Source organism: Elgaria multicarinata, chromosome 2 (genome assembly GCF_023053635.1).
Source record: "Elgaria multicarinata webbii isolate HBS135686 ecotype San Diego chromosome 2, rElgMul1.1.pri, whole genome shotgun sequence".
In the NCBI taxonomy this organism is placed as follows: Eukaryota; Metazoa; Chordata; class Lepidosauria; order Squamata; family Anguidae; genus Elgaria; species Elgaria multicarinata.
In genome coordinates, this window is record NC_086172.1 from 103,330,928 (window position 1) to 103,619,285 (window position 288,358).

At 40.4% G+C, this 288,358-nt stretch overlaps 1 protein-coding gene across 4 annotated transcripts; it reads left to right on the forward strand.

The window, feature by feature from the left end:
- The first annotated feature begins 72,409 nt into the window (after nt 1-72,409).
- On the forward strand, nt 72,410-220,225 carry MPPED2 (metallophosphoesterase domain containing 2). Of its 4 annotated transcripts, none has more exons than XM_063118782.1 (7): nt 72,410-72,568; nt 79,560-79,803; nt 128,012-128,193; nt 159,418-159,643; nt 210,256-210,371; nt 213,587-213,700; nt 219,240-220,225. In XM_063118782.1, the coding sequence occupies exons 2-7, from the start codon at nt 79,676-79,678 to the stop codon at nt 219,356-219,358; spliced, it is 885 nt and encodes a 294-aa protein (XP_062974852.1). In that variant the 5' UTR covers nt 72,410-72,568; nt 79,560-79,675; the 3' UTR covers nt 219,359-220,225. The 4 variants fall into 4 exon arrangements, with proteins under 4 accessions (XP_062974852.1, XP_062974855.1, XP_062974854.1 ...); XM_063118785.1 differs by lacking the exon at nt 72,410-72,568 and adding an exon at nt 74,287-74,325; XM_063118784.1 differs by lacking the exon at nt 72,410-72,568 and adding an exon at nt 74,322-74,342.
- The last annotated feature ends 68,133 nt before the right edge of the window (nt 220,226-288,358 follow it).

Consider the following 288,358-nt stretch of genomic DNA (forward strand, 5'->3'; position numbering starts at 1 on the left):
ATAGTGGATTGCTTTTAACAGATATTGAAGGTAAAAGCAGTAAGAGGAAGTGAATCAAAAAAGTACAAATGTTCTGTTTTGATTGTAAAATGATGAGATTATAATGAAACCACTTTGAAAGGAATGATAATGCCAGGGGTAAAAATATTTCACAGTTGTCAAACTGCTCAGAAAGTGTTAACACGGCTCATTCATTTTCAGCAGCCATCGCAAGCTGAAAACATACTTTTGCTGGTCTGAAGCTGATTGATGTACATTACTCATATCAGGCTAATGGCACTTTATTTTCCAACAGGAGCGAGTAATGAGTGACCTTGAGTGCATATTGTTCTGCTGAAAGGTTTTGTTGCTCTGCTTAGTCTATGAGCACCCCCAAGGAAATGAGGGTCCAGTATTGGGTGTTTTTCAGCAAACCTCATTTCTTTCATGGCTTTCTGTAAGAGAATTTGATACAGGGATAGAAGCTAACCTCAGTGAGTAAATGAAATATTGATCTGTGCTACTCTGGCCTTGCCTTCACCTTGTCCCAGGGCTGTGAGTTACTGACTTTTCCGTTTTGGCTGTAATAGGAATTATTACAACAGGCCTGTGCGAGTAATTACTTGGCATGGCAAAAAGGAGGGTCCATCATATATTTCTGCAGAGACGCTCGTTTCCATCAGCCCAGCAGTCTGATTTTTTTGGCCCTGTCTTTCTGACTCTTGATTCAATTCTTTTAACCATCATTAATCAAGCGCCTTGTCAGTAGAAGTTTATCAAAAGTATTAAGTGAACAAGGTTGCTTGGCCTCCTTAAGAGAGAGAGAGGGAGGGAGAGGAAAGGTGGCCAGGAAGGGGGGGGGAGAACCAGCCAACGCAGGGCAGTAAATTTCAAAATATGGAAGGCTGGTTCCATGATATATAAGAGTGTCTCTTCAGCTAGAATGAGCAGTTTGTTTTAGTGATAGATATTGTAGTTTGAGCGGTGATAGAATCCTTCTCTGGTTTCTCTGTTGTAGACTATCGTTTATGAGAGACCGTGTGTTTCTAAATGGTGAAGGTCATGGCTGATGGCAAAAGTAAAAGCAGTGGTAATTCATTAAAAATAGTTAATAGGCCCTGCAGCTGACAGGGATAAATAGCAAATCACTGCAATTCAACCCGCAAGCAGCTAGCCGAGGTGATGTTTCTTCTGTGGTTTGCACTGCCCTCCAATTGCCAGACAGCTGTGAACATACACACAGACATCAGCAAGATTGCTTCCATCCTCTTAATAATAGATGGAGGATGGGTTTCCCGAGTGAATGACACTGCTACTAGATGCACATTTTGTACTTGCAGCTCAAAACAGATTGGCTTTGCATGCAGCTCTCTGTGATTTGTTTATTAACAACCTGGTCAGTTTGGCATGTCATGCTCTTATGGGCAGGTTGTATGGAATATTTGATCTAGGAATGCTTCAGAAGGGACCCCTACCCCATGCCATTACTTAGTTTCATTTCCCAACAATGTCAGCATAAATCAGGAGAACTTTTCCTAACTAAAGGATGCAATGATCCCCTGCCCCGCCCTATATTAGAACGGCTAAAATATTAATGCAAGTCTTGTGTTGACTATACATGCAAAAGGAGGATGAAAAGCAGATGCCTCTCACAGTAATGATCAGGAAGCAGGCGATTTGGAGGCTAGGGAAGTGGGTTTCCCTGGGTTCTGAATGAATCCTTTCATTGAACTGATCACCTATTGGGAAGGAAGGGGCACCACAAGAGCCTGGGCACCCACTATCCCCAGCTGCCATCCAACTAGACAGATATTTGTTGTTGTTACCATCTCCACTCAGAAGCAGCCTCATGCTGGACCAGCCATTTCCTTTGATGGTGGTGGTGGAATTCCCAAGAGTGGGTTAGTCTCGATACCTGAGCACATGCCAGGTGCTGTATGCAGGGATTTCATCAGGCAGAAATCTGTTCCATCATCCACATCAAAAAGTCTATGTATGGAATTGCTCTGGCTGGATCAGGGTAAGGTGATCACTTAAGCATCCCCCCCCCCAAAAAAAGAGAGGTTGCATCACTAAAAAAGAGAGCATCTATTTGCATATGCAAATGCATACGTATAGGTGCAGATTTAGAAATAATAACTATAATTTAAATAGAAATACAAGACATCTCACTATAGTGGAGAAGACCGACCAGGTGACTGTTGTGCCTGCTCAGTCTGTTGTCCAAGTGCTCACTGTGGATGGCCCCCTGCTGCTCCCTCCGTAGGGTTCATTGACTTTAAACCCAACTTGGACTGGGCCTTTGCCAGTTCTCCAAAACAGAGGCCTGTCCTCTGCAATGTCTGGCCAGCTTAGATCAGGGCAATCCTGTCTGTGTACATAGTGTATAGACATCCCTCACTTTGATATCTTCACAAACCATATGCGCTCATCCTCATTTTAAGCACCTGAAGATAGTTTAGGATGTTTAACAGTTTAGGATGAAGGCAGACTTCCAGTATATTCTAGTGAGGTGGTTTGAACACTCATTCTCTGACCTGGAAACCAGTGCTTCTGAATGCAGCGAGTGTGTCAAAACAGTTTCCACTATCTGTCTTCACCTGGATGTGTATTCTGCATCTTCAAAGGTTTGGAGAAGGTGCCATCTATTTTGATAGGAAGTATGCCATGCTAAAGAAAGAAATACAGCATTGGGTTTTGGGGTAAAGAAGGTTGCACAGAACTCCAGCATAGGCCTAATGCAAAGAATGGGGGAGAGGGTGTAATTTTTCCTCTTTCTGTTCATGCCAGGCAGCAAGCATTCCTGTAGTTATTCATGTCTGTGGTAGGAGGAGCTGAGCAGGCAGATCCATCTCCTCTCTTTTGCACTCCACTCCACTCAGCTACTTAAGAGTGCAGCCTTACCATCCCAATACTAATTTTTATGTTGGCTCTTCTACAGGGCTCCACAAATTCAGTTGCCATGGCAATCACCCTTCCTCCCCTCTGGTGACTGCCTTTCCCCCAGATGCTCAGCACAAAGATCCTTACCACACCACACCACACCACACCACACCACACAACATGGTCTCAGTCAATTGCAAAGAACCTGAACTAGGAAGGGATCTTTCATCTTATGCCAGACTTTTGCTGAAATGACAAAAAATTCACACACTTTCTCAGTTTGGTGTTTTTAAGCTAAGCTAAGATTCATTTCAGAGAAGGAAATGGAGATTTGGGCCTTAGCTAGACCTAAGGTTTATCCCGGGGTCATCCTGGGGTTGTCCCTGCCTGCTCCTGGGATATCCTATGTGTCATTTACATGAACAGGGATGACCCCGGGACAATCCCAGGATAAACCTTAGGTCTAGCTAAGGCCTTGGTGAAGGGAAGGAGTCTTTTTCTATCACTCCCTGTGTGGGGAAAGAAAGAAGCTACAGGAACCCTCTTCTTGCTTCCACCTTCTCCAGAAACAGAGTGTGATGTGATAGAAAAAATCACCTCTCCTCCAAGTCCCCTGCTCTCACCAAAGGATTTACAGGAGGGGAGAGGTCTTACCTCAGTTCATGCAAGACTTTTGCAGGAGGAGAAGTAGCACACGTCTCTCTGGTTGTTTGGGCCTTTCACAAATCTCAGGGTGAAGTCAGAGCAGACCCCTCCCCCCCCCCCGAGATTTCTGTGAGAACTGATTGGAGACAGGCACATACTGGCCTAGTTCACACATCATAGTGTGGTGGTGGTGGTGGTGGTAGAAAAAAAGGTTCACTTGTTAGTGACTTGGTTGTGACAACACAATCCTTGTTTGTTTCTGTGTGTTCACTTACCAAGTATTCCATGGATATTGCCTCATTTTGTAGTTGGGAAAGTGTACATTGTATTGGCAGGGATACTTTCAACTATTTTAGATCTTGCTCAAATGTGTAAAGCAAAAGGGCCATGAACGTTCCTTCACCATCAGCTTCTTGAAGATAAGTCAGGGAGCCATAACCAGCACGGCCACCTAAAACCAGTTCATGTATTCCTAGGAATTTTACACATTCCATTTTGTTTGGAGATATAACACCTATTTTCTGAATCTATTCAGTCACTAATAGGATATGAATCTCTTTCCCCATTGCTGACCTCTGTTCCTGTTCTTTCCCTATCATGTGAGATGTGGATGAACAATGTGTGAAAAATCCTTTCCAGATCTCTAGAGCAGTCTTCCAGTTATTAAAACTACTGACAGAGAAAGGCAGTTCCTAGTCTTCTTCCTCTGTATATATTCTGCAAGGATAGCAAAGAAAAGAAAAAGAAAAGAAAAAGGATAAGCACTGGAAGCACTGCAAGAATAGCCCTGAAAACCAAGTATTCCAATCAAGGATGGCTGCTGTGCCAATTACTATCAAAGCATTGCTCTCTATTTTCAGAACCGGCCCTGCCAATAGGCAAGTGAGTGGCAGCCTCAGGCAGCAAAGTTCTGGGTTTCATGAAAAAGCAGCAAACGGTTAGTTATTTTATTATTATTGTATTTTTACTGTGAAGGATGGGGAGAGGCACCTGTAGGATTTTCTGCTTCATTTGCCAAAATAACTTAGCTGGCTTTGGATACTATGTATTTTGACTTGACAAAGGGGGGTAGGGGGGCGGCCATTTGCTGCTCTCCCTCGGGCAGCAAAATAACTTGGGCGGATCCTTTTTAGGAGGAACAGAGTTTTTACATATTCCAGTGATTTAAAGCTGCCTGAACAGAGTGCCCAAGAACTTGGTACAAAACTGAGACACCCTACATCAGCCTATAGATCAGGGAGGGGTAACTTCTGATCTTTCTTCCCCAGTGTTATCAGCCTCTCCTGCCTAGCTCCATCCAGCAAGTCTCTGGACCCATCACCTGTTTGCTTGCCTATTCACAAGATAGGAAGGGAATGTTTCCCCCACTGTTGCTGCCAAGCCTTGTGTGGATGTTTCAAGTTCTCCTCCGCTCAATGTGGAAGAGTCCTGGCTGGTGAATACGTTTAGGCTGGTAGGCTGAGCTGTCCCCCAAACCTAAATATGTGAAGAACATATTTGCATGGTGCTGCTCTTGCAATTGCCACTTTAGTCCACTGGAGTTGGAATCAAATATTTTAATGTCCCCTGCATTAAAAAAAAGCAACTAATAATATGTTGTTTAGCCTAGCATTAACTGGGACTGGTCAATATGATCATGTGATGCCAGTGTCTCATCAGTAGCACTGGTTCCCTGTTTATTATTATTTTATTATTATTTATTTATTTATATAGCACCATCAGTGTTTCTGGGCCCACTTCAAAGTGTTGGTATTGAACTTTAAATCCCTAAACAGCTTCAGGCCAGACTACTGAAAACAGGGTTGAGCAACTTCCAGGGGTCAGTTGGGCCTCATTGTCCCCTTGGAACCCAACGTTCCTCCCTTTTCAAAATTCCCCCCAGCACCCAAATTTGATGGCAGGCTTCTGGATGGGCAATTCTGCTCCCTAATAAGTTACCAACGGAGAGTCAAAACCAGCCAGGAGCTATCCAAGGTTCTGAACTTATCTGGGGAATAGGGTTCCACACCATGGATAGCTCCTTTAGAGTTCTGAAGTCAGAGCCACTAGCCTCCGTTGCAAGTTACACATGCTTTGTTTTCTTTTAAAATTAGCCTTTCTTTCTTTCTTTCTTTCTTTCTTTCTTTCTTTCTTTCTTTCTTTCTTTCTTCTTTTAGGATTGTGTAATCTGTCCATAGAACTTTTGTTATTGAGTAGACTAAAAAAAGTACATAAATAAATATGTGCAAAAGATTTGACCAGGTAAGCATTCATATTTGGATCCCTCACCTATAGTAGAAAACAGAAAGCACATGATTCTTGTATTTGTGTAGTTCAGCTCCCAGACAAGAGTTCAGTGTTTAAAGTATGGAAGAAGCCATGCCAAAACAACCCCTAGTTTTTCTTCCTAGAGTGTCCATCTTAATGCAGTACAAAAATGGGTAACTTAGCTGCAGTAACTTGCTGTTTAGGGAACAAAATCCTGCAAATGAGCTTTTGTATACAATATACTTAAAACCAGAGAGCAAATATTTCAGCTGTGGTTCACGATCTGTGAATTCACACTGCACTTAGCTAGATCAAAGATCCAGCATTAGATTAGAATCGATATTGCATATTGCTGCAAAAATGACAGGGAATACTCTGTCATCCATGTTATATTTCAGGAGGAACAGTAGTTATGAATGCGTAAGAAAGTCAATTCCATTAAGAAGCAATTTCTTTAAAAGATCAGAACTGTGCTTACAGTTTACCTGTGATCTGCCCACTTCTGAAAGAAGCGTGCAGGAGATGCCTACATCTTAAATGTCAGAGCTCTACCTCTGAAGTCTAAATCTGCAGCCTTTTTTTAAAAAAAAACACTATGGAAATTTTATTTGTTTTCATTGTATACATTTAGGACTACAACAGACATTACTTTAAATGTATGTCTGGTAACAATGTCTTCTTTTACTCTAAAGCTGCCATAGGGCCCTGGCCCAGATCCTAAACCTCCGATACCCTGCATGCTAGGAACCCAGTCCAGATCAGAGGTCCTGCACCTATTCTAGAGTAAAAAAAAAAAAAAAAGATGTAGCACAGGAATCAGGAGCTCAAGCATTTTAAAGCTACAAATGGAAAGGTACATGCTGGAGTTTTGCTGATTGCAAATGTTATAGTGACTGAAATCCTTAACCAAGTGATCAGAAGACACAGTCATAAACTAATAAATCAGCCAGAAGTAACATCTGAACTGGCCTGACATGGTACTTTTTCACGGTATTCACACAATTTCCATGTTGCAAATCTTCACTCTGAAAATCTCACTATTTTTTGCTGTAGATAAACCCGAGGAGAAAGTGAGAAGCAGTTCACACCTTAACATTTAATTACAAGGCTTATAGAAAGTCAGGTGCTTTGAGATTCTGATTCTGCACAATTAAAATGATGTCTGAGGAGATTTGCTCTCAGTAGCACTTTTCAGCATGAAAAGTTATTTACAGCTTATATCTATATAAGGGAGCTGATTATTTGAGGCACTCTGAGAATCAGCCTTCCCTAACCTGGTGCCTTCCAGAGGTATTGAACTACAACACCCAAAAAATCCCAGCCAACCATGCTAGCTGGGGATGGTGGGAATTGTAGTTCAAGACATCTGGAGGGCATAAAGTTGATGATTTATAGCAGCCTTCTTCAACTTTATGCCCTCCAGATGTCTTGAACTACAATTCCCACCATCCCCAGCTAGCATCATCATTAGCCAGTGTGGTGTAGTGGCTAAAGTGTTGGAATGGGAGTTGTGAGATCCGGATTCCAGTCCCCACTCAGCCATAGAAACCTACTGGGTGACTTTGGGCCACTCACAGACTCTCAGCCCAGCCTACTTCACAGGGTTGTTGTTGTGAGGATAAAATGGAGAGGAGGATTATGTACTCTGCCATGGGTTCTTTGGAGGAAAAAAGTCAGGATATAAATGCAATAATAAATACATAAATACATCTGGCAGAGGCTGGTTCCTCAATGTGTTACCATATTGACTGTCCAGGACTGAAAGAGTTTGCATTTATCATGGGCCTGTGTAAAAGTAAGAACATAAGAGGAGCCATGCTGGATTAAACCGAGGGTCCATCTAGTCCAGCATTCTGTTCATACAGTGGCCAACTAGCTGTTGACCATGAAGTCACAAGCAGGACTCAAGTGCAGTAGCATGCTCCCACCCATGTTCCCCAGCTCCAACTTGCCTGGGTAATAGCTAGAAGCAGTTCAGGGTCAGATCTACAGCTCATATCATATCAATACGATCCCATCATGGTAACACTATATCTATCTTGTGCATTTACACCTCGTAGCACACACAATGATATCTGGTGCAGTATTTTGGATAATACAGAATAAAAAGCAGGAAATAAGCCTAGAAAAGCAGTGTACTGAATACGTAATGTGCTCCAACATCAGTGCACTTCAATACCGATAAAAAGCAGTAGTGTAGAGCTAGCCCAGCACCCTTTTACTTCATTAGGCAATGACAGGGGCTTGTCTATACACCCTATATACCCCATAGGGCTGTGCAGAGGTACTACGTTGTTTAAATGATGCAGCTGCCAACTTGTAGCCACATTAGGGTTTGGCCTTCGAAAGTGCTCTTTCTCATGGTATCCTTTTACCACGACTTTTTGGTTTGCTCTGATGCTATCACGTTGTTTCTCCTGTCTGTCAGTGGTGGCTTTGGTTTGGGAGCATTCCTAGGGGCAGTTCCCAGTGCAGGGTAAGTCCAGGCATTAGGCAGGGGGTGGGCTTGACAAGTGGGATGGTCTCTAGATAGTCTGCACTCCCTCCTGCCATCTAGGTTTAGGGCTCCCTCCCTGCGGCAGCAATGCTCCAGGGTTTGTGGGGGAAGCAGCTACAAAGACACTCACAGGCTGTTTGCTCAGAAGCAAGTCCCACTGTGTTCAGTGAGGTTTGTTCCCCTTCTCCAACCTGAAGTTCAGCCTGTTTTGAACTCCAACTCCCATCACCCCCAGCTGGCATGGCCACTGGTCAGAAATTCTGGGAGTCACTCATATGAAATGGCCTCATACAGTGTCATTGGTTCATCTAACCCAGTATGATCTACTCACATGGCTCAGGCAAAGGTCTTTTCCAGCACTGGTACCCAATAACCTTTAACTTGGAGACGCTAAAGATTGAACCTGGGACTTTAGCCCTGTTCAGACACTCAAAATGTGGTGAAAGTAAACACACGAGGAGGGGAAACAGGGATGAACCTTCTAGCCCTGCCCCCTTATTACCATTTTTGTTGCCCTCTGTTGGGGAGAGCTTCCTGTATTTGTGGAGATCCTTCCCGTGAAACTGAACCCTGGAAAATCAGGATTCTAAATCACAGGACAAGCCAGCATGGATACAGGAAGCTCACCCTTCATATGAAGAGGGAGATTAAAATGGCGACAGTGGGGGTGGGGCTAGTACACTCCCCCTCCTTGTCCATTTAGTACACCCAGATTCCAAATGCCTGAATAAGACTAGTCTGTATGCAAATCATGTTTTGTACCACTGAGCGATAAGACACTTCATTCCTGTGCTCACAGTTGTCACGTAGGCTTGCTGAACCAAGGTCAGGGAAAATGCTCTGGTAAACATTTGAAAAGTTCCTGAGGATTGAGACCCATGTGTTTCTGGGATTCATCACCTCCTTGCTTTTGGAATATCTAATCCACTGCTTTATAAAGAGAACATGCATAGAGTGTATCTGACATAGTTTTATATATCACGAAGTGCCCTCCTAGGTCCTGTTAATGCTAAAATGTTCACTGAACAATGAGAACCTCTGGACTATACACAATATCTTGGTTTTGTTGTTATTTTTGAACACGTAAAACCTTTATTATTATTATTAATAATAATAATGACATATCTAATTCATTTTGTGTTGTTCTCCAGAGTTTTAAATTAGGTAAAATGATATCTAGGCCAGCTTATGTTACTAAGAGTTGGAATGCTTTGAAGATCTAAGGTTTAAGACATAAGGATTCATGCAGAAAAGAACAAAAGGGGGTAAATTTTTATCTTAAGATAAACATTTACTCAAATACAGTGCATGGACTGTAAGCTGCAAATGTTTTTGGATTCTTGCAGGATACTGAAACAGTGAAACAAATCTCCTGGCATTCCAGAGTTTCCAGCAAGTAAAGCTACTAAGGCTAAAATCCTCTGCACACTTTATCTGGGACTTACTTCTGAGTAAACATGTAGAGGATCGGCCTTCATAACATTTATTTTGCAGAGAGATAAAAAGTTTAACCAGAGAAAAGCACGAAGGGTTAATTGGCACTGCTTTTTTCTGGTATTTCCCCCCCTACTCCAGGAAAGTCTTAATGGCAGCAGCCCAGACAGTTTCTTAAGGCCTTTCTTGCTCTTCTGTGCCCTTTATTTGATCATGTGCCAAGGCCTTTGAACACTGCCAAATCAAACAGCACAGCATCTTTAAAAGTTTGGTCTTGGGAGCTGTGGAATTCAGCCGCTGAAGTGCAATGCAGGATGTAAAAGGTGCAATTATACAGGACTTCCTGGACTTTTAGATTCAGAGTGTATTTCTTTTGTTCTGACTTTATACTGTTAGTTTTACCCTACCCTGTGCCTGTTTGCATTCTCTTCCCCTCCTTATTGTTTTATTATGATTTTATTAGCATGTGAGCCTATGCGGCAGGGTCTTGCTATTTACTGTTTTACTCTGTACAGCACCATGTACATTGATGGTGCTATATAAATAAATAAATAAATAAATAAATAAATAAATAAATAAATAATAATAATTTTAATCCTACCTCATAAGTGTCTGAAACTGGGAACTCTATAGATAAAATGACCCAAATGCTTTATTTGGCGGAGATATTAAGCTAGGTAAACCTAAGGTATGACCACAACATATGAAAATAGCACTTTCTTTCTTTAAAGTTCTGAGTTAACTAGGAAACCAAAAAATTCTGGGGCAAGAGTTGGGCCAGATCTACACTTTGTGCCATCTCGATACGATCCCATAGCGCTCTATTCCTCTTGCACATGTATGCCTCACTGCACACAGAATGGTACCAGTTGCATTATTTTGGATAATACAGAACAGAAAGTGGGAAATAACACTTGACAAATGCTATACAGCATATGCAATATCCCCCAAGAGTTATCAGTGAACTTCAGTACAGGGTTTCATCTGATACCAGACGCATCTTCAGATACAAATTCCATACAAAAACATACAGAAAATGTCTGCACCAGAACTCTTCACGTTTTACTGCATTTCATTTCAACTCCAGGCATCCCGTGCTAATCTTTATGTGCGGCCCATACATTTGCACTTCCATCTCTGGTGATGAGGGACACTACTGGGAGCAGATGTGAAATGCACCAGCTGTTCCCATGATGTGTTCCCCTGTAAGAAAACCCCATGTTGTAATCTCGACAAAAGATTATGCCCCTTTAATAAAGTACCGCCTTTTGTGTGAGCTGCTTCTGGGGAAGTGGGGCAATTCTGGGGAAGCATGGACAATCATTGACAGATCCTTGGTTGAGACGTAGGCTGCCCCAGTTTTTCATGCTCTCTTCGGTGTCAAATTATGTAAGAATGAGCATATCCCCATTGTTTGGGACATTTTGCTGCTGCAAATGAGATTATCTTTCTGGGGTTTTAGTGATCCGGCAAAGTTTAAAGCACTCTGTTTTTTTTTTTTCCTTCCTTCTTGTTTACCAAGAGGTGTCTCTAATTTCCACCTGGGTGAATAAGATGGCAGAAATAAAGCCTTGTGCTTCTCTTTGTGAACATATGAAAGTTGCTAATACCTGTTTTCACAGGCAAGGTATGAGTATAAATAACTTTAGGAAAAAACGATAAAGCCCTTAATTCATGGGAATGACTACTATCAGTTTCTAAATAGAGAAATATAATTGCCCTGATCCAGAATGCCCCACAGTGGCTCTCGTCTTGTCTGGCAGAAAAACACACACCTTCTTTTTGGGGGTGAATGAGCACTACATGTGCCTTCCAAATCCTACAGCAATTTCTGGGTGTTGGTAGGATATATGTGGAAACCTGTATCCATTCTTAGAGCTCCATCAGACGAGCGTTTTATTGCATGCTCGTTACTGGGCACTCCTGGATTTTCATAGGTCCCTCTCATGACATTGTCTGCTTCCCAAGCACCTTCCACCCCTTCTGGCAACCCCCCCCCCCAGTTAGTCTGACTTATTTTTTTGTGAGGGAACTTGCCACTATCTCCTGCTGTGTGCAGGAGAAGCAGCGTGATCCAAACAGCCCACTGAATGGGCCACGTGCACGTTGCTACTTCCTCTTTCAGTAATGAGCCACAAACACATAGGGGGAGAAGTGATGGTAAAGAAACCTGATTTTCCCCCATGTGATGACACTCTTAGATGGCCTTTGTTGGAAAGGGGCAAATATTATCAAGCAACTTGAAAGAGAAAGCGCTTGACTGAACTGGGCACTCAGCAACTTTTTTTTTTTACAGAGCAACCTTGGGCGGGGAAAGATTCTGTGGCAGAGAAACCAACACATCCATAACCCTGTTGTCTCACTGCAACTAGAGTGGGAGGTGGAGCAGACATACTTTTTTCATTTCACCTCTCAGTGACTTCACTGTGTGTGTGTGTGTGGGGGGGGGAAATAACTACACCAACCCCAGGGGGTGGTATAGCTTCTGGCCAATTTTGTGGACATGTCAGGGGAACAAGGGTTTTTGGATCCTGGGGACCACCCGAACATTTCCCCAGAATAGACTGTTTTGTCCCCATCATGACCAGTGGGATATCTACGGCATTGGAGCTTTCTACAGATGTACCGTGTGTGTGTGTGTGTGTGTGTGTTTGTTTGTTCTGGTAACATAGGTCATGGCTAGACCAGGCCTATATCCCAGGATTGTCCCGGGATCATCCCTGTGCATCCAAATGACACATAGGGGATCCCGGGAGTAGGCAGGGATGACCCCTCCATTTGCCTGGGATAATCCTTAGGTCTAGCTAAGGCCATAGGTGTCATTCCCCCTGTGGACCTCCCTCTCCACCAGCAAAGTCTTCTACCTGCTGTAAGATTGCATTCTTAATTATACTATGGCGATTGGGCTGAATTGTTACACATAAGAACTTGTAGGCAGAAAAGAGAGCTCTTTTTTAAAAATAAAATAAAATAAACTAGCATATATGGAGTATGCTCCTTTCAGCAGCATTTGTCTCTAATGTCTAAATTGCATTTTAAACTTAGGAAAGTTTTCAAAAGCAATTTGGTGGACCAGCATGGGGAGACAAATCCATGTCATGTATGATATGTGTTCTTGCAACGCCTGTTGTTGTTGGGAATATTGCAACTTCAACTGCAAGTTACTGGAAGGGGGCAGTCTTGCAGTTAGTTAATGCATCAGAATTTTGACCACAGCTAGCCTACATTATGGTTTCCTGTGGTTTCTTCCTTTTGTTTCTCCCCTCCTTCTGAACTCCACCATTGCTGGGAGCACATGTGTTTACTCTCTTGGTCCTGCTGGTGTCAATGAAACACAAAATGGACTGAACATACTGATTTTGAAACTATGTGCTGTACCTGCATTTTATATGCAAGAATATTGTGCATAAACTGTATTATGTTTTTTTCACCAAAGAAGGGTATGGTCTCCTTTTATTAAGATCGACTGTGTATATGTGTGACTGATAAATGCTCATTTTGTTTGCCTTTTGTTTTTCTCTGCTTATCACCTTTCTAACAGGAGGCATCATTACTAAATAACCCATCATTTGTAAGGAAGGTCACAATTGTTCCTATTGTACAGTTGGAGGACCAAATGATAGTTATTTGCCCAAGACATCCAACATCAACATGATAGCAGAGTAGAGATTTATTCTGAATCATTCTAAGGGAACCTGAATGCTCTGATCAGGGAATACTCTGATTCTCCTGAAACCTGGATGACCTAGAGTTAGTCTTTCCTTTCTATATAATGCTAAGCTTTGCTGTATCTACAACCTTTTATTCAAGGAGCTTTGTATTAGAACTTACTACTCCAAGAACAAAATAATAGAATAGAAAAGCAAGCTTCTAATCGAGCTTACTTTCCCCCCACCCCGCCTTCTCTTGTAGTGTTTTAGTGTTCAGACTCCAATCTTTTCTACAGAAGATCAATACTGAACTTGTTTGCATTTACAGAGCTAACTTTACAATTGGTTTAGGTTCTGGGATGTATACAGAGGTCAGTTCAGCTGGAAATGCTTGGAGAAAAACTAAATCTCTTTTACTTGTTTGTATTTGAGTTGAGAAAATTGAATTGAGAAAAGAAAAATCCACTTTTCTTTTCAGAGGGAATAGGGTTCCCCCCCTTTTTCTTTTAATTGTAGCAGTTACCCGGTATTTGTAATTTCTCTGCAACTTGGAAGAGCCAAAAGTCATGTCAGCTTCCATTTGATATTCAGAACAGAAATAGGGAAGTAGCCTCTGTCTTCAGGAAGTTTTAGGAATGTTACCAACTGCATAAGAGGATTATTGGAGCAGCTCCTCCCTGGCCCTCCCTAGGGCTACTTAAGGCCTGTGTGCACTGAGGGAAGGCAGTAGAGGAGATGCCCAGGCCAGGGAGCTCATGCCATCAGCTCCTGAAGAGACTTTCAATCTACATGAAAAAACTATATGCTGGTGCTTGTTTGGGGTGGGGGTAACATTTCTTTGTTTCAGTATTTAAAAACTGTAAACCACCCACACACCTTAGAAAAAGTCAATACAGAAATGTAATATCTATCTTTCTATCTATCTAGTAGCAGCCTGCCTACTAACAGGGACTGGCTGGTGAGACCACATCACGCCAGTCCTTCTACAACTTCATTGGCTGCCAGTCCAGGTCCGGGCCTGATTCAAAGTGCTGGTACTAACATTCAAAGCCCTAAACGGCTTGGGGCCAGTTTATCTGAAAGAACACGTCCTCCCATATGTGCCTGCCTGGACCTTAAGATCATCCACATGGGTCCTTCTCCATGAGCCCCTGCCAAAGGAAGTGAGGCAGGTGGCTACTACGAGGACGGCTTTCTCTGCTGTGGCACCCCGGCTGTAGAACGAGCTCCCCAGAGAGGTCCGCCTGGCGCCTACGCTGTATTCCTTCTGTCGCCAGCTGAAGAGCTTTTTATATTCTCAGTATTTTAATATCTATTAACTTAAATTTAAACTTTGCTGTTTTAATTCCATATTTTAACCTATATCAATTTTTGTTGTGTGGTTTTATCCTGGTTGTGCTTTTTATATTGTATTTTGTATTTGTGTTTTTAGATTGTTGGTTGTTTTTACGCTCTTCATGATTTTAATTTTTGTGAACCACCCAGAGAGCTTGGGCTATTGGGTGGTATAAAAATGTAATAAATAAATAAATAAATAAATATCTCTGTTTATTGCTATAATTTTGATCACCAGATACTCCCAAGTCCATGATAACAGGCTACATTTAAGGAAGGGTTCAGATAATTATTTCTATTGAGCAACTTTCCCCATACCACTACTGTGGCACGTTGCAATCAAATATCAGGAACTTTATAACTGTACAACAAACTCGAGGAAGATGGAATGAGAGCCCTCTGGGATGAATGTGTGCATTGTATTTCCCTAAATCCTAATTGAAACAGATCCCTCTGGGTTTCATCAATATCAGTGCATTTTTGCAGTCTAATATATTTTATTTTTCCATTTTTTAATATTCTATTTGTGCATTTTATTTTAGTCCTGTCAGTATTTTTGTAATGTATGAAATGTAAAAAAAAAAGAAAAAAAAGATGCAATTTGTATTAAGTCAGTGGAATGGTGAAGTCCAAATCATAAGCATCTTTTCTTCTTGTTGGGGCCAAACTACATGGTTCTTGGCTTATTTATTTCAGTGTAAGCACACCTGGCCCCGATTTGGATTAGAACCATGGTACTCCAGGAAGGCGGATTTAAGAGTTCTCTCCCTCGCCTTTTTTCATCCCAAAATTTCACCCCCTACCCTATGGGGATTTCTAAAAAAGAAGAAAAACCCCCATCTCCATTGGAATCAATAAGAACTTTAAATTGGTCCTCAGTGTCATATCTAATGGACACTTCTATCTATCTATCTTTCTATCTATCTGTTTATCTGTTTGATCTCACCTTTCTACCCAAAAATTGTGCTCAAGGTGGCTAACTATAAAATCCATATTCAAAACAAAAAATTAATTAAAAGGTAAAAAAATCAATTAAAACACAAAAATAAGAGAAATATTCACCAATTAAAAAACCCTTTGGCAATAGACTAGCTTATATAAAGGACAGCCCTGAATAAAAAAAAACATATTTTCCTGCCAGTGGAAGGACAGCAGAGAGGGGAGCAACCTAGCCTTGCCAGGGAGTTCTGCAATGTGGGAGCAGCCACTGAGAAGGCCCTCTCTAATGTCTCCACCAAACATGACTCTGATTGTAGAGGTACCATGAGACAGGCCTCCCCTGGAGTTCTTAAAACCCAGGCAGGTTCATTGTATATTGATGGTGCTATATAAATAAATAATAATAATAATAATATGGGAGAAGGTGGTCTTTCAGATAGCCTGGTTCCAAGCTGAATAGGGCTTTATAAGTCATAAGCAGCAACACTTTGAATTGTGCCTGGAAACAGACTGGTAGCCAGTGAAGCTGTTGAAACAAGGGAGTCACATGCTGCCTGCCACCAGCCTCGGGGTTAACAGTCTTGCTGCAGGATTCTGGACCAGACCAGCTGGGATTTCAAAGGTAGCACAGTAACGTAAGGGCTCTGCTGGATCACACCAAAGGTTTATCTATTCCAGCATCCTGTTGCTAACAGCTGCCAGCCAGATGTATCCAGCAAGCCCACAGGCAGGGTACACAGACAACCACTTTCTCCTGTTTGCCACCAGCATCTGGCATTTAGAAGGATGCTGCCTCTGGACATGGAGGTACCATTTAAGTCAAACATAATCATTCATGCTGAAGGGTAATGTCTGCTTCTGTGTCTATCCTGTTTATGTGGCCAAAATGTTGTTCAGATTGGCGTTAAGGAAGAGGTTGCTATAACCACCTTAGTGTAAGCAGGACTGATGAAACAGGCAATTAATAAGCATATTCATGTCACCAGTGTCTCCATTATAAAGCCAAAGCAAACATTGTAGAGCATTTTTATACCAATGTACTCTGGAACGCCATTGCTGTTTTCCATTGTGGCTTGTTGTCTTTTATTTGTGTGGAGCCCAAAGCGCACAGTGTCAAACTAGATTATCTGAAAACACACTATACATAAAATTGCTTCTCCACCTGTAGAGTTCAGCCTCTTTAGGGATGACATGCATAAACTGCTTAACAGTTCTCTGCAATAGGACAGAATAGCTCAGGAAGAGAGCAGAAGTGAGAACCACTTGAAACCGTTTTAAAAGATGGTATTAAAGTCCTGATGAAGCAAATAACTTGAACACGTTTTTCATTTCAAGCATGTGAAGAGACTTTTGAGATGAGGGTTGTAAATTTCCATTGTCAGGTAACAGTGGAGGCCTTTGGGTTTTAGTGTGCTTCGACCATTACTAGGGTGACCATATGACCAGATTTGCCCAGATTTGTCCGGGTTTTTGATGGCAAATCCAGGGGGAGGGGAAATTCGGATTTTTTTTTCTCAAAGAGCAGCTCTAATGACAATTAACAAAAATGCTTATAACTCCGTCATTTCTTAAGATAAAGACATGAAACTTGGCACAATGGTAGCTCTTAGGAAGGGCTTTAGTCATACCAAATTTGAAACAGATCTGTTCATCCATTGATTTTTTAGGAATTTTTTAAAAATTGAGGTTTTAAAATTATTATTCTTTAAATTGTCATTTTTAAAGATAAAGAGATGAAACTTTGCACCATGAAAGGATTTCGGTAGAGCTTTAGCCACACCAAATTTGAAACAGATCCGTTCATCCATTGATTTTTTAGGAATTTTTTAAAAATTGAGGTTTTAAAATTATTATTTTTAAAATCGTCATTTTTAAAGATAAAGAGATGAAACTTTGTACCATGATAGGATTTAGGTAGAGCTTTAGCCACACCAAATTTGAAACAGATCCGTTCATCCATTGATTTTTTAGGAATTTTTTAAAAATTGAGGTTTTAAAATTATTATTTTTAAAATCCTCATTTTTAAAGATAAAGAGATGAAACTTTGTACCATGATAGGATTTAGGTAGAGCTTTAGCCACACCAAATTTGAAACAGATCCATTCATCTATTGATTTTTTAGGAATTTTTTTAAAAATGAGGTTTTAAAATTATTATTTTTTAAACTGTCATTTTTAAAGATAAAGAGCTGAAAGTTGGCACCATGATAGCTTTTAGGTAGAGCTTTAGCCATACCAAATTTGAAACAGATCTGGGGCCAATAGCAAACTCTGTTAACAACAACAGCAGCTTGCAATGAGTGAAGATACAGTCAGAAAAGATATTTGAGGGAAGGGGAGAATGTAACACACAGAGTATAGCAAAAGCTTCAAAGTACAGCAAAACCTAAAAAGTAGGAGTGAGTGAAGTTAATTTCAGATACATTGAATCTTTCACTTGTTCTTTATTTCAGTGATTTTAACATTAAGATGTTATGTAGAACAGATTTGTCTTAAATGTGTGCTGTAAAATCAGACATGTGACCAAGGCTATGTTCGGGTGGGCACGCCCCCTTGGTACTGGACACCCCCCCTTGGGGGCGACCATGTTGTCCTCCTTTTTGGTTTCCAAAATATGGTCACCCTAACCATTACAAATGTGTTCAGTCGTAGCTCACACATTCCCATTAAGTCAGGAATGGGGAACTTCTGGCCTGGGATCTCAATCCAGCCTCTGGGGTTCCTAAGATGGCTACGGCCCCTTCCCTGGCCTCTCTCGCTTCCCCCAATTGTTGGGTGATTTTTGCGAAGCTGGCACCCAGAAAACTCTCCCCACTTACCTGGTGCCTCCACCATCCACCACTGCAGATGGCAGAGGCACCAGGTAAGCCCCCCTCCCCCCTTTACCTGGGTCCACTGCTGCCGGTGGCTTGCGTCCGGCGGCTTCCACTCTGACGACGCTGAAGCCCAGAAGTAGGCTGCAGCTGGTGAAGTCACAATACTGCTAACTCATGAACTGCACTTAAAAGTGTAATGAATAAAGTATGCTATTATAACAAACCTGCAGCTTTAAAAATAAGTCCATTTAAAATGTTTTAGAAGAGGAAGCCCTCAAGTACACCTTACCAACTGAGAAGAATATGCTTCCAAAGCTGACCTTTATAAGGTTTATGACTTCTAAATCAACTGAAGGCAGGCAGTGATGCACTGCTGATTACATAAGAACATAAAAAGAGCCCTGCTCAAAAACAACGCATGAAGTTCATAGACTCCCCCCACTACTACCCCTCAGTAACTAGTTCTAAATGGTATACTGCCTCTAAATCTGGAGGTTCCATTTGTCTATCATAGCTAATAGTCACTGATATATCTCCATGCGCGTGCTTCCTCCATGAATCTGTCCAATCCCTTTTTAAATGGAATTGGTTGGAAGAAAGTACATTCTGGTTGTTATGATATTCAGGGCTGGGCAACCATCTGAATGATTGAAGGAGCACTTTAGTATCCCTGGATAGCGTGTTAGGACCAATCTACATGTCTTTAAACAAGCTTAACCTGAACACCTTTATTGGTATGGAGGGGGAGCAGGGAGAGCAGCTGTGGGACTCTGATCCAAAATGTGCTCCTGATTTGGATTGAACACCACACCAAAGTACTGTTTGCTTTTCTCCAAAGTAAGCATGCTTGTTTAAACAGAGCACAATGTATAGTTTGGCCCTGAGTTTCCATTCCATGTCAGAGATCCATGAACATGAAGAATTCACTTTAAGCCTGACTCAAACCATATGTTTTACATTCTGTGATCATATGCCCAGTGTATTGTATAAGGTTACAATTCTTTGTCAAAGAGAAAGGAGGAGGGTCATTTTGCAGTTGGCCATGGTGTTTAGACTACCAACAAGCCAATCTGACAGGTTCAATGATACAAAGGACTCCAAGAGGCAAACATGCAAGAAACAGAAAGTAAAGCCCTTCTCAGTCCCTACTGCTATTCAGATCTCCCAGAACCCTTAGCAAATACAAAAGTCAATATAAAAGAGTCGTTATATTAGCCAAGTTGAAAATGAATATGGAAAACACACTAGGGAGAAAGTCAAAGATGTTCAGTTTGATGGTAGTGAATAGGTTTCCTGCCATGCCCACACAAGCCAAGACCCATGTTTAGAGGAAAGAGGGGTCAGTATCATGTTGAGGCTAGAGCTTTTTGTTGGGATTTCAGAAACCCAAATTAAATCTCGGCTTAGGGCCAAACTAAATGTTGTGCAGGCGATCTGTGGTTCTATTTTCCTAAAGCTTGCCTGTGAGTTGGCGCAAGTTAGATTGGGGCCACGACACTGGTGAAGGCAGGGCTGAACTCTTTCCCCCACATCAATGCAAATCACCCTCATGAAGCTGGTGTTTGCCATGGAGGGGAAACACATACAGGTACTTTTCACTTCCATGCCTAATAGCAGCTTTCAGGTGGGTAGATGCATTTTGAACTGGAAAATCAGAAGGGGTGAAGTGTTAAACTTCCTCCCCCAGCACCATGGCCCTGATCAATGTTGCTCCCCCTTGCAACTGCTTTTATGGAAATAGTAAGGTGGCTAGAGAGCAGATCATGGATCTCCCTTGTAATATGTAGTTTGGTTTTTAACCATGTAGTTAACTGGGTGATAGTGGGCTATTCACTAACGATGCCCAGTCTTCATTACAGTGCTATGTTCCCGTCGGAGGAAGGATGGTGTATAAATATAGAAATATAACTAATAATAATATTCCAGGGCTCTGATTAACATCAACCCTGGCTGTCTTTTCTTCGTCCTGCTTTAGGAAACATAAACCCAGAACTCCTTTTGCTCCTTTACAATACTCTCCGATTGTAAACGGAATTCTCTATTTAATCTTGTGTTTCTTATTTGGTGGTCAGCCCAAACCATTATGACAAATACGTTTTAATGTAACCTAGGTTCTGCGAACATTTTGGTTCTAATTATGCTTAAACGTTGAGGAGGAAGTTGATGGGGATGAAGAAGCCACTCAGAATGTTTCCCACTACATCATCAAAAATGATTAAACCCTGTAAATATGAGCTTTTAAAATAAATAAATAAATAAATAAATAAAGAGTTCTCGGGGCTCTAAAAACACCCCAATGAGTTGTTCAAAGGATCATAGTGGCCCTTGCATAATTAAGCACTCAACTAAAATGAAGTTTATGTTGCCCAAAGGAATATCTGATGTACATGCAATGAAATAAATTCCCAAACCAGTAGATTAAGAGCCTTTCTACACAAGGCATTTATTGTGTGGATGCAATTCCTCAGTCACAGTATTTTGCGGGTGTTTTACACAATGTTCTCCTCCTCCAGGGCCTTTATCATGTTCTGCAACCATTTTAGCCGTGATGGTGGTGGTTTCCTAAAGGAAAGTCTGGTGTATCCCTGAACGGTGGCATGAAACCATAGTGTATTTATGCAATTCTGCTATACCACAGTACCACCTAGTGGTTGTGAAAGGGAACATATAGAAGTGCAGAGAAAGAAAAACTTGGGGAAAACGTGTGTAAAGGAGCCGATCTTAATCCCACAAAGAATCCATAAGCAGACACCTCGGTAAAATGGCAGGTTAAAAGCCTCTTGCAGAAAAGCCCCACATTCCCCTTGTCCTTAGCTGGGCTTGTGAACTGAGAAAGCAAAGCCTTTCTTTGAGGAGGTTGCTGCACAACGGCTAATGCTAACTGCTCTTGCGAATCTGAGCTCATTCTCAAAAATGTAAATCACAGCCCGTAAAGAGACGATTTCACAGAGAAGGAAGTCAATAGAAACAGTTTCCATCTGTGACCCTCTCTCACAGGCTCTGCGGGCATTGTTACCTCTTTCTCAATCAAACTCAGGTTAGAAGAAGCACTCTCTACAGTAAGCTGGTGTTACTAAAGAATAGCAGGATGTCAGCAAGTAACCTCAGAAAACCTGTCACTATGCTGAAAAATGCCTGCGGTAACCCTGACAGGCGGACCAAAGCAACACTTTTTTGAGAGGGAGATAAAAAGAACATGCAGTGCAGCTTCTGCATAGCAATGTACTGTCCAGAGCAAAGCAATGAATTCAAGGAATGCATGCTGCTGCTGCATCTAACTGTATCTGGTGGAAAAATAATACCTTATGTTCCCTGAGCAGTAAAATTAACATTAGGGGAGGGTAGTAGCCCCATGTAGGCCTGGGAGATGCAAGCATCTGCCACCCTCAGCGATATTTCAAGCCCCTGAATTTTCAACTTTTTTTAAAGTAAGTTTCTAGTCCTTTTATTTACAAGTGGCAGGCAGTTTCCTACCCAGATGCTCAGTGAACCTGTTCTTGGCTTCCAGTATTCTGGACAATGAATTCAATGGTTCTAAGATCTAAGATGATTCATAAGCACATGGCCCATATTTTTTAACTGAACTTTATTTTATGAATGCTTTTTTAAGACTACTAGAATTTAGGTTTATTTAGGCTCATGGCATTTCATCTTGATTTATGAGATCCCCTGCTTTATTGTTAGCTTGCACCACTAAATATTTATGGTGAAGGCCTTTATTAGGGTGGAGATGGGGAAAGGTAATGCTCTATGGATTTTACTATACACTGGATGGCAAACTCCAAAGCCCGGTTCAGTCGTAACTGAATGCCACATTTTTTCATCAAGTGAATGAGCCACTGCCAAATTTGGGTTCACGTGCTTCCCTTCTCCTCCCTCCTTTTATGTATTTGCATGGAAATTCAAAGCATCTGCTTCCAGTTTTAAACTAACCACAGCTCCATGTAATATCCAAACTTGAGAGACATGATTTCTTTAAATCAGAGGTGGGCAACTTGTGGCCCTCCAATTGTTTCGACCTATAACTCCCATCAGCACTAGCCAGCATTGCCAATGGTGAGGGCTGATGGGAATTGTAGGGCAAAACTTCTAGAGGGCCACATGTTGACCACCTCTAGTTTTTAAACTATGGTTAGCAAGAACAATCTAGGATCTGAAACCACAGCTTGATCTCGGATTGTTCTCACTAAGCAAAGTTTAAATAAACAACAATTCCCCAAACAAGGAATTGCAGTTTATTTAACATCAGAAGAAATAGTGTTTAGTCACCTCCTCTAGTGTGTGAATGAAGGGGCCTACCTTTATTCATTCATATAGTGAACATAGCATAGGAAACTGAGGGGCATGAAATAGTAGAGATACCTTGCATTTTGTCTAATCACCCTGAGGAAGGACCCAAGGGTCTGAAAAGCAGCAGATTTTGTAATAAACAACCTTTCTTCTACCCCTTTGCCTTTGTCTCCACTACTGAAAGCTTCCTCTTCCTCCCCCTTTGGTGAATATGCGCCATCCTACCTATTCACTTTGCTTATTTCATCTATTAGCAAATCCTAAAACTATGACTATTTTTCAGTACCATACCCAGCTACCTCACAAGCCTCTTTACTTCAGCACCTTCATCAAATTTATTCGGAGGTGGGTGGAGGAGAAATCAAGCTTGAGTAATTCCATAAGAAAGAAGTGAATACATACAATATATGTTTTCTGGGAGGGTGGTGGTTACAAAGGTCTTTGAGGATTGGGGCATGAAATGTGACTAGAATACTGGGGTGGGCAGCACCTAATACTCCACAGCAGCCTGGCCCAACCTGGCACCCTCCAGATGTTTTGGACTACTACTCCCAGAATTCCTAACCATTAGCTATGCTGGCTGTGTCTCATGGGAGTCGAAGTCCAAAACACCTAAAGTGCACCAGGTTGGGGAAGGCTGCTTTATAGACAGGACTGAGCAAGGAAAGGGCTGCTGCTAATACTCAAGATTCTTCAGGTGAGTCTCTTGGGTTGTATCCTGCACCCATGAAGGGTAGACCTTGTTCAGAATAACATCCATGGAAACCATGTGGCAGGAGAAAGTGGTAACTTCCTTGAAGGGGATCTGAGGGGGTCTCCTAAAGAGATTGATGGGTACACCTGCAAAGGCACAGAAGAGGACAACCTATATGCCTGAGCAGCTGTGTCAAGAACAAAGTGTCCCCTCCATTATCCCATGTTCTGTAACTTACTACTTTTAGAACATGCCACAGCACTGTATTTCAGTCACAGTAACGCCATCTTCCCCGTGCCAGGAGCAAGAAGGGGCCACAGTTCAGTAGTTGAACATATAAACTGGATATAGAAGGTGCCAGTTTCAGTCCCAGACATCTCAAATTAAAAGAATCCCTAGTAGCAAGGGTGTGAAGGATCTGTGCCTGAAACCTTTAAGAGATCAGTTGACAGTTGATATAGACCAGGTGTGAGAGGCCTACAACACAGCATGGGGGCAATTCATTACAAAATCTATAATAAGAGGTACTATTCTGCCAATTGGTTTATAATTATAAACAGTCAGTCAGGATTTCAAAACAACTATATCAGTTATATCTATGGAACGCTGGTATATTTCAATTTCAACTCTATAAAATCTTCATCAGGTGCTCCTGTACACCTAACAACCATTGTGGCAGCATCTACTCTTTGGTGACTGGTCCTGAGAGTATCTACACATTCTGGGAAGGGTAAGCTGAAAAAATCAGAGGGATTACCTCTCCCTTACCCCACTAATAAAGGAGGCTATTTTGCCTTTATCTTGACCAGCATACCACTCTAAGAAATTGTCCATTCAGGAAGCATAATTGTTATTTAAGAACATAAGAAGAGCCCTGCTGGATCAGACCATGGGTCCATCTAGTCCAGTACTCTGTTCACACAGTGGCCAACCAGCTGTCAACCAGGGACTCACAAGCAGGACTCGGTGCAACAGCACCCTCCCACCCATGTTCCCCAGCAACTGGTTGTTATAGGCTTACTGCCTCTGATACACTATTGATAGCCACCAGGACTAGTAGCCATTGTTAGCTTTGTCCTCCAGCAATTTAAGCCAACCAACTTTTAAAGCCATCCAAATGGGTGTCCATCATTACCTCTTGTGGTAGCAAATTCGGTAGTTTAACTATGCACTGTGTGAAGAACATTATCAGTTACTGTAAACTGTTACTGAACATATTAGGTCTACAGGAGTACCTGATGTAGAATATAGAGTCAAAACAGAAATATACTGGGGTTCCGTAGACATAACTGATATAGTTGTTTTGAAATCCTACTGACTGTTTATAAACTAATTGGCACAATTGTACCTCTTATTATTAAAAATGTTGGAACTAACTGGCTTAGTGGTGTGTTGTAGGCCTCTCATACCTGGAGTCTTTGTACTGATATTGTTATTGGGACCTTGTCCCTTTATTTTGTATAGACAGTTGGTATAGAACAGCTTTCCTCCAACCTGTCCTCCAGATGTGTTGGTTTGCAACTCACAGAATCGCCCAGCCAGCTGACTGGGGGATTCTGGAAGTTATACTGTAACACATTTGGAGGTTGGGGAGGTGCAGGGCAACATGGACCATTGATTTTGACAGAGTACTAACAGCAAGAAAGTTAGTCATATTGTAGTCCAAGACTATCTGGAAATGAAGACAATGCTCCATATATAGTATATAAAACGATATAGGCCTGATGCCTTGTTTTTGATTGTTTGTTTTGTTGGCTTTGCAAAGTGGGTGAATAGGAGACATAAACACAGAACTTGCAGTGGGACTTGCTTGCAAAACAATCAGAACTGGATATTGCCTTCAAAGCAAATCAAACACAGCTGGAGTGTTTACCAACATATCTGCAAGAGATCTCTTAAAAATAAGGTACCTATCTGCCAGAAGATCGTTCTTTATTTTCCTTTCTTTGAAATTGTCATGAAGCTTTGACTCTAGATAAGAGAACTATAATGAAATAAAGGAAACATTGTTTAGCTGTCAAAATGAATTTGATGTGTGACATGCATGGGAAGGAAAAAAATAAAGCAAGATTGGATAGTGGGTTCCTGAAATTTATGTGAGCTGGAGAAAATCCATTTTTAAAAAAAACAAAAATCAAAGTTAGCCCTTCAGGTTTGATTGAAACAACTACTTCGTTTGTTTGTCTCCCTCATTCATACATAAAAGGCAAAGGAGGTGGTGGCTATTGATTAGAACTACATAAATAAAACAAAATAGGATTTGATATTTTTGTTACCTTTTTAAAAAAACACCTTTGATTTTAAGCTTTATTCTATTTTACTGGCAGGAATATTAAGAGAATAATACACAGAGAAGAAATAAATACACAGAGAAGAAATTTTTGATTCATACTCTTGAATAAACATTAGAACACCAATAAAATACAGCCTGGGTTGTAATTCTTGTGGAAAGTGAATTTTAGTTATATAAAAATTGAAGTGTAAGATTCCAAGCCTGGAGACCTTGTTACCCAGCCCAGGTCAAACCAAGTTTGCCAGGACTTGGGAGGATGTACTAGGTAGGTGGCTTCTACCAACCACCACTGCATTCTTGCTTAGAACACTGGGCAAGGGGAAAGGAAGAGAACAGAAACATGATGAACCACAGATGTAAGGATATGGATCTTGGTACTGACTGTGCCTCACAATAGTCCCCTGCCCCCATAGCCTTAGGCTATTCAGGACAGACAAATGAAAGTATTTCTTTGTACAAAACATAATTAATTTCTCAAGTTTGCTTCAAAACATGGTCATTAGCATAGCCCTTAGCTAGACCTAAGGTTTATCCCGGGATCATCCCTGTTCATGTAAATGACACACAGGGGATCCTGGGAGCAGGCAGGGACGACCCCCAGGATGATCCCAGGATAAGCCTTAGGTCTAGCTAAGGCCTTAGGTAGCTTTGAAAGGGAATTAGACAAATCAGTAGAGGGAAAGTCTATCAGCTCCTAGACATGGTGGCTATATAGAACTTCCTCTTCATGATTACATAGAACTTCCAGGTTCAGAGGCAGTATTGGCACTGGACAGTGCTTGCTCCATGTTTTTGAGGGGATTCTCACCTCCATTGTCAGTAGCTGCTCTAGTTCCTCATTCTCTTTCTCATCATTGCTACCGCTTGCTTGCTTGCCAGCCAGAGAGCCAGTTAGCAAGTAGGCAGTGGCCCCATTCAGAAGACACCTTAAAACACAGCTTTAACCATGATGAACAAAGCAAAAAGCCTTATTCGCCATGGTTAAAGCCATGTTTAAGATGTCTTCTGAATGGGCCCAGTGGCACCTACTGCTCCTCCTTCTCACCATCTCCATTGTCCAGACCAGAGGGAGAGGCAGGTGAGCAAGCAGGTTGCAATCGTGAAGAGGAAAAGCAACACCAGGAGGCTCTTAACAGTGGGCCCCTGTCTTGATGCAGGGCCTCTGTAGATGCCCAACCATGCCTATCTTGACATCAACCCTGCCATTGAATACCAGTCACTGGGATAAGAGAGCACTAGTGCCTTCATGCCTTGTTGCTTTGCATCCGACTGCCAATATTGAAAACAGGATGGTGAACCAAATGGATATTTGGTCTGATCTTACGTTCATTATCTTCCTCCCCTATATTTAGCCATATTAATTTCAGTGAACTAAAGCATGCTTAACTCCCTGATGAATTGTGACCATAATGCCAAGCCGCTGAGAAAACAATAGAATTAAATCGAGGTAATATTCAAATGTGAAGGCATTTATTTCGGCGTAATGGTTGCCACCACTAAAAGAAAAAGAGTAGGCACACTAATTTATTAAAAATGCAAGACAATAAAGAAATCTTAATAAAATATTTTGTTTGCATTTATTCCTTTTTAAGTCCCAGATGCAAGTGTATTTTGAGAGTCAGCTTCTTATCATTCCTTTCTAAAGCAAGCAGACCTACTATGATGAGAACAGATTCTCAGTCATTTAAACAGGGTGGCCTTTACTGTATTTGTCAGCTTTTAAGAAGATGCTTTGGCAGTCTGAAGATAAGATCTTTGCTCTTTGTGTTGCATTAAAAGAATGCATAAGTAAACTTACAACCTATTCCTCTGCAGAAATAAGCCCCACTGGCTCCAATGGGGTTTTACACCCAAGTAAATGTGCATGAATTTGCAACCCACATAAGAGGAAGAGCAAGCTCCTCATTTAATTCCTTAAATGTTTCCAGAGGAAGCAAAGCATACGAACCCAAACAACAACAGCAACGAAAAACTCAAGGCCATTTTGACTTGATGAAGGCTAATATTTCAGGGGCTAATATTTGGAGAAAGTCCTTTGTTTTCTCTAATTTGTCCTTATGGATATTTTGGAAAGAAAACCTTGTCAAGAATTTAATTAAAATGTGAGGAGAGAAAGAGGGAGGGGGGAATGTATTCAGAGGAAGCCAGACCCTAAGAATAAGAAGGAAGAAGAAGAATGGGAGAAAAAAGCTGTGTAGAAAGGTTAAAATACAGACCTGCATTGTTTGCAAAAAGCCTGCTGTTTCCTTTATGTCTACCTGATCTGTGCCAGAAGCCCTCTTGAATTTCTACAAGAATAGAGCTTCAGATCATCTGCATTCAGTGCCAGAGTCACGGCCCTGGAACCGATAATTGCCTCTGACAGGATTTAATTACCTTCTCCAGGACCTTTTCTCTGTTTGATTGGAGACCACCCCCTGCCTCCGATCAAATCAGACAGTAATAACACACTGAAGCACAGCAGCCAATCACGAGTCAAGTCTGAACAGTGACCTTGCTGAGTAGAAGCTGATTGGCGGTGTCAGCCTTGTCAACTGTGTCAGTGAACCATCAGAAAAGAAAGGAGGGGGGAGGAGAGGAGGGGGAAAAGAAAAAGACGAGAACAGCAGATAAGAGAACAGCATTAATGTTAATGGAGTCTGTCAGCATGCGTGGCTCGAGGTTGCATTTCAAGTGTGGCGATGCACGAGAAACAAAAATTATGGCAAATCTAATGCAAACCTGGAAGGCTCATTCATATATATATATATATATATATATATATATATATATATATATATATACTTATAGCATAGCTGGAATAAAAAGATCCATGTGTGGAAGAAAATCATATTCCCAGAACTCACTTCCTGCAAAATATCTTGAGTTTTAAACCATCATGATTTTGTTGGGGAACTGGGAGAAAATATTTACATTTGATAAAGCACCTCAAGGGCCTGCATTTTCAGATTAACGACATGTGCTAAGAGTGTCTTTCTCATGGCCACCTTCATGCGGAACCTACGGTGTCTGAGGCTTTTTAACAAAGAAGGATGCATTCTTTCAGAAGTAATTTATTGAGGAAATAATTAAATGTGAAACTGTTGCATTGTAGGCATGCAAAAGTGCCCGAACACAGGTTAAAATGCAGCTAAAGCTGCAGCTACATGATTGGTTGAGCCAAGACTGATAGTTACTCACCATGTGTTGATGCTGTCATTTATCTGCTATGGCATGGGCTGAAATCTATGCTTAGCCTGTGTTGTGCTTTGGGGGACATCTATACATTTCAGAGGTGTGCAGGTGCTTGTTTGCCTTGCATTAGTATTCTGGTTACATGCCACATGTGTTAATGCATTGTGTGTCACTCTCCACCAGGCACTCCAAAACCATGGACTAGAGCTTCCTTCCCCAACCTGGTGTCTGTCTATTTTTTGGACTTCAACTCCCATCATCCCCAGTCAGCATGACCAATGGGCAGAAATGCTAGGAGTTGTAGTCCAAAATATCTGGAGAACACTAGGTTGGGAAGGCTGGTAGAGTGTCTATTTTGCTCTTGCTGTTCCTATCCATATTGTATTTTGCAGTCAGGACACCTTTGCTTTTCTAGAACCTGGTGGGAAACATAAGAACATAAGAAGAGCCATGCTGGATCCAAGGGTCCATCTAGTCTAGCACTCTGTTCACACAGAGCTGTCGACCAGGGACCCACAAGCAGGACACAATGTAACAGCACCCTCCCACCCATGTATCTCAGCAACTGGTGTATATAGCCTTACTGCCTCTGATGCTGAAGATGGCACACAGCTGACAGGACTAGTAGCCATTGTTAGCCTTCTCCTCCAGGTATTTATCCAACCCCCTTTTAAAGCCATCCAAACTGGTGGCCATCACCACATCTTGTGGTAGTGAATTCCATAGTTTAACTATGCGCTGTGTGAAGATGTACTTCATTTTATCTGTCTGGAATCTTCCACCAATCAGCTTCATGGGATGACCCCGGGTTCTAGTATTATGAGAGTGGAGGTTCTTACAGAAAGTCCACAAGAGCTCTCACATTCTGTCATTTTAAATGAACCTAAAGGGGTTAATGAAGGTGAATCCTTTCTTGCTTTGCCTATTGCATGTGCAAAGAGGGAAGTGTGATGAAATGGCAAAGTTCAATGTTCAACATTACTTAATATGTCCACTTAACATGTCTTCTGTCTTGAAGATGTATGTTAACATGGTAGCTGCACCATTTAAAGTTCTGAGCAGCACTGACCCGTGAAATGGTTCTCTCTAGGCAAAACCACTGGGAGCCGCAGTGAGGCTGACCTTCTGCCCAAATACCAAAATGCCTTATAACGACCTAACAACACCATTCAGAATGAGCTTCCAGACATATAATTCCTAGCACTGCCAATCCAAAGGCATTGGACCTTCTCGTCTGTCGCTCCCAGACTGTGGAATGGCCTGCCAGGAAAGATTCGTCAACTTAATAGTCTTTTCAAATTCAAGAAGACTATAAAGACTAATATCTTCCGGCAAGCCTACCCAGTTGAATTTTAAGATACTTGATGGTTATTTTAATATTGTATTAGTCTTATATGTTTTAATTCAGTTTTATGTATTTTATGGTATTTTTATCTAATGTTCCCCGCCTTGATACAGAGGGAGAGGTGAGTAAAAATTATTATTATTATTATTATTATTATTATTATTATTATTATTATTATTATTATTGTCAAGTATTCCCCCTGTTCATCCTTAAAGGATTTTCTGTGGTAAGAAAAAAAGATGGAAGAAAGAGAGGGAATTTTACAAGCAGAAATTGACATTGGCTATATGCAATGTAGAGATGAGTTTGGAAAATGTTTTTTTTAAGGAAGGAGGGAGAAAATGGGTTGAAAGTATAGATAATCCGCTCCTGAGGTCTCAATGGGAAATTTGGAGCAAATTTAAAGGGGAGCTGCTTCCGCGCAACTCTCCTTTGTCACCGGTAATAATGTTAAAGAATTTCCCAGAGGAACTGAAGGGTAGATTAAGTAAAATATTAAAAGAGAAAAATAAAATGAAATTAAAGGATTGGTTAAGAGATATAAATACAAGAGAAGATATGGAAGAGCTTTTAAAGGAGAAAAAATTATCTTGGTTAGAGTATAGGCAATTAGAACAGTGGAATAAAAAGTGGATTAAAGAAAACAGAGTTTGTAGAGAAATGACGAAGTTTGAGGAGTTAATAATTAAAAAGGAAAAATGTAAAGGAGGAAGTTTAGTATTAAAAGGGTTAATGAGCGAAATATATTAAATATTGCTAGAAAAAGGGCTAATGGATAGTTCAGGAAAAATGGTATGGGAGACAGATTTGAAGGTACAAATAGGGCGACAGAGCTGGGAGGGACTGTGGAAACAAAGAGTGTTGAGAAGTATGTCAGTGAGAATAAAAGAGAATTACTTTAAAATTTTGTGGAGGTGGTACCTAACCCCGATTAGATTGAATAAGATAAATAATCAGCACTCAGCAAATTGTTGGAGAGGTTGTGGGGAAAAAGGAACGTATTTACATATGTGGTGGGAATGCAAAAATGTACAAAGATTATGGAAGATGGTGTTTCTTGAAATTGAAGAAATAGTGGGAATGAAAATAGAACAAACACCAAAAATGGCATTACTGTCACTATTTGAAGACTTAAAATGTGGAAAAGAAATTAAAGAGTTGATATCGAGTTTGCTGACTGCAGCACGATTGATGGTAGCTAGGAACTGGAAGATTCAGGGGGAATATTCTATTGAAGAATGGTAAGAAGTTTGGGATATAGCTATTAATGATAAATTGACTTGTAATATAAGGTGGAGGAAAGGTATAACAAAAATAAATGAGTTTGAAGGAATTTGGAAACAGTTCCTAATATTTGTGTTTTCTAAGGGAAGTGGGAAACCGCCAGCGGAAGAAAGTATGAGATTTTGGAAGCAGGAATAGATCCCGAGGTGGGGGGTGCATTTACATGTTAAGATTGACTATATTTGTTACGATAGGATAGGTTATAGCTAATATTTATGCAATATATATGTATTCAACATTTATTTAAAATGTATGTAGTATGTTGTGTTGTTGTTTCTTTTTTGTATGATGTTTTAATTTCTGGTAAATAAAAAATTAAAAAAAGAAAGAAAAAAAAGAAATTGACATTGGGTAGTATCCAATGTTAATCCTACTTAGAGTAGACCCATCGAAATAAATGGATCTTAAATTAGTCGTGATCTAACAAGTGCCATTCATTTCAATGGATCTATTCAATGAAAGTAGGGTTAGCATTGGATACTACCAATTGTCTAGAAATGTACACACACACCGGTAAAATTCCATGAATGAGGCAAGAAGCACCATAAATTGTGTTGGAAATGTTTTGTCTGTGCTATTTTGCTGCTTCAGAATATAGCTGTCTGCACACCTACACACTCCTAGCTGCACAGTCATAAAGAATTGTACAGCTACAAATAAAAAGAAATTGTGTTTTCAGACTTCCAGACCGCCACCACCGTTTGAACAGCCACATTTTGTACCATATGCCACTTTTGGAACAACTTTAAAAACATCCCAAAATAAAGTGTGCTGCAATAGTCCAGTTTGGATGTAACTACGACATGGGTAACAGGTGAGGTCCAACCACTCCATGTATGATCACAGCTGATGTACAAGCCTAGCTTATAAAAGTCATGACAAAGGGACATAAGAAACTGCCTTATACTGAGTTAGACCATTGTACCATCTAGCCCATAATTGTTGACGCCACAGTTCTCCAGGGCTTCAGGCAGGATTTTTCCCAGTCCTACCTACAGATGCCAGAGACTGAACCTGGGACCTTCTATATGCAAATCAGGCGCTGCACCACTGAGCTATGGCACCTTCCCCACAAAAATCCTAAAGGTACACCCTCTTGCTCTACCCTGGCAGCAGGAAGCCAGAAGGAACTCAAACCCCAGGCACAAGAGGCATCCTTAGATAGTAGCCATGCAGAAGCTCTATTCCTAGCCCTAACTGCTGTCTGAAATTCATCACAGAGTGATAAGTCTAGGAGCAATCCCAAGTTTCACTCTTGATCCTTCAACCTTATCCAGGACTGGTTTAATACCACTGTCCAGACCTGCTGACTTCCCAGCCCACAGAACCTCCATCTTTCTGTCAGATTAAGTTTCAAATTCTTCATCCTCACCCATCACAGGCACTCATTCAAGAGTCTCACAGCCTCCCTTGGATTCTTAACAGACATGTATCTTCTGCATACTGGTAACATTGAAATCCAAAACTCTCTGAGTAGCTGCATAGAGATGGTAAAGAGCATTGGGGATAAAACAGAGTCTTGTGACCCCCACAAGCCAAAGGGATGGAACAGAAATCACCCAGTACTACCTCCTTGAGAAAGGACTGGAACCACTGTAATACTGTGCCATCTAAGCCCTAATGCTGCGGAGAGGTCCAGAAGAACAAAGAGAATTGCACACCCACTATCCAGTTCTCATCCAGGTCATCCAACAGGACAACTAAAAAGCAGTGTCCATCCTAAAACCATTTGGACTCGAATGGATCTTGATAATTAATTTCTTCCAAAGTGACCAGGAATTGAGGGGGCACTACTCTCTCCAATACCTTACCCAGGAATGGAAGGTTTGAGACTAGATGGTAGTTCTGTTGATGCAATGGTGGTGGTGAAGTAAGATTTGTTTGTTACTATCACTACCACAGTGTAAGCTCAAAGATGGTCTCTTAGCTGTGTTTGGTTATTTATCTATTTAAAATGTTAGCTCAAAAAATATGTTTAGTCTGCCTTTAAGGGCCTACAATGAGTTTTCTGTTATCTGCGCTCTAATTGTTGGCTCAATCGTTTCATCACCAAAAACTCCTCAGAGTTCCAAGGGGTTGAAATGACTATGGGATTCAGTTGAAGATGTATGGGACCATTGATGTCTATGGCCTGAGTCATCTCCCTCTTCCATTCAGAGGCTTGAGCTTGAGCAGGAAAAGGCTGCAGGAAAATCCCTCAGGGACTTCAGAAAACCTTCTGGATTCATCTGCATCCAGGGAAGGGCCATTATTATTATTATTATTTATATATATATAGCACCATCAATGTACATGGTGCTGTACAGAGTAAAACAGTAAATAGCAAGAACCTGCCGCATAGGCTTACATTCTAATAAAATCATAATAAAACAATAAGGAGGGGAAGAGAATGCAAACAGGCACAGGGTAGGGTAAAACTAACAGTATAAAGTCAGAACAAAATCAAGTTTTAAAAGCTTTAGGAAAAAGAAAAGTTTTTAGCTGAGCTTTAAAAGCTGTGGTTGAACTCGTAGTTCTCAAATGTTCTGGAAGAGCGTTCCAGGCATAAGGGGCAGCAGAAGAAAATGGACGAAGCCGAGCAAGGGAAGTAGAGACCCTTGGGCAGGCGAGAAACATGGCATCAGAGGAGCAAACGCCAAAGTTGTGTTGGGTTATTGTGCCAGAACTTTTCTCCTCTCTGGAACTCTGTTTGTGCTCAGAAACAAACACACATCACGCAGGTCTTACACAGCAGAGCTGGTTTATTTCCTTCAGGCTTCTGTGCAGTTCAATTCAGATCAGTTCAGATCAGCACACTGAGGCATACACAGAGAGCAGTGATCATAGAGCAGTGATCAGTAAGCAGTGATCAGTTTCATTTTACACAAGTGAGAAACTATATACAGATCTACACAATTCTTATCTACATTACATACAGCTGTGATGAGGCTAACTTAGAATCTTGGCAAGCTTCCCAGAACAGCCTCTATCTCAAGGTAATTGCCCACAGATAGTCTTTCACTGTTTAACCCTGAGATAGCCATACACACACAATTTTAATGACTAAGCAAGTATTTCTTTTCATATACTTAACAGTCCTCCTCTTGCGCATGTTGTTTAAATTGTGTTACAATCTGAGACCCAGCTTTAAAAGCATCTCTTTATGTTTTACCATTGATACTGGCTTTGTGAATAAATCAGCCAACATCATTTCAGATGGACAATATTCAAGCTTAATCCAGCCCTTCTGAATTATATCTTTCACATGAGAATAACGAACATCCACATGTTTAGTTCTTGGTTTACACTTTTCAGATGTAGCCATACTAATACATGCCTGATTATCCTCAAATGAAGTAGGTTCATAGGCTATTAGTAAAGCTCTATGAGAAACCTGTTTGCTTTGGTATTCATCTGAATAACGAATTGGAGCTTTGCGTTCCCTTTCTGGTCGCTTTGGCATAGTTACAGGCATAGTTTCCTCCTCCACAGTTTCTTCCCCCTCCCTCTCTTGCTGAGATTGTTCAGGAATTTCTTCTGTTTCTACAGCTTTCTGTTCTACAGGCAAACTTACATACTGTTTTGTTTCCTGCATTTGTTCATGAAAAACTACATCTCTGCTCACAATTACACTTTTGTGATATGGAGACCACAAACGATAGCCTTTTGTTTGTGTATCATATCCCAACAGTTTACATTCCAAACCTCTTTGAGCTAGTTTTCCTGGTCTGTTTTCTTTCTGAACATGAGCAAAACATTTACTTCCAAAAACCCTTATATGTGACACTCTAGGTTTTCTTTTGTAAAACATTTCATATGGAGTTTTTTCATGTACAGAGTGGTAAAGCCTGTTTAACAAATAATTTGAGGTGGACAAAGCTTCTGCCCAGAACAGATTAGACAATCCTGACTCTTTCAATAGAGCTCTTAACATGTTCTGCAAGGTTCTGTTTTTCCTTTCTGCAACTCCATTTTGAAATGGTGAATATGGAGCAGTAAGGTCATGTTGTATACCTTCATCACTGAGGAATTTTTTAAATTGGTTGCTAAGAAATTCACCTCCCCGGTCCGTTCTTAGATTAGCTATAGGTTCTTTAAATCTATTTTTACTCCACTTAACAAATGCTTTGAACTTTCCAAAAGTTTCACTCTTCTGTTTTAACACATACACAAATCCAAATCTACTGTAATCATCAACAATAGACAAGAAAAATCTGTTTCCTCCTTGACTTGTCTCAAAAGGACCTGCAAGATCTGCATGAATTAATTCAAAAATTCTTTTTGTTGTTCTCTCACTATGTTTTGGAATGTTTGACTTATGACACTTGGTTTCACTGCATACATTACATTCTACATAGTTAGAACATGGTTTGATTTTCACCCCTTCACACAATTCTGGAATCTTAGAAATTGTTTTATAGTTAGCATGACCAAACCTTTTATGAGTTAAATGGATACACTCTTGGTGTGGTTTGCAATTGGCTATTGTTTTTGTTGTGACTTTGCTGGCTACAACTTCATTTTTTGTACAAGTATTAATCACATACAAAGATTCTTTCATTATTCCTTGCACACACACCTTGTTTCCCTGTTTTATAGTACAATTTTCTTCAGTAAAACAAACCTCATACCCCATTTCTGTTAACTGAAACACACTTAGAAGGTTTGTTTCTAATTCTGGTACATATAAAACACTTTGTAGTTCAACTCCCAGACAATCAAAATATACATTACCCACACCACAAATCTGGATTTTTGTTCCATTTGCAAGGGTAACACACTTTTGCTCTGAAGTAGAAGTTTCCAAGGTTACAAATGAAAGTTTGTCTTTTGCCATACTTATTGAAGCCCCAGAGTCCAAAAACCAAGGATTCATTGTCTCTTTGACTCTTGCTAGAAGACACTTCTTTGTTGATTCAGCTTCATTCATGTTGTTCTCTTCTCTCCACTTTGCTGTTGACTGCTTTTTCTTCTTGTTGTTGCAATCCCGCCTTAAGTGTTCTGTGGAACCACAGTTAAAGCATTTCCTTGCCTTTAATGCAGCCACCACATCAGAAGATTTATGGCTTTGTTGAAATTCAGCCACAGGATGTTTAAAGCTCTGTTGTTTTGAAGCTTGTCTTCTTTCATAGGTTTCCAGTAGTTTTCCAGCTACATACTCGAGGGTTAAATTTTTCTCCTCTTGACTTTCCATCATGGTGACAACCGCGTCGTACGATGAATCAAGACTTGACAAAATCACATAGACTTGGTGTATAGTTGTAAACTCCATCCCTCGTGCCCTGAGTTGATTGAAGATTTCTCTCATGCTTTTCAAATGGTTTGACATAGACTCCCCTGGTTTCAGCTTCATTCCATACAGCTTCCGGGTTAGAATTACTTTACTGCCCGCTGTTTCTCTTTGATATACAGCTTGTAGCGCATTCCAGCACTCTTTTGATGTATTCAAAAACTGAATGAAGGAAATTTGAGAGTCTTCCACAGCTAATGCAATATCTGCCATTGCTTTTGCATCGTCCTTAAACCATTTAGCATTCTGTGGATCTGCTCTATCTGGTGGATCCTCTGTGACTACATACCACAGTTCAGCCTGAATCAGATACATTTGCATTTTGTAAGACCATAATGCATAGTTAGAGTCATTCAGCTTTTCCAACAATTGATGCAAACCAGACATATTAGCTCCTGCCATTTCCTCTGCTTTAGGAATTTGTATCTCACCGTCCTCCTGCTCAGAGTCCTCCTCAGAGTCAGCCGACTGAGATTCTTCCTCACTTTGCAGCACTGGCTTTAGCTTGATGTCTTCCTTCATCAACAGTTTTCTGTTTTAGCAGACTCCTGGTTCTGGTTCTGATACTGCACCGTTCCCATCAAGTTCTGGTTCTTCTGCCTGGATTAGGCTGGCGTAGGCTGGTCTAGGCTAGACTGGGCTGGACTGGGCCCATAACCTTTGTTGGGTTATTGTGCCAGAACTTTTCTCCTCTCTGGAACTCTGTTTGTGCTCAGAAACAAACACACATCATGCAGGTCTTACACAGCAGAGCTGGTTTATTTCCTTCAGGCTTCTGTGCAGTTCAATTCAGATCAGTTCAGATCAGCACACTGAGGCATACACAGAGAGCAGTGATCATAGAGCAGTGATCAGTAAGCAGTGATCAGTTTCATTTTACACAAGTGAGAAACTATATACAGATCTACACAATTCTTATCTACATTACATACAGCTGTGATGAGGCTAACTTAGAATCTTGGCAAGCTTCCCAGAACAGCCTCTATCTCAAGGTAATTGCCCACAGATAGTCTTTCACTGTTTAACCCTGAGATAGCCATACACACACAATTTTAATGACTAAGCAAGTATTTCTTTTCATATACTTAACAAGTTGATCAGGTAATGATCCGTCCATGACAATGGAAACATTTCTGGCTGCCCTACCCACAGATCATCCTCCTGAAGTTCTGAGCACAACACCAGGTCCAGAAGGTGACCTGCCATTGACCTCAGTGGGGCTTACTTCTGAGCAGACATGTATAACATTGCACTGTAAGTCTGCCTAGGATTGCAGCTTCCATTAGACTGGCTGATGGCCATATTTGAATTTAAGAAGCAATATTCACACAGGTGATATTGGCAGTAACCATGTATGGTTTTTGCCTCATAGCTTTGCTTTCTGGTATAACTAGTAGTCTGGACTGCAGCTGCTGTCTGCGTGTGAAACATTATGGTCCACATTATATAAGTTTTTATAATGCTTTTATATTGTATTTAATATTATGTTTTTAGACTGTTGTTTTATACTTTGAATGGTTTTAATTTTTGTGAACCGCCCAGAGAGCTCCGGCTATTGGGCGGTATAGAAATTTAATAAATAAATAAATAAAGTTGACTTGTGTGTGACTAACGGGCATCTGCATTCCACACCAAGAACCTTCCATCGCAAAGGCCTGATTGAATTTTGAATTAAGGACGAACAGTGCAATCCTCAAACATCTTGTGGTATGTTGTCAGGGAAATTTCCCCATATCCAGTAGGGAAGGAGCAAGTCCAGACTGGTCCAGATTCAGAGGCTTTATTAGAACTACACGTGTAGGAGAGAAGCCCACCTCCAGCAAGCTGAAGACTGAACTCTGTGCCTGTCATCCACATCAGCATACTTTTCTGCTCATCAAAGTTGCTCTAATGAAGTCATACTTTTCCCTCCTTTCTCCTGTGACTGATCACAAGTCCCATACATGTTCCATAAATGAAAACCATTCTTACATAAACAGTGCCATATTTTGGCAGCCAATGACCGGTACAAAATGTTGCATTCTGTTCTTTGATAAGCCCCCTCCCAAGGTCCTTTCGGAAAGTCCCAAGTATACCCTGACCCTTCCAAAATGCCCAGTTGAGACTTAGATGATAAACAATGAAGCGATGCACCTTCATGTCTGTGTTACACAGCCTGGTTCCTAACACAAAGCATGGCAGATAAGGAGCCAAGGGATCAAGACAGCCTTGAGCAGCCAGCCATTAGGCTTTCCATGTCTCCAAATTCAAAAGCAAGGAGGGGAGTGGGGGAAGGGATCAGAGTATTTCTGGGTGCTACTGCACTTTTCCACATCAGACGAAGGGTTTTAATGGGGTATTTTCAGATTTCCCTGTCAATGTGAGTGCAGATGGTTATAGAGGAAGGAGGAAATAGATTCCCAGGACAGGATGTAATGGGGCCCTTCCACACTTGGCCAACCCCCCACCCCGGTCCCACTGCATGTGCTTTCCCTACCACTGGCGGCTGTGATGTAGCACTTCTGGGGGAAAGCTCTGAAACAAGCAGAAAGGCAGCTTGTATCTCCTTCCAGAAATGAATGTTTCTGATCATATTGGGGCTTGCCCCTAGAAGCACTACATCATGGCCACCAGCGGTGCAGTCCAAGTGCACACCAGGTCCAGTTGGGCTGACTGCATGTGGAAGGCCTGCATTGGACTCTGCCCCTGGACTCTGAACCCTTCCCTCCAATAAGGGAAAGGACCCCAAGAAGGGGGGAAAGCTGGCTGGAAAGCTTAATGAGTGCAGAATCAGTCAATATTCATATATCTGTGTGGTATATCTGAATGTGTTGGCTGAGGCCATGATCTATATACTCTCCAGGGTCTTCGATGCCAGCAGCGCTATCTTAAGTTTACCTCACATGACAGTATAATTATTTTAAGAATTGCATTGTTGGCCAAATATTTCTCTGAGATGGTGTAAAGAAAACCAAAACCAAAAGGGGAAAGAACACTTGGTTTCTTTTTATTTATTTATTACATTTATATCTTGCCTTTCCATTAAGAGTAGTGTTCAAGGCAACTGTAATAATAATAATAATAATTAATAATAATAATAATAATAATAAGCAACAATAATAAGCAACAATTGTAATGATGATTGTGATGCCTAAAATAGTTCAACAGGTTCCTTAAAATATTAGAGGGAAAGAAGGGGGAACCCTGTATAATACAATATTAAATCATATTGTAGTTTATGAAATTACCTTCCATAATTGCACAGAGAGCTAACTCAGTTTCTTGTGTGCTCTCATTGCCTTGGATAAAAATGCCCAAAAGATGGATTTGACATGTTCTGTCTCAGGCTCCAGAATGTCTTTCTTTGCGAATAAAGAATTCTTGTTAAGGAGGCTGTGTCAGACAGACTGTCTGACAAGGCCTACTCCATGAAAATAAAACAAAAAACTTTATTCTCAAAGAAAGTGCTCAGGGTCCCAGTTGGCTCAACTGTCTCCTCTAACGGCTAGAAAATTAATACCTTGGTTTCTCTATTGCGACTATTGAGAGAAGAAAAAAGAAGCCAAGAGAAGCAGAGAATTGCAAGGTGGGGGTGGGGGTCAGATTTCCAAAATGCTCTTATGGAGTTTCCTCATTCCACACTCCTGGTCTTCAACTGTATCCCTTTCAATAGTTATTCCGGGTTCTAAATGGTCTACGAACACCTTCCTTTCACTTCCATGACTTTTGGATCATTCCTTTCACCAACATCATCCTCATACAGCAAATAGAAATTGTGTTGCAAGAAAACAGCCTTCCCCAACCTAGTGCCCTCCAGATGTATTGGACTACAGTTTCCATGATCCTCATGCAGGCTGTGAATGATAGGAGCGGTAATCTAGTAAATCGGAGGGGGGGCACCAGTTTAGGGGAAACTGTAATAAAAAAAATAGTTCTCGTTCTCTCTCTCTCTCTCTCTCTCTCTCTCTCTCTCTCTCTCTCTCTCCCCACCCCCACCCCAAATAGCAGCTGTAGGATTCAAGTACTGTCAAGTACAGAACAGAATTGCTTGTTGCTGAGCTCTGGGAGGCTTTTTTTTCACACTGCAACCCCAAATTATGTGAAATTGACTGGGTTTCATGTTGCGCTCTGAACCTTGGCTCAGGTTCAGTAAGGTTTTGAAACCTCAAGCTATATCAGAGCCAAAGCAAAGACAAGATTTATTGTTTTAGGTAGTAACCATGGGGAAAGGCCATTGCAACGGAGTTCTGGCAATAAGATTCTGGGCAATAAGAAAAGCTGACATGAACCAGATCTGGAGGGAAAAAGCCTTCCAAAAAGACTCACTGTGGACTATCTGCATGGCCTTTTTCATTTACGATGCACTACTGTTCACCTTAAAACAACTGGGCTACAAAATGGGCTACAACTGGGCTGCAAAAGGTGAACTCCTAAAACATCTCTATGTCTAGCCATTTTTCAGCAAACTCAACAAAGATCCTTCTGGCACCTTAGAGACTAACAAATGTATTACAGCATAAGCTTTGGCGGACTACAGTTCACTTCATAATATTGATGAAGTGGACTGTAGTCCACAAATGTCTATGCCAATAAGGGTGCAATCCTATGGATGTTTAGACAGAAAAAAATGTCCTAGAACTCCCAGCATTCCCCATTCATAGGATTGCCCTCTAAGCAGGTTAACCTTTAAGTGCTACAAAACTCTTTCTTGTTTTTGCTGCAACTTGGCTACCTCTCTAGAAATTGTTTCAGTGTATTGGTATCAAAACTCACTCAAGTAAATTTGGGACTGAGTAATTCAAGCTTCCACAACGTGGTGGTCACCAGGTGTATTGGACTACAATTCCCACCATCCGTAGCCAATGTGGTTATTGCTATGCTTGCTGTGGATGATGGGAATTGTAGCCCAACACATCCAGGTGGCACCAGGTTGGGGAAGCTTGGAGTAATTAATAGAGCTAACCTGGTTTTCACTCCAAGAATTTGATGCAGTTATTTTCTTTTAGCACGCAATCCTTACAAAACATCACAAATGTGAGAATTAATATAAGAGGGGATGCTCATAAAATTACAGGGGATGTCTTTGTTTTTATACATTCTAGGGAGTGTGTTGTTTTGAAAATGATTCCATCTGCTTGAGCGCAGTGCATATTTATTTGAAAAACCTTCCGAGTATATCTTCCTTTAATTTTTTTTTTTTTAAAAAAAAATATCATTAAATGGAGAAAACTGCAGCCAACTGATTATTCAGCTGGCAAAATGGAAATTCCAAGTTGCATAGACCGCTAATTGCGGCCTGCCCATGGAATGACAGGTCTATAATTTTTAGTTTTGTGTGCATTCAAAGCCAGTCACCTTGACTCTCAGCAGTCCATTATCTGCTGGCCACCAACCATATGATGATATTCAAAGAGTGACAGGTCTTTTCCATTATGGAATGATAAAATGCCCCATGCTTTATTTAGATAAAGCTTTCTTCTGAAACAGAACAACCAGTTGCTCATCTGATGCCTGCGTGTTAAAATGATGCTGAGGTGCTTTTGACTCCAGAAGTTTAAGAGGGTTTTTTGTTTGGTTCTCATGATATATTTGCTAAATGATAGGAATAGTAGTAGCATTCCATTATTTTGGCTGGTTTTAATAGTAGGCTTCAGAGGAAACACCAAACAGGAAACACTCAATTCTATGTACTACACCATTTAATTTTTATGGTTTTCTCCCTGCAGCTATCTTCTCTCTCTCTCTCTCTCTCTCTCTCTCTCTCTCTCTCTTTCTCTCTCTCTCTCTCTCTCAGCATCATACTTAATGACATACTTCTCCACGACAAACCAAGTGAACCATTCTAACAGAGATTGTGTGATATTTCCAGCTTCTGCCCTCTATATTCAGTTGTGTGGTCTTTATGCATACAGCACATTACATCCATCCAAGATGGAGACATTTTGACCCAGTTCACACAATTAAACAACCCATAGTTTGTTAATGTGGGAGTGAACATGCTGGCTTTTGACCACTCACCTGCTTCTGGTGTGCCAGACAACCCAGGGATGCCCCACCTCTGCATTGTTCTCCATGACGTGTGGTCCTAAAATTCTGGGTTGTTGAGAGAAAAACAACTCAGAATTATAACCCAAGAACAAACATGGGATATAACTCTGAGTTGTTGAGGGTTCACACATCACAGAGAACAACATAGGCATGGATCATCCTGGGGTTGTTTAGCACACTGGAAGTGGCAAGCATTTGGGAGCCAGATTGTTCAATTGCTCCTGCGTGCTCTCAAACAACCCATGGTTAACAAACTATGGTTTGTTTAATCATGCATACTGGGTCTTTGATGCAAATGTTTACTTATACTACATGTACCAAACAATAATTCTAACATGTTTATGTTAGAATTTTACATAGGACATGCCATATGGCAAGTCTTATGTAAAACATTCTAACAGACTGTATATATAACATTCTAACATAAACGTATCACCAAGTATTTCCAAATTAGTTGTAGGCAAAGAGCCTGGTCAATCCCTCAGAACTGCACACCGTTTCCAGCAGAAGTTTATCCAATTGGGTTCTCTCCGATGTACATGTCAGCTGTCCCCCCACCATTGCTGATTTAGTGCCAGAGTGGGGGAGCGGTACCTCAGACACTTTTACTTTTTTGGCCTGTGCTGTCTGCAAGTGAACTTGCTAATTGTCAATCTGCCATTTGAATTAACACACAGTGTTTAGTATGAAGATCAGCAGCACACAGTAATATACCTTGCAGGTATCAAGCACACTGACCAAGCCACCTGTCACAACACTAAAACAGACTTTGATTGCCCCTGGGAGGGGCTGTGCTCAGTGGTAGATCACATGTTTTGCATGCAGAAGATCCCAGATTTGATTCCCAGCATCTCCAGGTAGGGCAGGAAAGACTCCTGCCTGAAACCCTGGAGTGACTGGGTTTGCAGGATCATGGGGGGAAAGCTAGCCATGGTGGTTTATTTTCCCTCCCCGCGTGACCCACCTAACAAGCATAATTATCCTCGCCAAGTGTGGGTTGTTGTGACACCCAAACCCAGTAAGGGTGGCTGGCTGAGATGGTTTACAAACCACCCAGCAAGCCTAGAACAAGCCATGGATTTCAGGGTGGTTTGTAAACCAGCTGAGCCACCCACCCTTGCTAAGTCTGGATGTCATGGCAATCTGTGACTGGCAAGATAATTAGGCTAATTAGGCAGTTTGCAACCAGCATGCGCAGGGAGGGAAAATAAGGTACTTCTTCACACAGCCCATAGTTAAATTATGAAACTCACTACCACAAGATGTAGTGATGGCCACCAATTTGGATGGCTTTAAAAGGGGGTTGGATAAATTCCTGGAGGTGAAGGCTATCAATGGCTACTAGCCCTGCTGGTTGTGTGCGATCTGCAATATTCTAAGCAGTAAGCCTATGTGCACCAGTTGCTGGGAAACATGGGTGGGAGGGTGCTGTTGCACCATGTCCTGCTTTGTTGGTCCCTGGCTGATGGCTGGTTGGCAACTGTGTGAACAGAGTGCTGGACTAGATGGACCCTCGGTCTGATCCAGCATGGCACTTATGTTCTTATCACGTGAACCTGCCCAATGTCAACAACACTGGGCTAGATGGACCAAAGGCTTTTCTGCATGAGGCTTTTAACACACATCCTTACTAAAGTTTCTGCTTCTGGATTCTTTTCAAAATTAAGATCAGCTCCTTTATATGTGTTCCCCCTACCTGTTTTTTTTTCTTTCTCTGCCTTTCTATACGTTTAATTACACAACCACTAGGTGGTGCTGTGGTATAGCGGAATTGCACAAATACTCAGCGTCTTATTCTACTACTTCTAAATAATAGCATGCTTTTCCTCAATCTAAAAAAAAAGCTGGGAAAATGGTTGCAAAGGACATGAGAGGCCCTGGAGGATGACAACATCATGCAAATAGCCTGCAAACTACTGTGAGTGAGCAATCAGAAGCGCCTAATAAAAGCTTCATGCAGAAAGGCTCCAAGGGTCTGACTCAGTATAAGATAGCTTCCTATGTTCCTATGATCCCCAACTGTTGACACTTATGCCTTAGCTAGACCTAAGGATTATCCCAGGCAAATGGAGGAGTCATCTCTGCCTGCTCCCAGGATCCCCTGTGTGTCATTTGGATGCACAGGGATGATCCCAGGACAATCCCGGGATATAGGCCTGGTCTAGCCATGGCCTTAGACTGCAATGGGACAAGTCAGTGTTTAGAGTGGGTTAAAAAGGAGATGCTGGTGGAAAAATTGAGATTTCTTTCCCTGACACTCTGCAACCCTTTGAATGAGGTCCAAATTGCATCATCAGGAACTACATCAGATGGTTTCCTAATTTAATAATAGGCATGGGAGTGGTTTTCATCGGAATGGTAGTACATGAGAAGGGGAGACTTAACTCTTTGCCAATCCCAACTGTGATCCAAATGAAAATCCTCCTCCTTCCCCTCACCTGTGCAGCTATGGGGCTTACAGTGCGTGTGTGTGGAAAGCCCTAGTGTCCAGAAACACCAAACATACTACTGTGTAATTGTAGGCATTTTTAAATCTTGCCAACTGTTTCTATCTGATGGTTATTTTTATTTTGTGAAAGCTCCACCTGATGAAGGCTGAATCAATTTCAGGAATGACTTAAAATTATTCTTATTTGTTTCATGGTGCACTGCTCATTTAAGATACAAACATCAGTACACAACAATCTCCTTCCCTGTATCATTAACTTCATACTTTGAATAAGGTGCTCAGGATTTCTAAGCAGATACCAAAGTGTCATTTCCTCTGGCTGATTGATATTTATGTATTTTGTCCCTTATCTAATACTGAGCAGTGTGCAGAAGAGGGGTGCGGTGCGGTTGATCTTTCACACGATTTCAAAACTCTTGTCTATATTGCTGATTGTGTGCCTGTCTTCTTTGTCTGTCTTTGGACAGTGCTAAAAGAGAAACGCTTCTCTTTTTCAAATGTGTGGTTCATGTCTAAAATTCTAAACGTATCTCCAACTCTGTAGGTGAATCAGGATGGAGGAAGAAACAAGCCAAAAAAACTGAGCAGTTTCTCCTTCTAGGATGCAATGGCACTGACATACCTCTTACTCCACAGGGTGGCTTGTACTTAGGGAATTGTGTTCTTCATCCAATTTTCTTCGAATAATGAACGAATGCTATCAGGTTTATTGGTACTATCTAGCGCACACTTTTTGGGTGTAAATTATTTATTCCACTAATTAAACTGCAAGCAGTCATGGACAGTGAGCTTACTGAGGCAATTCCATACATATTGGCTGTAGTTTAATTATTTAAGAATTGCGATATCACTGGTAATACCAAATAAATACAGAGCTTATCAGCAGAAGCGCTTGGCTGCTTCTGAGTTTTTCAGACTTCAACCATTATTAGATGTCAATTAGATCCTGTATGGGAACTCAAAAGAACTCACCATATAATTTTTATTTTATTTTGCAATAGTGCAAGATTTCATCTTTTCTGTTCTCTTCCTTCTTAGGAAATAATGAAAAACCCTTTTTTCTAGAGCCACTCAAGTTTTGTCATTTTGAGCGTCAGCTGCTCTTCATCTGTGACCTGACTCTCTCCACCTCCCTGCCAAATTGCTGCCTATCCCCTTTATGTAAATATGATGTCTTCTGAGAATGAATTGTGTCACATTTATGTTCTGTACAGGGTGTAAGGCTGAAGACAGACATGCATGATAAGTGTGGTGGAAGTAGTTTTGAACACACATCCTCTCCCCTGAAAATAAATAAAATATCTTGGAATGCAGCCCAATTCAAAACCAATTCTACCCTGTGTCAGAATAAACGTCTCACTTAACTTTAATGCTCTCTAGGCACTAAATATGTTTCATCATTTGTAAGCCACCCTGAACTCTTGGAGATGTGCAGGACAGAAATGTAATAAATAAATGTTAAATGATAGCATAAATAAATCATAGAAGCACTTTTTATAGTCGGTCAGTGGCATGAAATATACAAGGTACATTGCACTGCTTAAGAGATTAACCTGGCCATACATTTAAGAAGACAGTGCTACACTCACAGCAGGTGAGCCTGATACTAGGCCATAAACAGCCAGATACGCATAACCTGTATGGTAGCCATGTGCCCTACTTTACAGAGTAGAGGACGTTCCTCTATATGAAAGGCTTCAGAGGACAGTCCTCTGTTTGAAGTCATCTTCTGTTTGAAGGGCTGCCCAGTTTAAATACAGAGCCATTAAAGAAGGGAGACCAAAAGAAGGAAGTACGAAATTGCCCATACCCCAAGCAAGGCAATTGGGTGTGTAGGGAGGAGTGACTTCACCCCCTTGGCTCAAGGTTTGGGCAGTCTGTCTGAGCATTTTTGGAGTAGAACATGCTATTCATTGGGTATTATGGTGGGATGGACTGCCCTCAATCTACTCTCCCCTCCCTGTAATGGTTTGCCCAATAAAAAAGTGAATAGGCTCAAGCCCATGATATGTATGGCAAAGGGCTTCAGAGAGGGGTAGAGGGACCTTTGGGGTGGCCAGGTGTCAATCCTCCATTTGAAGTCCAGTTTGAAGATAGCCAAAGGCTGGGTTAAAGATCAAGATGGGGGAGCAGGAGCTTTGAAGGGCACATCAACAGCCAGCACCTGGGCAGGACGCTGAGCAGACACACATAGGACACCTGGTCACAGTCCTCCCCATTGTGGTGAGATGTATTTCTATTTAAGTTATACTAATTATTCAAAACTATGCATCTATACATATGATTCATCATATGCACATTTTATGTTACATGGCAGAATTCAGACACACCCCTCAGCGATGCTCCTCCCCAGCCTAGAGGCACCCATGCATTATCCTAACTCCTCCAGCCATCAACATCATAGAATCATAGAATAGTAGAGTTGGAAGGGGCCTATAGGCCCATCAAATACAACCCCCTGCTCAATGCAGGAATCCACCTTAAACCATCCCTGACAGATAGCCGTCCAGCTGCCTCTTGAATGCCTCAAGTGAGGGAGAGCCCACGACCTCCCTAGGTAATTGGTTCCATTGTTGTACTGCTCTAACAGTCAGGAAGTTTTTCCTGATGTCCAGATGGAATATGGCTTCCTGTAACTTGAGCCCAATATTCTGTGTCCTGTACTCTGGGATGATTGAGAAGAGATCGTAGCCCTCCTATTTCAAGTCCTTAAAGAGTGCTATAATGTCTCCCTTCAGTCTTCTCTTCTCAAGTCTGAACATATCCAGTTCTTTCAGTCTCTTCTCATAAGACTTTGTTTCCAGACCCCTGATCATCCTTGTTGCCCTCCTCTGAATCCCCTCCAGCTGGTCTGCATTGGGTGATCAGGATTTCACTCCGTGAGAGGACAGATTGGAACCACAACCGCAAGGTAAACAGAGAGAAGGAACTTAATTAGGGATATAAGGTGGACTAAAGACTGGTGACTTAATGCCACTGAATACAAGGGACAGCAGTAAAAATACACAAATATTAACCATTTACATATTGAGTAGTGGGGCTGCAGGGTAGGATAAAGGGAAAGGCTCCATATACTCAGATATAAGCCTCACTGTGTTCAAAGGGCTTGTTCCTAGGTAAGTATGCATAGGATTGCAATCTCAGGCATCCTCTAAAAGAGTAATTTATTGCATGCTCATGAGTTCATTACACGACGTCATCAACAACCAGAATGTCTCCTGTGCTATCTGCTGGAAACCCCACTATTAAAAGAACCATAGATAATGTGGCAATATCTGGAAAAACACAGGATCTTTCACCATTAGATGGTGCTGTCTCAATGGAAGTGAATGGAGCATGCTTAGAGGGGAGATATTCAATTCAAACCACGTGGTTGCTCCTCTCTGCCTGTTTAATGTAGCCCATAGAAACAGGAAGCACAAAGCCCCAGTGAGGCGAGATTTCCCCTTAATGTAGAGATGCTCTTAATTGGTCTGCATAGAGCTTCCTGTACCAGCCGATACTGCAAATGTGGCCTGTACTGTGCCCTTATCCAACATCTTTCCTCTTTTCTCCCCCTCTCCTTACAAAGTAGATCACTACGTTTTAGTTGATCCTTATACAGGTATTTTAGTTGTAAACTGCCCAGAGAGCTTAGGCTGTTGGGCAGTATAAATATGTAATAATAAAATAAATAAATACTGGTTTGAATATTTATTTTATTTTTAGGGACCAACACTGTTTTCTAAGCAACACATGCAGTACTGCTGTGCCCCCCCTTATATAATACAATTTAGAGTGGCCATTTCAAAAATACCCCCCCACACACACTTTAATCCCTTTAGTGTGCCTTAGTTGCAACGGCATTTTACATTGATTTAGATTACTTCAACTTCAGGAGAATTAATCTCCATATCTTCCCCATCTCTTATAATCACTGTGGCACATTTTTTTAAAAAAATGAGGCTTGGTGTGATAACCACAGAGTTTGCCTCTCCACTGGTGAAGCTGCTGGTCATATTTGTAAACTATGAACCACGTGGTCCAACTGGATCTTTTGGGATGTTCTTATGCAACAGAAGCATAGGAGTGTGGCACTGGTCTGCAGACATTCACTCTTTACAATGGTGATGCCAGCCACATGGAAGAGTCTCATTCATGTGGTATAAGTTTCAATGGCTACTGTGCTGCTAACATCATGTTTTAATTAGACCCAAGTCTACCTTTCTGCAGATGGAAGTAATTTGATGGTTCAGGGTTTTTTCAGTCATTAAGACCAGCAATCCAGTTGTATCATTAAGTGTTACTGTGACAGTGCATCAAGTGGTGCTTGCTTGCTTGCTGATTCACTCATTTATTTATTCATTCATAAAATGTAATAAAAATTAAAATCCTCAGCCTTCAGTTCAGTTAGAACTCTCAGGCCAGCTTACAGTTGTGAAACAAAATAAAGCACCTGAAGAAGATCTCAATACTCAGGCCTTAGCTAGATCTACCTCATAGTCCGCAATGGAAGAGGGAAGATCCTCCATGAGATTACTGCGAGATCCCTCCTCCGTTTACACATGAGGCGTGACAACCTTTTTTTAAAAAAAGAGGAAGGAGCGCACGAATGCTTATGTGCTAAAGGTAAGGTTTTTTTAAAAAAAATTAATTACTTTTCCCACTCCTCCTACCCTACTCCTGAGGAGCGCTGCGCCTCGTGCGCGGCTCCCAGCTGAAACTGCGGCAGCGGGCCACACATTCTGCGGTCTCGGGCTCAGCCCAGGACCACAGAAAAAGTGGGCCCAAAGGGGAGGGTGAGATCCCGGGGCAAATTTACTTTAGATCTTGTGTAAAGGAAAACTAATATACTGATCAAATAGAAACAGGAAAAGAAATAATTTCATTGCTAAGTTGCCTTTGGATGCATTTCCACAACAGTTGTTTTCAGAAATAACACAAGATAAATAAATTAAAAAAAAAATCCTGCCAAGGTACACACTTGGAGCCAGACACAGGGACGTCTACAACTAATTTGCCCAGCCTTTACGTCATGAGATTGGAAGTCTGGTATGCATACTTATTGCAGCATGTTCCAGAAAGGTTCTAAGTAATACGGGCAAAACAGATCCAACAACAAGAAAGGAGAATAAAAGAGGTGGTGGAGAGAGAAGAAACAGAGCATGATGGCACATTCATGCCCTCAGTGATATGAAAGGTAGGCTGAAATTGCTTGAACTTGCCAAGACATGCAAGTGTTAACTACCACAATTATAATTAATGACAACGCTTCACTCGATTTCAAGGAATAGGTACACATCATTTTTATTTATACACTTGGAAGTCATCTCAGCTTCGCATTCCGGTGTTTTAGAGCTTAAAAGTCCAACCATTCCACTTGAAAATGAAAACAAGCATGCATGAAAGCAGTGAAAGTATAGTTTGATCAACAGTCATAGTGAAGAGAGCGATGAAGTAACGTTGAAGCAGATATGGGGCAGAATGCAATGGGGTGTTTTGATTCCCACTGATTCTCTTCCACTCCACCAATTCCATTGCCCAAGTGCTCCCCACCTCTTATGCAACGTCAATTTAGTGGAACATCGTTTCTCCTGCCTCTTTCCAGAGCATTTCTGCTCATTTCAGGGCTTCCTCTAGGAAGTGCAAAATCTCCCTTGCATAAGCAGTGGGTCCTGCTTGTGGAACAGAATTTGAGAGACCCACCACTTGCAGAAGGAAATCGGCAGGGTGGAATCATCGGGGGCATATGTGCCCCCTTAAATTCTGTTGATGGGCCCCTTTGGGCACCAAGGACCACCATTCAAATGCATGAACTACTATGGAAGCAGTAGTGCCTCAGACTTGATTTGAGACTCTTTCCCATCACCTTCCCACCTATGAAAATCTGTGACCATCATGAAAACACAGGATGAGGGAGAGCCAAATGGTGGTGGGAGACAATAGAAAAGAAGATGGGAGAAAAAAAGAGATTCCATAACCTTTTTTTAGTTTATTACAGGTTTGAGACAGGGCCTGCCAGAACTTAGTTACAGTACTTGTTTGACATTGTATGACGTAATGCCTAGTAATAACTTTGAGCATGTGTAGAGTCCCTTTCCCTCAATTCTGACAATGGAGAACCCAAGCTGAGATACTCAAAATGCATGAGAAGATCAGAATGCAGTCATATATTGACATGCCAAACCTCTCACATTAGAAATTAAGCAACACATTTGTCCTCTAAAACCATTTTTTTCTACTTGCTTTACATTTGAGGAACTCTGAAGCAGTGTGAGTCTCAATTTCAACAGGCCCTTGTGTCAAAATAGATCAGAGGAGCCTTGTATAAGTGGTCAGCACTTCTGGGATTTCCTCATGGGGTGAATTCTTTATGAACTTTCCCCTAGAGATCAGTAAATTGACTTCTGCTATAGTCAAATCCCCTAATTTTCATCTGAGGAAGTACTACTATTCAAAACAAAACGTTAAATTGCTGTTTCAGTCTGTCTGTGGAACATATGTCAAAAGCCTGTAACTATTAGAATGAGCATTGTTCAGAATATATAACTATAAATCCTGAGCAACTTCAGTGGTACTCAGTCTACGGGCAGTTCCTTCCTGCTGTGTAGTCCTGTGATAGCCAGTTTGAATCCCTATTGAACTACTGCCAGAGAAGTTCTGGATACAGTTATTTAAATGTCCCATTCCATGAGGAGAACCCCAACCTTTTTAAATAGGGTTTCTCTTACCAGTGTAGTTTTATACTTCTCAACTATTGTCATCCTAAATGGAACCTTCCTAAATGGAAAGTAAGTGACAAATCTCAAGACCACATTTTGGACTTAATTTCAATATATGCTGCCTCACTTTTATTTTTTAGTCAGTTTGGGTTTCATTTAGACTGGGTGAAACAGTATAAAAATCACAATCTGTGCACATGGACAATTGTTTCACTGGTGAACCTTAAGGGCATTGTGACGACCCCCAATGTATATTGCTCCTTTATTCCTTTCCTGAATCAAAGGACCCAGCGCAGGTGCAAGTGTCAAGAGGCTTGGAATGCTGCAGCCGTCCCTGTGACACGCCTTCACTTCTTCGACCCCACAGCTATACAGCTCAACACCCTTACCCCAAATTTTCCCTTCCGCTGCCACCATAATCCTGTACCCTTCCCAGGTACTCAAAGGACGACACCAGTTGAAATTAAATATAATTTATTAACAAGTAGTTATTGCAGGTACAGAAGCTTAATGGTTTCTTCAGCTCTCAAGCATAATGGTTATAAAGCAGAATGCATAATGGTTTCAGTCAGTAATTTCTCTTAAATGTTTCACAATATAACTGAGGTTCTCCTGCCTACTCTATGCCTTCTAGGGTACACTATTCTCTCTCCCACACTCTAATACACCCAAAACAACAAAGCACGCAAACCCTTCCTATCTCTAATCCAAATCTCATCCAACAACATCATCATACCTTCTCCCCTGTCAGCAGCCGCATATATACTCCAGTCTTCCGACTCCTCCCATTCTTTCATTCCAATCCAGACGCTCCACACAAACATCCAATCAGCACTCTCCTTCCATCCAGCACTCACTCCCCCTCTATGGCCTTACCTACCAATCTGCTATAAATACACAGTGAGTACCTTCTTTAAACTTTTCAACCCTTCTTATTAACTAATAAACCTTTATATTAAACTTAACATCATAGTCTCTTGCAGTAGAACATCACAGGCATCCTCACTATCTCTCTCCTGATGCTTTTTATATGTACAGCTGTTTTAACTGTACACTGAAAAACATAAAGTGTGATGAACAAGTGTATGAAAATAAATGTACCATATAAGTATACCGCAATCAGATGAGATTGGCTGGTGCTCCCTGTTGAGAGTACATTCAGTGGCAAACCTGGGTTTTGCTGCTCTGTAATGTTTGAAATGGGACTCAGTCCAGGCCAGCAGGGAGAAAAAAGACTGCACAGATTGAAAATGAGTCCTCGAAGTCATAATCTACAACAGTGGTGGCCTCGAATCATTTAGTGAGTGTTGCTTCACGTTACAAGTGTGGCTGAGTTGTGTTTTTTTTAACGGACCCCAGAATAGCTGGTTTTATAAGGATACTGTTGTTTTTATGCTTTTTATGTTTTAAACTTTGTATATTTGTTTTTAATGTTTACTGTTTTTAACTTTTGTAAACCACCCAAAGAGCTTTCGCTATGGAGCGGTATATAAATGCACTAAATAAATAAATAAATAAACAACCACAGGGATGCCCCTTTGGTACTGTATCTGCATACCAAGAGTAATGTGGAGATGGGTACCATGGATGCAAGTCTACATATAGCAGGGGTGCACAACCTCAGGGCCCAGGGGCCCTATCTGGCCCTCTTGGAGGCCCTAGATAGTAGGGGTGTGCACGGACCCCCCACTCTGCCCTGCGGGCCGATCCAAAAATTTCAGATCGGCCCGCTCCGCCCATACTCCGCTCCTCTTCGCCGCAGAGCTCCGGCTCCGAATCAGAGCTCCGCATTGGAGGGGAGTGGTGCCAGGTAAGGCCGGGAGAGGAGGGCGGGGGGGTGTTACCGGGCCCTGCCGCTGTTGCTGCCCGTGTGGCGACGGCGGCAGAGCCCGGTAAGGGACCAAGGGGGAGGGGGGCCTTACCTGCCTCCGTCCGCGGTCCGTCGGCTTCTTCAATTGAGCCCGCGGTTCAGCCAGGAAGTCTGGGCCGCAAGTGCGGCCTAGACTTCCTGGTTGAATCGTGGGCTCAATTGAAGAAGCCGACGGACCGCGGACGGAGGCAGGTAAGGGAGAGGAGGGGGGGGTTACTGGGCCCTGCCGCTGTCGCCGTATGGGCGACAGCGGCAGGGCCCAGTAAACCCCACTTACCTTTCCAGCGGAGCTCCAGATCGAGGCGAAGGATCCGCCTTCACCTCGATCCTCTTCGCAACGCTCCGCCGCCCCCCCAATCCTCTTCACCTCCGCCTTAAGGGGAGGCGAAGCACCCCGCTCCGCTTCTAATTCGCCGGTCAGATTAGAAGCGGAGCACATCCCTACTAGATAGCACCAACCTTAACTCCACAACTACCAAGCTGGGAGGCTTTTGTGCAGTCCCCCCACCCCATTCTAACAACGTTGAAATGCCTCTTCTAAGCCTTAGTTACTGGCAGCAGGGCTGGCCTTACAGGTGGCCAAGTGGGGCAGTTGCCCAGGGAGCCAAGCTGAGAGGGTGCCAACATCACACCTGCACCAGGACCCATAAACCTTCTGGGTAGCCCTGCAAAAGTGATCACAGGTGGCACCAAAGGCACTCCTTACCTGGGGTCCTATTTATCCTAAGCCCGGCCCTGACAGGCAGTAAGAGCTATAAGCTAAAATATGGTGGTATTTTGACCCGGCCCCTTTTGCTTCTGGCTCCATTTCCTTTGCTTTTGGCTCCACCCGACACTGGAATGTTGCCCCCAAGAGCTTCTCTGAAATGGAATTCGGCCCTCAGTCTAAAAGTGGTTCTGCACCCCTGCCATATAGCATGTATTTTTTTTCTTTGAACAATTCTCAGTAACAATTTTCAACTAGCTCGGAAGCTGGGCCCACACTGAAGCACCTGGATGCTTCCTCTATTCTCATTCTGGGCTCATGAAAGACAAAAGGTGCCACAGATGGACAAAGGGAGAGGGAGAATCCCCCCAAATGTGGTTGCATGGATTGTCCCCGAGATTTGTTCAAACATGTTTGATAAAACTGGTAGTCACTGGGAAGAAATCCAGCAAATTTCAGTAAGGAATCAACCGGCTTTGGCTTTGATTCTCTTCTGTGCTCCTTTGTCCTGTAAAATAAAATCTTATCCGCGCACATGTGGAAATCTCTATGTAAATGCTGTGAGGACTCCGGGTATTTAACTATAGTCAGGGGCTTAATTCTCCCATCTGACATCCAGCTCATTTTCAATGTGGTCCATCATTTCTGGTATGACATTACTGAAAGCCTACTGATTAAAGCCAGCTCTCTTATGCATACTTTACCTCTGTGACCTATGAGTGGCTTGAAACCATTTGAACTCTGTCTAAATTGGATCCCCCTGGTTGTAAGTGTTGCTGCATGTCACTTCGGTGTCAGCTGGATGGAAATCTTGCTGCAGAGGATAAAAGTTCACAGCTCAGTATTAATCTACTGGGCAAAACTACATCTATTGCTTTCAGAGCAATAGTTTCTGATGACCTCTGACAGGTAGAACATAATGTATTTCCCCCCTTAATATTCATTAACATACAAACCCACACAAAACAACAAAAAATGGTTATATTTACAACATAGCACTTGTCACATAATTGTGTTGAATAAATACCACATGATGCTAGCATAATGAATATGGAGAAAAGGTTGATTAAAAATGAAGGTTTGCCTAATTAATAAAACATGATTGTTTCTAGTAGATGGTATGATTGCATGTTCTCTGTACACAAAATATATGAATTGGGGAGGGAGAATAAAAGCCGTCTCAAGGTTCCAATCATGGCTTCTGTTCTATGCAGTGAGCCCACGAACTGGATTTTCCCAAGGCCATAGAAGTGGTGGTGTTCCAGCAGCCACACATGCCCATAATCTTAGCCAGTTGCCTGGTTGCTTACTGCAGGGCTGCCCGGCGTTTGGCACTGCATTGCAGCTACTTGACAAACTCTGCTGGTGATCTAGTGCTAAAATCATGTGCGATTGCACATGAGTCCAGCATGCGCAGCCAGCTCAGCTCGTGTGGTGCTGGAACTCAAACCACACTAAGCAAAACCTGTGGTGGACATGGGCTCAAGAAGGTTATGTGACTGGGCCCTTCGCAATATCAGTTATCTGGAGACTCCTGCTTATAAAAGAACAAGAATCAAAGTTCCAATAAAGAGTACTGTAGTATGTCAGGATATTATGAACGTGAATCTTGAATTAACTGGAACAGATAATTTTGGATCCTGACCAAACATGAACTAATGTGTGGGAGCAGCCTACTACAGTATAATTATGGCAGGGATAAACAATCTGATGCCCTCCAAATGTTTTGGACTGCAACTGCCATCAGCCCCAGCCAGAATAGGCAATGGTCAGGAATGATGGGTGTTGTAGTCCAAAACTTCTGACAGGAACCCGTTTGCCCTTGATATAACAGGAGGGACCATGGGCCAGAAAATTCTTATCATTTTTTATGGAAGGGAGGCGGTCAGGATACCTAGAAGGACAGTGCTGGCGTCAACACCTGCCATCCTTTGGCAGCTGCTGGATACCCAGAGTGCTCTAGTGCAAATGATGGTTTATACTAGCGCAACATCATTAGCACTAGTGCTGGGACATACTCTGCCCAGAGCCTTACCAGGGTCAATTGCTGATCACTTCTCTTGGTTACCCTTCAATTATTATTTTTCTGGTCCAGTGCTCCAATTACTACCAGGGTGGCTGGGTTTAGCAACCATTTACATTTCCCACAATCCTCTCAATATAGCATCGGTCCAGGGATTTGTGAGAATTTTACATTTTGGCTACACCCAACTACCCAATGCTGCTCCTTGGGGACATGTTGCTGCCCACCACTGCTTCCAGGTATCCCTGCCAGGGTCCAACAACAGAAGACTGAGCCCATCAGAGAACATTTTGTCCAGGGCCCCCTCAAACCTGCAACTGTCCCAAGGGAGGCATTAGGACCAATTGGTCTAGTTCTGACTGGCTACACAGCTTTCCAGGAGCTCTGAGGGTGGGGATTTTTTTATTCGACTTGTAAATTTACTTAACTATTACATGCACCAATTACTGAATCCAGGCCACCAAGAAAATATGGTTGTGCCGTTCCTTCATACAATCCCTATGAAGGGACAGGTTTTAAATACTGAGTGGGAATGCATTTATAAACCCAGAGTTTTATAAGTTCCCATTTACAAGTATTAATTTAATATAAATGAGATCAGGCCCTGTCTTTTAATTACCATACCTTTTAAAAGCATTTTTATTGAAATGCAAAAATCCAATTATGCTAGCACCTGAAGCTATGACTGAAGTCAATTGAGCATGGGGTAAACAAAAATGTCAGAAATGCATTGTCATTCAAGTTGTGTGTTTCAATCTAAAAATTGATCAAAACAGAGAAAGAAAAAATAGATCAAAATCATAATGATACAAAAGAGTTTGCATGTTGTACCATTGGCGTACTCAACTCACTGAAAAAAATATGCATCAATATGCTCACTTTGTTGCTTGGTTTTTATCTTAGCAAAATCCCTTGTAATGGCAGCATGTATGATATTCTCCTGAGTTGCAGAGATAGTACATCAAATCCTCCCCAGCATAATAGTATGCCCTTTCCAATGCAATCAGTGATATTCAAGCTACAGCTGCAAAAAAGAAAGAAAAAAAAAGGCTGGTGTGCTTAGAAAACCTCTGGTTGATATCTTCCCAACTTTAACACAAAAGATCAACCAACCCAATCATTATGTCTTATTTAAGTTCTAATGATTTAAGGCGCATCTGTTTGGCCTACACCAGTCCTCCCCAGCCTTTATTCTACAAATAAATGTTTTACTCTAGACTCTAAATGATGGTTCTGACAAACTAGGCAAGGTGCCACATTTTGTAGTCTTGTGCCGTGCTGCCAGCAGTGTACAATACATATCTAGGCTGTGATATCTGATCCATTGGGTACCTTTGAACTCTGTGGTCCCATGATTTACAATATTTGTTTAAAACTTTAATTTCCAAGACACAAGACAGAACAGATACAGATACATAATGAATCTTCAATAAAGGAAGGCCCAAACATCTGTCCAAGTCCCAACTTATAATGGCAGTTGAATGCATCCACCAGTTTCTACAGGGCTTTGGAAGGGGCAGCAGGAAGGTAACGATATAGAACAGAACCTGCTATCACAGGAGTGGGCAACCTCTGCCCTTCCAGATGTTTGGGCCCCAACTCCCATCATCCCTAGCCAGCTTATTCAATGGTGAGGACTCCTGGGAGTTGTAGGCCAAACATTTGAAGGATCACAGGTTGCCCACCCCTGTTCTATCAGATACTGTTGTTTTGGAATGGAAATTATTTTTTCTACCCCTGAGTTGATATGTTCTCGGTCATGTAAATGTGGCATGTGAACATTTCAACCCCAAACTAAAAGCAACCCAAAGCTCGGACTGTTTCAAAACTAACAGTAAAATTTGAAATGGCTTTGATTTTAGTAGAGTGCTTCTGAACTTGAAGTCAGCCTTCACAGTGAGTTTACTGTTTAGAAATCTCAGTAATAGTGTTGTCAAGAAGACAGACTTTGGGCCAATACAGTCAAAATAACAAGCAGGGAGGGAGAGAATTAGCCTGCTTTGGTGTGACCAACAAAATCACAGTAATGCTGCAATCAGTTGTAACTCAAATATAGTTACTGCAATTAGTAACTATACCACCAAAAAGTTGCTCCAATAAAATATATAACTTTACTCATTCTGGATTTTGGGCCTTCTATGATAATGTTAGGGTGGTTTTCTCATGTAACTTTAGTTTGCCTCCTCCCTGTAATCAACTGTATTCTGTATGGTCAGCTGATGGCAGATCCTTAATAGCAGCCTCTATGAACTAAATATGAATTACGAGGGCATGTGATGAGGTGATCTCTGTGTCTACACCAGAATTATGTAGCTCTCTAACCCTGGAAGTCTGCCAAATGAGAGATAACATTTCTGGAAAGGCGATGGGAGAGTCAGATCAGATAACCAGTAGTTCTTGCGCCTTAGTAGACCCTTCTATTCTGCTCATATATGCATCGGCCAGACTTGCTTTTGGATGCAAAGGAGGGAAAAAGCAGACCCATGTGTGCATGTGCAGTAGTTATTAGTTTTGGCACATATACACACCAGGAAAAAGAGGGTAAGATGTGCTTGTCAGGTTATGAATCAGCTGGTGAACTAGTTTAAAACTCCCCTACAGATTTGCTTTCTGGATGGAGCCATGACATCTATATGTAGTTATACTAGTGATTGTACAAATTATTTCTGATTCTTCTTTGGACAAGCATTTGATGACTGGTGCCAATCATGGGGACATTTTCACTTGCAAATTTATATTGGAATTTTGTTGTAAAATGCTGTGCCTCAGGGAGAGTATATGATAAACATTTTCATTTATTTTTTATTAGTAGTGATAGTATTCATGAGGTAATGATAAACATCTGGATATTGTTTTGAAAATGTAAAATAAGAGCAGGGAGTGTTATTTAAAAGACATAGACATGATGGTATTACTTATGGTGGTGATTTCATTCTTCAGCTAAGGCTTTCCTTTCTTGGCTAAACATTTTCTTTCTGAAGAGCTGAATACTGTTTTAACTGCACTGCAAAATAGACAATGGAATAACATACATAGCTCGCAATTTATCATCTGCATTCTCTTTGCATTAGGTGTAACACTAACATAAAAAATCAGAGCTCCAATTCTTCCAGCTGTCTCTGTCTCTCTATAAACTATTGGTAGACATTTTCTGGCATGTCTTAAATACAGCCTCATGATCCTTTCTTGAGGCATATTGCCAGCTGATCATGGCTAAAGCAGAACAGAATCATTGCCATTTTTATAAAACAAGCAACTTTGGTGTTTTTACTAACAATCAAGCGGCATGCCTTTATTTTATTTTTGCAAATAGTTCCGTTTTGTTTTGACTCCATTTGGAGTTTTTTTAAAAATGCAGCGTCCCAGGTTGCTTTCTGCACTCTCCATATTAGCTGATAAAAGTTGCTACAATTGCTTCATGATGGGCTTACTCCTAGAAAGATGGCATCTTCTAATTGCTGAGGTTTCACCATCCTTTGCAATGTTTTTCTTACGTAGTAGTACGTTGTTTATTTTGATTTCTTGCTTTTGCCTAAAGACTTAGATGCATTGCCAGGATTTGAATGAGCCCTTTACAAAGTGTTCTCATTAGGCAAGTGGTTATGCGTTTTGTCTCCAGTGCCAAGGCCAAATATGGAATCCTTTGCAAATAACTGGTGTCAAACTTTGGGTCTTAATAATTTACTCAAGACATGTCACACAGAAGAGAATTCTGCATGATGTACAGAAGGGTGATTGTTATTTGTTTGTCCGAACAATTGTTTAAAAATAGATGTTAAACATTCCCCTAATTTTTACATTTGCAATGTTATTTTACACTCTTTGCCTGGCATTCTTCATATGCGCCGGCAGTATTTCTGTTTCATTATTTTTCAAGCACTGTTTGATGACACTGATTTAGCAGTTTCTCACAGTTCACTGCTTCAGTTTTCATCAAATTATATTTCGAGTTACACTAGACACTTTCATCATCAATTTCCATATGCCTCAAAGACATAAAGCGACCAGTTTGCCAACTCTGAAATTCAAAGGCTAGACAATAACTAGAGGAGAATGGTTTTCAAGTACGATGGAGCTGTCTGAAACAACACACTTAAAAACCTCACAATTGCTTTTAGCCGGGGACTTCCAAGGTATGGTAGCTGCTACAAAACATTCATTTTCGTGTCAAGTCAAAGGATAAAGGGAACACTATCCAGAGTATAGCTGCATAAAGATAAGGAAATGTCTCCTCATTTTGCAGGGTTTGTCCACAAGTAGTCTGGTAGACAGACAGATACAACAGTACCTTGAAGCTTAGTATAAGTGCAGCTTTTGGGACCATCCGATAAACATTTCTCTTTAGTATGACAATATTAAGCTAGATGGTTACGTCATATTATTTATCTAAACATCTGTCTGTCTGTCTGTCTGTCTATCTATCTATCTATCTATCTATCTATCTATCTATCTATCTATCTATCTATCTATCTATCTATCTATCTATCTATCCACCTATCTTCAGAAGCTGTGTGTTCTGCTTTGCACAGGAGAGTTAATAAAGTGATTTTTCTTTTAAATGGGGCAAAAACTGAAGCAAACGTGCTGTAAGAAAGCCCTGGCATTTGTGAACCATTTGTTTACGTTTTTTAAAAATTGTTTGGAAGTTGTGCTCACCCTGTTTCCTTCCCTGGAGTGCACATTGAAAGAGTTTTTAAAGTGACGGAACAGCCATTCTTCCTCTCTCCCATCACCCATTGATTAAATTCAGATGGCATATTTTTGACATTGGAAGGGAACTTGTGAGAGTATCACACAATGGCCTGTACTTAGGGCCAACAAGACTAGGTGGTGAACCTTTTAGCATTTAACCTGCAGGTTTTAAAATGCAGATTGCATCAGTTTGTGGGGGCAGGGGATAAATGGCTCAGAGCAAGCATGGAGGAGGATTTAACCTTTTCCTTCCTGCTACAGTCCTGAGGTAAATCCCTTTTCTGAAGCTGGTATTATTTACTTTGAGGAATAATGTGTAAAAGTATTTATCATGATAGTTAAGATATGTGCATGGATCAGTTAATTCATTTTCTTTGAATACATTATTTAAACCTGATTCATGGTGTTTTTTGTTATTTTACTTGCCACCTTCTATCAATTGTTTTCTCTCTAATACAATTTAGATCTTTCCTAACAATCAATCCCCCTTTTAAGATTTATATGCAGAGCAATCCTATGTAGGTCTACTCATAAGTAAGTCCCAGTGAGTACTAACTCCTAGGTATAGGGCTGCAGCCTTACTTTCTGAAAAGTTTCTGATAGTGCTTAGGGGCTAGCACACTGTAATTTAGAGTAATAGAATCATAAAATTGTAGAGTTGGAAGGGGCCTATAAGGCCATCGAGTCCAAACCCCTGCTCAATGCAGGAATCCACCTTAAACCAACCCTGACAGATGGTTGTCTAGCTGCCTCTTGAAGGCCTCTAGTGTGGGAGAGCCCACAACCTCCCTAGGTAACTGGTTCCATTGTCATACTGCTCTAACAGTCAGGAAGTTTTTCCTGATGTCCAGATGGAATCTGGCTTCCTGTAACTTGAGCCCAATATTCTGTGTCCTGTACTCTGGGATGATTGAGAAGAGATTGTAGCCCTCCTATTTCAAGTCCTTAAAGAGTGCTATAATGTCTCCCTTCAGTCTTCTCTTCTCAAGTCTGAACATAACCAGTTCTTTCAGTCTCTCCTCATAAGACTTTGTTTCCAGATGGAGAAGAGATCCTGGCCCTCCTCTGTGTGACAACCTTTCAAGTATTTGAAGAGTGCTATCACATCTCCCCTCAATCTTCTCTTCTCCAGGCTAAACATGCCCAGTTCTTTCAGTGTCTCTTCATAGGGCTTTGTTTCCAGACCCCTGTTCATCCTCATTGCCCTCCTCTGAACACGCTCCAGCTTGTCTGCATCCTTCTTGAAGTGTGGTGCCCAGAACTGTATGCAATACCTTGTTTTCTGCATTTTTTGTTTTGATAGCTCTCCTACTCCCCACTACATTTGTTTGTGTCCTCCTGTCCCCCATCCTGTTTTTTTAAAAATTACATGTGTTTAAACTACTGCTTCAGCAAAAACTTCAGAAAAAGAGAACTTGACAATCCTGTTAAGTTCCATTAATTTCAGCCCAACTTAACCCTACTGTTAGGCTCTTAATAATCTATGCTGGATCTCCGTATTTATTTTTGATGTTGTAAAGTGGCATGACGTCACTTATTGCTTGTTCCTAGAAAACTATTCACATTCCCCCCCCCCAGCTCCCCAAAATGGTAAAAACATAAGATCTCACTATGTAGGGCTATATTTAAAAGCAATGTTCACTGTCCAAAAGTAACAGAAAAGTCACTTCATGATAACCTCTGTCCATTAGAAATTAATATCAAAATTTGACCTCATTTGTGGGGAACTTCATTTCGGATATAGGCCTCAGGCTGACATTTTCAGTTAAGTTCACAGAGAGTTGGATGAATTATAGCTGGACTGTGATCCATCTGCCTTTTGAAAATCCCAGGCACATCAGTTTCCAAATCTAGTCCAGAGGGACTGATTAGGTTGACAACTGTTGATTGCAATGGTAAATTTTCTCCTATCACCAGGAAGATATGCCTTAATATAATCTTTTGGACTACTTGGTATTACTTATTTGTCACATTTAACCTGGACATGTTTTGCATCTGAAAGCCTCACTGACAAGGCAAAGAACTTCACACATGGAATAAATGTGGCGCAGAGAACAAATTTCGCCTTAAATGCATATGGACTGAATGAACATTTCTTGTCCTTTGGTATACATGGAAATGTAATATGCACACATTTGCTTTCATTGCTAATATTTGGAAAGCACAAGTACTAGAGACAGTATAATATGAAAGGTCTCTAACCAGATTGTGGCGTTCTAAGACTTCCTTGAAAAATACCCTCATGATACTGAGCTGAGTATTGAGAAGTAGAAAGACAGACAATATAGTCAAGTATTTAAGTCTGTGTGCTTTCTGCCGTCACCCACTCAATAGACATCTGAATAAATGATACTATTCCTGAACATGTGATTTTGAATGTTAAAACCTATACTGGTTAGGGTATAACCTATTCATAAGTGACACATATCAGATCAGCATGTGAAAATATCCTAAACTGGTCCTGAAGGGACATGCAGTATTTTCAAGATGAAACACTAGTTATTTGTAAAGTTGTTAGAGCATGTTGCCTATTACCTCAATGTGACTGGAGTTACTGCACCATTGTGTGGCTAGAGATTTACAAGATCGACAGAGCAGTAGTTGTTACTAGTGTTTGTGGTTTGGAAATTTATTTCCAAGAACAAAGGCAACTTCATTGTCTAGGTCGCAAAACTGTTAATGGTAAGTAGTTGTACACTGTAGCCAGATCTACACAAGGCAGGATATAACACTTTGAAAGTGGTTTGAAAATGGTATATGCAGTGTGTCCTGGGCCCCAACAGTTGTCAATACCATTATAAAGCAGTAGTGTAGACAGGGCCGGTGCCAGACTATTTTGCACCTTATGCAAGGCAAGCTACTGGCACACCCCCGCCCAAAATTGCCAACTTCGATTCAGCTGTTCAAGAAGAGTTTCTGAACTATGATATTTTCCTTTTAAGAATAAAAAAGGAAACCAGTTTTTTCTTAAAATAGCTAATTTATATAAAACTGTGACCCTTAAAGGGAACTACTGCACCCCTCTGAGGTCTGCGCCCTAGGCGGCTGCCTAGTTGGCCTAATGGTAGCGCCGGCCCTGAGTGTAGATCCTTCCTGTGTCTCATAGGGCCCAACACTGTGGCAGCAATCAAATATCTATAAAGTAGCAGGGTGGAAGTGGGGCAGAAGGGTTAGATCCTTCCTGTGTCTATGCTGTACCCCCTCTTGTAAAGAGAAATGACATTCTTGAAGGAAGGGGGATTGGTGAAGGTGCAGGAATGATGAGGGAAAAATATTAAATTGTGAGTTATTTATTTATTTTTAATTTATTTATTTTATTATTATTACATTTATATACCGCCCCATAGCTGAAGCTCTCATGAATGAGGCAGCGTGCTTACTGCCTAGGATGACCATATGGAAAGGAGGACAGGGCTCCTTTATCTTTTTAACAGTTGTATAGAAAAGGGAAATTCAGCAGGTGTCATTTGTATGCATGCAACACCTCTTCATCACCACAACAATTAAAGCTGCAGGAGCCCTGTCCTCTTTTGTATCTGGTCAAGAGGGCAGGGCTCAATGTCATCCTCTGGAATTCCTTTTTCTATACAACTGTTAAAGATACAGGAGCCCTGTCTTCCTTTCCATATGGCCATCCTACTGCTTGACTGCTGCTAAACCATGGACTTTCCGTCCATGGTTTGGTTAGAGTTACATATAAACCAGGAACTCTAGCTTGTGTCTCCCCAAATATTTTCTGGATTGTGGTGGGAGAGACAAGCTAGAGTTCCTGGTTCGCACATTGACCTGGTTCACAAGTAATAACAGTTTAATAGTTTAAGTATGTATTTTTGTTTATTTTTTTTTTTTTATTTGTGGCATTTGCATACCACTGAATATAATAAAATCCCTCAGTGGTCAACAATATTAAAAATACATTTAAATACAATATTAAAAACACAACGTTAAAAACACAACATTAAAACAACCAGTAAAAAACTATTTAAGGAGCAACAAAATGGTGCGGCATGATTACTTTACTTACAGTCCAGGGAAGGCCTGGGTGAAAAAGTGCGTTTTTAGGAGGTATTTGGAAGATTAACTTTTTTGCCTCTCAAACTGCATGATGGAGGTTTTTCCAAAGGGTGGGTGCCATTGCTGAATTGTGGATTGTTGTTTTGTATGAACTCTGCATTAGATTTTAACTATGGGTTGTTTATCGTGAACAACCAAGAGTTCACAACCCAACAACAAACCATGGGTTCTCTTCCTGGTGATTCGTGGTTAACAATCCATAGTTAAAACATAGTGCAAGGTTTGCATGTAATGACGATCCACAATTCAACAACCCACAATTCAACAACACAGAGGGGCTATTCGCACACCATGAATTGGGAGGTCATCATTTTGAATATGCAACCTCTCTTTGAAGGCATCATGCGAAGTCGTCGTTAAACAACCCTCGCAAACCAGGTTTATGCTGGTTAACTAACCCATGATGACCTTTGGTGTGTCATCTGAACTTGGTCATACTCAACCCATATTCTGGGTTGTTGTTATATGAGAACCAGACCATAATATTAACCAAACCACAAATGTAAGATCTGCAGTTTTTTTAGACACTCCTACTTGCAGTGAGAACAATCAGGCAGCGTGCATCAGCATCAGCACTCCGCTTTGTTCATAATACACTACAAATTTTTAAAGAATGATGAGTTGTTGTAACATGCGAACTGGGCCAATACGTAAACTCAAATACTTACATAAAAAGAGTACGCTATGTTTCCTATCCAAATATGATAAAGCCAGAAGTGGTTTTCCTTATGGGATGTGTACTGCTGAGCTGTACTAGGTGACTTCTAAAACCTTGCTAGAAGCATGTGGCTGGGTACTGTGGGAAACACAATGCTAGACTAGTTTGGCCTTTGGTTTGATCCAGCATGACTCTTATGTTCTTATCTCCATTGTAATACACTGGATTGTGTTACCGGTAATCAAGGCTCAAGTCAGCTCAGTTGAACATCTCTAACCTTCCTCTACTCTACTTCAGCAGATAAATAATTTTAGAGAAGCAATTTAGTAAATAATGAAGAAAACAAATATGTGTTCGTTATTTCATTTCAAAATAACTGTATTATACAAAGCAGGAATTTCAGATAGTTCTCATTACCTTTAGGGGGGTATCTATCTATCTATCTATCTATCTATCTATCTATCTATCTATCTATCTATCTATAATATTTGAGACCTGAATTCAAACTGCACAGTTCATGAAAGCATGAGTGGTCATTCCAGAATATTCTTCTCCAAAGACCACTCTGCTTCTGACATCTACTTCTAGGGGCCCATTATTTAACTATTAAACCATCCTATGTAAAGTAAGTGCCAAATATAAAGTAGCATCTAATACGTTTTGTATTCATCCTCACAGATTGAAATCTATGGGTATACACACATTGAGTTAAGATATCTACTTAACAGTTTTTTCAGCTTTATAACTGAAGTGTCCATGTAGCCTATTTAATGAAAATCTACCAATTAGTTTAGTCTGACTGGCAGTTTTTCCCATTATCCTGCATAAAATTATCTCAAAGTGCTAGAACCAGTAGAGATGGCGTCTTAATTAAATGTGTTTAGTAGTAGGTTAAACGTTTGAAAATCCCAAATGTTGCCTCTTCACGGCTCCTTTTGTAACACTTTCTCTTTTCTACAGAAGCCAAATGGGAATGTTCCAATCAGCTATTTAATTTAATTTAATAGGAACAAAGAGGCAGATGACCAATATCCTGTGAAAGAGCCCTGACCCGGTGAATAGAAAAAGCCCAGAGGACTGAGACTTCCTTCTTACTGCTCTTGACTGTTTTTTTCTTACTGCCCTATCAGCATTGTGATCAGCTCTTTCTCGGGCTGGGAAGGACTAGTGTGATGCAAAAGCCACATCCTAATGAGAATTATCTTCTCATTTCAAAATAAGGAGGAAATATGGATTTTGGATTCTTTCCTTAAGTCTGGAACTTCCCGGAATGTGCAACTGTTTAACTGTCACTTATCCCTCATTGTTAGAAGGGTGGGAGTGTGCATGACAAAAGAAATGACATTCCTCAGAAACAAAAGTCTTGTGGTATCTTAAAAACAGATTTGGGGCATAAGCTTTCATTGACCAAAGCCTGCTTTATCAGAGGCTTTTGATGAAAAGTTAAAATTTCAGAACAAGACATAGAGGGTATTAGTTTAGAATGTGAAACTGCAATAAATATTGGAATTCATTTTCATTTTTTCAGGGGTCCTAATAGCCACTATTTCTGTCCTTGATTGTTTTCTTAATTGAAAGTACTTCTAGGGGCTAAATGGAAGTGCTCTCTAGTTCTCAAGAATATTCTCTGAGTCTTTTTCCTTCTTGACCTTAGCTTTTGTGTGTCCAGTTCATTTATAACAGTTGACCAAATTTCTTCCTCTGATACAGAGTTTATCTGAGTAAAGTATAAAATAAGGTCAAAAGATGGGGCCTAGATGTACCCTTGCTCTATATATCTATCCAGCTCGGTGGGAGACAGATAATCAATTTTGGCTATTATATTGACTGTAGTTGACTCCTGCTTCCTAAGAAAAATATGTGTCAGTAGAGCCCCATTAACTGGTAATAGTAGGATCTATTCTCAAGTGATCCAGGCCAAAAACAAAAACAAAAAACCTATGGAGAAATTAACTGGATGCTATCAGGCTTTTGTTCATTATATTATCACAATAAAATTGCATCCAGATCATTGTACAAGAAACTAGAGTGCAATCCTAAACCCGCTTCCTTGGAAGTAAATGCCGTTGAACTCAATGGGACTTATTTCTGAGTAAACATGTATAGGATTTCACTGTACATAACTGCAATAATATTTTGGGTATTATTTATTATATTGCCATTTTATTCTTTAAAATGATATTTATGCTTGTTCAGAATTGTAAGCTACTGTGTTAAGGTTTTTTTGCTTTGAAAAATGAGGCATAAATAAACAAGCAGAAATATGTAACAAATAGAGCATCAGCACTTCAAAAATTCAGTAATAATGCATACAATAATGATCATAGTAATAAAGCGTAATACTATAACTACGACATTTCAGAGCATTACATTTAACTCATTTCAAGAACATAACCTGACTCCTTATTTCCTGTCTGTTTGGCCCACTGACTCCTATTTCTTTGGTCTTGCATACAAGAATGATCTCCTATCAGCAATGTCTAGTAAGGCGATGCACATTGAAACAAAAAAATTCCTAACTTCAAGTATAATCTGATGGGATCTGAACTGGTGGTTACTGAAAGAGATTTTGGGGTTGTGGTGGACAGATCAATGAAAACGTCAACCCAGTGTGTGGCCACTTTTATACAAATCTATGATGCAACCACACTTAGAATACTGTGTACAGTTCTGGTCACCACACCTAAAAAAAGGTATTATAGAGCTGGAAAAGGTGCAGAAAAATGATCAAGGGACTGGAGCATCGTCCCTAAGAAAGAAGGTTACAACAGCTGGGATTGTTTAGCTTGGAAAAAAGGAGGCTAAGGGGAGACATGATAAGCATGGTGTGGAGAATGTGGATAGGGAGACATTTTTTGCCCTCTCCCATAATACTAGTATCTACGGTCATCCCATGAAGCTGATTTGGTGGGAGATTCAGGACAGATAAAAGGAAGTACTTCTTTAACCAGCACATAGTTAAACTGTGGAATTTGCTACCACATGATGTAGTGATAGCCATCAATTTGGATGGCTTTAAAAAGGGGTTGGATAAATTTCTGGTGGAGAAGACTATCAATGGCTACTAGTCCTCATGGCTACGAGCTACTGTCAGTATCAGAGGCAGTAAGTCTATATACACCAGTTGCTGGGGAACACGGGAGGAAGGTTGCTGCTGCACTGTGTCCTGCTTCGACAGCTGGTGGACCACTGTGTGAACAGTGCTGGAGTAGGTGGCCCCTTGGTTTGATCCAGCAGGGCTTTCTTATGTTTTTAGCTGGATTTGAGTTTGTTATTCACATATCAACAAATCAGTGTATATATAATACTTACCCTTCCAATCTGAAAGTGATTTTAAATTAAAACTGTTACTGTCACCTATGCATGTTTACTCACCAATGATGGATTGGATAGGGTTGCATTGCACATGTTAATTTTAAAGAGCTGTTTTATGGGGTTGATCTTGACTAAGAGTTACATGCAGTTACATTCTGCCAGCAGTTTCTGTCCTGCTGATGGATGGCCAGTATTGGATATAACCTAAGAATGCAATCCTATGCATATTTAGGCAGAGAACGGTCCTGAAACTCCCCATTCTACTGGGAGTTGTAGAACTTTTTCTGTCTAAACATACGTAGGATTGTGCTCCAAATCTTATATCCATTTACCTGGGATTAAGCACGACTGAATTCAATGGGACTTGTACAGGACTTTGCTTATAGATTTGTGTGTGTGTGTGTGTGTGTGTCAAGGCCCATTTGCATAAAAACCCAAATTTATTTTGACCCCTTGTGCTTCTTGGAGGAAAGGTGGATTTGCATGTAATAATAAACAATCAAATGTTTTTGCACCCTGCTGGTTTCAGAAATTTAGTTTATAATGTCCAAAAAATCTGCCTAATGTGGGACCATGAGGGAGCTAAATGATGATGAAACCACAGTATATTGAAATAATTAGCAGAAACATAATGTAGAAAAGCAGTAAAAAAAAATGAAAAGGGGGATTGTGTTGTTTTAACTAACTTGAATTTTCTTTATTATGCTTCTGATCAATATTTCAATATACTATGGTTTTAATTCCAGTTTTTCTTATGGATGGAATTGTGAATGGATCCCAGAGTTTTGGCCCTTAATAATTTGCCAATGAATCTGCTATCTGGTACTGTGTAATAATCATCCATATCATTTGTAAAGTTGAGCATAACTAATGCACTTGGGGAGGGGCTGTAGCTCAATCCTAGAGGGTGTGCTTTGCATGAAGAAAGTCCCAGGTTCAATGCCTAGCATCTCCAAGTAGGGCTGGAAAAACGCCTGCCTGAAACCATAGATAGCTGCTGTGAGTCAGTGTCAACAATATTGGACTAGATGGACCAATGGTCTGACTCAATAAAAGGCAACTTCCTATATTCCACCTGGTTCCTACAAGAGATATGAGTACTCCATGTTAACTTCATGCAAAGTACGCGAGAAGCACGTATGAGAACTTGCAATAATCTAGAAATAATTATTAGGGTATTTTTTTGGGGGGGGGAAGTGCTACGTCTTGTTTGACGCCACATTATAAGCTACAGAAAGACAATTGTTTTTAAGAGAGTTGAAAGTAGTATGAGAGAAACTTAGTTACCTGTAGTGTGCATATATATTGATTTGGTCCCATTGTCACATGTGATCAAATATGTGTCACAGGCTTTTGAAATAATGCAAAACCCTGAAAACAACAACCCCTCATTAGCAAAATTGGATAAGTGTTCAAACTTCCACCTCTTTGAAGGGAGGGGAAAGAAGCACTGGTCTGGTTCAGATGTAATGCTAATCTATAGTTGAGTAGCATTACAAGGAAGAGGTAACCTCTTTGAGCTTTAGGCACTTGAGAAACTGTCCTGGGTAACACCTCCCATGGCAGCCACAAAATGGCTGCCATGGGAGGCAGGGCCAAACGCAGAGATAAGGTCTGAGCCCCAACAGCAAACAACTCATTGGGACCCACAGTTTTCAACACCAACAGAAACCTATTTCACAGCAATCCCCACCGCAAGTAAGAAAATGTGCTAATTTTTTTAAATAAGTGGGAGTGCCAAGAACCAGATGAGCCTTGGATTTTTCTGTTCCCTCTTTTTCTTCTCTAGAGATTTATTCCATTTTATCATTAGAAGCAATCATAAAAATATTCCATATTTTTAAAGTCTAGGTAGGTTCAAAGCTTTATTGGCATTATGTGATATCCTGTCTCTCATTAATTGTATAAATTTAAACTTACTTTCCCTTTACTTGGCTTGGGTGATTTTGTTTTAGTGACTAGTAAGATTCAGGCTCCAGTTCCCCTCTACGCACTTACTTGGGAGTTATGTTCCGTGGAACACACTTCTGAGTAAACATGTGCTGCATATTGTACTGTTGAAAAATCTTAGTGAACGTCCTCTTGTTTCAGTAGGGAGAAGGCTATCAAAAAATGTCCATCAAAAAGTGGGCAGGTAAGCAGTATTACAGGTGTGTGAGAGCTTTCCCTCAAAGGCTTCCTGATTTTCTTTGTAGTAAATCTGAGTGAATGTATTTTTTCATTCCTTTTTTTATTTTACAGTTTGGTTTTGGTAGAAGTGTTGCAACTGTCATTTGCCTGTTTTCTTATCGGAAAATGCCTTGAAAAACACCTTGATTCCCCCCCCCCCCCAAAGATGTGTACACCCAATCCCATAAGGGTAAAAAGGATTACTTCCATATAAATGTATTCAGGTTATCAATGGGACATTACTTCCACCATCTCTTACATACATGGGTTAGTATTAATTCCGCGGCGCCCCCCCCCCTGCAGACATACATTGTAAATACTTTTAAAAACCTGTCTCGTGGTTTTCGTAATAGGGAAAACAACCCCTACCCTACCGCTATTAATTAATAGGGTGTTGATGGTGACATAACGAGTATGTTTTGCACGGCACACCAGACCGTGCCTCCCGTGACCCAGCATTCTTGTATTCAGTCTTTCAGCTTTCAGGGGAGGGCGAAAGATTTGCAGCGATTTGGCAACGATGGGGGATGCTCTCCTTTTTTTTTTTTTGGCTGCGGGAGCGGGGGTGAAGTAAGAAGCAGCAGCAGCAAGGAGGAGCTGGCAGCCTCTGTGTGTGCGCGCGTGTGTGTGCGTGAGGAGAGCGCCTTGGCCGCCCTGTTTCCTGGTGCTCCCTGACCCCAGTGGCAGTCCTTACTCACTGCACTCTTCCTTCTTCGTTCCCCTTTCTCTCTCTCACTCTCTCTCTCTCTCTCTCTCTAGTCCACATCGAGGCTGCTCTCCTTCTTTCTTTCTTCCTTTCCTTCCTTCCCTCTCTCTCTCTCTCTCTCTGTGTGTCCGTCTTGTGTCTGCCTCTCATTTCCACTCCAGGGAACCTGGAAGGTCGAAGGTTCTGCCCTGCCTTGCACCAGCCGTCCACCTTTGCAAAGCTTTTCCTCGCCTTTCTCTCCCCCCCTCCCCGCTTTCCCTCCTCCTTTTCTTCCGCTTCTCTGTAACCAGCAGCTTTCTCGGCAGCTTCACCTCCTCCCCTCATGGATCGGCTCCTTCCCCAGCACTGAAGGCATCCTTAGGAATACACATCAACATCCAGGAAAATAAAAAGAGGGAGAGAAGGTAAATCATCCACCCCCGAATAGAGAGAAGGGACGGGGGTGGGGATCAGATGGAAGAAGGAAAGCGGGAGAGAGAGAGAGGGAGAGAGAGAATTACTAATAACAAAACACAAAGCCCTGGGTTAGAGGTGCCTTGTCATGTACAAGGGGATCAGAGAGGGCACGCAGCAGCAAACAATAATCGAGACGCAAACTGGCTGCTTATTTGCCATTCGACGAGACGATCGTGTGCAGAGCCGGATTCTTTTTTAAAAAAAAATCTTTATTTTTGTGCAAAAATCGTTGTTTCAAAAGGCAGGCTAATTTGCAGATCTGCGCGACTGTCTGTTTCTCTTCCTCCTTCTCTCTCTTCCTCCTCCTCCTCCTCCTCCTCCTCTCCTTTCTACCACCCTCCCGTTTCCAATGCCCCCATCTCTCCTGCCCCCCTCCGCGTTAATTTCTTGCCCGGCGGAGGGGGCGAAAGGCGGTGGTTTGGAAAATAGATTTGGCAGCGGAGATTAATTTTGCTGGCTGTTTACTCGAAAGTCTCGGGTGATCGGGGTTATAATGTTAGAGCACGACCGGGGGAGGGTAGGCCAAAAGGGAGCATTGTGCCGCGCGCCGCGCAGGGCTTGCCGGAGAGAGCGAGGCGGAACGGCAGACCGAGGGAGTGCAATGCAAAGTACAGTCCGCGTTAAAAACTGAAAACGTGTGACTGGCGGGAGGAGGAAGGTGTGGGGCGGAGTGGCGGCGGCGGGTGAGGGGGACGGACGACAACAAATGGTTTCTTCTTGCCATATTCTCTGCATTTCTAAGAGGCATATTCTGCCCCCCCCCCCGCCGCACACCTCGTTCCCACAGCAAAAGAAAAGGGGAGGGAGAGAACTGCAAAAAAGTAGTGGTTGCAAATGGGTTTCTTTACTATTCCGAGCTAGAGTTTTCCATGTCTTTCACATGCAAGCGAGACAGCTACATTTCTCACTCCCTCTCTCCCAAGCATGCTTTGAAACCAATGATCCTCCCGCGGCCTAAAGGGCACTTGGAGACCTTTAGGCATTTTATTGGGGGTGGGTGGGTTATGCGTATGGGTGGGAGGTGAAGCGGGGAGGGCAGAGAGGAAGGAAAAGGTGAAATTGCCAACGCTGTAATGCATGCGGTTGCAATTAGTATTACTATTATTCTCTTCACCCTTGCTGCATAATTAGGTCGTTACCTCCCCCCCCCGCAATCCGACCTCCTGCTAGTCGTGTAATGTAAAATGTGGGCTAGAAGAATCGGGGTGGGGGACGTTGTGGGGGGGGGGGCGGATCTCCGTAATTGCAGAGACCCGAGTAGAGCAGGATGAAAACTTTAAGCCCGCGCGCACCACCCCACCACCCCCGAGAAAAGGGGTTTAGAACAGGGGGATGACTCCACAACAATAGAGCAGTTGAACAGCGTGAAGCGTTCTAGGGAGTGAGGTAGGTTTTTTAGTGCATTTGATCTGGGTTATAGTGCTAGCTTGAGTGGAAAGGGGATGAATGACGTTGGGAAAGCGGGGGGTGGGTGGGTTGAAAAGCCAGGATGGTGCGGTGTCAAAGCTATTGGCCGCTGATTGTGATCAATCATTCTGAGCGCTGGGAAGAGGGAATGAGAGAGGCAGAGAGAGGAAACAGACCAAACACCCAGCGTGGATTCAGAGGAGTGCAGCCAGCTTTCCAGGAGAGTTGCCCAGAGAGAAGGGGGGAGAAAGTCTACCCAGCACCGCTTAGATGGGCACCGACTGACTGCCGCGAGGAGGTAGTGTGTGCAAATTGGTACCACTCTCTTTTTTATGCCACTTGCTTACTCTTGCCTGCCTCTGAACTAATGGTGCCTCGGGAAGTAGAGAATTTCAACAGAGGGATGGCTGTTTGCTCTAGGATTGCATCTGTAAGGAGAGAGGCTCACTGAAGGGATATGTGTGTAGAGTAGCAGCAGTTTTTGTGAATGGAAAACAGGTTCGGTTTCATTTCCAAGTTATGTTGGGGATACGATTTTTCTGGACACCATTTCTTTGCTATAACTTTTATTCCCCCTGCCCCCAGAAGAGCCTACCTGGAGATGTGAACAGAATGGGTAATGAAATACGGCTAAGTTAAAAAGATATGCTGGGCTGGGTGGCTGTAAACAGGGATTAGGTTCTGATCTGTTCAAGTTAGCGTTACACATGGTTGTAGTGATTAGATAAACTTATGCTAGAAAAGGTTGTACCCCCCCCTTTCCTTTGACATTCTTACAAGCTTAACAGTGTGATCCTATATCTTCTCAAGTGAGTGGATTGCAGCCTAAATCACTGGACCATTAAATTTATTTAGGTTGCAATCCTAAAGAAGCTTACTGTGGAGTAAGTTGCAATGAAATAGGACTTCCTTCTGAATATACATGCACAGGGCTGCACATTCAGTGTGTTGTTGCTTTTTCAAACCCAGAATAGCAGCCACTTGACATGAACCTGTCAGGAGGTGCGAGTATCAGTATCTTACTTCATTCTTTCCTCTTATTTCTAATTCTTCAAGAACTTCTAAATTTCTCCATACTAAAACTAGTCACAAGTAAAATAAATCCAAGACTCCAAATGTAAAGTGTGGGAGAAATGCCAATCCCCTTCACATTTGTATTTGTTCTTTCCATACTAGTGCAGTTGTGAGCTTGATTTTTAATTTTCATTTACTGTGTATAATGACGTTCTCGGCACTGACGTATTTGGTGATGCAGTAATGTTGGAAATGTTCGCAATGCTTTTTGTTGTGTGCTAAAATTGTGATATAAAATATTTAGAAATGCTTTGCCTTTGTATCTTTTATAGACTTGAAACTGAATCACTAAATTCATATCCTTTTGTGACTTTTTCCATTGTAGAAACATACTGTATTCTTGTAGGATGCTTTCTGTCACTCAGGCTATCCCCTGAATTTTACAGTAATATCTGATATAAGATTGTATTGCATAATGCAATAGTTGAGAGTGTATGTTTTCCATAATGTTAAGCACCTTACAGCTCTTTTTAATGCAAGAATTAAGACAATTAAAGAAATAATGAAGCACCATCTTCTTAAGGAATGATTACTGTCAAGAGAAGAAAAGAACTATCGTTGGGAGGCTAATATACATTTGTTTGTGAAAGTTTTGAAGTACTTGGCTTCTGTCTTAGATTTTCTTCAAAGAGTCCCTTATTAAAGCAGATCAGAATCAGGCACTTTGATATGAAAGCTGCTTTGCACTAGAAAAACATAAAAGGAAAATTAATAAAATTGAACTAAAATCAGTCTGCTTGGACATAATATATGAATTTTATTTACTAGTTTCAGTCACTGATAGACCTTTTAAAAGCCATTCGTGTACAGGGAGCTACATAGAAATAGAATGTGAGTGTAATCTTTTGCTTTTTATCTTAGAGAAACTAAACCTAAAAGAATTCTGTATATTTTTAAAATATTCTCCTTTGGCTTTGAGTTAGCTGAATGTTTTTCTGACAGTTAAAGTTTTGAATATTATCCTACACATACATAGGATTGCCCAAAACACACTTTATTTTTCTCAGTGAGTTCGATTTCTTTCTCCCTCTTAAGTTCTGTGAACTATAAAATGTAAAATTATGCCTCTTGCCTTTACTCAATTAATGAAAATATGGTGGCTTATCTTTTCTAAAGGGCAGAAAAAGGATGAGATTGTGTTTCATTAATGTTGTATTCTATCCAATAGAATCTGCTTTGGGGGAGAAAAAATTGGCCATGCCATTTCAACATTAGTCTCTAATCTACGCCAAGACTAAAATTCTAGCAATAAGTGTTTTTTTTCCTCCATCCCTAAGCTCTCAGGGCTAACATTCTTTTTTAATGACAGTCATTTCTCTAACGGGAAGATGTTTTCATTTGTATTTACTTTTCAGTGCAGTGCAATTATGCAGTTCCACACTGCACACTGTCCTCATAGTTAGTATCTCAAAAGAGAATTACAGTCTTCACAACAGAACTGCAATTGGAAGCAGGTGTTGTGTTTTACTGTTATGCAAAATAACAGTAAAATATAATTGTGGAGGAAATTAAGGAAACAGCTGCAAAGTTGGTATGGAACGTTCCTTCATTACAATTTGTAGGCAGTTATCTTGCACCACAAACTGGGCAAAGATTTGACGTAGGGAATCTTTATCTCCGCGCTATTATATATATTTTGTAATGTCAGAGCTTGAGACAAAGACCAGCAACACCCTTTCTGAAATATCCTGAAATACAAGAGATTTGGGGTGAGATCCGCTTGATGGGATCTTAACTTTCATTATTCTCGCTTTTCCTGTATATGGGATGAAGGAAAGAAATACCCTGATTCCTGGATAGGAAGTTAACCTGCCTAACATATGGAAGCCTACACAGGCCTGAGGTTGTAAAATAATAAAATAAATAGCCTATGGCAGGCCATCTGCCATTTGGAAGGCCTTTTTGTAGAATTTGGTGCTCAACTACATTTTAGAGTTAATATTTTATATATTATATTCAATATTGAATTTACACCTTGCAAATCTTTTTTAGTTAGATTCATTACAGCATAGTTGTAGGAAAAAATGTAGCATGGTCTATTGTATGTTCTACTTTTGCTGTTAATTGAGGATATTTACTGTTTTAGCAAGCACTCCTTTCTAGTTAAACCTAGTATATGCATGCCAACATCACTTTTTTTGCAATTACAGAAAATGCACACCTATTTTATCTTGGGAATTTAATAACACACCAGAAGGCTCAGGGTGAATCATAACCAAAAGCTGAAATTATTCCCAATTTGAATATCCATTCATCTTTACAGTGCTCTCTGCCACATTCTTTTAAGATCTTTTTGATATCTTTTGGGGGTATCAGAGTTGGAATTAGAAGTTTTGCTGTTTAGGCTTGTGCTTAATTTGTTGGCCTTAAGTATATAATGAGCCCATAGCTGAAGGGTGTATAACCATGGGGTGGGTGTAGGGATTTAAAACATTTGTGTAAATGGTAAGGACCCATGGAGAAATATGGTAGTGGGAGGAGGTGTGCACAGAATGCACAATAAGCTACCTGTTCCTTGGTGGCTTAACATACATCTTTAGGTGGGAAAGATTATCCTTAATCAGAATTATTTTAAGAAATTTGTTGTAGTGAAAGCAATTTGGAACAATGTAATGAGTAGGAGTGCTTCACAAACGTCTGCAATTGTATGGTGACCTGAATAAATATATATAATGAAGAAATGTCAGTAAATAAAAATGTGTCACTTTGGTTAAACAATGAAAAGTATAATAGTTCATAGTAATATGTTATAGTTTTGATTTATACTCTAAATTTTGGCTTGTACAGAATTTAAACTTTTGCTTAGAACGAAAAATTCTTCAAATTCAGGAGAATGATACACATTTTTCTCACATTTTTTATAAATTCCTTTAGATTAAATAATTAAAGTGGAGTGAGGCAGCCCTTAGTGGAATGGTAGGGGGTAGTAAATAGTGGAAAGGAAGCCATCTTTTGCAGCTTCCTTACTTTAGAACATGTGAATTCCCTTGATGGATGGACCATACCAAGGTCCACCTAGGCCGGATCTACACTACTGCTTTAAAGCGCTTTATAACAATTATAAAGCACTTTAACTGCTTTAAAGCACTATAAAACTGTTATAAAGTGCTTTAAAGCAGTAGTGTAGATCCGGCCCTAGTCCTCCATTCGGTTTCCAATAATGAGCTGCTAGATACTTCTGGATATTCACAAGTGGGACATGATGGTGATCTCCAATCCCTGTTCCCAGAATCTGGTATTTAGGACCATACATGGATGTTCTATTTACCTATCATAGCTAATAGACATTAAGAGACATATTCTTGTCTAGTGGGAGTCACCCCATCTTATGAGTTAATTATCCATTGTTATAAGAATGCATAATTCTTCTCAGTGTGGAACCCAATGCCAGTGAATTTGATGGATTTGATCCTGAATTCCAATATGATAAAAGAGGGAGGAAAAAATAAAACCATTTTTTCCCCACATCTTTCATAATGTTCTAAATTCTTGACATGTATATATCTTGGTCAGATTTTTTCTAAACCAGAAAGCTCCATTCTCATTAGTCTTTCCTTGTAAGCTGCTCCAACTCCTTGATCATTTTTCTTGCCCTTTTCTATAACCTTTCTAGCTTTGCACTATCCTATTTGAAATGGAGGGACTATAGTCCTGTACGTAATATAAATGTGGCCACACATTGTAATGGATTTATATAATCATATAACACTCCTTGTCATTTGAGCATTAACCTTGTGAAATGTGGAACATGCATGGATATTTTTGTTTGTTTGCAGTAATGTAAGACTAACTGTCTTTTATATAGCGTTATGAGAATTGTTAACATGGAACTATATTTGTAATGAATATTTGGAGGAGAGGGGGAATGAATGACATATTGGCACAAAGGTGTTTTGAGTTTTGTGGGCTTAGAAAAAAATCAGAAACAAGTACAGCTGTAATTAGCACACTGTATTTCTTAAAACTTACAAAGAGTTGCATATTATTTTTAATTTACTCTGAACTTCCTGAATGTACTTTAAACAGGTCAAAATAAGAAGCTTAATCACATTAGGTATAACAAGTGAGACCTGCAACAAAATGTTGCAGTGTGAAGCACTCCTTTTCCAGGATACTCCATTCTCTCCTCAATGACAATGAACAAGCATTCAATGGCCACTGAGCATGCTCAGTCCTTTGGGCTGTTTTGGACACTCTCTCCCATTAGGGTGCACCACCCCCAGTAAAAAAAATTCCTTAAGCCTGTTGATACATCCCTCTTGTGCGTGGATGATGTTGTTTCAGCTACATAAGAATCTCCATTCTGAGAATGCGTTTGCTATTAGTATATATGCTACTTTGGGACTAAGAATATATCAATACATATACCGATAGGAAGTCATTACAGGATAGGCTGAGTTCAATTCCTAAGTGAAATTTCAAACTGATAAATGCCTCTGTATTGTTCTGTTTTTCCAGAAGTCTGCAGAGTTCATGAGGAGAACTTTGGGTTCCAGTGTTGGCTGAAACACGATGCCCACCTCCATCCTTTGCTCTGGAAAGTTGTAAGTTGCTCATGTCTATAAAGAGGAAGCATGGCTCATGGAATTCCTTCACAAGGCAAAGTTACTATTTCAGTGGATGAATACAGCTCAAATCCAACCCAGGCCTTCACACACTACAACATTAACCAGAGCAGGTTCCAGCCTCCACATGTACACATGTAAGTATTATTAGTGCAATCACTTTGATTCTTGAATTTTTTTAAGCCACTTGGAATTATATCAAGCGATTTATTTTATCTGTATTTGATTCACATAATTTGCCTTTCATTATGCATACACTGCAGTCCAAATCATATTTTGTAAACTGGTGGTTTTTGTTTGCAGTGATTAATTTACCAATACTTTACCGTATTCTAATTCTTGGTGGTGAAAACCAAGCTAGTCATTTCAGAGTCATAAGGCAATGACATTGTAATCACAAGAGTAGAAAAACAAAGAATATGGACTTTTAAAAATGATTTGCCAGTATTTAAAGTAAATGTTTTAGCATTTCTCATGATAACTTTTCCAAGCATCTTTGCAACTTCTTTTCAAAAAAAGAAGTTGAATTGTTAGCCTGTAGGTTGGTCGAATTGTGGCCTGGGAGTTCATGTTGCTCATCTCTAAATTGATGGTAGGTGTGGAATTATTAGAATTATTGCTGGGTACCGAACATTTAAAAAAAAAATTGCAAGGGTTATCGGACATAATAGTGTTCAAAGAACTCCAGATGTCAGATGCTTGGTAAAGCTCAGCACAATTTCGTATGTGAGCTGCAGGCCTGGTAACAGACTTGTAGCTTTATTGATTTCACTGGAACTTGCCAGAGGGACATATTTCTTGAAAATGTGAACACCCTTCCCCCACTCTTTCCACTCAGCTGCGAAATAGGCCTAATTGGGACTAATTGTCTCCTGATCACTGAATCCTTTGTCCTCCTTGTTGTAAGGGGAACGTGTGCGGCATGCTGCATTCCTCTTACAACAAGGAAGACAAAGGATTTCAAGACTGCTGAACTATTAGTCCCAAGAAATACAAATACTGCATTAAAATAATGTTTGTGGCCCGAACTTAAACCAACAAAGGCAGAGCAAAAGGTCCTTTGCTCAGCCTGCTATGTTTTGGTATTGTGGCTTGTGAGATCATGCTGACAGTATAAAGAAATACATAGGCAAAGTGCTCCCTCGTGTGCGCACACACACACACACACACACACACACACACACGCACGGCGCATGCGGTTTAAGAACTAAGTGAAGTTTTAAACTCCTGATTCCTTCCTATTGTTTAGTGATGTCTGATATTTATCAGCTATTTTTAGTTTTTAGTTAAGTTCCTTTTTTTCCTAATGGTTTGATGGATAAGTTAAATTATAAAACAAAAGGGGCACCTCTTGGCCTCACATTGACCCAAAGCGAATGGGGTCTTTTATTCATCATGCAGAGTTTTTGCATAGTGAAAATTCTAAAGCTTGTTGTTACTTTAAATTGTACTTGCTAAGAGATACAAAATACTAGATAAGGTGGTCCCAGTCCCCATTGAACTAACTTGTTTTGCATTGGGAGTGCAAGCTTTTGAATAATGCAGAGCTCTTCATTGAACAGAATGGAAATACAACTTTTTTTCAGCAATACAGAAAGAGAGAGTGGTTCATTGCCAATGCTAATATTTTAATCACTTCAAAAATAGTTGCCTTTTCACTGACCAGTTAAAAAAGCACCTTAGACCATGAGCCAAAGAAAGATGCAGTTAGAATTATATGTTGGCAGGACTCTTATCCCCCCCCCCCAAAAAAAGTATTCCCTCTTTAAGCTGTATTGCAAGGAACTGTGGGAGTTGTGTAAATGTTAAAAGCAATTTCATGGGTGGGGAGGGAAGGACAGGGAATAAAGTTGGGAGGAAAGGGGGGAAATACAGCTCCTCTTTAAGTTTGTCCTTCCACATATCTGAATATGCAATGAAAAAATAGTTGAGAGAGAATTCCAGGCTGTTTTTATAACAAACTACTTTTAGGTGACTGTTGTATCTGACTGTAGGTGCATTTAGTGTTGACAATACATCAATTCAATATCTTTTGCATTAGCTTTGTATTTTAGAGATTTTAGATGTAGTTAAAGCTGTCCTATAAAAATGTTGGGGTTTGAGAAAGAGAAAATGTAGACTCCCACAGTGAAAACCAATCCAGTTTGAGTAACTAGGATGCTGCCATTTGATTTTAGTAGAAGTAGCATCTGTTCATCCTCCCCTACAACTACTTACTGACTTTAAAAAAAAAACCACCTGGTTTTAGTGCTAGAAATGGACAAAAGTAATTTAAAGCATCTGTAAGGGCAGCATTTGGAACAATTTATTTTGGACTAGGGATCCTTGTTGCTTCAACTTAAAGTATGAAATTTATGCCTTACTATGAAAGTTAAAGTCTTCGCAAGAGCTGTGCAGGTTGCCCCAGAATGGTCCAACGAATTCCATGAGGATATTCCAGGATAAGTGGTTGGGAATGCACCACTTCCGGAAAGGTTACATGAAAAGGCTTAGAATTGGATGATGTGCTTTTTGTGGTTAACAGAGATGGTGATAGCATTGCATCTCGATCCATTCTGTCCTTATGCACTTAACTTCACCTCGCAGTGATTTCAAACCAGAGGTGTGCAGGAGGCGCCTATGCTGCAGTGATACTTCCTTGCTGACTTTCATGCAAAAGCCTTGATAGCTGCTTTTTGGAAAATTTTGTGTAGAGAAGCAGGAAATGGGAGCTTAGTCCTTTTTCTGATGCAGCTCTTCCTCTCTCCTCCAAGCCACATTTCCCTCTGTGGGGTTCCAGTTACATATTTGCAGGGGGAAACATGAGGGAAAATAGCAGCTTGGAGGGAAGGCTAGTGGGGGTTCAGCGGAAAAGTGGTTGGCAGCGAAAGGGTTAAGCATTTCCTTTCTCTGTGTAAATCTCTTCCCTCCAAAACTGCTTTTATTTACCAAGAAAAAAAGGCCAGATTTTTATGAGATGCTTTTGTAAGTAATGTGTACTTTGCCCCTAGGTCCTGCACCACATTGTGATATGCTTCTGTAATCTCCTAAATATCATGATGTTATGGATTCAGGAGTCGTGAAAAATTGACATTTACATTACAGGGCTTCTTGGGTTGGTTCTCCAATATCCCAGGCATTACCTTCCTATTTAGGTGACTTAAAAGTGTTTCAGATTCTTTGTCAACTGAATAAACCACATCCTTTGTAAATTTATGAAAACTTACTTATTTTGCACAAATTACTATGATTGTGATGATGGCAGAATTTACTCTTTTTGTTGTGTTGTTGATGAGAATTCCAGTTTTTCAGTGGGAAAAATACACGTTCCATAAAGGTCAGGATTTTTCTATAATATTTGGCAAGCGTAATGGATAAATGTTTGGACTGAAAACATTACAAATTCCCAAATTCCAGGATTCAAATTCCCAAAGCCTCACTGTATGTTCTTCATAGGCTTGCACAACTTATGTCCTATCATACAAAATACCGCTCTGTATAGTTTCGATTCCTGGTTTGGCTGGGACTGCAAACTCTGGACGGTTATCAAGTACCTGACGGGCCACAATATGTGGCTTGTGTACTGTATTTATCTTGCTGGGTTAGACAATGATTGGGTTTGGATGACACGCTGTGGCTTGCCTTGGGTCCATGGTGTATCATCCAACCCTAGTCACTCTCTTTCAGCCTAACCTACTCATAGGCTCATTGTGAAGGTAAAGTGGGATAAACTAACCCCAAGAGCCGTTTGAGCCCCTTGGAGGAAGAATGAGATAAAATATAATAAATAGTTGCTTAGAATATTTAAACACAAGACATTTTCATCTGCATGAGAACATTCATTCATATATGTTTTAGGACCAGATATAATAATAAAAACTGATAGTGTGTCTTGATTAGAAATCCTTGTAACTCTTCTTAGAAAACACTGAAGTTGTCTTTGGGTGAAGAAAATTAGAGAATGTACTCAAGCTTTAATTAAGGGCACTTCTTTTCATAAGTACACTTGTTCTTTCTACCATGTAGTGCCTATACTAGTACAATTTTACTGAATATGACAAGAACATAAAACACTTCTTTTCCCCCAGATTAAAATTGTCCCACCTCTTTCCTGGGGTGGAAAACTTGTATCCCTTCAGATGTTTCAGCCTACATCTCCCATCAGTCCTCACCATTGGGTATGTTAGCTAGGGCTGATGGGAGTTTTAGGCCAAAACATTGGGAGGACTACAAGTAGCCCACCCATGCTTATCCAAACATTTCAGATGCTTTTCATTTCCAGTTTTTAAAAATGGGAGGTTTGGAGAACATAACACAAAACTCAGAAGAAAATAAATAAACCAAACACCAGCCACTGCATGGGCTGCTAGATCTTTTTATTGTAAACCGCCTAGAGAACTTTGGCTATCGGGCGGTGTATAAATGTAACAAATAATAATAATAATAATAATAATAATAATAATAATAATAATAATGATGCTTTACTTGCTTGTCCAGGTGCTTAGTGCAAAGCCTCCTTGGCGGAATTTCTGAGGTTTTTTGGAGCACCCAAGCTGAATCTGCAGATGTGACTTTGTGCAGATGGATAACATGAAAACAATTTTTGAATTAACAGGCCTGTCGTGGTTTAATTTACTTAACACTTTACATTGTTTACATTGTGGGATCCTGTCAGTTTACCCACAAAATCTTCACAGCCCACAGGTGGATTCCTATCTCATTCTCAGGAAATCATAGTTATAAGGGCCAAACTAAACATTCACTAAAGCATGCATGGTGGAGCTATGTGTGCTACCTTTCTCTGCTCTCCTGATTGGATTTGGATCAGGACCATGGCACTGCAGAAGAGGAGGATTTAACCCTCCCCTCCCAACTAGTTTTGTTTTTTGGAGGGGGTGGTGATATTCTACTTCTCCCCCATGGAAGGGAGGTGAAAAAGGGGAAAAGACTTCTATTGGAGTCAATTGAGGCGTTTCTTCTTTTTATAATACCCCCTTTGATGGTGGGGGAATTTTGCAATATATATATATATATATATATATATATTGGAGTCTAGAAGCTTAAAACTTCCTCTTCTGGAGTGCCATGGTCCTGAATCATATCAGAGTTGCATATGCTTACAGGAGAGTAGAGGAAGCTAGCACATGGAGCTCCACTAATTAGTTTGGCACAAATGATAATGGGCCTTAAGTACCTTTCTTTATTGTATATCCTGTGATTCCATTCATATGGTTTGTGGTGAAGCCATCACAAAGCAAAAGAGCTGTACTTTCTAATCTGGGCCATAATATGAGCTCTTAGGTGGCTTTGGGGAAATCTTTTGAGGTTACTTGACTTTCTTTAAAAAACAAAACAAACCCAAACAGAGAAATTCAAAGAGAAACAGTCAAAGAGAAATTGCTGGCATCCAAGTAATTAATAACTCTTTTAATTATAACTGATTTTCCCTTTTATAAATCTAATATTTATTTTTCTATTTGTGCAGGTTTTTATTGCAATTTTGTTTTAAAATCATGGTCCTTCTAAACAAGCGAAAGGAACTATTTGTAAAGGTCTTACTTCTAGGCAGGGTGGATTTGATTTAAATCAATGATTTAAATCAATTTGATTTAAATCATGATTTGAATCACTACTCAGAAAGGCTCCCCAAATGCACTCTATTCATTATTTTTTTTGAAACTTAGCACTTAAGAAGTAAGGGGTTGATTCTGTGTACAAAGATTTGCAATGGAACAATGGGATTGTGAACTCTGCCAACACAAACTCACAGATTTGAGAACTGTAAAACCAAGTATCTGTGATAATATCTTCTAGATAGAAAAATTGCCCAATAATCTTACAGAAACCTCAGGAAGAGCATGACATTGTGAATGGATTAATGGAATTCATTTACCAAAAAATTTAAACATTGCGTGAACATACAGTCTCATGCTACATAATTAAAAACTAATCCTTATTTCATTACGAATAACCTTTGGACTATAATGTATCTTAAATAGAAAACTATCTTTAGATAGATTTTTCCTCAAAAAGCATTTTATTAAAAAAATCCAATTTAAATTTTTAAAAATCTGATTTTTTAAAAAAATTTTTTAAAAAAAGCCTTTGATTTTTATCCACCCTGCTTTTAGGGAACAGTAAGAAGTCTGGCTTGTGTAATGCTGGCAGTAAAAACTTATCCCATGAGTTAAGACTGCATGCTGCAGTCAGGAGTTCTCATTTACATATCTACTCAAATAGTCCTTCCCTGCTTCTTTTGAGTAGGAAAACTTCGCAGTATTTTGGCAGAAATGTAAATAACACTCCCCACCGCCCCCAGTATCCTTCATGGGAATATCTCTGTCATGGATCTCTGCATAGAGGCCAATGAGATCAGAACTGATTTCATTAAAATGCTGATGAAATTATGAAAGGATTCAATATTTTAAGCTCTGTTCCTGGAAGTGGCTCCATATGAACAGACTGTCTGGAACTTGATTGCACAATTTCTGGGTACATACAGGACGGCATAGAGCAGCAAGCCATTGTGCTTACAGTGGCTTGATGCTGAATTAGCTGTTAGCATCATTAGATACGCTACATTTTAAGGGGGATTTATTACTGGTGGGAGAAATTTCCCATCTCAGTTCCAATAACATTACCATGATTGGAGAGACTCAGGTTCAAATCCTGTGTCAGTAATGTAGCTTACTGGGTGACCTTGGGCCAGTTGCTCTAGCTTAGCCTCCCCTATCTCACAGGATCATATTGGGAATGATGATCACTTTCTTGAGCTCTTTGGAGGAAAGGTGAGATATACATCAAATAAATGTGGCTTGGATCCTAACTTTTTGCTTTGTGGATGAAAGGAGTATTCATTCCTGGAAGGAGAGATGCATCAACAAAACAAAGAGGATTCAAGAATGATTGGATTTGGATGACACACCGCAGCTTGTCATGGGTTACTGAACCCATGACAAGCCATGTTGCCTGCAGGTACCAGGTTGAATATGCAACCCCCACTCAGGGGTAGTTGTGTTGTGCAAACGTGGTAAGTGTAGGCTCTGCAAAGGTTAACAAACCTTGCATAACCCTAAAACAGTCCATGGTTTATGCGAGGGTTGTTTAACCCTCACATAATCTATGCTGGTTGGCTTCATGAGGCACGATAACTCGTGAGCAGGGGTTGCATATTCAAAATGGTGGCAGCACATGCCTTGCACATACTGCAGCCTGTCGCGTCCTGTGAACAGTCAATGACTGGGTTCAGACAACACGATAACCAGTGGTGGTTTAAATAGTTGACAGTTGGATATTTAACACATCATGGATAATTGTGTTGTGTGGAGGTTATTTGGCTGAAATAGCCAAAGCAAATAACCAATGCTGTGCAGAGTTGGCTATTCGAACCACCATTGGTTATCTTGTTGTGTGGAGGGCACTGTTGGTTATTTCATCAGCCACAGAGTTGCAAGGCAAGAGCTGTCGAAGTGGTGGCTCCTGCTCTAGTCCAGCTGGCAGGACAGATTTTTTGGCAGCAATCGCTGATGGGATACTTGCAGGAACGTTGAGAGGGGAGAGAGAGCAGAGGATGAGTGAGTCAACTCAGTGTGGACTAACTCAGGGTCCTTCTCCCCTTTCTCCTTCTCCTCGTTCTTATTTATTTATTTATTTATTTATTTATTTATTTCTCACCTTTTCCCCAGTACTGGTACTCAAGGTGGTTTACAAGATTAAAACATGTACAATTAAAACATATAAATATAAATTTACAAAAGTTAAAATAGAATTAAACCTGCAGTAAAATTAAAAACAAGAAGTCTTTTGTACATTTGTGAATATGCACATAATATTTCTACCTGCTTTCTACTTTATATTTTGTGATTCCTGTTGTAGCATGTGCATCTGGGAGCAAAGTACTACGCTATCACCTTTGCTATTCTAGCTTTTTTACCCAGTTTCTAGCCTGATGTTTAAGAAAGACTGGCAAAAAAAGTAATTGAAGTTGTGGTTTTATTTAGTATAATGATAGAGAGCAGAACTGGGTGAGAACTGTCAACATTTTTTGATGAATAGGTCAGTTTAGTCTATAATTTTGACAATGACAATCACATTTGCAGTTCAAATTCTCGATCTTCCAGCATTTATGGAGGTTAAAATAAACAGAGCTTTGCTGAGCCAGCTGCGAAGCACCGTTCAGCGGCTTGTGAAAATATAGTTACGTTTGATTCCTCTCCAAGTCCGTCTTGAAACATCTTGCTTGCAGAAATTAAAAGTTTCTCTCGGATGATACCAAAAAAAAAAAAAAGTTTGAAAAAAAGGATCTTTTTCTCCCTGTTGTTTAATGTAGGAGATTTAGCTTAAAATCCCACCAATGTAATGAAGAATCTCTTGGATTTCACTGACCTCTAAATACTAACTTACCTACACAGTTCAGTATGCACAGCCCCACATATGAAGACATAATATTTCTAAAAAATCTGAAGCCATGGAAAAAAGGTGTTTTTTTTACTGTTCTCCCTCCCTCCTGCCCCCCCGAAATTTTGTGAAAAATTTGAAATATTTTGCAATAGTTGTTTTTCTAAACAATCCTAAACTTATGTTCTTGCTTTAACAACGCGCAATGCGTCTCATTCATAACTTGTACCACTTGTAAAATGTGTGGAGCATTTTTTTTAAAATTTAGGGTTAATACCTTCCTAATAAAAGAATACTATACTCAAAAGTAAGACCCATTCATGTTTACTGGAACGTATTTCCAGGTTAACACAGCGGTACGGCTGCAGCCTCTAGAGTTTAAATGCCTTGAGTTTTATAAAAGAAAAGTTGCAAATATATCCAATACTAGGGAGAAAGCGGCAGACTGCTGCACCTTATGCTACCTAACCGCATTGGCAGGATATTTGGACATCAAGTTAAATTCTATAACAACTTGCCTGATTCAGAGATCTGGACATCTTAAAGCAGTGGTTCTCAACCTTCCTAATGCCGCGACCCTTTAATACAGTTCCTCATGTTGTGGTGACCCCCAACCATAACATTATTTTCTTTGCTACTTCATAACTGTAATTTTGCTACTGTTATGAATCGTAATGTAAATATCTGATATGCAGGATGTATTTTCATTGTTACAAATTGAACATAATTAAAGCATAGTGATTAATCACAAAAACAATATGTAATTATATATTGTGAAATATTTATTTCTAATTAGAAATAAATGAAATTTTGTCTTGAAGCATGGTGTAGCATGGGTAACTTTCTTAATATAACAACAGTAAACTACATTGCTACATTTTGCGAAAGTATGCGTAAAAAGCCAACGTCCGTGCGAAGGTTGAGATTGCAGTGTCTCGGTTCCTAAGACCATCGGAAATATGTGTTTTCCGATGGTCTTAGGCGACCCCTGTGAAAGGGTCGTTCGACCCCCAAAGGGGTCGCAACCCACAGGTTGAGAACCGCTGTCTTAAAGGTTTGCACGTTTTTCCTGACATTTGAGTTAGCCTGATGAAAGTATTTCCCTAAAGTGGATTTTGGATTTTTTTCCTGCAGTAACCTAGCCATTCTCACTTGCTATTTATCCCCAATACATTCCAATAGAGTAGGCTGATGCTGGAGGCACTCTTTGAAACATTTTGTTGAAGCATGGTGGCTTGTCCAGGGAGACAAAGCTCTCCTCCATGCACCTCCTTGTTCTTGTTCATATTTATGGTGTCTGATTTATACATTGAGACAGTCTGGTTTGACCAACGTAAATGGGACACATTGCTGGCACATGATGGCATGCCTCATGTTAGAAGATCTGTAGGTGAACAAGCCCTTGATGGTATGGCTGATGCTGTGTGGCCCCGTGATAGCATCATTCAGATAGATAGGAGGATAAAATTAGAAGTGGGGTTTGTTGTAGAGGCTAATGTTTCTCTTTTGGGTGGTCCATTGTTACTAGTGAGTAGTTCCTTTAGGTTGGAGGACTGTCTGTAAGCAAAAACAGGCTTTTCTCCCACAGCTTTGAAAGGGAAGGTATTGTTTTAATGAATGTTGCTGGGAAACATGGGTGGGAGGGTGCTGTTGCACAGTGTCCAGCTTGTGGGTCACTGTGGGAACAGAGTGCTGGATTAGCTTGACTTTTGGTCTGATCCAGCATGGCTCTTCTTATGTTCTTAAGATATTGCTTTTCTTAATTGTCTGTACAGACATGGGCCATAGCTAGATGGGGCTTAATCCCCGGGATCGTCCCTGTGCATCCACATGACGCACAGGGGATCCCAGGATCAGGGAGGGATGATCCCTCCCTTGCCCCGGAATCTCGCCCTCCACTTTGGCCCCGGTTTTTCTGCGGTCTCTGGCTGAGCCCAAGTCCACGGAATGTGTGGCCGGGTGCCGCGGGTTGACCTGGCTCCGCGCTATTCCTCACGGGGAGCCGCGCACAGAGTGCAGCACTCCTCAGGAGCGCTGTGCCCATCGGGGGTAGGGTGAGGGGGGAGAGGGGAAAGTAATTTAAATTAAAAAAATTACTTACCATTTGCACACGAGCGTTCGTGTGCTGCTGCCCCTTTAAGTTAAAAAAATGGTGGATATGATGCCTCTCCTTCTGAGGTCGTCGCACATCACATGTAAACAAGAGGGATCTCGCGATAAATACATTACGAGATCTTCCCGCCTCAGTTGCAGGCTAAACGGTAGGTCTAGCTAAGGCCATAGCCTTCCATTGGAGCTTGAACCCAGCATGATCATGTTTCAGTTCCCATAGAAACCAACACATGTAGGTTTCCCTGGTTCAGATAGTCATGCACAATTGGATCAAATTGTTTCTTCGCCTGCTGGTGGGTGATACTGACTTGGATTCTCTTATTAGAAGACAAGTAGAAAAGCACCTCTAGATTTATAGTGCTTCGGGTTGTAATTTTCTGTCTTAGATGTTATGTATCTCTGATATATTCACACTTAAAGGTGTGAACGGCTGGCACTCCCAGCATTCAAGTACATGGCCATTGAAGTGTCAGAAATGTGTCAGAAGTCACACTCTGTGTGTGTTCTGATATGCATTTCAGCACTTTAGATGGCATACATATCAAAGACCTCTTACATCCCAATACTAACTAGGGAAAAAGTTCCATTACTTTCAGGGGGACATGGTCAAGTATATATTTTAGGAATTAAATCCTGACTGATAGAATTCAACTTCTATGGAGACCCTACCTTTGTTTTTGCTGAGAGAGAGGGGCCTAATCTACACCTATCATTTAACCTGGGGTGGACTTGAGGTCGTCCCTGTGGGTCCAAATGATGCACAGCTGATCCCGGGGTGAACTGGGGATGACCACGCATTTCTCCTGGGATATCTGGGATTGCTTTTGTCCTATTTTTTTCTCCAGTCTCTGGACAATCCCAAGGTCTGCGGGCGGTGTAGCTTTCCCTCCTGGGGAACTCCCTCTTCCCTGTGAGAATCGGCGCTCTGGAAATGTGGAAGGAGTTGTGAAGGGAGAGTTCGGGAGTGAGGGGGAGAGCATTTCTGCCATGTTTGTGATGCTCTCAGCTCCTTCCAGTGCTGAGTTTGTTGTGTGTGGTTTTTTAAAGAATCTTACCTTTACGCAGTATCGCCCCCATGCTGTTGTGCAAATATCTACACTTGTAAAAAAAATAAATGGCACCCCAGAACGGCCCTCCTTTACTTCCGGGACAGCTCGCGGCATGTGGCCCCTGAGGGACGATCCCAGAAACACAAAACCCTGTATCATCCCTCTGCACTCCCAGAAGGCCTCCAGGTATAGATTAGGCCAGAGAGAGGAAAACAGACATATTCTTTTGGACAGCAGGAAAAGGAGCTGGACTAAGGTCGATTCCTGCTCAAACATCCTTTTGTCAGTGCTGCCTCCCTTCCATTGGGAAATGGAAGAGATAACTAGAATCATTTTTTAAAAAGAAGAAGCTTCTCTCCTTTTCCATCTTCTGTTCCAGTTTGAAGAAGCTTTGCCCGACGTCAAGCAACATACCACCATTATGTGGCATTGAAGGCCTACCCAAGAAACCAAAGTGAATCTAATCCCTTGTGGAACCTTTTCTGTTCCCCCATCCCAATCCACGACAGAGACCTCTCTTGACAGAAAAGGCCATAGCAAATGTATTTGGCTGCTGTTACGTGGGTACCTGACTGAGGGCTTCCCATCCCCAGCACTTTGTTAACCCATTTGCTTCAGACATGTATCTCTAAAACAGCAGAGGCTTGTTTAAATACAAACATATTCTAGCTATGCATTTCTCTTCCTTTTAAGGGAAGGAGGTTAACTAGAGCTTCTCTATATTGTGTTGCCCAGTTGTATGGGTCTGTCTACACCTATACTTCTAGGGAGGCTGGCTTGTGCATAGGGCCTGCTTTTCTCTTTGCTTTATTCTTTCTCTGCATTTCTATGTCTTTCAAGATATCCTGTAATAAAAGTTCCTTGATTTTTCAGGTTCTTGGTAAATGCTTTTATAATTAGGCTGTTTTTGTTAATTCTTTATACAGTGCCATCAGTGAGCATGGCACTTTACATAGTACTGAACAGGGAAATAATATACATGATTACAGTTACATATACTTAGGCTTAGTTGTTTTTGCAGTAATTGGTGTGTGTTATCAATAAAAAAAAATCAGTGCTGAAGGTACTGAAACTCCCACAGTTTTCACTTCCTGGGGACTGAAGGAAATAGCTTCTCCCCTCCCTACAATACCATTTTGGCAACTTCAGTATTCTTTTGAAATATGAATACCAGAACTGAGAGGTCCTTCTTAGTGATAGTAGTAGTTGTGGAATGCTTTGCACCAGAGAAGTTCATTTGCCACCGAATCTGTATTCTTTTTGTGGGGAGGCAAAGACTTTTCTTCTCCCAGTGTCTTAAGGGATTCTTTGGGGATTTGTAATGGTTTTTAAGTTCTATTTATTAAAAGTTTTAAGACCTATTTATTCTAGATTCTGTTGGTTGTTTTTTTTTACTGTGGTGTGTTTTATATTGTAATGTTTGTTTGTTTTTACTGTTGATACTGTATTTTGATATTTTAGTATTTTTATGAATGCTGCCCTGAAAACTTTGATTATCAGGCAGCATAGAATTGCCATGAATAAATAATAAATTAGATGCAGAATTTCAATAGCAGTCCAATTAATTTGGGCAAAAAAGGTTGAAATCACTTAATTTTCTAATCCCGTTAATTTATTCACAGGTTGCACCAGCTTGGGTCACAGAATCACATATTCCATGAACTTGGTTGCTCTTTCGTCTCCAGTGTAGTTTGCATTTGCTTTTGTTGAAACTTGTTATGGAACATTCCCAGTGTACTAAGTGACAGAGGTTGCACTGTATAAATGCCCCTGCCCTATTAACTAAAGAAATGAAGTTTCTTTGATGTTGAGGGAAATACTATTGGGTTTGCACACAGATCACTGCCCTACAGGTAGTAAGACTGTATTGAGTTTAAGAGGATGCTGAAGCAAATGTATATTCTTTTTATGTAACTTTTCATTTTCCTGTGAAATAGACAACACCTCATTTATAAAATTTCACCTGAAGAAACTAAGACGTGTATAGTGCATTGTGTGCTATTATTTTTATTATATAGCAAAAAAAGTCAAAAACAAAAGTCAACCAATACAATGACTTTAGTAGATAGATAGATAGAGCTTTTATTGTTTCAACCAATGGTTACAACAAGCATAGAAGAAAGATACATAGATAAAAATCAGATAAAAACAAAACTTTGTGACTTTAATAGTTTAATAGTTATTCAGGGCGTTTTGAATCATATAATTGTTATAAAGAGCAAGGCCTTAACTAGACCGGGCTTTATCACGGGGCGAACCCTGGGATCATCCCTGTGCGTCCACATGACGCACAGGGAATCCCGGGATCAGGCTGAGCCCAAGACCACGAAACGTGTGGCCCGTTGCCATGGTTTGACCCAGCTCCGCGCGATTCCTCGCACGGAGCTGGGAGCCACACACGGGGCGCAGCACTCCTCAGGACCACTGCTCCCATTGGGGGTAGGGTGAGGGGAGCGGGGAAATTAAGTTAAATTTTTAAAAAAGACCTACCCTAAGCGCATGAGCATCCGTGCGCTGCTTCTCCTTTAAAAATAAAAAATGGTGGGTGAGATGCCTTTCTTCCTGAAGTCATCGCACCTCACATATAAATGGAGGAGGGATCTGGCATTAATCACAATGCAAGATCTTCCCTCCTTCATCCTGGATTATCAGGTAGGTCTAGCTATGGCTTCAGTGTGACAAGAAAAGTTCTTAAGGAATAAATAAGAACTGACCTATCGAAGGTAACTTTATTTCTTTTGGAAAATGAAAAGGGAGAACTGAATAAAACCAAGAAGTATGTGCTCAGTGGTTTTCATTTATTAAAAATATGCCACCATTCAGGGCAGGATCCTTTCCAAGGCAGTGTACAACAATAACATGCATATAATAACATTTATATAATAAAAAATGGATGTGGTTAAAAAAAGAGCAAATGTTCCAAAATAACAACAAACACCAGCATAAGACAGAACCTACAATGCAATTGCAGGTATAACCCAATCTGATAAAATATAATCAGGGGAATAAACAAGTAAATCTTCAGGGCCTTCTTAAAAGCCTTAAAAAGTTTAAAACAGCCTTGAGTCTCACTTCCGGCTCCAGGTTGTTTATAATGTAGTCACTTAATGTAATGTGAAGAATTGGGGCCATTAAAACGTTTGTTCTGAAGAAAGTTTCTCTCGTAGGGTAATTCCATCAGGCTTATAGTACTGACACAGTAGCATTGTATACAGTTTTTTTGTAGAGTGTGGTACACAAGGGTCAAGGGCCAAGGCTTTAGGAATCTTGAATTCTTTCTTATTTACACCCACAGCAGTGAATAGTTACCAAATTTGGCTCTTCCCTTTTATTGAACAAAGCCCATCTCAAGTTGTGATCTGGGATGTTGTTATCTGTTGTTACCATATGACCTTCTGAAACCAAGTTTTTCTAATTGCTTCTCAAATGAATTCTCCTCTTCCTTGAGTTCCATAGAGTATCCTAGGGAAACCAATATGGCTTCAGTTACTGTACTTATTGTTTATACTTTACTAGGGCTTAGGGCTGATACAAATAAACTGAAATTGATTACTCATAGGCTTCTCTCTTGGTGTTTTTAGTATGAGAGTGATGTCTTAGCATTATTATTGCTTGGTAAGTGATGACTGGAAAATCCCCAAGTACAAAGCTGGGCATCCTTTAGAGATGGGCCGAACAAACAGTCTAGATGTCTTTCCTGTCCTCTGTAGGCTCAGGAAATGATCAGTTTTATTATTATGAGAGGCTTTGATCCTATGTGGGCCTTATGAAACATGTCACACAGAGACAGAGGGTTGCTTTGCGTGATCCATCAGCCGATGATGTATTATTTAAACCACAACAGGCTATTTTATTTATTTATTTTATTTTATTTATTTACAAAATTTAAATACCACTCCCCATTCACAATTTCAGAGCGGTGTACAAGATAAAATTAAATAAAAATGAAATAAAACACCTTAAAATAGATTTTTAAAAGCAAAATTAAAGGTGAACTGTGAACTGTGGCTGGTCATTAAGGAAAGGCATCCTTGAACAAGACATTTTCAGGAGGCGCCGAAAGGAATACAAAGTTGGCATCTGTCAGAATTCCAGAGGCAGGGAATTCCATAGGAGGGGGCCACCACACTGAAGGTTCTTCGCCTGGCGGACTCCAATCGCAGGATGGGGCTATGTGGAACCACCAGGAGCATACCCTCGGATGACCTCAGTGACCGGGCAGGTTAGTAGGGGAGAAGGCACTCTCTCAGGTGTCCTGGTTCCAAGTTGTTTAGGGCTTTGTATAAGAACCTTAAACCTGGCCTAGTAGCGAATAGGCAGCCAGTGCAGTTCCCTCAGCAGAGGAGTTACATGCTGGAAAGGGACAGCTCCAGACAACAGCCGAGCTGCAGCATTCTGCACTAGCTCCAGCTTCTGGAGCAGCTTTAAGGGCAGCCCCACATAGAGCTCATTGCAGTAATCCAATCTTGAGGTTACCAATGCCTGTACCACCATGGCCAAGCTATCCCTGTCCAGGAGAGGCCGTAGTTGGCGAACCAGCTGAAGCTGGTAAAAGGCACTCTGAGCAGCCGTGGCCACTTGAGCCTCCAGCGACAGATGGATCTAAGAGTGCAACCCCATCCAGAACAGGCAATGAACCAATCTCCCAGTCTCGGGAACCACTCACCCACAGGGCTTCTGTCTTGCCAGGATTCAGTTTCAGTTTATTGGCCCTCATCCAGCACATTACTGAGTCTAGGCACTGGTCCAGGACATGCACAGCCTCCCCTTATTCAGTTGTCACAGGGAGATATAGGTGCGTGCCAACGGGCTATGGTGAATGTCGGTGTGTGTGGACGCCATATTGAATTCTCAAGCTGTGGCTTGTCATGTCGTCCGAACCCAGGCAGCAGGGGTTGTATGAGGGTTGAACAACCCTCACACAACCCATGACTGTTCTAGGGTTATGCAAGGGTTGCTGTAAGCCCTGCACAATCTTTGCTACCAGTGTTTGGACAACTCAAGAAGCTGCAGTTGTGGCTTGAATATTCATAAACGGCCCAGCTCACTGTGGCTTAAACATGCGAACTGGGCCAGAGAAACAGTAATAGATATGGAGAAAAGACTCCCCTCCCCCCATTTTAGGGTGTAGCTAAGGATTGCTTTGTTCCAGAGCTATGAGTAAACTTGGTGTTTGAGCTGTTTTTTTAAAAAAATAAAGATGTTGAGAGTAGAAAACTATTACAGTTCTTTGACAGCAAACATCACTTATACCATCATGCACCTAGATCTGATAATATATACTCATTCAGCATACTATAAAGACCCCCCCCCCACCCATGGGCAGTGATTTTGGGAAGGCTGAAGCAGGTGTGTGTGTGTGGCACATTACATGAAGTATTTTTAAGAGAAGACCTTGCTATTTACCACATTTGCTGTTCGTGTGGCACAAAGAACTGAATGCAGAGACTAGGAGCAGTAGGGTCAGCACATCACTCTGAAATGTTAACCACTATATCAAGTTTGTGGAGAAGTAATGGCATTATTACTGCACCTCAGCTTTCAGTCTATAATACACAGAATACAAGGCCAAACTTGCTGGTGTTAAACCGCACTTCAGCTGAATGCTGCCTTCAAGTCATGTATTGCTGCCTGCCAGGTGCTTGACAAGTCCCTGTCTTGTTTTTGCAGTCCTTGGCAGTCACAGCAAAGCTGGAGGTTTTTATTAACCCTGTGTGTTCTGCTTGTGGCTATTGAGGCTTATTTATGTATTTATATCTATATCTCGCTTTTCTGCCTACGAGGGCCCTCACTGCTGTACAATCCAATCCAATAAAAAAGATAAAAATAACAAAACAAAAGTAGAACATACTAAACAGAATTTTAAGAGCCAAAGGCCTGGTGAAAAACACAGCCTTTACTGCATGTCTAAAAGTCCACAGGGATGGAGGCAGCTTGATCTCCCTTGGAAAGTAATTCCACAGTCTGCATAGATATTGGCCTCATTTGAGCGAATCTGTACCTATGCAATTCTGCTCTTTTGGCTATGGGGGAAATGTGCATTTTTGGCCATTTTAATTTTTTTTGGCTTATTTTCCAGAGGTTTATTTATGCCACCCCTTATTTGATGCACCGAGGATTTCCCCTTCTTTGGGTGAAATCATGCAAGATTTTGAAGGTTGCTCGGATACCTCCTGACCAGGGGAGGCTGCTTATGAACTGGTCCCGATCCTGCAAACCTTTAAGGATTTATAGAATGGCAACAGCTATATGATCCCACCTTGCTGCATGACTCTATAGGCGAGTAAATTAACCCATGGTGCCTGACAGATGACACAATAACCCATGGCGGGTTAAATAATCCCTGCTGCAGACTGGGTTATCAGAATGGGCTATTTTGGGCAAATAACCCATCATGGATTAAAAATTCCCAACAGACAATACGATAACCCACGATAGGTTAAATAATCCATCGTGGGTTATTGTCTCATCCAAACCTAGTCATTATCTATGCTTGGGAGGGAGTGGCAGAGACTTGGCATAGATGGTGGTGATGATGGTGATAATCAACACCATCATCATCATCATCATCATCATCATCATCCTTTAAAACCTGTATAAATAGCCCAGATTTTGGGATAAGCTTTTAAAACTAAACAAACTTGTTGAAGGCCATATCTTTGTAAACACTTATTCAATTTGTCTTTATCTTTTCTCTTGAGGAAGAACTGAGAATCTAATTCTTTAAACATTAGTTAGGAAGTTTCTGTTCCATTTATGATTGGTTGAAAAATGTCATAGAGCACTTCTCAGAACGAGCACTTCCAGGCATTTAATGAGAGATCAGTTCACCGTTACAACCTTTTGGATCCTTTGGAGATTGTTTTACATGTTTATACTAGAAAAGTAGTTTCTAGACTACTTTTTCTACTAAGGATGCTATCATTATAATGAGGCAGCATGGATCAAATGCAGCAATACAAGTTTTTAGACACCCTATGAGAATTAAAAGGAAGATAATAATTCTCTAGGGGTATTATTTTTTTGCACTGTGACCTTTGATTGTGTTTTGCCAGACTGCTTTGCATTGCTGCATCTTAACCCTGCCACAGTGTTAATGGGAAAAAGCACAGTCTTTGTTTATCTCTAAATTTGATACGTCAGCTTGGCAACAAAACTAAGACCTTTAACTCACAGAGTTTTCACCATTTGTTTTTAATTATCTGTGGCTATAATTTCTATTCCTTGTGGGGAAATGGACTATTTTGGTGCGTGTGGCGCAGAGCGGTAAAGCAGCAGTTTCTGCAGCTGAAACTCTCCCCACGGCCTGAGTTCGATCCCAGCAGAAGCTGGTTTCAGGCAGCCGGCTTGGGTCGACTCAGCCTTCCATCCTCCCGAGGTCGGTAAAATGAGTACCCAGTTAGCTGGGGGAAAGGTAATAATGGCCGGGAAAGGCAATGGCAAACCACCCCGCTATAAGGCCTGCCAAGAAAACGTCAGCGAAAGCTGGCGTCCCTCCAAGAGTCAGTAATGACTCAGTGCTTGCACGAGAGGTTCCTTTCCTTTCATAAATGGAACATTTTTCTCTGGGCAAAAGAGAAAATCAAGTTCTGTTCTCATTGGTTTCAAGAAAATTAACTGTTCTGAATGAATATTTTCAGCCGTCAGTTGGCTAGATCCATTAGTGGGAAGATGATGGTGGAAAGATTCTTGACAATTTAGGCATGGTCAAGATTAAAGAAATGCATCCCAATGTGAATGCAAAATTCACTTTGTAATGAGATACTTGCAAAGTGGCCTACTTTACTGATAATTATGTATTGTATGTGACCAAACTCTTCCCTTGAGCCAATTTATTTATTAAAAAAGTTACAATTTCCATTTAAAATGCACTGACTTTCACTCCCCATATTTTATGATATGTTTATTTTGTCAAGGATAAAAGTAAACAGTTTGATTTCAAAGCCTTTGTCGTCAGTAAAATTTGACTATTCAATATGCAATGTAGACAAAGGCTATGTTTCTAAGAAATGTATATAATACCAACTTGGAAGATGATTTTACCTTGTGTCATATTAGAAAGAAATACTGCTGTTTCATTTGGTGCTGTGTTGAGGGCAACAGAGGCAGCCACACCTCCTGTCTAATAAAATACTAAAGGAATGTAGTAAAATAGCAGGTGAAGAGTTCCTATGGGGGTATTAGGGAAGAAACAATATGAATAGAAGATGAAAGATGAGCAATTGATTTGAAAGAACGAGAAAGCAACCAGTAAGGAAACTGGCATTAAATTTAGCTCTCCGCTCATATCCTGCACCCAAATAATACGATGAATATCTGGCTTTTGCTGTCTTCGTATGGGTATGAAAGCAAGCCTGGTGTACAGTTCAGCAAATGAATGTGACTTATTACTGGAGTTCTAGTATTAGAGACTGACCAAGATTATCCATGTTTATTATGTTCTTAAATATAACAACCAGTATTAAACCACCCAGTTGTCTTATAATATGCCTGAAAGCACATGGACATCTTAGGATATTGTTCAGGCCTGAACAATATTGAAGGTATGGATGCAGTTGGAGTTGTAAAATTTCTGGAAATTTTGAAGCCATGGGGGGAAAAAACACTTGTGGGGGGTTTTCCTGAAAAAAATGGAAGTTTGGGGGGAAATGGAAGAATAAGCAATATTTATTATTTTAGTGCTCTTTTCTGATCTAAAGTCACTTTGTTGTTTTAGGAAAGCATTCCCCAACTTGCTGTTGTCAAGATATTTTGGGCTTCAGCTTCTGTTCAGCCTCAGGCAGGATGGCCACTGGTCAGGAATGCTGGGCATTGTAGTCCTAAACATTTGCAGGGCACCAAGCTGAGGAAAGCCACTTTAGGAAGGTAAAGCAGCCTTATGTTCCTAAAGTTATATTACGTATAACTTGGTTTACTCATAAAATTATCATTATATTTGAAAACTAAAAAAATGAAATCAGTAAGTAAATTTCTAATTAAAAAACGTTTCCCCCTTGGTTTCAATATTTCCAAACATTTTACATCTCTAGTCTTTCTGCTAAAGCCTTCTTATTACATAGTTTTTAGGAAATGTGAGGTTGGGGCATAAAGGCTTGGTAAGACTATATTGAACACTGTCTTAAATTCTAAATGAAAATATTTCATAATCCAAAGCATGCCTGGTTTTGGTTAATGCATTGATCCACCTGGAAATTCCAAGCATGCTGATTTCAGTTCCATCATGGACCATGGGAAGATGCCTAGTTTTTCTCCTCCTTTTATAATACTAGAACCCTAGATCATCCAATGAAGCTGAATATTGGGAATTCAGGGTAGATAAAAGGAAGTACTTCTCCACACAGTGAATAGTTAAACTAGTTCAGTGGCAATCATTAGATCTTCAACAAGATCTAATAATGGCCATTAACCTGGACAGACAAATAAATGGTGGAATAGTCATGATGGCTATATATTACCTCCACTATTGGAGACAGTATGCCAGTTGCTAGGGGACATAAGGGCCTAAGCTAGACCTACCGGTCTAGCGGGATGGAGGGGTGAAGATCTCACAATATTTTTATCGCGAGATCTCCCCCTCTGTTCACATGCAGCACACAACGACCTCAGAGGGAGAGGTATCACGCCCGCCATTTTGTTTTTTCCTTAAAGAATAAGAATTGCACGAGCACTTGTGTGCAAAATGTAAGGTGTGTTTTTTTTTTATAAAAAATTTATCCCTGCTCCCCCACCCCACTCCCAATGGGTACAGTGCTCCTGAGGAGCTCTGCGCCCCGTGCGCAGGTCCTGGCTCCTCGTGAAGAACCAGGACAAACCGTGATACCCGCCCATACGTTCTGCGGTCTTGGGCTCAGCCCGAGATTGTGAAAAAAGCGGGCCTAAAGTGTAAGGCGAGATCCCGGGGCAAGGGAGGGATCATCCCTCCCTGATGCCAGGATCCCCTATGCGTCATGTGGATGCACAGGGACGATCCTGGGGATCACCCTGGGATTTCTCCCCATCTAGCTAAGGCCAAGGATGAAGGTGCTGTTGCACTCATGCAGGCTCACCAGAGGCAGCTGGTTGGTCTATCTGTGAACAGAATGTCAGACTAGATAAGTATTTGGTCTGTTTCAGTATGGCTCTTATGTTCTTATGGTGGTGCTGGGACACAATTCCAGGGATTCAGTCAGGGTTATGTCCAATGTCAAATATGGAAATCCAGAGAATAGATGGGATAACAGAAATATAAGTCAAGAAGCTGATACTAAGTTCCAGCATCTAGTATTAGTGGTAGTGTTAACCTCAACCCAGAGCATAGCTGCAGGCCATTAGTACAACCTGAGAAAAGGCCTACTCACAAGCAGGTCATGCTCACAAGTTTGCCTTTTCTTACGAGGAGTTCCTCAGAACTCCTTGTGTCTCGCAGCTAGATGAGCCTTGATCTTTAGAAACCTGCACTCCCTGCATACCTGCCTCTGAGTCTGAGAGGGGTCTAACTATGTCATGAGGGTTAGGGCTGAGAGCTGTTTTTGATGAGGACCCAGGATCCACTTGATCCATCTCAAGGTCCCCAGACAGAAGCATTTCTTCTGTGATGCTTGGCTCAGGAGGGTCCCTGGCATCCTCTAAAGAGGAGTTCTCCAGAGGAGGCGTGGTGAGCAGGGGCATTAAAAAGTGAGGAGTGTCATACCTGTTACCCATGCATTTTGGTATCATCCCAGTGAGATATACAAGCTACCACCACATTAGGCAGTTGTACATCATAGTCATGAGAAGGCGTCACAATCAAATGTTTAAGACATTCTGTTTACATAATTACACCACAACACTATCAAGGAAGTATAGCATAAACTAAGATTTCAGATGGGTTAAATGTAGGCAGAGGTAATATTGGTCATTTAGAAAAGTGGCAGAGGCAATTAAAACTCTTGGTAGGTAAGAGAAACTGGAAAGTGTTTCCCCAAGTGTGAATCTTCCCCCTTCATAATGGGGAGGGGAAAGGCAGGAATCCACATGTGCAATTTAAATGAGCCTATATTCCACTTTATAAATATGCACCGGATGCAGGGGAGAAAACCCGGCACACTCTCCCAGGATGCTGTTAGGGCCAAGCTGAATCTCATTAGAGACGACTTCAAAGATCAGTTCCGCATGTCCATAAAAACAAGTGTAAATTATCTTGTGTGAGCCTGCTGTTAGCAGTTCCACTGTTACATTATGCATGATTCTAGACTGTACATAGTATGAGCAAACTGCACTATGTTCCATTAGTGTTTTTCATTTTTATGCTAAGCCTTTCAGCTTAGCATTTTATTGGTGTTATTTTGGTATAATACATTATTTGACTTTTTATTTATTTCCTTTTGCGTTTGCTGTTAACATTGAAGCAAGGCCTATATAGGCCTAGTAAGATTCCTTAGTGTGGTTACATTATTAAAAAGTAATAACTCATACAGGCCACTCGGCTTTATTGACAGTTTGACCTGCTTTCGCATTCCATTTTGGAGATTGCTACTTTGCAATGACTGCATTCAAACTGAATGTAGAAATGCTTCCCTTGACACCTCATTGAATTTCTTTCTGTATATATATGAAATTAATAAAATAGCAGGTTAGAAACTTAGTAATGCACACTTGAACTAATCTACAGAGTACCATCCTTCAGTAACCATGGAAATGCTTGATAATGCTTGGGATATATTTAAAATCAGAGTGCTTCAAATTAATGTGGATAACATGTAGAATGGTTTGTTAATGCAAAACTTTAAAAATGTATTTAAAATTCATGTTGTGTAAAGACACACGTGTGTGCTACACACATAAGTATTAATTGCAACAGTTATATCCTTAACTGTTGGCTTCATTACTTTCTTATTTAGTGTTCTTGCCATAAGATTTTTCTCTCCATGTATTTTTGAAAACTAAAAAATAAACCTTTTAAGAGAGGAATATAGCGTAGATATGCCATCCATGTGTACTTTTTATCCCTCAAAGCACATTTTTCGGTTATTAAACAACTCAATCATATTTTTAATGATTATATACAGGTCTTCCAGTGCCTATGTTTGCCTTTTGAGTCTTTCAAGCAAAGACTTTCAGGTGATGCTCCATGATACTGGTCTCGAAAGACTGTCAAAAAACTGTAGTGTTCTAGATTTTTTTTATATCTGATTGATAAAGGTAGAGAACCCACAGTTTGTTGTTGGGTTGTGGGTTGTTCATGGTTAACAAACCATGGTTTGTTATCACGGCTGGATTCAGAGAACACAATAATCTACATTTCAACAATTCACAGTTCAACAACAAACCACACTCAATCCATAGTCAACCCTTGAGTGTGAGTTACTACATTGTGTGAACCCAGTCATGTGAATGGCATTAAGCATAGTATGCAAAAATGGAGGATAACTACAAAATATTCTCTGTAAAAACATAAAATCTGTAAATTTAGGATTTTTATTTTAGCATTCACATTTATGTCTTTCATTTTACCTTACATTCCTACAATTTATTTTCTCATCGTGAATTTTTAACTTGGAAGCCTATCTATGGTTTTCTAACTGTCTTTGCCATGTATTCTTTCCTTTCTTTTTATCTTAAAGGTGCAATGATTCTATCTTCTGTATGAGTTGTTATTGTTATTCCTTATGGACCACTAACTATATCATTCTGTTTAACTTCTACAAAATTCTGCCACTATTTTACATGTTCCCCAAAAGATTTAATTTTGCCTAGAAACATGAGTTATGAAGGATCTAGCTGCACAGGACAAATCAAGCTATCCTTGAAGTTTCCTGCCAAGAGCTGTGTACTGACATGGACAAAGGAATGTCCCCCACCCCAATTCAACTATTCAGGAACTGAGATTGCAAATGTATTTACAGGAATACTGTAAATACCATTACCAGTGCACTTTCCATTATTTTCTTATATAACTACAGGACAATTTTCTTTCTTTTGTGTACCTGGCAATTGTCCTTCCCTTGCAAGTCTTTCATCACCAAAGCCTATATCTCGGGTAGGAACTGCTGGGCTTTGTTTTGTATACAGTTCTGTTAGTCTCCCCTTCGGTTCCCCTGGATAGTCCCCTGTTCTCATCCCTTAATTAAATGAGTTTCCACAGATGTGGGGCAATCATGAAAAAGGCCCTGTCCCTGGTACCTGCCAACCTAACATCTCTTATTGACTAGTCATAGAGCATGTCCTTAATAGCTGATAGTATAACTCAGGCAGGCTTGTTAAACTTAGTTGTCACTTTCCCAGCATTCTAATCTTTGTGTCCTCCTGCTCACTGAATTTCGCTGCTGGTGTGCATATGTGTACGTGCCTCAAGGGAATATTCAGGGGGAAACAGGACTCTATTGAGCTCTATGGGGATTACTGTGCATGGACACTTCTAATTTCAAGTACATCTTTTTAAGTTTAGTTTGGGCCAGAATATAAAGTCCTTCTGTCAACAAATGAAATCCTGGAGACATTTGGCAAGAATTTAATATCCCATTTTAAATAAATGACTATGGCCGTAGCTAAACATAAGGTTTATCCCTGGATCGTCCAGGGGTCAAACCTGTTCATCTAGGTGACACACAGGGGATCCAGTGCTCAGGCAGGGGCGAACCCTGGATGATCCCAGGATAAACCTTAGGTCTAGCTTTGGCCTAAGTTTCAGATGGTTCAAAGTTTTATGTGTCTCTAGGGGGAAATCAATGAGCCTCATGTGGCGCAGAGCGGTAAAGCAGCAGTTTCTGCAGCTGAAACTCTCCCCACGGCCTGAGTTCGATCCCAGAGGAAGCTGGTTTCAGGCAGCCGGCTCGGGTTGACTCAGCCTTCCATCCTCCCGAGGTCGGTAAAATGAGTACCCAGCTAGCTGGGGGAAAGGTAATAACAGCCGGGGAAGGCAACGGCAAACCACCCCGCTATAAGGCCTGCCAAGAAAATGTCAGCAAAAGCTGGCGTCCCTCCAAGAGTCAGTAATGACTCAGTGCTTGCACAAGAGAGGGGGAAATCAATGCATCTTGTCAGAAGATACAAAAGTTAAGAATGTAAGACAGTGTGCATCTTGTTGCAGTACCCCATGTTTGAAAGAATTGTGAATGGCTTGGTTAGGCCCTAAAAGCCGCTCACACACTGGAGGTTCTGTTTGTTGGAAGTTATAATGTTGCCTCTGGCTGAAACAACATAATGACTGTGGAGTTCCCTTTATCCTTGGATCATCAAAAAACAAGAAGGCATGGGATAAGAAATGGTCATTTTAAAATATCAAGAAGTGAAAACAATACAACTGTAATGCATTGCCATTATGGTAGTGGTGCATCCTTTAAAAAGTAGTTGTGGTGCCTGTCTCTGAGACCTTTTATGGACTTGACAAGTGACGAAGGAAGATGCTAGATCATTAAGGTTGGGGAAACATGCTAGATCATTAAGAAATCATATTAGATGTAGAAAAGATGGAGATATATGCCTTTAAGTAAAGTGGAGTGCAGATCCTTTGTTATAAATACCACTTATTATAAATAAATCATAAATACGTTATAAATAAGTACTACTCAGAAGAGTCTTGCTTATGACCGGACACGAGGAGTCCGGAAAAGGGAGATATTGGCCCTCCCCCTTTTCATGGCTCCATTTGGAGCAGTTACTGCAGTAACCACAGCAGTATCTGCTCCATTTGCCAGATTTTTTTAAATTATTTTTTTAATCTTACTGTTGCTCTTGCAGAAGTTTTTGTAGGAGTGACTGACAGTTGCTGGGGGCGCCATGATAAATTGCCCCACTTCCTACTGCTCTGTCATGAATTTTATCAAATTTCCCCATTTTATCAATGTCCTGGTCTATGTCATTCTCCACTTTTGACCCCTCCCACACCTTGTATTTGCCCCCTTGCTTCACTCAGCAAAAAGGTGAGCTCGGCGATATCTCATCTTTCCACACTTGCTCAAGTAAGGGTTAAATGACAGGAAGACACTCACAAGTTTGAGTTCAATCCATAAAAGTGAGAGGATTATGTTGCCAAGCGGGAGATAATGGCACCCCTCTTCTTCTTGGTGCACCTTCACACACACCCTTTTTGGTGCTTCTCAATTCTGCAAATGGGTTCCTTACTATTATTTTTCATCTGGTCCTTGGCAATGTGTGGAAAAGGGGCTACTGATCAGAGCAAGGAGAGGGCTGGGATGAAGAGATAAGGCGGGTTCTACAGCAAAGTAGCCTGGGATATGTACCGGAGCTGGCTGGAGGACTGAGGGGGAGAACAAGCCACAGCAAGCCCTATGATCTGTTGAGTGTAGCATGTTTTTTTCTGAAAACAACCAAACCACTGTAACTTATTTGCAGGGTGGCTTATTCGCAGGGTGTGTGAACCCAGCCAATAGCATACATTTCCCGTTCATTTATTTTTTACTTTTAAGAGGGAAAAGCTGAAGGCATTGGTCTGGTTCGCACATTATACTAGCACATTGGTGTGTGTTTTTACCCATGGTTAGTTGCTCTACACAGGGTTTGTCGGGCAGACTGTTGAGCAAACCATGGTTTATTTTCTCAATTCCTGGGTTGTTTGTTTCTCTCCTCCTTTGTCCATTCCCTCCTTTTATCCGAAATGCTTTTGCAGTACTGTAGAACTGGTGTGTAGATCAGCTGTTATTATTTTTTACCACTCTTGCCTGCCACCTCTGTAGCCTGGTAGAATACCCCATCAACAAGCCACAATTCTGGGTTCACATGTAACAACAACCCAGACTTCAATATATTGTTAGTGTTACATGCAAACCATGTCACTGAAGACTGTTAGTATATATGGGTTTTCTAGGGATAGGCAATTAACAAAAGCTATTTACAATTTAGGATATAAATTTGACTAGTATAGTATCCATTGTAGGGTATAAATTTCACTAGATATTTTGTTCATTCATTATGTTATTAATTTTATGAAAGAATGCATTTTGAAAAGTGGGAAATTTTCTGTGCAAAAATATAGTTGTGAAAAAATGGTCCATCTTGGACCATTTTCCATTGAAAATGTTCAATCCCATATCAATAATTCCTGTCTCTTAAGAGTTGTTGCAGGTATAGGGTATTGTGCATTGGAGCAGTGGATTGCCTAGATGCATACAGAATAGTTTCCTGCGCTGATTCCATCATCTCAAAATGCTATTTGGATTTGGTCTTTTTTAGTTACTGCTTTTATTTTAATTCAGTGGTATTCTTTCTGGAGTTATATTAGCCAAACCCATATTAGTCTGACTTGGAAGGAAATAATCAATTTTATTTTTCAAACCCCACATTTTGTTCAACCGTGGCAGATGATGTTTGAAATGGCCAAAAGATTTTTTAAAAAGTAGCAGTGATAGTCATGCTGTAGGGTTGCTAACAGGGCATGAAATAACATCTGGCCAACGGACATTGGAGGTCTGATTCGCCACTGTAGCAGTTGATTGAAATGTTCCTTTCCCAGGTTTGGCAGTTCATGCGGCATTCATGTCACACTGTCCCGGGGGAAACAAATCGAGCAATTGTGAAGTGATTCTGCTGAACGGATGCTGCAAAGCTAACACTGCACAACTCCACCTCTCATTCATGATGCGAGTCTGCTTTTCAAGCTATTTTTAATAGCTTTTTAAACTAAATTTTAAACTAAAAAATAAAAATGGCTAGTTAGTTTCTGGAAGGACAACAGGCATAGGGGCTCAACAACAGAGGCTTAAGCATTAGGACCAAGAAGTGAAGGTTGCTTACTAAGTTACTTTCTTACGAAGTTACTTTCTTACTAAGTTACTTTCTTACTAAGTTACTTTCTTACTTGCTAAGAAATTTAGTTCTTAGTAAGTAGAGGCCAGCCATTGTACTGTTATTTTTAAGGAATTGAATGTTTAACTTTATTTACTTTTAAAACAAACACCCAAATAGTGAAAAGTAAATTAGGGAAGAAAGTACTGTCAGCTTCCTAATGGAAAATACCCATTCCTGCATCAGGCTCAGGCTCTACCCCATACCAAAAGTCAGACTTTTAGCTATTTAAAATAAGCATAAAATATATGTTTGAGATTTTAAAGCCATCTTCATACGTATGTTCTAGTATACAGGAACAAAAATAATGCAAAATATTCTTAAGGCATTTGTAAACTTTTCATTAGGCTGACTGTGTTAAAGAGTTAACCAAAGGTACTTTGCATTTTAGGTTTGTACTCTGCAATTAGCTGCATTAACCACACATATTCCTGTAGCAGTGGTGGTATTTACTCCCATAAAAGCATTATGTCTCATTACTGGGGCCATAGCTCAGTGCAACAGAGAACATTCTTTGCATGGAAAAGTTCTGGGTTCAGTCTTGGGCATCTCCAGGATAGGCTAGAAAAGAATCCTGCATGAAACCCTTCAGAGGCATGCCAGACATTGTTGACAATACTGGGCTAAATGGGACCAATGTTCTGAGCACTGATGGTGCAAATTTACAAGAAATTTCCCTCCCATTGGTTTCAGTGGGAGAAAAAAATGGGTTGTATCCAGTGGTACCTGTCCAAGAGCAGAACAGAAACTACTGGTGGAGGAGATTTCCCTTCCCCTTGACATGCCCTACCTATTAGTTCCATTTCACACTGAGACGTCCATGTATTGCAATGACATGTATGTATTCATACTTTGTAGGGATAATCACATGAAAAACATGTGAAACAAGGAAATACCGGGCCCAAAGTGTATGGCTCTATCCCGGGGCAAGGGAGGGATCCCTGATTCCGGGATCCCCTGTGCATCATGTGGATGTACAGGGATGATCCCAGGGTTCACTCCATGATAAAGCCCCATCTAGCTAAGGCCTAAAACTCAGATGATAGGGTGTTCCTATTATCAACCTATTACTTCCTATTACTTCCTTGGACCTGGAAAATCTTAGTAACTACAGGCCGGTAGCAAATGTTCCATTCCTGGGCAAGATCCTTGAGCGGGTGGTTGCGGGCCAGCTCCAGACATTCTTGGATGAGACTGATTATCTGGATCCATTTCAGTCGGGCTTCAGGCCTGGTTTTGGCACGGAAACAGCCTTGGTCGCCCTGTATGATGACCTATGTTGGGAGAAAGACAGGAGAGGGAGTGTGACTCTGTTGATTCTCCTTGACCTCTCAGCGGCTTTCGATACCATTGACCATGGTATCCTTCTGGGACGACTCGCTGAGCTGGGAGTGGGAGGTACTGCTTTGCAGTGGTTCCACTCCTATTTGGCGGGTCAGATACAGAAGATGGTGCTTGGGGAACATTACTCGGCCCCGTGGACTCTCAAGTATGGGGTCCTGCAGGGGTCGGTTTTGTCCCCCATGTTGTTTAACATTTACATGAAGCTGCTGGGTGCGGTCATCCGGAGCTTTGGAGTGTGCTGTCATCAGTATGCTGACGACCCGCAGCTCTATTTCTCCTTTTCATCTTCAGCAGGAGAAGCTGTGGATGTGTTGAACCGGTGCCTGGCTTCAACAATGGACTGGATGAGGGCTAATAAACTGAGACTGAATCCAGACAAGACTGAGATGCTGTTAGTAGGTGATTCCGCTGACAGGATGGGGGGTGTTCTACCGGTTCTGGATGGGATTGCACTCACCCTGAAGGAGCAGGTTCGTAGCTTGGGGTTTCTTTTAGATTCATCATTGTCACTTGAGGCTCAGGTGACCTCAGTGGCATGGAGTGCCTTTTACAAACTCCGGTTGGTGGCCCAGCTATGCCCCTATCTAGACAGGGATAACGTGGCTTCAGTTGTCCATGCTCTGGTAACCTCCAAGTTAGATTACTGCAATGCGCTCTACGTAGGGCAACCCTTGCTATGCCATGGTCATAATTTATTTATCAAAGGTCAAGGGGAAAATAACGTACTGAATCATGTTTATATATCTGTCACCACGCTCTACACAAGTGATTGTCTGGCATCCTCTTGATGCGCTCATGTTCTAGTTAGCCATCTTGTAGAGGAAGTTTATGTCCAGCTTCAGTTGAAGTGGTATATACTTGCATCAGCCTATGATATTTGGTAATTTTAAGGTCCAAAAGAAGGAATTACCTGAGAAGACATAGATTTAGGAAGTGCTCATTATTTATTGCACTGCAAATAATACATTTATTAATTACTTTTCTTGAGGAATCTGCCACAGTAGATAAGAGACTTCCAGAATCGGAAGACACAAAACACAAAGGCTGTAGAAAAATGCCCACATCCATAATTATAACAACAACAACAACATTTATTTCTTACCTGCCTCTCCATTTGATTGAGGCGGGTAACAACAGTAAATATAAAATACATAAAACTGAATTAAGAACATAATATACATTGTTAAAACATCCTAAAACATCCTAAAATTCCCCTGGATAGGCCTGCCGGAAGAGATCAGTTTTGATAGCTTTCTTGAATGCTAATAGACTGTCAAGTTGACAGTCTCCTCCGGCAGGCCATTCCACAGTCTGGAAGCAGCAGAAGAGAAGGTCCTCTGGGTGTAATACCCATCAGCCTAATTTTGACTGACTGAAGTAGATTCTTCTCAGAGGACCTGAGTGTGCGGGGCAGATTGTATGGGAGAAGGAGATCCTGCAGGTAGCCTGGACCCAAACCATGTAGGGATTTAAAAGTGATAATAAGATAATATCCTTATTAAGCCAACTCAAGGTCAGGGGAAATGTGCAAATTTTCGAGAGCCTTAGATCTCTTCATCAGGAATATGTTACAAAAACCAAGTTCGTGAGGAAGAACAGGTGTTGAACAGATCAGAGTATATTCTCTGGGGCTAGCTGTAAGGTATAAAGTGTAAAGCTTTATACTATATGGTAGTAGTAATGATCAGAAACTTCAAATGGAATACATCTTGCCATTTTCTTCTGCACAGATCCCTCCCACTACAGTTTTAGTGTAGATTTAAGGAAGGGTTTACATGTAGGCATGCCTTTAAAGAACTCAAAGTTTAGTACTGCTCATGGTTTTGTAGCATATCTATGGTCTGCAACTTCAAAAGGAGTTTTTACACATTCTTGAATATTCCAATCTTTAAGGAATTTAAAGAGTCTTCTACAGTTGGCTGAATTATTCATTGCCAATTTAGCCCTTTGTTCTGTAAATGGGGCATTTGAACCAAACCTGATTTCTTCAGTTGATTTTGTGATTCATGTTTGCTGACCAAGTTATGAAATATTATGGTCTGAAAACTCCTTACTCAGACCATTCCAAGTGCATGTTGGTCAGTTAAATCACCTCATACTTTTTTGGTCTCTGACGATGGCTAACGATTTTATTAAGAGCTTGGTAAATAATCAGTCATGATGTCACTAAAATGAAAGGAAAATTATGAACAAAAAGGAAAGAAAAATTATGAACGAAGCGGGATAAGAAATTTCTTGGACCGCAGACCTACATCCAGTTATATGCTTGCAAATCTTGCAGAAAGCCACACAATGTTAAGTATTCACATCTGGTACAGTTTATCAGTCTTGATGAGTGTTTTCTAGTGTTCCAGTTAGAAAGCAAGGTAAATATATAGCAAAAAAAGACAAAACAAATAAATGGAAATAAATAAATTTAAAATGATAGTTTTGGTAATAGTTGGGGGAAAGCCCATAGTTGGGGGAAAGACACCTGAAGAACCTACCTGAAGTTCTGCTGCCAGCAAAATACATATCAGTATTTACATTTCTTTTGAAGGAATTCATAAACTGGTTTACTGCATCTATTGAAATGAATGGAGCAGCCCACACATGTATTAATTTCCTTTTGCCCATCACAATGGATGCAGTCCATACTCTTGGGAGAGAAGAGTTGTCTGTTTCTTGTTATATTAGAAGATGAGATCTCCAGTAAAACTTGACATCTATGACCTGTACAAGTTTTCTGTGATCAAAATAAAAATGCCCTTTCAGACTTTAGGTCTGTGATGTTTTGGTATTAAAATATTTAGCAAAACATACAATTGGGGCTAAAATCATTGACTAATACATTAGCTTAATCACTTTGCTCTTTAATAATCATATTGTTATGCATTAAAATGTACCTTTTGGTTCTTTTTTAATTGGAATAATCTGTGGAACAATATTCTTTGCTAATGGCCATATTCCCATCAAATATATAAATCTCTTTGAGCTGGCACTGGCATATGAGACTTTTGTCCCAGAATGGATAAATGAATACATCGTCCACATTTTTTTTTACTCAGCAGAGTACAATGAGTTCAGAGGAGGGCAACAGGGATGATCAGGGCCTGGAAATAAAGCCCTATGAGGAGAGACTGAAAGAACTGGGCATGTTTAGCCTGGAGAACAAGATTGAAGGGAGATGATAGCACTCTTCAAATACTAGAAAAGTTGTCACACAGAGGAGGGCTTGGATCTCTTCTCGATCATCCTGGACTGCAGGACACTCAAGTTACAGGAAGTCAGATTGCGGCTGGACATCAGGAAAAACTTCCTGACTGTTAGAGCAGTACGACAATGGAACCAATTACCTAGGGAGGTTGTGGGCTCTCCTACACTAGAGGCATTCAAGAGGCAGCTGGACAGCCATCTGTCAGGTATGCTTTAAGGTAGATTCCTGCAATGAGCAGGGGGTTGGACTTGATGGCCCTATAGGCCCCTTCCAACTCTACTATTCCATGATTCTATGATTCTACGAGATTTTTTTTCTTTAACATATTGAGTTATAACCTCTATTTAGTTATACAAAAATTTAAATGCCCCCTTTCCCCCCAACATACCTCTGAAGATGCTAATAGGGGGCATAGAATGAAATTGGCATTAAATTTATTTATTTATTCAAAATGTCTATGGGCGCAATCCTGTGGTCCTAGGTGAGCATCCCAGGGATCGTAGCTTTTTTTTTTTTTTTGAGTCCTCTCCCTAAGACTGTAGAAACTAGAACAACCTCACAATGGGGACTCTGTGTATATCATGATTTTCCATGACTTTGGAATCATTCCTAGACACGTAGGTTCATTCTTTCGCTTAAAATGTAATCAGTAAGATTGCATTTGCATTGCTAGTACGTAAATCACATAAGTGAAATTACATTGCTTGCATTTCATTCTCCATCATAAAATGTTATATCGTGCAGCTTGTCTGTCTCTCAGTCCTTGAACTTCTTATGCTGACAATTTTCTTCTACATTTCAGAGCAAGATAATATATACTTACTTTAGTAGGCAGAGAAACCCATATTATCTAGCCATGGCACCATCTGCCTTGCACACTCACGCAAAAGATTTGCAGAAGACAAACTCAGTGAGCAGTTGAGTTTCTATATATTCAAAATCTCGTGTGCTATTGTATAAGTGGAGTTTGCTAATCTGATTTTCTCATTAAGGGTAGCTTCTGTTCAATAAGTAGTAAAGCTTTAACTTTGATTTGTGGATGTGTACAATGAGGCATTTCAGTATGTTTGACTCCCAAACTGACTTGTGTTATAATTGCAAACTTTATTACCATGTGTGTTTTTCTGTCTGTATTTTACTGATATAAAGCAGAAGGTGAAAGAATTTTTAAATTGAGTTTCTAAAAGTATCCTTAAGGCATATTTTTATCTTGAGTATAATTCATTTTTGTAACTCACTGAAAAATAAATGATTTAACACAGGAAGAATAATTGACAACAACCTTACATCAGTGACATTGGTGATAAATAGGAAAGTCCCAGGTATTCCCACTGATATTTCTTTAATTCATTAATTTTTGAAGGTGGAAATATAGACACAAATTTGTTCATAGATAACCTATAGTGTGGTTGGCCACAAAACCTCTTCTTACTACATTATTAATATAAAAGCTCCTTTTTTCATACAGCAAGCCTTTCTCACAATCCCTTTGGCTTATATTTGTTGTGTTTCAGCTAGACGCTGTGGAGAAGTTATAAAAAATAAAGGTTCAGCAATGTTCATTAGGACTGCTAGTGGCAGTCAGTGTTCCGTTAGGACACGGAATAACGGGCTCAAGTTAAAGGAAGCCAGATTCTAGCTGGACATCAGGAAAAACTTCATGACTGTTAGAGCAGTACGACAATGGAACCAATTACCTAGGGAGGTTGTGGGCTCTCCCACACTTGAGGCATTCAAGAGGCAGCTGGACAGCTATCTGTCAGGGATGGTTTAAGGTGGATTCCTGCATTGAGCAGGGGGTTGGACTCGATGGCCTTGTAGGCCCCTTCCAACTCTGCTATTCTATGATTCTATGATTGGCAAAGGTTCATCTTCTATGGAGGTGTAAATGCTGAAAGGGGCAGTCTGTAAGAGTCATAATTGCTCAAGGCCAAACTATATGACAACCTTCTTCACTATGACAAGTGAAGAAGGGGCTATAAAGATATGTTAAATTGAAGGAAGATATCTTACTATGGAAAGACCTTTGTTTCTCAAGTTGCAATGAAGGACTTTCTCAAAGGGATTGTTAGACTACAGTTCTCTTGATAACAGTAGTCTGCTAAATTACTAGAAATGATTTTCCTTAAAGGGTAAAAAGTAATTGTAACAAAAATGAGACTTTCAAGTTGCTTAGAAAGTATGAGCTACAAAATCACATGTATTGATACTTTGGCACTTAAGCAGATTTAGCTGCTCTTGCCTAAGTAGCACATGCAGCCATTTTGCAGATATTGGTACTATATCAGATACCACTACTGAACTGTTGTGGGCTCACTGAATCCTATCTTTCTTCCTTATTTAACATATTGTGCATATGCATGCATACTAAGTCTTTGGTTTACCTTTAGCACCTCCTTTCGGAGGTGTTCTTCCATGATTATATTGGCATAACTAGTATCAAATTTGGACAGGAGTGGCTGAGGTCAAGGCTATATTGTATGTACTGGTAGCCACTACCTATAGAACATGTGGATGTTTGCTAGTGGCAGTCAATATCTTTGACAATCTTCCTTTTGTTTTGCAATCAAGATGCTAGATAGTATTTACTGAGCTCTATACTTCTAGTAATATTGAGACGGCTCATTTAGGACTATTGTCCTGTATCAATATGCTTACTTAGTATCAATATGCTTATTCCCAGGGCTAATCTACAACTGCAGCCCTTTCACAACGGAAGAGGCATGCTCCCAAAGGTTCCACGCTTCCATGATCGGGGAACCTTTGGGTGACTAATCTGTACTGCAATTAGAGGAGTGCCGTAGTGGAAGCACATGTGCTCTGTTACGTTGGTTCTGCATGTGTATCAGTAGAACACACATGGCTAGGGCTAGGCAGATAGCTACGGGGCACAGGATTTTTAAAAATTACTCGTGAGGTATGCCCAGGAGCACAGATACGCAGCAACATATGGGGGGATATGAACTGTGTTGAATACGCACTCCTGTGCATAGATACGTTTATTTTTTTAAAAAATACACTCAGTAGCAAAACATGCCAATACCCATGCACACGCTCCTCACAGCTAATTGGCTGTTCGCTGAGCCCAGAACTCAGTGAACAGCGCCAGCCTCGCAAAAGGTGGGCACACCACTTTATGCTGAAATTATTTTTATTGGACTACTTGTAAAAATTAAAAGCAATAGCATGTATTTCCCTTACATTGTTTAAAATTGTTGAGGGAAACTAAAGACACTAAAACTGTTGACACACTGGTTTTAGCACATCCAAGGAACCTGATGTGCTGAGGTTGTCCATTCATCTAAGTTAGTGGCTAGCTACAGTAATGGAGAGGATGAGGGCTAAGAGACAAGGGAGGGCACTGTTGGTAGGAGCTTCCTTGGGCTGGATAACTTGGATTTCATCTATTTTGATGTGGGTTGCACTCCCCCTAAAGGACCAGGTTTGTAGCTTGGGGGTGCTCCTGGATTAATCACTGATCTTCCCCCTCACTCACCTTTTTCCCCCTAAGCCAAATAGTCACAGATGTTGTAACCTTTCCTCAAAAGGGAAGTTGTTGATCATTTTAGTTGCCCTTTTTTGCACTTTTTCTAACTCTACAATAGAGTTGGAATTTTAAGTAGGAGTTTTAACTCATACTTATTTCTTGGCTGCTTTTATCTCCAGTTCTCACTGCACCATAACAGGATGGTTTTATATTGTATTTTTATAATGCTTGTTTTAGGGTTAGACGTTAGGGATTATTTTGCAATTATATTGTGTTGGCTTTCTATTGCTTTAGAGCTTTCTATTTTATTGTATTTATTGTATCTTACCAATGAATCAAGGGCAACTTATCACTCTTCTTCTTTACTAACAATGGGGCTTACTCCCTGGTAAGTGCATTTAGGATTGCAGCCTAATTGTTCTTGTGTCTATCAATAACTACTAGTCATGATGGCTAAATATTACTCCCAGTATCAGAGGTAGTGTGGCTTTGAATACCAGTTGCTAGGTATAATGAGAAGGAGAATGTTACTGTGTTTAATGTCATGCTTGTGGGCTTCCCATGGGTGTCTGGACTAGATAGGCCATTGATCTAATCCACCACAGCACGTCTTATGATTCTCCAGAAGCCAGAGATTTTGAAAAATAGAAACAAACAATAATGGAGATATTAGAAATGCCTGCTTTAGTTTTATAAAGACATTGCAGTCTTATCTGTTTTAAAACCTTCAAACCTAGTTCTATTTCTGAAGCTTCTTAGTTCAGTCATGAGTGCAGTAAAATGAGGGAAGAAATGGTCAGGTCTAACAGGATGGCAAGATACTCAAGTTTTTGGATAATGCTGAAAAACGTCACTTGTTACTTTAAAAGCAAGAAACAGGAATATTTTAAGTATCAGTGGCAAGAGCTAGGTCTAGCTTGTCTCTAGTGAAAAGAAAGTAGTGAAAAAGAAAATATCTTACCACCTTAGGCTTCAGAGAAGTACAAAATTCTCTCTGACAGCCAGATTATAGATTTGGTGAGGGTTAATTCTTTCCAAGGCATTTTTAGACAGGCGAAGAAATGCAGTGCGCTGAAGAGATATTGCTTAAAGGCCTCCCCTGTAACAGAATTTAGAAATAAACAAGTTTAGTGATGCATTCATTTGTTAGGCTATGCCTCTTTGTTTCTTGATTGAGCTCAAATCCTTCCATTTCTGTTCATAAGCTGCTGGTGGTGGAGCGCTTTTGGTAATCCTAAACAATAGCCAGGTGTTAGTTGCTGAGCACTCAACAACTAACAGATTTTACACAAACACTTCATAGATATTGCTCTTGTGTGTTTGCTGAAAGTGAAACAAAAATTAATGAAACAGATGAAAAGAACATTTAGTCTTGGGACTCATCTCAATCTGCAGTCCTTTGGGGAGTGGGGAGGGACGATCACAGAGCTTTCCACTTTGGGATCATCCCTCAGGGGCCACACGCCAGCGAATTGTATGGGAAGTAAAGAGAGATGTTCCGGGGTGACATTTTTTTTAAAAAAAGAGGAAGCAATTACACAATTGCGTGGGCGCAATCCTGCATGAAGGAACAGTTTTTTTTAAAAGCAAAACAAACTCGACAGTGGAAGATGGCAAGCGCCATCCCACAGATGGCAAAAATGCTAACCCCCCCCCCCGATGCCCACAGACTCCCCCTGCACAGCTCCGTGCCTGTTTCCTGAGCCCTCTACTTGTGGGGAAGAGGAAGGACCCCAGGAAGGAGAGCCACACTGCCCGGGGAGCTCAGAATGGTCCCGAGACGGCAGGGAAAAAACAGTCCCAGCTATCTCAAGAGAACTGAGTGCTCGTCCCTGGTTCACCCCGGGATCAGCTGTGTGTAATCTGGACGTGCAGGGATGACCTCATGATCATCCTGGGATAAGTGGCAGGTGTAGACAAGCCCTAGGTTTTGATTTGACCTGCACAGCCAATTAGGTGAATTCATTTTTGATTTGGATTAAGAGTGTTTCTGTGGGGTGGGGAAAGCAAGAAACTGAGGTGGAGGAACCACATCTTCCTAAGTTTTGCTGGCAGAAGACGTGTCCTCGTCTCCCCCCCCCCTTTTTAATTTTTTTTGGCATTTTACAGTAGTTTATTTTCCCTCCCGTTGCTCCCATCGGAGAGGGATATATCCTATGCCAGCTTCAGGGCTGGGTTAGTTTCCTCGTTTTCCAGGTGTGAGTTAGGGCCACTTGAGGCTTTGGATCCGGTGTATCCACAACTTCTCTTGGCTTGCTGTGATACACCTCCATTTCGTCTTCTCTGACATTGTAGTTCCGACATCAGAGAAGCACCGGCTATAGATCTTTCTACAGTCACAAGTAGGAGACTTCTCCAGACCACTCTTTCCATCCTTGGAGAGGGAGATCTCAAATATGTACAGGTCCCGGGGCAATGCCCTCTGAGGGACCATAAGATTGTCCCCTTACAGTGGTAACGTGATTTTTAAACCATGGCTGCAGGATTTTTGAGGGTTGGGAAATCTATTTATGTATTCGTTCATTATTATATTTATTTGTTAGTTATCTCATAATACAAGTTCTCTAGGTGACATACAACAATCACAATTTAAAACAAGATATAATCAGAGAATACAAAATCACACTATCAGATTCATCACCTGTAAATCTCTAGGGGAGAGAAGCAAGGCTTGGGGAGAAGAAATGTGTGATCCTGCTGGTTAAATCCTTTATGCCCCCCCCTTTTGCATTTAGGACTGCATTCCCTCTGGAGTAATCTGTCTGGGACCACATGCTAGTGGTGGCTTGGGCCAAAGCCAAAAGCGGTTGCCCCCCCTTTTCTTACCCTATCTCCCACCCACCCCTCTCATTCTTTTTTTGCTTTCTAACACCCCTTCTTCTTGTCTCTACTGCTCTCTGCCCAGCAGAATGCCTGGGAAGTCTTTGCCGGTTGTCTGAACTGATCACTTACAGAGAGCTTTTCAAATTAGGTTGAGGGCTGCATGAAATTAGGCCAACGGCCATATATGGTTCTAGGGCACAGGTTGCTCACTCTTGGTTTACATTAGCATCTCAAGGTCATAGACAAGCAACGAGCTTCTTATTATCCAGAAGAAACGTTCCTTGCAGTCTTTCAAGTAAGACCTAATATATTTCTTTTGCTTCATCTTGGAGCACCATGGTTTGGTTTAGGAAGGGATTTTTGCACAGATCAAATTTATTTATTTATTATTTATTTATTACACTTATATACCGCTCCCATAGCCAGGGCTCTCTGGGCGGTTTACAGAAATTCTAAAATTGAGATAAAAACAAGTATACAAAATTTAAAACTCTAAAACCCAAAATAAAACTCTAAAATTGTCTAGTACTTCTTGTCCTACATTTTGCAATTTGACTCACCTACATAATCTTGATTGTTCTTTTTTAAAGATGTCTTCAACACAGTGCATCCCCCCCCCTTCTGCCTTTTTCAAGATTCCTTGTTTGGATTATAAATGTCAACCTCTGGGGAACTGATCTGTTCTAAAAACTGTTACCCACTGTCATATTTTACGTGCGCTTCCAGCATGGGCAAACTAGCATAGGCTAGGTAAAATTCTTCTCCTTCATGTGTTGATAACTTTTTATGTGCTGGGAATTTTGTATATGGGATCATTCAGAGTTATACTCCCACTCCCAACCTGCATCTAAAGTGCTACAATCTGGCAACAGATTCCTTCATGACATTGATATTGATAACCATGTGTTTCATGTCTTTGGGCTATGGATTGACCTTGATGGCTGTCTCATCTTTTCGAGTTCTATGAGTCTTTAATTTTAATGAATGTCCCAAAGATAATAGTCTGATTTAGAATTGTTTCCAATAGAAAACAGTAAAAGCGATACAGTCCCTGAGATTTTACTTGTCCGTAAAACAGCAGTGTCTGCAAATATACTCAATGGTTTTGTTACAATTACAATTATTTTCTTTTCAATATGCTCTGAAAACATATAAAATATCATATAATAGCTAAGATTTGTAGGAAGGCTTCCTCCTCTCAGGCCAATGGAGGCTGGTGGCTCTGATGTCAATGGGGCAGTGAATCCTTTCTGGGCTTCAGTCAGAACCACTCAGAACTCTAAAGAAGCTATCCACATGTTGGACGTACCATCTGGTTCTGATTGAAACCCAGAGCGGATTTACCACGCCACTGATATTGGTGCTGCCAGCCTCCACTGTCTTAATCAAAGTTTTTATTAATGTCTGCCATAGAGAGTTCAGATAGCTTTTAATACATGGGTACATAATCATTTTAGTGTCTGTACTACATAGGTTAAGATTTTTGTCCATTTGGCTACTTGTTTAATAATGAATATATTTAATGGATTTAATTGCCTAAAGTAACATCACTAAAAAATATAAAATATGTTTTGATTAAGAGTTGCCATTATTTAGGCATGCCTGAAAGCTTGTGTGTGTTTAGTAAAATTTTTGACTCCCTCCATTCCCCTGCCCCTCCTGAATTGTTTGACCCCACCAGGCTTTCCACAAACTGTTTCAAAACTGGGTTAATGTGAGGCCTGCGGGGGTGAGGGAGGCTGCTGTTTGAGAAACATGTCCTAAAGCTGTTTTCAAAGACTTTGCTCTTTTGTAAGTCAAAATGGGGGCAACTGGGTTTTACCCAGCAAGAGCCCTTCCTTTGCCTTTGAAAATTGTTTCTTGGCCTTGTTCTGTCTTCTGTAGAAAGAAAGCTTAATCGTATAGCAGAGCAGCATGTACAACTGCTGGCTTTTGTGAAGAAAAATGGTCATTTTGAGGTGGAATGAAGACTGAATTGCATCTTATTCCCGGAGAGGGTGCTGCCTTCGGGTCAGAAAGTGAAACCTTTGGAAAGACTATACAGAAGCTCCCTCTTGCACTGTATATTTTGCTTCCAGGTGAACAGCTGGTTTCCTATAGCACAAGGCAGAAAAAGCATGGCTGGCTGGGGAATGCTGGGACCTATAGGACTTTTTTTTTTCTATCTAAGCATGCATAGGATTGTGCCCTTAGTGGAGTAAAAATTAGCTAAAATGTCAGAGATTCTATGGAGACACAGAGCTCATTTTAGCAGGCATCTTCCTATACTTTTGATACATATTCATGTCTGGCAAAATTTGTTCATACAGTGCAAACATGATATGAATTTGACTTCCATGTGTCCTATCCTGTAGTTAGGATTTTCAAAATTAATCCTTGAGGTCATGCGTTTAAAATGATACACAAGGATCCTACTCAGAATCACCACCTCCGACAGACATAAACTGGTTGAAACAGCTGGGAAAGTTATTTCCTTTGATGAAGAGTGATTATGTGTGAAAGGCATTTGGAGTTCGTACCTTAACTTTTAATTTAAGTGATTAATTTAATCACTTTTTGATATCTACTATTGAATCAGTGTTGCCATTTGAAATGTGGGATAACTTTCTTTTGGCTTACTGTACACTTTCAAAATTACCTTTGCATTCTTAAGGAACACCAACATGGTTTTATTTTCGAAGAAAAGTGAAATCTCCAGGATGCTGCAGACTGATCTAGCATCAAATTATATGCTTGTAGGAGAGCAATGACAAATCTTGATAAAATAGTTAAGAGCAGAGACACCATACTGACAACAAAGGTCCGCATAGTTAAATCAATGGTATTCCCCGTAGTAACCTATGGCTGCGAGAGCTGCACCATAAGGAAAGCTGAGTGAAGGAAGATAGATCCTTTTGAACTGTGGTGTTGGAGGAAAATTCTGAGAGTGCCTTGGACTGCAAGAAGATCAAACCAGTCCATACTCCAGGAAATAAAGCCAGACTGCTCACTTGAGGGAATGGTATTAAAGGCAAAACTGAAGTACTTTGGCCACATAATGAGAAGACAGGATACCCTGGAGAAGAGGCTGATGCTAGGGAAAGTGGAAGGCAAAAGGAAGAGGGGCCGACCAAGGGCAAAATGGATGGATGATATTCTGGAGGTGACAGGCTTGACCTTGGGGGAGCTGGGGGTGGCGACAGCCGACAGAAAGCTCTGGCGTGGGCTGGTCCATGAAGTCACGAAGAGTCGGAAGCGACAACGAATAAACAACAAAAATAGTAAAATCACAGGATACAAACATAACCGGACTAAAAGTTCTTTGTTAATGAATAATCATCATCATCATAATCATAATCTTTACATGTTATTGCCTCACTATTGGGATGCAATATTTTATATTAATTTCTGTGCAACTGTTCAGTGTACAAGTTGTTATACAGTCTTTATATTTCCTGCCCTCATAATAGCTCTGTAAGGTTAGAGATGGCCCTAAGTTGCCAGCTTTTTCATCACAGAGGCATCAACTATCAACTGCTGCACCTCAGACAGAAGTCCAGAAGGTTCGCTGTCACCATCACCACATCTTGTCAGGAAAAAGCTACCTGATGTAGGTCTTATACACAGAGCATTTGTCAGAAGGGGGAGGGGAAAGCCTTGCTCTGGGCCATTCAGTAGAGATACCAGCCTGTGTACCAGGCTGTGAGCAACTTGTAGCCTTCCAGATATTGTTTGGACTGCAATTCACATCAGCTCTAGCCAGCATTGCCAATGGGAGTCACAGTCCAACAACATCTGGAAGGCTACAGGTTGCCCACTAGATCAGACAGTGCCAATTTTACTTCTCTTGCGTCAAGTTGGAGTGTATCATTCATCAGTATCCTGTGTTGTTCACAAATACAGGAAGTCATGCACTCTTGAATGTCCAAAGGCAAGTTAATGTAAAAACTGGTGTACATTTTATGCTCATCACAGGGACAGTGTTTTCAGAATCATCCACGCGACATACTTAATAGGACATCCACTCATAAGTCTTCCTGCATGAAGAGTGCAGATGCAATTCTGAGTTAATTCTTAACTTCCTCACCTTAAATGATGATCTGAACATCCCTTACTACCTCATCAAGATTATGAATTCTTTTTGTAGTCCCCTTTTGCTATCTGCAGTTCATTTGGAACGGTGATAACTGTGCCATCTTCAAGTGCCATCCTATAACAAAGTAAATGAAGTTCAGTTCATTATCCTGAGGTCTGAACCAATGCCATTTTATTTCTGTCATTAAGACACTCTTACGACTGTGGTACTTGCCAACAAGGTTAGGGTTAAGAGCTTGTCAGCATTACTCCTTTTGGAAAGAGAGCCTTTTCTTGCTGTAACTTCCAGGCTCTTAATTCAGATAGTTTGAAGTACACTGGGGTTGGGCATGTTCTTCTTTTATAGAGTTTAAGAACTTGGCTTCAGCTTCAGGTCTAGTGGTCCAAAAAAATCTGCAAATGTATGAGACACTCCAGAGTTGGCATTTGAAGTACATTAAGGGAAGCAGTTGTTCTACTAACAATGGTAGGAGAGTCAAGATCACTGCTTTTCGACTTTTTGTTTCCAGTTTCATTGCTGACATATTGTGTAGTATTGGGGAAGTAATTACCTTCTCAGTCCACGCAATCTATTCCCTGATCCCTATTTAGGCATTCAACTAGTTAATTTCAACATGGCTGGAATTCTTGGCTAGGTCTGGTTGGTGTACAGCTTTAATATAAGGTCTTCATTAAAATGTTGTTGTTTCTTTCTAGAATCAGGCTAAATCACGTTCACCATACTAGAAAAGAACTTGTTCATCCGGAAATGACTGAAGGAACACATTCTTAAAGAAAAAAAAAAAAAAATCATTGGAAATCTAGTGACCAGATTGAAATAGTGACGATGAGTTTCACTTGTCCAGAACTTGAGATATCACTGGTTTTGGGTGACCAGCATATATAGAACTTAGATATATGTGGACTGTTGGTGCAAAAGAGGACAAAACAGTTCTCCTTACAATTAATCATTTTACTCCAAGTATCATCAAACACTTCCATATAAATGTTAACAGATGAAACTATGAATGTCTGGCAACTGTTGCTTTTTTTTACTTTTGTGCATTAAAACAATGTCAGTATCTTAAGTTTTTAACTGATATATATATAAGAAGGACCGAGGGGACAGGAGCAGGCAGAAGTAACATCGGGGCCTGCTCCTGCTGGACTCTTCCCCCACCCCCACAGGGCAAACTGCCATCTTGGCCCTATGGGGAAGAAGAAGGACCGAGGGGACAGGAGCAGGCAGAAGTAACATCGGGGCCTGCTCCTGCTGGACTCCCCCCCCCCCCCACAGGGCAAACTGCCATCTTGGCCCTGTGGGGAAGAAGAAGGACCGAGGGGACAGGAGCAGGCAGAAGTAACATCGGGGCCTGCTCCTGCTGGACTCTTCCCCCCCCCACAGGGCAAACTGCCATCTTGGCCCTGTGGGGAAGAAGAAGGACCGAGGGGACAGGAGCAGGCAGAAGTAACATCGGGGCCTGCTCCTGCTGGACTCTCCCCCCCCCCACAGGGCAAACTGCCATCTTGGCCCTGTGGGGAAGAAGAAGGACCGAGGGGACAGGAGCAGGCAGAAGTAACATCGGGGCCTGCTCCTGCTGGACACTCTCTCTCTCTCTCTTTCTTTCTCTCTCCTCCCTCCCTCCCTCCTTGACTCCTTTTCCTTGTGTGTCATGTCTTTATTAGATTGTAAGCCTGAGGGCAGGGACTGTCTTTTTTGCTAAGTGTAAGCCGCTCCGAGAGCCTTTTTTGGCTGAGGAGCGGGGTATAAGTATGATAAATAAATAAATAAATAAAATAAAATAAAGAACATTACTGCTTTGTGTGTAGAAGATGCTTCTATATACTTACCATAATCATGAGTAGACAGGTAAAATTTCGGGAAATGTTGAAGCTATGGGGAAAAAACCATCCGTCCCCCCTTTTTTCCCAGGAAAAAAAAAGGAAAATTTTCAGAAAATTCAATATTAGCACTTTTTACAGATTGAAGGACATAATTGAAAATCTAATTATGTACAACTTGGTTGGCATAAAATTTTCAGATTTGGTATATTAAAAGTACTGTGTATTCAAACAATTATTACAAATTGAATTTACTTTTTAATTTTTTTACTTTGTGTGTGTGTTAAAAATGGAGCTATAAGCTCCTGAACTGTAAGGAATGTCTTTGTTTTTGCCAGTTTATGAGGAGCAGGCAAAAAGCAATTTTTTTAAAAAAAAACCCAGAAGAAACATGAGTAACAAAGAAAATTATTTATATCTCCACTAGTCCTCCACAGTGTCAAGCAGACATAAAGCACCCTTTAAATATATTGGAAATATTTTGCCCCATGCAGCAGAAAATTGCCTTTGTGCTGTGCAGATACACCCCCCTTCCTGTAGGGGAAATGATTTTGACAATTGAAAATAGCAAATGGGTTTGTAGGAAGCTAGGGAAGTACAGTGAAAGTATATAAGCAAAAGGGAGTGTCATAGTCTTGATGAATCTACAGTATTCATCCCTAATGCAGAGAGACAGAACTGAACAAGAAACTTTAGAATAGCCTTCTCTAAGATGGTGCCCTCCAGATGTGCAACTCAGGAATAATAATAGACTATATCTCCCATTCATGATGGGTGGGCACCAGCTTGGAGAAGGGTGCCCGAGAGTAATGCCCGAGAGTCTTCTTTTTCTTTTTTCTTTTTCTTTTCTCCCTCTTCCCTCCCCATCCACTTTTCCTTGTGTGTCATGTGTTTTTTAGAATGTAAGCCTGAGGGTAGGGACTGTCTTTATTGATAAATTGTAAGCCGCTCCGAGAGCCTTTTGGCTGAGGGGCAGGATAAAAATACTCCAAATAAATAAATAATGGAAGCAGAAGTTGATTTTCTGGAGGATACCAAGATTGTAACCATAGAGGACTATATGCTTACACTGTGATGCTTTTCTAGAAATTAAAACTAGAGAAAAAAAAAGAATCCCTTTGTAATAACAGAGGAAGGCAGGCAGGCAGGTACCAGATAAACATATGCTAGCATGAATAATCATAAGTTGTGCCTAGGTTGGCAGTACAGTCTCAGTGAATGTGGTCTGTGATAGCTCCCTTATTAATTTAAGAATGGGGTGTGTGTGTGTGTGTGTGTGTGTGTGTGTGTGTGTGAAAATCCATTAATTGTATCTTACATTTAAGATTGCTAAACAATTATATGGGCTATATAATTATTCAGCATACCCATTATTTTGGTTTTCTTTCCTTTAAAAATATTTGCAAGTGTGAGCAAGATCTTCAGTAAATATAGATCATTCCTTTGCCATCTAAAAGGAGAAGGACCCCACAAAAACAGGTAGAAAAATGTAGGTGCCATCCCTTACAAGTTATTTAACAACTTGCAATAATTTTTATGTGCCACATTCTGGCAATAGTGGAATAATTTGCCTTCTATATTTTCTAGTGAAAAAAACTGAAAAAGAATTCCAAGTTTAATATTGAAAAAGCTATGGTCTCACAACAAAACTCATAACTATTTTGCTGAGCCTAGTTGAAACCAAGGAATCATAGATGTTCCAGATGAATTAGAAATGGTATTCTTGCATATACAGAGTAAAATCAAGAGCCAGTGTGGTGTAGTGGGTATAGTGTTGGACTAGGAGTCAGTAGATCTGGGTTCTAGTCCCCACTTGGGCATGGAAGCTCACTGGGTGACTTTGGGCCAGACTCTCAACCCTGCCTACCTCATAGGGTTGTTGTTGTGATGATAAAAATGGAGAGGAGAAGGATTATGTATGCTGCTTTGAGTTCCTTGGAGGAAAAATGGCGGGATATAAATGCAATAAATTAGGTTGACCATATGAAAAGGAGGACAGGGCTCCTGTATCTTTAACAGTTGTGTTGAAAAGGGAATTTCAGCAGGTGTCATTTGTATATATGGGGAACCTGGTGAAATTTCCTCTTCATCACAACAGTTAAAGCTGCAGGTGCCCTGCCCTCTCTTAAATATGGTCACAGTATAGCTCTGCAGCTTTAGCTGTATTGGATTTTACACAGTTATCATCTTTGTTTAGCTGGTCTGTGATATCACCATTTTAGTAGAACTTATATGGTGTATGTGTGTGTATGTGTTCATGACATGTATGAAGGTGTTCCATTTGTTAATGGCACCTCCTTCTGTTCACTTACAGCACAATTCTATAAATCCTAAATAACACATACGGTGTCTTAATAATTTAAGATAAAAGTTCCAGATCTGGGGTCAGTACTTCCAAAATCCATGTTGTCAAATTATCTTTATAAGTATTGGCATTAAGTTATAAGTGTAACACATGAATGTAATTTTGAAATACTTTCATTACTAGTACATTTGGCTGCATCTTTTGAATTGAGGGTGCTTCATGAGATAAACCATTAGTTTGCTGTGGGGTAAAACTGTAAATCACTTTATTGGTGCAACAATCTAAATAAGTAGAGTACTGTTTAACAAAGGTAAAAACAAAATGCTAATCATCCATTCTTCCTGAGAAATGGTGCTCTGTGTGTGTGTGTGTGTGTGTGTGTGTGTGAGAGAGAGAGAGAGAGAGAGAGAGAGAGAGAGAGAGAGAGAGAGGGAGGGAGGGAGGGAGGAGGCATATATTTATTTGTGGTGTGTTATTCTGATATATATCAGCATTTATATTATGAAATATCGGACACAATCTACCATCAATAAGAGTACATCCATACACAGGATTCCCATAGGCCTATTTTCCCCCTCCCACAACTATGTGTTCATGGATATATACAGGCAGCATGATGGGGCAACAGAGAAATGGAAAGTCTGTACGTGCTCCTCTATATTTCTGGTCTCAGTAGAAGTTACTGGTGCTTGGAGCACAAGTAACATGCATTGGGTTGATATATCCAGATAGGGATACATCAGGTTTGTTCAGATCTTCCATTCTCTCTAATATCCCATTGTGTTGCCCGCACATGGGCTTGTGCATAACAGCGCTTTACTGAACCCTATGGGAAACTTCTTCAGGAATGCTACACCTACTTTTTGAGTGAACTATGCCCGCTGTGTTCAGAATATTTGAAGAGAGCTTTGGTGATTGGATGCTATAGAAAAGTAATAAATAAATGAAATGTGTGTAGCAAGTTTGATTTTAATGGGATCTCTTATGTTTGCTTTAGGGTCGACCCTATTCCATACGACACCCCGAAGCCAGCAGGCCACACACGGTTTGTCTGCATCTCAGACACACACTCCAGAACAGATGGAATCCAGATGCCTTATGGGGACATCTTGCTTCATACAGGCGATTTCACTGAGTTGGGGCTGCCGTCTGAGGTTAAGAAGTTTAATGACTGGTTAGGTAAGGAATTACTGCATTGTGGTGACCCCAATTAACCTTTGCTATCCAAGTGTCACTTTCAGCCTCCTAATTGTGGTAGAGCTTTGAAGAGCATTCACCCCACCACCTTGTCGTCTTGTTATGTTATCTGTGTAGTCAAAACATGATTCTGTTAATTAAGCATGGTTTTATATTGTTTGATCTAATATTTTCAGTACCTGGTGCTTGGTCATCTGGCGTCCCATGATGACAAAAGCTGAATAGTTAGATGGCAGCTGTGAGCTCCCTGCTGAGCATATCCTGAACGATACCCAAGTTTCTGGAAGCATGCAAAGGAGAAAGAGCAAAACTGCTACCATTTCTCCTACTTTATGCAGTAGAAAATGTGGCTGAAACGGGACTTTATGTAGCAGCATAATGCTGTGGGATGAACATATGTTTCAGATAAAGGGGTGCAGGCATATTAACCTCCTGATGACTGATGGCTCCTCTTATGCTTTATACAGTCTCCAAGGAGCAAGGCACCTGTTATAGGGCTAAATTATGCTAAGAGTATCCTAACAGCCCATTGATCTTAGCGAGCCATTAATAAGTTGACATGATGGTTCAACAAGTAAAATGAAAAACAGCAGCGATTGCACTAAATCGAGGCAAGGGCATATTCATGTTATCAGGTATAGCGGTCCTGTGTGAAATTTTGAGGCCGATTGTACATGGGAAGGAGACTTGGGGAGATTAGTTAAAAGGGGGATGGAGGGTAGTAAGAAGACTCAAATGGCAAGATGACCCTAAAGAATGAGCTGGCCTTCTAAAAAAAAAAAAGCAAAAAAGCATCCTTGTCAAAATGAAACAGCATCATTATATAAAAAGTCTTTTAAAGTATGGCTCTGACATTGCACTCGTATGACTTCTGTCTAGTGACCGTGTCTCTAAAGGCCCCTAATGACATCATTAAATCCCACTGGATACCCTTGGAAGGCCCTTGGGGAGATAACAGAAGTGAAATTTTGGTTCATAAAAGGATTTTTAAAGTTTTCTTTTCTAAACAGAAGTATGAAATAGCTGCTCTTTCACATTTTGGCCCTTCTTTACCCCTTCCCTCTCTCTGTCTCTACTGACCATCTTCCACCTTCTTCTCCATTCCTGTTTGATTTATTTTCCATTCTTTGTCTTATTTTTTACTTTGTTTTCCGCTTTCTCTTGCCTCTCTCTCTCGCCTTTGAAGGCTCAAGTACTCTGTTTGAGTGCTAATAGTGTCTGTCTTGCATTACAGGGCTATAATAATTAAAAAGCAACTCTTAATTAGTATTAAACTTATTGTACTTTTTTTTTGAGTTATAGCCTTGTTTCATAAGGATAAAGCTCTCTATCCCCTCTTTCTGATATAGTGCATAAGGGAACTGTGTACATTCGGTTAGGATCAGCAAGTGACAATTGCTTTGGCTATTTGGCGGTATAAAAATGCAATAAATAAATAAATAAATAAATTTATAGCTTGGAACCAAATATATCTTGCATAAATGGAAAAGTACTTCAGCCTGCGCATACTAGCACCGCTGAATTCATTGTCCTGCAGTAGTCCTCTTTGCTTCACTCACACTATCCCAGAGGGCTTGTTGAAAGGGAAGAGAGCCAGAAAAGCCCACATGGGCAAGTGGGGTTGTGTTTGATTTTCTTTGGATTCAAAACTAATTAATTAATTGCCCTTCATCAAAATTTGATTCCAGGGTGGTTTATAAAATAAAAATAAAATGCAATTACAATGTGGAGAACTTCCTAAATGCCCCTCTTCAAGGCTGCAGACCGAATCTCCATCAGCACCTTCAGGTGCCACAGAGCTGAACTGTGGTCAGCTTCTATCCTGCTCTAAGCTAGAGAATAATGGCTAATTGATTCAGCAGCAGAAAACCCAGCAGGGACTATTAGTGAGATCTAGTTCCTTCAAAATTCTCTCTTGTTCTCCCAGAAATCCTATGCATATTTAGACAGAAAGAAGTCGAACAACTCCCAGCATTCCCTAGCAAGCATGGTTGGCTTGGGAATGCTGAGAGTTGTAGGACTTTTATTTTTTGTCTAAACATCCAGAAACCCATGTTTTCATGTGTGTTGGGTATTGCCCCCAGAAGTGCTATATCATGGCCTCACATGGTAGGTGCTGTATGTGGACCTGGGCTGATGGGGGTCGCTGTGTGTGGAATAGGGCCTGCCCGGCAGGGCTGGCCACACACACACCATCCTTGCAGGGTTCGAAATGACCTTGGATGTAGTAATCTAATTCAATCCAGGATTTGTAAAGTAGGATGCACCTGCAACATATCCCTGCCAGGTGGCTGTCCAGGTTCTGCTTAAATACCTCTAGCAAAGGACACCCCCCCACACACACCTGTTCCACTCTCAGACTGCTTGTTTCATTAGGACGTTTCTCCTAACGTTTAGTGAATAATTGCTTCCATGCCATTTCCACCCACTGATTCTGTTGGAGTAATAGGGAACAAGGCTGCACCACTTTCTGAATGACATTATCCTCCCCTTAATCTTCAATTCTCCACTTCATACCAGTGTCCAGATGAATAATAATAATAATAATAATAATAATAATAATAATAATAATAATAATAATAATACAAATCGTACATTAATAGGGAGTATAAGTGCCACATAAGGAGAGCCATGCTGGATCAGTCCAAAGTTCATCACACAGGTCTCAACAGGGAACCCAAAAGCAGGACATTTCATTTCATTTTCATTTATTGCATTTTTATACCGCCCAATAGCCGAAGCTCTCTGGGCGGTTTACAAAAATTAGAACTACAACAATATTTAACAATATACTAATCAGCAACATCACAATAATACTCAAAAATATACTAAATACAAGTTCACAGCAAAACAAACCAGATAAAAAGATAAAAAGAAAAGAAAGCTTGGTTGGAACAGCGTTTCTCCCCCTGAAGCAGCGGCTCTCTTCAGCTCCAGCCTTGCTTTTAAAGCCTCCAGGTGGTGGGGGGGAGGGGAGCAGGTGGAATAGCTCACCCTTGGTGGAACAGCGTTTCTCCCCCTGAAGCAGCGCCTCTCTTCAGCTCCAGCCTTGCTTTTAAAGCCTCCAGGTGGGGGGGGGAGGGGAGCAGGTGGAATAGCTCACCCTTGGTGGAACCCTTCAGACAGGAACAAGTCATCAGCTGGAGACAGAAGGTCTGCCTGTACTGCAAGGCCATCGCTTAGCCACGTGGTAATCTGATTCGTCAAGATAACAGCAACGTCATATTCACACAGGAGAGCCCACTTGTGTTCCCCAGTAATTGGCATACAAGACATGCTGCTTCTAATGCTGGAGGAAGCATATAGCCATCATAACTAGAAGCTATTGATAGCCTTATCCTCCAGGAATTTATCTAAGTAGAAAAGTCTGCATAGAGGTTTGGCTAAGCAAACTGTTTAAGATCTGGTCTTCAATGCAGCTAACCAAAGTTTCTTCTTTTGTCTCTCAGTTTTTCTTGTACCACTTCTGTATCTCATTCACCAAACCTAACCTTCTGCATCCTGTCTTTGCTGTTTAGTAACTATCAGCTAACTTCCCCCCCCACTTGGTTCCCCCCCTTCTTTTCCTTGACTGATAAATTTTTATTATTGGTTTTGCATGAAAGTCGGCTGGGCTTGTACACTGCATGACCTTTGTGGTCACTTAGTGATTACACACGCCTGCTGAGGTAATTTATTCACTTTGTTTTGGTGTGAACATATCCCAGGGGTCTTGTAACTGCTGTAATCACTTGACCCTAGTGATTGTTAAATGCTTTAAACACAGTTATTTTAAATTTATAATTGTTTTCATTAAAAATCCCTTATAGTAACTTAACTGACCTTGCAGTAAACACAGCATTATAGGCTGAGAGTAAAATTAAAATTATTATGTGATAGCCAGTATATTTTTCTCAACCTATATTCTTAACATTATTATATCACAATGCAATTCTTACTCTTTGTATTCAGTTGTATATAGAACAAATAAGACTCGTAGGCTGTAACCTACACTTACCTGGGAGTAAGTCCTATTGAACCCCATGGGACGTACATTCCAGTAGAATTGCACTATCAAGTATGTAATTGGATTTGTTGCATAATGCAAAATTTCTTTTCATTTGTTGTGTACCTGGAAGTGGCTAAAAAAATTATGAGTACTGAATGGAATGTGAGATGCAAGCATTGTTTATTAAGGTGAATTTTGAGGTGCTGTGAAGGTGTAAATGTATTCTGATCCATTGGGCCCAATATTGTAAATACTTCTTGTGAGCAATCCAGCAGCCCACCATTAGTACTTCTTGTGCAGTTGGCTTTCTATGTCTCTATAATAAAATCCTGAAATCATACTATCATATAAAAAGAGGATGATTTCTGCTGCTGTTGTTTAAATCAGAGCTTCATTAGCTTTGTTGTATTGCAGATTGTTGATGTGATTTCTCTCTATTACTACATTTTCTTCAGGGACATTTTGCCACTCCAAGAAACTATACTTGTTTTTCTAGGACATGCAAGATGTGTGAGCCAAACATTGCATCCTTTGCAACATCACAAGGGATATTGGAGCACACCTCTTCGATTATACCCCCTAAAAATAATCCTACCCCAAGCAGATGTTTGCATTCCTTGTACAGTTAGGCTGGCCCTGTTTTCCCCCCTTTATGTTATGACCACTACATGGGATACTTCTTGAAAGGCATCCAAATTAAAACTCATCTCCAATGCGGTTGTGTTGTGCAATTCAGGGGTGGGAGCTTCGAAGGGTCTGGGAGCCACATTCCCCTACCATGGATACTCAGGGTGTATGTACACATGTGGCCTGTGGGTGCATGTGACCTATCCCCGTTGTCAGGATAGGTATGGTTGGGCACCTACTGAGGGACCACACCCCAGCAGGGAGCCCACTAACAAGAGTCCCATGAACGTGCTCCTCTTCACCGTTGCAACCTGCTTTTTCACCTACCTCTCGCTCTGGACCGGTGTCAGAGCTAGCACAACTAGTCCAAGCAGCACCTAGTCTGAAGAAGTTGTAACATCTTCTGTAACATCTTCTGCAGTGATTTTCAGAACACCTTGTGCAATGCCTTGATCAACCGCTTGTGCAAGCAAAATCAAAGTATTCAATTTAATACTTGTGCAAATAACCAAATCCAAGAGTTTTATTATGGTCATAGACCAGCAGAATAAAAATACAGTAATTATAAAAACAAGCCAATTAAAAACAGGGAGACAAGAGTCACTGACCAACAGATTAAATAACTACAATTACAACTGTTGTAAAAGTAATCCAGTTAAAAACGGGAACAAGAGTCATGTATCTGAAACACAAGATGTCATAAACATAATACTAATGGTACCTCTGCAAAGGCTTGCTTATCCTTGATTTACCATCATTTTTTGGCAGGTGATAGCAGATGCACAGAATCGAGCTACATTGTATGTAATTTGGGGGTTCCGGTCTGATAATAAATATTCTAAATAAAATGCTTCAGATCTCCCTGTTTTTTTTTAAAAAAAGAATTGAGATAATAAGATCTTTGCGGAGGTCATGGTAAAAAGGACTGGAGTAATACATGGGCTTCAGTTTCCACACTTACCATGTCACATGGGCATAATCACTCTTGAACAGGGATATTGTTATATCTGCCTTCCAAGCGTGCAGAAGGTAGAACATTTAATCTGGCTAACATAAAAGCTTTCCTATATTTGGGGATTGATAGGTTTGATGTATAATTTGTCATTATAAATGCTTCTACATAGTCCTGATAGTTGGAATGGCGTGTAGTCAGTCTCAGGTGGTTTTGGAGTTCAAAGTTTCTGATTCGCTGTGTGATAGCCTTTTGGGACAATGTCCTTTTCCATTTGGATTGAAATGGGTCAGTCCATGTCAGTGGGGCAAGACCCACAGGACAGAATGCCAACTTTAGCTAGAAATTCATCTTATATATCAGCATTCGTGCCTCCACAGTGATTTGTCCTGCCTCTAGCTGTATGATTTGATACTTGTGCAAATATAAAAACTGGGTTTCCGCAAGTAGTAGAAGCTAGCAAAATATCCCCATTGAACACAAACCAATAAAATGTTATTTTTGATTTGGACTACTATCTTTTTAGTTAAACATTGGCCACCAACACTTGTTTCTGTACAAATGCACTGGTGTATATGAAGGACAAATCTGGTCTGAACATAAATTTTTAATCAGAGAGTTCATTATTGACATAAATCAGGCCTTAATGAACTTAATTATTGAGGCTTTGTTGACTCTCTGCAGTGTTTTTCTCCCTTTTTTGGCTTGTATGTTGAGACATAGGGCTCATCTACACCAAGCAGGATAGTCCACTATGAAAGCCGTATATAAAAGGCAGGAGCCACACTACTGCTTTATAGGGGTATTGAAGTGCACTGTCAACTGTTGGGGCCCATTGAGACGTAATATATACCGCTTTCATAGTGGAATATTCTGCTTGGTGTAGATGAGCCCATAGATATCGGTAGTGCTTTTCTCAAGATATGTGTCTCTGGGCTAAAGCTTGGGGTCATGCTGATATGAGACTTTTGGGATTAGAGAAAATAAAAGCATTTGGTTTAACCTTGACGATATGTTTGGGAGGGCAGAGATAAGGTGGCAGTTCACCGTGAGCAGATATGAGCCGATTATCAGTTTTAATCCAAATTTGGGTCTGTTAGCACATGCTAACATTTTTGCCAGGACAACTCACTGTGCATAACAAACACTCTCCTCCAACAACCTAAAAGACGGCTTAATACATGGACTTCACCAGATGGCCGACACCGAAATCAGATTGACTACATCCTTTGCAGCCAAAGGTGGCGGACATCTATACAGACGGTAAAAACAAGACCTGGAGCTGACTGTAGTTCAGATCACGAACTTCTTATTGCACAATTTAGAATCAAACTAAAGAGAATAGGGAAGACCCAGAGATCAGTTAGATATGAGCTCACTAATATTCCTAATGAATATGCAGTGGACCCTATCTGCTAAATCTAGTTCCTTAAATCTTAAAGCCTTTGACTGTGTGGATCATAACAAACTGTGGCAAGTTCTTGGTGGTATGGGGATACCAAGTCATCTTGTCTGCCTCCTGAGGAATCTGTATAACGAACAAGTAGCAACGGTAAGATTTAAGGTACTAGATTTAGTAGATAGGGTCCCGGAAGAACTATGGACAGAAGTTCGCAACATTGTCCAAGAGGTGGCAACAAAAAACGTCCCAAAGAAAAAGAAAACCAAGAAGGCAAGATGGCTGTCTGCTGAGACACTGGAAGTAGCCCAAGAAAGAAGGAAAGCAAAAGGCAACAGTGATAGGGGGAGATATGCCCAATTAATTGCAAAATTCCAGAGGTTAGCCAGAAGAGATAAGGAATTATTTTTAAACAAGCAATGTGCGGAAGTGGAAGAAGACAATAGAATAGGAAGTACAAGAGACCTCTTCCAGAAAATTAGGAACATCGGAGGTAAATTCCAGGCAAAAATGGGTATGATCAAAAACAAAGATGGCAAGGACCTAACAGAAACAGAAGAGATCAAGGAAAGGTGGCAAGAATATACGGAAGATCTGTATAGGAAGGATAATAATATCGGGGATAGGTCAGACGGTGTGGTCAGTGAGTTAGAGCCAGACATCCTGAAGAGTGAGGTCGAATGGGCCTTAAGAAGCATTGCTAATAACAAGGCAGCAGGAGACGATGGTATCCCAGCTGAACTGTTTAAAATATTGCAAGATGATGCTGTCAAGGTGATGCATGCCATATGCCAGCAAATTTGGAAAACACAAGAATGGCCATCAGACTGGAAAAATCAACTTATATCCCCATACCAAAAAAGGGAAACACTAAAGAATGTTCCAACTATCGGACAGTGGCACTTATTTCACATGCCAGCAAGGTAATGCTGAAGATCCTGCAAGGTAGACTCCAGCAATTCATGGAGCGAGAATTGCCAGATGTACAAGCTGGGTTTAGAAAAGGCAGAGGAACTAGAGACCAAATTGCCAATATCCGCTGGATAATGGAGAAAGCCAGGGAGTTCCAGAAAAACATCTATTTCTGTTTTATTGACTATTCTAAAGCCTTTGACTGTGTGGATCATAACAAACTGTGGCAAGTTCTTGGTGGTATGGGGATACCAAGCCATCTTGTCTGCCTCCTGAGGAATCTGTATAACGAACAAGTAGCAACGGTAAGAACAGACGGAACAACGGACTGGTTTAAGATTGGGAAAGGAGTACGGCAGGGTTGTATACTCTCACCTTACCTATTCAACTTGTATGCAGAACACATCATGCGACGTGCTGGGCTTGATGAACCCAAGGCTGGAGTTAAAATCGCAGGAAGAAACATTAACAATCTCAGATATGCAGATGACACCACTTTGATGGCTGAAAGTGAGGAGGAGCTGAGGAGCCTTATGACAAAGGTGAAAGAAGAAAGTGCAAAAGCTGGGTTGCAGTTAAACCTCAAAAAAAAAAAAAAAAAAAAAAAAACAAGATTATGGCAACCAGCTTGATTGATAACTGGCAAATAGAGGGAGAAAACATGGAGGCAGTGACAGACATTGAATTTCTGGGCGCAAAGATTACTGCAGATGCTGACTGCAGCCAGGAAATCAGAAGACGTTTACTTCTTGGGAGGAGAGCAATGACAAATCTTGATAAAAGAGTTAAGAGCAGAGACACCACACTGACAACAAAGGTCTGCATAGTTAAAGCAATGGTATTCCCCGTAGTAACCTATGGCTGCGAGAGCTGGACCATAAGGAAGGCTGAGCGAAGGAAGATAGATGCTTTTGAACTGTGGTGTTGGAGGAAAATTCTGAGAGTGTCTTGGACTGCAAGAAGATCAAACTAGTCCATACTCCAGGAAATAAAGCCAGACTGCTCACTTGAGGGAATGATACTAAAGGCAAAACTGAAGTACTTTGGCCACATAATGAGAAGTCAGGACACCCTGGAGAAGATGCTGATGCTAGGGAAAGTGGAAGGCAAAAGGAAGAGGAGCCGACCAAGGGCAAGATGGATGGATGATATTCTGGAGGTGACAGACTTGACCTTGGGGGAGTTAGGGGTGGCGACAGCCGACAGAAAGCTCTGGCGTGGGCTGGTCTATGAAGTCACGAAGAGTCGGAAGCGACTGAATGAATAAACAACAACAACAGCGCCTGCAAAAATGTAACAACGCATTTTAAGTCTGTGATGCCATAGCAATGTTTCCTGATTTAAAATGTTTACTTTGGATAATTTCTACCCAGTCCATTAGAATATAACTATGTGTCCCATAGAATATGGCAACATTCAGGCACCTAGAACTATCATCAGTATGCTATCATCAGTATGCTGACAACACGCAGCTCTATTTCTCCTTTTCATCTTCAGCAGGAGAGGCTGTGGATGTGTTGAATCGGTGCCTGGCTGCGACAGTGGACTGGATGAGGGCTAATAAACTGAGACTCAATCCAGACAAGACTGAGATGCTGTTAGTAGGTGCTTCCGCTGACAGGATGGGGGGTGTTCTACCGGTTCTGGATGGGATTGCACTCACCCTGAAGGAGCAGGTTCGTAGCTTGGGGGTTCTTTTAGACCCATCATTGTCACTGGAGGCCCAGGTGACCTCAGTGGCACGGAGTGCCTTCTACAAACTCCGGTTGGTGACCCAGCTACGCCCCTATCTAGACAGGGATAACGTGGCTTCAGTTGTCCATGCTCTGGTAACCACCAAGTTAGATTACTGCAATGCGCTCTATGTAGGGCTGCCTTTGAAGACGGTTCGGAAGCTGCAGCTCATGCAAAATGCAGCGGCCAGATTGATTTCTTGAACCAGAAGGTTTGACCATATAACACCTGCTCTGGTCCGCTTGCACTGGCTGCCTGTATGTTTCCGAGCCCAATTCAAGGTGCTGGTTTTGACCTATAAAGCCTTACACGGCTTGGGACCACAATATCTGACGGAACGCCTCTCCCGACATGAATATACCCGGTCACTACGTTCAACATCTAAGGTCCTCCTCCGGGTGCCTACTCCGAGAGAGGCTCGGAGTGTGGCAACGAGGGATAGGGCCTTTTCGATGGTGGCCCCCAGACTGGAATGATCTCCCTGACGAGGCTCGCCTGGCACCAATGCTGCTATCTTTCCGGCGCCAGGTTAAGACTTTCCTCTTTACCCAGGCATATGGCGGCACATCCTAATTACCCACATGTTAATTTTTAATCGGTTTTTAATGCTTTATGTGTGTATGTTCTATGTTTTAGAGTTTTAAATTTTGTATACTTGTTTTTACCTCAATTTTAGAATTTCTGTAAACCGCCCCGAGAGCCCTGGCTATGGGAGCGGTATATAAATGCAATAAATAAATAAATAAATAAACTGAATTAATTGATGGGTGTTGACAGCACAGATGACTTGTTCAGCAGGGAAGAGGATTCAGTCCTGTCTCCCTCACATCCACCCAACAAGTGATCAAAGATGATGGCACTGGCAATCTATAGTGCCCTTTTGTTTGAGTAGTTCCTGATCCAGCTAGGGTTTACCTCAAGAGTTCTGCTTCTATTTATGGAATCATGTGGGTTTAAAAACAGGCTCTGCTTTCCCCAGAAAATATAGTTAATGGGATATATTACTTGAGTAAATTAAGAAAACCTGAACTGATAATATTATAAATATTATGAATCAATATTATGTCTTTAAAATGTATTTATTTAATTTAACTCAGTTGTTTTATTGAAGATTTTATCTTAGCTATTTGTTTCAATATTTTTTATCCTGCACTTATTTTCAGATTGGAGACCCAGTATTTTGTCTTGTCCATAGCTGCTGGTCCAGGCTGTACGCTTTGCTTAGTATTGAAGGCACAGCATTTTAAGAATATAGGACATGACAGAGCTGCTTATTTTTGTTCTGTAGAGTGATGAAATACACAAACATGAAGTCCTGTGGTGTTGCCTAATTTATACTGAATGAAAATAAATAAAATATGGAACAGCCCTCACAATTACCAGTATCTAGCCATTGTATTTAGGGTTTTGTTTTTTTAAAAAAGTCCATATTTATAAACAATAGGGTAATAATGATGAATTCATTTAGTATTCTAAGCTAAATTAAAGCAAATGGCAGTTTGAAAATATGACAATAGGAAACAAGTTGGTTTTTTTTTTAGTAGTTTTGATTTATTTTCTCATTCTGGTGCTTACCATCTGGCACTTATTTTACCCTGTATTGCTTCATTTGTTACATCCAGAATAAAGATTTCGTGTAAAGAGCTGTTTTGCCACATTCAACTCTTGGCTCTTGTTACAAATTTTGCATGTCTTCAATAGCTGTGATTGAACGGAAGTGCTGATTAGGTTTAAATGTCCTTGGGGGCCTTCGATAGTTTTACTACATCTTTGGAAATGATTTCTCTTTTTAGGACACTACTTTCATTCATTAGATAGAGGATGTCTCACTTTGAAGGCCTTAATCCTTATATAATAAGAGGAATCTCCAGTAGATGTTTTGAAAGTGCTGACTTGGCACAAATAACAGCTAGGATTTGGAGAACAGCATTCTTAGCTGCGGCTTCTCAGTTCTGAAATTACTTCCCTTTTGCAGTCTGCTAAAATTCAAGCATGTGCATTTCCAAAAGTCTATAACCATTTAGACATGTATTAAAAGATTGCATTTAGATGTAGGCCTGGTTCAGACAACACGCTAGACCATGCTGCTTAACCACAAAATGCATTCCCTTAACTATTTTGTGGTTAAGCAGCAGGGTTTTGCGTGTTGTCTGAACCAGGCCACTAAATTAATTTTGCATATTTTTAAAACATATTTTAAAGTGTTTTATAGTGTTGATGTTTTGTTGGTTATCAGTGCTCAGTCAAAGATATAAGCAGGTATATAACTAAATGCAACTTAATTTTGAATGCTTAGGAGTTGCTCTTTGGTTCTATTTGGCAATAGATTCTCTGTAATTCCACTAACTGGACTAGAGCAAATGTTGGTTGAATTAAGGCCCATTAGGCTGCAATCCTACACACCTACCTGGAAGCTCCATAGAATTCAGTGGGACTTACTTCTGAGTAGACATGCTAGGATTTTGAATATTTTTTTAAGGTCTATATTTGCATTTGTTCAGAAGTAACTATCTTAGATTCTGTCCTATTCAAGTTTTCTAGAATTATAAAGTAACTAGTGAAAAGTTAATGTTGACTACCAGCAAAATGAAAGAAAAAGGCTCCATTGGGAAATCTTACCAGTTTGTAAGCATAACCTTCCTCATTATATGAATTTCTTAGAATTATTTGCTGGAATTGATTGTTTAAAAGTAGCATAGTCTGCTTTCAAGAAATCAAAGGGCTAAACATATATTATATAATGGAAAAATTAAAAAGAAAGTATCAGTTAACTTAGATTAACTGTGAAGAATAACCATGTGAAAGACTCACACGGATTACTTCGAATTCCCTACACATTTCTATTAGATTTGTGTGCTTTAATGATAAGTAAATGTCACTATAAAAGGATACATTTCCATTCATTGTTTTCCCATGTATTGTTGACTTATTCATATACAGTTTCTGTGTTTCTTTTCCACTGCATCAAGGGAGAGAAATGCAGCAAATGGATGCATGCACATATACAATAAAAACAAAATGCAGAATTGTTTGCATTTGTTAGGACATTTTTTCAGTGCTGTGGAGGTACAGCCTTGAAACAAGTATTTGGGTTGGTGGAGAAAGCACTGCAGATTTTAGCATAATGTGTGGTGTTCAGAGAAATTTTTATCTCATCATAAAGATTAGCAGGCTGTGTAATTCAATTTAAAATTGGTCGGCAGTGCCCCATCTATTACAGAGCCTTTTTATTTTATGTTGTATACAGCTATAAGGCCCAGGCTAGGTGACAGACAGTATTTAGGGCTCTGTCATTGCTCTCATTCTCTTGCTTTGGCTTAGCCATAATTGGTGGTGAATGTGAGCATTATGATAGAATGAGTTAAGAAAATGCTTGCTCAACTGAATGTATCCTGGGCTTGTCTTGTGTGGTAGAAAATGAATTTTTTCTGGTCAAGCAACCACTGAGTGAAGGTCTGCTAAAACCATTTGCTACTAACAGGGCTTGAGCCTCAAAACTCTCATGTTAGCATTTATTCACAGTATCAGAGGAATTGTTGTGTCACCGAAAACCAGCATGCAGCAACTTATGTTAATGCAAGGGTAGCAAACCCTCACCTTATTGTAATTACCCATACTAGGGGGTTAATCAAGGTTCCTAGAATTACTGTCTTTATTTTCTTTATTACAAGAAAAATGGGCAGCTTTCTGAGCCATGCTTCCTACTGGCTATTAGTGTTCTGTTTGACTTGCTAATTAATCCTCTGGTTCCACTGGGCTACTAAACCGCATCTAAGTCCTGACATTTTTTATTTCCTTTATTACGTTGTGTATGCCTGACTTCTTCACAAAGGTGATGCAGGTTCATCCTCTGTAAAGAAAGTGGTACAGGTACATCTTGTGTTGACTAGGGGAGCGTTTTAGAAAATTGTTGCAGATTGTGGAAATAATTTATTCTGCGCATATCTTGCCAAGGAAAGCATGGTGTTGATGGAATCTGGTGGCGACATTGTAAAAACCTGCATTTTCTTATCAGCAAATGTTTCTGTATCGTAGTCCAAAATAATGCTTCTGTGGTGAATTTGTCTGTAATTATTGGTCGTAGAATGTACCCGCAGGAATCAATTCCTTAAAGACGAACACATTTATTGTGGCATAAACTTTTGTGGACTACAGCCACTTCCCAAGGTAGGGAATGTTATCCTCTGAAGAAAGGTATGGGTGAAGTGGGTAAGGTATGAGTGTAGTTCAAAAACATGGGATCAAATTGCAATTAAATATAGAGTACAATCTGTAACAAATTCAATTAAACCTTGTCAAGAGGTGTGATTCTGAGTTGATTTCCACATAGCACTAAATCATAGTTTAGAGCTACATGAATGAGAATGGATAATTTGGGTGTAGTGTTGGGCTTGCATTTTACTCCACTTTCTTCCTCCTCCTGTGCTCTTGCCAGACGGACAGAGGCCTTAGCTAGACCTAAGGTTTATCCCGGGATCGTCCCAGGGTCGTCCCTGACTGCTCCCGGTATATCCTGTGTGTCATTTACATGAACAGGGATGACCCCGGGATGATCCCGGGATAAACCTTAGGTCTAGCTAAGGCCATACAGAGTTTCGTTTTATTGTTAACAAATCCTGGTTTAGCAGGATTACATTTGAACAAGGGATCCTGGTTTAAAACAAAATGTGATTAAACAAGCCAACTTAACAACTCATAGTTTGAAACGGCTTCTTTCAAAACTTACCAGAAAATTTTAAAACCAGGTTCCTGGTTTGAATGTAACTTTCCAACAATGATAAATGTCATTGGAATATAAATACGTCTCAGTGTGAAATGGGACTAATAGGTAGTGACAACAAAACTGAAAGTGCCTCAACAACTGCAGTAAAAGTTAGTTGGAATAGATGAGTGGTTGTCAGCATATCATGCACATTTCTTCGGTTGCCAAAATGAAATTGTGTGTCAACCATTTTCAGTACCTTAGGGTGTTTTTTCTTAAATGTATTTTTATTTATTTATTGCATTTATAGAGCATCTTTTTTCCTCCAAGGAACCCAAAGCGGTGTACAAAATTCTTCTCTTCTCCATTTTAACCTCATAACAATAACCCTGTGAGGTAGATTGGGCTGAGAGTTTGTGATTGGGCCAAAGTCATCCAGTGAAATTCCATGGCTGAGTGGGGACTAGAACTCCCAGTTCATCACTCTAACCACTGTACCATACTGACTCTTTATTAGCTGCCATGATGATGTCAGCTTGCTGTTGGAAATGGAATGGGACTACAAAGATTGACACTTGAATCACACTACGGGCATGTCTACATGGGGCGATATCCTGGGGATCATCCCTGTGCATCCACATGACACACAGGGGATCTCGGGAGCAGGGAGGAAAGATCCCTGCATTTCCCTGGGATATTGCCCTACATGTTTTCCCCGGTTTTCCCCGCGGACCTGGGATCATCCCGAGACCGCGGGATGTGTGGGCGGCTGTCCCAGTTTGTCCTGACTCCTCACGAGTAAACGCGAGGAGCTGGGCACAGAGCTCCTGAAGGGGGGGGGTAACTGGAGGGTTTTGTTAGTTTGTTTTTATGTTATTATTTTCGTGGAAGCACTTGTGTGCTCCAGCTCTTCTTTTTTAAAAAATGGCCGCATGTGGACTGAGGGGGAGGATCTTGCAATCATAAAATCGCGAGATCCTCCCCACTCCTTCCTGGAACGCTGGGAGGTCTAGACATAGCTTAAGTGTTCTTTAAATTTTCCTCCCCAGATATTTCATGTCAAATACTTGTGGTGTATTGGAACAAAAATTAACTTGGTTTTCTTAAATTGTAAGCCTATGCGGCAGGGTCTTGTTATTTACTGTGTTATCTGTACAGCACCATGTACATTGATGGTGCTATATAAATAAATAATAATAATAATAATAATTAAAGCTTTATTTACCAAATACAAGTGAAATAAACATGCTAAATTAGATCTCTCCAGGGCAGAGATGGGCAACTTGTGGCCCTTGTGCTGTTTTGGCTATGCTTCCTACCAGCCCTAGCCAGCATAGCCAATTGTGATAGTTGATGAGAATTGTAGGCTAAAACTTTGGGGAGGGGGGGTTCATAAGTTGCCCACCCCCCATGTATCAGAACATTTTCCAATGCAAACTGAATATTTTCCCAAGCAAATGAACCTAATTCGTACAGGAAAAATGTTTGGAAAGCCCATGTCACTAGTGTTACAGGTGGAGGGAAAGGAAAGACGGAAATTGAAGTGTGCTGGAGGAAGGTGAATAACTGAGACAGAATTAGGTAAGAAAAGTATAGCAAGGTGCAAGTGAAAGAGAAGACTAGGCCTGACACTGGGCAGTATCCAATGGTGTCATTCTGCAGACTCAAATAACACTAGCAGAGCACTGAATCTTACCGTTGTGCATTACAGTTTCACAGTGTGATGCACAATCAGTTGTGCAAGCGTAATGCGCAACTACTTCTATGGTCGTATTGGCATGGCACTTTTGGATACTGCCCATTCTATTTAATGGTTAGGTTAAATATTCAAATAGCATCAAGCTGGGTGGATTGATGCTAATTGCATTTTTAAAAAAGAACACCCCCCCCCCCCAACCCTTCAATATAAAGAAATATTTAATGTTGAGTCTGGTTTGGCCTGAGAAGCCTTTGCATTTTACAGCTAAGAATCTAAGTGAGTTACTCAAATAGGTTCTGAATGCATTCAGAAGGTGTTATCTTAAATAACCTTGGGTAAAAATGTTTTCACAAGATACTGCCTTTTATCTAAAAAATGTATGTAACCCATTGCTTGAGGGCACTGAGGACACATTGGCTACAACTAGAAAGTGAAATTTCTTCATTGTTGCACTTGTCTGAAAAAGCAAAAAAAAAAAAAATGTTCTAGTGTAGATGGTCACCACACTAAACCATATTGTATTGGCCAAGTTTTACTGCTGAGTTAATGGTGTTTCAGAATATTTGTTTTGTTTTGTTTTTTATAGAACAATCAGATTTTGTATATGAAAGATCTATTGCTCTTTCTCTTGGGAGACATGCTAAATATTCTTCTGTCTCAAGACTTCCCCAGTGGACTGTCTGGTACTGCTGCAATTAGAATACGTTTGCTGAAATTTCATTTTGGCTACTGAATAAAGGAATTTCTTATGCCATGTATAAATTAATGCTAAGTAATTCTTGGTGCGTGCACTAGTATAGGCAATCTATCTTGGCAGTAAAATATTGTTTCCTCCTCCTCCTCCTCCTCCTTCTTCTTCTTCTTTGTTTTTTCATAACAGGAATGCATAGTTTTGGGAGCCCTTACTTTGACAAATGGCTTCTCTACCTAGATATGTTTAAATGATTTCCAGAAACTATCTAACTGACTGACTAGAGAAGACACACCATAACAGCTATATTAGAAGCATAGAGCCATTAATAAACAAGTGCTTCCGTAAGACCAGCTGTAAAAACAGTGATGGCAGCTTTGAGGTGAAGGTGGGAAAACCTTTCTGGTGGAGAATATAAATAAGATGCAAATCGTTACAGCTTCTTAAGTGATTGAAGTGACAATTATGTTAACGTTCCCTGTTAATTACCAGTTTTGTTGAAGTGTTCTTATCTCTCTATGTCATGGTGCTTGAGAGTTGCAAATAACACCTTATACGTAGCGTGTGTTTGTTTTAACATAACACTAAAACCTGAGGCTTAAAAATAATTTTAAAAACTATATAAGGAATAAATGGGAAGGAAATTAAGAAATGCACAGTTCACCACTTATTAAAAAGGCTACTTGCTCTTGCCTTACAGTTGCAAAGTATTTATTTTGCAAATTATGTACAGAGGGTCTTCATACAAGGATTTTCTGTGTCATGTGACATGATATAGCAATTGCACCTGCAAAGGTAGCCCAGTATGCAGAACATTATCAGGTCCTGTCATGGAGATGAAATATTGGTGAAAGTTTTGGCTGCTTGTTTATCTCGGTGATCATGTTTAGATTATTTCATAATAAATTAAAAATATTATTAAAATTACTTAGGGGAAAGTCCTGGTAGAGCCATCTCTATCTTCTCCCCCCCTCTGTGTGTGTGTGTGTGTATTTTGAATCAGCAAAAGAAATAAATTTTAGACAATGGCTGTTGACAGAATACTGCATTTTACAATAGGAAATCATGCCATATTCCCCTTGTAGGTTGTTGGAAAAAATAACTTCTACTGTACTCTTTGGTGCAACTTCAGAGTGAACCTCTTTGTTGCTCACTAGGCTATCATGAGTGTTCATCTAAGCCCTAGGTCACAGTTGAACTCAGGGAGTTTGGAGGGACAGACTTGGTACTAGACACTTGCCTTTTAACCCTGAACGTCCTCTTTTGAGTGCATAGAAGAGGAAGCTCTGCTCCTTCCTGCTATCCTCACCTTCCCAAGTGGTAACACATACTCCCACCTTCCTCAGTTACCTGCATCTTAGAAACAGGAGAAGTGATAATATATTGATTAGCTGGTAGTAATGTAGTTATTCCAGCTTTAAGACTTTTGTAAGGGTCAGAACAGACATTACTTTAAATCTGTGTCTAGCATTTACATCTTTTGTTTATTTTCACACTAGAATAGTGCAGGGGCCATGATTTGGATCAAGACCCTAGCATAGGGGTAGGACGGGGAGGGGCTTTTAAGATTCATATTAGGGCCTCTGTGCCTACAGTAGAGTAAAAATGAACAAAAGGTGTGGTTACTGGACACAGAGTTAAAGTAATACTTGTTTTGTCCCTAAGAAACTACATATAAGAATAAAGAAACAGAACTTAAGTAATGTAAAAATTTAAGAAGTGCTGTTCTGGATCAAATCAAATACCTATCTAGGCCAGCATCTTATTTCCCATAGTTGTCAACCAGATCCCTCTGGGAAGCCACAAGTACAACATGTGAGCAATAGGCCCCTTCCATTGTTGTTACCAACAGCTGGTATTCAGAATCATGCTGCCTCTAATTCTAGAGGTAGCATGTAGCCATCCTGACTAGTAGCCATTGAGAGAATTATCCTCCATTGAGGATAGCATTATCCTTTATGAATTTTAAAGTCATCAAAGTTGATGGTCATCTCCACATCTTCTTGTTGTTTATTCGTTCAGTCGCTACTCCACATCTTAAGGAATAATAATAATATAATATAATATATTTCTTTATTACACGCCTCTCCCTCTGGATCGCGGCGGGGAACAACATAAAATACAAAAATGTTATAAAATACATAAAACTTATTTAAACATATAAAACTAATTTGTTGTTGTTTATTTGTTCAGTCGCTTCTGACTCTTCGTGACTTCATAGACCAGCCCATGCCAGAGCTTTCTGTCGGCCGTCGCCACCCCTAGCTCCCCCAAGGTCGAGTCCGTCACCTCCAGAATATCATCCACCCATCTTGCCCTTCGTAGGCCCCTCTTTCTTTTGCTTTCCACTTTCCCTAGCATCAGCATCTTCTCCAGGGTATCCTGTCTTCTCATTATGTGACCAAAGTACTTCAGTTTTGCCTTTAATACCATTCCCTCAAGTGAGCAGTCTGGCTTTACTTCCTGGAGTATGGACTGGTTTGATCTTCTTGCAGTCCACGGCACTCTCAGAATTTTCCTCCAACACCACAGTTCAAAAGCATCTATCTATCTTCCTTCGCTCAGCTTTCCTTATGGTCCAGCTCTCGCAGCCATAGGTTACTACGGGGAATACCATTGCTTTAACTATGCAGACCTTTGTTGTCAGTGTGGTGTCTCTGCTCTTAACTCTTTTATCAAGATTTGTCATTGCTCTCCTCCCAAGAAGTAAACGTCTTCTGATTTCCTGGCTGCAGTCAGCGTCTGCAGTAATCTTTGCGCCCAGAAATACAAAGTCTGTCACTGCCTCTACATTTTCTCCCTCTATTTGCCAGTTGTCAGATTCCCTCCATGACCTTGGACTCTGTGGCTCTGTCTATAACTGGTTCGCCTCCTATCTAGAGGGTCGCTCTTTCAGCGTGTCGGCTAACGGCAGCTCGTCCTCCTCCTTTCTCCTTTCAGTAGGGGTTCCGCAAGGCTCGGTGCTTGGCCCGCTGCTGTTTTCTCTATACATGCTGCCCTTGGGTAAACTTATTCAATCTCATGGCCTCCAATATCACCTGTATGCCGATGACACACAACTATACCTCTCATCTCCGGAACTTTCTCCTGATGTCCACGATCGTATCTCAGCATGTCTTTCAGATATCTCAGCCTGGCTGCTTCATCGCCGTTTGAAACTCAATATGGCAAAAACTGAACTGCTTGTTTTTCCTCCTAAACCTTCTCCTCATCTCTCATTCTCTCTTACTGTCAACGATGTCACGCTTACTCCGGTCAAGGAAACTCGTAGCCTTGGCTTTATATTTGATTCCTCGCTCTCCTTTATTCCTCATATCGAGGCAGTAGCTAAATCTTGTCGTTTCTTCCTGTATAATATTGCCAGGATTCGACCATTTTTGTCTGTCTCTTCTGCCAAGACTCTCGTTCACGCACTGGTTATCTCTCGGTTGGACTACTGCAACCTCCTCCTCTCTGGCCTCCCCTCATCTCACATCAGTCCGCTGGTCTCTGTCCACCACTCTGCTGCTAAGATCATCTTTCTGGCCCGCCGCTCTGACCATGTCACTCCGCTTCTGAAATCTCTTCATTGGCTCCCAATTCATTCCAGAATCCAATATAAACTTCTCCTGTTGACCTTCAAAGCTTTTCACGGTCTAGCTCCTGCCTATCTCTCCTCTCTCATCTCACACTATTGCCCCGCTCGTGCTCTTCGCTCCTCTGATGCCATGCTTCTTGCCTGCCCAAGGGTCTCTACTTCCCTTGCTCGGCTTCGTCCATTTTCCTCTGCTGCCCCTCATGCCTGGAATGCTCTTCCAGAACACCTGAGAACTACCAACTCAATCACAGCTTTTAAAACACAGCTAAAAACTTTTCTTTTCCCTATAGCTTTTAAACTTTGAGTTTGTTCTGACTCTATACTGTTAGCTTCACCCTTCCCGGTGCCTGTTTACACTTCCCTGTGCCTGTTTGCATTCTCCTTCCCTTCTTATTGTTTACTACAACTTTATTAGATTGTAAGCCTATGCGGCAGGGTCTTGCTATTTACTGTGTTATCTGTACAGCACCATGTACATCGATGGTGCTATATAAATAAATAATAATAATAATAATAATAATAATCAAGCTGGTTGCCAAAATCTTGGTTTTTTTGAGGTTTAACTGCAACCCAGCTTTTGCACTTTCTTCTTTCACCTTCGTCATAAGGCTCCTCAGCTCCTCCTCGCTTTCAGCCATCAAAGTGGTGTCATCTGCATATCTGAGATTGTTAATGTTTCTTCCTGCGATTTTAACTCCAGCCTTGGATTCATCAAGCCCAGTACGTCACATGATGTGTTCTGCGTACAAGTTGAACAGGTAAGGTGAGAGTATGCAACCCTGCCGTACTCCTTTCCCAATCTTAAACCAGTCCGTTGTTCCATGGTCTGTTCTTACCGTTGCTACTTGGTCATTATACAGATTCCTCAGGAGGCAGACAAGATGGCTTGGTATCCCCATACCACCAAGAACTTGCCACAGTTTGTTATGATCCACACAGTCAAAGGCATTGTTAAAATAACAGCCAGACTTCTTAAAATTTGACTGGGTAGGTTTGCCCAAAGAGATCAGTCTTTATAGCATTTTTATATTCAGAAAGACTGTTGAGTTGGCAAATCTCTCCCAGCAGGCCATTCTACAGTCTGGGAGCAGCAGAAGAAAAGGTCCTCTTGGGTAACAGCTATCAATCTAGTTGATCTAGTTCATTTTAAACATTTTTCAAAGATTGGAAGCCTTGAACATCTAGGTGTTAGCTAGACCTAAGGTTTATCCCGGGATCGTCCCGGGGTTATCCCTGTTCATGTAAATGACACACAGGGGATCCCGGGAGCAGTCAGGGATGATCCCGGGATGATCCTGGGATAAATCTTAGATCTAGCTAAGGCCCTAGTTTCCTGAAATAGCTTAATAAATCCTCAGAAGTGTTGGTCCAGACTTTCTTTCACAAAACAGAGAGGATGGTGTTTGAGCTTTCTCTGACTTTGATCTAGTCCAAGTTAATCACTTGGAAGTCCCATTGATTTCAGTGGGAGAGTTAAGAACATTCTTGGTGCTCTCCCACTAACAGCAATAGGACCAGAAAGTGCTTAACGTTGGCTTGATCCTGCCCTACATTTTCGCTGTTTTCAAAGCAAATTTTGCCGCAGCAAGATGTGAGGAGTCAGATTTCTTTCATGTTTTTCTTTCTAAGCAATGTTGTTTTGAAATTCTTATTAGCAGTATCCACTAGTCTCTGAAAAGCAAAAGTATTTAGAAATGAAAATCCCAGGATTATCCTTCACCACCAATATGAAGTTGATAATTAGCTTAATTACAGATAGAACAATTGTTTCATAAGGTGACCTTTTCCCCTCTTTCTATACACCCTCTATTTCCCTTTTTACTAAGAAAAAGAAACCTATTAATTACTATTGTAAATTGCAGAAACAAAAGCAGATAATGTTAGAAGTATTTTCAGGGCTGTTTGCATTAGGTTCTTTGTTTGGGATCAGGTATTCTGAAGTTTCGAAATGCAAATGATTAAAATTGACTCTTATGTCTTTCTGCAAGATAATATCCACTTCTGCAGAATTTGTTCAAAATCTGGAGATTAGGTTATATAGTGAATGAAGATCCTACAAAGAAATAGTTTTGTGTATTGATGCCTTTAGAAATATTATTTGATGGCAATAAAATGTACTCCAAAATTCCCTCCTGAGTGGAGAAAATGGAATTTGTTTGTAGTAATTGCATTTCCAATCATTTACTCTCTCACTTTCCAATATAAGTTAAGCCAATTGAAACCTATGATTTGGTTTTTCTTAGCAGCAAAAGTACCATGTAAATTGATCTGTGATGCATTTCTAGAAAAGGCTTTGAAAGTTTTGAAATTGAGATCGCGTTTTCTTATTAGATTTAGAAAGTACGAGGATTCATTTCTGTATTTTAGGCTAATGTAATATTAACCAAAAATGTTCTTTTTCAATTTTGCTTTAATGAAATTCAAGACACCATTTCTGTTTAGGCCCATTGGTAAGATTATTTCCATGGTAGTTCTCAGTATATATGGTTCAGTAGTAAAACAATTTAAAATCATACTAAGAAGCTTGGAATACAGTTTGGGGGCCTGAGTATTTTATACTTCTGAAAAGCTCGTCATTATATATTAAAGATAAGAAGAGCCATGCTGGATCAGACCATGGGTCCATCTAGTCCAACATTCTGTGAGTGACCAAAGGAAAAATGGGTAGTCTGTATAAAAACAGAATTTTGCATCTCAATCCTGAGCTGCATATGTGCTGTGGTGTATACCTGGAGCTCTTGTGTATTCTCCATTCACTTCAGTGGAAGATGGCTGGATACACACATCATTTGTGGGCAAGGGAGCTTTGGGTACACATAGAAGATCTCACTTTTGTTCTTCTGTTTTAATGTTCTCTTAAGATTGTGGAGTGAGGGGCCTTTATCAATAAACCTGGATGCCAGCTTTGTCCCACTCAGGGCTAGTTATATGAGACATTAAATATGTGGTCTGACATCATATGTATCTTAAAAATTGAAAAGAGCAACTGCTGGGAGCCTCAATCAGCGTAGGGACTAATGCAGTTGGGATAAAAACCTTAATATTTAGCCCTTCCCCACTGCCATTCTGACAAGAATTGTTACAATGACAGGGACACACCCATTGGTGCTATGGGAGCTTTCCTTCTCATCCAAATAGCAGCAGGTTTAACTTCATGTATTGTCTGGCCCTCAACCAGCACCATTACAGGACCTAATGATATCAATCAAATCATCAGGGACTCATCCTCCAATATAATACATAAGCCCTCACCTGCCACTGCCAGCAATGTCCTTCTGTTGCCTTCATAGGACAAACAGAGCAGAGTCCACACAAAAGAATAAACTGACACACATCTAACATCGGTACTGGTAGCATCGAGAAACCAGTGAGAGAAGATTTGAGTCTCATAGGATGTATTGCTACTGACCTGAAAGTCACTATGCTTCAGCCAAAGTATTTCAAATACCATTTAAAATAGCTGAACTAAAATTTATCAACAGTCTCATGGTATACATTTAGGACTTAAAAGGAACCACAGTAGTTCTGTCCCACTGTAGTTAGCATAGCTAAATTAGGAAAGCTTTTGCTGATGTGAATGAGCACTGTGCTTATATTCAAAAATGTTATAGGCTGCATCTCTTATACTTCACTGCCTTTTAGACCACCCCACTGTGTACATTTCCTCCCCCCCCCCACCCATGTGTGTGTAATATAGATAGATAGATAGATAGATAGACAGACAGACAGACAGACAGACAGTTGAAGACAACACTTCATGCATCTGATGATGTGGACTTTTGTCCACAAAACCTTATGCCATAATAAATCTATTATTTTTTATGGTCTCACAAGAATTGTTGTTCTTGATGATGATGATCTTGAAGCTACTGATACAAAAGAAACTAGCAGTGCAGGCTTCCAGTAGCTTCACAACTTTTCTGTGCAGCTAATCATAGATAAGAATACGATAAGGTGTAAGGCTAATTACGTGAGATCTGCCAGACCTGATTTTGCTCATTTTTGTTTTAAACTGAAGCTTGAGCAGTGTAGATATACAGAAATTTTGAAAGTTCAAAAAAGTTCAAAGCTTGAGCTTAGCCCATGGCATCATGGGCTTTACACTAGTTTATATAAGAATATGGTACTAGAGATCTACCAGACTGATTTTCATAATTTTGTTTTAAACTGAAGCTTGAGCTGTGTAGACATGCACAAAAATGTGAAAGTCTGAAAACATCCAAAGCCTGAAATTCATTTCCTCCATGTCAAACAGGCAGGGCAGCCCCTCCTTCAGCAGGATGATGGGCAGCCCTGCTCCATCAATCAGTGTGGCATGCAGGCAGCCCCTGGACCCAGCTGCATGGTTAAACTATTGCTGCCAGCTGAGAGGAGGAAGGGGATGGAATTGGCCAATGCGGGGGGGGGGGGCATGGGGGAGAAAGTGGGGCCATCAGCATGCAAGTTTTGGAGGGGGGATTCATTATGCGTGGTCCACATTTGCATTATTCATGAGCCCCTCTGTAGTGAGGGGCAAAAAAGTGGGAAAGGAGCAGGACTACTGGGCTTTACACTAGTTCTAAATTATTTTTGTGAAAATAGGGAATAATTGCCCAAACTGGGCTAAGACCTATCCTAAATGTATTTCTATTGTAATTTATTGTGTCATCTGCTTCCAAACTTTTGGCCTTTTTCAAGATAGTTCCATTTCATTTAAATTGATTCTTTCAGTAGATTCAGAATTCAATTGATTGTCAAGATATATTTGTCATAGCAATTAAAATGTATGAAAGTTACAGTTAAAATTGTATACACAAAGAACAACAAAAACATAGTGTAGTGTTAGAATTATATATATTCATTTAAGAAAGATAATCTTTGATATTTGCAGCATTTTCAAAGTGGGTACTTTAGTAGCACCATCCCCGTTGCCCTCACTAATCCAATGTAAAAGCTGGGTATTTTTCTCTGGTGTCATTACCTTACAGCGGTAAATGGTTTAAATATATACATATTTCAGTCATGACTGCTTTCAAGTATCAGGAGCTATAATAATTTCTATCTCATTAGCATTTGGTAGAATCCAAAGGTTCCTTTCCTCTGGCAGAGTCTTCTTTCTCTGTTGGAGGAAGGTTGGATCCAACCCACTGATCATTAGAAAAATAATTAGTTTTATTCCATTTCTTGTTTTAAAAAAATTAAACGAAAGTATTTGAAAACTGACAACATAACTTAGATACTTTTCAATTGTTGGACTTGCAATTCTTGTTCCCAGTAGTCATTTGCTATCTAAAGTTGCAACCTATATATGCTGCTATGTGTACACCCATTAATCAAATAAGGCTTGTCTGTGAGTAAACATGTATAGGATTGGGATATAAAAAAGTAATTGGGACATCATTACAAGACTAAAGAAATATTGAGAAATAGGTGGTAAATTCTAGGGAAACTGATTGATAGAAACTCATGGAGAATCCCATTAACCATCTCATCAACTGGCATGCATGATTAGAAAATATAATATAAAATAGAAACCATGTCAGGGTTTTTGGAACAAAATAACCTCTTATTTATGTAGTATGTTCCTTTTGTTATTGTTGAGCATGGTAAAAATGGATATTAATCACAAACAGTTACATTAGAATAATGTTATGGTTGAGACATAAATTTGTAGAAGCAAGTAATCCCGTTGCCAAATTGCTACTGGAATTTCAAACTCGTCCCATAGTGCAGTGCACATGGCCGTTTTCAAATCTCTTATTCCAGTTGGTGATACTAAGTTACTCAGATTTCTAATGAACCTGCCATAGGGCAGGTAGGTGTACTAATGTAAACCTGTAGTTTGGGAATGACTTACCTTCTGTTGGTTTGGGACCACACAGACCTATTAACTTCTCCTGGTGTTGTGGACTCTTAATAGAGATCTAGATATGCTCTTATTCGCTCAGGACTTCAGGATTAGCTGGGGCTCCATTAAGTTTCCCCGCTTTCATGGGTTTATGGCTCAACCTTGGCACTATTGTAACGTAGTTTTTTGTGTTTAATGTTTCTTAGACCTGGTTTTCCATTGCCAGCATGGAAGGAACCCTAATGCATGAGTTTCAGAGGAGAAGGTAGCAGTCTGAACCTGCTGTGTGGCTCGATCAGCAAGCGTGAGTATTAACGCTAGAGCTGTCAGGCCTTGTGAAAATTAATGAAGCCTGACGGTTACAGAGTGAAAGGTCAGAGGCAGAGCTTGCTCTTACGTAACATTTGTGTTTTGTTGTGTCTAACAACATTTTCAACAAAGGAGAGCTTTTATGTGTGAGCCTTAGATTTATCGCAGGACTCCATAGGTCCCGGCCTTCGCTTTTCCCTGTGCTGTAGCCTTGTGTTTCTCTTGCATAAAACCAAAACAGTTCAGCTGTTTGCTCTTCTGCCCGCCTTGATTGATTTTCCATATGCTTCTTGAATGTACTTCCAGCCGCTGTCCAAATCAGATAGGGCTTTTGAAAAGTATTTTTTTGTGAGCGGTTAAAGCAGTGGCGATGATGAGATTGTTCATCACAAAGATTTGCTCATTAGTTTTGTGGAATGCCTGGTGTTTGACATTATGTGTGTGTGCGCGCGTGTGCATCTGAATGATAGTAGTGTCAGTTCCCTGTTGTGTTGTTTCCTTTTTTTCCAGCTGGGGATTATATGTGAAAGGTGAGAATTATCTTTGGACAGTTTAGGCAATATAGTTATTTTGCTTGTAAGATTGTTTAAAAGGTGCAGCTCTGGCTACATCTTAGACCCATTGTCTGTGTTCTTAAGGTAATCTGTTAGGTGTTGAGGATGTTGAAAAGAAACAAGTACGAACAAACCATAGGACTTGGACCGAATGAGAGTATAAACAATCTATTCCTAGCACATGTCTATACAGAGCAGCTCAGCAGAAAGCCCAATGAGCAGAAAGGGAGGGTTTCCAAAATGATTGGGGGAAATCCTCGTCTCTTGGGAATCTGTGAGTCCACCAAAGTATCTCTTTGTGCTGGAATTTCTCTCTGCTTTTTCACTTTTTCTTATTGTTGCTGTTTTCTCACTTGCTGGGTTGTGGGAAACCAATTCACACACATGGTGACTGTATTTCCTGCATTTAATATCCTCCATCATGCATTTACCCACACTTTCAAGGAGGAAGTAACTTCCTCTGTGGAAACTCAGGCAACATTATATTCACCTATAGGAAATTAGATGGCATGTATGAATAGAGATTATTATTATTTATTTATTTATTTATTTATTTATTTATTTATTTATATAGCACCATCAATGTACATGGTGCTGTACAGAGTAAAACAGTAAATAGCAAGACCCTGCCGCATAGGCTTACATTCTAAAATTTCTGGAAATTTTGAAGCCATGGGGGAAAAGTTGGGGGTTTTCACAGTTTTTTTCAGGGGAAAATGGAAATTTTCAGAAAAATTGATTTTTTTTTTTTGCAATGTTAGCACATTTTACAGATTGAAAGTCATTTTGTTACTTTAGGAACATAAAATGTAATTATATACAAGTTGGTTTGGCATAAAATTATCCCATTTGGAATATTAAAAGTACAGTGTCTTCAAGCAATTATTACAAATTGAACTTTTTTAAATTTTTACTTCTTTTGTAACAAATGGAGCTACAAGCTCCTGAACTGTAAGGAACAAGTTAACTGTAAGGAACCTCTTTAGTTTTGCCAGTTTATGAGGAGCAGGCAAAAAACAGAAGAAACCATCAATATGAGTAACAAAGAAAATTATTTATGTCTCCGCTAGTCCTCCACAGTGTCAAGCACAAAGCACCCATTCCCATAAAAAGAATTTAGAAAAAGGGAGGACCAAGTTTCAATGAATATGCATGAAATTTAGACTCATTTTCTGAGCCATAGCTATCACTATCAATTTCAGTCTCTGCTTCAATGGCAGTGCCCCCTAGAGGCAGAAATGTGTCTTGCTCTTGCATTTGAGAATTGTAGTCTCAGTTTGCAACCTAGGATTTGCTTGTCCTCTGTGCGCAGAAATTGTAATAATCTGAAGCTGTACATAGTTTTTAGAAATCATTTGGAGAAGGAAATACCTAAACACCTTGTCTTAAACTTTTTATTCATCATGTTAAAATAAAACATAATCCATTTTTTCTTCATAACTGATAGAGAATGCAGTCTTAATATCAGGAAAAGTCCCTCAAAACATGTCCACTATGCTCCGATATCATTCTAACTGGAACCTACCCAAATTAGGAAACTTGTTCTTCCTAATATTATTAGGTCATCAGTGCTGGTGGAGGAGAAATAGCTTAAGTGTTAGTGATCCTCACTAAAAGGGCATAGGTTGTTCAGACAGTGGAACTTCATATTTGCAACACGTTAAAAGCCATGCTGGATCTGACCAAGGGTCCATCTAGTCCAGCACTCTGTTCGCACGATAGCCAACCAGCTGTCAACGAGGAACCTACAAGCAGGACTGGGTGCAACAGCACCCTCCTGCCCATGTTCCCCAGCAATGGTTGTATATAGGCTTACCTTTGATGGCACAATAAGTGAATAGCTTCTGGGAGTCCTTATGCCTAGCTAAAGAGGAAGACTTCTGGAAGACTCACCAGCTGCAGTGTTAAATACCATTGTGAGTCTGCTTTATTAGTTTGTCAGCAGGGACTGTGTCAGTATGGGTGTTTACTGGTGTTCTTCCCTTCCCACATCATCACACTAAGCATTTTTAGCTGCACTGCTAAACCATGAATCATTTTAGTTTTCATACTTTTAAAAGAAATGGCACTTGTAAGCCTGTAAGTGAGAAGTACTTGAAACTATGATTGGCACCATTTAGTTATCTCCACACTGTTATACTTTTATGTTTCTGAATTTAATGGAAATGAATTCAGGTTTTCCAAATCTGAATTTGGAAATAAACTCTACTAAAATCGGTGGGAGTTATCTTTCAGATATGTTTAGGAATGAGGTACTTAACTCTGGATTATATTGGGTTGAATACATATGTAGTCATACTAAGAATAGACACATAAAAATAAATTGGACTTAAGTTTGCTGCGTCCTATTGATTGCAATGGGTCTACTTTTAAGAATGAATAAATCTGTAGCCAAGTCCTAGTTTTAATTTTAGTTTATACAAGTCATTCGGTTTTCAGTACAATTGGCTTGTAAATATATCAAACTAAAATGTTTATATTCAGAAGTTCATTATAAATGTATATGTTAGTATTAAATGCAGTACCATGTTTTATTTGTTCAACCTTTTCTCCAGATCTACTGCTATAATTATCACTTGACGTTTATGAGGATTACATTGGACCTTAAAGAAAACTGTTTTCAATGTTGTACGCTGGAGACGTTAAAACATTATTTTACCTGATGGATACAACATCTTGTAAATACTAAATGAGCCTTGTAAAGCTAATCAGTGCCAACAAGGCAATGTATCAGCTTAATTTATAAATTGTATCAGAGAATGAACATGTGCTATACTGTTATTTATTTAATTTTTAAAATATTTTTGTCAACAGAAGTTAGAAAGAATATTCATTTCTTAGGAATACAGCAGTTTTATTGATGAAGTACTATTCTTGCCAGGAGGTGATGCTATGAATGGCACCCACAAGTTCTGTAATGGTGTGCACTTTATTCTTGTAACTAGTTCTAAAGACTTGTCATGAATGGGGTGGGGATCAATGAACAAAGCCTTCTTTTCAGTCTCATTTTTGTGTGTAGGGCTGGCTTTGAAGAGAACTATGTTAGTTGTTTGACTGTTAGTTGATTTGACTACTTTACTTTAATAAGCAAGAAATACTTCTTTTCTGTTTCCTTAACAGAAAAGGGCTTTGGGGGTGGGGGGGTGGGGAGAAACTAGAGTGCTAGATCAATTCTTCCTCCTAGGCTACTTTATAGCAAACTTTATAGCATTTAAACTCAGCCCCATGAATTATTACAGAAGGAATGACGTACATCCGTCAAAAATCTGGTGAGAAATGCTATGATTATAAGGAAGTATAGCCATGCTCATATATTGCTCAAGTTAGTATACCTGGGCCTCAATAGTTAAGAAGTAGTTTCAGATTTCAAGACCCAGTTAATATGTCATGGCATCAATTCCTTGGCTGTTTAACCCAGGAATTGCGGGTGATGAGCAGAGCATTTCAAGCCATTTCCGATTTTAGTTAAAAACTCATAGTCCAAATCAGAAAATTTGGGTTGTTTATGTGTTAAACAACCCAAGGTTAACCCAATAACAAACCACAGGCAATGTTTCCCTAGTTGTTAATTGAAATTGCAAATGGTTCATGCACAGCTCTCATATTCAGTTCATCCCTGGCAATACCTAGGATAAACAAACCAGGGATTGCTGCCATGACCATTTTGTTGTTGTTTATTCGTTCAGTTGCTTCCGACTCTTCGTGACTTCATGGACCAGCCCACGCCAGAGCTTTCTGTCAGCCGTTGCAACCCCTAGCTCCCCATGACCATTAATTGACACATAATTGACAATATATTGACATATAATCAGATCCTCAGTGGGTATAAAATTATAGCCAGTGCAGCAGATAACTCTCTTGCTATGTTAACTAATCTAGAATAATGCACCATTCCCCATTGCCATAGACACAGTGGATAAACATGCAAAGGAATGGAAGTTAATTCACTCTCTTGCCACTATATAACCCTTGATTATGACTGGAACAGTAGTTGAAGGATATTTAGAGGTAATTTGTCACCCAGAGGATCTGGTTTAAACTTTAATTCTTCAGATGTCTTACAAATGTTGCTGTTTATATCTTTCTTTGGCATATTTGCACACAGGGCAGTAAGAGTTTTTGCCTCACACAAGAATACAAATATACCTAGTGTGTCCTCAAATGTGATTTTTTTTTAAAAGAAAATGGGGGACACAGGTGTCTTAATTAAATGCTTTTTGTTGTTGTTGTTTCAGGAAACTTGCCATATGAATATAAAATAGTGATTGCTGGGAATCATGAACTGACATTTGATAAAGAATTCATGGCAGACCTTGTTAAACAGGATTACTACCGCTTTCCCTCTGTGTCCAAATTGAAACCAGAGGACTTTGACAATGTTCAATCACTTCTGACAAACAGTATTTACTTGCAAGACTCTGAGGTAACGGTGAAAGGATTCCGAATATATGGTGCCCCTTGGTAAGTCTCAGTTTAAACATTCTCTGCTCATATATATACATATATGGTTAGTTCAGCTATATGCAAACGTTCCTACCTCAACAAATTCTGTGAGAAAGTATTGAGAGTAGGCTTGTCAGTATTTGTTTGTTTGGCTGTTTTATTTTATAAATTCGTTACTACCGTATTTCTTCAATTCTAAGATGCCATTGATTGTAAGACGCACACTAATTTCAGTACCACCAACAGAAAAAAACCTTTGATTCTAAGAAATAATAAACGCACCCGCGATTCTAAGATGCACCCCGTTTTTAGAGATGTTTATATGGGGAAAAAAGTGTGTCTTAGAATCGAAGAAATATGGTAACTCAAATTTACATGGGCAGATGCTTGAACAATTTATATTTCCTGGGACCAAGATTACCAAGTATTTTGCATTCCAGTATTTAGATTTAGAGTGGAAATGTTGAAGCTTTGGTTTCTAATGTTCTGGTTTGTATATTTGAAATGGTACTATTCCAAGAAGTCAAAATTGTGGGAGAGATGTCTTCATTGATATTGTGGGGAATTTTGCTGAATTCTGTGTTTTAGACTGCAATCCTGTACCCGCTTACCTAGGAATTAAACCCAGGAAATTCAGTGGGATTTACTTCTGAGTAAACGTGTACAAGATTGTGCTGTGGTTGGTGCAGCATAGTAAAGTTTTAAAATAAATACATTAATAATAAACGTCAAGAGCCACTATAAAAGCACAGAGAGATTTGTTTTAGTCACAGCAGTAAAGATTGTATTTGTTTGAGTGAGTAAATGAGGTTAGAAACAGAGCATGGCTTTCTGTAGTAACTGTGCATGCTGTTTGACTAGTGTAAAACTGTCCAACTGCTACCTGATTTAGTAGGATGCCATTCCCTTCTAACAAACAGGTTTCATATATAAACCAAACTGAGACGTCATCTGATCAATGCGTTCTATTCCCTGCAAAGAAGAGAAACATTGTGCTCTTTGAAAGACACTGTTAATGAAGGCTAATGTTAGCGTGCTTGTTCTTCCAGCTCTTTTGTTGGTAATTTGCTAATTAGATACTGCCCATATTTGAGATACATGGTGTAACAGAGATGGTGCATGCATCTACTGATTACAACGGAGTTCCTCTTCATTTAACCCAGTGTGAGCAAAAAATGAAATGCTTATGTTTCCAAGACAATATGACTTATATCTACTGCCCCATATTCTCTGCTGTGGATATTTTAAATGAAAATGCTATCATTATTTCCCCCCTCCCTCTGGTTTCATATCCTGCTATTTGTGATGGTTGAAGTAGGATTAGCCCTTCTTTAATTTAAAGCATTTAGAAACAACAACAACAACTCAGCCTAAACATTACCTGCATCAAGAAACTCAACTGCAGGAGTTTGCCACAGTTAATAATAGTGAAATGGAATCCATATATAACAGGTTATTTGAGTTGCTGTTCTGAAGCATATCTGGATGATTTGTAGTTCAGGATAATCCATTTCCCCAGTGTGAATAAGGGCTGACCCAGATGTGATGGGGCCATCATACACCTGTCCCCTCCCTTCACATGTAAAGGAAGAGGCGCAGGAGGTCTTAGTTTAATAGTAAAAGGAGAATGTGGGAGAGGGGTGGTGCAGCTCCTCCAGTCTGGGATGCAGGATGGAGAGAGAAAAGCTGTTTCTCCTGTGTACTGTTTTTACCATTAAAGACCCTACTCTCATTTTATAAATGAATGGCATGGATACATTAAAAGGAAAATGTGCCATCAGCAAAGTGTCTAGTCAGCAGAAGGAAGCGAACTCTTTCATTTAAATTTGTGATCATGCATTACCTGGTAGGTGATACTTGTTTCTGCATCAAAGATGATCAGCATCTCTGATTACAAGTCTCTCTCTCTCTCTCTCTCTCTCTCTCTCTCTCTCTCTCTCTCTCTCTCTCTCTCTCTCTCTGGGCTTATCTACACCAAGCAGGATATTGCCCTATGAAAGCGGTATATAAAAGGCAGTATTGAAGTGCACTGCAGGATCTACACTACAGCTTTATAGTGGTACTGAAATGCACTGAACAACTGTTGGGGCCCATGACACATCTGCACCAATAAGGATATAACACTATGAAAGCAGTATATGGTATGTGTCAATGGGCCCCAACAGTTGTCAATGCACTTCAATACCACTATAAAGCAGTAATGTTGCTCCTGCCTTTTATATACTGCTTTCATACCACTTTCATAGTGGAATATCCTGCTTGGTGTAGATGAGCACCCCCCCCCTCCGTGTGTGTGTGCGCCTAAAGAAATCAGTTTCTGAGTTCTGAGTGCACATTTTTAAAAATTATAAATCTCAGTATTAGCATTTTGTTTAAATACTTTTGACGTTGCCAAGTATATGAATGTATGATATGCCTAAGGTGGATCCTAATTGGCAGAGATCATTTTAATTCAGTTTAAGAAAATCTCTTAAAGACATTTAAGAGTCATTCCTCCCCCACCCCGCAAGTATCTACTTGCTGTTCATTGAAGAAGACAAGGGCATCTAAAGGCCTCAGTATCACAGTGTGGATTTGAAGATGGAGCTAGAGGGCTAAAAGCTCTGTGAGCTCTCTGGAATGTCAGTAGCTAAGATTATGATGATGAACAGTTTCATCCTAAATGTGTGCGCTTTAGACAGAGACTAGAAATTTGCAGGCACTCTACAATTAAATAAGTGGTAATTGGATTTAGTGAAAAAAGGTTTATTGCTATTTCCAAAGCGGAGAGAACTATGAAAATTTTTGCAACATTTGAGGGGAAAAAATCTGCAAGAAGATATATAATGAAATGCAGTTTATTCCATATTACTGGGACTAGTACTTTCTCTGAAGCACTATAGATATAATCCAGGTTCACTAAAGTCAAAGGTTTTGCCATTGATGTCAATAGGACATGGATCGTACCCTTCCTTTGGAATTAATTCCTGCTGAAATCCCAGTAATGTGTTTTGGGATCAGTGTGGGTGTAATCTAAATCCAGGTACTTTGATTAAAGTGAATCAAGTTGATAGGCTAGGAGGAGGCTTTTAAAAGATGTCAGATCTTGTTTATTCAGTATCTTAGCCTGTGATATATTTTGTTGTAATATGAGAGCTGCTGATTCACTGATGCATGTGAAAAATCCCACTTTTGCTGCAAAAATGGAGAGTAATATTTTTAAAATCTAGCCCCAAATTTTGAATGCTGAGCAACTGAGAATTAGATGGTGTTGGGTTTTGAAGATTGGGTTTCTGCTGTGTTTGAAGATTGGTCCCTTTCTATCCTCAACTCTGAGAACTGGATCATGCTTTCTTTAGCTATATCTGGAAGCCATGGCATTTTGCATATTGCATGCATGAAGGTAGGATCTTAGCTATGAAATATTAAGTCATAACAAATTGGGAAGAGATGTTCCCTAACCAGAGGCAGTTGGCCGCAGCATGACCTCCTGCCTTCAGCAAAAACTGTTGAACATTTAATGATTCCTCCCATTGATACTGGGATTACCTAGGGCAAAACCTCTTCATGGCAGGGGTTGCATCGTAGAAAGCAAAAGGGAAATTGAGCCCCACCGAAATGAGATTTTCTAATATAAGGCTGTAATTTGTGTCGAACTGTGATTAATTGCAGTAAATAAATGTTTAGAGCAACCCATGGTGGGAAAATTGAGAAGAGGTGAGAGGTTTTTAAATTCATGTGTTTCTTTCGGTTAAAGAGACTGACCGCTGTGATTGTGGGATGCTTATTGCTGATACTCTAATGACAGCTTTCAGTCAAATATGAAATCCATTTTAAACCTTCGACTCTTCTCATTTTTCTGGCTCCATTGGAAGAGGGAAAAATAACATGAGTTGCAGAGAAAGAGGAAGTTTTAAAATTTTATTTAATGTAATGATGCATAATGCTGTGCATTTCTCACACTATGCAGATTATTCTAAAGTCTACATAATGATTCATTGTCTACTGTGACATACTGTGAAAATCTAATCTCTTTGAACTCACCTCTAGCTAACGACCCATTTTCTATTTGGAGGCATTGTAACACATCTTGAAACAGCTGGGTGGGAGTACACTTATTGTTCAAATGGAAACACTTTATGTTTATTAGTTGATGTTTGCCAAATGAAAATGTCTAGCAAAGGAACTCTTTATCTTCCCCATGAACTTGTCATTTGCCAATCCTATTGCTAGTATCCAGGAAAAAAGCCAGTTCTAAATGATCCCACTGGGGCCTTAGCTAGACCTAAGGTTTATCCTGGGATCGTCCCGGGGTCGTCCCTGCCTGCTCCTGGGATATCCTGTGTGTCATTTACATGAACAGGGATGACCTTGGGATGATCCCGGGATAAACCTTAGGTCTAGCTAAGGCCTTGGATTCATAAGGGAAGCAGTCAGTCTAAGGTTTGGGCAATGTTGATGGATTCACCTCTAGTTAAATTTGCCAATGATACAGAGCTTATATATGCAAGATCCTAGGTTTATTTCCTGTAATTTCCACTGAAAATATCTTGGGTACCTATGAAATATCCCTGCCTGAGACCTCAGAGAGATGCAGCTAGTCTAGTTCTATCTACAACATTGGGTAGAGATGGACCAGCAATTTAAATCCTGTACCCTGTGCTTGTCAATTTTGGTTAAAAGGTTCACATCCCTTGTAGAGGGCAAACTCTGTCTGCAATCATATACAAACATACCTGGGAGTAAGTCCTATTGAACTCAGTTGGACTGACTTCTGAGGAAACATGTATAGGATCTCACTGTAAGAGCCTCTATCCCCTCCACTCCACATGGTCTTATGTATTTATAGAACAAACAGCTTTATGTTCAATACTATGCTGTTTATGTGAGGCCATCTAGCTAGAATGGGTGGGCAACTTGTTACCCTGCGGATGTTTTGGCCTAAAACCTTCACCATTCAATATGCTGAAGAAGGCTGCTGGGAATTATAGGTGAGAACATCTGGAGGGCCACAAGTTGCTAGAAGGACATCCTGGCTGCATTTCTGAAAACAAGTATCAAAGAGTGAACACTAGGTTTCCAAGATTCTGAATTTAAAGAATTACCAGAATCCTTGCATGCATTCAAATGCTTCTGTGTGCTCACGCCTGTTTTGTAGATGTCCCCTTCTGACTGAAGCTCCTGGAGCATTATTGCAACCTTTTCCACAGGGCTTCCAAATATTCCTAAATAGCTTTTCAGTCAGAAAGAGAGCATCAAAAAGAACCAAATAAGCCAGGATTCATAAACAAAGAACAAACCCTGGTTTATGATCATAGCTTGTAAAGGTAGCAACAAGCCAGGAGCCCAAGTTCAAAGGACCTTAGCTACACCTAAGGTTTATCCTGGGATCCTCCCGGGGTCATCCCTGTTCATATAAATGACACACAGGGGATCCCAGGAGCAAGCAGGGACGACCCTGGGACAAACCTTAGGTCCAGCTAAGGCCGAAGACTTTGATTTCTGGTTAGTTTATCTGCTCCTACTGGAGCAAATGGCCTAAATGCAACAGTAAGCCAGAGTTCTCTGGAATCAGTGACAGAGGCCACAGCTAGACCTAAGGTTTATCCTGGGATCATCCAGCGTTCACCCCTGCCTGAGCACTGGATCCCCTGTGTGTCACCTAGATGAACAGGTTTGACCCCTGGACGATCCAGGGATAAACCTTAGGTCTAGCTATGGCCACAGTAGCATGGCAGCCAATTTTACCTGTTCAACAGGAAAATTGCCTGCAAGTTCTTTTTGAAGTGCAAGATATTGCAGCTGCTTCCTTTTTGATACTGCTCCCCACATCTGATGGCTGGAATTACTTCACGGCCCTCTTAGCAACTCTGGTGACTGTGTTTTAGACTCGTGCACAATGTAGCAAACTTACTGTCCTATGGCCTGTTGTTGTTGTAGTTGCTGTTGTTGTTGTTGTTGTTCTGCTTGGTTGTTTTTTCTAGCATGATTTTTTGGTATTTTTTCTCTCCCCACCCCATCCTAGTTTATAATTTTAAAAAAAGAAAAGAAAGAAGCTTCAAAATCCAGATCTACCTGAAGTTATGGGCGAGTATTGTCTCCAGATGAAGTTTGATATAGCCACTTCAATGGAGCATCTAGCTGATTGAGTGAGCTTTACAGTGCAGATAGGGATATGTATATGGATGGATGAGCATGCACATGGCAATCCTCAAGAAAGTTTGCTTATGCACGTGGAAGGATTACGCATATGCACCGATTTCTGGCTGAATCAGGGCAAGTCTCCAGGCTGTGACTCTGTGAGAAGTTATGACAGATCTTATTTCAAAGAAGTTTTTTTTCATATGTACCTGTGTCCCACTTATCTGAACAATAAGCATATCCTGAATCTATCCTTGGGGGCAGGGGAGATGCAGGTGCACTGGGTGAAAAGCTCTTGGGCTCTAAAATGGGAGATGCTGGCTGTTTTGATTTATATGTTTATTTGGAGAAGGAAAAAAAATCCTCATTCACTGCTTCAGCCGGTAGTTTTAATTTAAGGAAGAAGAATCAAACAAGAATAACAGCTGCAATTCTCAGGGTTTCAGGTTGTCAGAGGTTTCTAAAGAGTAATTGCCATCAAATTGGGAAAACTGACTATAACCCATATATTTAGAAAATGTAAATTGCCAACTCAATATAGCTATAGGAAAGAAATATCAGTCCATATTCATTACAGGTGATTTCTCATGGTACATCTGAAAGCTTTTTAAAGACCTAGGAGAATTCAAGTAGTGCCTCCTAACTTACAATTTAGTAGAATTTGTATGTAGAAAATAACTTACAACACACAGGAGCATTCATGTGTGTTTGCAATTGGAGTGTGCAGTGGTGCATATCGACAGTCTCTAAGGTGTAGAAAATGTGAGTTTTGTCTGATGTGCTTGGTAATATTTAATGCCATTAGGTGTAGACTTGCTGAAAATGGAACAAAAACTCATGGAAAAAAGGAGAATCTCTGTAGAGTTAACATGTGGCCTCATTTTTTTTTCATTATTATTTTTTTTTTTTAGAACCAAGATGTGACATTTTATCAATGTGACTGTGTCTATACATGTGCATATTTCATTGTAACTTTGACCCAAAGCTGAACATTTCTTTAGCATGGATTACTTCTTGTTTTTACTTTGGTCATCTACACTGACATATTCTTTTTGATCGACAAACTCCTCAGGGAGCTCATCTGGCTGAAGAGTGGGTTAAAAAAAAGAAAGCAACTTAAAATATATCTTGTAACTTGCAAAGGGGTTTTAGTGGTCAGAATGTGGTAGTGGAGTCTCTGGTAGCCGAGCTGCCTAATGTGGCAGAAGGGGTCACTGACTGAGCTTGTCATGTCCTAGAGAAAGGCGGGACAGCAGAAGGACGTAGAAAAGGAAATGGCTTCCCTGTGTTGAATCGTCCCCTCGCCTGTAAAGTGAAAGTTTACAGAACATAGGAAGCTGCCTTATACTGAGTCAGATCATTCGTTCATCCAGCCTAGTATTGTTGACATTGACTGGCAGCAATGGCTCTCCAGGGTTTCAGGCAGAATTCTTTCACACACGCACACCTGGAGATGCCACGGATTGAACCTGGGACTTTCTGCATGCAAAGCATGTGTGTTGTACTACTCTGTTATGCCCCTCCCCATAGTCAGTTCTTGGTCTCTTCTCCATAGATACACTCGTATTACATGCATGATGGGAGATCACGTGATGACTGGGCAAAAGGGCTGCATGGGTAGCTGTTCATGTGTAGGGGCTACTCTTCAAATGCCTGCCCACAACACTCGAGCCCTCTTCACAAGTGTAAGTCATGAAGGGGGCTCGTGTTGTGCTCAATGTTATTGGAGCTAGATGGCTAGCTTCTGGGTTGCTGAATTGGCACAATTAGATTTATTCCTACAATTGTATTCCGCCTTTCTGAAAAATAATCCGGGCAGTTTACAAATAAGCAACAATAAAACAGCAAAATAAGTGTAACTGTTGTTTGTCAGCAGCACAGCATCTTTACTTAAAACAATATTCTAAAAAGCAGTACTTCTGAAATAAGACTGCCTCTACTGTTGCCCTAAAAGCAAACCATGGGAGGTTTTTCAAAATCATTAGCATCTCATCTGAAATAGTCCTGTATCTGGTCCCCATCTGCCCTATGTCCAATGGCAGATGATCTCAGAGAAGGCCCCCAGAGGTAGAACAAATTTCTTGGAAAGGCGCATTTTGAGGAAAGACAGTTCTTGTAATTCTATGGTTCCAGGGCTTTGAGGGTCAAAACCAGCATGTTAGATTGAGTTTGGAACCAATTAGTAAGCTGAGTATGGGATTCATGTAATATTATCTGACCTTCCACCTCTGGACAAAATGCTGACCACATGCATTTTGAACTAATAAAAGCATTTGGACTTACTTGAAGCATAGGTGCATGTAAAATTCATGCAATGAGTGGTGTATCTTACAGACATATACAGGTATTTCCATCGCCGAGAGAGCTTCGGCTATGGGGCGGTATATAAATGTAATAAATAAATAAATAAATTTATAATATACCATTAAATGCTTCTGTCTCATTCATTCATTCTCTCTCCACCACCCCCATGTAATCCTATACATGTCTGCTTAAGTAAGTTCCATTGAGTTTAATGGGGCTTAGGTCAGTATAGCAGCCTTCCCCAACCCGGTGCCTTCAGATGTTTTGGACTACAGCTCCCATCATTCCTGACCATTGGCCATGCTGGCTGGGCTGATGAGAGTTGGAAGTCCAAAACATCTGCAGGGCACCAGGTAGGGAAGGCTGAGGCATAGAATTGCAGCCACTCTGTGCAATCCTGTATCTACTTTGAAGTAAACCCTATTGAGTTCAATAGGACTTACTTTCAGGTAAGAGTGTGTAGGATTTCAGGCTCAATGGAATATTACAAGACCAGTATATTTCCTTAAGGTACTTGAAAAAGCTCGAAGAAATAATGCTCTTATAAGAGCATTATCTCGTCTGCCATTTCATTTGTCCCTTGTCTAGCTTTCATGGTTTCATCTTGGCTGCCAACAAAACTCCAGACATTTTGGCTATGTCAACAAAATCATAATGGTTTTACTGAATCATTTTTGTCTTTTAACTCAACAAACCTCTAGTAAGGAATAGCATATTAAGAAGGCTTCTGTGGCTCTTTTAGTACGTGAGAGGGGAAACCCCTTTCCTTCTCAACAGGAACGGGAGTATCCTGTAGCACTTTTGTCAAGTTTACCTTATTCAGGTCTTCAGAACAGAATCAAAAAAGATGTTGGTGGGTCCCGTCCCTGTCATTTCTCCAGGAATTTAATCCATTGGGTAATCAGAAGGTCTTGAACAAGCATCTCACTGCAGTTCACCTCTGAGAAGTACAGGGTTTCTATGGTGAAAGCATATTATTTTAAAAAACCAAAGTATTTATTAGTATAGATAACATGGTTTACAACTCAATTGTGTGCCTGTCTACTTAAAAGGAACTCTTAATGAATCTAATGGGACTTACTCCTGGGTAAGTGCATACAGGATTAGAGCCATTTATTTTTTTATTACATTTGTGTACCTAAAAAGCCTTAAGAGTATAGCCTAAAAAAGTAAAACCAGATTATATCAGTCTACAGCTTCCACGAAACAATGTTTTTCTTTTTCTCGTTGTTATAATTTGGTCTAAAACGGCTGGTTTCACTCAGTCATTTGTCATAATTCTTCAGGTTCTTTATCTTGCAGTATATTGCTTCCCCCCCTCCCCACACACACTGCATTTACAATTATATTTTAGTACAAATAGCCATAAAGTTGTTACTGCTTTCCATTGCTTTCATACTTTGCCTTTACACTGTCAGGAAAGCATCAGATTTCCCCCCCAATTATAAGTTGTGTAATGCATCATGGATTTTGCTGACAGTCTTCAAGTTCTTGAAATAGCGAGCAAATTAACAGCAGATATTGAGTCGGTAGGATTAGAAAAACCAATTGGCAACTCACATGATAGGCTTCAGATATACTGATGGGGAAAATGGGTCTCATTTCTTTTATTTTCATAGTCTTACTTGGTAATTAACTGAGGCCTTTAAAAAAAGAGAAAAGGAAGAGAAATCGCCATGTTCAGCAATAAAGTTTTTCATGCCTGTTAGTACTGAAGTGTGTGTGTGTGAGTCAGGAGGGATAATACTGGTTCTATACAACTTTGTCATGAACTCTGGCATTCTTTAGTAGAAATCAGAGGTTCAGAAAAAAGCACTGAAAAGAATAAGGTCTTGTGTCTCTGTGTTAAACAAATACACACACTGCATAACATAGCAGTGTTTAAAGGCGCAGGCTCTTGTTTCATTTTTCTTGGCATTTGTCCTTCAGCCCTCTCATTATAAAATTGAAGAATGTTACTCCCTCAAGTCTAAAATTACCAGGGTTTGTTGACATTTTTTGCCTCTTTGGGAATGTCACTGACTCCTTTTAAATCTTGCTGAGATCAGTTGACTTCTAACTGAACAATCCTTCTATTTATTTTCAAATGAAAAGAAAATAGAAAATATGAAGATGTCATTAAAAAACACACACATTCACCTTGATCCAGAATTCTTTTTTGTTCTCTGGTGCACACATGGACTTCTTGTACACATGGGCTTCTCCATTTCTTTCAATAAAGGGGTCACAAAGAGATTCATGTGTGCAAAGAAATACACATGTGGCTTTATTTCCTTCATTGAATTAATGGGTGTGTGCATTGAACCCCATGCAACCACAATATTGGATGTGGTGTGAGCCTGACACGTCCCTCTGCCTGGTTGAGACTCATCCATGTAGCACTTAAGCATGGTTAGCACATGCACTAATTAGCAATAGTCTTAATGTATCCTATTTTTGAAAATACCATGAAAATACAAATATTTTATCACGATCTTTTGCTTTGTGTGTTTTTGTTTTTGCTTCGTTGTGACCAACTTTTGCAGGGGGCAGGGGGTTGTGATTAAAATTTGGCAAGTGTGGTTCTAACTCTCTTGCTTGTAGAGAAATGCATAAAAATGTGGTTGCACTGTTGCAGAAAACCAAAGATGTTCAAAACTAACCCTGAATTTTATAATGATTTTAAATCAGCGTTCTTTTTTGGCTATGCTACGCCCATTTTGAAATGTCAGTACTTGCAAAGTTGCAGTCCTAGGAGATAACCCCATTTATCTCAGGAGTTCCTAAGAGATCATTACATTAGCTCATTTTATGTATGCTTACCATTTGAAATGCACACAACCATGATTTGGAAGTTAATTGCATTTGTTTTAAATTCAGGCATCCTCTGTTACAATGAGAATAATGCGTTGCTTCTCAAGGTGTAAGACAGGCCCATTTACAGGAATCGAAATAGCAAGCAGAGAAAGTGTGAGGTTCTCCTTGATATCTGTGTGTCTTGATTGAGTCAGTAGAATGAATACCACTTCATTCCACCCTGTCCCAGTCAATAAAATACAAGAAGCCAGTGGTAGTCATTATAACTGGTGTTGTACTGGGAGAATCTTCTATTATTAGCCATCCTCAAAATCGGCCAGTTCACACATCATGGTGGCAAATTGTGGGATTTGCCAGGAATCGGGCTGTGTGCGAACCTCTTCCACTTTCTGTAAACAACCTCCAGTCAGCCTCAATTGGAGGTTGTGAGCATGACATATGAACCCAGACTCCTGGGTTTAGGGGTTAAAAAAGCCATGGTTAGGGAAAACTGAAAGTAAATGCTAGTAAGATCCTTCTTCCAGCTGCGCAGGAAGAGTGGAGAACAGGTAAGTGTGTAAGCCTAATGCTTTGTTCAGGCTGCTTTCTGTTCTTAAATATAGTGCTAAACCATGGTTTAGTACTGTGTGCAGTGGAGCCTGCTAACTCTGTTATCCATAGTCTCTGATGCATATGCAAGTGCTTGGGCTTCCGCATTGTAACACCAAGTACTGCCTTTGAAGTTCACCTTGTTTTGGGGGAATACTTGGGTGTGGCACTGAGGGCTACTTTTGGAACTGGATGGAGGAGGCTCAGGAGCTCCTTTCCACACATGGTATTTGCTGTGGGAGCCTTTGTGACCAAATCTAAATATATAACTTGGCAATAGCCCCATTCAGGCAACACGCTAAACCATGATGGTTAAGTGATTTTGAGTTAAACATTATGGCTTGGTGTGACATGTAAACCATGACTTAATGTGTTGTGTGAATCATTTCTAATCATGGTGGCTAAATAACCACAGTTTAAACACACTCACTAACCACTTGCTGCAAAAGGGTTAGTGGCCCAATCATGGCTTAGCATGTTGTCTGAACAGGCCCAGTAAAATTGGATTTGTTTCACCAACTATATTTATAGTTTTAAACCAGTATTGCAGCTATTCTCAATCTGGTGCCTCCAGATGTGTTGGACTGCAACTCCCACCATTGCCCAGCCAGCCATGGTCTTGATCAAGTTCCACATTTTTTATTGCTTCTGGTAGCCAATCGTTGTATTTTGTGGCTAGCAAAGCTGTGCTTTCTGGCTTCCTTCTCCACAGAAGCAAAGTCACTGTGTCCCCTTTATACCTGTTGCTTGATGAGAGGGTTTTGGAAGGGATGAGCAGTAGATAGTGAATGTGTGTCTTTGTATCAGTCTGTCCTTTTAAAGTCATGCCACTAATGCTACATCCCAGTACAAAAGACATCCTGATACCATTTTGAAAGTATCCTTCAATGCCTTCTTGTGTTGCTTTGTCTTTGTTTTTAAAGTTATAATTGTTGTGGCAGAGTACATTGGAGGCTTTCCCCTGCTGATCACTGGAATTTAATTTCTTGTCATGACCTAGCAACCATATTTGTGAACACTGACCTGAATAGTGAAATCTGATGCAAATACATTTGTGTCTTTAGCAGTAACAAACTAATTATTACCGACGTCAGGCCTCAACTGATGTCTGAAAGCCCTGAGTCCTCCAGCCCAGATATTAGCTGCTTCATTGGGTTGCGCTTTGTCCATGTTGACCTTTCGTGTCTTATAGAACACAGTTAAATAGCAATCTTATACCAGCACCCTTCTATTTAACACAGTCCAGACAAAAATTCTTGTAAAGTGTGGTGTAACGAGATTTGCTATTCACTAAGTACTGACTTAATAATAACTTGGGGGTGGGAATTGGGCTCAAAATGTATTTTTCCTTAAACATCTTGTTAACAATATTATTTATTTTCATTGCACTGTTAAGAAAAAGTTGTAGAGTATCTCTGAGAGCTATGCTTTTTAAAAATAAATTTCTGATGCACTGTAAATCTGAAGTAACTTCACTGTACTTGACATGTCATTGGATAGAAGACAAATGAGGGAGCTGTGCAGTATAGGTTTTTCAAAATAAAATATATATATTTTAGAGCCAGAATTTTCAAAACTATAATCTGTTGTAATGTATAACCTCATAGATATATTTCAACCCAGCTATAGCTTGTCTGCTGTTACACAGCTTAACAAGCAACTGGGACGCAGTTTTCCCATGTATTGCTCTTCAATTAGATTTTTTCCTTTTTCTTGGTCATTTCCTTTTTGCTTGCTTTCCTACAGACCCCTTCTTTCTGTTCTTTCCCCCATTTATCAGAGGAATCATTCTTCCTATATTGATTCATTTCGACCTATGTCTGGAAGCAAAGGGAATCAAATTAACTAATATTTTACTTTTGCATGAGATTAATGCTAATGCTTACAAAGAGGGAAATACATTCCCGTGATTTAATTTTCATTCTCTGGTTGATTCTCAGTGATTTAATTTTGCAGAGCGTGGTCTCTCTGCTTATTGTCTTTTGAGCTCATATTGGGGAATTAGAGATGGAAAACTCCTATTATGCTGTCTTGCAAGTGCTGAATTGTTCTCGGTGCTATCATCTTGAGTGCTTGTCCATTCTAATTTTAAATAACTCAAGCAATGAGGCTGTGTAATTTCCTCCTGGAGACTGTTGCTCTGTGTAATCAATGTTACTGACAGGAATTTTCCATGATATACAGTCTACAATTCCTGCCCTTTAATTGGAGCCAGACCTGGCCAGGATAAGGCCTCCAAACAGTGGCTTATGATGCTCTCCTTTGAAGAGGGTGACATCCATCCAAGTGCAGAAACAACATTATCATACTTCATATTCAGAGTTCCTCCAGAGTAGTTTCCAATTACTTATGGAATTTGGTGCCCTGAATCTTGGGACATTGAGCCCCCAATTACTGAGAGTGTATTTAATGTAATTCTGTGATCACCTGCAGAAAAAAAAACCCTTTTCCTACATGGTTCTCATAACTAACTTGGTCTTAATGTGTAGCTCTTCCTATCCTTTTTTTCACATTTTATAATATTCGTACTTTTAAAAAACTTCATTCAACTATGTGTACATAACTGTAACTAAGGGGTGGGAAAACTTCTGGGGCCCACAGGCACATTTGGCAATTTGAGAAACTGTCCTGAGCACCACTACAAAATGCGTGCACTGCAGGTGAAAGCATTGGCCTGTAACTATGCACCACCTTAATTTCTGAAGAATATCTTTGAACACCACATTTGGTCCAGAGGTGTTCATAGGAAAAGACAACGGGAGCAGCTAGAGGCTTTGAAGCAATCCCAGGTGCCAGTAAGAAATTTTGTTATATATATATTTTTCAAAAATAGGAGGGGTTGTCTCAAGAAAGGGCCACCGCTACCATTAGGCAAACTAGGCAGCTGCCTAGGGCGCAGACCTAAGAGGGGCACAAGGCTGTCCTTTAAAGGTCACAGTTTTATACAAATTAGGTGTTTTAAGAAAAAACATAATAAAAGGAAAATATAATAGTTCAGAAACTCTTCTTGAACAGCTGAATCGAAGTTGGCATTTTTTTGGGGGGGGGCAAGTAGCTCACTTTGCCTAGGGCACAAAATAGTCTGGCACCGGCCCTGCGTGCCCATGGGTGCTGTGTTGCCTACCCCTGCTGTAACTGCTTGGTTTTTTCAGGGTTGTGGAGTCGGCACATAAAACCTCCAACTCCGACTCCTTTAATTATATATCGATATAGGAAATAAATTTTCTATATATTTCCTACATCGACTGCAAGCACGCAACTTTTTAGAACCCTAACGTGTTAAAGCCCGGGTCTAAAGGCTATAGCTAAGACATTCTGTTTTTTTAATTTTATTTATTAAAGAAGCCCAAAAATGAAAACAATGAGGTTATAATTTCTAAAATCCAAATAAAAATATCCTTTACTGTGTTACATGATATGCTCTCATTAGACCCGTGTACAACTTGCACACGTTCTAATGAGACTCACACACACACGCTTGTAAGGAATCTTTAGACCTTGGTCATAGAGCGTCTGTGGCTAAGTAAGGTGATTCTTATCTAAATGAATTGCTTGACCTAGCCTTGTGATTGCTCTCAGCCCCATTCCTGTGTTTTTTCCCCTCATCTCTTTTGGAGATGGAGAGGTGAAGACACCTTGACTGTTGGCTGCCTCAAAATGGAGTCTGTACTGCTTACTCACAGGAGAGCTACTTCGTAACAACTGTATTTTATTCAGTTAAAAGTGAAAGTTTGTTTTTGTACTTCCTTTCCTTCCTCCCCCCACTCCCTCCCTCATACACCCCAAAAAAACTCTTTCTTCCCCCACAAACAACCCAGCGGGGCGCTTACTGCAACCAGCCAAGATTACCAAACTCCTTCTTGTGCTTGGAACTCACATGCTTGGAGCACCTGAGTCATGGTGACTCGTCTGAGCCTGCCTGTGAAGGAGCAGCAGCACTCTGGAAAAGGCGACACATTGATCCATCTTTTTCTCTGCTGCTGCTGATCCACTGAGGGGGTCTGAATTTATCTGGCCAGCTAGATTGTGAATCCAGGATTTTTGTCCAACCAGCCAGAATATTTTGGAATTGGCTGGAATCCAGGACAATCGTGGCTTTCAGGGACATATCGCAACTCTATATACAATTTAAATTTATTAGGAGTTGGAGTCGGTACATTTTTACCGACTCCGACTCCAGTAACCCAAGGATTGCTTCCGACTCCGACTTCACGACTCCAACTCCACAGCCCTGGTTTTTGTCATTGTCAGATCTTTTGCAGGACGTTCTGCTGTCCTGAAGCTCCACATACCTTTGTCTATAAATGCTGAAGTTGAGGAATATTTATCCAGACCTCTTGCAACATGGCATTATGATTGCACTTCCATTCTTCCAGTAAAACTTGACGCACATGAGTGGGTTAAATGCTGGCATTAAGCAAACAGTGCTTCATTGTGAGCTAGTGCATGACATTCCAATAGCTTGAGCGCTCTTATGTATTCTCTCTCTTTTACTTTACTTAAATCTATGGCATTTAAAGGATAAAAAGTGTTTATAGAAGTACTGGTAATTGAATCTCAGTATCTTAGATATGGGTTCCTGAAACTATATTACTTGCTAAAAAAGTAAAGAAAAAAGTAACAGCCCCAAGATGGAACACCAGTCTCTTTTCCTAGACATCTCCTTCTTAATTGTTGCATCCGCCCACAGTATCATTTTAGGTGATACCCATATTGTATCATGCATAAGTTACCAGCCAATTTTCAGTTAACTGTTTTACAGTGCTTGTGTTCGTGTGCAATGATAAGCTAGAATTCCAGAGAATCCCAGCTTATCATTCAGAAGCAGTGTACTAGTGTACACAACCTAATTTCTCCTGCATGACTTCTTCTACCAGCAAGAACAGCTAAAGTAACCAGAAACTGGTCTGGAGCAAAGGCTTAGCATTTCACCCAAACTGGAATTCTTGGCTCATTGCTCCCAAACAAGTCAGGAATCAGAAACCAACTACAAACTCTGACTTCAGATTCTAGCCTGTTAGGAGTCCAACAGACCAGAAATCCCAATCCATACATAAGACTCAACTTTTGCTTTCTAGTTGGTTTCTGGTTATTTTATGGGAGGAGCCAAACGGGAGTGATTGTGCAATGTGTACCAGCACACTACTAGAATTCTAGCTTATTGTTATGAACAAATGTAGCCACCATGGTTTCAATCCAGCTTCATTACACCAATAATCTAACATGCGCCAGTGATTTGGAACAGATTTGGAGAGGACATAGAAGGTACTACACCAGCACTATCAGTTCTGTAGGCTCAAATAGGAAGCTTGCACCCTAAATGCCTGTCTTCCCATCCTTAAATTTATTTTCACATTTTATTTTTCATTTTGTGAAAAGTAAGCCACTGCCTATTTTATTAACACTATATCTATAACTCTGTACCTCTATATCTCTCTGCACATTCATGCACACAACCTTTTGGGAGAATTTCTCTGTGTGTGTGTTTTAATACATCTCAATCTATTCTGTATGAGTAACCAAACTTTTATTTACCTCTTTCTTTCAGATCATTATCTTAAATCCCAAGGGCCTGTTGATTAGATGCTAGCCACCCAGAAACACTGACCCATGCAAGTGTTAGTAATGCAACACTTATTACCCATAGGTTGTTGGCATGGGGATGCAGGCACACAGGATAAGAACCATTTAAACAAGACACTGGTATTTTGAGCCCAACACCTTTTTAAAATAAGCCCAAAGTAAAACTTGAAAATAATACCAGCCCCAAGCGTATACTGCCCACCTTCCTCCTTTCCCATTGTAGCATTCTCTTTCTTTATGTTATGTCAATTCATGTGACAGCTATTTTGAGGTAACTTTTCAAATGAAATTCTTTGGAGTACAACCTCAGAAGCTTTGTTAAAGACAATACATGATTCCATCTACTACATTTCCTTTACCCATTGATTTCTTAATATGATTTAAAAACTAATCGGATTGTGTTGGCTGTAATCATATATATGCCGCTCAAATGATCTGAGTTTCTTGTTGTGTGTATCTTCTCTCTAAATAAAATTGGGCATTAGTTTAGTCAGAGAATTATGATGTTATTCATTTATTGAAGTAGAAATTTCAGCACTGGCAAGCTAATAATGGCCGTGATCTTTCTATGTATTTTTGTTTGTTCTGCTTTTGCTTTGAATGTCAGTACAGTATTATTCTTCTAAGCACAAATACCTTCTCATCTTTATATGGTTAGATCAGGAGTTCTTAAGGCTAGTCCTGTCTAAAAACATAAAGACGTGAGTATTGTAGTACTGATTCCTTTGCATATGCTGAAGTGAGTATGCATAAATGTCTGTCATGTTCTTAGTACAATTTTTGTGTACTTAAATTTTTTAGAAGATTGATCTATTGTTAATTACTGTCGTAGCTGCTACAATTCACTGCTGTAGTCTGTGTACAATAAACCATATATTGAGGAGAGCAACTTATGGTCCTGCATGCGTTTTGGCCTAAAACTTCTGCCCTATAGCACCTTAGTGATGTAGGGCAGAATATTTTCCAGAAAAAAAAATCCACTGCCATATGTTTGCAAGGAAAAAGGTTCATTTCTAAAAATGCAATGTTACAAAAAAAAATTAATAAATAACATAATGAATGGGATGTGGTATATGAGGATGAGGCAGAGGCAGCTTACATTGGGAAGAGGGAGCTTTCATGAACAAACTTCCCACTCACATTTCCTTGAACAAAACCATTTATTTACATATGTTTTCCCCAGAAGGAGCACAGTGGGCTACAATGTGGAGAATGGGCATGGAAGATCTGTTGTGCATGTCAGCTTATGTAAATTAGTTACTGTTTATGTAGGACTAGGGTGATGAGAGTTTTATTAAAGATAGTGGATTGGTTTCAGCTTCTTTTGCGCTTAGTTGGGAGCATTCCCTGAGTGGAGTTCCACTCAGAATGCTCCCACTGGTAGAACATGGGTAAGCTGATATTTGCCAAATTCCCCTTCCTCTGCAGCTCACCCACACCTTTCTCACTGTTCTGGAAGGTGACCCAACCTTCCTGAGCAAATTGTTGGGAAGCAGGATGGGGCGTGCAACAGGAGGAAGGAATGGACGAAGATAATCTTTCCCCCCATTCTGTCAGCTCTGCTAGATCAGGAAGCTTCCAGAGACAGAAGGAGCCCTCCCGTCCATGGAATGAAGATGCGTGATCCCAGCCAGTCTGTGCAGCTTGTCCACATATGACACAGAAAGGACAAGGGAGCTGTTCACACACAGCTCCCTGAAAGTGTAGTTGCATTTTGGTGGACACATTCATGGAGCTAGTCAGTTGCTAGCATGAAATTAACATAACAGTATCGTCAGGAAGCATTCTGTGACATTCCGGAAGTGCTTGCAGTAGTGTATTATTGTCTGAATCAGTTTGAAATGAATTGTTTCACTAGGTACACGTAAAAGTACCCACTGACCATTTTCACACAATTAGTTACCCTGCAACTGCTCTTGTTGCCATGGTGAATGGAGGTTAACACACCATACAAGTGGAAAAGGAAAGCATAAAGGTTCACATTGCTCCATTTCTTGCCACTTGTGTAGATTTCATTAAAAAGCACTGTGTTTTAGCGGACACGAGGTATAGATATCAGTGATGAATTCTCTGTGTGCCATTCTTTCACATTTGTATAAGAAGCATAACTGTTCTGTGATTTGCTAGTGCTTGTCAAATTAATGACTGAAACATAAATGGGTAAGGACACACTTAAACTCTGTTTGGTGGATTAGGCCATGAAGTACCATACAATTTATATCCCACTGTATCTGGAATCCTTGTAATAAGTATCTTTTGCTTGATGGTTTGCATAGTACACTGAAAACATCCTCACAGAAAACTGCTTTGTCTAGCCAACTGTGTCACGATTAGCTGAATAAAAGCTGCCTTGGGATGTTTTGGTTTAGAAAAAAATACTTCCAGTTTGATTTTTATATGCACAAACCTATTTGCTATACTTGGGTTGTAATGTATTGCGGCGTAATCAATGATGGCCACCTTGTTCACCGCCAAGAGCGATGCTTGAAATATGTCATGAAACTGGAGACCATGGCTAATTTTAGTTGTGTGTAATGTACAGAATTTGCATATGGTTTAATGAACATGGCTAGTTCCAGAATACAGTTAGTGGACATATTGCACTTAATGTAGAATATTCTTATCTTGAAATGGATACCATCGAATGAGAAAATTGTAGAGATGGATGAATCAATCTATTTGCAGCCTGTGTCACGCTTGCATGTGACTCATAAGACTGCTCTGTCCTATTTCCACATGAATCTGACTTTTTTAAAACTCCACACAAAAATGTCTTTAAATACCTATTTTTAATGCATTTCCTCTCAAATTTGCTTTTTAAAATGTATTTTGATAAGAGAACTGTATCACAACGTTCTGAGAAATCTGGAACATGATCTGCACATTTGCCTGGGAGGCATGGATCAGGTCAGTTTATTAGAATTCACAAAAATGTTCCTCAAGTTTCCCTAGAAAAATGTGCCGTTAAAATATTTTCCCATTTAAATTTAAGAATCTTGAGACATAAAAAGCAATGTTTGATTTTATTTTCTCTTGATTCCTTGTCCCTGATCTTTTAGCAATTTTGGCCACCACTTTTCTGCTGTCATTTCAGTAAGTTGTAAGTATGCCAATTGTCCTTTGGATTTTGTCCAGCATTGTGACATAATTTCTGACTGTTGATCTGCATGAACTCTTTTGGTGTTGCGGGTAAAACATCTAAAGGGTTTTCACAGCTCTCACTCAGAGGATTTGTAGATCCTCAGGAGCAGTGGAGTAGGTGGCACTCGGAATCTGTTAAAATAATCTCCCTCATTTTCTGCCAGCAAGGTTATTTGGAGTAGAACTCTGCTCTGGGTCGCTTCCACCATCAGAATAAAACTCTGGATACTTGAAAATTCAGCCTACTTGACTGAAAGAAGGGTAGAAATATTTTAATCATATTTCAAAGCAGTGGTAATACATTATGATTGCTGTGGCAACACCAGGTAGACATGGTAATGGGGCCAGAGTTACCACAATGTTCATAGGTGTTTAAAGGCACTTTATGATTTGAATCCAAGGGTGTCCTTCTGCTAGCGGAAATGAAACCGCTGATGAAAGGGATTTACCCCCACACTCACTGCACCCCCCTTCCACAGCATGCCCCCAGACCTGTTGCTTTGTGAGGACTGTGCATGGTGGGGAGAGAGGACGTGGAAGTCATGTTGTGCTAGTCGTAGTCTGCTGATATGATGCTGGATTTAAGTTTATGTGTTTGGTGTGGAAAATGCCAGTGTTTCCTACAGCAGTCATAATATATTGCTATGTTTACGTTCATTCATGCTTATAATTCAGATTTGTTTGACGAAAAATGGACTCATTCATTCTTGGGCGTTCACAGTTACCATATGCAGTCATATAAATAGCAAGCTTGTAGAATTTGTTTCTTTGGTTTACTTCTAATGAAAGAAACAAACCAGAATCCCCTTGCGGGGGTTTTGTACTGAATTGCTTCTTTCCCAAATGTTTCATTGAGAAAGAACACGATAGTCTAGGCAGTGAAAACCTACACTCTTTTTCTATTTCTATCAAAGCCTTGTTGAGATGTATGGCCTGCTATTGTATGTTTATTCAGGCATCAATCACAATCAAGTCTCTTGCTAGTTCATCTGTAAGGGCATTGTAATCCTATTTTTATCAGTTCCTTCCTGCTCACTAGACAGTTAAAGTAGCCTGAGCAGGGGTCAGAAATATCTTAATGGATTTGGTTCCCAGAGATATCAGTGACCAGAGGAAGAGTTTTGTTGAAATTTCTTCCTGAACTGATAATGAAGAGAAGCAATGGCAAGGTGTAGAAAGAGATGGTGCAAGCCAGAGCATTGGGTGGCAGGTACTGGTAATATAAGGGCCAGTCTATGTGGAGGATAGTAGAGCTAATTAAGAAGAAGAAAATGATACTAAATAATAATGTTAAATATTGCAGATTAATTGTTTATTAGAATTTGTTATTGTATAGCATCATCTATGTACATGGTGCTTTCCAAAAAAACAGGTATGATAGGTCAATTGTTTATGGTCACAACAGCTGTACATTTTGCATTCTTAGACTATCTTTAATCGTACCTATTATTGGAATATACAGGAATGGGAATAGTACTTATTTTCTCACTCTGTGCTTTTTGCTGTTTCTTCACAACTTGTTCACAACTACTGGAACTTACTTTACTGCTGTTACTAGTAGTATTACGCAGGTGTGCAATGTTCTCTGTCGTTTCTTTGCAGAATTTAATGAACCTAAGCCCATTGATTTCAGTTGCTTAGGTTCCTAACTGCATAGGATTGATTTATTCGTTTGAAAAAATCTAGCCCCCAAGTTTTCTATTGCTTACTGTGTTTTGCAATTGTAAAGATACCGTTTTAGTAATAAACTGAAAGTGTATACAGTCATGAGATCTAAATGTGAATGTACAGAAACGTTTCCTTTTAAACTTAATACTCCAAAAACCAGTTTGGCTATTCCAGTAAACCCTTCAGTAGTACCTCTTTTGTTTGGTTTGCTTAATTGCCATAATATGAACTCCTTGTTCAAGTAAAGTAAATATGCCTATTTTCCTTTGACAATCATTGGAGAGTAATGGTGCTTGTTTTTCATGGACACTTCACAAAATAGTGTGAAATTCTATCTGTAATTTATTCATTCCATATTAAAATGGAAATCGATTAGGCTCATATAAAACTTGTGATCAACCAAAAGACCAAGGAGTTAGAGGTTCCATGCAGTCATCTTAATTTTAACTAGTGATTATTTTTTCCTTTAATTTCACTGGAGGTGTATTTCACGCATTGGAATCCCAGGAGCTGCTTAGAATCACACAGAGTTCATGGTAGCCCAAAAGAATTTCTGGCTTCTTTTATTTGAGCAGCCTAGAAGCTCCAAGTTGTATCACAAACTGCCTTTCATCCATTCCAAAAGCAATTTGCTGTTCTGCATTTTAGGTGGCTTCTGTTAAAGAAAGACCAGTCTAAAATGGCTTGGTTTCATTCTTCTTTTGAAACTTCTTTTAACATTGTTAATACATTTAAAAGCAAAACTTTTTTATATTAGAAATGGAAACTCTATACAATTGCCTATTGTCTTTAACACAAATCAGTAAAAGCAGGTATATATTATGAGCATGAAACGTGAATTTCTCAGCAGCTCTATACAACAGTACAACATAAAATCTTTAGTTGAAGCTAGTCCCATGTGCATTTTTAAAAATCTTTGACACATCACATTGAACAAATTGGATCTTTGGCCTAATGAATTAGATCGTATCTATTGTCATAGTAGTTTGCACACATTTTTTTAAAAATAATGTGAATAAAATATCTCCTATAAACATACGCTTACACATATGTATTATAGGTTAGTACAAAAATACTTAAATGCTTATTTGTATGTTGTTTGTTATGGGGCACGTCTGTAATTATATGAAATAGTTCCTCTTCAGTTGACAGCATTTCATCAGAATAATTTCTGCTTTGTTACTGAAAATACTGGTTGCAGAGAGCAAGCTTAGTAATTTATGGCAACTGTTGATTTCCTGCTTTGCATTCCCGAGACTGTGTTCTTCAGCAAGCGTGGCAATTCTTCAAAACAATAACCCTGAGGGTAGCTGAGAATCTTAGCTTCAAGCACTAAATCTAATTTTACTATTCCATGACTCCCACTGGATATACTTGGCTGTTAACTATTCAGTATAGAAGAGCTGCTGTTCAGCCTTGCATAACGTTATGGAAATTATATTTCAAGACCCACAGACTCCCAGCTTGGGATCCCAGTAAGCTGTGAAATTGCAGTGAGTTTGCTGAGCTCAGTTAGACAGGTTTGAAGTCAGCATTGCCTGTGGTATAGCAATAAAGACTCCCCTGAGGAAAACCAAATGAAGAAAAGTCCCCCAAATTACACTGTTTTTGTTCTTTTCAGTACAGTCACATTATTGCTACAACAGAGTAGAAGAGAATTTCCTGTTCTCTTGCAAACTCTGCTTTCTGTATTTTATTTATCACATTTATATATTGCCCCATAGCTGAGGTTCGCTGGGTGATTTAAAATATATTACTGTAATGCAGCAGGTAGAATAGGCCAAAGTAAGGTAAAAATCAAGTTTAAGAATAGATGTATGTCGAAGCATGATTTTATATGTAATAAGAGTAATGATGTTTTAAAACTGTATCCGGAAGATTCCTTTTGTAGGTGCTTATGTAATGCTCCCAGTCTCTGTGGAATTATGTACTACCCATCTATCCCCCTCATGGCCTTCCCCCCATACCATGTTAGAACCAATGCTGAAGCTCTATTCTGGATTATTGTTAAACACGGTTAATAGCTGCCCTGATATAACCCTTAACCATGTTTAAGTTTGGAGGAGGGAGGATTGTGGGAATTTTGAAGAGGAGATGGTAAAGAAAGAAGTGAACTTGCTGCTCCTGATCCACTTATCCCTGTTAGGGGACAAGGAATCATGCTTTAATTTTTGTGAACCGCCCAGAGAGCTTCGGCTATTGGGCGGTATAAAAATGTAATAAATAAATAAATAAATAAATAAATAAATTTAATTCAAGACTAAAATTATATCCAAATACAATATCAAGCCAAATACATTATAAAGAGACTGGTTCACTTCATTTGTCCTTAAGAGGACAAGTCAGTGCTACAATATTATTGCATTAAAATAATTAGATCGTACAGTTCTAAAAACTGCTATGATTTTAAACCTACCAGCACTAACCCCAACATCTCCATCTTTAACCAAATATTATTACTGCCTTCATACTTTACCAGATTTTTAATAGGTGAGATACTTAACATGGAGTCTTGTCTACCATAAAAACATATGCAACTTTGGAGTGAAAGCTGTCTACATTTCTTATTCTGTACAATAATGAGACAAGAAGTATCATTAGAGGAATCTCTTGTGGTACCAAAAATCTCATGATTAAGAAGTGATGATAATTCTGTACTTTGTTGGGGAGGTTTGAATGAGGGCCTTTCTTCTAGAACAGGGGTCCCCAAACTTTTTGCACCTTTGGGCACATTTGGGAATTTGAGAAACTGCTGTGGGCAGCCCTTGAAAATGGCTCACCAGGAGAATGTGGCTAGTCACATAATTCTCACATAAAAGTTTGAAACTTCTTTCAACTTGGAAATAATATGCATATATTCCAAACACTTTAGCAATCCTAAGATTGAATTAGCCTCTAATGAAACCTTCCCTTTTGATTAACTTTGAGTCTCACTTGCTTTCATGAGTTTCCTTGCAAAATGTGATGTGACAGCAAGTGTCTTGACCACATCACAATGTCAATCAATCACTTTTTCTTTTAAAATATGCTTTGCTGTAGGCCACTCTTCCATTGTTTACAAAAAGTAAAAATTGTTAAATCTTGGGCTGGTTTTCCAGAGGAAGGTTCCTCCATTGTTGTGGGGCAGCCATTGAACATACCTCTGCACCTGCACACAATGTTTTATTTGGCAGAGTTGCTGCAGTGGAATGGGGAAATTGGCTTTGCAAAAACAGGATTTTATTTCTGCTCTCAAAAATTTTCTGGATCCAAATCATGCTGTGAACTGACTTGGATACCATCTTGTGGGAAAGTGGCATACAGATAATGTGGATATTTTATTTTTGTAAAGTATTTTAGTTGGGGATTATGTGTAATTTTAATTTATATTATTGGAATTTAAATAGACTAGACAAATGAATTAGAAAGTAATAAAAACTCAGGTGATAACCTTCTAATGAGACCATCATAAACAACAACAATAAGGAATTCTATGAAACTAAAAAGTTTACATTCTCTCTTAGCAATAGAAGTCAGTCCAACAGAAGGTAGCATTCTACTCTTCTGTGGTTCTAAAGCAGCTACCTCCATTTGAAGTTAATTCCATTAAAGTTAACGGAGGGTGTTTACTAAAATGTGATCCAAATGATTTTTACTATTAAATCCTAAAAACACAAAAACTTTGATTTAACTCTACGTGATAAAATCTCACCATCTTGCACATTTTGATGGCAGAATAGAAAGACTGCATGTGACCCACATTCAACCTTTATGTTAACCCAGGTTGTTGCAAGGACTGCATTGACATCTGAGAGCTTTTAAAGTTAAACTTGTGAACTTGAAAGTAGCAATATTAAATACTGTATGAGAAGCTTGTCAGAAGGTCTTTATAAAAGCAATATCGTGGCTCCTTTTTATAAGCTCTACACATTTTCAGTTAAAAAACAACTGAAAAAGTTAGAGAATTTTTGTCACTGAAGCTGGGAAGAAAAAGTATATTTTATATGATAATTCATATAGTAATATTTAATTCAGTGGTCTCCACTATTTTTCAAAATTTCATTGTAGTATAGCTGATTCAAGTGCACAGCCAAGTCTTTTTACTTTTTCAGAACTTGAACTTTTGACTTGCTCTGCAGCAGTACTGGAACAGAAGATTGTGCACTGGACTTCTAGCACCAGCGCAAGGGACCCTTGTCCTCTTTTGTAAATACCAAGAATGTTTTTTTGAATGTTGTAGATGTGTTGTCAATGGGTAATGTAACATGAATATGGTTTTGAAAGGGTCCAGAAGAGTACTTCCAAAGTTATAGTGCCCTGTATGTATTTTGAAAATGGCTCTAAAAAAAAGCCACAACATTATATCAAAATAGCACATCTTTGTAGTGTTGCAAGTTTGAGACGTGCTATTTGCAACATATCTAGGATCTTCCTTACAGTTTGCACCTCTCACACTCACTTTGACATTACAGTGATGTACGTCTTCATCCATGTTTTGGCTGCTTCCCTGAAAACAATTTTGAAATTGCATATAGCAAACTGTCACTTCAGAAACCTCTTATGTTGGTATGGATTAAGAACATAAGAAATACCATGCTGGATCAGACCAAGGGTCCATCTAGTCCAACACTCTGTTCACACAGTGGCCAACCAGCCATCGGCCAGGGTTGAACAAGTAGGACATGATGCAACAGCACCCTCCCACCCATGTTCCCCAGCAACTGATGCATACAGGCCTACTGCCTCGAATACTGGAGATAGCACAGAACCATTAGGGCTAGTAGCCATTGATAGCCTTCGCCTCCAGGAATTTATCCACCCCCTTTTAAAGCCATCCAAATTGGTGGCCATCACTACATCTTGTGGTAGTGAGTTCCATTCTTGAGGAAATGAGTTAAGTAGACTATCAGAACTGTTTTCTTATGTACATATGTTAGAAATCTTACTCACTTATACTTACCAAGCAGCTTCACACATATTTGTAATATCCATGGCTGAAAGCTTGGATGCCATCATCAGACCTTGTACCAGGTTTGAAGTGCCCTTGGGCAAGGTGTCCTCCATCCCCTGAAGTGTCAACATTGTGTCCCCCCCCCCAATCCCCAGCTTACCAGTTGGTGGGTATGGGCAGTGGCAGGGAGAGGCGCCAGGCCCTTAATAGAAAAATAGTTTTGCCAAGCATGTCAGTCACCTGTTCCTGGCAAGTTTGCTGGGAGAGGGGGCACCAAAAGGACAATTTGGGATCATCACAGACAGGGTGGCACTGACACACTTTGCACAACCTATATTATTAGTATTAGTATTAGTAGTAGTAGTAGTAGTAGTATTGGCACCAGTCCTGAAAGGAGATGTGTCAGGCTGGGCAGCTGCAGCAGCCACCATTTTATTTCTCTCAAAAGGCCTGAGGCATTGCTGTGGAGGGGCAGGGAAGATGGCAGCACCTGCAGCCACCAGCCTGATGCTTCTCCTTTCAGTCCAGGGCTCTTAGCCAACCACGCCATATATTGAAGCCAGGCTTGCTTGCCTAACATGTTCTTTTCGAGTTATACTCAGCCAAACACAGCCGACTAGGTATGACCAGTCTGGCAACTAAATCAGAATGTTCCTGGTGCATACATGGCTGATGCAATGTATTTTGCTTGGTTGGTCCAAGGTTTTGCAGGCTTTTCCTATGGACTATATTAAATTGCAATGTCCCTGGAAGGTGAGGGTCTGTATACAGAGTAACAGCTTTTTAAAATAGTTTTTCTTTTAATTGTGAATCCTTGTTTAACTGGGTGAACTACAGTTGTGAGAGTAGGAAAGCCCCAATCCAGGGTCTCTGCAGAATGTAATGCTAAATGCTTTTCCACATTTGCCACATTGCAGTTTTAAGAGAGGTTGCTTTCTGTGCTTTTACTCATCTGTCACAGTGGCAATATGCAGTGACATTTCTAACTGCTAGCATGGAAACAAGATAAAAAGTGCTTGGGACAACTGGGAAATTTCATTTAGACAGAATGTCAGACCTTAGTCTCCAGTGTAAATACTGTAGCATTGCCATGTCCAGCTTTATGATATCATTTTACGTAAAATTATATCAGAGTCTGGCTATCAGGAAGGAAAAACTATCGAGATGGTTGAAAAGAATTCCATTTAACCTACAATTTAAGCAGCCCTGCACTCCCTCCATACTGCTGCCATTTTGTAATGGGTAACAAATTTTGAAAAGGCACCTAGAGTTAGAAAAGCTCAAACACTCAAAAGAAGCCCCTAAGTGAAGTTCTGAAAGTTTGTTAAGCCTCTTTAGCATAACCGCATTATTCTTAAGGATCAAGTTCATGGAGCTAATGATTATTTAGATTTGCACAGTAACCGAATACCAATATTTCTGAATAAAATAGGCAGCAGTGTGGCTCCTGAACAATCTTGTGGCATGTATTCATAAGCCATTCCATTCATTTCTCTGACATGTTTAATTTTTTTTTAAAAAAAAACATGGGTAGGGCAGCTTTCATCCCATTGCCAACTCTTTTATCTTTAAAGCATCAGGTTTCAGGAAATCTTTCTGTCTGGGCCACAATTTCAAAGACTTCTCAGGACTATTCAGAAACTTTTGATTCTCATAATTTTGAGTATACGTTTCTTTTTTCTCACCCCAAAAAAGAAAAAAAGAACAAAGAAAGAAAAGAAAAATAGCGTAAAAATGTTTATGTTCTGAGTTACTTCACTTCCTGCTATTGAGGGCTGTACATTGTTTGAAAAGATGCTGTGTTTATATACATTATGGTTAGGGCTATGGCCATGGCTATTGTTGAAAGATGTTACACAGCCATTTATCACAGTATGTCAGCAAACCCATTGTAAAAATGTCCTAGTAGTTAAATGAGGCTTAGCTTTAATGGGGCTGTAAGAAAGAAATAGTTTCTTTTATCGTACTGTAAATATGGTTCCTATAGCAGTGTCATTAGGTTAAGGTGCAGGCTGCCTTCTATATTAACAATTGTTCCTGCAGCAGTAAGGAAATAATTCCGAGACACATTTTTAGTGAAGTTCTTGAAGAGAGCATTATTTGAGCATGCTAAGATTAAGCAAAAATCAAATAGAAGCATTGCAAAACAACACGATGAATGAGACACACTGGCCATAGAAGTGGCACAGCAGCTTGATTTTTTATGCTCTGTGTTTGAGAGGAGTTCAGAAGACTTTTGAAAAGCTGCTTTATGGGAAAAGGTTTAAAGAACTCAAGGCCACATTTCCTTGCTTCTATGGAATCATAAAAATGGGAGGGAATAAAAATTACTTTGTGTAGGCCAATCCATTTATTCACCAGCCCCTTCTCCCCAACCCTACACAATCCAGACAACAATGTAGCCCTATTCAGTTCTTATTAGTCCAGAGGATTAATCTCCATCCTGATGAGCATTGCATGCAGAGAAAGAAAAAGTGCAGGGCAGCACATGCTGATCCTGTCCCCAGGTTGCCTCTCCTGCTGCCACCTCCACCATATTTTCCACCCATTGGGGCATCTCTGTGGAGGTGAAGCCTGCCAAATGTGTGTAGTCTCCCCCCCATGAACTGAAAACGTTATTGCTCAGGATTTCAGTGCATGGGAACAGCTTACACATGTCTGTGTTTTCTCTCTCTCTCCCCCCTCACAAACTGAAGTAATAACAACTGAAGAGGATTTATGACACAAGTAGAAAGCAAGTACACTCCAGAAACAGGAGTGAAGAGCAAATAGCTCTAGAATCTAGACTGGAGATGGTTCATGGAAGCAAACCAAACCAAATGTTGGAGAGCGAGGCAAACAAAAACCTAGGTCTAGCCAGCTTGACTTCCCCAAACCCAAATATGGCAGTTAATCACACCTCCCAGTCTACTGATGTCAAGATTATTTTCTGATACATGTAAACATCTTGGGGTGCCAATGTCCAGGAAAATTAGGGGGAAGTTAGAAGAAAAAACCCTTTGTTTACTTCTTTTGAGAGTTCTTAAACATCAAAACCAAAATCACAACATATCCTCCATAAACATATTCATTCCGTTTTAGAACTTGATCAATAGTGCTATTGAAGTCCAAGACCTCTGGCTTAACTATGGATATTTTAACATTGTTTTAACTGTTTTAATAGTTTTACTGCTTTTAAATTGTATATTGTCTTAACTTGGTTTATGGTTTAATTTGTTTTTAGCTGTGTATATTTACTGTTTTTATACTGTATGCTTTTATCTGTACGCTGCCCTGAGATCTTATTGATATATGGTGGGATATAAATGTTTTAAATAAATGTTGCCAAAACTCCAAAATAGTTTTTTACAAAACGCTAGTGATTTCTAGTGTTGAATTATACTGTTATTTTTTAATGTGCACTTCTTCCTCCCTTGAAGTTTTAACAGTGGGTATGATCCACTGTAGTCACTCTGTGAACAGAAGAAGAGTTGCAACACATTTCTCCTTCCATGAACAGAAGCACCTTCTATTCATGGAGTAACTACGTTGGATTTCACCCAGTGTGTTGAGGTTGTTGTGATTGCCGTTTAGTTAGATGGACATTTCTTAGGCTGTTGCATATGCCATCCAGCTTTATATAGCAAGCAAAACGAATGTACATGGGTGTATCCAGTATAAAGGAAGTATGTGTATTTGGTAGCCTTGGTTTATTGACTTGGTTTAGATTACGATACCTTAATTCCACTGCACTTATGGGTGATCATTAGGGTTTTTCTAGGGTGTCAAAAAGAAGAACAGTTGTGCTAAAATAATGAGAAATGCATATCTAATTTAAAAAGAAGATAATTCTCCATTGTGGAGATCCCTTGTGGGCACAAGACATCCACTGCACACAGGCGTCTTCCCGATTCACTCCACTTCTATGGAGAGCTCTCTCAGCATGCTGACGTAAGACTCCTATATGCAAGCCTGAGTGCATATGGGGTGTGGATCAGGATGTCTTTTGAAACATTAAAATATTATATGCTCGGCTAAAGTGGAGTTTTGCTAGGTTTAGTTGCTTGGAGATTTGCAGCATCAAGTTAACTTTTTAAACCTGCTGACAACCTGGATGTATTGATGTCTACTTTTCAAAGAGTGAGACATGTGGGGGGTTCTTCTGTTGAAAGACCTCCATGGACCAAACTTGGTGGGTTTTTTTAGCTGGGTCAGCATAGTCAGTGGCTGTGAAATTCATTTGTTGTGCTTTTGAATCCTAATCTTTATGATTTGCTCTAAATGGAAGACACAGATTTTTTTTTAAAAAAAATCATAATAATTAGACTTTTAAGGATGTATAAAATAACTTACAGCGTAGCCATAAACCACAGAGAGACCCTCCTTCACTGACTTATATTTCAACCATTCAAAGTCTCTTTTCATATGCTAAGGTTTTTCCTCCTTGGCACACCCCTTTCTTGTAATAAGGTTCTCTAGTGGAGTTCTCCTTTGGATACTCTTGATCACTTGCTTCTTTCCATTCTTTAGGATTTCAGGGTCTTCTTTCTTGTTGAATTGTTTAATGTGTACCTTCTGCTTGCTCCTCTTTTTCTGCACTCTCTCATCTTTCATGAGTTATACTAGGTTACTTACTGTCTCTTTCCTCCTTTATTTTTTCCCCTTCATGGTATTTCTAAAGAATCCCTTTACTCTATTTTACTACAGCCAAAATCTTGGTTCATGGTCTTGTTATTTCTCACTATGATTACTGTAATCTACTTCCCTCTGGCTTTTTTTTTTTGCTATACCTCGACCCTTTTGTTTCTCTCTGATACTCTGCTGCTAAATCCATTTATCATGCCCATCATTTTGATGACAAAACAAGTGTGCTCTTAAAGACTTTCCATTGCACTTCTTTGAATTCAGCATAAGCACACTGATGTTTCCTTCTGGCCTCCTACCAATGTCAGTCTTTGATTTCATCTTCCGGACCTTAAAATGCCTTTTTCTGAGGTATTTCTTTCATGATATCCTCTCATACAGTTGCCAAATGTATTTATTTCCATTTTTAAATTTTTTTGTGTGGTTTTTGGAGGGGGGAATGCTTTATCCTCCCAAGGCGGTTTTTTATAGTCAGTAAAACATGATAGCGTCATGCAAAAACAACAGCATCAAAATATTAGAACATAAGATCATGCACATAAAATAAAAGAATCAGGTAGCAATAACAGCATCAAATAAAAATATTTCAATAGCGACAACAGATAAAACAGTTATAGCACCACAAATCATCCAAAAAGTGATTGGTATAAAAAGAATAAAGAGTCTTCTGTCACCTTAAAGACCTGTAAATTAAGGGCACAATCCTATGCATATTTAGACAGGGGAAAAAGTCCTACAACTCCCAGCATTTCCCACCCAGCATGGTTGGCTGAGGAATGATTATTAGGATTGTACCCTAAGTAATTTAAGTTTAGTCCACTTAATCAGATGCATGAAGTATATGTAGATATAGATAAAGATGTAGTTGTAGTGGCAGGAATAGGGGGATTGTAAATAGTGATGTCAAAGGAGAATAAAATGTGGAAAGTACAGATAGCAATCATTGCCTTATTCAAGAAAAACGGTCTCTGGAGCCTCTCTAAACGCCTTCAAGGAAGAGCTAAACATATTTCCCTGGGGAAGGCATTCCACATCTTTTCCTATCTTCCATGTGTGATTTCACACAAACATTTTCCTGGCACAGACTGGCTTTCTAATGTCACCTACTTCCATGTATTGATGGGGAATAATTGGATCTTTTGGAGGATTCTAATAGGATGTGATCATAGATGAACTAGGTTTACATTGACTTGTGATCCCAGCGCATGTGAGAACCTTTAATATGTTGCAATAAGGAGATATTTTTGTGTGTGCTTAATGTAGACTTATAAGCACTAGTTTGGCTGCCATATTCGGCCAGGAATTCTATGCAGGCAAGTGAGCAAGCTGAATGAAGTACTCCATTTTTCCTTTGCGCCCAGCATTCTTTCCTAGCCCTACCTGGAGAACCCAGGGATTCAACCTGGGATCTTCTGCATGCAAAGGATGTACCATGGAACTATAACCCCTATGGCCCCACATACTTCTAGGGAGCCAGGTTTTGGAGAATTGAACCCCAAATCACTCATCCTGACAAGGTTAAATATTTTAACATGTCACCTAGGAGGAAAAAAGACTGGAGGTATATTTGGGGAGGGATTATTATTATTATTATTATTATTATTATTATTATTATTATTATTATTTTATTAATAATTTATACCCTGCCTATATACAGAATGCCCTAGGCGGTTTACAAAATTAAAACAGTATAAAATAATCAAAATACCATAGGTAGCATAATTTTTAAAAAAACAATTTAAAAATATAAAATAATCAATAAAACCCTACAGCATAAAAACAATTTATAATGGTCAGCAATAAGATTCTAATATTATTTATAGTTATCTTGTGTTCTCCCCCACCCCACCTATTTGCCTTGATAGCAGTTGTCTGTTACTGCATGCTTTGATCTGGCTGCATATTTGGACCTTGGATTATGTATCAGCTATCAATATTGCTTCTTGTCAGTCTAATTTCTGGTTGCCCGTTGGCTCCTGACACCCAGCACTTTATCAAGCATTTGCTGCTTGGCTCCTATTACTACTGATCTCAGCATTGCTAATAAACAGCAACACCAAGGCTATATTTTCTGGTTCCTGTCAGACTGCTGCTTTCCTGGGTGAAATAAAAGTCCTATTAACATGCTCCTCCTCATTGGCTCTGACAGCTTGATTAATTAGCTCCTCTCTTTAGATGACCTCTGCACTGACATGACAAGGAGGTGAATATAAAATGAATAGTTTGTCCATATAATGGGCTACTGTAAGTTTCAGAGTTTTATCAGATCAGACTGTCTGGGGCTGGGAAACCTGGAGTATAAAATCTATACTCCACAGCTGTGGAGTTGTGAGCTGCAAAGCTTTATAGCATGTTTCAAGAAGTCAAAACAAAACAAAACACAACTATCAAAGGAGAGCAAATATCCAGCATAGCTGCTGTTTCTATAAAAATATTATTTGCTTGTACTGTCATGACCCCATAATACAAATGTAATCCTTTTTCACATTTTCAGATAAAATGGCCATTTGTTTTCAATAGTTTTGTTGTTTTTTAATTGCAAAAATACGGCATATAACTCTTTGGGCATGCATTCTTCCATAAAACAGTAATGTAAATTCGTTATTATACTACCTGTAATGTTAAATTTTTTTTGTTATATATTTCATTCATATTCAAGAGATTATACCTGTAAAAAATTAGCCTCAAAACTTGCTATACAAGGCCCCAAACCATTGTCCCTTTAACCCTTTTAAGTCACATTAAAACACAATGTTTTAATCATCCCCTCCTGGTGTGTGGTGGTCCCAATCCAAATCAGGGCTGCATGTACTTACTCTAGACCACACCACATAATTAATTTAACATATAGTTTGACTCTCAGTTTCATAAAATGTCTTGTGTGGATAATGTGTTTTGTGGGGAAGGATTGATCTGTTTGGGAAATAAGTATTAGTAATTATTTCTTTTGGATGTTTTAGTTTATGTGAGAAGCCAAAATTCGGATGTCCCCTTTAGTTATTTTCCCTCAGTGATGCAGTTAGGTAATTTAGGGTTCAGTTCCCCTATGCTAGGAGATGTAGGACTTTTTTTCTGTCTAAACATGCATAGGATTGTGCCCTTAGACTTGGGACTTAATGGTCTAGTATGCCCCCCCCCACTTTAAAGAGTAAAATGTATTACTTACTTGTTTCAAAATGTGGTAAACCAGCCCTACTTTGTTTGATGGCCCTCCTGAGAGAGTTCAGTCATACCTATTAGTGAGTAAATAAACTTAAGATGAAAGTCTTACAGTCCAATCCGATGCATTTACCCAAAAGTAAATAGTAATCACATAAGTCAGTCATGTTTACAGCATGTTCCCCACAGAAAACATGATGAAGGGCAGAGGCCTGTTCCTAAATGCTTTGTAGTTTAGAAAACCAACAGAAGGAAGACTTGATAGAGATTTGTAAAATTAATAGTATGGCATTGATAGACTCCTCCCCCCACTCTCATTATAGTAAAAAAAATGATTGACAGTATATTCAGGAGACATAAAAGTATTTCTTCACATAACATAATTAATAATTAGAATTTACTGCCACAAGATGTGGTAATGGCCACTAGCAAAGATGACTTTAAAAGTAGATCATAGAAGAGAACTCTTTATCAATGGCTACTGGTCATGGCAGGCATATGGAGTATCCACATTCAGGGGCAATATGCTGGCTGGAGAATGCTGGGAGTTGTAGGGTTTTTTCCTGTCTAAATGTGCATAGGATGGCGCCTTGAAAATCAGTTGCTTGGGGTGCAACAGCAAGAGACGGCAATTGCTGTAGTACCCTGCTTGTGGGCTTCCCAGAGGCTGGCCACTGTGGAAGACAAGATGGTGGACTTGATGGATCTTTTGGTCTGTTCCAGAAGAGTTCTTATGTTATTGCTCCAGGACTTATAAAGAAACTGGTCTAGCTGCAGCAGACACAGTTGTGTGAAGAAGGTTGTTGCATTGGGTTTATGTCTTACAGGATTAGATGGCAAATCTACAATCTTAAGCACACTTCTTTAGACGCCAGTCCCCTTTAATTTAGTGGGTTAATTTTAAGTAAAATAAGGATGAGGGCACAAGTGTGCAGTTCATTGCAACCAATGTATTCAGTGTCTCTAACTTCAGGCACGCTACTTAGAGCGCAATGATCTGAGAAAAGTTCCCGTTAAAGGCAGCAGACTTCCTTCCAAGTAAAGAAATTTTAGGACCACTGTGCATGGTTGCAAAAGGAGGTAAGGATCGATGACCATGACCTACTTCTGAGGAGACATGCTTAGGATTGGATTGCACGTTTACATTGGAGTAAGTCTTACAGCTACGTTGTAGGCAGTAAGACACAACATAGCCTCGGCTTCCGTGTTACCAGAAAGTTCTATCCATTCTTGGAAATTAGGGGTCATGGAGCCACCCATAGAATCATAATACAGTGGTTCTTAATAACTATACTTCATGATTCCACTCAAGTTCAGTCTTAACATTTCTGTCAAACTGGGTTTTTAAAATCAAATATGTGGATCTCAGGATTTTCTAGAAACTGTGAGGTTAAAGGGGTCATCTTTCAGGCAACAGAACAAAGAGAGGTGGGCTTAAAATTAGATTTTGTATAAACCAACCCTCATGTGAGCTGACCTCTTTATTTAACAATTTCGAAGCGAAAAGAAATGAATGACCCACATTTACTCTGATCTTTTTCAAATTACAAGACAAACCCTCCTCTTAACTCAGTGCTTCTACATGTATAGCCCCAGAACTGTTCTTTCCAAACTCCACAATTGTTTCTTTTAATCTTACACATTATTGCCTAGCCCCTCCTGCTAATTAGCTTTTCTCTGGTTCTGTTGATGGAGTAGCTGCATTGCTCTCTTTGATCCCCATATATAGCCTGAGTCCAGTAAATTAGCTGAAAATGCTTATGTGTAGTATATATACAGTGCTTTGGCTTAGTGGGGAGAAAGAGTACATCCACAATAATGTGAGCCTCTGCACCTCATAATGATACTGTATCCACATGTAAATTATAAAGCATGATTCAAATTATTTCTATTTACAAAACAAATACACAGTGGACAATATTAGATTCACATGAAGCCTGCTGTTTCTTTTTTAGACTAACAGCTTTGTAGGTCTATTGGCATGCACACACACATGTATATGCAACATTGCATGATGATATAAAAATTGCATAGTCCACCAAAATATTATTATATCACAACATTATTTTTTATTTATAAAGCTTATCAATAGCCTTTCCACCTAAAAATATACTCAAGGCAATGAGTATACATTATAAAAACCCAGCAGTTGGGTTTTGTTTTGTTGTTTAAAAACTTGATAAAGTTTGAAAATGTGCCTGCAAAATGGGCGGGGTATAGATGTAAGAGGAAACCATGATTTTCTGCTATGTTAAGTTATGGCGAGCTTTGAGACCATCCATTCTCTTCTTTCTTCTACATTTTCTCATGCCAAAGGAGAACACAGTCTTTTGCTTCCAATGTTAAACTAACCATAATTCCCCATGTCATCCATGCTTGGGGAAATATGATTTGTTTAAACAGTGATTTGAGAACAAGCCAGGATTTGAAATTACGATTTTGAACCTGGCTTGTTCTCAACTAACCATGATTAATCAAATATGGCTCCCCAAGCTTGGATGTCACTGGAAACTGTGGTTGATTTAAAATAAAAACTGGAAATACTTTATTTCCTTCTGTGGCTTGTGAAAGTGAAGAAGATGAGTGGGGGGAGCGAGTTAGGCTGAGGTTCACCACAGTCTCAAATAAGGAAGCCATTGTTTTCTGTAGCATCAGAACCCAGCCACTGAGTTAAATACATATTGTTGTCATTCCAACACCCACAATCAACTGACATTGAGAGTGCATTTTTATAGACTTTTTTGCACAAGAATGTAGCTATTTTTAGAACGTGTAGTAAGAGGGAAATACATTCCTAACAGACATAATTAAAACAAAATACTTTGACAGTTACATTTAAATTTTAAATTGTACATTTATTTTAATCATTAATGGATTTGCCCCAGGGCACTTACTATTCATACTGTTTTGAAGTCATTTTTCACAAAAAGCTTCCCCCCCTTCCTTTAGGTCTTTTTCTCCCACCCACTTTTGCAGTAGAAGATTAAACATCTTGCTGATGGATTTTTCTACTGAGATTGCCGGAATGTTTTTTCCCCATAGTCTATAGAGAAGAACTATAGCTATTATAACTGAATCATTATAACTGTAAAATACACCACATAGGAAGTGGTGTGTTCAGTCTTTTCTCTGTTGATTATTGTTCGTATAGCAGCAAATGTGAGATGATGTCTTTGTATACACTGCCTTTAACTGGGGATGTATGAATTAGCCAAACTTGAGCTTGCCAAAGTCCTCTAAATTCCAGATAACAATTTATCTGTTATATATTCAGTCTCTCTGTCTTTATCTGTGTAGTCTCATTAATGTTAGAAACGTACCCTGCACTGCATTGCAATATATAAATATTACTACAAAATAAGTTTGTTTGTTTTCCAAACACTCATGGGACATTTTATAAGAAACAATGGCAATGGCTAGACCAGGCCTATATCCCGGGATTGTCCTGGCATCATCCCTGTACATCCAAATGACACACAGAAGAAACCGGGAGCAGGCAGGGACGACCCCTCCATTTGCCTGGGATAATCCTTAGGTCTAGTTAAGGCCAATGTCACACCTTTGGAAAGTCTAGACGGGCCACAGTGCCAGTTGATTCCCTCAGAACAGTTCAAATAGATTGAGGAAGCATGACTTCTGTTTAGAAAAACCACATTTACATTTCCCTAATAGCATTTTCTCAGTATGACTATTAATTCTATTTTCAGTATGTTGCCTACAACAACACAGCAGGTTTAGTTCTACATCATGTACAAATTATTGGAAGTTATGCAAGGAGAAGGGTTCATGTACTTCTCACAGTATCATCAGAAGCATTCCACTGCCTTTGACCCTGGGATTAAGCTACCGTTCCTACCAACTGGAACAATTATCCCCCCAGCCTTTCACTTCTCTGTTGCACTTTGACTGAATGGTCTAAGTTCCCCAAATGGATGAAGCTCTGTTTTATAGTTATTTCTTCTAGCTTGGTATTGTTTGAAAGAGATTACATCATATTCTCTCCCCTCCCCCCGTGTGTGTGTGTCTGACAGAAACGAGAGGGATTTAAAAAGCACTGTGCAACGTCACATCTGTAAGCACCTAAAATATAATAACACCTCTTTCTGTTTGCTCTTAATTTTAAATGAACTTAAATTTGCCCTAGAGTCAAGTTTGAAATTATTTTTATAATTTTGCAATATTCAGATACATCCCAGAGCTCATTAACTAGCGTGCAGTATAATTAGGGGCTCAGAAACCTCAGAAGGTCTGAAGTGTTTCTTGTTTCCAGTCAAGCAATGGAAAGTTAAAATCATTATGCAAAGCTTACCTTCAGCTCCAACTTCGAAAGACATTTCATTTCGTTCCACATCTCCGCAGAAATATTTGCTGGCCAAAGTTGGGAAAGTTGGATATATATGTGTACAGATGCCTAATCCAAAGGGCAGAATTTGGATTTTAATGCAGCATTCCTATCTTTTAGAGTATGGAATTCTAGATGTTCTCCGTGGTTTTCAGTATGTTTCAGGAATTCTATTTTGAATGAGAAGGAGCAAGTGGAAACAGAATGCACACGACATTTGTGCTTACTGCTCTCCTCTTATTATTGTCATATTTGAAACTGCTTTTAGCCTCAGTTCTTCAGTGGTTTTTTTTTAAAGTTGCTCCTTTGGTCCCAAAGTGCCCTGAGGAATCTGCAGTTAAGACACAGTATTGCAGCCGGACATCCTCTTGTTTTACAATGTTATAGCTATTCACCATCTGTACTTCACACAAAATAACCAATCAGGTTCATTGCTTGAATGTCTGAAAACAGCTCCTTAAGCCTTACAATGATGACTGTTGTCAACTGCTTAAACACAATAGAACAATATTTTCCAGTGCTAAATTATCTGCATGAAAGAAACAGGGGCCTTGTGTGGAAATGAAAACAAAAACAAAACAATCTTGAACATTGTTCCCTTCCGTTCCAAGTACAAAGTACCCTTCTTCGGCCTTCTGTTTGCTAATATAAATTCTTAGCAGCCTGAAAATCCCTCTGTACCCAAGGAAACAAACACGCAAACAAAGCATCTGCAATGCATGACCCTGATAGGTTGTGTGAGAGAATGACCCTCGTGCGACAGATTCCAGTCACCCGAAGGCTAACTTGACAAAGTCTAACCCATACCTATCCCTGAAACTGTGAGGTGAAGCGAGATCCAACTTCAGTTGGGTGGATTGAGCCCAATGCTAGGACAACCTACCCCAACCCAGTAGCCATTGATAGCTTTACCATCTATGAATTTATCTACTCCCCTTTTAAAGCCATCCAAATTTGTGACCATCACTACATCTTGTAGTTGTGAATTCCATAGTTTAACAATGCACTGTGTGAAAAACTATCTGTCCTGTATCTCCCACCAATGCACTTCATGGGATCACCTGGGGTTCTAGGATTATGAGAGCAGGAGGAAAATGTCTCCCTATTCACTTCCTCCACACCATGCATCATTTTGTACATCTCTGTCATGCCCCGCCCCCGCCGTTACTCTTTTTTTTTTTTTTTAATGAAGACTAATGCTTCCCATAACCACTCCCTGTGATACACTCCCATTGTGGGTGGGGACACCAAATGTTGGCACACATAGATGGTACTCTCGGAGCTTCCCCCTTTTATCATAAAAACTAAATATTACTTTAAAAATTGATGATGATATTCTGCTTGCTTTAGTCCTGTAAGAAACATATGGCAGAAAGTTGAATTCATTCATTAGCAAAACTTCTGTACCACTTCTCAGTGTAAACACATCCCAAAGTGATTTTTACAAAAGTATAAAAACAAACACACAAAAACTACATATCCATGCTTTTCAACCATTTCCTCTCACATGTGATGAAGTAGATGTGATTGCTTTATTGGCACAGTTCAATGAGATATGTACCTATTATCTCTTAACCATTAGCCCTTTCAGCCATAGATGATTTGGGGCCATTCAGTGCATCTTAGCCAGACTACTTAACAAGAAGTTATTCCATTTTATCCTTCTGATGATAAAATCCAATAGCCCCATACGTGCTGCCTTTTATTCCACAGGGGAAGTGTGAGATACAGATGTGCTTGGTAAATAAATATAAATGTCTATCATTGGTTCCCTTGAAATAAGAAATAAAGAACAATAGTAGCTGATCTTAGAAAATAAATTTAGGAGCTGTCTTTACTGAACCAGACTTTTTGGCCCATCCAGCCTGATACTCCCACATGTGCTGCACATGTGACTGCGATTGCCCCGAGTTGCAGCATGGATAACCATGTCGTCTGAACCCAGCGAGGTGCATGGTGTGGGTGGCTTCTTACCCATGCCACACACCATGGCTTCTGGTAAGGGTTGTGGCATGGATATAAGCCATCCCTGTCGTGCACCGTGCTGGGTTTGGATGACATAGCAACCTGCACTACATTGCAGGGTAATTATGCAAATTGCGAGGGCGAGAGAAGAAGCCACAATGGCTTCTTTCATGCCTGCAATCATCCTAAAGCAACTGCTACTGTATTTCTTTGATTCTAAGACACACTTTTTCCCATATAAACATCTCTAAAAATGGGGTGCGTCTTAGAATCGCAGGTTTCCCCCACCACCACCTTCAGTTCCTAAGCAGACACACACTCACAGAAGGGTTTGTTTTCGGGGGTTGTTCCATTTGTTCTGGCTACAGGCCCCAACCGGCCCTCTCAAACCTCTCACATTGCTCCCCAAGCGTTGCTTGAAGTGTTGCTGGGCAGCTAACGGTGAAGCCGCGCCTCTCCCTGCTCATGGTGTGGGCGCCTGCACTGCGCCCGGTGCCTCACGCTGGCAGGGAGCGTCCCAAACACGGCCCTGCACATGCCGCTCACACCCACGCACAGCGACCCAGGCCAAACGCTGGGCACGTGCAGGATCCTTCGGGGCGGCTCCGGTGTGGCAGGGGGGGGAGGAAGGGCTACGCCAGGTTCCAGATGGCGGGGGCGTGCCCAGGCATTGCCACCACCACATGCACCATGCACTGGTGACCCTCTCCTCCCTCTGACGCCGCAGCTGAAACGCCGAGCCACCAAGCATCCCAGCAGCTAGCCAATTCTACTCGTAAAAGATATTTATTTTTTCTTAGAATCAAAGCTTTTTTTCTGTTGGTGATACTGAAATTAGTGTGCGTTGTACAATCGATGGTGTCTTACAATCAAAGAAATACGGTATATTCTCTGACTGTGGCTCTCCTGGGACTGATCCAGTGCCCACTCATAGCCTTGGAGATATGAGGGACTGAACCTGTGCCTTGATTCATGCAACACATCTGCTCTGCTAGTAATATGTGGGCCCTGAATAACCTAAAGGTCTCTATCACAACTACCTTGAAAAATGAGTTTGTTTTCATCTTTATAGGTCTCAACACCACAGTTTTGATTAGGTGCCCGCCTCTGTGTCCTTATAAATTACTAACAACCGAATAGTCACAAGAGAAGAGGGCTTTGTTGTTAAACCTTAACATTATACGTGGGTCTCAAGAAAATAAAACATGCATACAGAAAGGATTTTCGTTTTGTTTTTTAATTAAAGGTTCTTGTTTAATACATCTTATGCTTTCACCCATGCTTGTGTTTATCGGCTCAGCCTTTACAATAGTTTTCTGTCTTACCAACATGTTTTTTCTAGTCACTTCATTAAATGGAGAAAGGGCACAGATGCATGCTAATATTTGTGCGCTCTGTGTTTTATTGAAAGGCTCTTCTTTATTTTGCAAAAAGGTCACCTGTTCCCTTTTCAGTTCATTCAGTTCAGGACATTCTCTGTTATTACATCCCAAATGTAAAACTGAAATAGATACTCTCAGGCCATATTTACAGGGCAGTCCTATAATTGAACAATCCTGAGAATGCATATTTAATGCCCTGTCCTGTAATTTTTGTTCTGCAAATGGAATGATCTCCCTCCCTAGTAATCAAGGGTGTTTGTGCGTTTTACTTTGAGTGCTGATGAAAATAAAAAAGGCTTTCATTACTGTTATTACTTGAGAGTGTTCCTTTTGAGATGGATCCGAGGTACATATGGGCTATGGAAAGAATATTGTTCAAAAAAATTGTCCCCAAGCTATTTGTTCATTGTATTAAGGGAGAACAGAGGTTCTCTATACAGGCTTGTATATACAACATTCATGGTTTTGTTTTTTGTTTTTTAAATTGGAATATATGTTACAAAAAACCCTAACAACAGGTTTCTACAGCCACATAAACTTGTGAATGTAACTAGAGCTTCAAAACCCAAATACAACATTGTGAGTGGGCTAATTTTTATGCTAGCTTTGTGATGTGGTCACAACATTCTTTAATAAGCTACGGACTACTGGTTTAAATTTCATGTTACCTTTGAGATGTGGTAGCTGTTAAGATGCAGAACACGCAACACTGCTCCAAATGTGGATCCCACTCAATTTGACATCTCAGAAACATCTACACTTCCAAAGTAACAGAACAGTTTGTAGTATATATGTGTATACATTACTACTGAAACCTGCTGCTGTGTTGGTTCCAGCAGGAGAGGGAAGGAGGAGGGCAACAAAGCTGGTAAGGGGGCTGAGGAAAGATTGAAGGAGTTGAGGATGTTTAGTCTAGACAAGAAACAATTAAGAAGTGATATGATAGGACTCTTCAAATATTTGAAGGGCTGTCACATAGCTGATAGAGCAAACTGTGTCTTCTTTTTGCTCCAGAAGATGGTACCTGAATGAACAGGTTTAAATTAAAAGAAAGGGATTTTTACTGAACATTATTTATTTATTTATTATATTCTTATACCGCCCAATAGCCGAAGCTCTCTGGGCGGTTCACAAAAATTAAAACCATAATAAAACAACCAACAGGTTAAAAACACAAATACAGAATACAGTATAAAAAGCACAACCAGGATAAAAACCACGCATCAAAATTGATATAAAATTAAAATACAGAATTAAAACAGTAAATTAAATTTAAGTTAAAATTAAGTGTTAAAATACTGAGAGAATAAAAAGATCTTCAGCTGGCGACGAAAGGAGTACAGTGTAGGCGCCAGGCGGACTTCTCTGGGGAGCTCATTCCACAACCGGGGTGCCACAGCGGAGAAAGCTTCTTGACAAGACAAACCTTGACAGGACAAACCTTGAAACTTCTTGACAGGACAAACCTTGGGAGGTGGTAGACTCTCTTTCATTAGAGGTTTTTAAGCCACCAAGGATACTGTAGTGGGAAATTTCCTGCATTGGCAAGGGATTGGACAAGATAACCTTTGAGGTCCCTTCCTGCTGTATGATTTAATGGGTAAGAATTAATTTAGCTGGAGCACCTTCTAGGTCACATTTGTACAGAGCAGTGCTTCTTCCTTCCTTGTGTGTGGGGTGATGGTGGTGATCTTATGATATCATGTGGTTTATACATCTATGAGCCTGCACACAATTTCCCATCTCCTTCATGGAACAAACAATTTCTGAGCAGGAAGCAATAAGGAGCCTTGTAGTTTAGGAATTACCTACCTGCTCTCTTCACTGCCTCTGGATAGCCTGGGAGCAGTAAGAAAGCTCCCAAACACATAATCTACCAACCAGCTGGATCATTGAGGTGCAGTAGGCTTTGAGAGGAGAAGAGCCATAGCTTAGTGGTAGAGCACCTGTCTTCAGTCCCCAGCACCTCCGGTAAAGGATTCCTGGTAGCGAAGCTGAGAAAGACAGGAGGATGTGAAGAGCTGTTACAAGTCAGAATAGACAAGACTTCAGCTGTTGTGGGTTGTGATGAGGGTTTAGCCCGGTGTGAGGCCTGGGCTCCCTGCTGTGCGTGAAGATGACGCACAAGAGATCCCGAGGTCAGGCCGGGCTAAACCCTCCCTTGACCCGGGATAACCGGATCCACTTGTGGTCTGGTTTTCCTGCAGCCCCAGGCTGAGCTGGTTCTGTGGCTTTCCCCAGCTGCTCGCTTACTCGCCATCGACCCATCGGGCCGGGGTGTGTGTAAAATCACGGGGGGAGATGGGGGCCAGGGGGGAAAGAGCGGACCCGGCAGGAGAGATGGGGGGAAGAAGAACGGGGCCAGGGTGGGGAGATCGCAGCGGGGGGGCGGAGGGGGCATCGGACATGGTGAGCGGGGGGCGGACGGGCGAATGAGAGGGGGACAGGTGGGCAAGTAAGCAGGGGGCGAACATGGCGAGCGGGGAGTGGATGGGTGAGCAAGTGGGGGACGGGCAGGCGAGTGAGCGGGGGGGCAGACATGGTGAGCGGGGGCGGACGGGTGAGTGGGCAGGGAGCATCAGACATTGTGGGGGGGAGCGGGGAACCCTTTATTTTTTTTAAAAAAACTTACCTTTTCGTTGGTGGGCTCCTGCGCACATGGCCCCTTTAATTTTTTAAAAAATGGCTGACGCGACGGGGCTTTCCCTTACCCCGTCGCGTGTTACATCTAGCTAGGGGCGACGGCCCGCGCTAGCTGCAGCACGGCCTCGCCCCTACTCCCCACCGGATTATCAGGTAGGTCTAGCAAGGCCCTGGGTTAGATGGCCAATGCTCTGACTCCATATAAAGCTGCTTCATATGAGACATTAGAAGCATTGTAGAAGAGGAGGTGAAAAAGTGAGTTTAGTAGGTAAGCAAAATGGGACAATGTGCCAAAACAAGCTGAAGAGTGAAGAATTTATGATTAACAACTGGTGGGCCAAATGGCAGTCCTTCATGTCTAGATCTAGTCTCGAGTGTTGCTAGTTCCTGCCACTATAGCTATTTATGTTAGCTCCTGAGTTGGATTAATCATTAGGCTAATCACTAGGTTAAACATGGTGTAGAACAGGTTAGCGTCTGTATGTGAGGAGCAGAGTAAACTGAGCTTCATTTTAGTTCTTCACAGCATTTAGTTCATGGTAGCTGTTTTGTTATCAAGTGATAGGAGTACTTTCCTAATTAGAGGGAAGTTAGTAGGCAAATACCCCTCAAGGTGGCTTAAAAATATCTCCCTGCAAAATGCAATAAAATCAATGAACATTTAGAACATCTGTAAAGAAATAACCCTATGCAAATCCAACCAGCAGAAAACAAAAACAAACAGCAGCAGCTGCTGCTAAGCAGCCAAAGGCACTTCTGAACAATTTTTTTTGACACATTTCTTGGGACAGAAGGGAGTTGGGCAGGTAAGCTTTTTAGGTGCAATCCTACGCATGTTTAGACAGAAAAGGGTCCTACAACTCCCAGCATGCTTGAAGTTGTAGGACTTTTTTCTGCCTCAACATGCATAGGATTGCATCCTTTGGGCATAGCTAGATGGGACGATATCCCGTGTATCGCCCCGGGATCCTCTCTGTGCACCCACATGATGCACAGGGTATCCTAGGAGCAGGGAAGGATGATCACTCCTTTCCCTGCGATATCGCCCTACCCTTCCGTTGCGCTTTTTCTGCAGTCTCAGGATGATCCCGAGACCATGGAACATATGTGCGGGCTTTGCGGTTGTCCCGGCTCCTTGCGAGTAACCGGGGAGGGCAAGGCTTGTTTTTTTAAAATAAATAAATAAATTGGGGTGGGGCAGGGGGAGGGTAAGGGGTTTTCTTTTTTAAAATTCACCGGTTTGCGCACAAGCACTTGTGCACTCCTTCTCATTTTAAAAAAAATGGTGGCCACAGTGTTGCACGCCGCATGTAGACCAGGGCGACGATTTCGTGATAATAAAATTGTGAGATCGTCGCTGTACCGCTTTCTCGTCTAGCTGTGGCCTTAGTCTACATTAGGGATGGGGAGAAGATCTTCAAAAAGATCTCTGAATGAGTTACAGTAGATCACCTAGAACTTCTGACTCTGTTTAACAATAGCAACAATGTTATTGCCCCCAGAGTTGTACTTCTACGATAGGTATGTCAGGGGATTTTGCAGTCCTTTTATTACATAGTACCTTGTGGCACTGTATTCTTTAAACAAAAATACCATAACCACTAAAAACAGAATTTAGCAGTAAACTCAATCCTGCTTTTAACAAGCATATAGAACTGTGTTTCTTATTAGGATGGGAGTTTGGGAATATACATGTGTGAGGATATAACCCTGGCCTGTTGACCATGTCTTGAAATGGAGGCTTGAGCTGGGTCCTACCCCTTCTGGTCTTGGCCTCAGGTGCAGTTGGAACCTTTCTTGAAAGCAGGCACTCACATGCAGAGAGGAGATGGGAAGCCCTCTGGTTTGTGTAGCATTCCTCTTGCCCTACCTTTCCTGAGATTCTCCAAGTACTAGCCCAGACAGCATCCTCCAAAAGTGTCCCAAACCATAGTTTGTCAGTTCAGATGTTACAAACAATAGTTTGCCAGTTCAGATGTCGTTACAAGTAACGACAGTTTGCGAATAAACTTTCAAAGCTTATTGTTTTCAGATCCTGGTTTTGCTGGCGAACCATGATTTATTGGATGGTATTGGTTCCAACAACATGACAAACGATGGATTGGTGCTACATCTGAACTATCTTACTGTAATGGACAAGACTGGTCTACACAATCAATATTCATATCCTATGACAAAATCAATACACAGCTTCTCTTCCTGACACTCAGTAGAGACTTAGGCCTTAGCTAGACCTAAGGATTATCCCAGGCAAATGGAGGGGTTGTCCCTGCCTGCTCCCAAGTTCCCCTGTGTGTCATATGGATGTACACGGATAATCCCAGGACAATCCTGGGATATAGGCCTGGTCTAGCCATGGCCTTAGTCAGTGGCTCTTCTAAGGGGGAAACCCTCAGTTCCTTGCTGCAGACCATCCTCTGATTTTTCCACATTCTCTCCTATTTTACACAGATTAGAACACATGCTTAACAATATTATGTGAGAAAGTATGGTGAATTCCAAATGGGAAAGTGCAATGGAGGTTATCATAAATTCAACCTCATTAGCAGTCAACAATACTTGTTACTCTACATATTTTTGCTTGGGAAGAAAACACTTGCTAATGTGTCTGTACACCATAGTTATTGTGCATGATTGTGAAGAACAGGATGACCTAAAAGGTGTTCTCATTGAAATCTAAATCTGATCCAGAAACTCGGTTTTATTGCCTTTGTTTAGGGAGGGGAAGGATCTCGTGCTAGCTTTCTAACAAGCCTCTTTTTGCTTGAAAAACATGAAGATGGCATAAGGCAAATGTCTTTAATTAGTGAAGATACACAATCATTAACAGCAACCCCAAATGGGCATAGTTTAATCTCTGGGGTGCTCTCGGATATTTTCATATGCAGTATTTATTAACTGCTTGTGAGATTGTTTAATGTATTGCAGAGGATGCTTTAATGCTTTGTACTAGCAGATGTTGCACTGATGAAGAGGTTTGCAAGCTTTCTTACAAGTTGGTTGTCTCTAGGTCACAGCTAAACATGGAAAGCTATTTGCTACAATTCATGTGCATGTGGTCGGCCACAAGAGAAGATGCTTTTGAGCCCTTGGGTAAGGGGCTCTCTAAAGTTCAAAGCACAACTCAAGAGAACCCAGAAGCAGGTTAACCAGTTGCATAGTAAATCAAGGTTTGTAACAGTGGCCGGTTCAGGTGTCACAACATCCAGGAATTTTATGCTTGTGGGTTTTCCACAGGCAACTAGTTGGCCACTGTGTGAACAGAATGCTGGACTAGATGGCCCTTTGGTCTGATCCAACATGGCTCTTTTTATGTTCTTGACCCAGTTTTGTTTTAAAACCCTGGGTTGTAGTGAGCGAGAGACCACGCTGCCCAGTTGCTTCCATTGCAAGTGTTGTGTGCAAACCAAGAACTCTGGCTCGCTGGGGAGAGACAACCCAGAGTTGGAAGCCCGAGTTAAACCTGAACCAAGCCATGATTGCTGCTTCACCAAAAGCTGGGCTGATGACAATTGTTAGTCTGGAAAGAAAACAGGTGGCAGATTATGTCCCCTTCCCCATCATGTAAAAAAGACTTCTATAACCCTACTGTTACTCTTGGACGTTTTTCTAATGGGACTATGTAACTACCTGAATATTTTGCTGTAACTACAGTCTTATTTGTCTGCTCCTTCCCCCACCCCACCCACCATCCAAGGTGGACTTCCACTGATGAAAAGAAATAGATGTATTTTGTGTTGTGTCTGTGCTATAATAAAATTATTTGGGAATAATTTTAAATTAGGTGAAAAAGTAGTTGGATTATTATTTTACATCTTAAAGCCAATGCAGCGATCAGGCAGCCTGATTTCCCAGTGAGTTTGTAAAACATGGGCATGTAGACTGTATAAAAATGCAGAGAACTGAAGAGGTGGAAAGAACTGACAGCAGGTCCAGTGCAGCCTTGCCAATTAGCCCACAAGTGATTAGCCTGCAACAATTTTTACTAGCTCTTTAAGCAGATAGTAGCTTGCATTTCTATGCTCTGCACAGAGGAGAAGAAGCCTCCCTTCCACAGATAGCATAGAAATACAGGCTACTAATTTTTTTTAAGGGGAGGGGCTGTGGCTCAGTATGGCAGAGCACCTACTTTTCATGCAGCCATGTTCAATCCATGGCTTCTCCAGGTAGGACTAGGAAAGAAACCTGCCTGAAACGAGAGCTGCTGTCAGTCATTGTCAACAGTATTGGGCCCGATGGAACGAAGTTCTGACTCAATATAAGGCAACTTCCTATGTTCCTTTGCTATTTACCAAGCTGTCATTTGTCCCTCCTTCACCAGCCCTCTGTGTGTTTCTGATGGTCAACAGGGTAAGATACTTGTCCTTGGGCATGTCTACACCAGCCATTTACCCCAGGATCGTCCCGGGATCGTCCCTGTGCCAAATGACACACAGGGGATCCCGGGAGCAGGCACCGACAATCCTTCCATTTTCCTGGGATAATCCTTAGGTGTAGAAAGGGCCCTTGTCTATGGCTAGCTTGGAAATCAAGCGGGCTGGTGGAGAGGGGATGAAGTGATCTGTTTGCCTTTTGCCGGTCCACTTACTCACCTGTATGGAGTTCCTGGTTGTCTAAGGCAAGTTGTTCAATACAAGGGTGGTCTAGTATTTTGTCAGCTTCACTTGTTATGTTGGACAGCTAGTTAATGCAAGGGAATGAAGTTAGCAGGAGCTTAAGTTGGTTCATACATTGCCCTGGGAGAAGGCATTACAATAAAGAAGGCTTTCATCTCTTCTGTCACACAAAAAGGTTTGTGAGATAAACACAGGTTGCCAGCAGAATTGTCTTCTCTACCACTGGAGCATCTCAGAGCTGTGGGAGCATATAGGTATTCTGCATCTATTTTTCAAACATCTTCCAGTGTCTCTCATAGCTATAATATAACAAAACCGAGATCTTGAATATAAATATCCATTGCCATATGAGCAAGCACTTCAGAACATCCTCCCCCCCCCCCCCAGCTAAGCATCATTGTTTGAAGAATAACCTTTGGCAACCACTAGTGCCCTATGGGGAAGTAATTATTCATAAGAATCAATCCTGTAACCATCATTTGTATAATTAATATAGAAAATTATAGCTTTTCAGCATTAAATCTCTTCTCTGTGGCAAAAATGTGGTTCAACATTCCATCTTTCTTTCTTTTGGAGACTGTGGCCAATTGGGTAGGATCAGTATGACAGTGGCTGATACCCATTTCAATATAATTGTTTCTCTGCTCTTTTGTCTGTATGTAATCATGAAGAAGCACAACCTACAGAGAGTTTGCATTGCTTCACAAATTTGAGAAGCAGAAACATACCTTTCTTTGATAGTGACACAATGTATCTTCTTTCCTTCAAAGGACACCGTGGTTTAATGGATGGGGCTTTAACCTACCCAGAGGTCAGTCTTTGTTGGACAAGTGGAACCTTATTCCTGAAGGCATTGATATATTAATGACTCACGGACCTCCTCTTGGTAAGTGGCACAAAAGCAATGATGTTCAGATATTTTCAATTTAAGACCGTCGTCGCTGTGCATTTTCGCTCAGAAATTAAAGGCATTCAGTGCAACATATCTAATCAAGGGTATGAGGTGCAGGGCGGTGGGGTTGTCACCTTTCCATTCGACCATGTGCAGTTGTACCTCATTTATTTATTTATTACATTTTTATACTGCCCAATAGCCAAGGCTCTCTGGGCAGTGCACAATTAAAACCATAACATACGATAAGTATACAATAAATTTAAAAGGTTAAAAATTTAAGAATGCAATATAAAATCAGATAATTTACAGTTCAGGGAAAGCCTGTGTGAAAAGGTACATTCCCAGACCTGGGAACCACCAGTCCACAGGGTCTCTCTCTTACCGGGATTGAGCTTCAGTTTGTTGGCTCTTATCCAAGTCATAACTGTATCCAATCACTGGTTCAGAACGTGCACAGCCTCTCCAGATTCAGATGTCACAGAGAAATACAGCTGGGTGTCATCAGCATACTGGTGACACCTTGCTCCAAATAACTGAACTCACTAAATACTTCCTAATAAAACCTTTTCGTACAGCCACTGGTTAGCAATAACAACAATCTGGAGGTTGATTAAGATTCTGTTTTAAATGCAGCATTGCAGAAATGCAAGTCATTTTTTTTTAGAAATGCTTTTTTTTTACTCTAGTTTCTGAATCCATGCATTGAAAGTTGTGTATGGGCATATGTAAGGAGTATCCTGTATAAGGTCCATGTGCTCCAAATGTCTTACCGATCTTGCTGCTGTAACATTCACTTTGGTACTCTTTATGCATTACAGCAGTGGCATGGGAATTGTTTATCTGTGGCTTCATCCCATGTTGCTGCCCAAAGCCCCAGCACCAGGGCAGGTTCTTCTAATGCAGTTATCAAGTTGTGATTCAGGGCAATGATCAGGTCAGGTGGGAAGAACTTACTCTGTTAGCCTCATTCCAGTAGGACTGGGCCTTTCCTGTGGATGAAGTCACGGAAAAGTGGCTCCCAACTGCAGCTATATAAAGGCCACTTGTGTTACAGATTGCCACTGCCTCTTTACTTCTCTCTTTCGAAATGCTCTCTCAATTGCCAGTGTTCCTCCTTCCCAGCCAACTCCAGTACTGCCATTACTCTTCCCCAGAGGGTGCACAGCCACGGCCAGTGCCATTACTTGGAGTTGTTCCATTTTCTCCTTGCCCCCCATCTCTCTGTTTACTGAGGGCTGGATGATGATGCATAAAGATGAAACTTAGCTGGGATCTTCCCACTCTGGCATAAAGTCTTAGTAATGTATGAAAATGCAGCGAAAGTTCAGATTTGTAACTATATTTTTGCTTGCTTTGGGGTGGGGGGTACATAACAAGATGAAATGACATTTCAGATGTAGTAAATTTCTTTAATTTTGATTGTGAATTACAAAGTTGCATATAATTAATTACAATTACTAAAACAAGAAATAGTATTGTAGCACCTTAAAGACTAATGAATGTATTATTATTATTATATATAAATTTGTATCTGATGAAGTGGACACGAAAGCTTGTGCAATAATACATTTGTTAAACTTTAAGGTGTCACAAGACAGTGGACCTATTCACATGTAATGCTAAGCCGTTGTTGTTGTTATTATGATTATGATTATTATTTATTACATTTATATACTGCCCCATAGCCGAAGCTCTCTGTGTTGGGAAGGGAACCACAGTGGCTTAGCATGTTGTGTACGGGGAGAAAAACCCAACAATGTACCTAATAAAGCACCCCAGACATCCACACCCTGCAATGAGTTTAAGGGCCCCTGACGCGGCTTACTGTGTCATCTGTTGGGCTCCCCATGGTTTAAAATGGCTGTTCCACAAAACAACAAAAACACAAGCCTCTATTCATAGTTGACTTCGCTCATCTCCCTCTTCGATCTTTCCACCTTTCTCATCTTTATGAATGTAGTATTGCAGACCACAGACCTCTGTAATAATTGATGTCAGCTTTTATGGATTTTCTGCATTATCTATAAAAGTTAGTGGCTTTTCCTTTCAAAATAGTCAATTAATAACAACTTCCTAAAGAGTCCGTTCACTATTGACCTGTACTGCTTTTTTAGTGGCCAGGTTTTAGGAATAACTTTTTATTGGCAGACTTTGCCTCTTTGAAAGTCATGGATGGTTACTGCTTTGACTCAGTGTGTGAGGCTGCCCCATTCTCTTCAGCAGATAATCCTATTGCATTCACGAAGTATAATCATTGAAGAACACCTCTCCTACTCCAGATACTCAAAATAAAAAGGCCACAAGATAGAAGGTTGCAAGATATACACAGAACTCTGCCGGAAGAGGGTTTGGCCCTTTCTCTTCAGTGTTGGGCAATGCTCTATGCACAGAATTGTTTAAATGGCCTGCCAGAGGAGACTCGTCAACTTAACAGTCTTTTAGCTTTTAAGAAAGCTATAAAGACTGATCTATTCCAGCAGGCCTATCCAGTGGAATTTTAGGGTGTTTTTAGGATGTTTTAATAATGTACACTAAGTTTTTAATTCAGTTTTATGTATTTTATACTTATTGTTGTTCCCAGCCTTGATCCAAATGGAGAGGCGAGTAAGAAACATATTATTATTATTATTATTATTATTATTATTATTATTATTATTAATATTCCTCAAGACTGAAGAGAATCAGGTAGGTTCATGTGATTTATTATATGCAACTCATGTGTTTTACACTGTGCTATTTGGGATTTCGACTATTTAGCACAGACGAAGGGCTAAAGCTAATGCTGCCCATGTGTGGAAAAAATAACCATGATAAGCCATCATTACCTGACCAGTCTGGCAAAAACCATTAAGGAAAGAGCAGGGGAGGGAATGGGGTGATTCACCGCTGCCGGGAATAAATGTCATAGGACCTTATGTTATGTAAAAGAATATATATACCTGTAGTTTAATAAATCAGATTGCGTGGAGAAAGATGTTAATCGGGAAAGATGGGGCATCCTTCAAAGGAGGTGGGGGGAACTCAGAAGCCTAAAAGAGACAAAGTGACAATGAAAAGTTTCTTAAAAGCCATTGTGTGCTTTAATGGAGATGTTAGGGTTACAGATAATGCCATAAACCTTCAGTGAGTTATGGCTTCCTGAAAGTCTACATGAAACCTTACCTGAATAGAGAAAATTAAGAGTATTGATTACATTTTGCTTTTAGGTTTTCGAGACTGGGTTCCAAAGGAGCTACAAAGAGTTGGCTGTGTGGAACTGTTAAACACAGTGCAAAGGCGAGTCAGACCCAAGCTCCATGTCTTCGGTGGAATCCATGAAGGTAATGAACTGACTGGAGACGAGGATATTTGCTGAGGCAACAGTAGAGTCAGTCTCAATGGTATTCAGTGTCAAAAGGGGATTTTCACACAAATATCATTGATTCAGTTACACTTGATGTTTAATCAGGACTTGGATTTTATACATTGTGAGGGTCCTATTTATTACATTTATTACATTTATATACCGCCTCATAGCCGAAGCTCTCTGGGCGGTTTACAATAGTTAAAAACAGAAAACCTTTAAAAAGTATACAAAATCTAAAACCATCAAAAACATAAGAACAACAGTATAAAAACAACAACATCCATTTAAAAACAACAGTATGGTAATTTGTATAAAATTACCATATAAATTAGTATAACATCATATCTCAAAACCTCCCCATAGTATCAGATCTGTGACAGAAAAAAAGGGCAAAGTGACATGGGGCAAAGTGGTGGACAGTGGTTGAATTCATAGATTTGGGAGGGAGTGAAAGTCCCTCTTCTCTAAGGGCATTTTCTATCCTCCACGTGTCAAGCCATATAGTCTATAAGGGCTGTATAGTCCATATGCCCAGTGGACTTACGTGTGAATAAACATGAAAAGGATTGTGATGTCATCCCTGTTTGTGACAAAGGACAGATTGGGATAGGGCTGGTCCTGTCATACAGCATGACATAGAAACCCCACTCATGGGGTGGGATGGAGTTGAATAAACAAAGGCAGGAATTAGTGCCTGAATTGTTCAGCAAGACTTTAAAGTGTTGGACGCTCACGCATCAAAGTGTTTTTAGGTGTTGGCTAAAATGAGGCCAAGTGTGACAAGGAAGTAGGGTTTTTGAAAATGTTTTGAAAAGTATGATGTATTTTAAGGTTGGTTCCAAAGCAGTGAATAGTTACACCACAGAAAGGTGGGGGGAGATTCCATCTTGAACTTGAGTAATGCCATCAATCACAGTCTGAGCAAAGCTATATATGAAATTTTGCCAAAGGACGTGTTTTGGAGGGAAGGAGGGAAAAGAACATAAATTCTAATACCTGACCTCTGATGGTTCAGGATCATTGCTTAGCGCAATCTTAGAAGAGTGAGAGATGCTCTTCAGAAAACCTGAGACAATGTGGCGTGGGGAGAACTGTGCACCAAGATCACCATTCAAGTGATGCAGAGAAGATAGCAATGCTGGTGGCAGCCCTATTTACAGTGCCATTGAGGAATTGTAAGGCACAGATTTGAGTGTATCCAGTCACTATGCCCTCAAAACACCAACCCGATACATCCTAAGGGTTAGTAGATAAGAGCACAATCCATTTTATTTTATTTTATTTTTACTCTGGCCACTGAAGCCTGACCAAGAATCTCGTATGATCGGCAAATGTGGAGAACATCTTTGAACAATTTAGACCCAGTCAAATAAAAGAAACCATGTATAATTGTTTTATCTGCAGCAAGTGGCTTCATTCTGCATATGTTTCTTATAGAAAGTTCAAGATGTGAACAACGTAACCCAAATACTAGAGCAGAAATGAAATATCAAGTGAAATGGATTTTTAAAAAAGCTAATAGATGTTTCAGATGAGCTTTTCAAAACATCCTGCTAATGTAAATTTCAAATCAGGGCAATTTCTAGTGTAATAAGCTAGTTTCCGTAGCCTGGCATGAGGCAATGAGAGATTACTTTAAAATACATTGTGTGGGTTTTTTAAATATTTAATGAACTTTATTAGCTTTTATATCCTAGTGAGATAAATACTAGCCGTGCTGTCTGGGAGAGAGAGCAAGACTTTGTGACCCTAGAACTAAAATGTACACATTTAAATGCTTTATTTTTCACACCTCCTTCAACCCCTCCCGGATTTCTCTGCCATCTCTAATTAAGCTCCCCATGGGCTCACAGAGTTGGGGAACTTTGTAGATGAGAGAAGATGGCTATGTTGCATGGCATTGTTGATTTTTCCCAAGTCCTCATGACTTTAAAGCAAATGAGTTTTTATGCCTGGGTTAAAGTCCTGTAAACAAGGACTCCATAATGAAAAACACTGACAGAGCCTTAACCACAGCAGCATCCACATAAGCACCATTATGCATCTAGGAAAAGATGGGGCATTTTTGTATAAATATTAATGCTCGGATATCAACGTGAAGTGAATACCAGAAGAAGGGGGGAAATAGAGTTAACTACAGTATGCAAATTGGTTGCAGCTTTTGTAGTTGGATGCAAGTTGAAAGTAATCAAACTTCCAGTGGCATTAGTATTAAGCTGATGGAAAGCAAAGGGCTCTTAGCATGGGAGATCATTATAAAAAAACGAGCGTGAGGCACAGCATAGTACAATTTAAGTTTACGACTAGGTTGGTAATGCATCCTGTAAGTATAAAAGGTATTTAATGAGCATTCACGAGCACTAAGATGATACTGAATGCTACTCCTATGAATTGTCCCATCCAAGAAGCAAAAAAACCCTTGCTCATTAAAATGAGTGGAATAAGACTTGGCTTGAATTATTATTCTTAATGGTTAAATCTTAATGCTGCAATCCACATGCACAGAAGCAGGTTTCTGCAGACGTTTTCCTAGCTGGAAGGGGAATCACATCCACACACTGATGCAACTCCCTAGCCCAGTCCAAGAGCCAGGGCTGCACTGGTGTAGCCGTTCTACTGAAATCTTGCCAATCAGCAGTTAGGGAGGGGATGCAGGGAGTATGGAAGGCTGGATTCAGCCCCCTCCACTCCCTCTTGTCGCTAAAGAGATGCTTATTTTTTTTCCAAAAGGCTGCACATGCACAGCCCTCAAAACTCATTCTTTTGGAACAGAACCAAAATGTAGCATGCAGTTTAATGAGGGCAAAACTGCACTTGTTCTAATGCAGCTCAGTCATGGTCTGTAGAAGTCTTCATTCACAGGACATAAATTTGCAAACTAGTGATGTTTTGTCTTCTTCTCCCATTTTATTGAAAAACAAGAACTACCACTATTAAAGTAACAATCCAGAAGGATTATGGAGAGGCATTCAGCAAATGTGAAATTGGTGTTCCTAAAGGTAGCCCAGGTTTTGCCCTTAGTATCTTAATTATTAATGACAAAAATCTGTACTAAATATATAAAAGCAGTAACTTAAGAGAATCAATGTTTCCTTATAAACATTTAAAAGGAACAATATTTACAGTATTTACAGTATATAAAAGGAATAATAATAATAATATATTTATTTGTTACCCGCCTCTCCCTCCTGCAGTTTGACTCTTTCAGTTTAAATGTAGTTATACAAAATTATTTTTGGATCAGAAACCAGTGCAGAACAAGAGATTTGGCAACAAGTAGCTTATTTTCATATTCATCCCCCCCCCCATAATAGACAGTCCGCAGGCCAGATGTCATCAGTGGGCATGACAACAATGGCCACTGATGTCATTGCCTCGCCTATTTTAGCCTTTCTCTGTGCTAAGTGAGGCACAGAGTTCCACCCGTCTCTTAGTGCAGAGAAAGGGATTCAGCCAGCACCGGGATGAGCAGCCATTCCTCCCAGTGCCAGTAGAGTTCCTGGTTTATCATGACACATGGCGTCCCTGTAGGGGAGGGGGACATTACACTACTTGGCCGGCAATAGGAAGAACAGCAGCTCCTCCCAGTGCTCCCAGTGCTTGGCCAGCCTCCCAGTGCTGGCCAAGTCCCCTGCCACCCACATCCCTGCTGTTATCTCCGACCTCCAAGGGGAATTCCTGCAGGGAAGAAGCTCAAATCCTGCCCTTGGACGAACCCAGGGAGGATCCATGGGCGCAATTAGGGAGCCCAGCGGATTAGGCCCATGGGCTGGGGGTTCTGCATCCCTGTTCTCAACTGTTCCTGCCTTTTAATGAGGAAAAACAGCAAGTGGCAAATGTTTCATCCTGAGATATTTGAAGCACCATCTCAAGAAGAGCTGGTTCAGGATGCATAGATGAGGTAAATTTGTCTGTCACCTTTTAAATAGAATATAGTGGTCACAAGAGTTAGCAGCATCATGGCACTGCCAACAGTATAGAGAGGGAGACAGAGCTGCAATCTAGATCAGATTCTGCAGAGGAAATCTAAGCTGTGGACCCATTGCAGCTCATTCCAGTTCCATCTTGAAAACTGTTTTGAGGAAGGCATAATTGAGATCAAACCAAGCTTCCTTTGTCTCCCCAGTTTTGTCCATTTTTATATCTATTCCACAGCTGCATAGTATCTGCACTCAGTGCTGCAGCAATGATGGCAGTAGTTCCATCCTTTGCTTGCACCCAAGTGGGAATCTGGATGGGTTCATGATGTTGACAACAAATAAATCACAGCATTAAGCCAACACAGTTATTGCACTCCATCCAACCAACGTCCCAGGCTTCCTATTGTGAACATCAAACCTGCCAGCTCTCTGAAGGTGCATTAACACAGATGTTTTGAGGATCTTGGGTTTACAATGAATGCACATTCTATCCCCACAATCTATACATGTGCAAGTCTTCAGAATGTGATGGATTCCTGCCTGTCCCTGTCACAGCTAGGAGTAACTACAAGGCCAGTGCTAGTTGTGTATGGCTGGTGTGTGATTTCAACACAGGGCACTATTATGCAACATCCTCCTGTTTTTTTTTTTAAGGTATGCTCACACCACTTCAAGTATGATTCTTACCCCTGAATTGGAGGTGCACAGATATGGAAAGGGTTAACCTGCTTAGCGGGTTTATTTTGTCACTAAATGAGAGGGGGGAAAGCTCCTATGCCTAATCAGAGAGACTGAGAGCATGTTTAGCCTTGAAAAGAAAAGACTGAGGGGAGGGAAACATTAGCACTCTTCAAGTACTTGAATGGTTGACACACAGAGGAGGGCCAGGATCTCTTCTCAATCATTCCAGAATACAGGACACAGAATAATGGGCTCATGTTACAAGAAACCAGATTCTGGCTGGACATCAGGAAAAACTTCTGTACGACAATGGAACCAATTACCTAGGGAGGTTGTGGGCTCTCCCATGCTAGAGGCATTCAAGATGCAGCTGGACAGCCATCTGTGAGTTATGCTTTAAGGTGAATTCCTGCATTGAGCAGCGGGTTGGACTCGATAGCCTTATATGCCCTTCCAACTATTCTATGCTTGCTGGAGAATAAGTTCCATTTATTAAAATGGGATTTCCATCTGAGTACATATACATAGGGTTGGGTGGCAGAAGAGTTGGGCAAGGTTTGGGTGGCACAGTCCTGGAACATTGCAGGTGACAAAAGGTGCAAGGAGCTATGGGGGAGGAGGGGGACTCTTTTGTGTTCCCTTCTGTTATAAAACTAAGGCTTCTTTAGCTCCAATATCTTCATTTGTTTTTTGAACAGGTGGTTCTTATTAAAGCAACAGCCTGTTGCATTTTTTAAAATGGAAATTATGTGGTGAGTTCTTTGGAATACTCAAAACATTTTGAAAGGCTTAGCTGAACTCGATTCCAAAGGCCTGCTAAGGAGCTTTTTTCCATTTTGCCACCCTGAGGCACTGTACTAGGTCAGCATTGTTTATTTACATTATAGTAAGTGTGACACATTTTCCCTACAGGTTACGGCATTATGACAGACGGTTACACAACGTACATTAATGCCTCAACATGTACAGTCAGCTTTCAACCCACCAACCCACCAATTATATTTGACCTTCCAACCCCACAAGGATCATGAAGTTCTACTGCATTGGGAGAAGGTCTATAAACTGCCATTTTTCTAATTAAAAAACATCCATTCTCTTAACATGTTTCTTTACAAATAATGTGGGGCTTTTTTGTAAATTGTTGGTACAAAAGGAAAAAAAAAGATAGAGGTTGTGCTTTTTTGGAAATGCAGCATCCATTTGAAATCAATAAAGCATTGTGAATTTGTAAAATGAAGTTTTATGTTTTCTTAATTAACTTGCCATTGTAAATTGTTAAGTGTTCTCAAAAGGACAGCCAAGCTTTCTTTTAATGAGTGAGACACCTTATTTTAATATTATTAAATAAGATTTAAAAAGGCAGCATTTTTTTTAAAAAAAGACCCAAATTTGCACAACTGTTATTGTTTGATTTTTTTAAAAAAATATTTCTAGTAATAAAATGTCACCCTCTCCTTTCCCCCCATCTTTATTATAATACGTATGCACCCTGACCCAGAGTTTTGTGTATGTTCTTGCACAAATGTGTTCCGCAATCCAGTACAGAGTGTGAGATGTGATTATGCCTATTGAAAAGAAATGGGCTTAATTAAGCATGTCTAACTCAGTTTTGGATTGTGGTCATGGGGCTGTAAAATAGGAGGAGTCACTATTCCTTTCAGTTGACATTAATACTTCGGTATGTGACTCAGCTCCCTCTATTGAAAAGAATGGAGAAGCCATTCTTGGTCTGGAAGACTTTCAGGCTTATCAGAACTCCTGTGCCCACTGCAGATCACTCTTGCCTATTAATGGGAATGCATCAGTGAGGGGAAAATAGCCTTTTAGGTTTAGTTTTGTCTCTGCCTGCTTTAACGACCAATTAGATAGCAGCATCTTGTATGTAATTATCTAAATTGTCACTCTGTTTGGGTAAGTTTCTTAAATTATTTTAGCTTTAAAAATACGGGGATGAAAACTGCAATGAGCAGGTGTTCCATGCAGTAAAAACATGTAAATGCGGACTCCTTTTAAATATGGATTTTTATATATATTTTTTGTGCATTATAACTAAGTGAGGCATTTAATATTGCCAGTGTAGCATCTGCAAAATTATGCTGTACAGCACATCTAAATTATGAAAGATGTGACACATTTTTTTCCAAGTGCTCAAGGCCTTCAAGAGCTTGAGTTTAAAATCTTTGTGCAGTTTCAGGCATGTATAGAATCAAATGAATACAATCAAGCCTAACTAAAATAAGGCTTTGTTGTCCTTTATATTTAAAATATTCTTGAATTGTCTTTCCATTTCTTTTTTTCCCTTATTTTGCACTGTGTGTAAATGCAATCTTGCTAGCACAAAATATTGTTGCAAATAGTTATTTCTGTTCTACCACTTGTAAATGCTATTGAGCTTTATTCTGTTTTATGTTATCTTCATGGAATTTAGGAAAGCAGTTGTTTCTTTAAATTTATTGCGATATTATATATCTAGCGGCCTTTATATGCAAATAAAATTGCAAGATTTTTAAATACTTCTTGTTTGGGCAGTCTTTTTATGATTCCAATAACTTTCAGAGTTGAAGTCAATGAACTAGCATTGCATCTCTCCCAACTGTACAAAATTGTGCTCCAACTAAAATTATTAGAATTTCTAAACAACTTAAAAGCCTTGGTTGATCCATTTAGGGCACACGTGCAGAACCTTTTTCAGCCTAAGGGTCAAATTCCATTTTGGAGAAGCTCTTGGTGACTTGAAGGCAAAGGGGGTGGAACCAATATATATATATATTAAAAAAAAAAAAAAAAACCAACCCCACAAAAAAAAACCCAAACCAGCATGTTTTATCTAAAAGCCTTTACTATTTTATTTATTTATTTATTATTTATTTATTTAATTACATTTATATACCGCCCCACAGCCGAAGCTCTCTGGGCGGTTTACTGCCAGTAACTGAGGTTTAGGAGAGGCATTTCAGTATTTTAGAATGGGGGGAATGTGCACAAAAGCTGGTGAACCACCAAACAATTCATGGTTGGGAGAAGGGGGTATGGACTCCTGGGGAACCCTAATGGGCCAGATTTGGCCCCCAATATGTGGTTCTGCACCCCTAAGCTAGGGGCTATGCATGAACACATGGAGGATACTGCAAGCACGATTCCCCAGTCCTACAGATGTGCGCACATAACTTGTCTTACAACACTGGTATCCTGCCAACCAATTGTTGAAAGAGGTTCGCAAGGACTAGATGCAATCTCCACTCTTCCTTCTGTACTAAATAATTGGTTGGTGGGAAGCCATGTGGGTACAATCCCAACCATTCACCTTGTATTCTGTTGCATCAGAGCCACTGGGTAAACTTGCATTGCTTTTTCCCTACACTACCAAGCTCACTCCCTTCTTTGGGACGCCTGTTTGACTCAATCCTTTGGCAGTATTCCTCTTCCAACAGGCTTCTGGAGCAGCAGGAAGATGGCTTCAATTAGTTGCTGTAGACACACACATTATATTTTATGAATGGGCTTCTATATTGTTTTTACTGAATGGTTTTTATTGAATTTGTATCCATGATATGGACAAAGACAGAATAGAAATGGAATGAATAAATAAATAAATATACTCACACAGTCTTTGCTCGTTCTGTCCTCTCTCTATTATACACCCTCTCCCCATTCCATTTGGTCTCTAAGCAGCATTTGCTGGACTCAGATCAGTTAAAACCCACAAACATTTCTACTTTTCAGAGATCTCAGTTGAGTCATAACCAATATGAATGAAAAACAGTCAGGCTTTTTTTTTTTTTTTAATCAGCCATCAGCAACACATGTTTCCTCTGAGGTATGCTGGCTTAGCGTATTTTCATTTAAGTCATGAAATTTGAGAACCTTCTATATCACACAAGCAAAATTATGCACTGATTTATCTAGAAACAATTAATTTTTTATTATTTCCCCCCCCCTTGAAAATGACTTCAGTAGGTCATTTGTTGCTTGCTTATTGACAGTTCTTCACTAGTATTTGTGAGTTACATTGATTCCTGTTCGGGAGACTTAAGCTTGTAGTTAGGTTTAATCATCTCACTGAAGTGCCTTAAAATATTTAATTTTAGTTGGAATTTTACCTTTGTTATTTTTTCTTCTTTGTGGCCAGTAACTAACTACATGACAGGCATTAAAAGTAACAATGTTAGATGTTCTTCCCCCTCTGTTTTCAACAGGCGTTTTGCATCTGGTTTTCTTGTTTCCTGATTATGGGTGTCAGTCTGCCAGAATTACGTTCTTTTAAATCCCACTTCATTAGAATTTAACCATTTATTTAATCATTTCCTTCAAATCTGTGAGATATAAAAGTGCCTAACTTTGCCCCAGTTCATACCTTCAGCCAGAGTGGTGGTGTAACAGTTGTAGAGAGGAAGCCTCTACCACTCAAATAGGCTCCAGTGTATTCATGTATTTATTTGCAATATTTATATACCACTCCCCATTCAAAATTTTGGAGCGGTTTACAAGATAAAATAAAAACAGAATAAAACACTTTAAAATAGATTTTAAAAGAAGCAAATTGTACAGTTAACCGTGGCTGGTTGTTAAGGAAAAGCTCCCTGGAATAATGACATTTTCAGGAAGCGCCAAAACCTCCAGAGGCAGGGAATTCCATAGGAGGGGGCCTACCACCCTGAAGGCTCTTTCTCTGGTGGACTCTAATCGGAGGATGGGTCTATGTGGAACCACCAGGAGCATGACCTCAGATGACCTCAGTTACCACGCAGGTTGGTAGGGGAGGTTGCTCGTGGATATCCTGGTCCCAAGTTGTTTAGTGCTTTGTACACAAGTACAAGAACCTTAAACCTGGCCCGGTAGCGAATAGACAGCCAGTGCCGTTCCCTCAGCAGAGGAGTTACATGCTGGAAAGGGGCAGTTCCAGACAACAGCCGAGCTGCAGCATTCTGCACTAGCTCCAGCTTCTGGAGCAGCTTTAAGGGCAGCCCCATATAGTGCGTATTGCAGTAATCCAATCTTGAGGTTACCAATGCCTGTACCACTGTGACCAAGCAATCCCTGTCCAGGAGGGGCTGTAGTTGGCAAACCAGCTGAAGCTGGTAAAAGGCACTCCAAGCCGGCATGGCCACTTGAACTTCCAGTGACAGAGATGGATCTAAGAGTACCACCAAACTACAAACTTGATCTTTCAGAGGGAGTGCAACCCCATCCAGAACAGGCAACTAAGTAAACTAAGTGTAAACTTAGCTTTCCATATACAGGGCATTTCAGGTGGTGGTGGGGAGTTTGTGTGATCAAAACAAATTTTCATAATCAACGATTCATAATAAATGAAATATGGAAGATTCAGTTCATATTGGAGGCGGTGTGGTGAAGGGTAGCGGGGAGGCTTGAGCCGCCCCTCCCATCATTCTATTTTACTGCTACCTCCAGTTGAAAGCATGAATTGTGGTTTGGGTTGGATAAAATGTTGTATATTTTATTTGTTTGAAAACTGCCCAGACAGCTTCGGCTATGGGCGGTATATAAATGTGATAGATAGATAGATAGATAGATAGATAGATAGATAGATAGATAGATAGATAGATGTAGATCGATAGATAGATAGATAGGCGGGCTGCACGATAAAATGTATTTTCCAAATAGACATAAATTGGTGGAAATTATTGTTGATTCACTCTCTGGTAGCTATCATAACGTAACACTTTGCCTATTCTCTCTCTCAGTCTCTTAAAAATAAGAGTGTACCTTTGTGATTAGCTTGTTCTTTTTTACAGGCTTAGTTCCAGGGACTTAACTGTATTATGTGATGCTGCTTGTGTCCCTATTATTGTTTCTACTATTGGAAGTCCATTTAAAGTTACCACTGTCATCAAAGGGGTTTGGAACACGCATCCAGAGTCTAAATGAACTATGATTCTGTCTGTCCTTCCTTTAAGCTGTATGAGAAGGTCCCATATGACTATGCAAGAACTTCTCACTGGAAGAAGGAGTTACCAGTGTTCAGTCTTTTCAAGTGATTGATTAACCACACTGTAGTCGATTAACCTTTCCACTCTGAAAGAGCAGCTTTCATCTAGTCATCTTGAAAAGGTTGAAAGCAGTCAAGGCCTTATCAAATGGGGGATGCAGAACAGGGTGTTCCACCAAGGTGATTGGTTCCCCTAGTTCTCTGTGTCTAGTGAATTCAACAACCCCAGAGGTCAAGCATTTATTAGAGTAAGAGACTTCCAGATCAATCTGATCTACTCCAGGCAAATTCTACCAGGATTATGCCAAAACAGTGTCTAAAAGACAGATTGATTAAATAACTTACGGCTGGTTATAGATAATTGTGTTAAAGTTACCAAGGAATACTAAGGAATAATTTTTCTTACAATGCACATTATGTAGATAAATACTGAAATCAATAATTGCTATGTCATATATTTTGTAGACATCCTGTAAGGCCTGAAATATTTTCTAGATATAAGCTGCCTTTCAAACCTTTATTTAGTACTCTAAAGGCCATTATTCCGTTCTTATTCTCCTTGATCTAACTGCAGCCTTTGACACGGTTGATCATGATCTTCTTTTAGATTCCCTTCATGACCTTGGATTTTGTGGCTCTGTCTATAACTGGTTTGCCTCCTATCTAGCGGGTCGCTCTTTCAGCGTGTTGGCTAATGGCAGCTCGTCTTCTTCTTTTCCCCTTTCAGTAGGGGTTCTGCAAGGCTCGGTGCTTGGTCCGTTGTTGTTTTCTTTATACATGTTGCCCTTGGGTAATCTTATTCAATCTCATGGCCTCCAATATCATCTGTATGCTGATGATACACAATTATATCTTTCATCTCCGGATCTTTCTCCTGATGTTCACGATCGTATCTCGGCATGTCTTTCAGATATCTCAGCTTGGTTGCTTCATCATCGTTTGAAACTTAATATGGCAAAGACTGAATTGCTTGTTTTTCCTCCTAAACCTTCTCATCATCTCCCATTCTCTCTTACTGTCAATGATGTTACGCTTACTCCAGTCAAGGAAGCTCGTAGTCTTGGCTTTATATTTGATTCCTCGCTCTCCTTTATTCCTCATATTGAGGCAGTAGCTAAATCCTGTCGTTTTTTCCTGTATAATATTGCCAGGATTCTCTCATTTTTGTCTGTCTCTTCTGCCAAGACTCTTGTTCATGCATTGGTTATTTCTCGGTTGGACTACTGCAACCTTCTTCTCACTAGCCTTCCTTCTTCTCACATCAGTCCGTTGGTTTCTGTTCACCACTCTGCTGCTAAGATCATCTTCTTGGCTCGCCGCTCTGACCATGTTACTCCACTTCTGAAATCTCTTCATTGGCTTCCAATTCACTTCAGAATCCAATATAAACTTCTCCTGGTGACCTACAAAGCTTTTCACTATCTAGCTCCTTCCTCTCTCTCCTCTCTCATCTCACACTATTGCCCCGCTCGTGCTCTTCACTCCTCTGATGCCATGTTTCTCGCCTGCCCAAGGGTCTCTACTTCCCTTGCTCGGCTTCGTCCATTTTCTTCTGCTGCCCCTTATGCCTGGAACGCTCTTCCAGAACATTTGAGAACTACAAGTTCAACCGCAGCTTTTAAAGCTCAGCTAAAAACTTTTCTTTTTCCTAAAGCTTTTAAAACTTGATTTTGTTCTGACTTTATACTGTTAGTTTTACCCTACCCTGTGCCTGTTTACCCTACCCAGTGCCTGTTTGCATTCTCTTCCCCTCCTTATTGTTTTATTATGGTTTTATTAGAATGTAAGCCTATGTGGCAGGGTCTTGCTATTTACTGTTTTACTCTGTACAGCACCATGTACATTGATGGTGCTATATAAATAAATAAATAAATAATAATAATAATAATACTCAGTATTTCATTACAATAGGCAAGGAAAGTAGATAACATCTTTGTCACCAATTTAAGCGGTGGACAACAAAATTCATAACTCTCCATAATCCATTTCTATGCCCCACATCTGTTTGAACAATTATGTATCTGACTATTACAGTCAATGTGAATATTTGAGTTAAATGTCTAGGGACATAAGAAACTGTATTTCATAAAACAAAGGTATTTTTCACCCCTAACACTGACACACAGTTGACTTTGACTTTGACTTTTTTTTCTTTTTTAACTATGTAAAGATTTCAAAAAATACTAACAAAAACTGCAGGGTGAAGATGTAAATACAACTTCCGTTCTGTTTTGAGATCTCAGTCTTAATATGCATTCAGCCCCTTCATCCATAATAACCGCTTCTCCTGTGACAAACCCTGCTCCTTATTTGTGTTCACCTGTGATTCAATTAAAAACCTATTAAACATTCTATTATGATTTAATCTCGACAAGCTCTGGAGTTATTAACCTTTGTCTGAGACCAATCCATAGGTTGGTCATTTCTGAAGTCAACAACTGAAAACCTTTGAACTCACTTGGAGTGCTCTTCATTATGTTTTCTCTATGTTGCTTTCTCTCACATTCCCTGCAAGGTTGATGATAGCATTGAATAGGTATGGTTGATGATTTGATAGCCCAATGATAACACCTTGAGATTGAAGCTAACTTCAGTCAGACAATGAATGGATGATGTTAGTTGGGCAACTGGAACAAATCCCAGAAAAAAGCAACTGGCTGGGCTAGTTCAAATGCTGAAAATATTTCCCTAGGAATGGTTGCCACTAAGGGTTGCTCTGTACATGTAGTCCTCCCAGCCTTTGTGCCTTGTTCCATGGTCTCCAGTATCCTTAAACTGCTTAGGTCAGGGGTCTAACATCTCTTTCAGCCCAAGGGCCACATTCCAGTGAAGGGCAGGGCCAAAGGCAAAAACGGTGGGGCCCAAAATACCAGGTTATTTTAAAGTAAAGTTCTTACTGCCAGTAGAAGAGGCATTTTAACCCTTTTTTAGATTGGGGAAACAACTGCACAAAAGCCAGGATACGACTGAACTATTCGTGTTTGGGGGGGAAGGAGAACAGGGACAGGGGGAAAGGGCCTAGCCAGCTGGAGAACCCTAGAGGCCTGGAGGGGCCGGAATGGGACCTTGGGCCTGAGGTTCTGCACCCTTGGCCTAGGTCTAATTGTCTTTCCTGTACACCACTGGGATTGTTAAAATCAGCCAAGATATAATTTGCCATGTCTGCTTCATGTTACCACAGCAAGTGGCTGCCTCATAACTATGCCACTTCCCACCCTTGGAAATGTATGAAGCGAAGCATTGTTTAGCAATAATCTGGAGGGTTTCCGGTGAGGGGATTTCTATAAGAATAAGTCAGCCATCAATATTACTTTCCCCATGTCTTTCTTATATGAACTGGGTATGCAGATAAGGGACTGTTTTCAGTTGGTTGTATGCTATCACAACAACCCACGTGAAAAGGGTAGACTCTTAATGTACATTGGACAGCTTTGTTTGACAGCTTTGGAGTATCAGAGATATTCTCACAACGACTACAAGTATCCCCTGAGTATGAAAATTAACTCTGTCCATTTGTGGTCCAAAGGCAAAAGGTTTATGACACTGGCTCATACACTCACTGAACTCATTGTTTTCTTCAAGTAAAGTTAAGTTCCTTCCATAGGAAATGTTTATTTGGGAAACACTGCCTAGAGAACAGTGTGTAGTGAGAATACATAATGTATAGCATCCAAAGGACTTTTGATTTCAGAGTTTTTGTGTTGTCTTCAAGTTGTCCATTGACATCGCAGTCAATCACTTCGAACTCTCCAACACCTCATCACATTATTTCCCTTCTGCAAGCGAATGTGAGAAATAGTTTAATTTAGTTCAGCTCCACTGCAGGCCATTAGTTGTGTGCCTTCCTTAAAAGTTCTGAAGTGAAGCCACATAGACGTTCTACAAGGTTGTCAAGTAGGAGCCCATTACAGAAAGATGCTCCATCACGCTTGTGCAACATTTCAGTGTCACTATTGGCTTTGGTTTACTCTGAGGAAATCAGGTATGCAGGAAGGCATAATCTGCCTACCTGATTGATACCACCCTTCACTACTTCTCTTCAGAGAAGCACTCAGTTGTGTTTCAATCAGTTCTCCTGCACCAATCGGATAGAACTGGACTCAATTTACTACTGTCGTTTCAAGGATGAGCACCACTGGAAACAGCTTCTCCAGACAATTGGCAATAGCATTAATCCTGTGGGCCTAAGGCTCTTTTTAGCTGGCAAGGTAAAGTGTGTGGAATATTTTCCCCATATTAGACAAGGCTTTAGAGAGAACCAAAGATGGTCTGTTTTCCGATGCCCTTTAAGCATGTTGTGTTTTTATCTTTTTACAGATATTTTTATACTAGATTTCTCCTTTGGGAAATGAGTGGCTGGTAGCAATCTATTCTATACCAGATTCTTTATTCTAAGCTATTATTTAGATTTATACAAAGTAGAGCACACAATTCATTTTGTTTTTTGCCATGACACTGGTTGTGAATCAAAACACATAACCGCAGCCCTTCGAAATGCCTCATTATGCTGTGAATGTGTGCTTGTGTATTCCACAAGTATTCCCACTTTTGGGAATTGAAGACCCTCCACAATCATTAGATCTTCCCAGTTACTGAACAAGCACACCTGTACACAGTGTGTAACTTGTTACAGCATAAAAATTCAGGGTTGCATCCAATGGTGTCATTCGGCTAACAAAAATGTTGCTGTAGCGGAAACCAAGTTCCAATTTCTGCACGAAGGGAGAATCCAACTAAAGTTCCACTTACTAGGTTTACAAAATAGTCAGCACAATGACTTGTGCAGCAGGAAAAGGGAGTGTAGTTCAGCTATTGCAGTGATTTCTTCCATTAACGGCTTGTTGGTGTTAGGCCTTACTCTGAACCCAGGAAGCAGTGGATCTGGGTTGAGAGATAGGAATTGGCAGTGCACTACTTCCTCTTGCTGCTTTTGGCACTGAAGTGTAAGGTGTTGTAGAAGGAGGAAGTGTCAGGAAGTTGCTGCTAGTGTGAGAATGTGAGCCCTTAAAAGAGCTGCTGGACTTGGGAAGGTTTTGTTGTTTAGAGGGCCCAGCAGTTCTATGCCTTGTCCTCCCAGAAAGGAAAAAGATGGGGACAGTCCAAGTTCTACCTCCTATCTGTCACTCCCTGAATGGTACGCTGTTGTGGAAGATATCTGACTGCTAACTGAGGATTAGGATACTGGATTGTGGTTCTCCAATCACCTTTTTTCTTTCATGGGACTGGAGTTTGGTATGTATAAACAACATACTACTATAGCGTAATGTTCTTTCAAGCTTGAAAATATTTACTGCATCTGGTGCAATATCACTTTGAAATAGAGCAACCATCTGTGTTGATTTGTCACCTGAAAATAAAAATGATTGTGATTCGAGCATTTTTGAAACAGGCCTCAGAGAGTGAAACCCACTATTATTTTGGCTGCATGTGAATAACATGGCCCAGCCAGATTTCTAATAAGGTCCATTTGATCAAACTATGTCTCAGGACATAGCCTGGCATTTTATTTTATCTTACATGGTTTTAAGATCAAATAAACTTTTATGGTTTAAAATTTTGTATATTTCTTTTTAATATTCACTGTTTTTAACTTCTGTAAACTGCCTAGAGAGCTTTGGCTATGGGGCAGTATATAAATGTAAATAAATAAATTAATAATAATAATAATAATAATAATAATAATAATAATACATGTAGAGGGTACTGTGTTGAGCTCATTGAAGACAGTGGGGAAAATTTAGATGGATTTTGAGAAATCAGGGATTGTATCCTGTCATCTTTTCATTACTCAAATGCATTTGTGTTTTGTGACATTAGCATACAAGTGGTGCAAATGGGCCATGAGCTCTTGAAAAATAAAAGGTAGGAAAGGTATAAATATCTTCCATGGTGATTTTTTAAAAAAGTCTTATTCATTCAGCAATATTTCCTTGGGATGCACATGCTTTATGTTGAAAGCCTAATCCTACTTTTAATTTTTCCGACCCTCTCAGAAGAGCTTTTAGACACCATGTAATAAATTTCTTGCTTAAACTGTGTCATGATGGATTTAGTCCCTGATGTAAAGACATGCTTGAATGATGAGGGCAAGTAAGCGCCATGGCTTCACTGATGATTTAGGATTTGCAAGCTTTTATATGGAATGAGGAGGGAAAGCTGGCTTGGTGTCAGCAGTCATTACAAACTGTCTGGGATGTGCTTTCCCACCACAGTGGCACCTGAGAGATTGCTTAGTAACTAGATTACTATGAAAACAGACTTTTCCAGGGGAATGAGTTATGTATCTCAACAGCCATACCAATATGCAAACAACAAAAGCTGGAGCTGTGGATTCAGCAATATTATATTTTTACTGCTATGATTATTTACATAAGTGCAGGATATGCCAGAGAAGCATTGCTTCCTTTGGAGATTACCAAAAAATATCTTCCACTAGAGTCTTGACAGACTGCTTCTACCCTAACATTTCATAAAGGATTTGCTATGTTGATCACTGCTGGGCTACTAGGGCGACCCTAAAGACCATCTAGAAGCTTTGATGCAAAATGTGGCAGCTAGGCTACTAACTAGTGCACAGTTATACCCTGGTATTGAAAGATCTACAATGGTTACCAGTTGTTTTCCAGGCTCAATTCAAGCTGTCAGCTTTAACCTATGAAGCCCTAAGCAGCTTAATGTCTGGCTATCTAGGAAACCACCTATCTTGCTATGAATTAGATCTGCAGGAGAAACCCATCTGAGAACACCATTTCTCATGGAGCCTACCTCACATGCACACATGAAAGGGCTCTTTCCTGTGTCACTCCCAAATTTTGGGATGTACTTCCCTCAGGGTTATGATAGGTCCCCCACTCGCTCTGCTTTTAGAAAAGATGCGGAGACACACCTTTTCAACTTGACCTTTTCAATTGTTCTTAGTGGGCTTTATTGCTGTTTTTAATGCTTCAGTCATGTTTTTATTGGTGGTTTTAAAGTTCATGTTGTTTTTTTATTATTTTGATTTGTTGTATAATACCTTGGTGCTACTGCTGCTCCTCCTCCTCCTCCTTCTCCTCAGAAACACAATATAATAATACTTAAATAAATATGTGTATATTTCCAAATGTAAGGTGAAAGAACTTTCCAACAATAATTTCAAACAAATTATACAATTTGGATATGTACACTCTATTGGAAAAAACAAAGTCTGGAAATTTGAGTTGAAGTCCAATTCTCTGACTATAATTCATTTGTTTGGCCTTAAAAAGCTTTAAACAGTAACTTCTCCAAAGGATATATATATATATATATATATATATATATATATATATATATATATATATATATATATATATAATATCCCACCTTTATTCCTCTTGCAAGGAACCCAAAGTGGCTTATATAATCCTCCTCCCCATTTTATCCTATATGTGATAAATATATGCTATATAAATGCTATATATGTTTAATATTGCATCAGCATATCTTGGGTTTTACTTTTCCATATAGTGGGTCACATTAATGCTAGGACTGGGTGAACATTCAGTTTTCCACTGTCAGTATACTTCAGCTCAAGAGCACTTTAAAATTGAATTAACAAAGATGTTTGTCATTTAGCTTCATGTACTTGCGTGAATGTTCTTATGATAATCCATGCATAAAGAGAAGCATTTAAGAATGTAATGTGCAACCTCAGCATATTAGTGATCCTCCAACAAACAGGCATATATCCTAAGAGAACGAAAAGGACCAGTGGCATTGCCCAAGTGGTTGAAATACTTTAGGCCACATTGACATGAAAACAATACTACCGAGCCTTTTAGAGGTATTCTTGCCACAGAGTAGCCATTTGCCGCCATCATGAAGCACCTTGGCTCAACCATTTTGGTTTCATTGGGAATGTGACTTGGTACTGATATAGTACAATTTGCAAGTTTCCTGCCATGAATCCTCCATTAACATGGACAAGGGAGTGATCCCCACCTGCTATTCAGAGAGTATGAGACCTCCTGAGATCGTAAGGACCTAATCTTCCTCCAGTTCTAATATAATCAAAGCTTCAGTGTACTACGTGAGTGAATATGCAGAGTCCTGAACAGTAAAGAGTACTCGTACAACAAGTATTGTCAATCCCACTCCCAGTGGGTATTTTGTTAAAGAGTTGCCTCTGCAGAGGGTACAACTGCCCTTTCAGGACCACCCTCTTGTACCCCAGTCTTTTCCCACCCAAGTCTAGAATTTCCCTGTCATCCCAGTGTTCTTGGATACCTTCTTCCACACCTGAGTTTAGCTTTGCTCAACTGAGTTTTCCCTTTGCCTTCTCCCAGCTTCAGGCTAGTGTCTGCCTTGTACTCTGGAAACATCATTCCCACTTCCAGTTCCAGACAGGAACATAAGAAGTTTTCCGGTCACTACCAAAGCATAGTTACATGTTCAGTGAAACTATGAAATGCCTATATTATTCTGTCAAAACAGAGGGACAAACAGATCTAGCTCCCTAAACTCCAGTTTGTGTCCTTTAGGGCTTTGCTAGACCTACCGGGTGTTCCGTCATTGAGGAGCGGTGAAAGCGGCTTTTCCCGTTCAGCCGTGACGCCTCATCATCCACACCTGCCTTCGATTTGTGGCGGACGTTTGAGCCGGTTGTGCTGCTGTCGCCGCGAGCACGGTTGCGCAGCCAAACCGGCCTGATTGCCGCGGCTTTTTTTTCCGCTCAGCGCACAGTTTGCGCAAGTCCGAAAGACCGCAAACTTGCGCAGCTGTCCGCGATGCCGGCGGCGGCGCCGGAGCCGCCGGAGCCGGCGGCGGCATTGCCAGTTGAAGTGCTGCTGGTGCTGTTGAGGGTCAACATTGATGCGGTCACTTCCTGATGGGGGTCGTGGCGGGTGTAATATGACCCGAGGTCAATCGTCTGCATGGGCACTCTGTGCCTACATCTCCCATCATGCCTCTGAGGTGTCAGCGCCGATGACCGCCTCTGTGCCCTCTGCCCCATCCCAAGGAGCCAACCCACATCTGGCCGTAGCCATGGCAGCAGCCCACAAACAGCTCTGCCCTCTGCCAGCCTGGTACGCCCACCACGAGGAGTCACCAACTCCCCATGAAGGCGCACTGTGGGATGCCCGGCTTTCCGAAAACTGACCCACGCAGAGGTTGCAGTAGAAAAAACAGGCGCACATGCCCCAGCAGCGCACCAGCCACTTTTCCGATCCTCCGGTCCTGCGCAAATTGTCACTGTGGAAATAAAAAAAAAGCCGCGCTGCCCCAGCTGGCGGGCTGGGCGCAAATGGCGGAGGCGGCTTGACCGAAGCCGCTGGCCACTCCCCTTAGCATGCCTTTTCCTGACCAGTGCGGACCGCAGTGACCTCACATCCTCCCACACGTACTCCGAATTAGCACGGGCCGCCAGGAAAAGGCACACTAGAACTCACTTTTTTAAAGTCGGGAGAAAGAGGCTTCACCGCAGGATAACGACGGATCCTGGTGAACGTCATCTGGAAGCCTCGACACGACTGCGGAAGGTAACGCGCGCTACAGCCTCGTCTAGTAACGCCCTTAGACTCCAGGAGCCTCTGATCACACAGTAATGACTGCAGTAATGATATCCTTTCCATTGGGGCAGTTTATCCAGCACAATTCAGCCAAGACTTATTGCTCATGCCTATAACAGTAGGTCACCATATGGCTCACATCTGGCCTTGTGGAAATATTCCATTACATTTTCCTACTCATAGAGGTGGTTATTTTAGGGGAAATTCTCAAGACTGCCATAAGCAGGGCTAACAGTGCCAATGGTTTTGTAATCCCTATTAATCACCATCACAAGAATCTCACTCACTTAATTTGACGATCCTCATAAATGTGTATAGAAGGTGCAAACAGGAGTATGTATCTTCCCTTTCAGCCTATCTTTTTGGCATGGCAAGTTTTGAAATAGGAAGGCATCTTTTTATGGTTAAAAAGCATCTATTTATTTAAAGAGGAAAAGGTTTGAACCAAGAATGATTGCATCTTAGAAATATTAGAGATGATTTTAATCAAAAAGCTATAAATATAGACTTTGCTATCTATATTTAGAATTCTTCGCCTCTAGCTGTTTCCGATTGGAGCTGAAGGAAATACTTTTCTATAATAGCACGTTATGTCTGACAAAGCTGCCAAGCCAGCAGTACAGCATTCACTCCCAGTTTCTAAATAGCTTTTATCTGATGGGAAAAAGTGAGTTTCCTCTCAGCAGCCTAAGAAGTGAGCACATCTTCCTCTGTTTAGTGTTTGGAAAGATGGAATGTTTTGACTGCTTCCAATTGCATTCTTTTTTATTTTTTTATTTTGACGAATTGTTTTTAATAAAAGAATTTAGCAAAGTTAATTTAAATACAAATTATTCAGGGACAATAGTGTCTGGATATACACATTGCAACATCATCCCCACAGGAATATGGGGGAGGGTGTTACAGTATGTGTTTTAATTGTCTTGGTGGCCTGTGTGATATGTACAATTTCCCCCTGATTTTATCTTTATCTTTGTTTCCAAGGGCAAATTCAAAATTCCCTAGTCATGTCTGTAGAGTTGTTGCTGAGGAGTTTGAGTCACTGAGTAGATGTAGTAGTGTAGTGCCTTTTAATGTCACAGTGTTTCACTGTTATTAGTGTAGGTTGTGCAAGCTTTTAAAATATGAAGGAAGCCGCTGTGGAGGAGCGTTCTATAATGATGTTGCCCGGGAGATCTGATGCTTGGCTGGAAAGCTGGGACCTAGGGAGTTCTCAGCCAGTTGTCTCAGGTCTCCAGCATGTTTACTACCAAAGCACAAGCACGTCTGCCAGGAAAACAGTGACACCTCTAGAGCAAGGTGAAAGAACCTGGATTTCGGAGCTCAGGATAAATCCTACTAGAGCTTTGGGGAGATCCAGTTTTGGCAAGGGATAGGAAGTAATCGCCACTGTTAGGGGCTCAGAGTCAGGGCCAGACCTACCAATAGAGAGGGTGAGGTGATTACCTCCAGCAGCAGATGCTGGGGGCAACAGTGGTAGGCTCCCAGCTGTTCCTTTCTATTGGAGCACAGGGTTGTGTATACCACATTTATTTATTTATTTATTTATTTATTTATTTATTATTACATTTTTATACCGCCCAATAGCCGAAGCTCTCTGGGCGGTTCACAAAAGTTAAAACCATAATAAAACAACCAACATGTTAAAAGCACAATTACAAAATACAGTATAAAAAGCACAACCAGGATAAAACCACACAACAAAATTGATATAAGATTAAAATGCAGAGTTAGAACAGTAAAATTTAAATTGAAGTTAAAATTAAGTGTTAAAATACTGAGAGAATAAAAAGGTCTTCAGCTGGCGATGAAAGCAGTACAGTAGGCGCCAGGTGGACCTCTCTGGGGAGCTCATTCCACAACCGGGGTGCCACAGCGGAGAAAGCCCTCCTTCTAGTAGCCACCTGCCTCAGGGGCTCACGGAGAAGGGCCCCTGTAGATGAACTTAAGGTCCAGGCAGGTACCACATAACATGTCCCTAAAAGAGCCTGCTGCTTCAGGTGTGGTGGAAGAGGAAGTTATTGCCAGTGTTGAAGTAAGATTCAGCTGCATTCCAGTCAGCTTGTATATGTGGAATGGGGGGACGGGGGGGGGGGGCTGCCATCTTGTCCCTCGACTCAGGAAGCAAATGGTCTTGGGCCAGCCCTGCTCAGAGTCCAGGATGTCACTTTACTGTCTGCACAAAACCCTATTTGAAGCAAGTCAGAGCTGCAAAAGGGCAAAGTAATTTTGCAGCTCCTCTTCATATTGTTACACAAGAGAACACCCTGCTAAGATAACCACAAGATTGAGAACAGAATCTCTGCAAGGGACAGTCTATTCACAGTGGTTATTTGGCTTCTTGCCAGCTTACAAACTGGAACACGAGATATTGAAAACCCTTTGGGGTGAGGGCTGGGGGTGGGGAGGGAGACAACTGTGTTTTCGCCCGGCAACAGTTCCAGCCTATATTATTAATCATGGAACAACATAGGACAGACAATGTATTCTTGACATGCTTAGGTCTCCAGGGTTAAAATGTATTTTAAGCTTGTGCTTATTTTGGGGGACGTTTGTTGCTGTTATTGTCAATCCTATGCTAAAGCAATTATTGTCTGTGAGGGTCACAAAAAGTTCAGTATTACTGGAAACGTACAGTACTTGGTATTAATGGCCTGAACTGCTGAGCAGCTAGAAGACTCTCTTAAAGGGACACTGGGCAGCAATGGTTTTTCCAATAGATGATTCCAATCCTAGTTGCCAGTTTAATTCCACATAGCCATTAACAGTAACTTTTCTTGCTGCTAAGAAACATTTCTGTGATTTCTTGACTGCTTTGTATTCTCTGCTGCCCTCTTGCTCCTCTTCCCCATTGGTTCTCTCATTAACTTAAATTACAATCATCTCATCATCCCAGTGAGGTAGTCTAATTTTATTGTTATATTAATCTTAAATATAGCAGTGTTAAATGCTGCAGGTCCAAAAATGTGTATCTCCTCTTTTCTTCCTTTTCACTCTCTTGCTCCTTCTCTGTGTCTGGCTTTCTTCTTTCCCTTCTATTTCTCCATATTTTTCTGCCACACCATAACTCCCTTTTCCCTTCTCCATCTTTGAAAACAACACCTTAAAACAACAACAAAAATAGTGCTAGTACTTCTGATGTGACCCACTTGAAGCTGTGACCCATTTGTAGGTTGCAATACAAGACCAGTGGATTAAGAAACCAAGCAGGGAGCGGGTGAAGGAGGAGAGAAACAACCCAGGTACTGAGAAAACAAGCCCTGGTTTGTTTGATCATCTGCCAGACAAATCCTCGGTAGGGCAACAAACTAAGGTTTAAATAAACCATGGCTGGTATTTCTCAGCCTTTGTGGATGAATGACTCCTGTATTTTATAGATATATAGTGTCTTCCACCCTGTTAAAACATAGCAATATTCCTACCTTAAAAATCAGTAACAAATGTATGAATAATACCAATCTATTGCCTTTAATGGACTAAGATTTTAAACCTACACATAAATATTGTTCGGACTTTTTTTAATGCTTTCTAAGTGATTTCCTACCCCAAATGAGCTATGTTATTGATTGCAATATCGTCCAATAAGTTGTTCTACGAATTGTCACTGCAACCCCTATAACAGTGGCAAAGCCCTAAAGATAATTCATCCAGAAGTCACCCAGTGGATCCCTCTTTCCTGCATTTAACCAACCATAGGAAATTTGAAACCGAGGAATAAATTTGTCCTGAAGGAACCCTTATTAGAGTTGCTTTCTCACAAAATTAAACAAGACATTCCTATAGCTGGCCTTCAGTCGCTGGTATCCAGTGAGAGCACATTTCTCTCCTTCAGAAATTCAGGTAGAAGAGAGATGTAAGAGGAAATCAGGGTTCATTTTGCTCCAAGCTTTTCAAATAAGCGTAGAAGTCTGTTTTTCTGGCCCCTGTCTGCCTGCCCACATGCTCTTTTGCTCGCAATTGCTGTTGCCACCACCTCTTCTGCTGCTCCTCTCTGTTTTGTCATCTTTACTCAGCTGATGGCAGAGGAGACGGGAAGTGGTATTGAGCGAGAGGCAGACAGAGCGCGCACAGGTAGGCAGGGGCAAGAATGACTGCTTGAACCAGTGCTTGATTGGCTGGTCAGCTTTTTTGACAATTCAATCAGGCTCAAGGCATAGCTGAAGAATACGTGGAGTCCTCTTCTTATATATTGTCTGATTATTTATTTATTTATTTATTATATTTTTTAATCTGCCCAATAACCATTGTTTTCTGGGCAGATTACAAATAGCTAAAAGACTAAAATGCTACACAAACTTTTAAAAATGTAAAATACAATACCAATATTTTTTAAATAAAATAAAATAAAATACTACAAAACAAACAGAAATAGATAAATTAGCTGCATTAATCTAGATTTAGATCTCTAAAATGCCTGAGGTAAAAGAAAGGTCTTTGCCTGTTGCTCAAAAGATAACAATGTAGATGCCAGCTGAATGTCTTTGGACAGAGCATTCTACATGCAGGGTGCCACCACTGAGAAGGCCCTCTCTCTTGAAGTTACCCCCTAGCTTCCTTCAGTGGGGGCAGTCAGAGGAGGGTGTCCAAGGTTGACCTAAGGACAATCAAGGCTGAAATTTCTATCCCAAAATTGGACCTAGAGCCAGACTGAAATGGATCTAAAAAAGTCAACTATCTAAGAATGCTTAGGGTTGATCAGCAATCACACTCTTGAGCACTTTGCCCAAGAAGGGAATATTAGCATCTGGCCTACAGATGTCCTCCACTTCTGAGTTTAGGTTAGGTTTCTATGGCCACCCAGCAAAAGGAATTTACAACCTCATGGACCAACTGGGCATGCCGTCCTTATTAGATGTAACATTCCAAGAGGGTCAAGGGCTGAGCAAAGAAGTGATTGGTCTAACTTGTCCAAGCACTTTGTCTGCATCCTTATGCCTCAACAATGGAAATTCACCCAATACAGCTGGACCAGGCAGTGCTGTAGTTACCTCTGTAATGGAACTGTACTAATAGAGGAGATAGTCATACAAGCAATTTTATCTTCAATGTGTCCTGCAAATTTATCACAGTGAGCTGCTGACCAATTCCCTTCCAAGATCAGATTGTAATAATAACTCCACCACCCAAAACAGCTCTGTTGGGCAATACTGTGAAGATGCAATGGAGGTGGAAAAGAACGCCTTCTTTATCACCCTACCTACCATACAGTGGGCACAATAATAAGCACTAACCAGTGTTCAGTCAGATTCAGCACAAGCCTTTCTCCACTTGCATTCCAACTGATGTCCTGCTTGCTTCATTGCCCTCACCTCTAAGGTGCACCAAGGAACTCTCTGCCAAGGAGGAGAGGGCACTTCAGTCTTAGACCTCTCCTGAGCAGGCAAAGGGCGGCTCTGCTTGTCCTCAGCAACAGAAACACCAATGTCCCATTGGGAATGGATCCAGAAGAAAGGTCTCCTGGGAACATTAGCAAACCTAGTCAACCACTGTTCTGTTGTTCTTGATGTCATTTTAATCCCATCTCAACATCATGGTTAAGGAACAGGAATTCTGATCGACGGTGGCAATAAAATCCAAGCAATGAAATGAACTATCTGTAGAGAATGTCCTGCTGCTGGGTGTTTCTTTACCTCAACCCAACTGAAAGAAATTAACTAGTGCCAAATAAATGCAAATCTTTCACTAAATGACTCCAGAAAAAGTCAAGTTAGTTTTACCGTTACCATATATTTACATTCTCTGTGTATAAGCATTGACTTTGGTGTGGCACACAATTTTTCTTATGCCCTAATCAAAACTATCCTGTGCCACATGCCATGGGCATCACAAACTAGTAGGTGGGAATCACTGCTGTAACAGGTAGGCCTGTGCTCCTTCAAAGACAAGATATGAGTTGGCTTTCACGGATGTGTCTTCTCTAAATGCTCACTTCCACACAGCATCCACAACAGTTGAGCTTTGTTGTGGAAGAATGAAACTGAATTCGTGCTCAACCATAGTTGAACGTTTATCTTTCTGTCCAACCTGGTTGCTGGGAATGTTGGAAGCATAACAGAGATAAGAATGAAAAGGCACGTTGTGGTTTTAGAAGAACTAGAGAAATTATAAATAATGCTATGGCTGCAACTTCAAATTTATTTCATGCCAGACCAGCTATGTTTTAGGCCCATAAACATTATTCCTCTGTAGAGAGCTGGGAGTTTTCAGATTTATTGGTTAGACCCATGGCCATCACAAAAGAAAATTACAAGAGGAAACAAATCAATACAAACCAATATTAACCCAAGTATAAAAGAGAATGTAGAACGCTTTATCATTTTCCTAGACATTTGTCTAAATAGTCCTGAAGAGTATTGCCTCCATAAACAAATAATCTGAACTGTTTTATAAAACATTTTTCATATTAAATTCTTCCAATTTGCAAGGATTCTTTGAAAGGTTACACATTTTAAAGTAACCTTTGTCTTAATTTCAGCATTAGCAGAGGCTGAGGAGCATTAAGTGAGGGTAATAGAAAACACATGCTCCTCTGAATATAAAGTGAATACAAAAATATTGAGGACTGTAAAGAAGAGAATTGCGTAAATCAGACATGGAAATGTGATCAGTTGCGGTAGAATTCCTTACTGAATGTGGAAGTGAGGATGGGAAAACTGCCAGTGTAGTTACTGCTGAATTAGTCACTATTAGAGCTGTGCACAGCCCCCCTTCACTTCAGAGACCAATTCGGACCTTCCGGATCAGCCCCGATTTGACTCGGGGTGCTTTGGGCCTGGGCTGAACTGCTTCAGATCTGGATCTGAAGTGAGATCCAGACACCCCCAAGTGGGTTAGCCATTCCAGGTTCCTTGGTGCCTGCCATGCAGCTGCTTAGCAGTCACCCAGAAAAGCCAGGTGTGAGGCTGACTGGGAGTCCATGACTTCTCCATGTGAAGCCAAACATCAGCCTAAGAGAATGAACCAAGCCTATGTATCACTAGCCATATTGAGGCATTCCATGTATAGCTTTAATTAACACACGAGATGGGCATGCTGGCTCTGCTCCCTTTCATCACCCTTCTCAATACCTTCTCTGTGCAGAGGGAAACACTTTGCAGCAAGGAGCCCTTGGTATCCATGGAGGCTCCTAGCATGATTTGGAAACCTGGTTTTCCAGGATAGCAGACAAAGGTAGAAATGGCAGACAGTCACCCTCAACAAAGAGAGGGTGAGAATAACCTCAACAATAGAAGGGAACGATAATCTCCTTCTCTCTGCTAAGAAAAAAATTAGGATGAGAGCTGCATTTGACAGTAACACCACAAAGCAAAGGGGTGCTGTGGAATTTTTTATTTTATTTTATTTTATGTATTACATTTTTATACTGCCCAATAGCCAAAGCTCTCTGGGTGGTTCGGAAAAATTAAAACCATGAAGAGCATAAAAACAACCAACAATTTAAAAACATGTATACAAAATACAATATAAAAAGCACAACCAGGATTAAAACCACACAACAAAAATTGATACAGGTTAAAATATGGAATTAAACAGCAAAGTTTAAATTTAAGTTAAATTAAGTGTTAAAATACTGAGAAAATAAAAAGGTGTTCAGCTGGCGACGAAAGGATCACTACATGATTCTCTTTTTTCTGCAACTTTACCAGTGTCAGGTGTGCTTCTTCCTCCATCTGCAGAAGGCATCACCGTATGATATTGTATGATATTCTACAAATGTATAGTTTGTAGAATATCACTGAAAACTAGCAGAATTGCAAAAGGAGAATTAATGTTACACAGCCCAAGGAGTATGAGATAGATTTAAGGTATTGCCAAGGACAGAAAAAAATCCCAGTGACTCCCAACTTTTGGAATTGCTGCTGCAGAAATACAACAAGGTAAAGGGCATTATCCCGATCTTACTGGAGACAATGGCAGGACAATGGAGAGTTTCTGTTAACTTCAAAGGGACTAGGATCAGACTGAAACTTAGATGAAAGGATATTGCTAATGTTTTCCAGGCAGTGGCTGATTTCTTTTTTTTAAGTGCTCACAGCTAAAACTTTACCCTTACAAGCTCCAGTCATTTTAACAGAGGTTACAACCATATAGTGCTCTAAGGACTGGGCTATTCTATCCATGACAGTTATGCCCACCTCTTAGGACCATGCTATATATTACACAGGAGATTCATAATCAGATCTTCCCAACATTTTTATTATGCTTTAACAGTAGCAAAAGATCGGTGTAGCAGAGCCTTTCAGTCCGCACTGTTTTCCCCACTCTAAATCCACTGTCCCACATGAAGCTAAAGTTACCCCCCCCCCCGCCCCCAGGGTGGCGTCCTGCTGGGCTGGGTCAGTCTCAGCATTAAGACAATTGAGGGGCCAATCAATGACAAGCCAGTAACAGGCAAAAAAGTCAACCACAGAAGTGTCAGTCCAGCAAGAGAGCAGTTCAAGGCAGGAGTATCACTCCCTATCACTCCCTATCACTCTCACTCCCATGGATGGTAGGCTGTGTCTTATTCAGCAAGAACTTTTGTTCCATGTCTATTGGATACCATAATGGCCCCATTCAGAAGAAACCTTAAACCATGGCTTTAACCACAGTGTTTAAGACAGAAAGTAGTGCTGTGTTCAGAAGACACCTTAAACCACGGCTTTAACCATGGTGACTAGGGCCACAGCTAGACCTAAGGATTATCCCTGGATCATCCAGGGGTCAGACCTGTTCATCTAGGTGACACACAGGGAATCCAGTGCTCAGGCAGGGGCGAACCCTGGATGATCCCAGGATAAACCTTAGGTCTAGCTGTGGCCTAAGGCTAAAAGCTTTATTCACTGTGGTTAAAGACGTGGTTTAAAGTGTCTTCTGAACACGGCCTGGCTTTCTGGCTTAACCACCATGGTTAAAGCTGTGGTTTAAGATGTCTTCCAAATGGGGCCACTGTCTCTTTAATACAGGATTGTTTAATTTGGTTAACTGCTGGCAGTGCAATGCATCTAATGCTTTTTTAAACGTATGTTTTCACCATGTTCAATAGTTGCTTCCTTTGGGGAGGAGCTTATTGTACGGATAAATTTTGTATTGGAACAATCTTTAATATTCACTAATGTACTTGCTCTTTTAAATTATCTCCTTCGTGGAAATTAATGAATGGTCAGTGTAAATAGATTCTCCGAGCCCTCTTGACAGCTAAAAGATTGATATTATAATATTTCAATGATAAATGCTCATCTCTCTAAAGCAATTTTAACATTTGAATGGGTGGCATATAGACACTTAAATGTATATATATTAAAATGACTTTAAAACAGAAAAAGAAAAAAGTATGCCTTTTAAAATTTGTTATTTTATCCACTTCATTTTAAAATGTATCCACTAATATATAATGCATTTTGCAATGTTTATAATGCCTTTTCTCATACAAGACTAAGATTTGAATGAAATGGAATATGAAATGATCTAACACAGCCTTCCTCAATCTGATGATCTCTATATGTTTTGAATTACAACTCCCTTTATCCCTGTCCATTGGTCATGCTGTCTAGGGCCAATGGTAGTCCAAAACATCTGGAGTGCACCAGGTTGGGGAAGGCTGTTCTAACATATGGGGCATAATTGTATATGCAAGCAGTGTACTTAAGACCACAGTGTGGAATAGCGACCTTCTTAACACTCTTTACATTCTATGTCAAACACTCTATCAAAGTGGCTAACAAGTGCATTTTTCCTGTTCCAATACACAGAAGAACAGATAGTTTTCCTGGACCTTAGACCTCTTATACTATATTTTGTTTTTATTTGACAGTGTGGCTATGATAAAGTGCCCTAGTGAGGACTTCTATCACATGACTAAGTTCTGTGTCCTACAAATGTCACTTTCTATGGATTGCCAGTTCTAGTTCCAAACCATTCTCAAGGCATTCTCAAATACATATTTATTGATTTAGGCTTTGAGAAACTCTCTCCCTGCCCCTTGCAGGCACCACTGATACTTGTGCTTCAACAACCACTTGTCTTTGGATATGTTGTGTACAAACGACTCCTGAAAATGGAGTTAAGTGTGTGAAGTGTGTCTTTATGTTTTGGCATGATCCCAGAAAAACGGAGCTTATATAATCATCAACCTCATGTGAAATTATGGCAGGATCTACACTACTGCTTTATAACAGTATTGAAGTGCACTGATAACTGTTGAGGTCCATGACACATGCCATATACTGTTTCCAAACTGCTTTCATAGTGTTATTTCCTACTTCAGTTTTTTCAGTCCACCTTTCTCTGCGCCTGATGCAGATTTTCTGATGCATCCTGACTTCTTCTAGATTGGACTGGGACAGGGAAATGTACCAGAAATGGAGATGGAAATGGTTATACAAATGGTTATCTGTGTTTATCCCTGTGCCTCTGAAGCCCTACTAGGGCGGGGCCTCGAGTAAAGGTCCGGCTGTGAGACCTACTGGATAAGCTTGGTTCAGAGAGGCACTGTTGCTGTAGGTCTGCTGGTCCTGGCTTAGTTAGGAACATAAGAAAAGCCATGTTGGATCAGACCAAGGGTCCATCTAGTCCAGCACTCTGCTCACACAGTGGCCAACCATCTGTCGACAAGCAGGACAGGGTACAACAGCCCCTATAGTCCATGCTACGCAATATGGAAGTCCTTGCAGTTTTTTAAATTTTTCGTTTAGCATACGTTATTCACACTGTTCTGTGGCATTGATTTTAAAATTGGAACACAATGGAAGATACCCTGCAAACTTCCACTGAAAGCGAAAAAAAATATTCTTCACACAGCTCACTTCAGTGCACTGCTAATTTTTTTGTGAACCGCCCAGAGAGCTCAGGCTATTGGGCGGTATAGAAATGTACTAACTAACTAACTAACTAAATAAATAAATAAATCCATCCCCTCACCACCAGCAGAGGATATCAAACATCTACTGTTCCTAAACTGGGAGGGAAAGGCAGGGTAAGAAAGTAGAGACACCTACTTCTTGTAGAAAAATACCAGGCTACAGTAATACCACACATCACCCCAAACAGACAGGTCCGAGGGCTGGGTAAGTAGCAGATAACAGTGCATATGTTGTAGACCTCGGCTGGCCAATGCTGAGAGGGAAGCTAAAGGGAAGCAAGAGAACTCCCACTGTCTTCCCTTCAGCCTGGGATTGGGACTGGCCTGGGAGGACGCACACCCTAAAGGCCAGTCCCCCATCCCCCATGGTGTGGTGGTGAGGAGTGTTGCCCGTCACTGCTTGAACCTTAAGGGAGGGAAGAGTGGCAGATGCATGGTGGCAACAGTGGTGGCGGCAGCAGAAAAAGGGGAGGTAGCAGGGGGAGATATCGCCATAGCAGGAAGGAAGGGCATGGGGTCCAGCAGGCACAGTTCTTGGAGGGTGTTAGTGCAACTGTGAGTATTGCGTTGCTAACCTCTGGCTTAAAGGATCATGAGGGTGAGGGGAGTTAGACTCAAAGAATGTGCTTCTTCTCCATTTCCCTCCCCACCCCCTCCCAGTGCCCCTGCGGATTTTGATGGGTTCCAATATGTACTATCAGTTTCTAAAACCTCAACTGGGGAATGTACCACATTCTTGTAGCTGCAGGGAAGACAGTTGATGTATCAAGGGGATGGCATTGAATCATTCTATAGCATTTCCTCTACTTACTTTACATCTGCAGAAGCACTTTGAGAGTGCAATAAACGGCAAATGCCAAGTGTTCCATAACTGCCTTACATTTAGTGTGCATCAATCAAAATAAGTGCACAGCGGAAGCCCCATATAGTTGCAGAGTTTTCAGGATGGGTTGCTATGGCGCTGCGTAAACCACTACAGGCTGGTTCATACATGCATGTTCATCAGTTGCTAACTGCAGCATCTCAAGTGATGGTTTGAATGTTACCCATAAGAAAGACTCATCTCCCTTCAGCACAGTGCTTTTTCAATAGAATCAGCTCATGCATTCAGCACAATTCCTCAACCATGTCTACTCAAAAGTAAGACCCATTTATTTTAATAAGGCTTACTCCTAGCACAACCCTATGCATGTTTAGACAGAAACGAGTCCTATAATTCCCAGCACTCCCCATCAAGTATGGCTGGCTGGGGGATGTTGGGAGTTGTAGGCCTTCTTTTCTGTGTAAACATGCCTAGTACTGCACCCTAAATTACTCACGTTTCAACCAACAGTCTTTAAACAGGTTGCAATGAGACCATTCTGGAGTGAGTCCATGTGTAGAAATTTGGGGCATTTTATTCAGTGTTATTTTATTTGTATGTTGGATGCAAGTGGTAATGATCTTAATAATTATGGATAGAGGTATTTCAAAAGAGCCCAAAATAAACTAGTCATCTGACAATATGCAGTCTGCCTCTTTCACATCATGGAATGTATGAGAAGGCACCAGACTCGAATTTATTCTCCCTCTGAAATTGGTACCTTTAAAGAATTGCCTTCCTTTATTGCTTGCAAAGACACTGTCAGGATAAATAATGATCATGAACTTCAACTTTAAAGAATCAAAGTTCATTGTATTGAAGGAGCCCTATTAAAAGCTTAGATTGTTCTTAATTTGATTTACTACAGTCAATTCCCTAGAGAAACAGAAAAACACACATACGAAATCAATCTGCCATAGCTACGGAAGGGCAGTTATTTTAGTTAGGTCTACCCAAAAGATTGAGATCATCTTGAGGAAGGGGCTCTGTTACTGGGTATCATAAAAACAAGCCGCTGCTAAGACGAGTTTAAATTGAAACCGGTTAATCAGAAGCTCTGAAATGAGTAGGAACAGATGATAAACCTCTAGAGGCAAAGCAGAGCAAAATTAATAAGACTTTAAAGGGACTTTTTTCTTACTTTCCACTACGTTCCAGTGTGATAGCAACAAGCTCCTGTTTCAGTTTTCCTCCTGTTTCTTAATTATTCTTATCTGGATAGTTTTGTGTGATGTCAGCTGCCTGGTCTGTGATCTCTGATACAATTTATTTTGTTTTCTGTGCAGCTAGACTCTCTTGGCCTGTGTCTACTGCTACTTTCTGGCTTCATTTTACATGTGAGCAGAGATGTATGAGGAATTAGTTTCAGTTCGTTTTTGATCAGGATCCTTCCAGTTTGCACCTTCCGGACCGAACACAGACTTGCATGCAATCTGTGCTCAAAGTCCATACATATCTGAGCTTTCCATGTGATCTGCAGACATTGTTCGAGGGGCGATAGGATACTGGGGATTCCCCTCTCTGAGATCGGAGACAGAGATCTGACCTCTCCCCCCTTCCCCATGCCCTTACAGCCAGTGTGGAAAGAATGCCAGCTGCCCACAGAGGTCAGAAAACCTACCTCAAAGAAGTGGGGAAAGAGGGCATTTTGGCTGGCAGGGAAGGGCCAGGGTACGAGTTATCCTGAGCCTCTGCCAGCCTCCTCCTCTCTCTCTTTGAAGCGCCATTGCTAGATGGGCAAAAATGCTTATATAATTAAATATGTAGGGTGGAGGATGGGAGGTGAAGATCGTCTCCAACAGTTTCCCCACCCTGCATTGGATGATCGAAAGCCTCTGAGTTTGGGGACTTTTGATCACTGAGGGTATAATCGAAAGGATTGCGCACAAAATCAAAGAAGTTGTCAGTTTTTAATTCTTTAAATCTACTGTCCTTTCCTTTAAGACAAACCTAGGGCAATAATAGATGCATAACCTCCCAAGGTTTATCTTCTCATTAAGACTGTCTTTACAACTCCCTGCCAAGAGTAGTAGATCAACTCCAGCAGATCAACTAAACTTTACTTTAGGGGATTTTGAGATCTTTCACTGTCTGGAAACCCTTTGAGATATCTTATCCAAAACATAAAATGAAAAAATTCCCTTAAATCTAGAAAGCTGAGGTCATATTCCTACATCAGTGGGAGGTCTTGGACAAAACTACAACCCAGACTAGTTCTGGAGGGTGTCTCCACAGTGCCGAGTGGGCGTTGCATCCCTCAAAAACCCTGCGCTTTTCCTCTCCCAGGGTGGCGTCGGATAATCCTGATGCTGAGGAGGGAGCATGGTGGTTTGGGGCAGCCATCCAGGGACCAGAGATGCCCCCACCCTCTTCCTGGTGGAAGGTGACCAATCACAGTTCACCTTCCACCTGGCACTGCCCGGCCATGCCTCCAGAGCGAGGCTTTGGGGCTGTCTTGACGCCATCTTGTGCATTGTTGCCTTGCTCTGGATAAAAAAGCCTGGGTAAGTCACCAGCTTTTTTTCTTCACAGCTTTGGCAGAAAGCCCTGGGGTTGGTGCACGATTACAGCAGTGTTGTATAATCGATGCAGTGCCACTGCACACCCACCCCAGGGCTTTCCAAGTGTTTAGACAGCCATCTGGTGCCCACTTGAGTGAACTTTAGGCTAGCATGGAACTTTGCTATTCCGAAGAGAAGGAAAAAGAACTGAGATGAGAAACAGTATCTTACAACACAACTTCATAAAGCACCTTTAGGCATGCAGGACAAAGGGTTGCATATCTAGTGTGACTTTAATTTTATATGCAACCCTTTGTCCTGCATGCCTAAAGGTGCTTTATGAAGTTGTGTTGTAAGACACTGTTTCTCATCTCAGTTCTTCATCAGTAAAATAGGAATAAAAGGTGATCCTAGCAGATTACTGTAGTCATGTAAAATAAGGAAATCATATCATCTATCCATCATCTCTTAGGAAAAGGGTGAACTATCCTAATATACTTGCTGCCTGTTAGCTACCGAGCCACATACAAGGTTATGTTATCCTACAAAGCCCTAAACAACTTGGGACCAGGATATACCTAGCAGACCGCCTTCCTTTATATGCACCCAGATAACAACTACAATCCTCAGATGAAGCCCTAGTGGCCATTCCGAGATGAATGGAATGCCGCCATGAAGAACCTCATCAGTGGGCCTTCTCTGTGGCGGCCCCAACCCTCTGGAGGACCCTCCCTCATGCAATTAGGGAGGTGGAAAACATAACACCTTTTTAACGTCTCCCGAAGACATACCTTTTTACACAGGCTTTCCCTGGTCTTTAGTGTAGCTGTTTTTATATTGCCTTTTAAACTTTTAATGTTTTAAATTTATACTTGTATTTTATGGTTTTAAATTGTGCACAGCCCAGAGTATATATTACAGTATAAAAATGTAATAAATAAATAACAAACAAACAGAAGATGCCAACTTAACCTTTCACAAAATGTACTGCAAAAATCTTGATGTACCTTTAAATCAGCAGGTAAGGTTTTTGCTTATACAACATAGAAAACTCATGGTAACTGTTGATTACTTCATAATATCCCTATGATGATAGTAGCATTTTTTAAAATCTTTTTTTGGTAATAGCAATGGGCCAACAGCATTAAAAATATAAACTGTTCAAAATATTGCTCAGCCAGGCCTAATTACTAGGAATAGCAAAGTTCATACAAACAGCATCACATCCGTAATGAAAAGTTGGTATTTAAAGTGGAGTCGTTGATATGGGGAACATAATACCATCCACTTCATTCTTCTTCAATACCCCACCCTAACCCACACATAGGTGCAGAGATCTCATTGGCCACATTCAGCACTGTGTATAAATTCAGAGCAATAAGCCCATCTGCTCTGATGCTGTACAAACATAATTGATTTTTCTATAATGACCCAATTGGCTAAACGTGGTGAAAGCCACATCTTTAACTTGAACACGCCATAGCAGGTGTCTCATAAGCTGAAACAGTTCTGCACGCTGAATCATAGTTGTCACTGCCAAAGTTATAATCTATGACAATATAGGATAAGATTAGGAGGATTCTAGCTGTTTGTGTTATTTTCCACCCAGCTTATCTTTTAATAGGTCGGCTGCTTTATTGTACTATACCTACTCCTTTCCCATTGCATAGAACAGCACCATGCAAAAGCAGGAATGCATTGAAGAAGGCTTTAGCTGCCAGCCTTGAGTATCAAATCTTTCCTATCGCTCCATCGGGGACTATTAAATTACTGTCAGTCTCCAGCTGGGACCACAACAGCTTCCACTGTGCCCAACAGAGCACAGTGCATTATTCTCACACCACTGCTGAGAATGTAACCCCTCTCCCTCCCACTTCTTCCTGAGCATTCGACTCTAATGGGCTACTAAGAACAGCCTAAGAAGGAGCGACTTGTAAAATCATATTGATGGTAATGTGATTGATGCAATGTCATACTGACTAGGTTCGCAAAAGATGCTAACCGACACTCAGTGGTTGATTGTGGGTTGTTGTTGAACCGTGGGTTGGCATGTTGTCTGAACCCAGGACATTTTGGTTTAACAATCCATGGTTCAACAACAACCCCCACACAACCACTGAGTGTTGTGTGAACATTTTCTTCATCCTTGATTCCCATGATCTTTTTATTTTTGGATTGTATTTCTGTACCACCCTTCATAAAATGTTCATGAAGTAGCTACTGGCATTGTGTGTCTTATTGGGCTATGGCTTGCTGTATGGGCAAAACATAGAACTTTTCTTTTCTATGACAGGCTGGTGATCAAAATGGCTCCTTGCCATGGTTAACTCCTTGAGGTTTGTACAGGAGAGATACGACACAGCATGATATGTATTACTTAGCAGGAATTACAGACACCCGATCAATACAAAGTCATTTCTCCTTTAGAAGCACTTTCCTGAGAGGATGTAGAAAAATCATAGAAACACCTTCCCACCCACCCCAGCTAGCCAGTATTCACGATCATGACAATGCTACATTTCACCATGTTTTAAGTCATCTTTATACAAAGGCAACTGCCCTTAATTTAGCTCTTACTAAAATGTGTCGGGAGATTAAGACTGAGTTGCAAATTTCAAGTGCTACCCTGGGATTTAGAGGTTAGACTGAAATCATTAATACAGCCTCAATCTGAACCATTTTGATCACTAAGTATAAATTCCTTCATAAGTACATAAATCCTGAGAAGTGAGGAGGCTGAGCCACCCATCATATATGGCCACCGTATTCACCTTGCCTCTTTTGCCTCGGAGTGAAATGCTGTCCAATAATTGCTTGAATGAGAAATCAATATGATTTTACCCTTCTTTGTAAAACACTCTGAGCTTAGAACTTCTATCTCTGCTAAAGCTTTTTGTATTACGGTGCATTTCTTTGCCTTTTGGTTTAGCCAAAAGATCTAAAGTTGGATCCAGATTTATGCTGGATCAACTGTGCTGGTGGATGTGGAGTCCCTGCCGCCTTCTTGCCGATGGCTGTCCCTCTACCCCCTGAAAATGCTACACAGAGCATCAAGCAGAATGAACTTCTGAAAATGGAGCCCTTCCTCTTGCGGTAGGCAGATCCTGGATCCAACTCCAAATCTGAAGTGAGTGGGATTTTGCTGGAGTAACAACTCTCCCCTTCCCCGATACACACCCCTGTCATAGTACTGTACACTACAATAATGGGCCTTTAAAAATTATTGAGAGAATTTTACTTCCATGTCTACCAAGGCCTTCTTTCTTTTAAATTTTGGTAGGGTGGTGGTGGAATGTAAGCAGCTATGGAGGGGAGGATTAAACTTCCCCTTCTTGTGTGTGGTGGTCCTGATCCAAATCAGAGCCCCACACATTGACTTTAGAGTAAACAGTAAAAGATGGGAAGCTAGGGTGGCCACGTGTTCTTTTTTACAGAAGGGCTACCAGAGGACTGTGCTCTACTTTGAAGTTGTCCACTATTCGAAGGGCTGTCTGGTCCAAGTCCAGTAGAAAGATAAAGAGCCATGTGAAGGGAGATCAGGTTGACAGTCAACAGCACATAGACAGCAGTTTGAGAAAGGCACACAGGTCACTTCGTCCCAGTCTTCCACACCTTGCTAAAGTGTACCGTATTTCTATTTAAATTATAATAATTCATTCCAAATGTGGATCTATACATATAACTTTGCATATGCAAATTTTATGCAAATTGATGTCCTCTTTTGTCCTCTTTTTTGGTTATGTATTTCTTCTTCTTTTGGCAATTCACAAGTGGCCAGCCCATGGGAAGCTGCACATTATGTAATTAGAGTAACATGTGGCTTGACCCAGAGTCAGGAGTTCAATTATTTTAATTTATTTATTTATTTATTTATTACAGTTCTATACCGCCCAATAGCCGGAGCTCTCTGGGTGGTTCACAAAAATTAAAAACATTCAAAGTATAAAACAACAGTATAAAATACAATATAAAAGCTCAACCAGATAAAACAGCAGCAATGCAAAATTAAAACACCAAGTTAAAACTTATTTATAGACTGTTAAAATGCTGGGAGAATAAAAAGGTCTTCACCTTCAAGGTAGGTAAAAGGTGTTCATGTGTTCAAGGTAAGTTAAAGGAATGTGTGTGTCTGGGGGCAAGAACAGCATGCTTCTCCCCCTGTATCCATGAGTCAATATATGTAAAATGTTCATGTGCATATGCATGAGGGCTCTAGGAGAGAGGCACTAGCCATGCATTCATTGTATGTAGTTTGGTTGCCAAAAAGAGGGCTAGTGTGTAGAACCAACAAATTGGTAAGAAACACAGATGTTCCTGCAGAAAAATCACGTGTTGTTTGAAACATGAAGGGGAGCAGAAGGGTGTTTCCTTCACACTTTCCAAAATGGTGCTTTTATTCATAGACTGATTCTGAAACACTTTTTTTTTTTAAGAGGAGGGATTGTTACTACTTTGAATGATCTTTTTCTTGTATGGAGCGATGGGGAGATAGAATATTAACTCACTCATACACACAAAAAACCTTTACAGAGCATTAAGGTTTCCTTGCAGAACTGGAGAGCTAAGGTTACTCTTCTGAAATCGGTTAGGAAATGAATTGGTCTTAGCAATTCTCAGAGGTTTATTATTTACTCAGATTGTGCTATCTATCAATTATGATTGCATTGACAGTCTTGGTGATTTAATTGGGGGGTTTGACAAGGACAGTTATTACCCTGTGTTGTGACAGCTGTTTTTGATATCAGAAATTTGTCAGCCTTCTTCCTGGGAGCTGTTGGGTGAATGGTTGAGTGGCTCAAATGAGAGCTTTCCGTGTTTTCACACACATAGAGCCCTTGCCCTTACCTCGCCCCAGCTCTCAACATCTGTTGATAAACTAAACCCTACATAAAACATACACATTTGTGATATCAGTAAGCCAGGAACATGCCAGACTCCCATTATAAAACAATCTACTGACTCATCTGACAAACTGCTTGAAAGCTCAGGAAACTAATTTATGACCACAAAAGTTAGTACCTTTCAGTAATGGCCTTCTACGTGTCCTTCAAATTCCAATGTTTTAACTTCATCTGAAGTTTTGATGTAGTTAGAAGTGCAACACTATTTTATAACTGAACCATCCTCACTCTAAACTAAACATTTGGAAGAACATCATCTAAACATTTCCATAACTCTTCTTGAATTGGGCATTGCACTTTCTCAAGGCAAACATACCTTAAAACACGTAAAGAAGGGGAAAAAAGAAAAATGCATTTGTTGTAATATTAACATAAAACAAGATGCAAAGTATCTGTTTTTGACCCAGGCTCACTTGGTTTTCAAAATATCATAGCCAGATTCAGAGTTTTCAGATTTTCAGATTTGTTCCTGAGTGATGCTTTACACAAGACTCCTTGATTTCCTGTGCCTTGCAGCCATAACTATCCTAGCTCAACAGCTTGAGTTTATGGAACTCACAGCACGTGTAATTCTTTTTAGAAAAACCATATCAGATTAAGCTGATTTTCAAGGATTTCTGGCCACAGATAATCCAAGAGAATACTAGTGGCATTTCTTTCCTAGATACAGCAAATTCATATGACCAGTAAAAAAAAGAAAGAAAAAAAGAACAACCACACTTTAGGCCTGGATTGCAGTTTGAGGAGAATTAGTTGGTTGATATACTATTGCTTTACTAAGGTCTGGAAGACTTGTGGTAGTTTACCCAACCATAATCTAGACCTGTGGTAGAACACTTAACAATATCTCTTCACTGCAAGCAAATTGATTATTCCCCATTTTCAGAGGCCACACTCAATAGGCCAAAAATAAACATGGCATGAGAAATCTATGACTGAATCTCCCAGTTTATTTTACTTTAAAACATCCACAAAAGGCTCCAGTTTTGATTTCAGCAGCAATGCTAACAATGGATTGTTTAATTTTGTGCCTGCACTTTCTCCCTCTGCCCTCACAATGAAAACTGGGATTTCGCCCCTCTGGGGAAAAAAATATAGGTATCTGTATTTTTCTCCCAGCAATGATACTAGCAACATGTGTGTGCACGCACGCGCGTGAGAGAGATTGGGAAAATGGGGAAAGGTTTAAAATATTCACCTACTGCTAAGATCAAAATCAGAGCTCCCACTCTTCATGATTACTTGAAGGAAAAAGAAAAGTCAGGAGCTGTGATTATGGGTCTCTGCTGTTTTAGCCCCCAATTTGTGTGTTTCAGCTATAGCTCTGTATTTAAACATTTGTAAGTTAATAAGTCTACAATTAAGTTTCAGAAGGAGTTGTATGAAGTCTGAAACAAGTTTTTTCTATGAAGACCAAGCCTTTATGAGACTTCCCCACCCACAAGTTAATCAACTCTAAGAAATCTCTCCCTGGGATTGTGAGATAAGGGCACCCAACCTCAGCCACTTAAAGCACTGGTTTGCAGCGGGAGGTGTGTCTAACAAGAAGAGGGTGCCCTACCAGTTCCCTCCCTTCCAAAGAGATATCTGGTGCTACGAGAAGAATCCATTTCCGTAGTTATGCTTGGCCGTGTAAAAACACACACACAAAAGCATGAGTATAGCCTTCTACTGTCCCCCTGGCTCAGAGCCAAAGACTGCCCACATGACTGGGTTACTACATGTCCGATTGATGCTTGCGCTGTATTGGTTAGAGAAGATCAAGCCTAATTCCCTGTGATCGCAATATTGACACTCACAGCTAATTAATGTCTAAGCATCAAAGTGATTATCTGCAGGGGGAATCTAGAGATTTTCTATACACAGCAAATAAATAAATTAAATGAAAGAAAAGGAGGAAGCTAGTGTGATACGTCACTCGCCATGTAATGATAATAACAATACTTTACTGCTTGGGTCCAAGGACCATTGCAAGGAACTCGCCATGTAATAAAGACACAAAGCATCATTATATTATTTTAAATGACAGGAATTGTGAAATTGCCAGAATAAAGTGCAGAGCTTCACCAGAAATGCTTGGCTTTGACAAAATTACCATAAATGTATACAGATGATGTAATCAGGGATCAAAGGAAGTTACAAATATTGAATGAAATTTAATGGCAACCAGTTTAACTTTGATGTTTAATCAGGGAAGCCCATAGCAATGCGAATGTTATCAACATTGCCTGCGGCTGAACAGCTTTGAGGGACATATAGTATATCTGAATATTGAGAAATTTGTACAAATTGACATTTTGTTTCTGTTTTCTGTTCTAGTTCCAGAGCATTAGACTGACATGGGAGACACAGTGGATTTATATAATCAGGAGGCTTGGATTTCGAGAAAAATTGAAAATTCTGCTGTACCATCGACAAACTCATATTCTAAAAATTTAAATCTCAGGCACATTAGAATGTAAGCCTATGCAGCAGGGTTTTGCTATTTTATTGTTTTACTATGTACAGCAACATGTACATTGATGGTGCTATATAAATAAATAATAATAATAATAATGACAGATTGTCTGCCTTCAAAATACATACAATAGGGGGATCTATAACTATTCAATTTTTAAAGCTCATTTATACATAAAACTGCAGGTTATATATCTTTGGAAAGTGCATGCTAAATTTATTCAGATTTATGACTGCCCCACAGTAAAGGCTTCCCACTTGTCTTGAATCTCCACAACTCAGTGAAAGAGATTCTTTACTTTTTCAGATGGGGGAAGTAAGTATGAGAAGGTGATTTATCAAGCTCAATCCCCACACTAGGTGCTTGGGTAGCTTTGAAACTGAGCCCAGGCTGCAACATCCATGTCAATTCCACTATATTGTACAATCAATACCAAAGACATGATAATGATTTCTTAATTTTTATAGTATGTTAATGTAGTGTAGTGATCAAGAGATACGGCTGTAAATCAGGAATTGCCCAGATCTAATTTGCCTCTGCTATTAACTTGTTTGGTGGCCTTAGGAAACTTCTGTCATTCAGCCTCAGAATCCATCTGCAATATGAACAACATAACAATCCTAACCAGGGCTGCCCAGATGGAAGAGCAACTTGGGCACTTCCCACTGGGCCCAGCAAACCAATGTCCCTCTGTTCTTGCCACATTGCTCACCAGAGCCCCATATATTCCTTGGATCTTGTAGGCATCAGTAGAACCCCCAACACTATATCTCCCCAGGCCTTACTCTCTAGACAACCTGATAATAGCCTACCTTATAGGGTTGTTGCATGGAAAATTGAGAAAATGTTTACAAAGTGCTCTGAAAGCTTTGAAGTGCTAAATATAATGCTGCTGTTGCTGTTTATCATTGGTCTTAGCTAGACCTAAAGTTTATCCTGGGATCATCCCGGGGTCATCCCTGTTCATGTGAATGACACACAGGGGATCCTGGGAGCAGGCAGGAACGACCCTGGGACAATCCCGGGATGAACCTTAGGTCTGCCATCATCTCAATTAATAGTATTATTACATTTATAATTATTATATAAATACAATATAAAACCATGAGAAGAACTATAGAAGATGTTTTTTATTATTATAAAAAGGGTAGTTAGAAATAGAAATATGGCTAGGAATATTTTACTGAAGACTTGGAATAGCTATCTGAGTTTTAAGGGAGAGAGGCCAAGAGAGAGAACATAATTTCAAAATCCTTAGCTTATTTTTAATTTATAGTCCTTGGGAAAAAAGTAGAAGAGTGGATAGCCCAATCATTTATATGCCTGGGCAAAAGCAATACATCTATATAAAAGTACAGTGATATATTTCTGTTGCTAGTTTAATGTGCTGCTCTGTGCCCTGCGTGTTCTGATTCATTGGAGAGCAGCAATCATGTCGACAGGAGCTGTTCTTCAGTTCCCATCAGCGACAACTAAAGGCCAATTCAAGGTTGTGGTGGGGTCATGAATCTAACATAGTCATTGATAGAACAATTTCCCTTCCACATGACACTGTCAGAGGAGCACCCCAGGAATATACAGTAAGAACAGCCGCTGGTATCTATATCTTCTTGCTCTCTGCTCCTCTTGTCCCACTTCTCCACTGTGAATCTACAATGGCCTCAAGGGAACAAGGGTGGTAGAAAACTGGACCCATCCTTACAGCCCTTTTACTGGGGTTGCCAATGATTTTTTTCTAACCTGCCCCTGCTCTTGTGCCTTTAACAGCATCCGGACATGTATATCCAAGCTGGTGCTGAGGATTATCGGCATGCCAAGAATATTTTCATGTACTGATTCCTGCATATAAGCTACTGATAAAGGCACAGGAGCAAGACAGGTGATTTCCTCGGGTACGCTGGCAACCCTATGGAGATGTAATACAGAAATACATAAACATGTGTGATGTTATGGCTAAGGAATAGATTCATGTCGATGTTCTGTACTGAGAAACTGCTGGACTATCAGCATGATCTAAAGCATCTAGAGTCAATGCAATGATTATTGTGATTTCTTCACAACGCTATGAAAGTTGGCAAAGTATGTTGCACAAATACTGCTGCACAAGGCAGAAATAATAAAATGCATCTTTTCTGCGGGCATTTTGCTTTCTTTCAGCTTCCTTATATAATGCTTCTGTTTCAACTTATTTCATCTAGGAACATGAATTATTTGTCACCGTGTGTCCTCATTTACATGCGTCTAGTCCTGCACAAGTATGTGAATGAACATGTGTTAGGATCTTTAACCAAAAGTCATGGTGTGTTGTGGTAAGAATTGGGTACCCATATGGGGAAAAGCAGTATATCAGAGTAATCAAATATGTGAGCTATTTATTTATTTTAAATAGTTTTAAACCATCTTTTAGTGTCCAAAGCCTACTCAGGGTGGCGCACAAAATAAAAAAATAACATTAAACATCAGAAATAATTAAAGCCAGTGACAATAATAAATCAGCCATCTCACCCCCTCCCACCAAATACTAAAATGAAAAAAACATTTGCAATCAAAACCAACCAGAAGACCTGTAAAAAAAAAAAAAAAGAACTCAGGAGAAGACCATGGAAAACAAATAAGCCTTGAGGACTTTCCTAAAGGCATATAAAAGGTAATAACATGTGCATGGGACTGTCAGCTATTCTATTGATCTGTAGAGAGGGTTGAGACAGAGGGAGAGACTGAGGGCTTTTCAACAATAGGTATTTATTGTGTGCTAGTCATTGCCGACTCACAGTTATTTATGGGTTCTTTAGATGAAGTTGTGATCCTCCATTTACGCTTCTATGTCCAAAGAACACTTTCAGTGAATAAATGTTGAAGGCAGGCTACATGTAGCTTTCAGAAAACACTCTGAGAAAGGCTGTGATGGGGAAGCCTAATCAGGACCCGGAGGATGTTAACAACTACAGGCTAATATCCCTTTCCTGGGCAAGGTGCTTGAGCGGGTGGTTGCAGGACAACTCCAGCCACTCTTGAATGAAACGGATTATCTAGATCTGATTTCATGCCTGGTTTTGGAACGGAAACTGCCTTGGTCACCCTGTGGGATGACCTCTGCCGGGAGAGAGACAGGGGGAGTGCGACCCTGTTGGTTCTCCTGGACCTCTCAGCAGCTTTCGATACCATCGACCATGGTATCCTTCTGGATAGGTTGTCTGAACTGGGAGTTGGAGGTACTGCATTGCAGTGGTTCCGCTCCTACTTGGATGGCCGATTCCAGAAGGTGGTGCTGGGGGATTATTGCTCTGTGTCGTGGCTCCTAAGCCATGGGGTTCCACAGGGCTCTATCCTATCCCCTATGCTGTTTAACATATACATGAAACCACTGGGGGAGGTTATCCAGAGATGTGGACTGAGGTGTCATCAATATGCGGATGATACCCAGCTCTACTTTTCCTTTTCATCAAACCCAGGTGAGGCAGTAGATGTTCTGAACCAGTACCTGGGCACCGTAATGGACTGGATGAGGGCTAACAAACTGAGACTCAATCCGGACAAGACGGAGGTACGGTTAGCGAGTGGTTCATCTTTCAGGTGAGGTGATGTTTGCCCTTTCCTGGACAGGGTTGCACTCTCCCTAAAGGATTGGGTCCGTAGTTTGGGGGTGCTCTTGGATCCAGAACTGTCACTTGAGGCACAGGTGAACTCACTTGCAAAGAGCACCTTTTATCAGCTTAGGTTGATATACCAACTACGCCCTTATCTGGACAGAGATAGCCTAGCTACAGTTATCCATGCTCTGATAACCTCTCATTTGGGTTACTGCAATGCGTTATACGTTGGGCTGCCTTTGAAAACAGTCCGGAAATTTCAGCTGGTACAAAACAGGACAGCCCGTTTACTAACAGGGACAGGCCAGCGAGACCATATTACACCAGTCCTTTTACAACTTCATTGGCTGCCAGTCCAGGTCCGGGCCAGATTCAAAGTGCTGGTATTGACATTTAAAGCCCTAAACGGTTTGGGGCCAGGTTATTTGAAGGAACGCCTCCTCCCATATGTACCTGCCGGGACCTTAAGATCATCTACAGGGGCCCTTCTCCATGAGCCCCTGCCAAAGGAAGTGAGGCAGGTGGCTACTAGGAGGAGGGCTTTCTCCACTGTGGCACCCCGGTTGTGGAATGAGCTCCCCAGAGAGGTCCGCCTGGCGCCTACACTGTACTGCTTTCGTCGCCAGCTGAAGACCTTTTTATTCTCTCAGTATTTTAACACTTAATTTTAACTTCGATTTAAATTTTACTGTTCTAACTCTGTATTTTAATCTTATATCAATTTTGCTGCATGGTTTTATCCTGGTTGTGCTTTTTAGGCTGTGTTTTGTATTTGTGCTTTTAACTTGTTGGTTGTTTTATTATGGTTTTAATTTTTATGAACTGCCCAGAGAACTTCGGCTATTGGGAGGTATAAAAATGCAATAAATAAATAAATAAATAAATAAATAAGCAAGGCTAGAATGTGCTTTCAAATTTTCCACTGAATCCCATGTGGCACAGAACATAAAATCTTGTTGGTCTAGTGTAAAGCCCATGTTGCCATAGGTGCTAGTAGTCTGAGGGTGAAACATGCTGTGAAGTGCCATTCTGGGTAGTGCACAGCAATAAGAAAATCCCACCTATTGGGAAGCCTTAGAGGAGTTGGACTTTTAAAGTTGCTGAACCAGCAGATGACATGGCTGATGCGCTCCCAACTCCACGGAAGCAGCAGCATCTTGGCTTAGTCTTTGGGTGTTAAATATTTAAATATTTATAAATATTTGGGTGTTAAGATTACAAAAAATTTAGAAGATTTGGGAAGTGAGAATTTAAATGGATTGAAAAAAGAATTGGAGGAAGAGTTAAAGAGGTATAAGAAACTGAATCTTTCCTGGTTTGGAAGAATAGCTTTAATAAAGATGAAAATTTTACCTAAGATTAATTTTTTCTTTAGAATGTTACCGATAAGAATTTCAGTGATAGAATTAAAAAGATGGCAGAATCTTATAAATAATTACTGCAATGAAGGGAAGAGATCAAGGATTAATAAAAGTAAATGGTATTTAAGCCAAAAGAGAGGCGGACTGGGTCTCCCAAACCTTGAGTACTACTATCTAGCTATTAGGTTAAGACATGTTGTTGAAGCAATTATAGGGGTAGGGGATTTGAAATGGATGGAGGAAAATACGCTAGGGAATATTGAGTTGAAATTGCAAAATGTGTTTTTTAAGCAAAAAGGGAAGGGTAAATGGCTTAATGATTTAGATAACCAATTTCTGAAGTTCCATTGGGAACTTTGGGATAATTATAAAAAGGAATTGTTTTCAAGTAATTCCCCCTTAACACCGGTGATAATGTTAAAGAAATTTCCTGAAAATTTAAAGATGAGGTTAAGCAAAGTTTTAAAAGAAATAAATAAAATGAAATTAGGAGAGTGGTTAAGGGGGATGAATACAAGAGAGAGGTTGGAAGAAGTTTTGAGAGATTTGGAATTAACGTGGTTAAATTATTTTCAATTAGAACAATGGACTAAAAATTGGGTAAGAGAAAATGGAGAATGTAAAGAGAGGACGAAATTTGAGGAATTAATTGAACAAAAAGAAATAGATAAGGGACAAAACATAGGGATAAAGGGGTTAGTGAGTCAAATATATAATATATTAGTTGAGAAAGGAGGGCTGGATAGTGCTGGGAAAATGGTTTGGGAGACTGATTTGAAGATACAAATAGGACAACAGAGGTGGGATGGACTATGGAGACAGAGAGTGTTGAGAAATATGTCAGTAAGAATAAAGGAGAATTACTATAAACTTGTATGGAGGTGGTACTTAACTCCGGTTAGATTAAATAAGATTAATAAACAGCTTTCAGCAGATTGTTGGAGGGGTTGTGGAGAAAAGGGAACGTATTTACATATGTGGTGGGATTGTATACATGTGCAAAAGTTATGGAAGATGGTGTTTTATGAGATTGAACAGATTGTGGGATTTAAAGTAGAAGTTACACCAAGGATTGCATTACTCTCACTGCATGATGATCCTAAATGTAATAAAGAAATGAAAGAATTGATAACGAACCTACTGACAGCTGCGAGGTTGATAGTAACTAGGAATTGGAAAATTACAGGAGATTATTGTATTGAAGAATGGTATAAAGAAGTGTGGGACATTGCTATAAACGATAAATTGACATGTAATATAAAAATGCAAAGAGGCATAGTAAAAACGAATGATTTTGAGAGTATATGGAAAAAGTTCCTGGAGTTTGTATTTTCTAAAGGAAGGGGGGTTCCACCAACAGATGAAACTATGAGTTTTTGGAAACAAGAATGATATCCCGAGGTGGGGGGAGCACTGTTATGTTTATTATATTATGTTTAATAGGTTAATATTGAATATATGATAGTAAGGTATGATAATATCTTGTATTAAGTGATTTTGATTTGTGTTTGTTGTTTCAATAATAAAAATATTCAAAAAAAAAAAAAAAAGCTTCAGTTTAAAACAAAGATGAGCAAAATCATTCTGGTAGATCTTGGGTAGTAAGCCTTACACTACCGTATTCTTAAACAAGGTGCCAATAATGGCTGACTAAGTATGTACCAAGAAGATGTTTGGCTTGTTATTGCCTGGATAAGCCTGTGGTTTTATGATGTCCTCTATAGATGTTTCAGGGCTTGTCTTCATTCCATCTGAAGAGATGACTATCTCACTACTCACAAATTTACAATTCGTCATAAGCCCCACACTCAATTCAATGGGATGTACTCCCAGGTAAGTGTATATAGGATTGGGGCCTTACGCAAGTAAAAGCATGTCCAGAGCAAAGTGGCTATTTGAAGATAGTGTGCAGCTTCTGGTGCTGCTTTGGTGTCATTGTTAATCTTGGGTGGCAACATGTTTGGATGGTAGCAATATTATATATTCTAGACTAGGGCTGAAGAGCATGCCATGTCTGGATATAAACCTGCCACGACAGCTGTATAGTACAGCTTGCAGGTGCTTGATAAATCTTTTGTCTTTGCAGCCTTGCTGTAATGTTTCTCCATTCATGGCTTCAGGATTGTGGGGATCTTCACTACAGTTTGAGAGAACAACTAATTTTAAATAGTGCAGTGCCATTTTTGCTTTAAAGGAAAAGTAACTTTTGATAAAATTCTCATGTGTGGGGTTCTTGTGCTTACCTTAGTCATGAAGTAGCTGGCAGGAGTGTGTATGAACACCCTTTATTTCATTGTATCTCTCTGGTGATATGCAGCCTCCCTGGCTTCCTGCGCTTCAGTTAAAAGTCATAGGGAACACATCATGAGGCAAGTCCTCTCCCATGAGGCTTTTTCAGATTGGTAAGTGTGGGCAGCTGGGGATGCTGCAGAGTAAATGAGAGATGTGTAATAGGAAGAAAAGTGTGGCCAACATGCATTGATAAGGTAAGCTCAAAACCACCAGCAAAATAAATTCTAAAGGTCGTGAGAATGAGACAGAAAAACAAAAGCGAAGAAAAGTTTCCAGAAATTAGATTACAGATTTTGATACAGTGCTACTCCACCTGATCTGTGGAGCTGGACACAAAACTGCCCCCCCCCCCAGCTGCTACAGGGATAGTGGAGAAGAAGCAATATTATAAGCATCCACATGGAAGTTTAGATGTATTCACAATCACCCCACAGAAATTTCAGACTTGGGAGACCCTGGAGGAAAAGCTGACTCCTGAAGAATATCAATTAGAATGGAGTCAAAAAAATTTAAAGCATGTTTTTTTTTCTGAGAAAAGTTCTGCGATTTTACATTTTTCTTACCCTACTAGGCCACTTTGCAGAATTGGAGCATTGTGGAGGATGCAACATGGTGGCCAGGCTACCAACACAGTTGCTACTATTGCTACTTGTGCTGGCTGATCTAAGAGCCAGTTAGACCAGACTTTGGGATAAACCAGTTGTACTATTACTGGCATCAAATATAAATTGGGTAAATAACCTACTCAGCAAGTAAATTCTTTCCTTGTAGTTTATTGATAAATAACTAAATAATCTTACCAAATAGCTAGATAAGCTTGCAAGAGGTAAACAGTAAATCAAAGAAACTTACCTACAATAATAGAGAAATATCCAATGTAAAATATTTCTTCCTTTTGAAGCAAAAAAAAATCCAAAACAGTTAATCAGTGAATTCCCAGGCACGTTTCTTTACTGGGAGCTAGGAAATCTTCTGGTCTGACAGCTAAATCCACAACTACTCCCAGCTATTTTTTTGTATCAGAACAACTGGAGTCTATCTTAGCAGTGCTGATGTCCATGCAGGAATTTCAGAATGCACTGCTGTGGTTTGCAGCTGGAAATCTATAACTTCAAATAAGAAGAGAAACATTTGTACATTGATAAAAGGCTCTCCAGGGTAGGGTATTACATAAGCCTTCTGAAGCATGGAGAGAAAGCTCTCTTTTTCTAGTGCTACATTATAGGAGCTGTCTAGTACAATCATCTTCACTGAACATGATCAAACTCTGGATATGATTTGTGAACACTTGTATAACATAATTCAGTAAACTTTATGTATCTGAATGACCAGGTGAAAGGGTGGGATTAAAATAGCTGCAGTTAGGCCATCCACAAACCCTGAAAAAGTCCTTCATTGTGAGAAGATATGCTTTAACTAGCTGCACTAAAGCTGGGCAAACACATTTTTGCGAACCTGTCCCCTTAAAAACTTGCAAGCCTTCCTATGGGCCTGTTCAGACAACATGCTACACCATGATTAGGCGGCTAGCCCTTTTGCAGCAAATGGTTAGTGAGCATGTTTAAACCGTGGTTATGTAACTACCATTGTTAGGAATGGTTTTCATGACACATTAAATCATGGTTCACACGACACACATTTTTATCTCAAAATGTTTAACTACCATGGTTTAGCGTGTCACCTGAACAGGGTCTATAAATCTGTCAACCATTATCAGAGAGAAATCACACCATTGCTTTGTGTCAACACACATTTCTTACTCTGTAAGGAAACATGGGTATGTGATTTTCACTTAACTCCTATACTGTTAGACTGGTGGTTTTCATGTTTTTTTGTTCAATGCCCTAAAATAGAATTTTAGGCTATGTTCCATACATAGCTATGAAGCACTTCCCTGTCTACTTTTGCCACTGGGCTATAGCAAATAAAGCCATCCATTGCAAATAAAGTGGATGACACATTTTGTCAAACTCCATAATGTTTTTCCTGTATTCTATATCTATCTGTTTCTGCCCATTTTCTCCAAAATTTCTGACATTTTTCACAAGGGGAAGATGCACTGATTTAATTTGAGCGTGGAAACAATGAATTCTTCATCCAAATGTATAACTGTAATTGAATCCAAGTGTCCAGTCCATCAGTGAACTAACGGGTGTTACAAAAAACTGCCTTTATAAATCTGAGCAACATGGCCCTTCTTAAAAAAAGAAAGAAAAAAAAGTGCCATTGTTCACAAGTCAAAATAGTCCTTCATCTCAGGTATACCTTCAATTGCATATACTATTAGGAATATGTGGGCGGATTCCACCAGAACACTGTCCTAAAATAATAGCATATGTACCTTTAAGAAAAACAAAGGCTTTCCTGTTGGTTTCCTAAATCTTCCATAATAAATTTAATTATTTGTTTGTTAAAAAATTTAGAGCCTCGTGTGGCGCAGAGCAGTAAAGCAGCAGTTTTTGCAGCTGAAACTCTCCCCACGGCCTGAGTTTGATGCCAGCGGAAGCTGGTTTCAGGCAGCCGGCTCGGGTCGACTCAGCCTTCCATCCTCCCGAAGTCGGTAAAATGAGTACCCAGTTAGCTGGGGGAAAGGTAATAATGGCCGGGGAAGGCAACGGCAAACCACCCCGCTATAAGGCCTGCCAAGAAAACGTCACCTCCAAGAATCAATAATGACTCAGTGCTTGCACGAGAGATTCCTTTCCTTTCCTTTCTAAAAAAATTAGGGGGGGCAGAGAAAATTTAGGGAGGCCTGCCCCCCATCTCCCGCTGGCTACAGACCCAATGGAGGCTGCCTCCTGCTGGAGGTAGGGGTGTTCACAGAGATTACATTACACAAGTGTTCCATCCACAAACAAGATGTCCCAGTAGCTAAATCTAATCTTTAGAATCAGGCTCCAATAACAATACACAGAGAGAACCACAGAAAAGAGATAACTGAGCAGAACTGGGAATTCGGCAGCAAGAGAAGATGGATTAGGAAACTGTGCATAATAGCTAAGGCTCTTTAGCAAGGAAGAAAATGAAGGAGGAAAGTGGCTTGAAAGTGGTATTTTTAAAAGATGCATGGGCCATTCCAGGCACACATTCTGGCATGGCAGAAGGCTCAAAGTCAGGAACAATAAAAGGAAATAAAATGGGGAGTGCCGAAGAAGGGAAATAAGGTAGGGTGACCATATTTTGGAAACCAAAAAGGAGGACAACATGGTCGCCCCAAGGGGCATGTCCAGTACCAAGGGGGCGTGCCCACCTGAACATAGCCTTGGTCATGTCTGATTTTACAGCACACATTTAAGACAAATCTGTTCTACATAACATCTTAATGTTAAAATCACTGAAATAAAGAACAAGTGAAAGATTCATTGTATCTGAAATTAACTTCACTCACTCCTACTTTTGAAGCTTTTGCTATACTCTGTGTGTTATATTCTCCCCTTCCCTCAAATATCTTTTCTGACTGTATCTTCACTCATTGCAAGCTGCTGTTGTTGTTAACAGGGTTTGCTACTGGCCCCAGATCTGTTTCAAATTTGGTATGGTTAAAGCTCTATCTAAAAGCTATCATGGTGCCAACTTTCATCTCTTTATCTTTAAAAATGACAGTTTAAAAAATAATAATGTTAAAACCTCATTTTTTTAAAAAAATCCTAAAAAATCAATGGATGAACGGATCTGTTTCAAATTTCATGTGGCTACAGCTCTACCTAAATCCTATCATGGTACAAAGTTTCATTTCTTTATCTTTAAAAATGACGGTTTTAAAAATAATAATTTTAAAACCTCAATTATTAAAAAATTCCTAAAAAATCAATGGATGAACGGATCTGTTTCAAATTTGGTGTGGCTAAAGCTCTACCTAAATCCTTTCATGGTGCAAAGTTTCATTTCTTTATCTTTAAAAATGACGATTTAAAAAATAATAATTTTAAAACCTTAATTTTAAAAAAATTCCTACAAAATCAATGGATGAACGGATCTGTTTCAAATTTAGTACGACTAAAGCCCTTCCTAAGAGCTACCATTGTGCCAAGTTTCATGACTTTATCTTAAAAAATGACGGAGTTATAAGCATTTTTGTTAATTCCCATTAGAGCTGCTCTTTGAAAAAAATAAATCCGGATTTCCCCTCCCCCCTCCCAGATTCGCCATCAAAAACCTGGACAAACCCAGGCAAATCCGGTCGTATGGTCACCCTAAATAAGGGCCAAGAATAGAAGAGGAAGAGTTACGGTAGAAACATTAGAACAGAAATAGACCCTTGAAAGGTGAAGTCAAAAGTGGCAGGAAGCTGAACCAGGTAGAGTGACCATGAGCTTTATCACACCAGCATTATACTGTGCAATCACTGCGAATTGCATGCAAAGGACTCAGAAGTTTTCCACCTTATAATCTGCATTGATTGTGAAGTACTCCCATGCATCCTGCCTTAATGTGCAATAAAGCAAAAAGATTCGCCGTATTTAGTCCCTACATTTTGAGCGTATCTTCCGAGCTGCCGCTGGGCGCAAGAGCAGGATTTTAAAGAAATGCTTACATCTGTGTAAGCTTTAAAGATAAAGGCACCAAAATTGGCACAGTAATAAATATTAGGGAGAGCTTTAAGCATACCAAATTTGAATTGAATTGGGTCATCCGTTGATTAGGGTGACCATATGAAAAGGAGGACAGGGCTCCTGTATCTTTAACAGTTGCACTGAAAAGGGAATTTCAGCAGGTGTCATTTGTATGCATGTCGCAACTGGTGAAATTTCCTCTTCATCACAACAGTTAAAGCTGCAGGAGCTATACTGCAGCTATACTGTGACCAGATTTAAAAGAGGGCAGGGCATCTGCAGCTTTAACTGTTGTGATGAAGGGGAAATTTCACCAGATTCTCCAGATATACAAATGACACCTGCTGAAATTCCCTTTTCAATACAACTGTTAAAGATACAGGAGCCCTGTCCTCCTTTTCATATGGTCACCCTACCGTTGATTTTTTAATGATTTTTTTACATCCCCCCCCTTAAATTCACTTCTTGGTATGCAAAGGATCGCTGTTGCCCAGTAGCAAAAACAACAGAAACCGCAAAAGCTTAGCGCTACAGGGATAATCCGAGGGAAGCAGGTACGTGGGTTCATATGAAAAGGAGGGCAGGGCTTCTGTGTCTTTAACAGTTGTATTGAGAATGGAATTTCAGCAGGTGTCATTCGTATGCATACAGCAGTACCTGGTGAAATTCCTTCTTCATCACAACAGTTAAAGCTGCAGGAGCCCTTCCCTCTTTTGTATCTGGTCAGGCTCCTGCAGCTTTAACTGTTGTGATGAAGAGGGAATTTCACCAGGTGCTGCCTGCATACAAACGACACCTGCTAAAATTCCCTTTTCAATACAGCTGTTAAAGTTACAGGAACCCTGTCCTCCTTTTCATATGGTCACCCTATACCAGGTAGAGTGCAAGGACAGAGATAATTTTATTATTTTGAACTGGCTAGAGGGGACGTGGGAGATGCCTAACTGGTTTGTGTTTTGGGCTTTAATATTGCATTACTCCAGAGCAGCCTCTAAATGACACAAATCGGCATCTGGATTGACTTGTTTCATGACTGAGTTTGCCTTTTGTGAGTATTTTCTGAATAATTGGATGGATTTCGCTTTGAATCCAGTAGTGTTGTTCAAGAGTAAATGATTGCTACCTTAATTCTGTTGATGATTTATATGAGCATGACAACTCTGATGAACAGACCCTTATGTTTTTACTAAGCAATTTACAAATGTTCAGATTTTAGATGGGAATCTCCTATGAATTTGCTAATAAATAGCTGACCATTGAAGCAATATCAGAGCATTATTCACCAGCATATCAGAACACAGGCGTTTGTTAGACATTTAGGTTTTAAAAGGACAGTGTTCCTCTCTGTATTTTTGAAGACAGAATAAATTTAAAATGCTGCTGCTTATTGATTTATGCTCTTTATAGTGGACATGGCTTTTTATTAAAGAAAGCAGATATTCAATAGTGTTAACTAGTAATGGGAATTGACTTTTCACTAATTGCACAGAGGCTGGCATTAATACACTTTAATAGAACTTGGGGCTTGTCTACTTCTGATCAATCCTGAAAGGTTTTTCTTTTTTGGCAACTTGCTGTGGTCAAAGGATTTCAGCAACAAGATTATGGGAGATATTTTTCACTACTTTAAAAAACCCATCCATTTAATAGGACAAGGGCCATTACATGATGGAATAAGCTAATTAATGCAGAAGCTTCATTTCATGCTTTGACTCTTGATGGATCATTATTCCCATATGGTATACCATGCTGGCCTTCATCTTTTTGCATGCAAAAACACTGGCTGTATGCCTTTGCACATACCTACAGTGTAATCGACGGGATTTACATATGCATAGCTGTGTGCACAAGTGCATTCTATGATCATGATCTAGCACATGAGGTACAGAACCTCAAGTCCGGGGGCTAAATCTTGCCCAACTGTGGTCCTAATCTGGCCCATGATGGTTCCCCGGATGTCCATGTCCCTTCTCCTGATCCCACCCCCCTTTTTCCTGACCACCAGTTCTAGCAGGTCAGACCCATGTAGAGCAAAGTGAGCTTCTCCATTATTTCCACAATTCCATGTGCTCTTCTTAGCAATGGAGCTTCATGTGCTCATGGAACTCTGGACTGAAGACCAGGTATTTTACTCTCTCATAGTGATTTCTCAGGACTAAAGTCACGCTAACACTAGTCTTCAAATTACTGTATATTTCATTTCATCCTGCTATGTGTAGGCTCATCGTCACCATACATTTGACTAACCCTTATCGAGTGATATATCATTATTTTACATAGTACTTCAAAGAAATCTTAAGGTTGATTTATACAATCATTTCATGAACATAAGTTAATTTTTCCAGAGGAGTTGTTTGTGATAAGCTCGCATTGTACATGATTGAACACGGGGTTGAATATGTCCCAGGAAATCTTTCAAAAAGTGTCTTGAAGCAGAACTTGATGAGTCAGAGTCCTGGTTTGCACAATCATTTTTAACCACAGTGGCTTGAGGCATGTGCCAGGAGCCCGCAGGTGCCCGTTCGATAACCCAGTTCCCATTCGTAGGTTGTCATTTTGTCCAAACATGGTGAGGGTGGGTTGTTGGCTTGGCTAAAAAACACACATCCACAACCCTAAAACAGCCTATAGTTTGTGGATGGTTTGTTAGCCACACCAATAACCCACCTTCACTGGGTTTGGACAACACAAAAACCTATGAGAAGGAGTTGGGTTATGGAACAGGCACCCTGCATATGTCACAAAGCACGGTGGATTATTTAAGCCACCATAGCTGAAAACGGTTGTGTGATCCTGCCCAGAGCAGTTCTAATAAGAAGAGAGAGAGAGAGAGAGAGAGAGATGGGTGGACTGAGTTTAGATGCAGGAGCAAAGCCATGCAGCAGGATATTTGCTCTATATGTGTGTTTGTTTGTGCTGTTTATAATTATACACAGTGTTCACCTTCAGCAGTGCAAGGGCAGCTCTGAACTAAAATTCTTTAAAAGTGGTAGTTTCAATAAAGACAATATTGGATGGCAATGCCAAGATGGATCCACTTTACAGATCTGTACTATATAACAGCTGTCATCACCTGTCATCGCACTGATGGGTTAGGAGACAGGAGAGGATGTCTGGAAAAAGTGCAATTGCTCCCCCCACAACATATTATTAGTAGCAGAATAAAGCTCTTAGGGTTGACATTCAACAATGCTGAACTGATGGCTTTGGTGGAAGGGATGCCAGGAATAGGTCTGGGTTTTCACAATCCAACAGATAGTCATCGTTGTGACCACACTGTTTCCAGGGGCAAAGCTGTTACACCCTTTGATCTGTGGGACGAAGGGCAAGGGAGAGAAAGAGACTGGGACAAAGGGAAGCGGGAAGGAAAAAAAGAGTGGCCCAGGGAAAAATGGTGACTGTGCTACAAGCCTTTAAAACATCGCCTTTCCTCTTTTGTGATGTGATGAGGGAATGGCTGTCATGTTCTGTGCGTTGGGATGTGGACACCCTGTCAACACAAAGGCTTTTCAGATAATTGCGCTACATTGGGGAAGGAATCCTTTGGATTAGGGCCTAGGGCCTACTCCACAGCACATAGCTGCATGGTAAATCCAGCCTCGATTATATGAAAGGGATGGTACAAAATGCGCCAGAACACAGACAGTAGGCCTAAGCATTTTGGCAGCTGCTGTCCTTTTTCTGTTTTGTTTTGGCTTCCCCACTCTATTGGTATTTTCTTGCTGGTGCCTCAATTCATCAAATGAAAGATCAAGCACAGCTTATTATTCAGAAGATAACCTGTCGGTGGCTTAGTGTGGCTCCTATTTCAAGGCTTGTTATGTGACTGGCAATAAAAGGTGACTAATATACTGTTAATTAATATCATGTCCTCCAGCTAATTTATCACATTATTAATCAGAGCGATAAAGCCAAAGGGAAGTGAGCTTACCTACAGTCAACTCAAAATTCAGCCCATGATACCAAAAATGGGCACCTCAACCAGAACGAAACTTCTGAATGCTTCAAAAATGTGTGCATTGTATTTGCCAACCCTTTAACTCATCCCCCTGGAATATGTTATACAGAAAGACAGAATTTAAAGTGAAAGGGCAACCAATTCTGATCATAACCTTGGCTTTGCACTTCAAGTAATTATCCTTTAATTGCATTACACTATTTGAAATAGAGCCATAATTGGAAAAAAACAATTTGACATTCCCTGATGCTTTCTCTGACATGCGCTATTTGCTTTTTATTCAAATGTAAATTTTCTCTATAATACTGTCAAAGAAAAAGGAGGGGAGAAAGAAAGCAAAATTGAAATGTCAGTAACAATTTCTGACATACAGAGAGCATCAGCAGCAAGTGCAGAATAGCAGGCAGGGTTTGCAGTTCAACCTTTAAAAATACCAAAATGTAGAATAAGCATAAGCAGAGGTGGAAAACCACTGCAGTCCCATTCCTTAGGGATACATGTCACTTTTGTACCATGCAATCAAAACATCAAATAAGTTACCAGCCTTAATTGTGTGATGAATGACCCTTAAGTGTACACACTGGAGAAATGTAATATGAAGAATCGTTTTCATCTAGCATAGGATTCCAACCAAATGCTTACCTATTGAGAAAATCTTAGGATTTGTTTGAAAACCAAGCCTAGCAAATTTGTGATTGACTGTTAGCAAATGGGTCTTGTTCCCACATGCGGTAGAACATGGGAGCAGGTTTCAGCCTTGTGTGCAAGGATCATGGTGTACAAGATGTGATCCAGATCACAATCCAACCATTTCTTTTTATGTATGTGCATATGTAGCTCTAGGATTGTCTGTGATGTAGAAGTTGCATTTTGAGCAATATTTGGATCTTACATCTGGTGGGTTTCTGGGAAGATTTATGCCACCCCTCCCCATAAAACGTGACACAACTCCTATCTTCTCAAAATTTGGAATTGATAAAAGACAGACAAAGAAATATAGGTTCTGCAGGACAGCTGAGTCAGAATGGGTGAAGGGGAAGTTCACTGTGTATTTGCAAATGAAACCCCAAATCCCCACCTAGACATTATTGCCAGAGAAGCCATTCTAGCACGGTTTGTGATATGGGACTATCTTGGTTGGTCACAATGTAAAAGCAGAGAAGCCTGATTAAATGAGGAGCCAAGGTGCTTCCTATGCAAACAGATCTACCAGGCTGGCCCTACCATTAGGCAGATTGAGGCAACTATTTCAGGCAGCAGATGCTGAATGAGAGGGACTGGTAGCAAGGCATGCAGCTTGCCCTGTACCTCCTAAGATAGCCTGCTGTTCTGTGGTGTGATGGAGGACCATTTTTCTAACCTTCATGAATATTACGCAAATTTCATCATAGAAATACACACACACACCAGTGGAAAATTGACATTTCCCCCATAGGCTAAAGCATGGGCATGCACATTTTGGGGGGATTTTCACATTTTTGCGAGTATGAATTTGCACAAATTCAAAACAACAACACCCAGTTCTGTTGATAGGTGGACAGCAGAACAAAAGGCACCTGACAATCCGCAAAACACATTCTGGATGGATTTTGCACAATCTATATATCCCTAGAACCTCCCAGACAGCTTCTGCTATTGGTCAGTGTAGAAATGTAATAAATAAAATAAAATTCATGGTAAGAGAGAAATGTACATGTACACAGGTCACAAGCAGCTATGAGTTAAGGTGAGCTCCCACACTGCATGGTCAACACTTGATGGAAGCAGCATCATATGCCAAAAGGCCATTATTGATAAAACACTGCAGACACAGTTTTCCTATTACTTCAAGCACAATGCCTTTCAATGCAAGCAGCTACAAACAAGTGGGTGAGTAGACACTGAGCAATTTACAAGCATTTGTGAATCTGGCCTCAACGATGGGTCGTGAGATGGTCTTTGAGAAGAAATTCCCATTCTTCTTAGATGAGAAGCTGAGAATACTGGCTTAATGGTTGCCAGTTTGTTTTCAACTCCATTTCAAAGTGGCTTGGGTTATCACCTTTAAAGCTCAAGGACCTTAGCTAGACCTAAGGTTTATCCCGGGATCATCCCTGTTCATGTAAATGGCACACAGGATATCCCGGGAGCAGGCAGGGATGACCCCGGGATGATCCCGAGATAAACCTTAGGTCTAGCTAAGGCCAAAATGGCTTAGGGCCAGATTACTTGAATTCCACAGCTAGATCTACGCTACTGCTTTATAGCAATATTGAAGTGCACTGAACACTGTTGGGGCACAATCCATATACCACTTTCACGGTGTTATTTCCTGCTTTTTATTCCACATTCGTAATGATTTGAGACAAGGTGTAGATCTCTTCCCACATCATTCTTCCCATTTATTCAGGTTTTCACGGTAGACTCTGCTTCTTGAACCACCACTTGAGGTGTGATTGATGGGAATGCTGGAGAAACGTCTCCTTGGTGAAGCCAAGATTCTGTTTTAAAATGAACAATTTTAATATGCTGCTTTATCTTTTTACTGATTTAATTCTTATGTTCACCACTCTAGAATCTATTTTAGAGATGGAGCAGTATATAAATATTGTAAATAAAATCAAATAAATAAGACTGTGGAACTCTCCGCTATGGGAGAACTCTCCTTAGTGGCATTTAGATGACAGACCCAAATGCTATTATTTCAGCAGGCTGGTTGAAAAACTGGTTGTTAATTATTATGCTGATTATGATCTGCTTTGTTACTTGGTTTGGTTGCTCTTAATTCATCATATGATTAAAATAAAACTAACTTTATTGTTATTTGGAAGGACAGGATATAAAGCTTTCAAGATATATAATCCTCAATTATTCTCTGGATTCCCTTTCATGTTTGCAGTAAGAATAGCTATTAACTGATACTCTTACATTGTTCTGAGCAGTGCCCAGAACTATCATCTAACTTTAATAATTTAGTTTTCATAGTTCAAAAATATCTCCCAACATGGAAGAAGAAGAAAAATCCTACTCTAAGACAACTGTGTTCACAGGCTAAGATTGCTCATTTGTTTTCCCATATCACATGTCAAGAGTTTTCAGCTGCAGATTAGTTAGTATCTAGTTTCTTTACAGTTATTCTAGCTAAAGTCCACAGAGATGAACAAGAAAATGTTTCCATTTTCTTTTGAGAATTTTGTTCTTCTGTCCCTCCTGTTTCATCAGTCAACCTGAATTTCTTTTAGAAAGGTGGTAAAAGGGTCAGCCAAAATTTCCCTTTTATATATATATAAAAAAACACCTAGCACATTATGTGGAAATTTGTTCCACTAAAATCGATGGGTTTTATGTCCATGTGTTGGCTGCAATCCAGAACACAATTATACATGCTTACCTCTTACTGACTCCAGTGGTGAGTGTTTAGGTCCAAAGTTTTATGACTAGACCTCTATTATTATTATTATTATTATTATTATTATTATTTATTTATATAGCACCATCAATGTACATGGTGCTGTACAGATAACACAGTACATAGCAAGACCCTGCCGCATAGGCTTACAATCTATGCCCACGTTGTGTATTGTCCATAGTTCTGATTCCATTCAAGCAGATTTGTTGGTTCTGTAGCAGTCTTCAGCAGACATAACTACACCAAACAGGAAAAGACAAAGGATCAAGTGTCTATAATTCCCCCACCCCCTACACCTTATACGGTTCCTTGGTCATAGATAGGCAGTGCCATCTGAGGTTCTCTGTGAGCAGAATTTTCATATTTCATATGCAAACACTCATAGTGGGTTGGGATGCTATTGAAAGCAAGTCAGATGCCCAATTTGCCATTGCCTTACTTGCAAGTAAGCCGAAAGAAAGCAAATGTTTCCAGTTAAGATTTTAGTGATACTTGATAGTGTAATTCTATTTCGAGCCATTGACAACAATCATCCTACATCCATTTAAACCTACTGATTGAACTGGTTTATGAGTTTAGGTGGTATGGAATATGGGAGAAAAAATCACAACAGACTTTAAGAGCTGAAATCAAAATTGGCTGTTAGTTTGCTTTTGTTATCCACAGCACAAAGCTATTAGATTAATTTAAACAAAGAACAAGAAGTCATCTGAAATCAATTTCATTCCATGAAAGATGAGAGTGAGTGAGCTTGTGGTCATAATAGATGCTCAGCTATAAAGCCCTGAGCTTGATGGAATCAGTGTCAAATCAGACTAGTTGGTCAGTCATTTAGTAATCTGTTTCATGAGCAGGAAAGGAATATTTAAATTTACAGTTTATTTTTGTAAAATACAATTGAAATGACCATATTTTACCAATCCTGATACACAGGATAAAGAGGATGTAAAAATGAATGGAATGGATTTTTCCTACAGTGATCTACTGTAACTACATTCTTTCTGTTCAAGAAACCTGCCAAATCACTGGGGAATAGAATTACATCATGTGCATATAGTATGAACTGACAAAGTACTGTATACAGGCTTTCCTGACAGAATTTGCTCAGTTATGATTAAGAAATGATGCCAAGCTTTTAGAAACATCATTCATTGGAGTGCTTTTAAAGTTGCTCTGTTGCATGCCTGCAATCCTTCCTCATATGGAGCAGCTTTGCACATGGGAACAGCTGTGAAAAACTCCATGCAGACCTCTTCCATCTCACTCTCCAGCTGGCTTTTGGCAAGAGTTTAGATATCAATGGTGCCACCAGAAAAAACTACACTAGGGGAGGTGGAGAATGAGCTACGTGCCACATGTTAGAATTCTGGAAAAATACGTTTCACATTCCTCAGCGTATTGAGATGGATCCAGACTTGCCTTTCTGTGAATGGAAAGCCCCCTTCTATTTGCGGAAGGAACTGAGATCCAACAGAGGCTACTGCTGGAAGAAGGTGAGGGGAGGTGATATTTGCTGATTCCCCCTTACCCCTCCCACACTGAGCTTTTCTACATGAGGCATTTATTGTGCACTTGTCATTCCCTACTCACTGTTGTTTACTGGTTCTTTAAATGAAATTGTGACCTTCCAATTTTGCTTCTGTCTTTAAACAGCACTTTCAGCAAGGTTTTTTTTTAAAGAACAGGGAAAATGTGGTATTATTTGTGAAAGTGAAAGAAAATCCTTTTTCCTTATTGGGTAATTGCGCTATTCTACTACACTGCAGTGCCACCTAGAGGTTATGTAGCAGACAAGCAGGAAAGCAAATACATTTTATGTAATGCTCGGATCTCAATTCTTTGAGAATCTCAATTCTCAAAGCAGATACATTGGATTAGCAGCCTTGGGTAGAAAAACTCACTATTCTGAAGAGTCTTCCAACTCTCCAGGGCAGATTTTTGGGGAGTACAGAAGGCTGCAGGTTGAAAATCACCTCCTTCTTCCTTTGGTGGAAGTGTCCCATAAATGGAGTTCCTCTCCCCGGAACTCTTCATTCAAGACATTTTCTCTAAACTAGGGATGAAAAACTTGTAGCCTTCTGGATGTTTTGGCCTACAACTCCCATCATCCCTTATCATTGGCTGTACTGACTAGGGCTGCTGAGAGTTACAGGTCAAAAAACTTTGATGGTCACAGATTCTCCTCCTGTTCTAAATGTAAGTCCTATTGATGGAATTTCAGACAAGCATGCTCAGGTTTGCAGCCTTATTTTAATCTGCAGTTTAAGATTGAGTTTCAATTTGTATGTGGAATGTGCCTTTCCATCAAATAACAACATGGAGCCAGCAATGGAGGGCTGGGTGAATGACTTATCTGGATGAGTTCTTTTCCCTCCTAATGGTAGGTATGCTATGCCATTTACCAAATGCAATTGATTGGTAACATTTGAACAGTAATTCAACAATAATGTTGATATATAACAAAACTAACAAGAGTGCTTATATTCTAAGTTTGTAATTGTATGCATGATTACATAAAAAAAGGGCCTACAACTCTCATCGTGACAGCCAGCTGTGCTGACTGGGGGATGCTGGGACTTATAGGGCTTTTTTTTCCTGTCTAAACATGTATAGGATTTCACCCTAACCCACCCAAACCTATCCTGCCCCTTACCAGAAACAGCCTCCTGTGTTTAGAACAGAGACAAAGAGAGATTTTTAAAGTGAGATTTTTGCAGAATAAAATTAAATGCAAATGTAATTTTCACACAAGTTTCCTTTCTGCTTAGTAAATTTGAAACTGAAAAGAAAACTCATTTGATTGGTTATTTTGTTATCCACGATAGTTTATTTTAAAAAATTTCTGCAGGAAGAATTGTCAAATTATATTATAAAAATTTCTTCTGCAACCCTATAATAAAGTTTCAAACCATTTCAACAGCATTTAGCAACTGAACTGATAATTATAATTAGCACCTTTAGAAGAAAAGGAGCATAGTGGGTGTGGGTTTTATTTCAGTAAGGTCATTCGAATCAAGCCCTGTCACATCAAGTGATTAGAGATCTATTGGAGCAGGTGATCAACTGATCTGTTATTTATTATAAGAAATATTTATATTTTATGTATGTCATATTTAACAAAACAAGAAGAAAAGTTCACAGCTGCCTGTTACAATTTTACCCTCTAAAGTGAAAAATGGGGGGGGGGGAAAGAACTTGTTAGTAAAAAAAAGAGTCACATAGCCTTCAGTCCAGAGAAAGTTAGCCATACCTAAGTACTGATGAAATTAATGAGACTTGTCAATCACAATTAACTCATTGATTCAGTAATAGTCTCATTAATTCCAAAAGCAATTAGGTGTGACAACTTTTCTTTGGATCAGTTATAGTTTTCAAAGGAAGTAAAAGCATTTCAGTCTGCTATGTAATATTACACACCTGAATTACATTAAAAAGTTTTCAGTCTTGTCTCTCAGCTCACTTAGAACTCTCTTAATTTGGTTTTCCACCGGAAATGCTATACCATTATGGATATATGAATGAATCTTAATAGTTATAGTTTTATACGGTGTTGTGATAGTGTAATATGGAGAGGCAAAAAAACATTTTGCAGCCTGAAACAAAGGAGAAAATGGTGCTTCCCCCAATTCTACATACAAAAGCTGAACTGGGTTGCCAGCTGAATTTTACTTCAACCCTGGCGATGGAACAGCATCTTTTATTGCACCTGGGAGTAGAAGCAGGCCTGAAGCCAGCCTAAACAATTTGGGGGACAGGATGCCCAAAAAGTAGAGGGAGCAGTTCATCTGGTTTGCAGGCATTTTAAAGACAAAATTGTAAACTGTTTTTTTTAAAAAACAAAACAAAAAACCCAAAGTCATTTGGTTGTTAAAAAAAAAATGAGGGCAGAGAAAACTGAGGCAGGCCAGGCCCCTGTACCCCACTCTTGTCTACAGTCCTGAATAGCAGGCGAGCTTAGGAACATACCGGGTGGGCTGCATGGCACACACAGGAATGTCCTCCAACACCTTGCTGCCCCTCAACACCTGCTGCCTGATTTGACTGACTCTCTCTCTCTCTCATATGATGGGGCTGGTCCCCAACATGGACATCAAGTGAGAAGTCGCTTAATTAGCCATTGTATAGCAATGCCTTTTAAAAAACCAATCAAAATGTCACAAAGCTCTGAGCAAGCTTCAGGGCCGGTGCTACCATTAGGCCAGTTAGGCAGCCGCTTAGGGCGCAGACCTCAGAAGGGCGCTCTGTGTGTGTACGCTCCTCCATGTGACCAGCGGGAGCCTCGCCGGCCTGGCCCCCTTCCCGCGCACTGCCCGGCCAGAGAGGGGGCCTCATGGGGTTGGACACTCGGCTGGCTGGCTGCACGGCGCTGCCTCCTCGGGAGGGAGGGGAGCTAGCTGAACCTGATCCGATGATGAGGAGGAAGAGGAGAGACGCGCATAAGTCACGCGCATAAGACACGCAAGAAACGGGACAGTGGGGGACACTTGCCGTCTGCGCTTGGGCTGGTCTGCTTGCGAGTAAGGGCCGTCCAGGTCTGGGGGACTTGCTCCCGAGGAAATGGCCCCAGAGATTGAAAGCGAAGGGCCTGAAGCTGCCCAACACCCCCTGCCCATGTCAGCCTCCCCGGGAGCAAGATTTTGAACTCCGCTGGGGCGGACCCAGCGAGGAAAGCCCCTTTGGGGTCCCAGACAATTAGTGTTATTTCTTTCTCCAATGGCTCATTCCGGGCTTAGGCTTGCAGGAGTTATTGGTGCTTGGTGCTTTTTTTCCTAATTGCTCTTCGCCACTTTGAGGATGTAGATTCTTTTCTTGGGAGGGAGGGAAAGTCACGGTGAAGGAGGGGAAAGACACGGGAGAGCCTTCAAGGGCCACGGAGGGAAAAGACATGCCCACACCCCTAGAGAAAGGGTCACAGAATGGAGCCGGCTGGCTACACAGGCTTGCTGCTCTTCTAGCCAAGCCTCCTGCCCCTGCTGAGGAAGGCTGTTGCCGTCGGTTCCCCCCCCCCGCAAAGAACCAAGCCGCCCACTGTTGGAAACAGGTTAGATGGACCGTTGGTCCAATCGGGCAAACCAGTTCTTAAGAATAGCAGCCAAATCTCTGTTCCAAAAGGGCGCCATTCTCCTCCCTGCCAGAGGGTTCTGTGCCTCTTTAGCCTACTGCCGCCACTACCGCCAACCAGCCCAATGGAGAGGGGAGCCGGCTCAAATCCATCCATTACCTTCTTAGATTCCAAGGCTTTGTTTACAAAAGAAGAATAAAAAGAAAACATTTTTGTTTGACTTTTAAAGTGGGCCCCTTGCTTCCTCCCTCCGCGCAGCTTCGTGCCTAGGGATGGGGCTTGGCTGGTGGGAGGGGACATTGTATGATGCTAATAGTACAGATTTTAAAATATAGACACACAAAACTAATAGTTACTATTAAAAGAATCCATTTGGAGGTGGAGATGGGGATTCAGAAGTCCATCGAACCAAAGAAAAAGGCAAATATCAATTTTTCTGTACTAGGTCTCTCAAATTCTCAATGTCGGGCCTATACTTCAAATAGGGAAGACAACCCTTTCTGTTTTTAAGGAAGTGGAGGGGGTAGGAGGGAAATGTAGAGGCCCCCCTTTTTCCCTTCTAAGGTGTTAGGCAGGCACCACTAAGAAAATGCCCCCTCCCCTGGTATTTTTCCTGCTAAAAGTGCAGAGAAGAGCAACTAAAATGGTGAAGGGGCTGGAGCATCTCCCCTACGAGGGAAGGTTACATCAACTGGGATTGTTTAGCTTGGAAAAAAGGAGGCTAAGTGGAGACATGATACAGGTGTACAAAATGATGCATGGTGTGGAGAATGTGGACAGGGAGACATTTTTCTCCGTCTCTCAAAATTATAGAACCCAGGGTCATCCCATGAAACTGATTGGTGGGAGATCCAGGACAAATAAAAGGAAGTACTTCTTCACACAGCGCATAGTTAAAGCATGGAACTCACTACCACTAGATGTAGTGATGGCCACCAATCTGGATGGCTTCAAAAGGGGGTTGGATAAATTCCTGGAGGCAAAGGATATATCAATGGCTACTAGCACCTGATGGTTGAGTGCTATCTCTAGTATTTGAGGCAATAAGCCTGTGTGCACCAGTTGCTGGGGAACATGGCCAGGAGGGTGCTGTTGCACCATGTCCTGCTTGTTCATCCCTGGCCGATGGCTGGTTGGCCACTGTGTGAACCGAGTGCTGGACTAGATGGAGCCTTGGTCTGATCCAGCAGGGCACTTCTTGTGTTTCAAATGTTGTGCTTTTTATTTTTTCTACAAAACATCTGTTCTTAAAAATCAAAGTTGGCAATTGGGAGGGGTGTGTGCAAGTAGCTCACTTTGCCTAGGGTGCAAAATAGTCTGGCACCAGCCCTGGCAAACTTTCAGGTTTTCCAGAACTCTTAACCAGTTAGGGGTCCCCAAGACAGTGCCCACAGAGACCTCCAACAGTGCCCATGAAGCTTTCTGGTCCCTACCCCATTCTAATATTTATTTTTAATAAAAACTTTGGAAAATCTTATAACCCAGGTTCTCCTTCCTGTTCCTGGACCTGCTGCAGATCAACTGTTGGCACTGGCAGGCAGAGAAGTTGATTTCTGGCCAACCCAATCTTCCACAAACACAGACCTTTCCCCTTTGTTCTCTCTCGGTCTCTTGCCTTGCTATTTATCTACTCTCAACCCATTTCTTTGCTATTTCTCTCCCTTCCCATCATTAACCTTCTTTCTCTCCCCTTTACCTTCCCATTTCTCCCTCTCTCCTGACCTTTATCCTCAATAGTTTTCTCCCCCGCCTCTCTTTAACTCACTTTTGACTAGCCAGGCCCCCACAGTAGCCATTATGTGATAAACCTCAGCTATCTTGTCGTTATGTCCACTGCTGTTTTTCAAATTCTCAAATGTGTCCATGGGTCCAAAAGGGTTGGGAACCCCTGGGCTAGATGTTAAACAAACATGGAGTGGGGAGTGTAAGAAAAGAAAGATGACCTTGATGTTGGCCCAAAGTCTGCATTTAACAGCCATAAAACAGAGGGGAGATAGTGTTTTGTAGTCGTAATTGGATTAACTTCACTAGCTGTAAGAAAGATAGCAAGATGGATTCAGGGTTGTTGGGACAAAATAGAAAAAATGGCTGTTCCATACATTTTTGAAAATGTAAAATCAAGTTGTTAGTTACTCAGTTCTGTCTCATTACCTCATTAGTAAACAAAGCAATGAAATATTCTTGGCAAATGTAGGAAGAACATAAAAATATACAATGTACATGAATAAACTGGGAGAAGGAGGTATAAATGATTTACTTCTTTTATGATTAGAATATTGACTTTATCCTTAACATTTATTTAAAATGTGCCTGACCTTATAGCTCTGGTTCTATGAAATTAATCTCATTTTCTGATTTATTATTCAGTTCAACATTGTGAACAGGCTAGGGTGAATCTATGAGTCTGTTTGAAACCCAAGTGGACTTATTTTTAGTTCTCTGAATACTACAGCCATGTTTGTAGTAAAGTGATGCCCTCTGCTGGATCTAATAGAGTAGTTTGCAGAAAAACTTAAGGATATCCATATTTTCCATCTGTAAAAGCAGTGATTATGTTGAACTGACAATAGGTAAATAGGAAAGCTGGTATTGTTTTTCTTTTATGATTTTATCAAACTAGATGCTTTCAGTCAAATGTTTTGCTGGCTATTGCAATTTAATATGGGAACTTCATCCTCTCACCCTTGCAGTTCTTGGTCATGTTGACCTTTCCCCTCTGCCCATTCTCTACCCCAATTTGTCTTCCTTTCCCTGGCTCCTACTTTCGGCCTTCTCCTCTTGATTGCATTCATCAGGACTCCGCACTGTTCCTACCTGTATTTCCCAGTCCCTCCTCCTGCTTTGCTGGGCCTCCAACTTGTTTAGGTGCCCATCTGTTCTTTTTCTAGATTCATACTCCAGGGTAGGATCTGAGCAAACTGGCAGACAGACACTCTGCCTGCCCCTTTCCTCCTTTATGACATGACGAGAGTTTAACCTGTTCTTGTCAAAGGTTTCGCCACTTGCCAAAAACCACAAAAATGACAATAGCCGAACTCCAGAAGGCTATTGTCCAGAAGGCTCTTGTGCATGCAATATAGTGTATTGCATGCACAATGAAAGTCCGGGCTAGGATCAATAATAAACCGTCAGAATGCTCACTTGAGGGAATGATACTAAAGGCAAAACTGAAGTACTTTGGCCACATAATGAGAAGACAGGACACCCTGGAGAAGAGGCTGATGCTAGGGAAAGTGGAAGGCAAAAGGAAGAGGGGCCGACCAAGGGCAAGATGGATGGATGATATTCTGGAGGTGACAGACTTGACCTTGGGGGAGCTAGGGGTGGCAACGGCCGACAGAAAGCTCTGGCGTGGGCTGGTCCATGAAGTCACGAAGAGTTGGAAGCGACTGAACAAATAAACAACAAAACACCAAAAGAAGTAAACTTTTCGGTACCCGTTTCACAAGCTCTCAAAAGCCCCATTCAGTTGCTAGAGTCAACACGTGAGGAGCGCTCTAGCCCTGTGCCCTCCTGTATTTCCATGGAGGTCAACAGTTTGAACAGGAGAGACTCCTGTATCAGCAGAGGCTCCACATGACACAGGGCCCTGATTTTTTTCCAGAATTCTGGCTGGTGTGGAAACCCTTCTCAAATACGGGAGGTTCTTCTGTTCAGTCCATGGACCACGAATACAGAGCTCTGGAAATGCACGAGTAGAGGGGAGTGGTTACAGCACTCCCTCTCCCCACACATTGACTGTACTTGAAGAAAGAACGTCTGAAAATAGAGCTAACGACTTCAAAAAATAGCTTGCACTAAACTATTACTAGATCATGAAATCAGTCCACAGACCAACATAATGCATATTGAGGTAGGAGTCTTCAGTAGCCTGTACATAACAATTCTAGTCCAACGAAAAGCACAGTTGGGAATCCTCACTGGCAAGAAAGGTGGAGAGACAGTTTCAAAAAATTCCAGTTCAGACCTTCCACACTTAATAGCCTCTCTCTAATTTCCATAAATTGAATGCATGGCCCACATATATCCAACATAGATGCAATTTCTAATTTTGTCTGTAAAAAATGGAGAGAATTATATTGGTATAATTCAATACACCCAAATGTGGATATATGATGCGTCTCCCTGTTGTTTAGTGCAGGAGTAGGCAGAAGGTAGATCTGGATCTACTAGTAGGTCTCTGGGTGATTTGCAATAGCTTGGCAAGTATTTCTGACTCTTATTTGTTTAACAATAGCAACAATATAGGGCTGTTCACACAACATGCTAATCCAAACTCAGTGGATGGTTTGTCGAACTGTGGGTTAGTGTGTTCTCTTAACCCAGGACATTTTACATAGGGTGACTTGCTAATCATGCAATCATTGACACCCACCACTCTAAATTATACTGCTGAAAAGAAGAAAGTTTGGGGTAACCAGTAGTGGATTGTTGTATAAAAGGACTGTGAGCTCAGTTCAGTCCTGATACTCAAAACAAATTCCTGGACTAAGAATTCTTCAGTTTTAAGTATATGTCTTTTCTTTTTTCTTTTTTTACCAGACTCCTGTTGTTGCATCTCAGGATTCTAGTAAAAAGCAAAGTAGACCTACTTGTGGAGTCTACTGAAGTCTGCCCACCCTTGCCATAGTGCATTGCACAGTTTTCAATGTTTGTTCTGTTGAACCCATTGCTCCTGGATCTCCAATTAGACAAATACTAAGATCATGTGAAATATGACCAATAACAACATTTAATTGCCGTACAGTGCAATCCTATGTTTTCTTAGATGTAAATTGCATTGAGTTCAATAGGATTTACTCCTTCTTAGTAGATATGCTTAGGATTGGAGCCTTAGGTATTATGCCACTTGATGCACTGATAATTTAATAGTTGCATTCCACCTATAGATGTATGTGAAAGGTATAATCTGTAATTGATAGTTTGCTATTTAGAAAAAAAAATGTGCAAAGCTAAACCAAAAAGAAAGGCTTACCCTCTTTTGAACTCCTTTTGAGCTTTCCAACTCAATGATCGTGTAGGTATTGCTTTGCAATGATAAGAGGTACAGGAAATTTAATAGCAATATGATTTTTAAAATGACTGCATCTCTTTAACGTTAATACAATATTTTTAATTATAGTTGCTTTTAACCTTTGATCTGGTTATATGCAGGTGTAGAAATGAAGTTATATCTTTAAAATCACCTTAATCGATAAAGTCATTTCCCAACATGATCAGTCAGTTTAGAGAGAGAGTCAAACTTTTAAAAGTGTCTCATGAAAACTGATCATTGAGAGGGCTCACCTTCCTGAGTTAAGGCAAAGCTACTTTCATAAGGTGCAAGAGGAATGGCATATACAATATAATTGTGGGTTCTAAAATAAAGAAGTTGTAAAAAAAGAAAAAAGAAAAAAAGAAACTCGACTAAAGTAGTTTTGGCTGCAATCCTACATCCATTTACTTGGAGGTAAGTTCCATTGAACTCAATTGGACTTACTTCTGAATAGACATATATAGGATTGTGTTGTAAAGCTTGGATTGAACAGAAGAAATAGTTGATTACTGGATTCACCATAGATAATATAAGCAATGGTTTTAAAAATCACAGACAGGGAGATTAGGGTCAAGTGGAGACATAACTCTGCTAGATTCTAGTCTTGGTGAGAAAACACAGGAGGGTTACAAATAAGAGACAACATCATCTGGAGTCCCTGTAAAATTTTGCAAATGATGGAGGACGATGGCCCTATAAATGCCTTATCTGGAAACACTCTGAGAGCACTGCTCTTGGTATGATTCAGCTTGGCTAGCACATGCGACCCAGCATGGTACTCTGTAGTTGTTACTGTGCTCGAGTAAGGTAGGGGAGACTGAGTTCAAATCTCTACTCAGTTGTCCATGCTCTGGTAACCTCCAAGTTAGATTACTGCAATGCGCTCTACGTAGGGCTGCCTTTGAAGACGGTTCGGAAGATGCAGCTCGTGCAAAATGCAGCGGCCAGATTGATTTCGGGAACCAGAAGGTTTGACCATATAACACCTGCTCTGGTCCGCTTGCACTGGCTGCCTGTATGTTTTCGAGCCCAATTCAAGGTGCTGGTTTTGACCTATAAAGCCTTACACGGCTTGGGACCACAATACCTGATGGAACGCCTCTCCCGACGTGAATATACCCAGTCACTACGTTCAACATCTAAGGTCCTCCTCCGGGTGCCTACTCCGAGAGAGGCTCGGAGTGTGGCAACGAGGGATAGGGCCTTTTCGGTGGTGGCCCCCAGACTGTGGAATGATCTCCCTGATGAGGCTCGCCTGGCGCCAACGCTGCTATCTTTCTGGCGCCAGGTTAAGACTTTCCTCTTTGCCCAGGCATATGGCGGCACATCCTAATTACCCACATGTTTAGTTTTTAATTGGTTTTTAATGCTTTATGTATGTATGTTCTGTGTTTTAGAGTTTTAAATTTTGTATACTTGTTTTTACCTCAATTTTAGAATTTCTGTAAACCGCCCAGAGAGCCCTGGCTATGGGAGCGGTATATAAGTTTAATTAATAAATAAATAAATAAATAAATACTCAGCCATGAAACCAGTCAGTGACCTTTGGCCAGTCACTCTCAGCCCTGATTGCCTTACCCTTGTATAGACCTGCATGAACGCTGCGGTTATCTTCATTGATTCTCCTGGTTGTACCACATCCTGCAGATGCTAATCTGACAATGACCAAGAGAAGAGAGTTCTCCATGGCAGTGCATCATATTTTGGAATAGCATCCTCCCAGATAAGATGTGAGCCAACACTGTTGCAATTTTGCCACATGCTAAAGATTATTTCATCAATCTTGGCAATTGGTGGCATGTAAGGCTAGCTATTACGGTTTTAAGTCACTCTTAACCATTATGTATATTGGATAGTCTTGGATTTTATTATATTTGTACATTGTATGTGGAATTTTATATGTTTTACTCTTAGTCTTGTATACCACCTGGAAATGGTAATATAACAGGCAGAATAGAAATATTGAAATAAATAAACAATTCCTTGAAGCAATGGTGAGATAAACATATACACAATTTAGGAATAGTCTCTCAGCTATAATCTATTGAGGCAGTAGCTAAATCCTGTCATTTTTTCCTGTATAATATTGCCAGGATTCGATCATTTTTGTCTGTCTCTTCTGCCAAAATGCTTGTTCATGCACTGGTTATTTCTCGGTTGGACTACTGCAACCTTCTTCTCTCTGGCCTTCCTTCTTCTCACATCAGTCTGTTGGTTTCTGTCCACCACTCTGCCGCTAAGATCATCTTCTTGGCTCGCCGCTCTGACCATGTTACTCCACTTCTGAAATCTCTTCATTGGCTTCCAATTAACTTCAGAATCCAATATAAACTTCTCCTGTTGACCTTCAAAGCTTTTCACGGTCTAGCTCCTTCCTCTCTCTCCTCTCTCATCTCACACTATTGCCCCGCTCGTGCTCTTTGCTCCAATGATGCCATGCTTCTCGCCTGCCCAAGGGTCTCTACTTCCCTTGCTCGGCTTCGTCCATTTTCTTCTGCTGCCCCTTATGCCTGGACCGCTCTTCCAGAACATCTGAGATCCTCAAGTTCAATTGCAGCTTTTAAAGCTCAGCTAAAAACTTTTCTTTTTCCTAAAGCTTTCAAAACTTGATGCTGTTTGGACTTTATACTGTTATACTGTTAGTTTTACCCTACCCAGTGCCTGTTTGCATTCTCTTCCCCTCCTTATCGCTCTACTATGATTTTAATAGAATGTAAGCCTATGCGGCAGGGTCTTGCTATTTACTGTTTTACTCTGTACAGCACCATGTACATAGATGGTGCTATATAAAATAATAATAATAATAATAATAATAATAATAATAATAATAATAATAATAACAACAACAACAACAACAACAGGGCCATTCACCCATCTTCCACAGTAAATGAACACAGAACAATGGCTTGGTGAAGGGAACCTTGTCATACTAGTGATTTCAAATCCATAGCTAGAAATTTAACACAAATAGTGATATAACAAGTTGCTCCTTCTCTTTCAGTAGTTCATGAACCGTGACCAGGAAAGACGTTTGTAGCAAGTTAAAAAAGTGAGCTCAAAATCCTTTAGTAGCTCTCCCCACACCCGATCGTACATAGACATAGCTTTAAAACAAAAAATCACTGAGCTCTGAAAAAAAGCTTTTTTCTTGTTGTTTCTCTTCAGAACATTGCACTCCCATTATTCAGGTTTAGGGCAAGTAATTTCTTCCTCTGATAGCGGAGGCACAGGAATATGCATTGTAAGCCTAATTCTGGCATTACTAGTTTACTGTTTCTACACTTCAAAAATGTCTACAACTTAACATGTAAATGAGACCTACCTCATAAAGTGTCTATGACGGTGTCAATTTAGCAGGCAATGTATTTTCCACCGCTAGGTGGCTGCCGTGAGGTTTACCATTTCCCAAAGGTTTGTGTGTGCGCTGCTTAGCCTTTCACCTCAGGAAACTGAATTCAAATTGAGTCAAGGGCATAAGCAAAATGAGACTGATGACCTCCAGCCTGCTCCCATGTAAAAATATAGCCACATGATAAAAAGCCACGAACTTCTCTAAAACAGGGAATCTTTGTTCTCCCAGTTCCAGGCTTCCATGGTGAGAAAGGCTGAAGGTCAGACTTGAGATACATTTGAAATGTAGAGATAAAAGCCGACTCAATCTGCAGGCTGAGCTTTTTGTAGTGTTAGCAGTAATTACATTTCATGAGTCAGAAAAGCCAACAGGCTGAGAGGACCAACCACAGCACTTGG

Excerpts from the sequence above, each read along its gene's own strand:
- MPPED2 (XM_063118782.1), top strand. The coding sequence starts at position 79,676 with ATGGCTCATGGAATTCCTTCACAAGGCAAAGTTACTATTTCAGTGGAT. Across the intron at positions 159,644-210,255 it reads CGAATATATGGTGCCCCTTG|GACACCGTGGTTTAATGGAT; the intron begins GTAAGTCTCAGT and ends TTTCCTTCAAAG. Across the intron at positions 210,372-213,586 it reads GACTCACGGACCTCCTCTTG|GTTTTCGAGACTGGGTTCCA; the intron begins GTAAGTGGCACA and ends TTTTGCTTTTAG.